This window comes from Microcebus murinus, chromosome X (genome assembly GCF_040939455.1).
Source record: "Microcebus murinus isolate Inina chromosome X, M.murinus_Inina_mat1.0, whole genome shotgun sequence".
Taxonomy (NCBI): domain Eukaryota; kingdom Metazoa; phylum Chordata; class Mammalia; order Primates; family Cheirogaleidae; genus Microcebus; species Microcebus murinus.
The window spans coordinates 122,251,056-122,527,311 of record NC_134136.1 but is presented as its reverse complement, the minus strand read 5'-3'; the positions used below and the strand labels follow the sequence as shown (position 1 = coordinate 122,527,311).

Below are 276,256 nucleotides of genomic sequence, written 5' to 3'. Positions count from 1 at the left end.
TATGCCCATTTCACAAATGAGGAGACAAAGATTGAGAGAAGGGGAATGACTTGTCCAAAATGCATAGAAAAGCCCATACTCAAACTGTGGTGCTTCTGCCCCAAATCCCTACTCCACTTTTCTCCACCAAGACAACTTCTATTCACCATTCAAAGCCCAGCCTCCCATGGCCCACACCTTTTGATAATGTCTTCCTCAGCCCTCTAGTGAGAACTACCGGTTCCCTCCTCTGATTCTCAAACCCACACTCAGATCCCCCTTACTTGCAGAGCTGGGGGCCAGCACCCCGAGTGAGGACAGGGGTGGCAGGCACACTTCGCCCCTCAAAACTGGAGGCACTCCTGGGCAGCGAGCGTGTGGGGCTGGACAGAGACAGGCAGGCCCAGGTGGGAGCCCAGGTTAGAGACTGTATCCACCAGTAAGCCCTCCTGCCAACCCAGGCTCAGGATCCCCTCCCCAGCTCCTGGGGAAGAAAGGGCAGGGGCTCATCCTCACCTGGTGGCGCTGGCCACAGAGTTCCGCCGGCTCTTCAGATCCCCATAAAGATCTGACGGGGGTGGTTTCCATGGGGTTCGCCGCTCAGGGCTCCCCCCAGATACTGCCCGAAGCTGGTCCCAGGCTTTGGGTGGTGAGGGGCGTTCAGCCAGAGAGAAGCAGCCACGGGGTTCCTCTGGGTGAAAGAGAGAAAGTGGGGCAGAATTCAGTGAGAGTAAACCCAGCGCAGGCAGGACAGGATGGGGGCAAAGCAAAGGGTAGGGGCTGGGGAGCAGGGAGGGCACTGGGCCAGGACACAGGCTGAGGAGGACCAAGGCAAAAAGGGTAGGGAAGGGGCTGAAGAGGCAGGGCTGGGATGAGGCTGAGAAGATGGGGCCCACAAAAAATGGGGCAAGACTAAGGTAGAGCTGAAGAAGTAGGGGAGGTGCTGAGCATCAAATGACAGGCTGAGGAGACACATGACAGGGTGGGGACAGGGGTGGAGATAGGAGTCCTCACCATTGTCATGGCTGGCTCCAGACTCTGAGAGGGAACTGCTCTCCGAGTGCAGAACTACATCCTCTGCAGGGGAGAAGGGGAGACCGGGCCTCTCACTCCCAGGCCTGGGTGCTACCTCCTTGTACCACTGGATGACTGCCTCCACTTGGCCTGTCTCTTGCGTGGTCTCCTCCTCACACTGCTCCCTTCTCAAGAATCTGCCTTTCCCTGAGTCCAAGACCATCACAGCTTGGTCCCTGGCTTTCCTGTTGCCTATTTGTCAGTGCCTCACGCCCACTCGTTCCCCCAGCCAGGTTATCACAACTCTCCTTACTGGCTGGGTCCCTTAAGCTCTGCGGATCTCCTAGTCTTCATTGGCTGTTCACCCATCCCACCCCTACCACATCCACTAGCCAGCGCGCACTCTCCCACTCTCACTGGGGGATGCTCACCTTGGCTGAGCTGAGCGAGGCGCATGCCCAGGCAGACTCCCTGCGTGGTGATCACTGCCCCCGTGGACAGTGGCAGTGGCTGGGGCGGCGGAAGCACTGGGAGGCCAAGGTAGGCCCGGACGTCCCCAAGCTGCTCCTCCAGTTCATGCAGCCTCCGCAGTGCATCTGCCTGGACCTGGCGCCGGCGCCGGCGCTGCTCAGCGCTCAGCTCAGGGGCCAGGGCCAGGCGGCGGGCAGCTGCTGTGATCTGCTGCTGCACTGACACCTCGCGCTCTAGGGCGTCAAGAGCCAGCTCCTGTGGGGTCCACCCAAGAGGTGTGGGACAGGACCAAATGTTGGAAATGACCAAGCACAGGGACCAGGCAGTGGCCTGGAGGTAGGCCTGCTCTTCCTGAGGGCAGGCCTAACCACCTAGGGGTGGAGCTTATTCATCCTCTGGGGCCAGGGGCCATCTGGATTAGGGGCTGGGCCTGATCATCTTCTTGAGGGCTGAAGCCTCTTGAGGGCTGAAGCTGTCCCTCACAGAGGGAACAGCATCCGCCCTCAGAGCAAGAACTCACCCCTCAAAGCCTTCTCTTCTCATCTTAGCCTCTCCCTCCCCTGTCTGTAACCTTCCCTCTCCCATATTTCCCTCCAGGCTCATCCCCTGTACCTGTCCCCTCTCCCCACCATCTTGCTCCCCACACCCATCTACTCACCTCAGCAGGGCACAAGGAGTGGTGTGCTGGGTTGGGATGTGGTGGAGGGTAGGCACGGGCTGCAGGAGGCCGTCGTCGGACCAACTGGGGTCGTTCACCAGGCTCTAGCGGGCACTCGGGGGGCAGCTGGCCAGTTAGCTCCTGTAGGGGGCAGAGGTCAGAGACTACCAAGGGTTGGTTGGAGGATGGGGTAAAGCAGTGATGATCCCAGAAGCTACAGAAGTCCTGCTAGGGGCCTGGCCCTGCTCAGCACCCCATGCACAATATTCTCTTCCTCCTCCCAATATCTTAACCAGGCAGGTATGCAGTGTAGACTCTCAGTCCCTCGGTGGCCCGAACCCATGGGGCAGTTGCTGTGGGAGGCAGGGAGACCTGCTTTGGAATCCAGAATATTTTAGTTTTTATAAAGGCCATGCAGTCTACATACTGCATATTACATAAAACTCCCTTCAGGGTCTGGGGCCACATGGTCTGAGCCACATTATTATTTCTGGCAAACCATGTGGACAGTCACAGTAAGAGGAGTAAATCAAACCTATAAATCATCCCATGTCAGCTCAGGGCAGGTTTTCCTGCCAAATTTTGGAGATAACTTTTGTTTTTTGAGATATTTGGATTTCAAATTGTTGATAGGGGATTGTGAGCCTGTATTACCATATTTCATTGATTCTAAGACATCTAAGCTGAGGTTTAAGGACATAGAGGGTGACAGGGAATCTACAGCCCAGATAGATGGTTCAGCAATTGCTACCAAAGTTTGCCTATCTGGGGGCCCCAGCTCCTCACCCACCACCTGACACCCCCAGGACCAGGCCCTCACCGCCTCCTGAAGACACACTTTGCGAAGCTCCTGAAGTTTCAGGCTCAGGGCCTCCTGCAGGGCTCGCTGCCGGTCAAGCAGTCCCCGTAGACGCTCTGACTTCACCTGGGGGGCAGCCTCTCCGAACAGGGCAGCTGGACACAGAGAAAGCAAAGATCAGTGAGACAGCCGGGCCACCATGGAGCAGCCACAGGGCCAGCACCAACCCTCCCCAAGTGGGCAGCTAGTGACTCAGAGCAGAGGAGGAGGCAGCAGGAGGGGGACCAGTCACCGACCTGGGGCACTGAAGGTAGGAGAGCTGATCAGCTGACCTTTGACTTCCATCTTGGTGCTGTCGAGAGGCTGTGGCTGGTGGCTGGAGACGATCTGGCAGTGACACACAGAAGCCATTAACAAAGCACATCCCGTGACACCCCAATCCCTAGGCCTTCCCAGCTTCCCACGCCCCAGCTAGGAATAAGGGGTACCCTAGGCCCCACCCACCTACCAGATCTTCCCTCTCAGAATGTGTGTGGAAGTCTGGACCCCCTTGGCCCTGGTACCTTGGTTCCCTTCCCATTGAGTGGAAGCACAGCAAGTGGGGAGCTGGGCGGACTTACAACGCCTCCTCAGAGGCCCATGGGCCACAGCCAGAAGTCTTGCCTGGGGAGAAAGAATTAATGGTAACAGATTCAACCAACTGTAATAACAGTGGGAACTTATTAAACACTTGGGTGCCCAGAACAGTTACCTACTATGCCACATTTAATCTTCACAACCACCCAGGAGTACTGTTACTCCAATTTTAGAGATGAGAAGAAAGCACAGAATAACTTGCCCACAGCCAAGGACACTGCCCAGGCCCACCCCTCTGGCCCTACACTCTTAGGGTAGAGCTAACTACCCTACTGGTAGACCAGTCCGTCAGGTCTCAGGGCCCTTGGGCAGGCTACGGCTGCTTTTTGAAGTGCTTTCTTCAACCTCTCATCACCCCAGCCCATGCTTCTCACTTATCATCCTGGGGCTCAAATGTCACTTCCAGAGGTGAGCTCCTGTCCTCTCACAATTGCCATCCAACAAGAGATTGTGCCTCCCCTATATATCCATGAAGACAGGAAACGTTATCTGTCCCATTTTCATCAGTATCACCAGCGCCTTGAACACTGCTACACACATAAGTGCTCAATGAATGTCGGATGGCTGAATGAATAAATGACTGAGTAAATGAATGACAAGGTGGCAGAGCCAGTGTTCAAGCCCAGATTGTCCCAACTCCATCCTGCAGCCCTGGTGCAACAAGGAGAGTGTTTGCTTGACCCCAGGGTCCCTCCAGCCCCCTCTCCCCACCCCAGCCTGTCTGGAGACTAATATAGAGAAGTCACTCTGCCAGGATTTGTGAGAAGCAAAGTCCATAACTGCAGATAACAAACCACCTGCCTCCTGCCTCCTCTGCCCCCACACGGCCTGGCTGCCCATGGAGCCTGCCTTGGCTGGCCTCCAGCTCTGCCCTCGTCCCCTCCTCTGGAGTTTGCTCCCTCCCTCCCACATCCTGCTCAGTCCCCAGCTGGGCAGCCTGGTGACATCACCTCCCACCACCTGGCCTAACCTCAGTGGTAGGTGACTGGAAAGGCCTCATGGGGCCACAATGTTCCCATCCCTGAAATCCAGTTTGTCATGACATGGTAGCCTGGTGTCAGGAAGATCCAGACAACCAAGGAGGTATGGGATCAAGCCCCTTCCCCACCTATATACTGTGGGATGTGGCTAAGCTGCCTATAGTGCCACCAGTTTCTCTGCATTCCTTCTACCTGCCTTACAAGGACTGTACCCCTCCCTTGAAGCAATGGTCCCCTGTCCTCACCATAAAGGGTAGGAGTCAGTCCCTAAAGCCTCTGACAAATCCAGGCCCCAGTGTGTACTTTGCAGAGGCACTCACAAGCCCAACTGTCTAAGGGCCGATGTTTCCCAGCACAGCAGAGTTTCCTCGGCGTCCCAGTTCAGCCTCCTCTGCCCCTTGGCTCCTGGTGCTCCTACTTGCCCAATCCCCATTTGAGTTTGGGGAACTCTTGCAGGGCTCCCCGGAAACTTCTTCCACACCAGTAGGAACCCAAATCCTCCCTGATGGGCCCATTTGCCAGGATTGGTCCCACATCCCACACTGGGCTACCTCAATCCTTCCTTCTCTGGGAGCTCAGGGCATCATGGAAGTCAACACAGGGTCCAGACAGGAACCCTGACTCCTTCCTGTCAGCTTGACCTCGGGAACATAGCTAGGGCATGAGTCATGGGGTTACTAGGCAGGCTAAACACAGGGTCAATGCCCCACACCTCCACACCCAGTTCCCAAACCTCTGCCTCTGCTCACCAGCCCTCTACACACTTGTCTTGGGACCCAGGCTGCCCTGTTCCCACCCAGAGGTGGTGAGAAGTGGATCCCAGCAACCCCCTCCTCAATACACTCCCACCCTGCCCCAGGTCTCCCCACAGTGACCCTATGGCCCTGTCCTGTCCCCAGAATGGGCTGTGGCAGGAGAGCTGCAGAGGGCACCCCGCCATACCCAGAGGCAAGCCCAGCAGGTTTTTCAGGTCTACCCTTCTGACACCACAGCTGAGAAAGAAATTCCTGGCTGTAATGACTGTTTACAACCAAGATACCTCACCTGGGTGGCACCCCAACACTGTTAGAGGGGGGCCGCCTTTTCACATCCAGCATTACTGGAACAAATACAAACTCTCAATGTCTGGACTATCCCCTCCTCCCCTGGAATCCCCCCTGCCCCACTTGTTCCACTCTAGTGAACAAATGGGGGATAGGCAGGCAGGTGCCTGGGCAATGATTTCTCAGTAGTCCAGCCTGGCCTTCCCTGGGGGTCTGGGCCCTGGGTAGAGACTACTCTTACAGGGGGAAACCGGAGGAGAGGAAGTTGGAGGGTGGAGTAGGGAAGGGGGGACTAGTGCTTCTCTTTCCCCCATCCCTCCTTGTCCATTTCCAGCTAGGAATCAGCTTTGTGCCAGCAAAGGAAATTGGACATTTTGGGCTTCGCCCCTCTACTCAGGCCCTCCTTCCTTGCTGTACCCTCCCTGCCCTTCCCCACATTGCTGATGTACCTCTACCACAGACCTGGCTCTCTCCCAAAGGGAACTTCAGTACACTCTATCCCAGTCCTCCAGGGCCCTCCTCCCCCATGCCCCTGGGCCCACTGCTCCCAGCTGCTCACCAATACCAGACAGTGCTGGGGGCAGCCTCAGGTACCTCGGAAAAATAGTTGTCTCAACCAGGCCCTGGCTCGGCTGGTAGTGGCAGTGAGCAGCAGTGGCAGATGCCTTGGCCACATCCCACTAGGTAATGGCCCAACCTACCTGGCCAAGAACTGGGCGGCCCATACCTTTTAACCCTTGCCTGCCTGCCACCAGGGCTAGGGCCACCCCTGGGGGCAGTCTCTGGGCCAGGTGGCCTCAGGGTGCCCAGCAAGGCCAAGAAAAGAGCCTGGAACTCCCTCCGCACCCCACAGACTTAGCAGAGAACTGGGGAAGAAGAGCTAAGAGTTGTGGGAGTAGCAGCTGCCTCTTCTGCTACCCAAATTTCCAGAGGGTTAGACCCTGCCCACCCAAGGGCATAACCCTAGAGCTGAGGGGAAGGGGATCTGGGGAGCGTGAAGCATGCAGGAGGCAGAGGGTGTAAATCTGGTTTGTGTCTCTTAGCAGCCTATCACATTCCTTAGGCCCCTACCCTTTCCTCTCAGGGCAAGGCACAGGGGGTGGGACAAGGTCTTAAGGCAATTCCCACCCTCATTGAGGTAATAGTTTCCCAGGTTGGGAACAGAGGAAGTTGACTTTTCCAAAGAGAGGCCAGGTCTTAAGACCCCACCAACTTCTGCAGCTCCAGAAGAAATAATCCCAGTAAACCGACCATAAATTACGCCCTACAAAACATTCATGTGTTTTAACCCCTCTTGGTCCCCACAAACATGGGAGGATGGCACATACTGAACCTACTCATAGCCATTTTATAGATGTGGAAGCTGAGGCTTGGAGAGGTGAAGAGGCCTAATTCAGATCACAGTGGAATCAGAACTGAGCAGGGGGGAGCTGGGTCCTGAGTTGGAGGCTGACCGAGGCTACTCCTGCAAGGGAGGAGGAGGAGGAGGAGGAGGGAAGGGGGCTCATGCTTCTTCACATCCATGCTGGGACTCCCCCATTCCCCTCCTCAGCCAGGAGTCAGGCTTCATGCCAAACAAGGAAATTGAGGGCTCCGAGTCCCTACAGTGTACTATTTCTCCCCACAACACCACCTGGGCCCTAAGCCTATGACCGCACACAACACACATCCTGTGCTCCATTTGGGACCATCTGCTCTGTGACCTCAGGGCCCAGGCCCCTGCTGCAGCCCAAGCCATGACGTGAAAGAGCAGAGCGATAAGGAAAGCTCTTTCCGTGCTTGGCAGGTGGGCCAAGCCTAGAAAGAAGCTCCTTCTGTATCGATGCCCCAAACGCATGCTAGCCAGGCTTCCCACCATCCCTGCCCACCTCTCTTCCTGGGTGTGAGATTTCCAGCAAGGGACACAAAGGCCTCTTTCATCACCCTCCCCCTTCCCCTCCTTTGCTGCCTGGGGCTGGTGGAGGTGGCAGCAGCAAGGTGGGTAGCTGGGTGTCGGTGGGGAGTGTCTTCTCAGCCGTGGCCTCTCCCCTCTCTTGTGGGCCACCGAGGATGTTGGGAAAAGGGATATTTATAAAATCAGAGGGACAAGAGGGACAAGAGACTCTGGCTGGCAATGTGGATTGAATCTCAAAGCTTAGGTTTCCTCTTCTGTAAAATGGGTAAAAGGTGGTTATGAGACAATGGAAGCCAAAGTAACTTTGGAAAGCTTTTTTTTTTTTTTTCATTTTTTTTTTTAGCCAGTCAAATTTAGCAGTGGGGGGCTGAATACCAACTTTAGTGACACTAATGTGTTTTTTGTTTGTTTGTTTTTTGTGGGGTTTTTTTTTGAGACAGAGTCTTACTTTGTTGCCCAGGCTAGAGTGAGTGCCGTGGCGTCAGCCTAGCTCACAGCAACCTCAAACTCCTGGGCTCAAGCAATCCTGCTGCCTCAGCCTCCCGAGTAGCTGGGACTACAGGCATGCGCCACCACGCCTGGCTAATTTTTTCTATATATATTAGTTGGCCAATTAATTTCTTTCTATTTATAGTAGAGATGGGATCTCACTCTTGCTCAGGTTGGTTTCGAACTCCTAAGCTCGAACAAACCGCCCACCTCGGCCTCCCAGAGTGCTAGGATTAGAGGCGTGAGCCACTGAACCCGGCCTAGTGACACTAATGTTAATAAGTTCTGATAACCCACTACCATCGGACCAGCCAAGAAAGCTTTTCAAATTGTAAGGAAACTGGCCAGGCGCAGTGGCTTATGTCTGTTATCCTAGAACTTTGTAAGGCCAAGACAGGAGGATCACTTGAGGCCAGGAGTTTGAGACCAGCCTGGGCAACATAGTGAGAACTGGTCTCTACAAAAAAATAGAAAAATTAGCCAGGTGTAGTGGCCCATGCCTGTAGTCCCAGCTACTCAGGAGGCTGAGGCAGAAATCTGAGGTTGAGGTTGCAGTGAGCTATGATAATGCCACTATACTCTAGTCCAGGCAACAGAGCAAGACCCTGTCTCAAAAAAAAAAAAAAAAAAAAAAAAGTGCAAGGAAACTCACAGCATGTCATTAATGGCTGTTAATAACAACAATAATAAACTCACACAGAGGTGGGCTGGTATGGAGGTCAGTGGGGAAGAGCAAATAACGGGACCTCCTGGGCCAGGCAGACAAGCCAGGCAGAGTCACCCACACACATCATTGCCCTGGTCCTCAACTCTTAACAGCCAACCTCTAAGACAATCCAATGTCTAAGCCCTACCCCAGCCAAGTCCTGAGCCTCACATGGCCCTGCATGGCTAGTAAATCCCTGAGTCTGGGATTCAACACAGCTCTGCCACTTACTGCTTATGTGACTGCTTGGACAAGTCACTTAACCTCTCTGTGCCTCAATGTCCTCATCTATAAAATGCGGATAATAATAACAGCACATACCTCACAGGGTTGTTGTGAGTATTAAATGAGTAAATACATTTTTTATTTTTATTTTTATTTATTTATTTTTTTAGACAGAGTCTCACTCTATTGCCTTGGGTAGAGTGCCGTGGCGTCAGCCTAGCTCACAGCAACCTCAAACTCCTGGGCTCAAGCAATCCTCCTGCCTCGGCCTCCCAGAGTGCTAGGATTACAGGCATGAGCCACCACCGACCCAGTTAATACATTTAAAGCTTGCATAGGACAGGCCCTCAGTAAGTGTTCAAAACGTGCTTGCTGTCATAATCACAAGTATCCCTCCCCCTGTGAACCAAAGAATCAAATAGATACATTTGGATACATTTTTTTTGAAGACAGAGTTGGTCTCCCTCAGCCTCACCTGACACATTTGAAACAGAGCTATTTTCTTTTTTTTTTTTTTTTTTTTTTTTTTACTCGGACATAGGCTGGCCGATGAAACAGAGCTATTTTCTATCAGATAATTGTCTGAATTCTCACTATCCAAAATCAGAAACTAGGCCGGGCACGGTGGCTCAAGCCTGTAATCCTAGCACTCTGGGAGGCTGAGGAGGGCGGATTGCTAGAGGTCAGGAGTTCGAAACCAGCCTGAGCAAGAGCGAGACCCCGTCTCTACTATAAATAGAAAGAAATTCATTAGCCAACTAGTACATATAGAAAAAATTAGCCGGGCATGGTGGTGCATGCCTGTAGTTCCAGCTACTCGGGAGGCTGAGGCAGTAGGATTGCTTGAGCCCAGGAGTTGGAGGTGGCTGTGAGCTAGGCTGATGCCACGGCACTCACTCTAGCCTGGCAACAAAGCGAGACTCTATCTCAAAAAAAACAAAAACAAAAACAAAAACAAAAAAACAAAATCAGAAACTAAATGTATTCAGATGCATTTTTGAAACACAGCTGGTATCTCTCGACCTCCAAACCTGCCCTACTTATTATCCAGACATGGGACCCTCCCTATTGTCAAACATGACATATTTGAAACAGAACTGTTTTTCCTAGTTATCCGATCTCTTTCCTACTCAAAATAAAAATGCAGGAACCAGGCCGGGCGCTGTGGCTCACGCCTGTAATCCTAGCTCTTGGGAGGCCGAGGCGGGCGGATTGCTCAAGGTCAGGAGTTCAAAACCAGCCTAAGCAAGAGCGAGACCCCGTCTCTACTATAAATAGAAAGAAATTAATTGGCCAACTGATATATATATAAAAAAAAAAAATTAGCCGGGCATGGTGGCGCATGCCTGTAGTCCCAGCTACCCGGGAGGCTGAGGCAGAAGGATCACTGGAGCCCAGGAGTTTGAGGTTGCTGTGAGCTAGGCTGACGCCACGGCACTCACTCTAGCCTGGGCAACAAAGCGAGACTCTGTCTCAAAAAAAAAAAAAAAATGCAGGAACCAAATACATTCAGATAAACTGTCTGAACTCTCGCTATCTAAATGCAGGAACTGAATGGATTTAGATACATTTTTGGGATAGAACAGGTATCACTCACTCTTGAGCTTTCCTTATACACCAGGCGATATGCAAAAAGCAAGTATATTTACACAACAGGGTACCTTCACTATCCCACCTCTTGTCCCTGAAGTTCATGAAAGCTAATGGATTTGGATATACTTTTGAGTTAGAGTCATCATTCTTCATAATCTGAAATTTCCCTACTTCCTAAGTAAAATGAGAAAACAAACTACCCTCAGATAACTTGGTGTGTTTCACTGTCTAAACTTCCAGAATTCTCCCTCTCAGAACTCAGGTACCAAATAGATTGGGACAGTGAGGAATGCTTCTGTTGTTATTAATAGGTTTGGATAAATAAGATGGATCTGGTATCTCATTATTCAAACTCACTATGCTGTGTGAGAAATGCAGGAACAAAACATAATTAAATAACACATTACCCCTCACTATCCAAATTCTCCCCATCTACCCTCAAAATCAATGAGATTCAGACAAGGGAATCTGCATTAATATTGTTTTTATTGCTACTACTACTAGATGAACCTGATTCTAACATCCAGTGACCACCTGCCCCCTGCCCTAGACCAGTCCCCAGAGGTGGGGTGGACTTAGCACCAGGATTTTATTGCTTACTTTGGAAAGAAAGGGGGATAAAACCCTGCCCTCATCCCTCCTCTACCAAGTTCTGAAGCCTCTGGCCTAGAACAGACTTTCATTCAGGCAGGAAAGAAGGGATCATGCGAGGGTGCAATGGCTCACACCTGTAATCCTAGCACTCTGGGAGGCAGAGGCAGGAGGCTTGCTTGAGGTCAGGAGTTCAAGACCAGCCTGGGCAAGAGCGAGACCCCATTTATACTAAAAATAGAAAAATTAGCTGGCCATCATGGCACATGCCTGCAGTCTCAGCTACTTGGGAGGCTGAGGCAGGAGGATCACTTGAGCCCAGGAGTTTGAGGTTGCAGTGAGCTACGATGACTCCACTGCACTCAACCAGGGACAACGGAGCAAGACTCTGTCTCAAAAAAAACCCCACAAAAAACAAAAAACAAAAAGATGGGATCATACACCTAGGATCAACACCAGGAGATGGGGGTAACATGACCTAGAAGATTCATACATACCCCTGGGTCCCCCATCCCTTCATAGCAAGGTTGGAAACATGAACCAGACCTCCTAGACTCCCAGAAAGTCACTGAATAATTTAGTTTATTCTTTCACACTAGGGGAGGGCAGGGGCATAGGAACAGTTCCATGCCCTCCTGGGGCAGGAAGAGAAATGCAAGCTCTATGTGAGATCACTAGGGTGGGGGTGGGGGAAATCACATACAAAACCAACCATCAGCCACACAGGGCACGCAAGGCTGCTTGCTCTTGCTAAGAGAAGCATATGGGGATGTATTTCAGAGGCCCTCGGAACAGCTGAACCTTCAAGTTCAGGGGCAGGGTATAACGGGACCCCTGTCCTGAACTCAGAAAGGATGGAAAGTGGGTGTTAGGAAGGAGAAAGATCTGAACACAGTGGAGGGGCATGGAAAGGGATAGAACAGGGACCTGGGGTTGGGATAGGAAGAAGCGACAGGACAGGAAGGAGTGTAGGGAGCAAGACAGAATCAGAGTCATTGTAGGATGGAGGTCAAGAGGCAGGACAGGGAATGAGCCAGGACACTGGCCAGGAGATGGGATGAAATGAGGTTCAGGACAGGGGTCAGAGAAAAAGTACAAGAAAGAAACAAAACAGAAGGGTAGGAGTCAGGGTCAATATAGAACTGTAGCCAGGAGACATGACTGGGGCAGGCCAAGCCAGTGGTGAAGGGAGGGGATAGGGAAAAGGACAGGTTCAGGATGGAGGTCAGGAACAGGAAAAGACCAGGACAGAATGAGGATGGTGACAGGGCAAGAAAAGAGGGAAAATCAGGACAGGGTTTGGGACAGGGACAGGGCAAGAGATAGAAGAGGATATTTAAAGGTGGTGAGCCAGGATGGAGATCAGGAGTCAGGAAAGGGACCAGAGAATAGTACAGGGTGGGGAGAAAGTACAGAAGTCAGAGGTGAGGAATCAGGACAGAACTGGATCACACTGGGGTTGAGGGACAGGACATGACTGCAAGAGATTCAGAGATTAGACAGGAATTTAGGGAACAGACAGGTCAGGTGTCAGGACAGAAACTGGGGTCTATGTTGGACAACAGGACAGGGCAAGATGCTTCAGAGATAGGACAGGGTCAGGCCAGGATCTGGGGTCAGGTCAAGGATCCTGAGGACAGAACTGGATGGGGATTTGGGATCAGGTCTGGGTTTAGGGGGACAAAACAGGGTTAAAGGCTGGGCGCTGGTGGCTCATGCCTGTAATCCTAGCACTCTGGAAGGCCGAGACAGGCGGATTGCTCGAGGTCAGGAGTTCAAAACCAGCCTGAGCAAGAGCGAGACCCCGTCTCTACTATAAATAGAAAGAAATTCATTGGCCAACTAATACATATAGAAAATATTAGCCGGGCATGGTGGCGCATGCCTGTAGTCCCAGCTAGCTACTCAGGAGGCTGAGGCAGCAGGATTGCTTGAGTCCAGGAGTTTGAGGTTGCTGTGAGCTAGACTGACGCCATGGCACTTTAGCCCGGGCAACAAAGCGAGACTCTGTCTCAAAAAACAAACAAACAAACAAACAAACAAAACAGGGTTAAAGATCACACCAGGTCAGAATATGATTAGGTCAGAGGTCAGACCAAGGGTCCTGAGGCCAAGGCTGGCAGGGGTTGGAGGTTTAAAAAAGATGTAGTTAGGTCAGGGGTTAAGCCACCAGGTCAGAGATTGTGGGTGCGCGCTAAGGTACAGCTTCCTTGGCGTTTCCCGGCCCTCACCCCGCCCTGTCTTCTCCCTTCCTCCCCAGAAGGGGTTGTTACTCACGGACTGCCGGGCTGGTGTCTCGCCACACCTCGGTGTAGGCGGGGTCGCCGTAGATCTGCAGGGGTAGTGGGCGCGCCCCTCCCTCGCTGCGCCCTGCTCATCCCCAGGCGGGCGCCTACTCCCCTTCCGCGCCCTGCCCGTGGGCCGCGCTTGGCTGCGCGACCGTTAGCCTTGGGCCAGACTGGGGGCGCGGGGAAGGTGGAAGAGGAACGCAGGTCGCGCCGCGGGCTATGGACCTCCGCCCCTCACCTTTAACTCGTGCCCCCCTGCTCCCGGGTGCACTGTCACCTCCGCTGCTGAGCCGAGCCTGAGGAGGGTTGGGGGACGGGGGGTGGGGGGGCGGGGGGGCGGGGCGCGAGACCACAGCAGCGGCGGAGGCGAAGTGCGCAGGCGCCAGTTCAGGCCTTTGATTTTCCTGCCCTGGGAGCTAACTAGCTGGGAGAGCGTGCGCACACGCACAAGCTTTCTTGAGAGCGGTGGAGCCTTGCTACGCCGAGGCCACGCCCCCTCAGTGAGCAGACTGGTGTCCCTCACCCCAAATCACCCAGGCAGTACCACCAACTGATCTCTGTACACCGTCACTACAACTCTGAACTCCACCAAGTAGCCTCTGTGTTATTCCTCAAATGCACCCCAAACCACCCTCAATCCCCAAAAGTATATCTCCAAACGACTGTCCATTGATCCCAAGCAGCACCTCCAATCCACCTTTCATGAACAGACACCCAAGCTACACCAATAAAACACTATTGACCTCCAAGCTGTGCTCACATCACACTATATTGACCCCAAACTATACCCCTAAATTACCCTCCATGGGCATCAAAATCGCACCCAAAAAGATTATCCATAGACCCCTCCCAATGCACCCTAAACCACTCTCCATCGAATTCCCAAATCACTCTGCATTTATCTCTGAATTTCAACTTCCAAATCACCTTCCATCATCCCCCAAATTGTAACCCCCAATTACTGTCTGTTGGGCCAGTTGTAGTGACTCACACCTGTAATCCTAGCACTCTGGAAGACCAAGGCAGGAGGATCACTTCAGCCCAGGAGTTTGAGGTTGCACTGAGCTATAATGATGACACTGCACTCAACCAGGGACAATGGAGTGAGATTCTGTCTCAAAACAAACAAACAAGAAACAACAATTGTCTGTTGATCCCAAGGAGTACCTCCAATCCACCCTCCATGGACACCCAAGCTCTGTACCAATAAACTACTTTCCATTACCCCCAAGTTGTTCCCCAAAACCATCTGCAATTAGCCCTGAAACCATTAACCTCCAAACAGCACTTCCAAATCACCCTCTATCTACCTCCAATATACACCCCAAACACTCTCCATTGACTCCAAACCACTCTCCATGTACCCTTCAAACCACACAAAATGACTCTCCAAAAGCCCCCAACACCACCCTAAACATTTCCAACTATCCTCAATGTGGGCCTCAACTACACCTCAAATAAATTCCAGTGGTCACCCTCTACCCCAAACCATGTTCCATGGACCCCTCCCACCAAACCACCTTCCACTGACCTCCCTTCCTATCCCCACAAAACTACCTTTCAACAGCCCCTATCATTATCTCATATATCCCAACTACACTTTCTGTGATTTCCCAACTGCAATTCAAACCACCTTCCAACACCCTCTATACCTCCAAACTACACTCCACTGACCCAAACTGCACCCCAAACCACTCTTCAACAGTCCTCAACTATACTTCCAAATAACTAGTATCTTGCTATACTTACCCAATCAAACCCCCAAATCATACTCCAGTGGCCCAAAATGTGTCCTCCAAACTCTCCGTTGATTCTTACCTGCACCCAAATCATAATTCAGTGACCCAAAGTACAAATCACTTTCCAATGGCCCACCCTTTCTTTCTTTCTTTCTTTCTTTCTTTCTTTCTTTCTTTCTTTCTTTCTTTCTTTCTTTCTTTCTTTCTTTCTTTCTTTCTTTCTTTCTTTCTTTCTCTCTTTCTCTCTTTCTCTCTTTCTTTCTCTCTTTCTTTCTCTCTTTCTTTTCTCTCTTTCTTTTCTCTCTTTCTTTTCTCTCTTTCTCTCTCTTGTGTATTTTGTATTTTTTTTTTTTGAGATAGAGTCTCACTTTGTTGCCCAGGCTAGATTGAGTGTCGTGGCGTCAGCCTAGCTCACAGCAACCTCAAACTCCTGGACTCAAACAATCCTCCTGCCTCAGCCTCTCAAGTAGCTGGGACTACAGGCATGTGCCACCATGCCCGGCTAATTTTTTCTATATATATTAGTTGGCCAATTAATTTCTTTCTATTTATAGTAGAGACGGGGTCTCGCTCTTGCTCAGGCTGGTTTCGAACTCCTGACCTCGAGCAATCCGCCTGCCTCAGCCTCCCAGAGTGCTAGGATTACAGGCGTGAGCCACTGCGCCCAGCCCCAATGGCCATTTCTTGAAACAACTTAATTGAGATGTAATTTATGTACCATAAAATTCACTCATATTTAAGTGTGCAATTCAACAATTACACACTTAAATAAATTTACCAAAGTGTTCAACAATCACCATAACCCAGTTTTAGAGCATTTTCATCACCCGAGTAAGATCCTTCATGCATGAATACAGTATATCCCCATTCTCATTCCCAGCCCTAGGCAACCATTACCCTACTTTCTGTCTCTATAGATTTGCCTTTCCTGAACATTTCACACAAATGCAGCATGTGGATTTCTTGTGTCTGACTTCTTTCACTTAGCATGTTTGTGAGGTTCATCCCTGTTGTAGCATATAGCAGTAGTTTGTTCCATTTACTGCTGAATAGTAGTCTAGCCAATTATCTTTATTTACCTATTTTTTGAGACAGAGTCTCGATCTGTTACCTGGGCTAGAGTGCCATGGCATCAGCCTAGTTCCCGAGTAGCTGGGACTACAGGCATTCACTGGCCACCATGGTTGGATAATTTTTTGTTTATGTTTGTATTTGCCCATCTAAGTTTTTCTATTTTTAGTAGAGATGGGGTCTCATTCTTGCTCAGGCTGGTCTCAAACTCCTGAGGTCAAGCAATCCTCCCGCCTTAGCCTCCCGGAGTGCTAAAATTACAGGCGTGAGCCACTGCGCCTGACCTAGCCAATGATCTTTAACTGGTCCCCAAATTGCTCATTAATAGCTTCCCAACTACAACTCACAACACCCATCTGAAGTCCAGGCTTCAAAACAGGCCCCAAACTGCACCCCAGACCATACCCACCAACCCTCAACTGTACCCCCAAACCACTATTAATCCTCAAACAGCGTCACTAAACTACCCTTCTAGAGCCTCACCTTCACCCCCAAATCACCTTCAAACACCCCTCTTATACCCTCAAACTTCCCTTTATCGACTTCCAAGAATATCCCCAAAGGGCCCCCCTTTTTTTTTTTTAAACAGAGTCTCACTTTGTTGCCCCAGCTAGAGTGCCATGGCGTCAGCCTAGCTCACAGCAACCTCAAACTCCTGGGCTCAAGCCATCCTGCTGCCTCAGCCTCCTGAGTAGCTGGGACCACAGGCATGCGCCACCATACCCGGCTAATTTTTTATATATTTTGAGTTGGCCAATTAATTTCTGTCTATTTTTCTTTTCTTTTTTTTTTTTTTTAGTAGAGATGGAGTCTCGCTCTTGTTCAGGCTGGTCTCAAACTCCTGAGCCAAATGATCCGCCCACCTCGGCCTCCCAAAATACTAGGATTACAGGCGTGAGCCACTGTGCCCAGCCCCCAAAGTGCCCTTTCAGTGAATCCCAACCCTAACCCCAACTATGCTCCAACAATTGTAAACCTCACCCCTAAAATTCCCCTTCTAACAGCCCTCAACTCTGCCTCTACATACCCACTATCTTACCTTGGTCCCACAACTGCAGCCCCAGCTATAGCCCAAAACCACTCTTCAAATGACCACCAAGCCCAACTTTGTCTTAAATTGTGTTAAACTACACTCACAAAATATCTTCCAATTTTCCCCAACCATAACATACAAACCACCCTCCAAAAATTCCCAACTATATCCTAATCTGTCCTTAATAGCTCCCAATGCTACTTGTAAACATTCCCCATTTACTTTTTCACAGTCTTCCAACTACATTTCCCAATCCTACCTCAATATTCCCTTTGATGGCTCCAATCGCACCCAAATGATTTCCAATGGCCACTAATTATACCCTCAAGCTGTCCTCAGTAGCCCTCAAGCATACCTCTAAGTCCCTCCAATGACTCCCAACTCTACCCTAAACCATCTGTATTAATGTTCTATGGCTGCTGCAACTAATTACCACAAACTTGGTAGCTTTAAACAACATAAATTTATTCTTTCACAGTTCTGGGGCCCAGAAGTCCAAAATCAGTTTCACTGGGCCAAAATCAAGGTATAGGTAGAGCCATATTCTCTTTGGAGGCTCTAGGGGACAAGCTGTTGTCTCTTCCATCTTCTGGTGGCCGCTAGCATTCCTTGGCTTGTGGCCACATCATTACAATCTCTGCCTCTGTTGTCGTATTGCCTCCTCCTTGTCTGTCAGTCAAATCTGCTTCTGCCTACCTTGGGTAAGAACATTTATGATTACAATTAGGGTCTACCTGGATAATCCAGAATAATCTCCTCATCTGAAAATCCTTAACTTAATCACATCTGCAAAGTCCTTTTATTTTGCCATGTAAAGTAACGTTCAAAGATTCCATATCTGGAGGCTTTGTTGGAATAAAAAAAAAATAAAAAAAAATAAAAAAAAAAAAGATTCCAGAGATTATTAGGACATGAATATCTTTTGCGGGGAGTTTTATTATTCACCCTACCACACCATTCCATGAGTGTTAACAGCTTTGCTCCTTAAACTACCTTACAGAATACCCAACTCTGTCCCATAAACACTCACTATATTCTAATAGTCCCTCCAACTACACCTCAAACCATCTTCCAACCCCTCAACTGTATTCCCAATGCACCCCCATCTGCACTCTTAAACTGTCCTCTCAAAGTCCCATTCCTCCCAGAGGCCATCACGTGATCCTTCAATTGCATGCAAACTCTCCTGTTATAAACCACAAATTCACCCCAAGCCATCCTCAATCACCACTCATATCTACCCTTAAACACCACCAACTTCATCATCCATCTGCTTTCCCTCCTCCCTCTACATGTTCCCTTCACCCCATCCCACAGTTGCCTCACAGTGAAACTCCAGCTGCATCAGAGGAGGAAGAGTATTGAGCACAAAATATTAAGAGAGAACAGCAAAGAAAGATAGGAGGTGGGCATATTGTGCAAGATATGTGCTGGGAAAGCACTTGTCATGGAGACATTTGAGACATATGTATGAAGCTGGTGTTTGTAGGATTGGGATGTGTGACAGGATAATTAATCTGGGTCTAATGCTGTAAATATTTGCTCCCAGTCTATTGCAAGTCTTTCAGCTTTGTTTGTCGCATCTTTCATCAAGCTGTATGTGGATTTATGTTTTGGTATGGAATGAGAGACCTATGGAGAGACTGTGGAGCACGGTGATGAAGAGTGCCTGGGTTCAAATCCCAAGTTTTATGAGATGGTGTGACCTAGGGCAAGTGACATAATTTTGCTGTACCTTGGTTTCCTGATATAGATTGGGATAATAAATAGAACCCTCCTCAGAGGTCTGTTGTGAGGAATAAAATGAATTAAATCAGATAAAGTGTCAAGAATGACCAATAAATGTTGGTTATTGTAACTTTTCTTTATAACTCTTGCTTTTTGTATCTTGCTGCTTCTTTTCTGCCCAAAGCCTTAAACATATTCTCCAGAAAATGTATTCAAACATTTTATAGTTTTGCTTTTTATATTTAGGTCTTTAACCAATCTGGAATTAATTTTTATGAATTGTATAAATTAATAATCTAATCTCTCTCCCCCAAAGATAGTCATTTCTCCCCAAATCCATCTCTCTCCCAGTGATTTGAAATATTTTTATCATTTATTAATTCCCATAAATACCCGGGTCAACTTTGGGATTCTGTTTTTGTACCATTGATCTAGTTTTCTATTTCTATTCCCATACCACAACGTTTTAATTACTAGAGCTTTGTAATATATTTTGAATCTGGTGAGACCATGCCTTCCTCTTTCTTCTTCTTTTGTAAAATTAACCATTCTTACATGTTTAAGGCACCATAGGAATTTCACCATCAGGACTACACGTTCCATTTTGGAATTTTGATTGATAATGTATTGGTTTTTCTTTTCAAGATTAACTTGATTAATTTGGGGAAGAATTTTCAACTTTATTATGTAGAAGGTCTCCCCTGCTACAAAGTGGTTGTGTGTGTGTGTGTGTGTGTATGTGTGTGTTTACCAAACTAACTGACAGACCTGGAAAATAAGGATGCCAATACGGGAAGGTGCAAGGCAAATGGGAGCCTGGTGAAGGTCCTGGAGGTCCAACTTAGGGCGGGGTCTTGAGACATGGGTAAGGAGGAAGCTAACGTTGTGAGTCTGCATGTTTTGTGAGATATGTGCACCTGAAGGTGAGGGTAAGACCCTCCCCTGTGTGCAAGCCGGTTTGCATGTAATCTGGCACACAGAAGTGCTCAGTAAATGTTGAATAAGTGAACAAATGAATGACTCAATTAATATTTGGAGTGCTTATTGTATGCCAAACAACCTGCTGGCACTTTTCATAAATTATCTCTAATCCTCATAACGATCCTGCCAGATAGGTATTATGACCCCCATTTGACAGGCCAGGAAAGCTGAACTTTGGATAGGGGAGGTCCCCTGCCAAATTCAAACCCTAGTCTTAGGATTCCATAAGTCCTCATTCACCAAAGGGACAAGATCTAATTTCCATCCATCCACTCATTTATCCACGTGCCAAGGATTTGTTAAGCACCTATTGCATAGAGCACAACGACGTGGCACAACAACCGCTGTAGATGGCATAGAAAAGGCGGAGTACTCCGGAAAAGACCAGCTAGGCGGCTAGACAGCAGATACCGAAAGAGCAGGGGTTTCTGGCCCGCACCTCCAGGGAATGTGGCTGCCTCTGCCTCATAGTTATGGCTTCGGCAGAGGGGGCACGGCTAGATCAAGGTTGCAGCGCGGTCTAGGGTGAAGATAGTACCAATATTGGCAGAGAGGCGGCGCAGTTCCGCAGCTTAAAGCTTGCCCCGGAGACACTGCGTGCCAGCGGGCCATAGGTGCGCAGGCGCAGAGGACCCAAGGAGAGGCTTAATATTGTCCTGCGGACGAATAAATTGAGAGGAGGGGCGTGGCTGAGAAAGCGACGCAAACGGGGAGGCGGGATTCAAACAAATTCCCCTCGCCTATTTGCTGCCGCCATCAGGGGCGTGGCCTAGGTGTCCCCCTTCTCGGAATGAGGGCGGGCCGAATCTAGTTTTTCCTCCGCGTCTGAGGAGTTGCTTAGAGAGGGTCCTCGAATTGCCCTTCAGCGATTGGCTACCTCCGTTAGGGGGCGTGGCCATACCAGCCGTCCATCCTGGTGTGGTCACTTCCTGTGGAGTTTCCCCAACCCTGAGAGGTGGGGGAAGAGGACGAGGAGGAGGGCGGTCGTCCCGGGTTAGGTTGAGGCGGGGGTGTCGGTCCGTTCAGGGCGGGGGATGACTCACAGCCCATCCCATCTCCCCGACGCCGCCCGCCCGCGCAGAACTAGTTCCATGGCATAGCGGGGAGGAGGCGGTGGCGACCGGGGGGTGGGTGGGAGGGGACTCTTATTTTGTTAGGGGGACCGGGCCGAGGCCCGACCGGCCTGGCAGGGCTCGCCCGGGGCCGGGCGTCATGTCTCATGCGGCCGAGCCAGCTCGGAACGGCGTAGAGGCCAGCGTGGAGGGCCCTCGAGCCGTGTTCGTGCTGTTGGAGGAGCGCAGGCCGGCCGACTCGGCCCAGCTGCTCAGGTGCGGGGCTGCCTGGGGCTGGGAGTGCCAACTGGGGTTCTTGGGGGCCTGGTCTGGGGGCAGTGGGAGCTCCGCACTGGGATTGGAGGCCCTCGGCCTAGGCTTGGAGGACGTCGGGGCGACCGTCTTGGGGGGCACCTAAGAAATCTGGCAGTGGCCTGCTTTGAGACTTAAAGGAGTCGTGGAAGTGCATTAAGGGGGCCTGGCCAGATTTGGGGGGACTCTTGACTGGGTCTAGAGGAGTTGATTCTGGAGTATCTAGAAACTGGTCTAAGGTAGTTGAATTTGGGGGACTGGGACTCTGATTAGAGGCTGAATTTGGGGTCCTTGAGTCAGGCATGAGGGGGACAGTCAGGTGAGGCACTGATTTTAAGGGAACCCTAGAATTTTTTTTCCTCAGTGTGGAAGAAGGGGTCCCAGGTGCTTGGTAAATCTTTAGTAGCTGGTTACTGTGTTGGGGGATAACGTGAATCTGGAGAGATTTGTGGCTATTGCAGATATGCTCCCTGAGGTCAGCCTTGTGAGTGTGAGTGAATAATCAAGAAAAGCAACATCCAGCAAGACTTGACCAAAATAATCCTTTCACCACTACCTCACCCTTCCCAACCCCCCCGCAAGCTGGGACACATCCCAGGGATAGTGGGAAAGCCCTCTTCCCATACTTCCATGGGGGCTTGAATGGGAGACAGCCAGTCAGACAGAGGGGATGGAGATGATGTTACCTCTTAGCTCAGAGAAGAAGGCCTCAGACCTTATTTGGGAACCCAGAGGAGGGTCTTGTTCCTGCTGCCACTTGCCCTAGACTTTCAGCCAGCCCTGCCCACTCTCTACCCACACACTCTTTTTTTTTTTTTTTTTTTTATCTCGTCCCAGTCTATCTCTCATCTCCTGGGGGTAATCTTGACTCTGTCCCCAGAGCTGGAACGAGTACAGATTGCACCATCTCTGCCTGGGTGGGTCTTCTCTGGCCTCTTCTCATCTGCACTTCTATCAGCAGGCTTTGGAGCTCTAGTGCTCCCTGCCCAACCTAGCGCCCATCTCTTTGGAACTTCTGTGCCATGAGTGTGTGAGCATGGGAGGGGGCTTTGCCTCCTTTCTGCCTGGGATTGTGCTGAGCTCAGCAACTCCCCAAGCTTCCTCTTCCTGACTTCCTGGGTGGTTTTAGGACCCCATCTGAGTGTGAGGAGAGGAAAGAAGACAGATCCTTGGGGAGGGGAGAGAATTCTTATCAAGTGAAGTCACTCATAATTCCTCAGGATTCTAAATCCCTGACTAAATTCAAGGATGCATATTCATCCACACGTGTGTTCGTCTCCCCTGCACACTGGGGTCCTTGGACCCAGCATGGCAGGCTGAGCAGGAGCCTTTTTGTATATCTATTCACCATCTTCTAATTCCTTTATCACAACCTAGATCATCACAGTAGTGGGCATAGTTGAAAGGGAAAGGTATACATGGATTGTTATTTTGTGTGCCAATAGGTATTGGTATTTGGTGGTGGAGGGGGTGTTTTGATCTATCCAAAAAACAGGAGAGGCCTGGGCAGACTCCTCTGGCTAAGAAAAGAATGCTCGTATAAAGCAGATCATCCACCCCAGTTCTCCCTCTTGTAAATCCAGACTATTTGAGCAAGGGGAGCCTTTGATATTTCCATTTTTGTATTTGGGTGTGTGTCGGCATCCCATGAACTCTGGCTGGGGCTGGGAAAAACTGCAAAGTGGTAGATCCTTATGTCATAAACCCCAGTTCTCTTTGTGATGCGTTCAGTTTGTGTTACAATGGACTGTTAGGATGAGGAATGTCCCTACTTGCTCTGTGTGTGTGTGTGTGTGTGTGTGTGTGTGTGTGTGTGTGTCTCAGTCCCCACACCTGGGCCCACATTCAGCTGTAAAGAAAACAGTAGGGGGTATGGAGACTGGGAGAACTCTGAATAGTAAGTCAGAAATCCTTCTGTAAAGTCCCTTGTTATTCCTAAATTCTTGTTTTCCTCAAACCTAGGTTGTTGTTACAGTGAGGGGGTTGGGATCCAGACCCTCTCACTATTCTGACTCTTTTTTTTTTTTTTTTTTTGAGACAGAGTCTCGCTTTCTTGCCTAGGCTAGAGTGAGTGCCATGGCGTCAGCCTAGCTCACAGCAACCTCAAACTCCTGGGCTCAAGCGATCCTCCTGCCTCAGCCTCCCGAGTAGCTGGGACTACAGGCACAAGCCACCATGCCCGGCTGATTTTTTTTTTATATATATATATATATTAGTTGGCCAATTAATTTCTTTCTATTTTTATGGTAGAGACGGGGTCTCGCTCAGGCTGGTTTTGAACTCCTGACCTTGAGCAATCCGCCCGCCTCGGCCTCCCAGAGTGCTAGGATTACAGGCGTGAGCCACCGCGCCCGGCACTATTCTGACTCTTAAGTGACTATGGGTAACACAGCATTCAAGAGTGGGGAAGGGAAAGGATGTGGGAATTTATGGTGATGGTACTCAGCATGGTGGCCAGATTTGAGAGTCAGTCAGTCTGTCTGTCTGTTTGTCTATCTATCTATCTTTCTCTCTCTCTCTCTCTCTCTCTCTCTCTCTCTCTCTCTCTCTCTTTCTTTCTTTCTTTCTTTCTTTCTTTCTTTCTTTTCTCTCTCTCTTTCTTTCTTTCTTTTCTCTCTCTCTCTCTCATCTCTCTGTCTCAGGGGAGGGCTGGGGAATAAGGTCTCCCTTCAGTCACTGACCACTACCCCTACTTCCCCCCTACCCTCAGCCTGAACTCTTTGCTTCCGGAATCTGGGATTGTTGCTGATATCGAATTAGAAAACGTCCTTGATCCTGACAGCTTCTACGAGCTCAAAAGTCAACCCTTACCCCTACACTCAAGGTATGACTTACCTATCTTACTTCCCTCCCAATTCCTTAGCCCCCCTCTCCCGTCTTGATGGGCAGAGGCCCTCCATACCAGCCCAACCCATTCTCTCACCAGCCTGTGCTTTTCCAGATGGTAAAATTAGGGGGCAGAAAGAGTGTGTCACACAGGAAAGCAGGTGATTAAGCTAGGATTCCAGCATCTCTAACAAGACCTCCCCTGCCTACCCCACCTGCACACCCATTCAAACACAAATATTCCAGCCAGCCTGGAGCTCCCAGAGACAGGGTGTGGCCTGCTTAAACTCACACCCCCAGGTGGCTGGAGCCAGCCCCCCAGCCCCTACTCAGCTCCCTCCTACACTCTGTAAACTCACCCACCCTCAGCCCTGCTGGTCTCTTCTTTCCCCCAGCTTGGAAGTCTAAATGTGCTGAGTCATGGGCCTGGGCTCTAAGAGAGGGGAGGTGACCTGGAAGAGGGGCAGGAAGAGAAGATTGTGAAATCCCAGAGATTTTCAAGACAGACTAACTCCTGGGACCAGAGGCCCAGGCAAGGGAGGAAGAGGGGCCTGGGGCTGCCCTTATAGCCTGATGCCCACTCCCAGGAGCTCAGAGAGCATCACTAGCTTCAAGTTGGGCTTAGGAGCCCTCTGCATCCACATTCTACTGCCACAGCATCAATTCCTCTTCAGCTTATCTCTAAATAGGATAAACCCCCTCTCACAGAGTTGAGCAATAGCATTTCTACTTACTATATGAACAGGCTCGAATCTAGGTGTCACCATAGATCTGAGGGCTAAAATTCCCCCAGCAAACTATGACCTCTGAGTGCTGGGACCATGTCTGATTCTAGTGTCTGAATCTAATGTCTGATTCTCTAACAGACTGTGAACCCTGAGGGTTGTCACCAGTCCTGGTTCCTGTGTCTTGGCCTCCACAATGTAGCCTCTGAAGGCAGAGAACAGGCCTGGTTCCTGTGTCTACTCCATCACACTGTGACCCCTTAGGCTCAGGATGAGACGTTTAGCTTACCTGTGGCCCCATATTTCCCATTCCACAGCCTCCCAATATCACTGCAGGCCACACCAACCACCCCAGCTACACTCTCTGCATCGTCTTCTGCAGGGGGCTCCAGGACCCCTGCCATGTCGTCATCTTCTTCATCGAGGGTCTTGCTGCGGCAGCAGCTCATGCGGGCCCAGGCGCAGGAGCAGGAGAGGCGTGAGCGTCGGGAACAGGCTGCAGCGGCTTCCTTCCCCAGTCCTGCACCTGCCTCTCCTGCCATCTCTGTAGTTGGTGTCTCTGCTGGGGGCCACACATTGGGCCGCCCACCGCCTGCTCAGGTGCCCAGGGAGGTGCTAAAGGTAAGATGAGGTTCAGAGGCCTTGGGAGGAGGGGCCTTCTGGTGACTGAGGAGTGGTAATAGGAGCTAGGGGTGGCCTGGGCTTCCTGGTGACTTTTGAGCAAAGTCCTAGGGACTCTAAGGAATGTCCCTGGTACTGTTTAAATGGTCTGTGCTCGTATCCCAAGTGTGTAGGGTTTCTGAGGTATTCTTGTGGGGTTGTAAGGGTTTTTTTTTTTTTTTTTTTTTTGAGACAGAGTCTTGCTTTGTTGCCTAGGCTAGAGTGAGTGCCGTGGCGTCAGCCTAGCTCACAGCAACCTCAAACTCCTGGGCTCAAACAATCTTTCTGCCTCAGCCTCCCAAGTAGCTGGGACTACAGGCATGTGCCACCATGCCCGGCTAATTTTTTCTATATATATTAGTTGGCCAATTAATTTCTTTCTATTTATAGTAGAGACGGGGTCTCGCTCTTGCTCAGGCTGGTTTCGAACTCTTGACCTCGAGCAATCCGCCCACCTCGGCCTCTCAGAGAGCTAGGATTACAGGCGTGAGCCACCGCGCCCGGCCCTTTTATTTTTTAAGACAGAGTCTCACTCTGTTGCCCAGGCTTGAGTGCCGTGGCATCAGCTTAGCTCACAGCAACCACAAACTCCTGGGCTCAAGCAATCCTTCTGCCTCAGCCTCCCGAGTAGCTGGTACTACAGGCATGTGCCACCATGCCCAGCTAATTTTATCTATATATTTTTAGTCAGTCAATTAATTTCTTTGTATTTTTAGTAGAGACGGGGTCTCACTCTTGCTCAGGCTGGTTTCGAACTCCTGACCTTGAGCGGTCCTCCCGCCTTGGCCTCCCAGAGTGCTAGGATTACAGGCGTGAGCCACAATGCCCGGCCCTGTGAGGGGTTCTTGAGGCCATGAGGATGTCTTGGTGGATGATGGAGGGTCGTGAATGCCTCAAATGGGCCCTAGCTTTGTAGGAAGAGCTTTGTGTATGTGTGTGATACGTTATGAGTTCTTTGGCCCTTAGGGCATCTGGGAAAGCCATGTATGGTTCCCAGGTCTGTTAGGTGGTGTTAGAGACTGGACGGGGGAGTCTTGGAGACTGTGATGAGTTTTCAGAAACTGTGAGGGATCCCGTCAGCCATGGGTGGATCTTGGGGGCTGTGAAAAATTCTGAGGGAGGTTGGGTCCTGGGGGAGATGCACCAACATCTTTGGGGGGGTTCAGATTCTACTGGGGGTTCTCCAGTTTGCCTGCCTGAGTCTAGGAACAGATGAGTTAGGAGAGTCAGGCTCAGAGTCACCCCTCCAGCCTTGTTCTACCTTTCCCTTCCCTTTCCTCATCTCTCTTATCCCACAGGTGCAGACTCACCTGGAGAACCCAACACGCTACCACTTACAGCAGGCACGCCGGCAGCAGGTGAAACAATACCTATCTACCACACTTGGGCCTAAGCTGGCTTCTCAGGCCCTCACCCCACCGCCAGGGCAGGCGAGTGTACAGCCGCTGCCTGCCCCTGAGGCTGCCCATGCTACCGGCCCCACAGGGAGTGCTCCCAACAGCCCCATGGCACTGCTCACCATCGGGTCCAGTTCAGAGAAGGAGGTAAGAGGCTGTAGCCAGTCCTCACACACTCCCCCCACCCCAAATTCTTCTAACCTTGTACAGGATTTACTTCTTCCCCCAGATTGATGATGTCATTGATGAGATCATCAGCCTGGAGTCCAGTTACAATGATGAGATGCTCAGCTATCTGCCCGGAGGCACTGCAGGGCTACAGCTCCCCAGCACAGTGAGTCCTTGAGATGGGAGGTTTGTCTGAAAATGAGGGCACCCCTCTATCACTGAGACCACACCTGTGTTGGCTTGTGTGTATATGGGACCCTTGCTGTGGATTGTGCCGAGATGTAGAGGGAGGCCCGATGGCAAGAATGGGGCATGTCAGTGCCCTTGGGCCTTGCTGAACTGCTTGAGATGTGGGCATTGTACACCTTAGGAGATAGAGGGTGGGGATTTCACAGAAATACTAGGGCATACTAAGGTGGTAGGTGCTCAGGCTTTGCTGTGAGAAGTACCAAGAGATGGGCCTCTCAACTATTTGAGTGTACCAAGGGATTTGGGTCATTGGGACATACCCAGATCATGTAGCAATTGGAATATACCAAGTCTCTTGGAGCGAACTGTGCCAAGAGGTTGTGTCCTCATAGACAGTGGATAAAACTTTATAGAGCAAGGGATGTACCATTGTAACATTCTGGTTCTCAGACATTCCAAGAGTCTCATAACTTGCTTTGGACCATACCTAGTGGTTATAGCTTTGCTTTTTTTCCAACTTATCAAGAGGATAGAAGCATGTATAAAAATGGTACCAATTTATCAGAACTTTTTATTAATTTGGATACAGCTAGAGATTGAGACCTTATATTAAATGGATCCAGCAGACTGGAGGGGATTTCAAGTGATGAAAACTCATCAGGAGGTGAGAGTTTGGTGTACTTCTAGATTAGTGTGCTGCCTTACAGTGTATCCAGGATATAAAAACTAGGCTAACATAAAAGCAGTGCTAGTTGACTAGTTGGACAAGAATTTCCTGAGAGGTCAGGATGTGCCAGAATATGCTAGAGTCAGGACATTGGTACATGGCAGCAGGAGACCGTGGTATGGAAGGTGGTATGACTTGATCTTAGCAAAAGACTGAAGATTAGGTTGGAACTCTCCAGAGGGCCAGATTTTGGATGGAACGTTGCCATGACAATTTACCAAAGTCTGAGAAGACTAGTTTGGAATGTTTCAAGAATGCTGGATTGGAATGTTGTGCTGGGAGGAGCTAACAGACTGGACTGTCGCATCAGAGCTGACAAAGACCTAAGAACGGTGGTTTTCTGCATTTCTTCTTAGACCCAGCCCTGGATGTGGGAGAGGGGCTTCAGAGATCATTGAGGAATATGAGGAGCTGGGAGTGTGAGGTGATATGCTGGGCAGTCTCCAGTCTCCCAGCAAAACAGGATGGGTCCAGTTTGCTCTGTCCTCCCTGTTGGGTTGCCATGGAAAATTGCCTTAAAAGAGAATGAAAGGTTCTTGTGCTGAGTCCACCAATCCTTGTGTTAGAGGGCCCCATCTTTTGGATTTGTGGAGGGTCAGTAATTTGGTTCCGAGGAGGGGCTAAACCTGGGGTCTGTTCCCAATCACTGTTTCTCTGCCCTCCCTGCCCCCAGCTCCCTGTATCAGGAAATCTGCTTGATGTGTACAGTAGTCAGGGCGTGGCCACACCAGCCATCACCGTCAGTAACTCCTGCCCAGCTGAGCTGCCCAACATCAAACGAGAGATCTCTGGTAAGTGACAGGGTCTTGGCCCCACCCTGTACCCTGGGTGAACCCCATGCCTACCAGGTCTGCAGGTGAGCCTGATTCTGGGGGAAAGGGCTCAGGCATACAGAAATGGGGACCGTTTGCCCTCTTTTTCCATGTGGCCCATGGTCCTGCTTTTATTCCACTTCCTCTTATCTTGGATTAAACAACTGGCATGTCACCATGGCTTCACAAGACATTGTAAAAGAAAGGCACTTAAAAAAATCGGCTAGGCAGGGTGGCTCATGCCTATACCCAGCTACTTGGGAGGCTGAAACAGGAGGATCGCTTGAGCCCAGGCATTCAAGGCTGCAGTGAGCTATGATGATGCCACTACATTCCAGCCTGGGTGACAGAGACCTTATCTCAAAGGAAAAAAAAAAAGTCACCTCCTCTGCCTACCAAACCTTACCTCAGCGTCTGTACATGCTCCCGTCTTTCCTGGGCTCAGAGGCACTCACCACTCTCACTCTCTTCCAGAGACCGAGGCAAAGGCTCTTTTGAAGGAACGACAGAAGAAAGACAATCACAACCTGAGTAAGCCAGACAGTGTGTGCCCTCGCTGCGCAGCCCTGCCTTGCCCTGAATCCCAGCCCCCCATGGGGAGCCCCTCCGCAGCAGCCCAGCTCCGCTTTCAGTCTCTTCCCTCCATGGTTATTTGATGACTCTTTTCCACTCTTTCTCTCCCCCTTCCTCCAAAGTTGAGCGTCGCAGGCGATTCAACATTAACGATCGGATCAAGGAGCTGGGCACTCTCATCCCCAAGTCCAGTGACCCGTGAGTCTGGCTGGGAACCTCAAGCCAGAGGGAGGTGGGGTGGGTGCCCCGTGCTGCTAAAGTTGTGCTTTGGTGGGCCCGCCAGGCAGTCTTGCCCAGACAGTTCTCTGGCTCTTTCTCAGTCTGAGCAGGATCGCACACCCTCACTGTTTGCCCACTGAACATTTTAGGTGCATGACATTATGGTCTGTGTGCCCCATCTGGTCCCTGTAGGGTATATACACTGACTTTTTGTTCACTTAGCATGTCCTTTATTTATTTGAGATTTATTTATTGAGCCTCTGTTTTGTGCCAGGTATCATGCTAGGCACTGAGGATACCAGAGGGAACCAAACAGACAAAGATCCCTGACTTCATGGAACTGATGTTTTATTGAGGGCAGACAGACAGTAAAACAAGATAAAATAAGTAAAATCCATGAGATCAGGTATCATGAGTGTTAGGAGAAGAAAGAAGAGTGAAGGGAAGAAGGGAGAATGATACAGAGGGTTACAGTTTGGGGTATGGAGGGTGGGGACAGGGCAGGCCTCAACCAACAAGAAAAGAGAGCCTCAGGGACTGAGACAGGGAGCCACATGGGCATCTGGGGGAAGAGTGTTCAAAGCAGAGGGTGCAGCTGGGATTGAGGCCCTGAGATAGGAATGGTTTCCCATGTTCTAGAAGCCAGTGTGGCTGTAGTAAGATAAATCAGAGGCACATAGGTGAGAGAGGAGCCATAAAGGATCAGGTGACAGAGGGCTTCCAGGGTTCAGAGTGTGACTGGGTACCGTTGGAAGGTTCCAGGTAGGGGTTTTCATCTGATCACTCCATAGCTTTGATGTACCCTCACCTCAAGCTTTAGACATGTGGGGTGTTCTGTCTGCCAGGTGCAATCTCCCCTCAGCTCCTAAGAAACTCCCTGTGCAGCACTCTCTTCTTTCTCCCACTCGGGCCTCACAGGGAGATGCGCTGGAACAAAGGCACCATCCTGAAGGCCTCTGTGGATTATATTCGCAAGTTGCAGAAGGAGCAACAGCGCTCCAAAGACCTGGAGAGCCGGCAGCGATCCCTGGAGCAGGCCAACCGCAGCCTGCAGCTCCGAATTCAGGTTTAGAAGAGGGAGATGGCGGCGGGGTAGGGGTGGGAGGCAGAGGAAGAACAGGCCAGGGTTTCCCTTCCTGTACTTGGGGAATCCCCAGGCTTCCCAACTCACATGAGGAGGAGGAAGATAGGTAGTAATCATAACATTAATAAGAATAATCATGAATATTAGTTAACGTACGTAGTATTTATCTTGTGCCGTGTAGTGTGACAAGAACTTTATATCCAATAACTCATTTTATCCCCACAAAAAAACCTATGAGGCCGGGCGTGGTGGCCCACGCCTGTAATCCTAGCACTCTGGAAGGCCCAGACAGGCGGATTGCTCAAAGTCAGGAGTTCAAAACCAGCCTGAGCAAGAGCGAGACCCCGTCTCTACTATAAATAGAAAGAAATTAATTGGCCAGCTAATATATATAGAAAAAATTAGCCAGGCATGGTGGCGCATGCCTGTAGTCCCAGCTACCTGGGAGGCTGAGGCAGCAGGATTGCTTGAGCCCAGGAGTTTGAGGTTGCTGTGAGCTAGGCTGATGCCACGGCACTCACTCTAGCCTGGGCAACAGAGTGAGACTCTGTCTCAAAAAAAAACCAAAAACAAACAAACAAAAAAAACCTATGAAATAGGGACCATTATTATACCCGTTTTGTAGATTGAGACTCCAAGGCTCAGAGACGTAAAGTTTCATAACTAGTGAGCAGCAAAGGCTGAATTCCAACCCTGGCAGCCTGTCCTTTTAGCATTTATACTCCTCTGCCTCTGAGGGACTCTGAAACCCATCTTATCCTATACCCACCCCTTACTTTTTGCAGGAGCTAGAACTGCAGGCCCAGATTCATGGTCTGCCGGTACCTCCCAGCCCAGGGCTTCTCTCCCTGGCCACGACTTCAGCCTCTGACAGCCTCAAGCCAGAGCAGCTGGACGTTGAAGAAGAGGGCAGGCCGGGGACAGCAACGTTTCATGTAGCAGGGGGACCTGCCCAGAATGCTCCCCATCAGCAGCCCCCAGCGCCACCCTCAGATGCCCTTCTGGACCTGCACTTTCCCAGCGACCACCTGGGGGATCTAGGGGACCCCTTCCACCTGGGGCTGGAGGACATTCTGATGGAGGAGGAGGAGGGGGCGGTGGGAGGACTGTCGGGGGGTGCCCTATCTCCTCTACGGGCTGCCTCCGACCCCCTGCTCTCTTCAGTATCCCCGGCTGTCTCCAAGGCTAGCAGCCGCCGCAGCAGCTTCAGCATGGAGGAGGAGTCCTGATCAGGCCTCACCCCTCCCCTGGGGCTTCCCCACCCAGGAAAGGAGGACAAGTCAGGATGAGGACCTGCCTTTTCCCCCACCTTCCCTTGAGACTGCCCTGCCCTGGTATTCTGGGGGAAGAGGAGATGTAATCAGGCCCCACCCAGTAATCATGCAAGGAGGAGGAGTCAGATGAGGCCCTGCCACTTCCCCAAAGGAACAGCCCAGTGCAGGTATTTCAGAGGGAGAAGGCTGCAGGTGTTAAGATCAGGGCCTGTCCCCTGGGGATCACAGCCTCAGCCCTTCCCCTGTGGGACCCATCCTTGCCTAGGTGAGGGAAGGAGACTGGATGGGGTCCCATCCCTGTCCCCTAGGGACTGTCCTAGCCAGGTCTCCTAGGAAAAGGAGATACCGGGATAGTGCTCCATCCCTTTTCTTGGAACCACCACTCTGGTCCATCCTGGCATAGAAGAGGAATCAAATGATAGAGATTCTAGCCTTGGGGGTTTAAGCCCTGCCCCTTCCCCATGAGCCCTGCTGTGCCCAGGCCAGGAATGGAAGTGAGGATGAGACCTGGCCCCTTCTCCTGGGAACTCAATTCTGGCCTTCTAGGAATGGAGAAGCCAGGCCCCGCCCCAGAAGGGGTGGGAATGGGCAGGGAGGACAGCCTAGCACAGGTATTTCAGGTGTGGAGGAGTCAGTAGGACCAGTCCACTCCATGTGGAGATCACAGCCCTGCCCTTGTTTGTCCCTTAGCAATATCCCATCCAAGCATTCCATACTGCAGGGAGGAGTGGTGCTTAAGCTCCCCCACCTTAGCCTGGGATCAACCTGATCAAACCTTACTAGGGCTCTGAGACAACCTTGCTCTTGGAGAAGGTGGTAGACCTTAAAATCTTATTGATTGACCTTTCCAGACCTAGATCTGGAGTGAGAGTTGGGCCCCCATCCCTGGGCAGTCTTGCCTTCTTCCTTGAGGGGCAGTTTGGGGAAGTGATGGGGATCAGAGAGCACTGAGTCCAGGTTCCCAGTATTGTTTTTCAACATGTAAAGGAACAAGATGAAGGAAGGGGCCATTCCTGGGAGTTCCTCAGCCCAGGAAAAAGTGGAAGCCTCTCCCACCAAGGCAGAGGTTTGGAGGAGGGTTGCAAAAGCATATGGTACCCTCTTGTTTGTTTATCTGGTTTTTTTTATTGACCTCCCTACTCAGAAGCTAGGTCACCCCCAACCTCTGGCCCCCACCCAGTTCTCCATTTGGAGGTATCTCCCCATTTCAGAGTTATCAAGAGACACTCCCTGCCCATTCCCAGCCCTTCTACCACCTACACCCAAGGTTGTCAGCTTTGGATTGCTGGGGCCAGGCCCCAAGTAGGGTGTACTGAGGGGTCTGTAGGTTTGTGATTAAAATAATAAACGCTAGGCGTGTTTGGTGCGCTTTTAACTTTGGCAGAGAGTCTCCTGTCATTGTTTTTAACTGTGCAGTGGACATGGTCCATGCAGGCCAGGAGGGATACAAGTTCTTGGCAGAAACAGATTTCAGAAGGATGGGTAAAAGAATTTAGATGGGAAAAGGGTCTTGAAGAAAACAATCTGCAAACAAAAGCAATCAGTCTTTTCCATGACCTGCCAGGCACCATCCTGACTGCTACAGGTGTTTGACCTAATTTATTTCTCTAAGGAGCATTAGAGGCTGCTGCTTATTCTCATGTATTGCTTGAGGAAGCTGAGAAATAGGATCTAAGGAACTATTCCAAAGATGTACAACCCGTGAATGGGTGAGGCATGAGATGGTAAAGTCAGGAGCCTGAGGGCTCAGGATTGAAAATTGCCACTGAGGGCAGAGGGCAAAGAAGACTTTTTTGACAATTCACATTGGAAAGTAATAAGGAAGTACATAGGATATTTCCTGACAGACAACAGAGGTGTTCAAGATGGTCGAAAGGGCAAAGACAAAAACCATAAAGGTAGAGGAACAAGGCAAGCAACTCAATTTTGGAACAGATGTTGAAATTTGGGGAGAATTTAAGTGGGTACAAGTATCTTCTTGAAGGCTGAGAAATATTTTTTCCTGGAATTTCTCAACCAGACTCACTGCCAGGACAAACATCAGGCTTGGTCCCTGTGTCTCTCCCATCAGACTGTGACCCCTGAGGGCTGCAACCAGGCTTGGTCACCATGACTCTCCAGCCAGATTGCAACCACCACACTTGCCACCGCTTTCTAACCTATCATGCTGCTACCCCTCAGGCTTGGTTGCTGAGTCTCTATCACCAGACTGGTGGCTTCCTCATACCATTATTTTTGTCTCCTCAACTTTGCTATACTCTCTTATTTATTTTGTAAACATAACGTAATGCCCAGAATTGGTTGGTTGGTTGTTTTTTGAGACAGAGTCTCACTCTGTCACCTAGGCTAGAGTGCTGTGGCATCAGCCTAGCTCATAGCAACCTCAAACTCCTGGGCTCAAGCAATCCTGCCTTCAGCCTCCCAAGTAGCTGGGACTATAGGCACACAACACTATAGGCACGTGACATGATGCCTGGCTAATTTTTCTATTTTTGGTAGAGATGGGGTCTTGCTCAGGCTGGTCTCAAACTCCTGGCCTCAAGCGATCCTCCCACCTCAGCCTCCCAGAGTGCTAGGATTACAGGCATGAGACACTATGCCCAGCCACAGAATTTTTTTTTTATAAGGCTGGTCAAGTGAAGCAGTGGAAGTGGAGAAGGAACAAAGGAATCTGTAACTGGTGGGTTTTTTTTTTCAAGTTTCTATTCTGAAGTAGATTTACAGAAGAGTTGGAAAGCCATTAGAGAGGGCTTCTATATGCATCACCCACCTCCCCTTAATGTTGACATTTTATAAAACCATGGTACATTTATCATTGCTAAGAAAATTACATTGGTAGAATACTATTAACTCAATTTTGGACTTTATTTGGATTTCACTGGTTTTTCTGGTAATGTCTTTTCTATTCTAGGATTCAAATAAGGACACTATTAATTATCTATTCCCGTCTAACAAATTACCACAGTCTTAGAGGCTACAAACAACACATATTCATTATCTGTCAGGTTTTGTGAGTCAGGAGTCCAAGCTGGGTGTGGATATGCCTTTATGGGTCTTGGAAAAGAAAAAAAAAAAGTATGGAAAGTGAAAAATAGTAAACTTACAGTGGAAAAGCCTGGTGGGCACCACTTTAACCAAGAGATAAATGTTAACATCATCAGTAATAAGACACTATTATCATACACCCTCTGATGTGATGCAAGGAAAATGGCATCTCACTTTTGTGATATTCTTTCCCCAAAACCCATAACCTCAGTGCAACCACGAGAAAGAAAAACCCAAATTGAGGGACATTATACAAAATACTTAACCCGGATTGTTCAAAAGTGCCAAGGTCATGAAAGACAAGGAAAGACTGGTATATTTAAATGAATACAGTCATTTGTCTCCATCTGTCAACTCTAGCTTTTGTTTTCTTGCCATGAGACTGAAGCTTGTGTCATTATAGAGACATGTTTATCAAGGCTCCTCAGTGTCTTTTATACCCACCTGTACTGGATCGTGATCATCTCTGAGTGAGGGGAAGCAAGTAGTAAGCCCTATGGTTGTTCCTTCTTTCTGCCTGTGTCAGTTTTAGGCTCTCCCTGCAGGAAAGTGCAACCTAGGCAGAGAATAGCAACAAGGCTGAGCTGCAGAGGGAGAAGTCTGATTTCAGGGCTGTTGGGATTTCAGTCTATCAGGCATGGCACTGGAGAGAAAGGAACTTTGTAGAAGTGGAGTTCCAAAAATTACCATAGGCTTTACTTTAGGTCCTTCGCTTAGTAGAAAATGCAGCTTAGTATTTTGGCCAAACACTAAACTATGCAGGCTTAGAGATGCTACAAGGCCAGGGAGGGAACAGTCCTGGGCTTATGTGAACTGAATGGAGATTCCAGGGGTTGCACAGTTCTATAAGAATCTTGAATAGCCTGGGTGGAAAGTCCTCAGCCAATATTCCACTGAGAAACAGAGACCCCAGAAAAGCCATTCAGCCCTCGAGTAAGGATAACTGTAGATCCTCCCTAAAATATCCAAAAACATGCCTCAAAAGGATCAAGCTGAATTGTGGGATTTGTAATGTATGTAGATATAATATACATAATAATACAAGGGACAGTATTTGGTAAATGAAAACACTGTTGCAGGGTTTTTCCACCTTACATGAAAGAGTACAAAATTAACTTTAAGTTGACTGTGATTATTATTATTTTTTACCTCTTTTTTTTTTTTTTTTTGAGGCAGAGTCTTGCTTTGTTGCCCATTAGAGTGCTATGGCATCAGCTTGGCTCACAGCAACCTCAAACTCCTGGGTTCAAGCGATCCTTCTGACTCAGTAGTTCAAGCGATCCTCCCGAGTAGTTGGGACTACAGGCGTGTGCCACTACACCCAACTAATTTTTTAAATATTTTTAGTCCAGGCACAGTGGCTCACACTTGTAATCCTAGCATTCTGGGAGGATGAGGTGGTGGATCGCTCAGAGTCAGGAGTTCGAAACCAGCCTGAGCAAGAGCGAGACCCCATCTCTACTAAAAATGGAAAGAAATTAATTGAACAACTAAAAATATATAGAAAAAATTAACCAGGCATGGTGGTGCAGGCCTGTAGTCCCAGCTACTTAGGAGGTTGAGGCAGGAGGATCGCTTGAGCTCAGGAGTTTGAGGTTGCTGTGAGCTAGGCTGACACCACGGCACTCTAGCCCGGGCAACAGAGTTGAGACTCTGTATCAAAAAATATATATATTTTTAGTTGCCCAGCCAAATTTCTTTCTATTTTTTAGTAGAGATGGGGTCTCACTTTTGCTCAGGCTGGTCTTGAACTCCTGAGCTCAAGCAATCCTCCCACCTCAGCCTCCCAGAGTGCTAGGATTACAGGCATGAGCCACCACACTGGGCAGACTGTGATTATTAACCACTTCGGTACCAGCGTTAACTATAGACTATAGCCACAGATGAACGTGCACAGCGACTTTAGCCTACAGCCATGATATGACTTTTCTAATTTTTCATTTATCAAAATAAGATTGTGAACATTTAAAAATAACGTAATGAAAACATATATGTATATGTTACCTATTCTGATTTACATTACAACTAAAGCTGCCTGTAAAGTAAAACAAGCTTTCAGTGCTTTAAAGCTTTCCTCATCACACAAGAGCAAAACGGATTCGTCGTCAATGCACAGCACAAACTATCGTGCGGCCTATGAGTGCCGGCTGTGGGCAAGGTTTCCCGGCCAGTGAGCGCGGTCCCGAAGTGGTTAATAGTTAAGGATGCATTTTGTAATCACCAGGGCAACCTCTGAAGAAAATAATGAAAACTAGTACAGCTGAAAAGCCAATAGAAGAATAAAAATTGAATATTAAAACATATTTGTTAAGAAAAAAAAAACATATTTGTTAACTCAAAAGAAGGTGGGAAAGGAGGAACAGAGAACCAAAAACTGAAGGAACAAATAGAAAACAAATAACCATGTGACAGAGCTTAATCTGACCATTTCAATAATTCCATAAAATATAAATAAATGGAGTAAAGGATGCAATTAAAAGGCAAGGATGGCTGGGCACGGTGCCTCACGCCTGTAATCCTAGCTCTCTGGGTGGCCGAGGCGGGCGGATCGTCGGAGTTCAGGAGTTCGAAACCAGCCTGAGCAAGAGCGAGACCCTGTCTGTACTATAAATAGAAAGAAATTAATTGGCCAACTAATATATATAGAAAAAATTAGCTGAGCATGGTGGCACATGCCTGTAGTCCCAGCTACTTGGGAGGCTGAGGCAGCAGGATTGCTTGAGCCCAGGAGTTTGAGGTTGCTATGAGCTAGGCTGATGCCACGGCACTCACTCTAGCTTAGGCAACAAAGTGAGACTCTGTCTCAAAAAAAAAAAAAAAAAAGGCAAGGATTTCAGACTGGAAAATCAAAAAACAAGACCAAACCTGAGCCAGTATTAGGGTGAGGCAAGATAGGGACTAGCCTTTGCTATAAAATTTAAAAGGGCACCACAAAATTCAGTAATCAAGGTCAATAATATTTTAATGCAATATTTAAAAAATTAATGCAAAACAATCCATGATGCACCAATATCAGAATTTTACATAAAGACAACATTACATCCTAAGTTTGCAATATCCCGAGAATTGTGAAAGTGGAGGGGAGGGGCAGGCTTGATGATGTGAAAAAAATCCCTCATTTGTAATTTCTTCTGATAGTTATTATTCCATACTGAAGGAAGTTGACAAATTTGTTTCAATGTTTATAGCTGCAGTTTACAGTACTGCAGAGTAAAAGGGAAAGTTTTATTTTATTACAAAGATGTGGCCGGGCCCAGTGGCTCATGCCTGTAATCCTAGCACTCTGGGAGACCGAGACAGGAGGATTGCTCAAGGTCAGGAGTTCGAAACCACCCTGAGCAAGAGCAAGACCCCATCTCTACTAAAAATATAAAGAAATTAATTGGCCAACTAAAAATATATATAGAAAAAATCATTGAACATCACAGGTTCAAAGAAAAAAATTAGCCAGGCATGGTGGCGCATGCCTGTAGTCCCAGCTACTCGGGAGGCTGAGGCAAGAGGATCGCTTGAGCCCAGGAGTTTGAGGTTGCTGTGAGCTAGGCTGATGCCACGGCACTCTAGCCCAGGCAACAGAGTGAGACTCTGTCTTAAAAAAAAAAAAAAAAAAAAAGGACGTGTTTGTGTGATCTAAAAAATCATTATTAAGAGCACATAGGTAAATAATACAAATGTTATTAATATATTTGCATTTTCATAAATAAAATTTTTATTTTTTTATTTTTTTCTATTTTTAGTAAAATGAGTGTCTCTCTTGCTCAGGCTGGTCTCCAACTCCTGACCTCAAGAGATCCTCCCGCCTTGGCCTCCCAGAGTGCTAGTATTACAGGCGTGAGCCACCGGGCCTAGTCATTAAAATTTGATCAAACATCAAACATTTTCTAGAATTTGAGACAGAGTCTCACTTTGTCCTCCTGGGTAGAGTGCTGTGGCGTCAGCCTAGCTCACAGCAACGTCAAACTCCTGGGCTCAAGAGATCCTCCTGCCTCAGCCTCCCAGGTAGCTGGGACTATGGGTGCATGCCACAAAAGCCAGCTAATGTTTTTCTATTTTTAGTATAGAGGGGAATCTCACTCTTGCTCAGGCTGGTCTCAAACTCTTGAACTCAAGCAATTCTCCCACCTGAGCCTCCCAGAATCTTAGGATTACTGGAAGGAGCCACCTTGCCTGGCCTGAAGTTTATTTTTAAACCAGGAAAATTTAAAAATTACCAGGAAATGTTTATACTTTATTCACTTAAAACCATGACAAGTAGTTCACTATTATTAAATACTTTTCTAAAAAATTATTTTTATCCATTTTGCAATACAATAATAAAAAAGAAATAAGAATAGTAATTTTTGAAAGAAAAATAAAAAATTATTTCTTGACTTCTTTCACTAAATTTGTCTGGAAACCTGCTACATAATTTTCTGCTGTTTTGTAATTTTTGATTTGGGTAAATGCACACTTAATGGGTGTGGTATGCACTGTCTGTGGATGGGCACGCATGTAGCTCTGACTCAGGCAGTTAAAAGGCAATACATGTAACCTCGACGTTTGTATCCCCATAATATTTTGAAATTAAAATAAATAAATTAAAAATTAAAAAATTTATTTTATTTTGGGACAGGATCTCCCTCTGTTGCCCAGGCTGGAATGCAATGGCATGATCATAGCTCACTACAGCCTCCAACTCCTAGACTCAAAGGATCCTCCCGCCTTGGCCTCCCAAAGTGCTGGAATTACAGATGTGAGCCACTGTGCTGGGCCTGATTTTTAAGTTTTTGATGTAAATTGTTATGCATACCTGTTTTATTGTTTTTTTAATTGATATAGCTAATCAGTACCAATGCACTTGTTTTATTGTTAAATATCAAAATCGATATGAATCTTCTCTTCTATTTACTTTAAATATCGTATTAATGAAAAATAAATATATTTAAATTTTTTTTATTTTGAGACAGAGTCTCGCTTTGTTGCCCAGGCTAGAGTGAGTGCCGTGGCGTCAGCCTCGCTCACAGCAACCTCAAATTCCTGGGCTCAAGCGATCCTCCTGCCTCAGCCTCCCAAGTAGCTGGGACTACAGGCATGCGCCACCATGCCCGGCTAATTTTTACATATATATATATTAGTTGGCCAATTAATTTCTTTCTATTTATAGTAGAGACGGGGTCTCGCTCTTGCTCAGGCTGGTTTCGAACTCCTGACCTCGAGCAATCTGCCCGCCTCGGCCTCCCAGAGAGCTAGGATTACAGGCGTAAGCCACCGCGCCCGGCCAATTGCTTTTTAAAAGTTTTATAAATCAAGCCTTGAATACAATGACTGCCAAATTTGGACAAAAGAAAAATTGTTTTCAAAGAATACGAATCTGACCATGCACAAGAAGAAGATTTTACAAAACCTATTTCACGTGATGGTCAAGATTTTCAAAAGACTGTTTTTTTAAAAAATTAAAATTTTTTGATAAGTTGATTCATCATGAGTGTCTCATTTATTTCAAAGGATCGTTGTCTTTATTATTTTCCATGCACTTTCTAGCAGTAATACAACAGAATCAAGAATTTACAACTTAATTCCATTTTTCACTGTGATGCTTTTCTAAAATGGAAGTGTTCTTTAAAAATATTCAAACTAATAGTTTAATAGATGATGCTTTGTAGAAGGCTATCAAATCAGAGAGACAAAAATGGTGGAATATTTTCTGAGTGACTTCAAATGTTAAGCTTTTTTGTTTTGTTTTGTTTTTGAGACGGAGTCTCTGTTGCCTGGGCTAGAGTGCTGTGGCATTAACCTAAGCTCACAGCAACCTCAAATTCCTGGGCTCAAGCAATCCTACTTCCTCACCCTCTTGAGTAGCTGGGACTACAGGCATGTGCCACCATGCCCAGCTAATTTTTTCTATATATTTCAGTTGTCCAGCTAATTTCTATTTTTTTTTTTTTTAGTAGAGATGGCGTCTCTCTCTTGCTCAGGCTGGTCTTGAACTCCTGAGCTCAAATGATCTACCTGCCTTGGCCTCCCAGAGTGCTAGGATTACAGGCGTGAGCCACCTCGCCTGGCCTAGATGTTAAGTTTTGTTCCAACAACAATTTACCTCCTATAATCCTAGCACTCTGGGAGGCCGAGGCGGGCGGATCTCAGGCAGGAGTTTGAAACCAGCCTGAGCGAGACCCCAGCTCTACCAAAAATAGAAATTAATTGACCAATTAAAAATATATATACAAAAAATTAGCCAGGCATGGTGGCACATGTCTGTAGTCCCAGCTACTCAGGAGGCTGAGGCAGAAGGATCGCTTGAGCCCAGGAGTTTGAGGTTGCTGTGAGCTAGGCTGACACCACGGCACTCACTCTAGACTGGACAACACAGTGAGACTCTATCTCAAAAAAGAAACAAAAACAAAAACAAACAAAACAATTTACCCCCTAGAGGATCACAAGAAATTATTGGAAGTCCAAATGTGGTAATGGTTCTAAATTTGTTTAACCTAGGTCATTATAATGTCGATATAATCATACAGCTAATCATAAAAATGGATCTGTGTCTTACTTGTCTAATAAAATTTAAAATGAATTTATAATGCTACTGGGAAATCATGTGAAAGCTGAAATATTAATACTATTGAGAGTAAAAGAAGCAAAATATTTTTCTTTAGTTTCTTTTTTTTTTTTTTTTTTTTTGAGACAGAGTCTCACTTTGTTGCCCAGGCTAGAGTGAGTGCCGTGGCATCAGCCTGGCTCACAGCAACCTCAAACTCCTGGGCTCAAGCAATCCTACTGCCTCAGCCTCCCAAGTAGCTGGGACTACAGGCATGTGCCACCATGCCCGGCTAATTTTTTTTCTATATATGTATTAGTTGGCCAATTAATTTCTTTGTATTTATAGTAGAGACGGGGTCTCGCTCTTGCTCAGGCTGGTTTCAAACTCCTGACCTCGAGCAATCCACCCGCCTCGGCCTCCCAGAGTGCTAGGATTACAGGCGTGAGCCACCACGCCCAGCCTTTCCTTAGTTTCTGATTGTACAACTGATATAACTCATCATGACCAAATGTGTCAGATTATTAGATATGTTCATATTAGGAGCTGGATGGGGTGACGCATGCCTGTAGTCCCAGCTACTCAGGAGACTGAGGCAAGAGGATCACTTGAGCCCTGGAGTTAAGCAGGGGTCCTCAAACTTTTTAAACAGGGGGCCAGTTCACTGTCCCTCAGACCACTGGAGGGCCATAGTTTTAGAAAAACTATGAACAAATTCCTATGCACACTGCACATATCTTATTCTGAAGTAAAAAACAAACAGGCAAAACACCCGCATGTGGCCCGCAGGCCGTAGTTTGAGGATGCCTTAGTTAGAGGCTGTGGGTGCCTACGAATAGCCACTACACTCCAGCCTGGGCAACATAGCAAGATCCTGTCTCTAAAATAATAATAAAATTTAAAATGTTTTAAGAACCACATTAGGAATAATGTAAGAACAACATAAGAAAGATTTGTTTTTATTGAACTAAAAGGCTGGATATAGTCTTATTTATGAAATTATTAATATTTGAGAAAAAATGATATTGACATGAAAATGTTTATGGCTGGAGATGGAGCAAATATGGCAGGTGTGTACAAGGGTGTACAAATTATTATTTACCATAAAAATATTATGCTAAATTTGTGTATTGCTCAGCTTATTATCTTAATTTAATATGCATAAATGCTGGCCCTGTGAATTCACTTATAACCCTTTGTAGTACTGTACAAATGACACATATTTATGAATTCAACAAACAGATGGGGTTTTTTAGTTTGTTTGTTTTTGTTCTTTTTTATTTTTGATACAGGGTCTCACTCAGTTGCCCAGGATAGAGTGCAGTGGCATCATCATAGCTCACAGCAACCTCAAACTCCTGGATGCAACTGATCCTCCTGCCTCAGCCTCCCGAGTAACTGGACTACAGGCACGCACCATTGTGCCTGGCTAACCCATGGGCTATTCTTATGTCTGCTCTAAAAACTACATTAAAATCATATACAGATACCCAATACCATCAAGATCAAATACAATCAAGGTAATTCAGTCACAAATTAAAGATGTTTATCAAATATTCAAAGATATAACATCAAATGACAGATTGCATTATGCTGAAGTCAAAATAATCTTGGTGCAAACAGGTTACAAATTTTTATGCAATTTATCTCCATGGGGTATATTTTGAACCTAGTGGGAAAAGTTAATAAAGCTCTATGAGAAAAAATCATGACTATAACTGAAGCTGCATGCTTAAGAGAAGCCCAATCCCTTTGTTTACAACAAATAAGAGAAAGTAATTCTGAAAGCAATTTTGGGGTTTTTTTTATATAATCTTTTTTTAATTTATTATAATGTTTTATATTTAAAATATATTATTATTACTCTTTTTTTTCACACCCAAGCATTGCTGTTTTCAAGGGTTATATAATCTTTTAATTGTGGTAAAAAACACATAACCACATAATATGAGATTTACTGTCTGTGTAGTACAGTATTGTTAACTATAAACACAATGTTGTATAGCAGATGTCTATAACTTTTTCATCTTGCATGACTGAAATTCTATACCTCTACAGTCCCCAACCCCAGGCTGTGAACTGGTATAGGTCAGTGGCCTGTTAGGAACCGGCCGCACAGGAGGAGGTGAGCGTCAGGCAAGCAATCAAAGATTCATCTATATTTACAGCTGCTCCCCATCACTCACATCACCGCCTGATCTCCACCTCCTGTCAGATTAGCTGCTGAGTTAGATTCTCATAGGAGCACAAACCCTATTGTAAGATGTTTGTATCTGAGTTTGACTACTTAACATACCTCATATAAGTGGAATTCTCCAGTATTTGTCCTTCTGTGACTGGCTTATTTCACTTGGCATGTCCTCCAGATTCATCCATGTCATTACAAATGACAGGATTTCCTTCTTTATTATGGGTTAATAATATTCCATTGTGTATATATACCACATTTTCTGAGATGGTATCTCCCTATGTTACCCAGTGCAGTGGCTATTCAGAGGTGTGATCATTGCATACTACAGTGTAAAATTCCTGGTTTCAAGCGATCTTCCTTCCTCAGCCTCCCTGAGGAGGCTGGGACTACAAGCCTGTGCCACTGGCTTATACCATATGTTCTTCTTTTTAATTTTTTTTTTTTTTGAGACAGAGTCTCACTTTGTTGTCCAGGCTAGAGTGAGTGCCGTGGCATCAGCCTAGCTCACAGCAACCTCAAACTCCTGGGCTCAAGTGATCCTCCTGCCTCAGCCTCCCGAGTAGCTGGGACTACAGGCATGCGCCACCATGCCTGGCTAATTTTTTTTATATATATATCAGTTGGCCAATTAATTTCTTTCTATTTATAGTAGAGACGGGGTCTCGCTCTTGCTCAGGCTGGTTTTGAACTCCTGACCTTGAGCAATCCGCCCGCCTCGGCCTCCCAAGAGCTAGGATTACAGGCGTGAGCCACAGCGCCCGGCCTTAATTTTTTTTTTTTTTTTTTTTTGAGATAGAGTCTTACTCTGTTGCCCTGAGTAGAGTGCTGTGGCATCAGCCTAGCTCACAGCAACGTCAAACTCTGGGGCTCAAGCAATCCTCCTGCCTCAGCCCCTCGAGTAGCTGGGACTACAGATGCACACCACAACGCCCAACTAATTTTTGTATTGTTAATAGAGACACAGTCTCGCTCTTGCTTAGGCTGGTCTGGAACTCCTGAACTCAAGCAATCCTCCTGCTTCAGCCTCCCAGAGTGCTAGGATTACAGGCATGAGCCACCTCACCCAGGCTATACCATATTTTCTTTATTCATTCATCAATGGACATTTGGGTTGCTTCCACTTCTTGGCTATTGTGAATAATGCTGCAATGAATGGACATGAGTATGCAAGTATCTCTTTGAGATCCTCCTTTGGATACTTTTGGATATATAGCCAGGAGTGCAATTGAAAGAAATTTTGGTGAATGTACAACTTTAGCACGAAATATGAATAAACTTCTTGAATTTTAAAATAAAAAAGAACAATAAAGAAATGTATGAACCTTTGATTGAGAGTATCAATTATTATGGGAAGAGTGCATGTCAAACAGAAATTAAAGAGAATATAGATCCTCTAATTTCGCATTTAAAATGGAGACATGAAAAGTTAACCAAAATGTATCTGAATACATTTTGGATTTTTAACTAGAGAAGAAATACCTTCTACAAATACATCTGGTTTACAAGAAGCAGCCACTAGCCACTGACTTGGCTCTTAAATAATCTGATGATTAAAGTCTTGTAAAAAATTATCTGAAATAGTTTTAAGCAGATGTACTTTCAATAATTTGAAATGTAAATTCAGCATTGTGTTTGGTCTTCTTAGACTGATTTACAAATTTTGCTTAGTGAAATCCTTTTTTTTTTTTTTTGAGACAGTCTCACTTTGTTGCCCAGGCTAGAGTGAGTGCTATGGTGTCAGCCTAGCTCACAGCAACTTCAAACTCGTGGGCTCAAGCTATCCTACTGCCTCACCCTCCCGAGTAGCTGGGACTACAGGCATGCACCACCATGCCTGGCTAATTTTTTGTATATATATTTTTAGTTGATCAATTAATTTCTTGCTATTTTTAGTAGAGACGGGGTCTCACTCTTGCTCAGGCTGGTTTCAAACTCCTAACCTTGACTGATCCACCTGCCTCAGCCTCCCAGAAGGTACAGGTGTGAGCCACCACGCCCAGCCCAAGGTAAGCTTTATGATTGCCCAGCTTACTGCCTGGAGACTGACAGGTCAACTCAGGATGAACCTTGAAGACATGCTAAGTGAAATAAGCCAGACACAGGACAAACATTGCATGATTCCACTTACATGTGATATCTAGAGCAGGCAAATGGATAGAGACAGAAAGTAGACTAGAGAGGTTGCCAGGCAATAGGGGGTGGAGGAGAATGGGGAGTTATTGCTTAATAGGTACAGAGTTTCTGTTTGGGATGATGAAAAAGTTCTGGAAATAGTGGTGGTGGTTACACAACATTGTGAATGTACTTAATGCCTCTGAATTATACAGTTACAAATGGCTAACATGATACATTTTATGTTATGCATTTTTTTTTTTTGAGACAGAGTCTTGCTTTGTCACCCAGGCTAGAGTGAGTGCCGTGGCATCAGCCTAGCTGACCGCAACCTCAAACTCCTGGGCTCAAGCGATCCTCCTGCCTCAGCCTCCCGAGTAGCTGGGACTACAGGCATGCGCCACCGTGCCTGGCTAATTTTTTCTATATGTATTAGTTGGCCAATTAATTTCTTTCTATTTATAGTAGAGACGGGGGTCTCACTCTTGCTCAGGCTGGTTTCGAACCCCTGACCTCGAGCGATCCGCCTGCCTCGGCCTCCCAGAGTGCTAGGATTACAGGCGTGAGCCACCGCGCCTGGCCTATGTTATGCATATTTTACCACAATTTTTAAAAAGGATAAAGGGGAATACTATGAATAACTTCATGCCAATAATTCTGACAACAAATTCCTTGAAAGACACAAAATACCAGTGCCCACTCAGGAAAAAATAGATGACTTTTTTTGGGGGGGATAGAGTCTCACTCTGTATCCCGGGGCTAGCATCAGCCTAGCTCACAGCAACCTCAAACTCCTGGGCTCAAGCGATCCTCCTGCCTCAGTCTCCCGAGTAGCTGGGATGACAGGCATGTGCCACCATGCCAGGCTAATTTTTTCTATAAATTTTTTCTATATATTTTTAGTTGGCCAAATAATTTCTATTTTTTTAGTAGAGACGGGGGGTCTCGCTTTTGCTCAGGCTGGTTTCGAACTGCTGACCTCGAGTGATCCTCCCGCCTTGGCCTCCCAGAATGCTAGGATTACAGGCATAAGCCACTGCACCCAGCCCAGATCTTTCTAAAGAGAACAGTCTCAGTCTTTTCTGTACAAAGACATATATGAGAAAGACATTGTCTTATATAACCAGATTATGATTATAAAAATCAGGAAATTAATAGTGATACAATCCTCTTATCTATTTTATAGACATTATTCAAAGTTTGCTCAATTGTCCCAGTGATGTCTTTTATAGTAAAATTTAAAAAAAAAAATTCTGGTACAGGATTGTAGCCAGGATTATATGTTGCATTTTATTTTATTTTACTTTACTATTTTATTTTATGTAATTTAGATATGGGGTCTTGCTATGTTGCCCAGGCTGGTGTGCCTTGGCTATTCACAGGCACGACTGATCGTAGCACCTTACAGCCTCAAACCCCTGACCTCAAGTCGTCCTGCCTCAGTCTCCTGAGTAGCTGGGACTACAGGTGCATGCCACCACAGCCAGCTAGTTTTTTCAAAAAAATTTTGTAGAGACAGGGTCCCATTATGTTTCACAGACTGGTCTTGAACTCTTGGCCTCAAGCTATCCTCCTGCCTTGGCTTCCCAAAGTGCTGGAATTACAGGCCTGAGTCGAGTCACCATGCCTGGCTATGATTTTCTAATTTTATCATTTTTTCTACATTTATTAGTTGGCATTCCTTTGTAAGGAAGAGTTTTCCCTTCTCTTCTACTTATTTATTTAAGTCACTTTGGACTTATGGATTCTTTTCTTATTCAAATTCATTCAATGGGTGGTAAAACAAGATGTTTCAGGCTAATCTGGTACTTTCCCTGCCCCAGCCCTGGAATCAGCCATTTCTCCAAAGGGCCCTGGTTCTTGTTAGTGGAAAATGGTAAGGAGACAAGATAAATCAATTAGAGGCAGTTTAATTGACTAGAAAAGATATCTCAGGCCAGGGCATAGTGGCTCACACCTGTAATCCTAGCACTCTGGGAGGCCAAGGCTGGCAGATCACTCAAGGTCAGGAGTTCGAAACCAGCCTGAGCAAGAGCGAGACCCCCGTCTCTACTAAAAATAGAAAGAAAATTAATTGGCCAACAAAAAAATATATAGAAAAAATTAGCCGGGCATGGTGGTGCATGCTTCTAGTCCCAGCTACTTGGGAGGCTGAGGCAGAAGGATCGCTTGAGCCCAGGAGTATGAGGTTTCTGTGAGCTAGGCTGACGCCACGGGAGTCTAGCCTGCACAACAGAGTGAGACTCTGTCTCAAAAAGAAAAAAATAGATATCTCTATTTTCAGATGATATGATTTTTGTACCTGGAAAACCCTAGAGACTCAATGATAAAACTAACTCTAACAAAAAAGGTATTCAGTAAAGTAGAAGGATATAAAATTAAGACAAAGAAATCAATGGCCTTTGTATATACAAACAATAACCAGTTAGAGGATATAATGATAGAGAAAACCTCATTTACAATAGCAACAAAGAAAATAATATATTTAGGAAGGAACCTAAGGAGAAATGTGAAAAAAAGAAAACCTATATGAAGAAAACTCTAAAATGCATTTGTCAAACTACATAGATCTTTACAGTACAAAAATGCATCTTAATGCATGCAAAAATTTTTTTAAAAATCAACCCGGAGGTCAGGGGATCCAATATAGAATGGAGATTGTGACAACATAATCTAACTATATTATAAATGTATAACATAATCTCACTGAAGAAGGTGGAGGAAGAGGTGCTGACCTAAGTCACTTTAGAAAACGGTGTTTTCATTGGAAACTCCAAGGCTAAAGACAAAAAGAGATGTACAAAAGCATTTAACTCTGCTAAAGTTGTGGATGTATCGGTTAACAATTCTGGTATTGCTATACATGTATGCTGGGATTGAACAATTAAGTAACTTGGTGGTGGATGGTAGAAACTAGGTTTCTCACTGTTGGAGTAGGAGGTTACGGATAAGCAAGAGGGAAGGCTAGAATGGCCAGGTACGGTGGCTCACGCCTGTAATCCTAGCACTCTGGGAGGCCGAGGAGGGTGGATTGCTCGAGGTCAGGAGCAAACCAGCCTGAGCAAGAGCAAGACCCCATCTCTGCTATAAATAGAAAGAAATTAATTGGCCAACTAATATATATATAGAAAAAATTAGCCGGGCATGGTGGCGCATACCTGTAGTCCCAGCTACTCGGGAGGCTGAGGCAGAAGGATTGCTTGAGTCCAAGAGTTTGAGGTTGCTGTGAGCTAGGCTGATGCCACAGCACTCACTCTAGCCTGGACAACAAAGTGTGACTCTGTCTCAAAAAAAAAAGAAAGAAAGAAAAGAAAGAAAGAAGGAAGGAAGGAAGGAAGGAAGGAAGGAAGGAAGGAAGGAAGGAAGGAAGGAAGGAAGGAAGGAAGGAAGGAAGGAAGGAAGGAAAGAAAGAAAAGAAGAAAGAAAGAAAGAAAGGCAGGCTAGAATGAAGCATGTGGTACTGGAATATCAGTATGAATTCATGTTTATCTTAAAATACATACAGCTGGATAGATACAGAAATAAATACATATGTGTGGGTATACATGGGCTAGCATACATATACACATTTCCTAGCTTCTAGGATTATAAACATGGCCAAAAGATGCCTGACAATTAGCCGGGCATGGTGGCACATGCCTGTAGTCCCAGCTACTTGGGAGGCTGAGGCAGCAGGATTGCTTGAGCCCAGGAGTTTGAGGTTGCTGTGAGCTAGACTGATGCCACGGCACTCACTCTAGCCTGGGCAACAAAGTGAGACTCTGTCTCAAAAAAAAAAAAAAAAAAAAAAAAGGCTAACAAAGTGGGAGAAAATATTTGCAACATATATTACAATAAAGTGTAAATATCACTAATATACAAAGAACTCTTGAGCATTGATAGGGGAAAAAGACCCAAAAACCAAATAGAATGAACAGGCAAAAGATGTGAACAGACAATACACATTTTTAAAAAGGGCAGGTGTGGTGGCTCATGCCTATAATACCAGCACTTGGGATGCCAAGGCAAGAGGATCACTGGAGGCCAGGAGTTGGAGACCAGCCTGGGCAACATAGTGAGATATCTCTCGCCCACACACCCATCTCTATGAAAAATTAAACAATTAGCTGGGCATGGTGACTCTCGTTTGCAATCCCAGCTACTAGGGAGGCTTATGCAGGAGGATGGCATAAGCCCAGAAGTTCCAGCCTGGGCGACAGAGCAATACCCTGTCTCTTAAAAAGAAAAAAAAAAAAAGTCTTTATAGTTAAACATGTAAGATGTTCAATCTCACTCATAATAAGAGAAACATAAAGTAAAACTACTGTAAGAGAATGGAAAAACAAATTGTGGTATATCTACACTATGGAATTTTACTCATCAATAAAAAGAAAAAAATACTGATACACAAAACAACTTGGATGAATCTCAAAAGCATTATGCTGAGTGAAAGAAGCCAGGCACAAAAGAGAACATACCATCCCATTCCATTTGAATGAAACTCTACAAAAAACAAATATAATAATCTAGTGTCAAGAATCCAATCAGTGGTTGCCTGGGGTGGGGGTGGGGGTTGTGGTGGGACATAAAGGAGCCTTTTTTTTTTTTTGAGACAGAGTCTCACTTTGTTGCCCAGGCTAGAGTGAGTGCCGTGGCGTCAGCCTGGCTCACAGCAACCTCAATCTCCTGGCCTCAGCGATCCTACTGCCTCAGCCTCCCGAGTAGCTGGGACTACAGGCATGTGCCACCATGCCCCGCTAATTTTTTGTATATATATTTTTAGTTGGTCAATTAATTTCTTTCTATTTTTGGTAGAGACGGGGTCTCGCTCAGGCTGGTTTCGAACTCCTGACCTTGAGCGATCCGCCCGCCTCGGCCTCCAAAAGTGCTAGGATTACAGGCGTGAGCCACCGCGCCCGGCCATTTTTTTTAAAGACAGAGTTTCACTCTCTTGCCCTGGCTAGAGTTCCCTGGCGTCAGCCTAGCTCACAGCAACCTCAAACTCCTGGGCTCAAGTGATCCTCCTGCCTCAGCCTCCCGAGTAGCTGGGACTACAGGCATGCGCCACCATGCCCGGCTAATTTTTTCTATATATTTTTAGTTGCCTGGCTAATTTCTTTCTATTTTTAGTAGAGATGGGTCTTGCTCTTGGTCAGGCTGGTCTTCAACTCCTTAGCTCAAACGATCTTCCTGCCTCGCCCTCCCAGAGTGCTAGTATTAATAAAAGAGCCTTTTGGGGACGATAGAAATGTTCCATCTCTTGATTGTGGTGGTGGTGGTTACAAGGTTATGAACATTTGTCAAAACTCACTGAATTGTACCCTTAAAATGGGTGCATTATACTGAGAGATAGGTAGATAACGTTATCTCAATAAAGGTCATTAAATTACGAAAGAAAGAAAAAAAGATACCTGGCTGAAAATATTTTCTCACAGCAGGCCAATCATTTACTCCTATCAAAATGAGAAAAAAATTAAAACCACACGGAGATGCCATCTCTCACTCTCAGACTGGTGAGGGTTATAGTGCATTTTAATATTTATTTGAATGTTCCTGGTGCTTCACCAGCCTGGTTTGTTTTTGTTTTTTTAATGAAACTTTTTTTTTTTAAGACGGAGTCTCACTTTGTTGCCTGGGCTAGAGTGCCATGGCATCAGCCTAGCTCACAGCAACCTCAAACTCCTGGGCTCAAGGGATCCTCCTGCCTCAGCCTCCTGAGTGGCTGGGACTACAGGCATGTGCCACCATGCCTGGCTAATTTTTTCTGTATATGTTTAGTTGGCCAATTAATTTCTTTCTATTTTTAGTAGTGACTGGTCTCGCTCTTGCTCAGGCTGGTTTTGAACTCCTGACCTTGAGCGATCCTCCCACCTCGGCCTCCCAGAGTGTTAGGGTTACAGGCGTGAGCCACCGCGCTGGGCCTCTTTCAGGTATTTTTTTTTTTTTTTTGAGACAGAGTCTCGCTTTGTTGTCCAGGCTAGAGTGAGTGCCGTGGCGTCAGCCTAGCTCACAGCAACCTCAAACTCCTGGGCTCGAGCGATCCTTCTGCCTCAGCCTCCCGGGTAGCTGGGACTACAGGCATGCGCCACCATGCCCGGCTAATTTTTTATATATATATCAGTTGGCCAATTAGTTTCTTTCTATTTATAGTAGAGACGGGGTCTCGCTCTTGCTCAGGCTGGTTTTGAACTCCTGACCTTGAGCAATCCGCCCGCCTCGGCCTCCCAGAGAGCTAGGATTACAGGCGTGAGCCACCGCGCCCGGCCTCTTTCAGGTATTTTTAATTTATTGATGGCTAGGTCCTTTACCTAAAGTGATGTACGGCATCACGTTAATAAAATCACTGTCAAATCGTAACAAGGGTGGGGGGGGGGCAAGGGCTTCACGAGAGGCGGGATATCCCTGTGTGGGGGCATCCAGACAAGGGCGGGAACAAGACCTGACAAAAGCTTCCGCTTTCATTTCTACGGTTATTAAGTCAACGGTTCTCTTTAAAGGAGAACCGCGGAAGAGTGATTTTCTGTCGGCAAACACTTCCTTAGCGACGAGTCCAACCATGAGACAGGATGCTGTAATGTCGCATCACAATGGGTAGTATATGAAAGCTCAAAAAGCCAATCAGATGACTTACCTTTTGGTAGAACATTAAATCACAATTCACCTGACGTGTTGGTTTTGTTCTCTTCTCTCTGTCTCTAAAATGCTGAACTTCTGAATTAGGTCTACCCCTTCCCTTCGTAGGCAGTGGTTTGGTCCGACCTGAATAGTGACAGGAGGCAGGAGCTGCGTCTGCGCAGGAAGCTGGCGGGGGTGGGGGTGGGGGGAGGAACATGGCGCAAGCTCTGTCTGAAGAGGAGTTTCAGCGGATGCAGGTGCCGGGAAAGACCACCAGGCTAGGCGACTGGGGGAGGGATAGAGAGAGATCATGCCACCAGCTGTGAGAATGGGTTGGTTGGGATTGATCCAGAGTCTAAGGGGTTGATCCGGAGAAAGGAAACTGAGGCTCCGAGTAGTGAGAGTCTTTCATCCCGAGATACGGTGGGGGCTCAGAAGGTTGAATTCAATTAGCCTTGTGGGTGGGGAACAGCGTCCTTGAATAACCAGTACTTTACTCAGACCTGGAAGGGACAAGACTTTTGGGACCGTGCAGGGGACACCAGCGATGAGTGATGATAATGTTGGGCTTTGAGAAGGCGAAACCATTTTGCCTGGAGAAGAAGGAAGCGGTGTTGGGCTGTTTGCGTCATGGTGGGGGAGCCCTTGAGAGGGTAATACCATTAGTCAGTGGGAGGTGGAAAGTTTGTGGGAGATAACACTGTGCCAGGGGATTCAGGAAAGACCCCAGATGTCGTTGTTGTTCCTGGTTGGTGGAAATCCTGTGGGAGTGGTGGCTGTGCATCCTAAGAGGGGGCAGTACCATTGGATGATTAAGGGTGATTACATTAGGCCTGGGGTGAAGAAGGCCCTGAATGGGTAATACCATTAGTCTCTGTTGGGGAGGGGTCCATAAGAGGTGAAAGAGTGACACCTTGGGCTGCATGGAGGAGTGATCACTGAGCTTTGGGGAGGAACCCTCTGACTACCTGATTCTTTTGGGAGGGGGAACTCTGTGACTGGATGAAAGACCATAGCCTTGTACAGTGAATGGGCCCATGTTGAGAGAGTTCCTCACTGGGGGAGACTCTGAGAGGGGGAAACCCTGAGTAGGGTCCTATGGGGGGAAGGGAGGAACTCTGAATGAGAACAGGTAATCCTATTAGTCCTTGAATGAGGGAAACCAGGTGTCCCTGTGTGAGGGATACTGAGGATAGAAGGGTGAGCTCATTTTGAACGACAAATGAGGAAGACCACTGTAATCTCTGTGAGGGATTCTATGTAAGACTAGTCCAACTGGCTCACCGAAGGTCTTGCAGAAGAGGGACCCTAAAGGGTGGAGGGCCATCCCATTGGATCATGACTGGGTAGATCTTGAAGGGAGTGGGGGAACCCTTGAGTGAGGAAGATTGATCCCACTGTGCCATGAGTGAGGGAAAACCATTGGGCTCTGTTGGGGAGGGACTCTAAGGGGGTATTCCAAAGGGTATTCCAATTGGATCAGGACTTCGGGAGATAGATCACTGTGTCCTGGGGAGGGGAGGACGGGTAGGAAAGATTCTGTAGAGGACAAGCCCTCTGATCTTGAGCAGACTATCAGGGGTAGGGGATGGAGGCTGGTGCCATGGGAGGGAGGGAGGGAGGGAGGGAGGGAGGGAGGGAGGGAGGGAGGGAGGGAGGGAAAGGTCCTGGTGGGGTAACGGACGGTAGGTGGGTCTGGGAAGAACCAGAGAATGGGCCCTACAGGACGGGTAAGGAGGAGTGTGCTGTTTGAAATAGCCCATATTTCACTTTCCCTTAATTCTTGAAGGGGGCCTGGACATGTTTTGAGAGCACTGGGGAAAGGGGGACCCTGGGAAGTGCCTGACTCAGTGAAAGTCAGGCAGGAGAATACCAGACCTTCTTCCCTTGGGAAAGAGAAGGAAGGCAGGTCTCTGCTCCCTGCCTTCAGAGGCCTCCAGGTCTGGCCAAGAAGATGGGCAACACTCCTGACAGTGTTTAGTGTGTGAAGAGGTCAGCCAAGATGAGGAGGAGGGATTTTATCCAGTGGGCATGGAGAGCCATGCAGTGCACATGAACAAGAGCCTGATGGGGGCAGTGCTCTGTGATGGCTGAGTGCAGGGTGGATTGGGGGGTGGATGGAGGGGGGAGGCTATCTTGGGTTATAAGTGAAGCTGGGGATGGTGGGGCAGGGACTGAGGGCCTGGAGGCTTATTTAGAATGCAGCAGGTACAGGTCTTAAGGAATGGTTAAAGAGGCAAATGGAGGGTGTGGGGTTTGGGGGCTTAGGGGCTTGGTTCTCTCATGGTGTGGGTAGAGGTGCTTTCCTGACCAAGTCTTTCTCTTCCCTGCTTCTCCTAAAGGCTCAGCTCCTGGAACTCCGGACAAACAATTACCAGCTTTCAGATGAACTACGCAAGAATGGTGTTGGTGAGCCAGGAGGGTTTCATTAGATGGGGGTGGCTTTAAGGGACGAGGGCTGAGGTTTTCCCCCAGAGGCCCGGCAGGAAGACCTTTCAGCTCTTTGCCATGCCTGAAGCTGAGATTCCCTGCTTTCCCCACACCAGAACTCACCAGTCTTCGACAGAAGGTTGCCTACCTGGATAAGGAGTTCAGCAAAGCTCAGAAGGTACCTCCCTCCACCCACCCATCCACCCACCCTTGCTTCCCTCTACCAATCTGACTCATTCATCTATCCAGAGAGCGCCCACAGTGAACCAGACCTAATGTGGCAAGCTGTTTTCATGTACTTATTGAAGAATTCTCATGGAAGTCTCTTTAGTTTGTTAATTTTACCTAATCCTGCTTAATTTATGGATTAATTTTAATTTACTCTTAACTCATTTCTAATTTCAATTACTTACTCGTTCTCATTCACTAACTTTTAATTAAATTGTCAAATCTGTCAGTGAATCTGCCTTGTGCTCCCGCCTCCCATCCCTGCCCTGGTCCAGTTGGCAAAATGAGATCAAACCCACCTCTCAGATGCTCTAAAGATGAGATACAGTGTAGCCTATCGTGGCCCTTCAAGACATTCAAGGTCCTCCTTTACATTGTACTTCACCGCTCTGTCCCCGTGCATAGCACAATGTTATGCATAGTGTGAGCTTGATAAATATTTGTTGGATGAAGGGATACAAATATGCAGCAAATCTGACAGTAAGGAAGCTGGGCTTCTCGTTGGCAGAGCACTGATTCCCCAAACCTCACAATGCCCTTGGCTGCCCAGCAGGGGAGCAGCAGTTCCCACACTGCATGGGAGGGATCCACGTAGACATGTTTGGGCAGATGTACCAATGAAGCCACAACTTCTGAGCCTGGAGATCCAGCTCATAAAAGGTTAAATACCAAGACCCCGTAACCAGCCCCAAGAGCTTAGAAGAAAGGATGATTTCTGTGTGCTACAGGCCCAAGGCAAGATTTGTATTCATTTATTCACTCACTCATTCCATCATTCCTGTGGGCTTCAAAATGTCATGTAAGTTCTGTGATTGAAGGCACTCCCATCCTGCAACCCCTATCACCTTTGTCCCCCTCTTAACACTTGCCACAATTGTCTTTATTCCTTAGTGAGGGTGTCCATCTCTGCTCACATTAACTCTCTTCCCAACCCCCTTTAGGCACTGAGCAAGAGCAAGAAAGCTCAGGTAAGGGGACCCATGGGTGACCCAAGTGTGTCTGGGAGACTGTCTTGGCAGTATATTCATGTATGCTGGGGTCTCCTCGTACTGGTCTGTCTTTCTCTGTGTGTGCCCTTGTGTCTACGACTACCTCACTGCCATGTGTTTCTGTGTCTGTCATCGTTTTCCTGTGTTTGTCTTGAACTTGTGCCTCTATCAGTGTGTCTCTTTCCTTCTCTCTTTCTCTTTGTCCTTATTTCTGACTCTCTCTTTCTGTCCTTATCTCTGTTTTCCTGTTCCTCTCTCTCTGGCTCTTGTTTCTCTCCCTAATCTCTTCTTTGTCTCTTCCCCACCCTGTTCCTATCTCTGCCAGCATTTCTCTCTTTTCTACTTCCCCTTTCTCTCTCTGACTCCTTGCTTCTCTTTCCTCTAATTCCTCTGCCACCTCCTAAGTCATTTCTTTCCCTGAACCCCTCTCTTTTCTCTCTGTTTCTGTTCTGTCCCTGCCAATTTCCCTCTATTCCTATCTCTCTGTCTTCCTGACCTTTCTTTTGCTCTCTCTCCCTTCCAATCCCTTTCTCCTTCCCTATTTTCCCCCTTTCCCCATCTCTCTCTGCCTCCTGTCTCCCCTGTCATTATCTTTCCCTTTCTTCCCTCCACTCTCTCCCTTCCCATGTCTCTCTCTCCCCCTCCCGTCTCTCCTTTTATCCCTCTCTGGGTCTGTCTCTCTTGTATCGCTCCATTCTCTACCCCACATCCTCCCTCATGTCATTTTCTTCCTCTCTGTGTTTCTTTGTCCTACCTCCCCATCCTTCCTGCCCTTGTTGGAGTCCTGGCCCATGTCTGCCACTGCAGGAAGTCGAGGTGCTGCTGAGTGAAAATGAGATGCTGCAGGCAAAGCTGCACAGCCAGGAGGAGGACTTCCGTCTGCAGAACAGCACACTTATGGCCGAGTTCAGCAAGGTGCTGGTGCCTGGGATGATTGAGGGGGAAATGAGGAGTAGGAGCCACGTGGGCTGGAACCAGACAGCAGCAGAGTGTGGTTGGACAGGGGCTGGCCCTGGAGCACTGTCCGTGGTGCTGAAACAGGTTCTGGATTGCTGCTGGGGGCCAGTAATTTGACAGATGGGGCCACTCATCTGGGATTAGAAGGCTTCAAGCCCTGAGGTCAGCTGGTTGCTGGCCAAGTGACTCCTTTTCTTTGTGCTTCTTGTCTCCAGGTATATAATTTGGGGCCGATGCTATGGAGCTCCAAGGTGTTGGGGGTTTTTAAGTAAAGTTCTTATGCTTAATATGGGATGGAAAGGTGATCTAGCTCCTTCCCTTTTCTCTTCCATCCCTTCATCTGACATGAGCCTGGGGTTCTACTTCTTCCAGATAATTCATCCTGGGTCAGCTAATTGTATCTCCTTACTGATTTTAGTGTCCTGGCTGTATCTAAATCTACTGGGAGTTGGAGACATTGTCTTTTGTTTCCTTATCTATCTTCTGTATCCACAGTTAATAATTTTCTAAGTTCTGACTTGCTGTTGGGCCTGTGAAAGAAAAGGAAATTTTTTTAAACACATGATTTTCTAAGTTTTTTTTTTATTTTAAACATATTACATTATTTTAGTTTATATTTTTTTCTTCTTTTTCCAGCAAGATTCCATCACACATTTTTTTTTAATATTTAAAAAATTTTACATTTTTCTAATTTTTAGCAGCATCCCATTCTGGATTTCTAAGTTTTTAGTTTAAGAAAAAAAGTACCATGGCAGAAAATATGGTATTTCTAAGGCTCCACCTGCGAATATAGTGCTTAAGACCTTAAAAAAACAAAACAAAACAGAAAACAACCTTTAATCAGGTATAATACCAGGAGAGGCAGTTTAGTAAGTAGTGGTTATGAGCAGGGACTCTGGAGCCAAAAGACCTAAATTAAAATCTTGGCTTTGCCTTTTACTAACTGTAACCTTGAGCAAGTCATTTAACCTACCTGGTTCTTTGTTCCTAAACATTTAAAATGGAAATGATAATAATAACAGTACCTGCCTCACAGGGCTTCTGTGAGGATTAAATGAGTAAATGTATGTAAGTTACTCAGAACAGAGCCTTGCACATGGTATCAGCTATGGACATATCAGCCAGTAATATTATCCTGCTATTAATTCATTTTCCCTCTAAAATAAATTTCTTGACTTTTTAAAAGTTTTATATCCATCCTGTGGCCCTGCCCTGCTTCAAGCTATTACCACCTTTCACCTGCTCTGCTTCCATACCTCCTCCCTGGTCTTTTTGCTTCTAGTTTCTTCTATCAGTCCATTCCACAGAGGCTGTTCTGACCTGCAGGTCTCAGCACATCCATCCTTTAAATAATACCTTCTGTTCTTTACCCCCACCCCCTATTCAGAGCCCCCAGTGCTCACATAACCGTTGGCCTCACTGCCTCACCCCTCACGGCCTCCTGCCTCCAACCTCCATGGGATCATGGTTCTTGCAGAGTGAGGTAGGGACAGACATTCTTCTATAAATCCAGCTTGTGTTTCCTTGCACCTGCCCTAAGCCAGGTGTAGGGACCTCCCTCACAGTCCCCTCTCCTCCTCCCTCCCAGGAACTGGAAGTGTTCACAGAGACACCTGTGTTCCAAGCCTGCCTCCACCCCTTATTTGCCGAAATATTTCAGCTCAGTTGTTCCTTCAGCAAATACTTTCTGAGCACACACCATGTGCTCTGTGTTCTGGAAATGCAGTTGTGAGCAGCACAGAATGGTTTCCACTCAGGCAGCTTACATTCTAGGGGTGGGATGGGGTGAAGATGATAACATATTGAACAAATCACGTTTTGTATCAATAGCTGATGTTTATATGGTACTTTTACTGTGTGCCAGGTCCTGTTTGAAGTGCTCCACATTATTCACACATTTAATTCTTGCAACAGGTGAATGAAATACTATTAGTATTCCTATGTAGGCTGGGCACAGTGGCTCAGGCCTGTAATCCTAGCACTCTGGGAGGCCAAGGCAGGTGGATCACTTGAGCTCAGGAGTTCGGGACCAGCCTGAACAAGAGTGAGACCCCGTCTCTACTAAAACTAGAAAGAAATTAACTGGCCAACTAAAAATATATAGAAAAAATTAGCCAGGCATGGTGGCCCATGCCTGTAGTCCCAGTTACTCGGGAGGCTGAGGCAGGAGGATCTCTTGAGCCCAGGAGTTTGAGGTTGCTGTGAGCTAGGCTGATGCCATGGCACTCTAGCTGGGGCAACAAGAGTGAGACTCTGTCTCTAAAAAAAAAAAAAAAAATAGATGCGGATACATAGTATCCCTATGTAACAGGAAGGTTAAGTCATTTGTACCAGGGTCACATGGCCAGTAAATGGCAGGATAGAAATTCACATCGAAGCAGTCTGGTTTTAGAATCTATACTTGTGACCCTATGTTACAAAATAACAGTTAATTATGATTAGTGCTAGGTGAGAATGAAAGGCACAGAGTACTGTGATAGTACTGGACTTTCTGTGTTGAGGGATACTACTTTAAAGGTGACACAGAGCAGAGCACTGAAGGATACAAAGAAGCCAGTCATGTAGAGAACTGGATGAAGGGAATAGTGTTCTGCTTAGAAAATGTCGCAAGCAATAAAATAAATTCTCTGTGGGCCTCGGTATTCTCATTTGACAATGGTGACAAGAGATTGTCTTGGGACTTCTATGAGAACTGTGCTTTAGCTAGGAGTTGAACAGGGGCTGGCTAGGTTTTATTTGTACCGTACACCGCTCTAAGGCCAAGGGCTGGCAACATGGGAGCTGCTGGCAGTGCTGGCCCTGGAAATACCCTGAAAGCTGTCTATGGTGCCTAGGCTGAGAAGCTGCTATCCCTGGGCTTAGGATCCAGGACACAGACCCCTCTACAGAAGAGGATTGGCAGTGAGGCTGTCTTTGGTACTGATAACTTCCAGAGGAGCCAGAGGTCTTGTATTGCATCTATGAGGGTGGGAGTGGGTAAGGGGAAAATCATTCTTAGTATCCTCATCCTTGACTCTGCCACTTAACAGATGTGTGAATTTGAATTTAACATTTCTCTGCCTCAGTGTCCTTTTCTGTAAAGTGTGAGAGCATCTACATCAAAGGGCCGTTATGGGAATTAAATGAATTGCAAAGTACACGGCCAAGTGCTATGTATATTTCATCAAATCTTATTCTGATTCTCTGCTTCTCTGCCCCCTCTTCTTTCCCTGCTCAGCTCTGCAGCCAGATGGAACAGCTGGAACGAGAGAACCAGCAACTAAAGGAGGGGACTACTGGAGGAGGGGTTGCCCAAGCTGGGCCTCTCGTGGATGGGGAGCTTCTGAGACTACAGGCAGAAAACACAGCCTTGCAGAAGAATGTGGCAGGTGCATGGAGACCCTCCTGGGGCTATGGGGACCTCAGGGCTGAAGCAGGACAAGAAAGACTTTAATCCTCTAAGGGGAAGGGGAAGGGCTTCAGAATGAGGCTTGACCCTGTCACAAACCAATGTGTGCCTTTGGCCAAGCCATTTCATCTCTCTCAGCCCAAGCTTCATCATCTACACAGTGCACATAGTGATGTCTGTCACCCAGAAGATTTTGGTAAAGATAAGAGGTAGTATCACTCTGAGTTTAGGTCAGTGCCTGGTACCTAGCAAATGTTATACAGATTAGCAGCTTGAATATCAAAAAGGTGCTATTTGCTAAGGGGAGAAAGTGAATGAAGGAGCATTGGGAAGCTTCTGAGCCCAGATTGTAAGTGGGGTCTGGGATGAAAGCTGAAAGAAAGCTCAGTGAGGTGTGGGAGGGTGTGGTGTGTGGACCTTTGGGGAGCAGCTGGGACTAGTGTCGCAGGTGCTGGTATGTCAATCAGGAGGGAGACTTGGTAGGGTATGAGTGGGAATTAGAAAGTTCTAGGAGGGATTCAGCTGTAAGTAGAGGGTGGACCATGGTGGGCATGGCCTTGGAGGGCAGTAGGTGGGACTCGGCAGGTTGAGAATGGGGCCTGGGAGACCATCGTGGGCTAATTTGATGGTAGACAGGATCTAAGTCGTTGGTGGGGCTTAAAAGATTTGTGAGAGGTGTGAATGGGAAGGACCTTCATCTTGTAGGCATGTGGTCATTTGGAGCAGGGTCTGTGCCACCTGAGGGGTTGAAGGCCAGTTCTCCCTTTATTCAAGACTTGGCAAGGGACTTCAGAGACCACCTCATCTGTCACAAATCTCTGTTCTATCCACCAGCCCTGCAGGAGCGCTATGGGAAAGAGGCCGGGAAGCCCTCAGCTGTCACTGAAGGCCAAGGGGACCCCCCAGGGGGGCCAGCCCCCACTGTCCTGACCCCCATGCCATTGGCAGAGGTGGAGCTGAAATGGGAAATGGAGAAAGAGGAAAAGAGATTGCTCTGGGAGCAGCTGCAAGGCTTGGAGGTGAATCTGGGTCTGATGGGCCTGGGATGCTGGGAGGCAGGCAGTTGCTTCAGTTCTGTCTGTGGTCCCATGGTGATGTCTGTGACATCACCATCTCGTGGGCTGATGGGGTGAGGGAAGCAGGAGGACAGGGGAAGGCAGAGGCCTTTTCCCATCCCTGCTGACAACAACCCCATCTCTCATCCTTCCCTGCAGAGCTCAAAGCAGGTGGAAACATCCAGGCTGCAGGAGGAACTTGCTAAGGTGGGGCTTCTCTGAGGTTTGTACCACTCTACTCCCCACGTACTGGGCTTTCCCTGACAGGGCAGAAGGGGCACTGGACCCCCCTGAAAGCCTCAGTTTCATCAGTTGTGAAATGGAGAGACTCATATTTACATCTCAGAGTTGCTTTCAATATGGAATGGGCTAATGTGGTCCCACTATATCTTGTGTGTGGAAGGCCCCATCCTGTCTACCACCTCATTGCTTTGCCTATTCATTCATTCATTCATTCACTCAAGCATTTATAGACCCCTGGCTCTTATCTTAAGACTTGGAGGCCGGGCGCGGTGGCTCACGCCTGTAATCCTAGCTCTCTGGGAGGCCGAGGCGGGCGGATTGCTCAAGGTCAGGAGTTCGAAACCAGCCTGAGCAAGAGCGAGACCCCGTCTCTACTATAAATACAAAGAAATTAATTGGCCAACTGATATGTATATAAAAAAAAAATTAGCCGGGCATGGTGGCGCATGCCTGTAGTCCCAGCTACTTGGGAGGCTGAGGCAGAAGGATCGCTCGAGCCCAGGAGTTTGAGGTTGCTGTGAGCGAGGCTGACGCCACGGCACTCACTCTAGCCTGGACAACAAAGCGAGACTCTGTCTCAAAAAAAAAAAAAAAAAAAAAGACTTGGAGACCCAATGGTGAGGCAGTTAGTCATGATCCTGCTTCCAGGCCTCCCAGTCTAGCCATTCTATGACACAGCCATTGGCCACTATTTTGGGGGCATAAGCGCTGGGCTTTGGAGCCTGAGGGATCTGGATGGAGATAATATGGTTGCTACTGATCAGCTGGACAACTAAATGACTTAACACTTCTGAAACTCAGTTTCCCCATTTGTAAAACTGGTACTACTCACTTCCCAGAGCTGTTTAAGGATTCCCATGAGATGACATAAGTAAATCCTGGTTTCTAGAAATGACTTAGTAAGAAGTGTATGTAAATATTAAGTTTATTTTTGTTTTTATTAGTATTATTCTCATTGTTATTACTTGTCTGCACCCTTTCCACATCCAGCTTTCTGAGAAACTGAGAAAGAAACAAGAAAGGTAAATTTCTTTTTTTTTTCAGGGGTTTTGGGGGACTAGGAGGGAATTGACTTGTGAAACTGACCCATCTACATCTGTCTTTCTGTGCCCAGTTTTTGCCGTCTGCAGACAGAAAAGGAGATGCTATTTAATGACAGCAGGTAACTGCTGGGGTTGAGGCCATTGGTGGACATTGGGGACAGGGCCCAGCAGAATTAACTGAAGACCACAGGAGCAGAGCCGAAGACTGGGCCTTAAGCCATGCTCAATGTGCCCACTCCCCATCACCCCCAGGAACAAGATTGAAGAGTTACAACAGCAGAAGGAAGCTGATCTCAAAGCCCAGTTGGCTCGAACCCAGAAACTGCAGAAGGAACTTGAGGCTGCCAATCAGGTGAGGAGGGCTGGGTTCTGAGATCCCTGGGGTAGGGACCAGGGCTGGGAGTCTGGGGAGGTCTGAGATCCATGGAGGGTGGCTGGAGAGTCTGAGATTTCCTGTGTTGGAAATACAGTGATTGGAGGGGTCCTAGGCCCCCGAGGAGCTAGGAACTTGGGAGCTAAAGAGTCCTGAGAACCCTAGGAGTTGGGATAGGAGTTTGCATGAATTGAGGATCCCAGGGGGCTAAGGACTTAGGGGGTTGTGTTCCACAAGTGTGAATGAATCTGAAATTCCTGAGGGTTGGAGACTGGAGTCTGGATGAATTGGGTTGAGTCTGAATTCCCTAGAGCCTGGGTGACTTTGAGACCTTTAGGGGCTGGGATGTCAGTAAATTTGAGACTCCCAGAGGCTCAGGACATGGGAGCTGGGTAGACACAAGACTTTCAAGGTGAGACAGGTAGAGCTGGAGGCTGTGTGCATTTGAGACCCTCAGGGTCTAGGGACTGGTTTGGGCCTGAGACAGCTAGGAAGCAGGATCACATGGACTGGGTGGTCCTGAGACCCCTGGAGGCTGTGAACAAAAGGCTGGTCTGTCTGAGACCTCCAGGGGCTGGAACAAAAGTCTAGGTGAGTCTGAGATTCCTGAGGGGGGGGGGCTGGATGACTTTAAAGCCTCTGGGTTTTCCCTCAGAAAGGGTGAGTCTGAGGTCTCTTGGAATAGAGGATATTCTTGTGGGGCTTGTGGGTCTAAGACCTCTAGAATCTGGGAACATGAGGGCTGGGACAGGAGTCTGGGTAAAGCTGAGACCCCAGGAGCTGGTGATTGGCTGGGTCTGAAGATCCTCAGAGACTGGGAAGCAGAGTGACAGATGAGGGGGCATCACCCTGAGACTTCACTAGGGGCTGAAAACTAGGAGGTTGTATGAGTTTGAGAACTCTAGAGTCTGAGAATATGAGTTTGGGTGGATCTGAGACTCTTGGGAGATAGGGGCATGGGGGTTGAGTGCATTTGAAACCCTGGTGGGTGGGTCAGGAGTCTGGGTGAAGCTGTAGTCCCTGAGTGCTGATTGCATCTCACAGTCCTGGGGCTCCAGAGATGGAATTTGGATGGGTGAGTATGAGACCACTTATGGATGAGGCCGGAGTGAGTTTGAACCCTCCAGGAGCTAGGACCAGGAGCCTAGGTATGTCTAAGATGCTTGGTGGCTAGGATAGAGGGGTTGAATGTGTCTGAGGCCCCTGGGGGTAGTGACCTCCAGGTGAACGTGAGATCTCTGATGGCTGGGTGGTCCAAGATCCACTGGTGCCAGGGATGTGCTGTTGGGTGGTTAAAGAGGGAGTGTGTACGGTCATATGTACTCTAGGGGAGGCTGAGGTTTGTAACGGGCTCCCCTGGCCTACTGGTCCCCACAGAGCTTGGCAGAGCTGAGAGACCAGCGGCAGGGAGAGCGCCTGGAGCACGCAGCAGCTTTGCGGGCCCTGCAAGATCAGGTATGTTGCACTGGGTGGGCTCAGGGAGCTGGAGTTCAGGGTGGGGCAGCCTGTGTGGGTACTACATAGGCAAGGCACCAGGGGCCCTGCTTCCCCCAGTCCTCTGTGTGTACGTCTCCTTTCTTTCTTGACTGCGGGTAGGTCCTGTCCCCGTGTTCTGAACCCACTCTTACCTGTTGTGGGGTGGGGCCAGGTGTCCATCCAGAGTGCAGATGCGCAGGAACAAGTGGAAGGGCTTTTGGCTGAGAACAATGCCTTGAGGACTAGCCTGGCTGCTCTGGAGCAGGTACAGGACCCCTGGGGGCCCTGCCAATCCTTCCCCAGTTCTCCCATCTCCCTGCTTCTGATCCATGTTCGAACAGGGTGGCCTAGACCCTATGTTGTTCTCCTGCCTCTGTTTCTGTTGCTCCTTTCTATTGGCTTCCAGCCCTCATCTATCTGCCCATCCATCCCTGCTTCTCTTGCATTCTGGTTTCTCTCCAGTAAAGTGCATGAAGTATACTAATCTTAAGTGTATGTTCGATGAATCTTCTCCTTCCTTCTCTCTCCATATAACCACCACCCAGATCAAAATATAGAGCTTTTTTTTTTTTTTTGAGACAGTCTCGCTCTGTTGCTTGGGGTAGAGTGCTGTGGCATCAGCCTAGCTCACAGCAACCTCAAACTCCTGGGCTCCAGTCATCTTCCTGCCTCAGCCTCCCAAGTAGCTGAACTACAGGCATGCACCACCAAGCCCAACTAATTTTTTCTATTTTTAGTAGAGATGGGGTCTTATTCTTGCTCAGGCTGTTCTCCAACTCCTGACCTCAAGTGATCCTCCCACCTCGGCCTCCCAGAGTGCTAGGATTACAGGTGTGAGCCACCATGCCTGGCCTAGAACACTTTTTCTTTTTTTGAGACAGGGTCTCACTCTGTCCTCTCGGCTAGAGTGCAGTGGCATCATCATAGCTCACTGTAACCTCAAACTCCTGGGTTCAAGCAATTCTCCTGCCTCAGCCTCCTGAGCAGTGCACCATCATGCCCAGATAATAAGATATAGAGCATTTTTATATCCCACAAGGTCTCCTTTACCCCTTTCCACTCAGTATTCCCCTAGAAGTAATTATAATATTATTGTGATCTCTATCAATATAGAGTTATTTTGCTTATTCTTTGACTTCATATAAATGGAATTAGATACTCTTTAGTCCATAGCTTCTTTCTGGCAGCATTATATCTGTGAGGTTTACCCATATGTAGCATGGGTCTGTCTTTTTGTCACTGGGTGGTATTCCACTGTATGAATATATCATTGATTTTCTGTTTGAAATGTTCTTTTTCTTCCTGGCTCTCTTCCCACTTTTATTCCTGTCTTCCTGGAACTGGGAGGCCCACAGCCTGTGCCTGACTCCTGGGGCCTCTTTCACTCCACTTCCCATCACCACTACTTTCTCCAGATCCAAACGGCAAAGACCCAAGAACTAAATATGCTCCGGGAACAGACCACTGGGCTGACAGTTGAGCTACAGCAGCGGCAGGCTGAGTACGAGGACCTCATGGGACAGAAAGATGACCTCAACTCCCAGCTCCAGGTGACACTCTGTCTTCTCCTAGTTCCCTAGTACTGACACAGTGGAGTCCCCAGTAATGTATAGTGGGAAGGTTGGAATCAGGAGGACCTGGGTTCCAGTCAGGCTCCCTAATTTATTAGCACCTATGTGTCCTGGGACAAGTCATTTCACTTCTTTTTTTTTTTTTTTTTTTTGAGACAGAGTCTCACTTTGTTGCCCAGGCTAGAGTGAGTGCCGTGGCATCAGCCTAGCTCACAGCAACCTCCAACTCCTGGGCTCAAGTGATCCTGCTGCCTCAGCCTCCCGAGTAGCTGGGACTACAGGCATGCACCACCATGCCCGGCTAATTTTTTCTATATATATTAGTTGTCCAATTAATTTCTTTCTATTTATAGTAGAGACGGGGTCTCGCTCTTGCTCAGGTTGGTCATTTCACTTCTTTGACACTGAGCCCCTTCAGTTAGTTAGGGTATCTATTTTGATTCCATAATAGAAACCAGAATAATAGTGGACTAAATAAGATAAAAGTTTAGTTCTCTCTCATGTAAAAGTCCAGGTAAATTGTTCAGAGATGGAATGACGGCTTTCCAATCACTAACGACCCAGGTTATTTCTCCATTGCTATTCTGCCTCCTTTAACCCAAGACCTGTATCTCAGCATCTTGCTCAAGCTCCCCTACTGTCATGTTTGCATTCTATCTGGGAGGAAGGAGGAAAGGGAGCAGGGTATAGCATGCCCCTTTCCTTTAAGAGCATAACCTAAATTACTCACAGAAATTAATCACATGGCCACACCTAACTGTGAGGGAGGAGGGGAAACGTTTGCTAGACAACCATGTGCCCAACTACAAATTTTATTGCTGGAGAAGTAGGGGAGAATGAATACTGCGGAGCAACTAGTAGTTTGCCATATTTCCCATCCCAATATTGAGATCATAACACCCACTTGACCAGGGGGAATGGAGATGGTCTACTAGATGGTCCTGGGTGACTGGCACCTACTGGGGGCTGTTTATCAAATTCATCAGGCTGGGTGCAGTGGCTCACACCTGTAATCCTAGCACTTTGGGAAGCCAAGGTGGGAGGATCGCTTGAAGCTAGGAGTTTGAGACCAGCCCAAGGAAGAGTAAGACTCCATCTCTACAAAAAATAGAAAAATTAGCCATCTGCCTTGGCAAGTCAAGTTAGATAGTTTTTTAAAATATCAGTTATTGTTGCATCTATAAATTCTCCTTCTATTTAGAATTGCCCTAGATAGGGCCTTTATTTCAACTTGCTGCTGTAAGCTCATATCAATGTAATTCCCCAAACCTGTCAGGAGTGATGCACGGTGACACTGAGGCCCCTGGCTCTCCTAGTCTCCAGGCTGAAGAGCTTTTGGCTATAACCATCTGTGTATCTACACCCTCCTAGGTCAAATGGCTTAACAAATATATATCGTAAATGACATTGTTTCTATTAAAAGAGAGATACTATTTTTAATGATTTCCTCATTAAAGTCAGGGCTCACACAACATACACACATACACAATACTACAAGTTTGGTAACACAGAAAAGTTTAGAGATCCCTTATTTATTTATTTATTTATTTATTTGAGACTGAGTCTCACTTTGTTGCCCAGGCTAGAGTGAGTGCCGTGGTGTCAGCATAGCTCACAGCAACCTCAAACTCCTGGGCTCAAGCAATCCTGCTGCCTCAGCCTCCCGAGTAGCTGGGACTACAGGCTTGTGCCACCATGCCCGGCTAATTTTTTCAATATATATTAGTTGGCCAATTAATTTCTTTCTATTTATAGTAGAGATGGGGTCTCGCTCTTGCTCAGGCTGGTTTTGAACTCCTGACCTCGAGCAATCCGCCCGCCTCGACCTCTCAAAGTGCTAGGATTACAGGCATGAGCCACCGCGCCCGGCCCCTAATTTAATGCTAACAAACCTTGCAGTGCATAGTACATTACAAGACCTACTCAGACAGTTTACTATATTAAATAGTGCTCCTCCAAAATTCATGACCACCTAGAACCTCAGAATGTGACCTTATTTGGAAATAGGGTCTTCACAGATGTAATTAGTTAAAATTAGGTAATACTGGAGTTGGATGGGCCTGGTCCAATGACTAATATTACTATAAGAAAAGAAACACAGAGACAATGGCACACAAAGGGAAGATAGCCATGTAACAATGAAGGCAGGGACTGGAGTGATACATCTGCAAGCGAAGGAATGCCAAGGATTGTCAGCTGGAAGAGGCAAGGAAGGATCATTTCCCAGAGCCTTCAGGGGGAGCATGGCCCCGCCGATGCCTGCACTGTGGCCTCCACAACTATGAGAATACATTTCTGTTGTTAATTTTTTTTTGAGACAGAGTCTCGCTTTGTTGCCCAGGCTAGAGTGAGTGCCATGGCGTCAGCCTAGCTCACAGCAACCTCAAACTCCTGGGCTTAAGCAATCCTGCTGCCTCAGCCTCCCAAGTAGCTGGGACTACAGGCATGCGCCACCATGCCCGGGTATTTCTTTCTATTTTATAGTAGAGACAGGGTCTCACTCTTGCTCAGGCTGGTTTCGAACTCCTGACCTTGAGCAATCCGCCCACCTCGGCCTCCCAGAGTGCTAGGATTACAGGCATGAGCCACCGCGCCCGGCCCATTTCTATTGTTTAATGCTACCAGGTTTGTGGTCATGTGTTACAACAGCCACAGGAAACTAATACAAATAGTATATAGGAATATTTATGTCAACTCATAAAGTCAGTTGAATGTCTACCTTAGTCAAATACACATTTTTCATGCTACAACCCTTAAATAGCCAGACCTTCAGTGTAAATGGTAGAAATTCAGTGGTGTAAACCTCTATCTATATGAAACATACAAAAGGCAGAAAAATTAGTGTCTTCAGGCCTAGAAATAAAATAAAACCATAAAAAAGAGAAAAAAGGAAAAGACAAATTAGTCGGGTGTGGTGGCCTGTGCCTGTAGTCCCAGTTACTTGGGAGGCTAGGGAAGAAGGATTTCTTGAGCCCGGGGGTTCAAGGTTGTAGTGAGCTATGATGATGCCACTGTATTCTAGCCCAGGCAACAGAGTGAGACCCTGTCTCAAAAAAAAAATAAAATTCATCCCCTTCATTGCTGCATTAGGAGTCATTACGGGCCAATAGTCGGCTTCTGGACCAACTTCAAGAAATAGGGCAGGAGAAGGAGCAGTTGACCCAGGAACTACAGGAGGCCCGGAAGGTAAGGCAACATAGGGGCGGGGTATATGTGGGGAGTAGGGATTGAGTCAGTCCGTGAGGATGGAGGAAGACAATATAGCCCAATACATGGGGACAGGAGGAGAAGGCAAGTGACCAGTTCCATGAGGATGGGTGCGTGACTTAGCCAGTTTGGTGGCGATGGGGGGCGTTGGCCAGTTCCTTGGGCATGGGGAGAGGGTTGTGGGCCTTTTTTTGGTATTGGGGGAGGAGATTGACTGCCACCCTCCTGGCCCGCAGAGTGCTGAGAAGCGGAAGGCCATGCTGGATGAGCTAGCGATGCAGACAATGCAGGAGAAGTCCCAGCACAAGGAAGAGCTGGGAGCTGTCCGACTCCAGCATGAAAAGGAGGTTCTTGGAGTGCGTGCCCGCTATGAGCGTGAGCTCCGAGAGCTGCATGAAGACAAGAAGCGGCAGGAAGAGGAGCTCCGTGGGCAGATCCGGGAGGAGAAGGTGAGTGGGTGGATAAGAATGTCCTTCCTCCTCTATAACCTGGGCACCACGGCATTGCTGATCGGCCACTGGGTGGTGCGTGTGAGATGCCCACTCCTCTGCCTGCCTGGCCTGTGACAGTCTGCCCTCTTCCAGGCTCGAACACGGGAGCTGGAGACTCTCCAGCAGACAGTGGAAGAACTTCAAGCTCAAGTGCACTCCATGGATGGAGCTAAGGGCTGGTTTGAACGGCGCTTGAAGGAAGCTGAGGTGAGTTGGTGGTGCCTGGTGAGGCACAGAGGCTGGTTAGGGTCCCCGTACCAACCCAGGGGAGCAGGAGTGGTCAGGCCCTGGAACCTTCTGAGATGTTCTGGACTTGAGGCTATCTTCACAGTCCCCCTGGCTCAACAACAGCCCTCTGGAGTGGATCTGTGGATAGCCAACAGATAGGGGAGACTGTTAGGGGTTCCAGGCTGCCTTGGCTTTGTGAACATTTGAATAGGTACCTCTTCTTCCTGAAACTGTACTTCTGTCAGGAAATTATTGTAATGTACTGATGTTGTTTGAAGAAGAACCTTCATTGCCATTTTCTGGAAGACTCATGACAGATAATACACGAGAGGCAGTGCCATGTAGCCATGAAGAACACACACTAGAGCCAGTTTTTTGCCTGGGTTTGAAATCTATCTGGGCTACTTCCTAGCTCTGTGACCTTAAGCAAGTTATCTGACTTCTCTGCAGCTCATTTTCATCATCGGATAGAAAGGGGATGACAATAATACCTACGTATTATAATACCTATATTACCGTATTACCTGTATACCTATATTATAATACCAATAATACCTAGGTATTATGGGGGAAGTATACAAAAATGAGCTAATATATGTAAAATCCTTAGAATGTTCCTAGCATGAAATAAGTGCTGTGTTATGTTTTGTTAAATAAAAGAAAATGTAAATGCAAATCTAGGTCAATCATGTGAATGGTGCAGCCCTAGAGATATGACACTTCTGCATACTGCCTAAGGGCACATGGAGTTCCCTGCAGGAGGGTCATTCCTACCTACTCGCAGGCCCCTGCTGCAGTCCCTCACACCCCTAACTGGGCATGATGTCTTCGGGGTGGCTGTGGCCAGACCTGGGACTTGTCTTGTAGGAATCCCTGCAGCAGCAACAGCAGGAACAAGAGGAAGCCCTCAAGCAGTGCCGAGAGCAGCATGCCGCCGAGCTGAAGGTGCCCCTCGCATGATGGTGTTCCTCTCTCCTGGCAGTGACAGGCCCTCGTGGGAGGACAGAGGCTTCCCAACCCAAGCTGGGGCCTAAGCTGCTCTTTGCTTTGCAGGGCAAGGACAAGGAGCTACAGGGTGTGCGGGATCAACTCCAACAGGCCCAGGAAGAGCTAGACTGCCACCTGAAGACCATCAGCGTCCTGAAGCAGGTCAGCGGTCCCTCCATGGCCCCAGACACACCTCTGGGCCCCAGCGTGGGGCAGGGAGCAGGAAGCAGCACCCACCAGCCATGCTTTCTTTCCCCACAGGAGGTGAAGGACACAGTGGATGGGCAGCGGATCCTGGAGAAGAAGGGCAGCGCTGCTGTAAGTGGGGGTGCCCAAGAATGGCCCTCTCCTGGCCTGCAGCCTCCCACCCACCTATGGGGCCGCTAGGCCCCAGCCCTCATCTTCCTCCTGTCCCCCCAGCTCAAGGACCTCAAACGGCAGCTGCACCTGGAACGGAAACGCGCGGACAAGCTTCAGGAGCGGCTGCAGGACATCCTTACCAACAGCAAGAGCCGCTCAGGTGAGGGACCTGGACAAGCAGGGGAGGCTGCATCTGGGGGAGGCAGGGCCTGGAACTACAGGCCACGGGGCCTTCCTGCACCTCCCTCACCTTTCTGCACCTCCCTGGGCTGTGCTCTTCAGTCCCTCATGCACTCAGTTTGTCTTTATCTTTTCTCTGTCATTCCTCTGGTTCTTTCTCTGCATTACCTGTTTCTTCTATCTCTGTCTCCCCTTTGCTGTGTCTCTTCGCCGTTTCTGTCTCCCTCTGCCTCTGTCTCATTTTGTTCTCTTTCCTCTGTATTAGCCTTTATCTCCCTGCTTTCTTTCTCTGGTTCACTTTTCTGCCCCCTTTCCTTCTCTCTCCCCCTTGATATCTCTTTCTACCTCTCTTTTTTTTTCTCTCTCTGTCTTCTATGTCTCTGTCTGTGTCCCCTCTTTATGTACTACATACATGCTCCCATGCCTCACTGGTATTTCTAAATCCATTGTATCCATTCTTTCATTCTAGAAATCTCCATGCTCAAGCCCAGGTTCCCTGATATGAAAACCCCTGTGTCCCTGCCCTCCAGGGGCTCCTCGTTGAGCTAGGGAGACAGATATACACACAGACAGTAACACGCTGGTGTTTTCACTATACAGCAAAGCCAACCCTTGTTATTTCTGCCACTTAAGGGAGAAGACACACACACACACACACACACACACACACACACACACAGCCTTTTTTTTAGCCAGGGATGGCCTATAAATATATTTAAATAAATAAAATACAGGGATGGCTGTGGTGTATCTCTTAGATCACACATTCAGAGAAAACTTGCTCCTTGGTCCTGCCACTCAAGGTGCCCATGGAACCCCACTCACGCCCCACACCCTTGCTGGAGATCCCTTAGGGTGTGTTGTTAGCCCCCTCCCTAACACACAGAAGCAGCCGCAAGAGGAGCAGCACAAGCTCAGTGCCTGTGTTTTGAGTGACATGGCAAAACAGATGGATCTCTCACCAAATCAGTTTCTCTTCCGAGGCACTCAGTCTCCTGCAATAACCTCTCTTTATAAAGGAGGAGTTGTGTTTCTGTTTTGTCACAGATTACTATAAGAATCTCGGGCCAGATAGAATTGTATACCATCCTTTCACCTTGTCCATTAAATTAAATTGAGATGTCATTTAGGTACATGGTTACCAGAGTCTGCCTCCATCTTTTTTCTTTCTGTCTCTGCTGTGATTTGTGTCTTTCTCCAGGGCCTCTGTTCATCTCTGTCATCTTCTCTGGCTTTCTGTCCTTCTGGGGTTTTCTTTCTGCACACGGGTGTGCCCCTGTGTGCTCTCCTGTCTGTCTTCCTTTCTTTGAACCCTAAGTCTGAGTGTCTTTGCCACTTAAGGCCCATGTGTACCCACGTCAACATCTTTTTCCGAGCCTCTTCCATTTTGTCTCTCTTCTGTTGTGTGTGTTTGTCCAGAGAGGCAGCTCCTTTTTCTATTTCTGTCTTTCCCTGCCCTGCTGTCTGCTTCTGCCTTTCCCCATGCCCAGGTATCTCTGCTCCTTTCCATCTCTGTCAAATCTATTTCTGCTGCTTCCTGCTGGTCGCTGCTCTGGGACCCGTGGGGGATTGATGCTCAGGTTTCTCTTCCTCCCACTCCCCAGGCCTTGAGGAACTGGTTCTCTCAGAGATGAACTCACCAAGCCGGACCCAGACAGGGGACAGCAGTAGCGTCTCCTCCTTCAGCTATCGGGAGATCTTACGGGAGAAGGAGAGTCCAGCTGTTCCAGCCAGGGTGAGGGGCAAGGAAGAGCCTGCAGCCCTAGCTTCTCACACCCAAAATCTGGAACCCCCCTCCCCTTTTTCCCTCACCTATATCCATCTGCTACTCTGGGCCCAGCACACACATTTTCTTGTCAACTTCTCCCCAAGCCCACCAACTTGGATTCAGATTGCCACATAGGGGACGAGCCAGTCATTTGAAAATAATGCTTTTTTATTGTCCCATAAACAGTATGTGTGCATTGTAGAAAATTTTTTAAAAACCACAAATAAGCAAAAATTTTATATTTAAATATAAAAAAAATCACATTTCATCATCCAGAGATCACCATTATAAATTCTCAGTTCATACCCGTCTAGATCTCTCTCTTTTTTAAACCTAAATGAGATTGTGAGTAACCTGTTTTTGTTCAGCTCTACCTTCCCTCTACCTTCCCAATTTGGTAAATTTTCACAGTATCTGACACTTGGACCATAATCAGATTTCTCTAGTTGGCCCCAAAATGTCCTTTCTTGCTGGTTTTATGAAAACCAGCATTCAGCTTCAGGACACATGTTGCATCTGTTTATTTTATGTCCCTTAAGTCTCATTAATCTAGTGCAGTCTCTTTTTTCCTGATACTAACGTGTTAAAGAGACCAGCCTAGTTGACCCACTGGAAATATCCCACCTTTTGGGTTTTTCTGTTAGCTTCCTAATTGTATCATTTAGCTTGTTCCTCTTTATCCTAGTTTTCCTGTCAGCTGCGAGTTAGATCTCATTTGCTATAGGATCTCCCTTCATCCTTGCCATAGGCTCTGATGTGGTCCCTCTACCTCACTTTAGGCAAAGGAAATACAGAGACTCTGAGCGTGTCAAGGCAGGTGCCCAGCGCAGGGCCCACACTCTCCCACCCACCTCCTGCCCAGTGTTGTCTCTCAGCTGCTGACTCCTGTCTCAGGGGTCGGTGCTGAGCCTGGCACTGGCCTCTCCCCTCCTCTTCCCTGCAGTCCTTGTCCAGCAGCCCTCAGGCCCAGCCTCTTCGGCCAGCAGAGCTGTCAGATGAGGAAGTGGCTGAGCTCTTTCAGCGGCTGGCGGAGACACAGCAGGAGAAATGGATGTTGGAAGAGAAGGTACTGTCTGGCTGCTTGTCAGGGTAGTAGGGTCTGATCAAGCCCCTCATGTGTGAGCTTGTGCAGCTGAGGGGTCTGAGGTGGGCTGGGCCATCTTACAGGTGAAGCACCTGGAAGTGAGCAGCGCCTCCATGGCAGAGGACCTCTGCCGGAAGAGTGCCATCATTGAGACCTACGTCATGGACAGCCGGATTGGTCAGTGACCCCTCCCTGGTCCCTAGCCCTGGTCTAGCCTTCACCTGGCCCTCCTTCTCCATTGTTCTGTGCTGTGGCACTTGTCCTTCTCTCCTCTCCAAACTCAGAGAAGCTACTAACAAGACTGCGACCCACGGACGGGAGAGCAGGGAAGCTGTCCCTTTATCTCACCTCCTCCCTCCTATCCGTCTCTGTCATCTTTGCACTCTGCGTTCTCTAGTGTGTCTATCCTCTTTTTCCTTTCTTCTCTTTGTGTCTCATCTTCCTCTTGCTTTTCTTCTCTCTCCTCCCTGTTTCTTTTTTCTTGCCCCCTCCTTCATCTTGCTATCTGTATTGTTCTGTCTGTAAATTTGCATTCTCTGTATCTGTGTCCCTTTTGGGGTCCGTATTTCCTCCTCTCCCTTTCGTCTCCTTCCTTCTCTTTCCTCTCCCCTCCCTGTCTTTATTTCTTTTGCTCTTTTCTTTCAAACCTTCTCCCTTCCTTCATGATTTTTCCTTATTCATCAGAATAATACCAGCTGACATGCACCGAGGGTTTCCTGTGTGCTCTGTGCTTCACATGCCATCATGTGCATTTTTCCAGTTCCATGAATTAGTTATCATCCTCATTTCTCAGGGTTGCAAAGCTAGGAAGTGACAGAGCTAGGAGTCATGTGTCAAAACCTCAGCCCTATACATAACATGGCTTCTCCCCCTCCCTCCTCCCCTACTCTGTTTCCCTCCTTTCTCCTTTGGCTCTGCTTGGCCCTCCTCTGGCTCTGCCGAGGGGGTGGTTCTCAGCCTGGGCCCTTGCAGATGTGTCTGTGGCAGCAGGCCACACAGACCGCAGCGGGCTGGGCAGTGTCCTGAGAGACCTAGTGAAGCCAGGCGACGAGAACCTTCGGGAGATGAACAAGAAGCTGCAGAACATGCTGGAGGAGCAGCTCACCAAGAATATGCACTTGCACAAGGCGAGTGTGCCTGCCAACCTACCCATCTGTCTGTCCATCCAGCCACCTGCCCACCCGGCCACACATCATCCCCTACCCGCACATCAACCACCCCTTCGTGCATTCATCTTCCACCCTCCAATCAGTTTAGTCCTTCCAGCAACTCACTCATCCATTCATACACACATTCACCCAACCATTTGCCTGTCTGTCCATCTACCTACCCTACTATTTACTTATCTCAGCACCTACTGCATGTCCTGCCACCCATTTCCTGACATACCACTCTCATCTAGTCATTGGTTCCCCCTTGTTTTACTTTTTACCCACCCACCCTGTGTCCTACTTGCCTGCCTATTGTCCTTTGTCCATCCTCTGTACTTTTTTCAATTTTTTGTTTTTTTTTGTTTTTTTTTTTCTGTTTTTTTTTCCCATCCATCCTCTGGAAAAGTCACTTGGCCACCGATTTGCCTACCATGGATCCCCCACATCACCATCCACATGTCTATTTGCCCAACCTGCCACTCAAATAGTTTTCCCATCTCTGGGAGAGTCAGAAAGGAGTCATACCCAGCTCCTCCCTTTGAGAAGCCATCTCACATTTAGTAGAAGAGAAGGTGGTGAGGGTGGCAGTTGTATCCTCCAGTAGCACCATGTTATAGTAGGTGACTCACTCCCAAATCTATAGCACCAGAGGCTCCCTACCCATCCTTGCAACTTTTCCCAGTCCAGCTCACTGCTGGGGTCTCTGTGAGCTTCTCCAAGTACCTTCCTGCCCCAGCCCAGGCACAGCTGGGTGTTGATTAATGAATGGGGTGAAAAGGAAATCACAGATGATACCTCAACTTTGGTGAGGGAGTGGCCTACCCCCTTCTCTGGCCCCTGATGGCTCATTTGTTTCTTAGGACATGGAAGTTCTGTCCCAGGAAATTGTGCGGCTCAGCAAGGAGTGCGTGGGGTCTCCTGACGCAGACCTAGAGCCTGGAGAAACCAGCTAAAGACCTTCAGACTTCACCCACTCCCTCCCCTTCATAACCCCCAGGATGCCATTCCCTTGGGCTGTGGTGGGGATGTGGGGGCCAGAGCCAACATCGGATAGGTTGGTAGACTGGACATTAAAGGGGCTGGATGCCTGATGGCTGGTGTTTATGATCCTGTTTTAGGGCAGAGGCCCCAAGGGAGTGGTGGTCCTGAGGGAAGGGGTGGGAACTTCTCCATCTTCCTGGCCCTGGTTCCCAAGGGCTTCTGCCTTCATCTCTGCATGAGCTCTCCCTCCCAGAGACCAACTCTTTTTTATTTTATCTTATTTTTTAATTTATGTCTGGAGCCTGGCTACTCTGCATTTGGGATTGGGGATGGTGGGTGGGGGCGTGGTCCATGTTCAGCATTCTAGCAATGTGTGCGTGTGTGTGTGTGTGTGTGTGTGTGTGTGTGTGTGTGTGTAAAGGCTGTGCAGCCAAAATACCATCTGGCCAGACGGACCCACCCACTGACTGTCTGGTCTTGTTCTTTTCTTTTTTTTAAATTTATTTATTTAATATATTATTTTTCTTGCTTTTTTTTTTGATACACCCAAAAATCATGGTTTGTTGACGGTCTTGTTCTTTTCAACCAGGAGGGATGTGCTGGGGCAGAGTAGGGGTGGCACAGGTCATGTCATTGTAATGCTAAGGGAGATCTTTGGCTTCCCCTGTCCTCACCCAGCCGGTCTCCATTTACTGCTGAGCAACCCTTCAAACTGAGCGGAGCAAAATATCTGCAGATATGTATGTGGGTATAAGTGTATGGGGTTGTGGGTGTAGATTAGTGGGCAGATGGGAGGATGGATAAGTGATTGGATGGCCTGATGGATGATTAAGTGGAAGGTTCCATGGATCAATGATGGATAAGATAGATGGATGGATGGATGGATGGATGGATGGATGGATGGATGGATGGATGGATGGATAGGTGATTAGATGAATAAATGGGCAGATGGATCAGTAGGTGGGTAGAGGGTGGATAGGTGGTATCAATGGACAGATGGATAGATAGGTTCATGGACAGATGGATGGGTGGATGAATTAGGTAGCTAGGTGGATTGATGGCTTTATGGACAGGTTGGGAATAAATGGACTGATGGATAGGGGAATGTTTGGATGGATGAGCTAATGAATGGGAAAAGTGAGTGAATAAATGATCAGTGGAGCTATGGATGGGTGGACAGATGGGTGGAAAATGGATAAGTATGGATAGATTTGTGAATGGCTAGGTGGATAGGGTGAACTTACCAATGGATGAGTAAGTGGGTGAGTGGATTAATGACTAAATGAACAGATGGGTGGGTAGAGGGATAGGCAGAGTAATTGATTGGATGGGTAGAGGAATGGAGAGGTGGACAAATCAGGAGTATTATAAGTGGGCAAATGGAACATGGGTGAGTAAATGGAAGGGCTAGACTCGGCCCTGCATTACTGCTCCCACATCAGCACACACTTTAAGATTCAGAATCCTCTGTGTGTGCCGTGCCCTGTGCCATTGCCTTTCGCAATGCTCCAAATGACACTGTCAAATTGCTCCAAATGACACTGTCAAATTGCTCCAAATGACACTGTCAAATGCTCCAAATGACACTGTCAAATTGGGATAACTCGCTCTATCTGACAACTGAGGAAACAATCCAAGTCGCTCAAGGACACAGCAATGGTGTAGCAGCACACCTGTAGTTCCAGCTACTCTGAAGGCTGAGGTGGGAGGGTTGCTTGAGCCCAAAAGTTCAAGGCTGTAGTGCGCTATGATCGCACCTCTGAATAGCCACTGTACTCCAGCCTGGGCAACACAGCCAGACCCTGTCTCTTAAAAAAAAAGCAAGTCAGTGGCAAAGCTGGGATTTGAACTCATCCATAACTTGCCAGAGGTACTCTGTGCTCAGTGCTCCTGCTGCCCAGGAGCAGAGCCCTCTAGGGGAGAAGGTATGATTTGAGGCCACTGAATATGCAAGATGAGGGAGACTGTCCCCTCAGAGTGGGGCCCGCCTGGGAGAGAACTTGGTAGGGGGGTGGGACCTGGACTGTCCCCCTCTGTACTCACCAATCCCTCATTTCCTATCCCAAACAGGAATATGCATGCTCTGGTCCCATAGCAGAAGTCTTGGTTAGAGCTGGGGCTCTAACCCAGGCTGTGCTCCCCTACCCAGGGGCAGCTTTGGAGACCTGGCCACACAGAGAAACACTCCCCACCAGTTACCCCCCACCCCTGCTTCTCCAGCCTTTCCACAGTCAGGGGGGCAGGGAGGGACAGCGCTGCATCATTCTCCATGGCACTCCACTCTGGTGCCATTAACAGACGCCTCCCCATCGATCTGATCTGCTAAGTGCTGCTGATTCAGGCGGGTGGGGGTGGGGGCCCCTGGGGGCAGAGGGGATAGAAGCTGGGCAGGCAGAGGGGGGAGTCCAGGAAGGAGGTGGGGAGAATTGGCAAAGTTCCCTGCCACCCCCATTTTCCAGATGACGCGACTGAGGCCCAACCAGCTTTGTAGGAGGCGGAGTCTCCCCAGGGTCCCTCTCAGGCTGTCCTAGGGGAGGGGGCTCGGGGAGCCACGAGGCCCCTCCCTGCCTCTCTTTTCATCTCCCGGCAAGCTCAGAGGAGCGGGGAGAGAGAGCCAGAGGAGGAGGAGAACTCAGGCAGCTCTGCAGAGGGGGCCAGGAGCTCCGGTGTTTGGTACCCCCAGCCCCACCGCAGTTGCTGCTGCTGCAGCGGGGACACAGGTGAGGACAGCCCTAGGGGGAGGGGACCACCAACAGCACTGTCCTTGTCCTTCCCTGTTCCAGCCCCCACGCCCTAGCCCATCCTGGGGTAGTCCCCAGGTGTCCCACTGGACCTTGCCCTTCCAAAGCCTCCTCCTGGGGACCCAGCCTCCTCCCCCTGCCCATGGGGCCTCCTCTCCAAGCCTGGCTGTGGCCGCTTCTCTTCCTCCTCCTGCTGCCGCTGCTGCCACTGCTGCTGCCCAGCACACACCGCCAGCCCCTTGGGGTGTGGTTTCTCCAGACCTGCCCCCAACTGTGGGACCCAGCCTTCTCACCAGCTTCCTGCAAAGCTCCGCAGCTCCCCCTCCCTGGAGACACACCCAACTCCCTTTCAACACCCCACACCCCTCTCTAGCCCATTTAGAGGGAACCCCCTTCCTCTTAGTCTTTTCAGGTCCCCTGAGTGCTCTGGGGCTTTGCCCAACTTCCTTCTAATTGAGTCCCAGCCCCTCAGGCCCCTTTTTGCTCTCTGCAGAACTCCTGAAGATGTGGACCAGGCTTTCTTAGCACCTCTAGATACCCTCCTTCCCTGGGTAACTCTCAGCCTCTTAAAAAAATAACCCAGCCCCACATGTATCCCTGTAGATTCTTCACTCCCCTCCCCAGATCCACCAGGAGGCCCCTCCTCTTCTTCCTTCCCCAGAACTCCTGTAGAGTGTAGACAACCCCCCCCCAGGCTATTCTTGGCAGCTCTAGGCACTCCCCAGACCCCTTTCAGCCTCTTTACAATCTCCTGGCTCTACAGCCACCCCTTGGGATGCACTAGCCCCCTTTCCAGATCCACAAGGGGGCTCCAACTCCGATATCTTTCCCACCAAAGCCTTGAGGGTGTGGACAACCCTCTTCACCTGTTTCACCCCCTCTAGACTACCTCCCTTCCAGACACTGTCAACCTCTTTCAAGCACTTCTTGCCCCATTTCTACCCCTGTGGATGCCCCAATCTCCAACCCTTCAACCCTGCTAAGGGCTTCCAGGCCCTTCTTCCCTCCCTAAGACTAGAGACTATTGACAACTTCCCATGTGTTTCTTGGCCCCTATAGACACCCCCAGGCATCTCTCAGGCACATGTCACTCCTCTAGAATCATCTCAGTCTCTCTAAACTTTCCCTCAGATCCTTCTTGGCCTTTCGGGATGCCTCTTTTCTGCTTCTCTCTATGTCCCCTGGCCCCTTCTCAGCCCCTCTACATCGCCCAGGCCCCTCCTAGACCCTGTAAATGCCTCCCAAGGCCCTGCCCCTCTCTCTAGTTCCTCCTCCTGGTTCTTCTTGGCGTCTCTAGACACCTCTAGTTTCCTTGTCCGTGTGGCCCAGGGCCTCTCCAAGCCCCCACCATCCTGGAGACAGCCACATTCTCCTAAACGCCCCCCCCCTCAAGTCTCCGTGGGCCTGGGGAGCGGCAGGATGGCAGCAGGTGTGGCCACGTGGCTGCCTTTCGCCCGTGCGGCGGCGGTGGGCTGGCTGCCCCTGGCCCAGCAGCCCCTGCCTCCTGCGCCGGGGGTGAAGGCGTCTCGCGGGGATGAGGTTCTGGTGGTGAACGTGAGCGGACGGCGCTTTGAGACCTGGAAGAACACACTGGACCGCTACCCAGACACCCTGCTGGGCAGTTCTGAGAAGGAGTTCTTCTACGACGCCGACTCGGGCGAGTACTTTTTTGATCGCGACCCAGACATGTTCCGGCATGTGCTAAACTTCTACCGCACGGGCCGGCTGCACTGCCCGCGGCAGGAGTGCATCCAGGCCTTCGACGAGGAGCTGGCCTTTTACGGCCTGGTCCCGGAGCTTGTCGGCGACTGCTGCCTTGAAGAGTACCGGGACCGCAAGAAGGAGAACGCCGAGCGCCTGGCGGAGGACGAGGAGGCCGAGCAGGCCGGGGACAGCCCAGCCTTGCCGGCAGGCAGCTCCCTGCGCCAGCGGCTCTGGCGGGCCTTCGAGAACCCGCACACAAGCACTGCAGCCCTCGTTTTCTACTATGTGACTGGCTTTTTCATCGCCGTGTCGGTTGTCGCCAACGTGGTGGAGACTATTCCATGCCGCGGCTCAGCGCGCCACGCCCCAAGGGAACAGCCCTGTGGCGAACGCTTCCCAATGGCCTTTTTCTGCATGGACACAGCCTGTGTGCTCATATTCACAGGTGAATACCTCTTGCGGCTGTTTGCTGCCCCTAGCCGTTGCCGCTTCCTGCGGAGTGTCATGAGCCTCATAGATGTGGTGGCCATCCTGCCCTACTACATTGGGCTTTTCGTGCCCAAGAACGAGGATGTCTCAGGCGCCTTTGTCACTCTGCGTGTGTTCCGGGTGTTCCGCATCTTCAAGTTCTCCAGACACTCACAGGGTTTGAGAATTCTGGGCTACACACTCAAGAGCTGTGCCTCTGAGCTGGGCTTTCTCCTCTTTTCTCTCACAATGGCCATCATCATCTTTGCCACTGTCATGTTCTATGCGGAGAAGGGCACAAACAAGACCAACTTTACCAGCATCCCTGCAGCATTCTGGTATACCATTGTCACCATGACCACGCTTGGGTGAGTGCAGACCCTGTGTTGGGGGCTGCCTGATCAATTGATTACACTCATCCTTTCCCTACAATTAGGAAGGTTAGATGAATGATCTTTTGTTTTGCGCTTCAGTTTGCTCATCTGTAAAAATTGAGGGAGTTGGAGTTAATCTTCAAATCTCTCCTAGCTCTGACAGTGCCTTGATTTTCTAGGTCAGGAGACTTGGGTTCAAGGATCATCTTAAGCTGCTGTCTTTCTGTTGATGTTGTTTTCTCAGCGACTCAGTTTCTCCTGTAAAATGGGAAATGATGATCCCTTCATCATTTAGAGAGGATTCAATGACATCACAGTTGTGAAAGTTCTCTGAATGTTTCTGGTGCAGAATATAGGTACTGACTTTTTATCACCCGGTTTTCCATTTTGAGGACCCACATCTCCCAACGTTCTAGAATTGTCTTTTGTGCAGTGCAGTACCTCTGTGGCTTTGTGATTCCTTGCTGCTTCCCAGAACAAGATATTTTCATCGTTATTTTTTTACTTCTAATCCCTGAGGGTAAATAGAGTTGGGATAAAAGTATCAACTCGTGACATTCCCATAGATATTGTCTAGAGCAGATTCTGTGATCCTTGTCTAAGTTTCCATCACCTGGATTAGGTATACAGTAGGTGTTCAGTATCTGGTGAGTGAATGACTGAATGAATTGGGCTTGCTCAGTGCCTTAATAGAGGTACAAAAAATTGACTTGGGGTTTCTGAGGAGTAGAAATTAATTCTGGTTGGAGGCTCAGGATCAGACTGGCAAACAAATATCGAGTCCTGACAGTGGGTTGGAACTGAGTTTTTGTTTTGTTTTTAAGACAGAGTCTTGCTTTGTTGTCCAAGCTAGAGTGAATGTCATGGCGTCAGCCTAGCTCACGGCAACCTCAAACTCCTGGGCTCAAGCAATCCTGCTGCCTCAGCCTCCCAAGTAGCTGGGACTACAGGCATGCACCACCATGCCCGGCTAATTTTTTCTATATATATTAGTTGGCCAATTAATTTCTTTCTATTTATAGTAGAGATGGGGTCGCCGCTCTTGCTCAGGCTGGTTTTGAACTCCTGACCTCAAGCAATCCACCCGCCTCGGCTTCCCAGAGTGCTAGGATTACAGGTGTGAGCCACCGTGCGCGGCTTGGAACTGAGTATTTTGATGCTTTTTACTCTATTCGGTCTTCATGACAACCCTGTGAGGGTGGATGGCTGCCCATGTCTCACAGTGGAGGACATGGTCTGAGATGACACATCACAGAGCCAGAAATGGCCAAGTTGGAGAGACTTTTGAACAGAGTCCTGAATGCTTAAAATGAGTCAAAATACAGAAATAAACAAGAGCCATCCTAAGGTACAGCCTGAGCAAAGGCCTAGAGGTTGAAGACTGCAGAGGCTGCATTTCTGTGGAGGAATTCTGATTGGTCTTGTGGTTAGAACAAAAGTATACAGTGTGATCTTGGGCAAGTCAGTTGCAGAACCTCGTTGAGCTTCGGTTCCCCCCTGTGAAATAAGTTAGTAAGGCTGGCTCTGCTCCATCTCTATGGGAGGGTGGTGGCATGGAGAAAGGCCGTGGGGGGGGTTTCAAGGCTCCCCCCTATTTTGTTATAAGAAGACAGTTTTCAAGGTTTCCTCTAGGGGAATGAGAAAGGATCCTACCTAGACAATGTAAGACAGAGACAGGCAAAACCAATAGAACACTCCTCCTAGGACTCGAAGCCCCTCGCTGGCCTGTGGCAGTAGGACTCTCTCGGCAGGAGGCTGTGTTTACTGCCTGTGATTTCCTCATTCTCCCCTCTATTTGGTATTAATAGATTTCCAGCTGATTCAGAAGCCCAGTATGCAGCTCGGATAGGGGCAGCAGATGGTAGGGGCTGAGGGCCAGACCCATTTCTCATCTGACCCACACTTGTGGCCAGAGAGGTCATTCACGGCATTTTTCAGAACGAGAAACTGAGGTTCAGAGAGTCAAAGTGCCTGGCTAGGGTTACAGAGTGAGTCGGGGTTAGATGGGATGGAAAGGGGGACTGAGAGGTGGGTGGGCACTTTTCCTGACCTGGGCCTACCTCCCTCTGCTCCAGCTACGGAGACATGGTGCCTAGCACCATTGCTGGCAAGATTTTTGGGTCCATCTGCTCGCTCAGTGGCGTCTTGGTCATTGCCCTGCCTGTGCCAGTCATTGTGTCCAACTTTAGCCGCATCTACCACCAGAACCAGCGGGCTGACAAGCGCCGAGCTCAGCAGGTAACTACACCTTCCATCTGAGCACCTCCTATTCCCTACACTCCAAGCCAGTCTACTTTTGGGCTTTACCCACCTGACCCGTTATCTCCTCCTCTCTTTGTAGAAGGTGCGCTTGGCAAGGATTCGGTTGGCAAAGAGTGGTACCACCAATGCCTTCCTGCAGTACAAGCAGAACGGGGGCCTTGAGGTGGGTAGGGCCCAGATTGGGGTTGGGGGTGAGTGGTGACAGGGGAAGAGGGTACTGCCCTTATCTCTCTGCTCTGTCTACCGTAGGACAGCAGCAGTGGAGAGGAGCAGGCGCTATGTGTCAGAAACCGTTCTGCTTTTGAACACCAACATCACCACTTGCTGCATTGTCTGGAGAAGACAACGGTGAGGCCTGATGAGAGGTGGCATGGCAGAATGGAGAGGGTTTCTCTGCTGCCAAGCCAATCTCTCCCTCAGATGGGAGGCTCATCACTAAGTGTAGAAATCACACAGAGCTTCCTGGAAGAGGCTACAACAGAGCTGAGCCTTGAAGGATAGGCAAGGGAAGGGGAGAGGGAGCAACTTCCAGAAAGGAGGGGACAGCCAGAGCAAAGGCCTGAGGGTGGGATCAGCGTCCATGGGGTGCCTTGTGACCCTGCCTCCCTTCTGCCCACAGTGCCATGAGTTCACAGACGAGCTAACCTTCAGTGAAGCCTTGGGAGCTGTCTCGCTAGGAGGCCGCACCAGCTGCAGCACCTCTGTGTCCTCCCAGCCAGTGGGGCCCAGCAGCCTGCTATCTTCTTGCTGTCCTCGCAGAGCCAAGCGCCGTGCCATCCGCCTTGCCAACTCCACTGCCTCAGTCAGCCGTGGCAGCATGCAGGAGCTGGACACACTAGCAGGGCTACGGAGGAGCCTTGCTCCTCAGAGGTAAGGACCCCACCCACCTGCTGGCCACATCTAGGGAAGCTCAGCGCTTAGACCAGTGGGTCTAAGATTTCAAGATTTTAGGCCTAGCAAGTCAAGCTTAAGCCCAAACACCTCGATGCTGAGAGCTTAGGCTTATCTAGTCTGGAACTCCTCATTCTTCATTCATTCTTTCACCAAGTATTTATTTATTGAGTACCTGCTGTATGGCTGGCACACTTTTTAAGCACTTTAGAGGTAGCAGTGAACAGAACAGAGAGAAATCCAGTGGGATAAAACAGTAAATAAATATGGCCGGGCGCGGTGGCTCACGCCTGTAATCCTAGCACTCTGGGAGGCCAAGGCGGATCACTCAAGGTCAGGAGTTCAAGACCAGCTTGAACAAGAGCGAGACCCAGTCTCTACTAAAAATAGCAAGAAATTAATTGACCAACTAAAAATACATAGGAAAAATTAGCCGGGCATGGTGGCACATTGCCTGTAGTCCCAGCTACTCGGGAGGCTAAGGCAGGAGGATCACTTGAGCTCAGGAGTTTGAGGTTGCTGTGAGCTAGGCTGACACCACGGCACTCTAGCCCGGGCAACAGAGTGAGACTCTGACTCACAAAAAAAAAAAAAAAAAAAAAAAAAAAAGACAGTAAATAAACAAATATACAGACTACGTAGTGTAGTGTGTCAAACAGTTGTGAGCACCAAGGAGAAAAATAAATCAGGGAGTGTAGAGCAGGGGGTGATGCAGTTTCAATAGTGTGGTCAGGGAATGATTTCCTGAAGTGACAATTAAGCCCAAAACAGAAGGAGGTGAAGGAGTAAGCCATGCAGATAACTAGAGAAAAATGTTCTAGGCACAAAGAGCAGCCCGTGCAAAGGCCTTGGGGTAGATGTGGCTGTGCACATTAGACACACAGCAAGGGAGCTATTGTGAGTGAGTGGAATGAGCCCGGGGGAGGCACATGAGGTAAAGGCTGAAAGGAATGAGGACCTGATGACCTGAGCGTGTAGATCCTACTGTAGACTCTTATAAAGACTTCGGCATTGTTAGGAGTAACCATGCGAGATAATATTTGTGTGTGTTCATTATGTTCCAGGAACTGCTCTGAGCACTTTGTATCATTTATTATCTCACTGAATCTCCACAACAACCCCATGAGGTAGGAAATAGTGTTATTCCTATGCTACAGATGAGAGGAAAGAGGTTTAGAGTGGTTAAAATAAGACTAGGATTTGAATCCAGGACTGTCTGACTCCAGAGCCCTTACTCTCTACTGCCATAATTGAGGATACAGAGGAAGCACTTAGCACAGTGCCAGGGACCCAGCAAGCACTCAATAAATGCCATATTGCTGTGGCAAGTATTAAGATGACTTTTTAAGAGCCTTCCATCTCCCCCACCCTTGTCCACAGCCGCTCAAGCCTCAATGCTAAGCCCCATGACAGCTTTGATCTGAACTGCGACAGCCGGGACTTCGTGGCTGCCATTATCAGTATCCCGACCCTTCCTGCCAACACGCCAGATGAGAGCCAACCTTCCTCCCCTGGTGGCGGTGGCAGGGCAAGCAGCACCCTCAGGAACTCCAGCCTGGGTACCCCCTGCCTCCTTCCTGAGACTGTGAAGATCTCTTCGCTGTGAGGGGTGGGCCAGCCTATTCAGAGGGCCCTCTTCATTTTTGGGGACTCCTTTCCAAAGCCATATTTTGGGGAAGCAGAGAGGGCAGGCCTGGGGACGCCCTCCGCCCCACATCAAGAACTATGCAATGGAGTTTCATGGAATGGCCTACATGGTGGGGAAGTAGCCAGGGAATGGGAAACTTCCCCCCTCCCCAGACAGTTCTGGTGGGAGCTGAAGCACGAGGCTTCCACAGGCCCCTGGCCTCCTTGCCCCAGCACACTGGGTGGGACTGGCCCTGCTCCCTGAGCTGGCCTCCTGCATGCTCCTCCCCTGGGGCCTGAGAGGTAGGTAAAATGCCCACCTGACATCTGAGCTCTGGCCTGAGAAGGAGAGTTGAGATTTCTTCTTCTCTCTGGCTGGGCTATGGAGGGAGGTTTGGAGGTTCAGTGAAGAGAACCCTCACCTCAGATATGGTCTCTAGGAGAGGTCCCTGCCCTCCGCCTGGCCCAACAATTCCCAGATTCCAAAGCTCAGAATGCAACCACAGGCTTCATGGGCTGTGCCACAGCAGTGGCCTGCCACCCCCAGGTTGAGGGGTCAGGCTGCCTCTCCCAACACATACAGATAGCACAAACTCCACCACCCCCTTCCCTGGCTGCTAGAAATGGGTCCCCGCAAGCCTGTCCTCCACTGGGCCCCCAGCAAACTCTAGCAATAGCTGCTGCCACCATGACATTATGCAAAGCCTCTGACCAGTCTGCTGCAGCATTTATATCTGCCCTAATCAGAGGGGCCACCTCTAACTACTCCTTCTCTCTTCTTCTTTGGCTTACTTCCTTCCTGGGTTGGGCTGGAGTCTGGACTGGCTGAGATAAGAACCTGGCAGCCAGCAAGAGCTGGGCTGTGTTTGGAGATCATAGGCTGATTCCATGTTCTTAGGCAGGATTCCAGAAGTGTCAGGGGCTGAGGCCTGGGTTGGGTTGTTCCTGAACTCCTGGAGTTGTAGCAGACAGGAGGAACTTCTTGATCTCCTTTTCCTCCCTGACAACTCCTTTTCACATATTCCACTCTCTTCTCCCTCTTGGGTCACTTTCTAGAACTCTGCTCTCAGGCTGAAATCTGCATCATCTCAGGTTCCCTGTCCCCAGCACTGTCCCCATGGAGCTGGTGACTGACAAAGATGTAGTTTCTGTCAGTCAATAAAACCTGAGAGGAGAGATGTGACTGAACACCTCCTGGGTCTGTGGGTTTGAGGGCTGGGTTGGGCTGGGGTGGTGGTGGTGAAATCACTCTGATTTCAATTCCTTTCAACTAGGTGAAGGGCTGGTATGAGTAAAGGTATGGGAGGTGGATGGCTCTGGTGATGTATTCTGGAAGATGAGGATCCAGGAGAAATGAAAGAGGGTGGTTTGAAGAGTCAAATACATAGCCAGTGAGGCAGACTAGGGGTTCCTGAGACATTCCCCTTGGACATCATCCACTCCAGCCTCCTGATTCACAGATGGGGAAATAAAGACCCAGAGCAGCATGTAGTTGGTTTGAAGAGACTTAAGCCCAGGCTTCCTGACAGCAAACAACTCTGAATTTAACCATAATAAAAGCATCTCTCAGTTTGGTGAATTCCCCTTCTTTGTGGACATCCCCTACATTCTCTCTTCTGGGCTACTGGCAACACTACGCTAGTGTGTGGCTGAGCTAGGTAGAGCACCAAGAAGACAGACCTTGGATTCAGATAAACCTGGATTCTTTGGGTGAAAGAATCACTTACCTTCTCTTGCCTCAGGTTGCTAATCTGTGAAATAGAGATAATAATTCATTTAGTCACCAAATATTATGAATTAACTGCCCATCATGTGCCAGCCCTGGGGATGTACAGAGTTAAGTATGGAAGGCAGACAATTAAGTAATTACGACACTGTGGTAGAACTATTATGGATTATAAAAACACGTAGAAGGCAGGAGAACCTAACCTGACCAAGACACAAGGAATGAGTTGGAGTTAGCCAGGCAAAAGATGAAAGGATAGAAATATTCTAGGCAGAGTTCAGTGTCCTGGAGGTTAGAGGGTGAGCTCAGGGCCTTTGGGGAACTGAAAGTAGTTCAGTCCAGCTGGGGAGGAGAGTGTGAGGCTGTGAGGTGAGGAAGGATGGAGAGGTAGGCCAGATCACAGAAGGCCTTGGAAGATATGACAAGGATTTTGGCCTTCATGCTAAGGATAATGGGGACCTCTAAAGGCTTATAAACAGGAAAGTCATGATGAGGTTTGTGTTTCAGAAGGATCATTCTGGCTGTGGAGAGTGTACTATAGAGAGACAGTCCTGGAAGGAGGAAGAACACTGAGGAGGCTTTTGTGGTAGTCCAGTTGGTAGGTAGCTGATGGTGGCTTGGACCAGGGTAGTGGCAGTAGAATTGGAGAGTTAAGAGATTTGGGAGGTATAATTGACAGGACTTGGGATTGACAGGCATATGGATGTTGAGGAAGAGGAAGCAGTCAAGGTTGACTCAGCTTTCTGGCTTGGGCAATGGCTGGATGGAGGTGCTATTCACTGTCCAAGGGAACATCGAAGCTGTTAGTGTCCAGTGCCAGGTACTTGGTGAAGGTCAACCGCAATTATTTATGAGTTCAGTTTTAGATGTGTAGTGCTGGACAAAAATATCCATTCGAGAGTGGGATATATGGGTCTGGAATGAGACAATAATGAGACAATTCAATGTGATAATGTGCATAGGCATTCACTCAGAGCCCTGAACACAACAGGCCCAGTAAATGTGAGTCACCTCCTCCCATTAAATCTCATGAGCAGAAAACACCACTAGAGTCCATATATTACTGACACCTTTCAGGCAAGGGTCAGCATCTGAAGGGAGGTAAGAAGGTACTCAGAAAAATATTGCAATGGTTTCCCAACCTGTTGTATGGCTTGGCTCCTAAGACTGGCAGCAAGCACTCACCTCTTACAACACCTTCTTGGTTCATGAGAGCATCTGAACCCCAGAATTATTCCCTGAGGTAGTCTGGGCAGGCATTATCATTCCCATTTTACACATGGGTAATCTCAGAAGAGATAATGACTTGCTCAAGGTCATACAGTTTGTGATGGTCCATTTGTATCTGGAACTGAGATCCTCCTGACTATACAAACGCTGGGATCCTTCCACTGCACCGCCATGCAGGCTAATTTATTGAGCTCTTACTCTGTGCTGGGCACAGCACCATGCGTTTTACAAGCATTAATATCGGATTCTAAAATTGGAATTATCATTGCCATTTAACAGAGAAGGAGAAACTGAGGATGGGGTGGGTATTAAATGACTTGCCAAAGATCACTCAGGAAGGGAAGAGCTAGGATTAACTTACAGCTTTCCAGCCACTCAATAGCCAGGGTATTACCAACCCCATTGCGACATGCTGGCCGGTGGTAGAGCCAGCTCATAAACATTTGCGGGACCCAAACAAACTCAGGTTTAAAAGGCTGTGCCGCGCCTGCGCAGTAGCCACAGGGGCGGGGAGGTCAACGCTAGGGCGAGAGTGCGGCGGTGCCAAAGAAGGCGTGTCTGTTTTCCAAACTTCCACAGTCCTCACGGTGTGTATCATCTGCCCCAAGGTTGGTCTGTCTGACGTGAGTGACAGTGTATTTTGGCCAATCACCACAGAATTCAGTCTGTTGCCGGGGTGAAGCGGTGCCCGCCTCTGCCGGAAGGGGATTTGCAGGTGGGTGGGACCGGAAAGACGCTACAGGGGAATGCTATGCTCTGGGAGTGTTGATATTTTCCAGACAGTCCTGCTGACTGCGTTCAAGCTGGAATCCTGGAGGGGAGGCGTTTTTACTGTCGTCGCAGGGCAGACAACGCTGTCCTTTCACAGTACCCACGCCTGCGAGTCAGCGCCTGGGGAGAAAAGCAAAGAGCAGGCCGAGGCCGGAGAGAAGAAAGGCTGGGAACTAGGGTGCCGACTTTGACTGAAATCTGAGACGGAGGGCACGGGAGGGCGAGCATTCGCCTTTGATTGGTCCGTGGGCGTCGTCGGGACCCACGCAGCTGGTTCGATTGGTTGGTGACCGCAATTGTTGTGGTGGCGGTGGCGATCTTGCCCACGTACTTCCGAGCGAGGGGCGGGGCTGTGCCCTGGCGCGCGTGCGCAGAGCCCCGGGGCCCCACCCGGTAGTTCAAGAACCTGTGAGGGGGCGGGGCAGAGAGGTGCTTGTTTTGGTTGTTTCCTTTGAAGCAGAAGGCCGGAACCAGTGTAGCAATAAACTTGCTGGACTTGGAGAGAAGGCTACGACAAACTCGCCGCAGTGCCTAAGTTTTGGACTTGACATCCGGGTTCTCCTTCTGGCGTGACTCGCGCGACACTGCCGACAGTTATCGAACCGGTGCCTCGATCTCTTTATCCGGGTCTAGGCGTTCCCGTCGTGCTTCGCGCACTACAGTTGTCCCCTCATCCGGGTTCTCTCCCGGCGTGCTCCGCGCCGGGTTTGCTGGGGGGTACTCGGCGGTACCGCCATGACTATTCTCCCCAAAAAGAAGCCGCCGCCTCCCGACGCTGACCCCGCCAACGAGCCGCCGCCGCCTGGGCCACTGCCCCCGACGCCGCGGCGTGGCGGGGGTGTGGGCGTGGGTGGCGGCGGCACGGGCGTGGGCGGCGGCGACCGTGACCGTGACTCGGGCGTTGTGGGGGCCCGTCCCCGGGCTTCGCCACCGCCACAGGGCCCGCTACCTGGGCCGCCGGGCGCTCTCCACCGCTGGACACTGACCGTGCCTCCTGGCGCAGTGGCGGGCCCCCGGCCACAACAGGCCTCTCCTCCTCCTTGTGGGGGCCCTGGTGGTCCTGGCGGTGGTCCGGGGGACGCGCTAGGTGCAGCAGCGGCGGGCGTGGGTGCGGCAGGCGTGGTGGTGGGCGTGGGCGGTGCCGTAGGCGTGGGTGGCTGCTGCTCCGGGCCGGGGCATAGCAAGCGGCGGCGTCAAGCTCCCGGCGTTGGCGCTGTTGGTGGGGGCAGTCCCGAGCGTGAGGAGGTTGGCGCGGGCTACAACAGCGAGGACGAATATGAAGCGGCTGCAGCACGCATCGAGGCCATGGACCCTGCCACTGTTGAGCAGGTAAGAGCTGTGGGCAGCTATGACAAATGAGACTCCCCAGAAGGGATCCAAGGAAGGCTGGTTCAGATCGCCCTAAGGGACCTAGGCCTTCTCATGGGGCCTGACACTTCTCTGGTGGTAGAGGCATAAACATTTTCTTGCTGCTCTCCAAAGACTTCGGGTTAGAGGCCCTAGATAAAGTGACAAACTTAAAGATGGGGTCTGAGGCCTCTTGTATGATCTATAGTCTTTATTTCAAGCTCTGGGATCTCATGTTGTAAGGTCAGTAGGTGGCAGTTCTCCAAGAGACACATACAGGATTGAGCTCTTCTGTGAGCAGGTGTCTCAGATCTCACCAGGAGACTTAGGTCTGTGTTCAGTGGCTTAAGAGGTCTTTTCCTCTTGGATAGGAGTCAGATTCCCCTCCAGGGAACTCAAATAAGGGGGGACCTCAGAGACGAGGTCTGAGCATCCACAAGGAACCTAAGCCATTTCAACAGTCTGAGACATTCTGCATATAGAACAGCCCCCGCCCCCTTCGCAGGGCTTAACGCTACACAATATCACTCTACAGTGGGGCCTGAGACCTCAAGGGTCCTAAGCCTGCATTTAGGGGCCTGAGACTTCATTTTCTTGAACCAAGGGACACACACAGAAACACACACCCTCTAAAGAGGGGTATCTTCAGAGCTTTTCTCAAAAGAATGTAAAATTTATTTCGGGGAGATAAGATTTCCTCCCCATTGGGGACAAGGGTCAAAACCAACACCCAGGGACCAGAGACACTATTTGAGTACATGAGACTCATTCCCTTTCTGAGTGACAGGGGTATACATTTCCCATCAGTGGCTTGAGAACTCCCTCGTTGGAGCAAGAGTCTGAACTTCTCTTCAGGATCTTAAGCTACTTCTGAGGGATGGGCCCCTCAGTCCTCCACCTCCCACAAAGACCTGAGCCGAGAAAATGAGACTCACAGCTACTGGTGCTTGAGATCCTCCTACTTATGGACTGCAAGTTTTAGAGACTGGGTCTGAGGCCTCTTCAGGGGCCTGCTATTCCCCTGCAGAGGTCCCAGGCGAGGTGAGGTCTTTAGGAGATCTTTTTCCTCAGGGACTGGTGTCTAAGTGTTCTTGGGGGTCTGAGACCACCACCCCCTCAAGGATATGCAACCTTTCTGCCCCAATTATGAGGGATTGAAACACAGCTGTGTTCTTGGGGACCTAAGATCCTGTCTTTCCCTCCATAAGAGGGGTCTGAGGGCCTCCCCCGCCCCCACGGGCCTGAGTTTCTTATCAGGGGCATACGACCCCTGCCTTGAGAACAGAGCCTCCTGAGACCACTTCTCAAGGGACACGGGCAGCATGGGATCCCACAGATGATGTCTGAGGCCTCCTTGCAGATCTAAGCCTAACTTCAAGGGCCTGAGACCCACTTTGCCAAGAACACTTGAGTTTTCCCCAGGGACAGGAGACTCATACATACACCAGTGGCTGTCATGTCTCCAGAGATAAGGCCTGAGCTTCCTCCTCAAGGAACTTGAAGTACTTCTCAGGAACAGGACTTCCCCCACCAGAACTGAGCACTGGGTCCTTTCCCTTGGGACATGGATATAGGGTCCTGAGGAGCAGTATCCTGAGTCTCCCCCCAATGGTTTGAACTTTACCTCAGGTGTGTTAGGGTCTGGTCCCCACCTGAGGACCTGACACCTGAATCTTCCCTGAGGCTACTGACACCTCACCTCAGACAACATACATGCACCCCAGTCTTAGGGGCCTTTTAGGGACTTATGATTTCCTGCCTGGGGGGCTTGAGAGGGGACTTGGACCTCAGACTTCCTTGAACCTTCAGGCTGTGAATAGGATAGGATTCTGAAGAAGAGTCTGGGCCTTTTCTCAGGGTCCTGATCTTCCCTTCTGGGATTAGAGTTCCTGTGCCTTAGGGACTGGATCCTGGACTCTCTCTTGGACATGAGGCTCTTCTCCCACCATACCAGGCAATCCTTTGGAATCAGGGAGAGGAACATCCTTAGTGTGGCCAGAGCCTCCACCATTGGACAGAGGGACCTGGGTGCTCTTCAGGATCATAAGAACCCCTTATCCTGAGCCCCTCCATGGCCTGGGCCAAGAAGGTCCTTCTACTTTCTATGAGATGGTTGTCAGGTCCTGGGACATGGAGTCCAGGGCCTCCTCTCTGGAACTTTTTTTTTTTTTTGAGACAGAGTTGCACTTTGTTGCCCAGGCTAGAGTGAGTGCCGTGGCGTCAGCCTAGCTCACAGCAGCCTCAAACTCCTGGGCTCAAGCAATCCTGCTGCCTCAGCCTCCCAAGTAGCTGGGACTACAGGCATGCACCACCATGCCCAGCTAATTTTTTCTATATATATTAGTTGTCCAATTAATTTCTTTCTATTTATAGTAGAGACGAGGTCTCACTCTTGCTCAGGCTGGTTTCGAATTCCTGACCTCGAGCAATCCGCCCGCCTCAGCCTCCCAGAGTGCTAGCATTACAGGCATGAGCCACCGCACCCGGCCTCTTCTCTGGAACTATGTTGTGCTATGCTTACTTCCCACCTGCAGGGCCAGGGAAACATATTAAGTTCCGAATTACTTTTGGCAAGCTTATTTCTTCCCAGAGACAGAGAAGGAGTTTGGGACATCCCCAGTCTGGAGAAATTCTCCTCTACATCCCCCTTCCCCTTGGCTCAGGTAAATCTTTCTGTACTTCACAGGGACCAGGGCCTTGTCTTGAGCCTACAGTTCTAGGTCCCTTCCCACCTATTATTACTTCTGGCAGGGTAAATCATCTGGACTCACAGGATCAGGCCAAGAGTTGTTTCTTCTCTCCATGGTTGAGGGCCTCTTTCCTCCACCACAGAAATAGGGAGCTGTATATCCCTGATCCCAGGGATAGAGAGGAAGAAGGTCCTGCGCTGCCATGGTACTCAAGAAAACACCCCCTTTCAGCCCCTCCCTTATACTTGTCCCCATAGGAATGTGGAAGTAAAGCTCTGTAGGCTCGTGAAACCTGCCCTTCCCAATGACGGAGAAGCTTTCTGTCCTCCCACTTCTTGGGATAAAGGGAGGAAGAAGACACTCCTCTTCTCTTGCCCTCACCTGGTCCAACTTGGGACCTTTTTTGGATGAGAAGAGGGGAGATTCTCCTGCCACCTCGGTCTTGGTTCTAAATTGTCACTTGGGGTGTTTATAGTCTGGAAGCCAGTTGGATCCCTGAGGAAGAGGGGAATTGTTGAGAGGAAGTCTGGATGGTAAATCTGGTCCCAGTTCTGACTACTTGTGCTTCCTGTTTGTCCTGATTCTCTGAATGTACCCCTCCTACCTTTATGAGCCTTTTTGGCACCCTGGGGTCCAGGTGCTTGGGAAGTGGTGATGTCTGGAGTTTCCTTTCCCAGCTGTGGCTGCCTTGCTGAGAGTCTACCCTAAGAAAACATTGGCTTGTAAGCATCCTGAGCTTAGGGACCCACAGAGGTTTTTGGTTGGTTGGTTGGTTTTTTCTTTTTTTGAGACAGAGTCTTGCTATGTTGTCCTGTCTAGAGTGCAGTGGTGTCATGACGGGCTCACTGCAACCTCAAACTCCTGGGCTTAGTTCATCATCCTACCTCAGCCTCCCAAGTAGCTGGAACTACAGACATGTGTCCCCACACCTGGCTAATTTTTCTATTTGTAGTAGAAATGGGGTCTCAGCTCTTGCTCAGGCTGATCTCAGACTCCTGGCCTCAAGCGATCCTCCCACTGTGGCCTCCCAGAGTGCTAGGATTACAGTCATGTGCCACCACACCTGGCCTCCCACAGAGCTCTTTGAGAAGGGGGTATGCATGCCAAGATAGTGGAGAAGCTGGATGTGGTACTGTAGGTGGTGCCTGGGTTCCAACTCCGGATCTGTCAGGGTTTTAGATGTACCAGAATAGGTTCTGCCTGTGCTCTCTGGGCCTCAGTTTCCTCACTGGCCAGGTAAGGTGCTGGTGAGGTGTCATTTAGTCTTGAGATTTTAGGTAACTCAGTCCAAAGCCCTCTGGACCTCTAGGTGACAGAGAATGGTGGTGTCTTTCGAGAAGGAACTAAGTTCCTCCCCTCTCTTTCCTTGCTCTCTGTCCGCTCCCAGCCATCCAAGCTCAGTGGGCAAGACAAGTGGCCTGTTTGGTGTGAGGCACAGGGTTGATGAACAGCAGTTTTTGTGGCCAAATGTGTTGTGGTGAACAAGCTTGGTGGGACTTCTTGTCAGGGGGCCTGTCAGATAGTGTGGGGAGGTAGAATTGTGTGTGGAAAGAGTTTGGGATTTGGAGCTGGGCAGGCTCTAGTTCAAACTCCCTGTCTCCTGCTTAGCTGCTTTATGGCTTTAGGCAAATTACTTCCCTCTTCAACTACTTTTTTTTTTTTTTTTTTGCAAAAGTCCGTCCATGCCCAGTTGAGTGTGTGAATATCCAACCTTGCCCACCTTGGACTTTGGCTGATTCTTCCTCTTGCCCAGGATGGGCAGTTTGTCCCAGCATCACCTTGGTTCTTCCCAGGAGCCTTTGTCCACCCCTACTAACCTATCTTTGGTAGCAAAGACTGATCATTTGACATCTAGGAACCTGCCAATTCCTTGAGCTCATACCACAGCTGGAATTGGGTAGCTAACTGGTAAGGAAGCAGGAAGGGATCTCTGCCCAGGCAACAGGGATTCGAGTCTTGTCTGTTTCTGCACTAAGCTTTTGTGTGGTCTTTGGGCAATTCGGTTTTCTGGGTCTTAGTTTCTCCATTCATGAAATGGGTAGTGGTGAGGGAGTGAGATTGGACTTACTGCTCTGGAGCAAGTTGTAATTGCTTCTTTAATTCTCTGCTCTCCACACCCTTCACAATTCATGAAAATTTAAAGTGAGACCCCTTGGCTTTTGGGGAAGTGTTACCTTTTGGGGGATGCATTAGGATATTTCAAGTAGTGTTTAGCTTCCTTCTCCCTGGCTGGTGCTATACGCCTTTTAGTGGTTTTTTGGGTTTTGGGGGTTTTTTTGAGTCAGAGTCTCACTCTGTTGCCTGGGCTAGAGTGCTGTGGCATAAGCCTAGCTCACAGCAACCTCAAACTCCTGGGCTCAAGTGATCCTTCTGCCTCAGCCTCCTGAGTAGCTGGGACTACAGGCATGCACCACCATGCCTGGCTATTTTTTTCTATATATTTTTAGTTGGCCAGTTAATTTCTTTCTATTTTTAGTAGAGACAGGGTCTCGCTCTTGTTCAGGCTGGTTTCGAACTCCTGACCTTGAGTGATCCTCCTGCCTCGGCCTCCCAGAGTGCTAGGATCACAGGTGTGAGCCACTGCTCCCAGCCTGGGTGCTTTTTTTTTTTTTTTGAGACAAAGTCTCACTTTGTTGCCCAGGCTAGAGTGAGTGCTGTGGCATCAGCCTAGCTCACAGCAACCTCAAACTCCTAGACTCAAGCAATCCGGCTGCCTCAGCCTCCCAATTGGGGTAGCTGGGACTACAGGCACGCACCATGCTTTTTTTTTTTTTTAACAGCTTTATTGAGATGTAATTTATTTACCATACAATTCAGCGATTTAAAGTGTACAATTCAGTGGCTTTTACCGTGTTTCCCCGAAAATAAGACAGGGTCTTATATCTGTTTTTCCTCAAGAAGACACCCTAGGGCTTATTTTCAGGGGATGTGTTATTTTCCCCTCAAAGCCTCAGCTTGCAGCACGCACGGGATGGCCGGGACCTGACAGGGGGAGCTGACCTTGTTGGTGGGGCTGCCTGCACCTTTCCGGTCACCTCTGGGATAGTAGCTGTCACGATGGGACAGATGAGAAGGGCTGCTCTTCTTGTTTACCGCTCCTTGAGGAAATGCATGGGTTGTGCAGATATGCTGTGTAGCCACGCCCATCACTAGGTCTTGTTTTCGGGGTAGGGCTTATATTGTGCAAATGCTTAGAAATTCTGCTAGGGCTTATTTTATGGGTAGGTCTTATTTTCAGGGAAACACTGTAGTATATTCACAGAATTGTGCATCCATCACGACAGTTAATTTTTGACCATTTTCATCACCTTAAAAAGAAACCCTACACCCCTCACCTATAATCCTCCAACCACCCTCATCCCATTCCAGCTCCTGGCAACCACTAATCTACTTTCTGTCTTGATTGATTTGTCTATTCTGGACATTTCATATAAATGGAATCATAAAATATGCAGCTATGTGTGACTTGGCTTCTTTCATTTAGCATAATGTGTTCAAGGCTCATCCATGTTGTAGTATGTGTCAGTACTTCATTCCTTTCTATTGCCAAATAATAGGTTCTTGGGAGTTTTTTAAACCTCCCCTTAGTGGCCCAGCAATAGGTTGAGGCCTTACTCTTGTGACCTAGAGAGCTTGTGTTGGTCCTTAGAGGGTAGTGTGTCTGTTTTTCTTACTGTGCTTCTTTTTTTTTTTTTTTTTTTGAGACAGAGTCTCGCTTTGTTGCCCAGGCTAGAGTGAGTGCCATGGCGTCAGCCTAGCTCACAGCAACGTCAAACTCCTGGGCTCAAGCAATCCTTCTGCCTCAGCCTCCCGAGTAGCTGGGACTACAGGCATGTGCCAACATGCCCGGCTAATTTTTTCTATAAATATTAGTTGGCCAATTAATTTCTTTCTATTTATAGTAGAGACAGGGTCTCGGTTTTGCTCAGGCTGGTTTCGAACTCCTGGCCTCGAGCAATCCGCCTGCCTTGGCCTCCCAGAGTGCTAGGATTACAAGCGTGAGCCACTGCGCCCAGCTCTTACTGTGCTTTGCCCGTGGAGTCGGGCCAGTGTTCCCCCGAGTGTTTTGGGGGAGGGGGTGGTCTTGGCACCAGGGTTGCTGGGACAGAGCTGTGAAGCTCAGAATATTAAACACTTCTTGGCCATGGGCTCTGGGAAGACATCTGTCCATTAACTGCCATTGCTGCTGCCATCTTCTCCTGTCCCCTTCCCCCTCCCCCCTTTAGTGGCAGCTCATTCATCCATAGCGTTAGCAGCTTCCCAGGCTAGGAGGGGAGATTCCAGGCCCCTGCTGCCTTAATTCTAACCCTCTCCCTAGGAGGATGTGAGGAAGTTAGATCCTGCCGAATGGGAGCCATGCCATGTTGTCTCACAGCCATGAGGCCCTAGAGTTCAGACACCAAGGAGGTTTTATTAGTCTCCTGTGGCCACTGTGACTAATTACCACAGACTGGGTGGCTTACTTAATATTATTTTTTTTCCTCTTCTGTCTGTAACTAAAACACATAAGCCTGCTATACAGACTGGGTGGTTTAAAACAACAGAAGTTTATGCTCTCACAGTTCTGGAGGCCAGAAGTCCTAAATCAGTTTCATTGGGCCAAAATTAAGGTGTCAGCAGGGCCACACACTTCCTCCAAAGGCTCTAGAGAAGAGTTCAAACCTTTCTATTAATAACTTCTGGTAGCTGCTGGCATTCCTTGGTTTGTGGCTGCATCATTCCAGTCTCTGCCTCCATCTTCACATTGCTTTCTCCTCTGCATGTGTGGTTTTTCTCCTGCCTATCAAATCAAGTCTCTGTCTTACAAGGACACTCGTGTTTGCTTTTAGGTCCTACCTGCTATTTCAAGATAATCTCCCCATCTCCAGATCCGTAACTTAATCACATCTGCAAATGCCTTTTTTCATTATAAGGTAACATTTACATTAGAGATTAAGATCTGATATCTTTGGGTGGCCATTATTCAGCCTACTGTAGAGGTGTTCCTGTTTCCCTTCCAGGGAGGGGAAGGGAACTCCTTAAGTGGTCTCTTACTGGGCAAAGTCTTGTGATATTTGAGTCTGCCCAGTATCCCTATTATTGGGAGGCTTGGTATCCCCATTTCACAGATTGAAAAACTGGCTCAGAGCAGTTCATCACATGGCTAATAATTGGTGGAGCTGGATTGGAACCTAAGTCAGTTGGGTTCATAGCCTGCTTCTACCACTTCAGCCTTTAGACCAGCAGGTTGTAGAGTCATGCCTCAGCTCCTGGGATACTCTGGTGTCAGAGAGCTTTGCCCAGTCTTTTTGTGGAATGTCAAAGATGTGGAGGGATTTTCCCACAGGCTATACAAGGTTCAGGGCCTGAACTGCCTGACCTCCTCATGCTGGGGCATTGATGTAACAAAAACTTATCTAGGGCTGAGCTTTCCCTCACCCCCACTCCCACCAGCCTGTTCTAAACAATGTTTTCCGAAAGAGAAGGGCCAGATCCCAAGCTCTTCAGGTTGATGGTGCCAGAGCCATTGGGTGCTAGAGGTCTGGCCTTTGTTTTTTTTTTTTTTTTTTTTCTTTGAGACAGAGTCTCGCTTTGTTGCCCAGGCTAGAGTGAGTGCCGTGGCATCAGCCTAGCTCACAGCAACCTCAATCTCCTGGACTCAAGCAATCCTGCTGCCTCAGCCTCCTGAGTAGCTGGGACTACAGGCATGCACCATCATGCCTGGCTAATTTTTTCTATATATATATTAGTTGTCCAATTAATTTCTTTCTATTTTTAATAGAGATGGGGTCTCGCTCTTGCTGAGGCTGAGGTCTGGCCTCTTGATCCAGACCTAGATGCCAATCTGGCTGCCCCAGGACCCAAACCCTGCTTGTGCAAGAGTCTACTCAGGCCTTCTTTGTTTTTAGAGACGAACCAAAATTTTCCTAGGATAGGCTGCCAGGTATAGCTCCATGCTGTGGCTCATGGGGTCTCTCATGTTTCCTCTACACTAGGTCTTGTTGGTACCCAAACCCCAGCTCTTTTCTGCCTTTGTAAAATGAGGATAATGCTGCTTGCCACCTGGACTGTGGTAAGGATAATTAAATGAGGTCACCCTTTGCACATGGCACCTGGCATAGGGCAGGTATTCAGCTAGTATGAGTTCATCTTTCTTCCTGGCTTTTTCCCTGCTTGCCTGCCTAGTCCTACCTAGGACTTTAGCTCTGCTGAACTCATTGCTGGGCTCCAGGCATCCCTGGTTCTTTGTGGCAGAAGTGACATCATTTCTTTTCCAATTAACAAGCATTTTGGGGGGGTCTTGGTGATCTAATCCTTTGCTCAGGTGGCCCCTCCTCTCAGGTGCTAGCCTTAATGGCTGGGTCAGGTCCCTTCCTCCTTTCACAACACCACAAGTTCATCTCTTTCACAGCCCTGCTCACACTGTGTGGTTGTTGCCTATTTCCCTGCCCCTCCCTTAGCAGTTTGTGAGTTTATCAAGGGTAGAGACCAAATGTGATTCATTTCTCTCTGTCCTTATTGCCTAGCCCAGGATCTGACTCAGTAGCTGCCTGGTAAATCTTTGTTGGGTAAATTAAGTAAGAGCCCTTCTCCTCCTCTTTGGTCTCCCTTTCTCAAACTCTGTTTCTCCCCTTCATACCTGGAGAGAGGAGGTTGTTGTGTTCCCTTCTTTTTTAAGAATTTTTCCTTCTGTCAGGTCTGGGGCTATAGTTATGGTTGGCACCTTCCCTGATGGAGACCCCTGGCTGGGGCAGGCTTCATGATTCTGGGAGATGGCTGACCCTGTCGGGCAGGGATGGACTTGAAGGTAACTGGCTGGAATGTGCTAGTCCACAGCCTCTGGGGCAGGAGGGGCACCTGGACTGTTGGAATGTTGTACTCAAACAGGACTCTTTGTGCTGCCCATGGAAGCCCATTAAGGCCTCCCAGGTGCCTTTGTCATCTCTGGAAATCCAGCCACATCTTCCTGGGGTATGGGCCCTGATGGTGGGGCTGACCAGGTATTCTCTTGTCACCACCCCCTCTGCATCCCCCCATATCCAGCTACTCACCTAGGACTTTCTGAGGGCCTCTCAGTTGTACGTCATCTCTCTGCTGATCTCTCCTCTTCCATGATTGGTGACTACCTCATCAGTATATGGTACATTATTTACAAAGCCTCTTTAGATCCTGAAACTCCTCTGAGCCTCTTGACAGCTCTGTCAAGTAGGCCACACATCCCCCATTTGATAGGAAAGTGAGGCTTGGCAAAATCAGGCAGCAAGCTAGTGATGGAGCTGAGATTTGAACCCAGAGCTCTCAGCCTCCAAACCTTGTGCTTACTGTTTTGCCAGAGATTCTTCTCCCCCAGTTTTCCTGGGGGATGGGTTCCACACCTTGCCTGATTTTGGGGGAAATTGCCTTGCAAAGAGGTAGACCCGTATGTCTGTAACCATTAGCCTGGATTCCATAAGTCCTTGGGCAGAAGGGTGTCTCCAAGGCTGCATCTGGTGGCCAGCAGAGGGCGTGAGGGACTCAGGAAAAGTCTGCTGCTTCTGGTTGGTTTTGTTTTGAAATGGAAATTACTTTTTTTTTTTTTTTTTTTTTTTTTTTTTTGAGACAGAGTCTCACTTTGTTGTCCAGGCTAGAGTGAGTGCCGTGGCGTCAGCCTAGCTCACAGCAACCTCAAACTCCTGGGCTCGAGTGATCCTTCTGCCTCAGCCTCCCGAGTAGCTGGGACTACAGGCATGCGCCACTATGCCCGGCTAATTTTTTTATATATATATATCAGTTGGCCAATTAATTTCTTTCTATTTATAGTAGAGACGGGGTCTCGCTCTTGCTCAGGCTGGTTTTGAACTCCTGACCTTGAGCAATCCGCCCGCCTCGGCCTCCCAAGAGCTAGGATTACAGGCGTGAGCCACAGCGCCCGGCCGGAAATTACATTTTAAGTGGTTACAGGGTCATTATTTGTTTTAAATTCTGAAATTATGCATTTGTACAGATTTACTTAACTTGAACCTCTGAGGACAGATACGCTTTGGAATTTAGAAAAATTTCAGAATTTAGAAAAGTCACCTGGTGTGTATACTTTGTATTATATAACACCTCCAGCACAGTCTGAGGCAGCACTTCATAATCAAACACCTGAATGCTTTCTGTGTCTAAATATTTGAATTTTCACCCCCAAGTAGGATAATAGAGTCAGTTCCAGTAAGGATGCCAAATGAGTTAGATAAAGACTTTTGATTTTCAAAGCTTTTTGGGTTTTGGAATTTGGAATGATGAATTATATACCTTTATAAAAAAGGAAAGTGAAATAAAATTACCTGTAACACCAGCACTTTGGGATAATATTTTATTGTCTAGCCTTCCCAATTTTGTGTGTATATGTGTTTGTGTACATACAAATGTATGTGTAAACATTTATGCTTGTATATATATGTTAAAACTATTCAGTCACAAATAAGATTGCAGTTTACACACTTTTTGCCTTATGCAGTATATCTTGGAATCCCCTAGCTGTTTGTGGGGTTGAAGATCTAGGCTCTTGCCAGTTACTCCCTGTTCAGCATCTCCCCTAGGTGAAACTCTTTGAAGTAGAGCCAGGTTCTTCACCTAGGCACTTACTGGGTCTGGGCCTCTGGCTGCCTGGGGCAATGTGGCTGCCTAGGCTAGGACCTGCAAGGTTAGCAAGGATCAGAAGGTAGATAGGGCCTCTGTTCTCAGGGTACCTGGGAGCCCTTTGGAAGTGAGTGTATGTTCACCCAATGACTCATTTTCCTAAAAGAAAAGGTCTCCTGCTCCCCATGCATGGAGTGGTCAGGCAGGGCTGAGAACTTTACCTTGCCCAGTGTCCTCTTTGCCAGTTATCTGGGCCTCTTGGGAGCTCGAGGGCAGGGCCCTGGGGGCGGGGTACAGGCCTTCCCTGTTGCTGACCCCCACCTCTTCCCTCCAGCAGGAGCACTGGTTTGAAAAGGCCCTACGAGACAAGAAGGGCTTCATCATCAAGCAGATGAAGGAGGACGGCGCCTGTCTTTTCCGGGCTGTAGGTGAGTCTCTGCCTCAGCCCTCAAGGGCCTAGGGTTGCCCCCGAGCTGTGTCCCAGTTATCAGGAGTAGCCCCTGACACAGGGTTGAGGCAGAGTTAGCTGATCTTTTAGGGACTCCAGGCCCCAGCTTCAAGTTAGTATCTGACCTGTAGCTCTGGGTCATGAGACAGCATAGTGGTACGAGAATAATAATAACAGCAATACTAGCTTAAATAGAATGACATCTGAGGACAGATTGCTTTGTCAGGCACTATGGGAAATCCCTTTAATTCTCCCCCAAGCTAGGTGAGTGTAGGGACTATTGTTGCTTCTGTTTGATGAGAAAAGTGGCTCAGAGATGGGGAGGCAACTTGCCCAGCATCAAACAGATGGAGCCAGGATTCAGTGTCTGAGTTAGATTAGTCTGAGGCCCATACTCTTAACCATAGCACACTGCTGTCACCCTGGGATATAGGTTTGAGGTCACCCTAGGGTTGCACCCAGACCCTATCTCTGGTGTGTTTTGAGTCTCTATCCCCTAATCTGTGTATGTGTGGGGGGTATCAAACTAGATCTTTAAGTTTCTTCTGTTATGGATTGTTTTTTTTTTTTTTTTGAGACAGAGTCTCACTTTGTTGTCCAGGCTAGAGTGAGTGCCGTGGCATCAGCCTAGCTCACAGCAACCTCAAACTCCTGGGCTCAAGTGATCCTACTGCCTCAGCCTCCTGAGTAGCTGGGACTACAGGCATGCACCACCATGCCCGGCTAATTTTTTCTATATATATTAGTTGTCCAATTAATTTCTTTCTATTTATAGTAGAGACGGGGGTCTCACTCTTGCTCAGGCTGGTTTTGAACTCCTGACCTTGAGCAATCCGCCCACCTTGGCCTCCTAGAGTGCTAGGATTACAGGGGTGAGCCACTGCGCCCGGCCTGTTATGGAATTTTTTTAACTTACACAAAAGTAGAGAGAATAATGAACCCTCATGTACCCATCATCCAGCTTCAAACTAGTCATCAACACATGGGCCAGCCTTGTTTCATCACTACCCTGCCCACTCTTTTTCACTCCCCTGAATGAAACAAGAGCATTTTTAAAGCAAAACCCTGACATTGGATCATTTCATTTGTAAATATTTTTGTATGTTTCTCTGATAGACTTTCTCTTTTTTAACATAATCAAAATGCCATTATTGCACCTAACAAAATTAATAATTCCTTAGCACCATCTGTTATCCAGTCTGAGCTAGATCTTTGAGGCCCTTCTGGCTTTGAATCTATGACCCAGCAAATAGTCATGAGGGCCTGTGTTAGAGTGAAGGGGAAGCTGGAAGCGTGACTTGATCCTCCCTTTGGGGCTCTTATCTCTACCAAGGAAAAGCACCCTCTCATAGGAGCTTTGAGCTGGGAGTCAGACGACCCATGTTCTAGTTCTGGCCATGACTCATAATTGCTCTGTGACCCTCAGCCTTCATTTTCCCATCTGTGAAATGGTGTTGATTCTCAAGGGCTCCTTGAGTTCCTTCTCAAGGTCTACTGTTCTCTCAGTTTGTGGATGTCTACTGGTGGGCTAAACTGGTTCGGGCTCCACTCCTGGCTGTGCACTGATTCTTGGTATAACATTGTACAAGCAGCTCTTCTTTCCTGAGCCTGTTCTTCACCTGTAAAATGGAGCTAAACAACCCCAGTGCCATAATGATTTAATGGGGTTACTTTGGTAAATCCCTTTGTGCCTGACACATAGACTGTCATAGAACAGTAGCGTTGGTAAAGCCGGGATGCTGACCTCAGTCACAGGTGTTTGTTGAAAGTGTGAAAGAAAGGTTGGGTTGTCGTCTCCCCATTCTACCAAGTGGAAGAGGTTCAGGCATTGTGCTCTGTTGGGCTGGGAAAAATCTCACCCCTCCTATCCCTCTGGTTCATGTCCTTGTTCTAGGATGTTTTCTAGGGAAAAAGCTGGGTTTAAGGGCATCTTGAATAGAAGGGAGGCAAAGAAAGAATAGATGGGGGCCTGTTAGGTGCTAGGCCCTATGTCGAGACCTCAGGCTGGATGTAGGGTAAGCAGGGCTGCTGTTGGAGTTAGGGTCAGATAATGTAACTGGGCAGCTGGTCTTGGGCAGTCGTTAAAGTAGACCTTGGGGCTAGGGAGGACCTGGCTTGTGCAGCAACCTGTATGAGGAGGGGTGTGTGTGTGTGTGTGTGTGTGTGTGTGTGTGTCTGTGTGTGTGTGTCTGTGTGTGTGTGTCTGTGTGTGTTTCTATCTAGCTATTATTCCCAAATGCCTCCGGACCCTTCCCCCAACTGGGGCCTTACAGTAAGGGGCCTGAGCTTACAGGAAGAGCTGACCACGGCAGGTTGAAGGCCTTTCCTTATCTGTGCTATGGCTACACATTTCCCCTGACTAGGCTGCCCCCGGCTTTTCTTTGTAAAACCTCAGAAGTCCTGTGGCCTCTCCCTAGAAGTACATGGCCCCTGGTCTCTAGGCTTCATCTGAAGGTTTCCCTGGTGCAGAGTGCAGAATACATGTATCTAGGAAGGGGACTTTGTCCCCAGGCTTTCTGCCCCTTCCGTTTCCAGCCTAGCCTGGACAGGGACAGATGGCAGTTGCCTTAGGCTCTAATGCAAAGTCCTGCAGGCTGTGACTTCCTGCCATGCATTGAATGGTAGAAGAAGCACGTAACTGAGAGTTGGAGTTGGGGAGGGTTGCAAACATAGAGGGCACTTTGTCATTTTCTTGTGTGGTAGGCATTTACCTGGGTGCATTAGGCTCACCTGCAAAATTTGGATCGTTATCCTGTGAGGCAGGTGAGAAGATTGAGGCTTAGTAAAAAGGAATGACATGCCCAGGGTCGTTAGTGGCAGAGCTGGCATGGGAACCCAGACATGTCCAAAGGGTACATTCATTCTGTGATCTAGGAGCCTTATAGCTTCTTAGCTTGGTTGTCAACTTGCTGCGTGACCTCAGTTGTGTTCCTTGATTTCTCTGGGCCTTACCTCTTCCAACTACGAGCACATGGCCATATATTGTTGGGAGGCCTGAATCAGGTGGCTTTCTGCCCTCTGTTTTGCCTCTGGGGTCTGGGTATCCCCTGTGTGAACCAGTATCCATTGTTGTGCTCATTTCTATCCCACCACCTCCTATTGGGGATTCATGAGCATTGGTGAAAGCTTGGGTAGAGTGGAAATGGGAGCTTGAGTTTCTAAGGGCATCCTGTGGCCCATCCTACCCCTGCTATGCTCAGATAACCTCCTCCTGGAAACATGACTGCATCTTTCCCTCTCTCCCTCCCTCCATATGGGTTTGACTCAGCAGAAACCTCTGACCCTGACCATGGCCCTGGTGCTGGCCTTTGTGCATGGGCCATGGGGAGCGGCTGGGGCTCTGCCTGTTATGGCAGTGAGGCCCAGAAACATTATCCAAGCCCACTCTTCTGGTCCTTTTGGTTTCGAACATGGATCATCAGCCCTGGAAGTGATGGATCTTAGGTAATTCTGACTATTTTATAAATGGGGAAACAGGTCTCAAGAGAAAGCCGGGACCCTGCCCTGTTTAGGTCACACAGTCAGTGTCAGAACATCGATGTTTGAGGTTGAACCAGGCCAGAGAAGGAGAAGATTCCCATGGACCATTTCCTATACACCAGCTTCCTTTAGGCTTCTCTTTGCCCTGTATCCTTTAGTTTTCTTATCCTTGCAATGGGAATCCTTGAGAAACCAAGGGGGCTGAATTCTCCTGTCTCCTCCCCCACTAAGCCTGTGCCAATTAGGGTAGTTGGGACCATGGGCCAGGTTATACCACAACTGCTTGACGGGCAGGTGAGACCTTTTTCCTGGCTCATCTGAGGAGATGTGCCCTCGGTGGGGCCAGAGTTCCCACTGAACCAGGAGGACAATAGAGAATAGACCAGGTCCCTGTCTCCCCCTGCTGCTTTGTGTACACACATTTGTATGGTTTGTTTTTAGGTTCCCTGCAAAAACCAAGCTTCCTTGTCTATCCTTAGTGGAACTTGCTGTGGCTCTTCTAGCAGGCAGGAAGGCAGGCAGCAACCTGGAGAGCAGGCAATTCTCAGGGGGCCTCTAAAGCACATGGTAGGACCTTGTACTTAAACCCCTGTAAAAGGATAATCCATGCTCTCCTGTCTTCTCCACATAACTCTGGATATATACTGGTTACATTTTAGGGAACCTGAGTAGAAAGGACTTCCCCCAGGCTGCAGGGGAGAGAGGTTGAGGCAAGTCTGTTAGAGCTATTAGTTATCCCTTGACCTACCCTTGCAAAGGCTAGGAAGGAGATGAGGGGGGTTCCTGAGTTTGTATAGCCTCACATCGTGTCCAGACTTCATTCTTTCCTGGTTGGTGGCAAGGAAACTATCATTGAATGTGATAGTTCTCTTTTGTGGGCATTTGTCCTCAAGGAACATCTTTGGCAGGTGCTGTTGGCTGTATATGTGTACACATGTGCACTTCTAAACTGGTGTCTCAGTGTGCTCAGAGAAAGGAGAGAAGTGGGATGTGTGGGGAGGGTAAGGTTCATGTTGACCTTTGTGGCCTTAGGGAGAGATTTAGCCCCTGATATCTATACTCTCAACCCAGTCTCATGCCTTTCCTGGGTTCCAGCTGATATTTGTGTGTGCTGGTGGGGAAACTGAGGCAGACAAGGTCAGGCCTGGCCCCAGGGAGTAAGGTGACTAAGGTGATAGCTGGATTGGGGTGGAGGTGGTGATATCACCTGGGACCAGCAGTTACCCCTTAAAAGCCTCGCCTTTACCCCCCTAAATGTGTGATCTTGGGCCAGCTGTGCTTCATTTCTATATCTCAGTATCCCTCCTGGGTAGAGGTAAGAGTGTTTCAGTGAGGATTGAATGAGGGGGAGTACGAAAAGGCTCTGTTGCAACCACTTGTAGTACTTATACTGAATGTTTCTGAGCCCTGTTGAGGATGAGAACAGAGGGGTCGTAGGGGATCCCCTTCCAGCTGGACTCTGGAGAGGAGAACAGGTGCAGATTGCCCACAAGTGCAGTGTCAGCAAGAGGAGGAGTTTCAGTTTCTATCAAAACAAGTTTCTAAATTCCCCTATCTCTGCAGGTCCATTGGGTCCCTCTTCCTCCCACCTCAGGCCCCACCATAGGGAGTCCAGCCTGGCCCCAGCAGCATGTGCCAACCTTCTAGGAGGAGGAGGGCTTTTGGGAGGAAAGAGGTGGGGCTAGGAAAGTCATAAAAGTTAAGCCTTGTTGAGTACTTACTATGTTCTTAGCTCTGTGCTACTTTTCCTGCCTTATGTTATTGAAGAAATCCTTGTAGTCTCCCTTGGGGGGAGATACTGTTGCTGTTTTTCTTGGTTCAGAGATGCACATTTTCTTCCACATTAATGGTTCCTTAATTAGGGTACATCTTATTAGTGTGGTGGAGTTCTCCCCAAAAAGCTGTAATTAAATATATGTTATACCGTATCACGTATCAGTGGTATCATAGGAGATGTGGTATTTTACATTTTTCAGACAAGTGGAGAAGTGTTACAACTTGCCCATATTTCAAGACTGTGTTTTGTGAAGCCTGTATTATTAATTTGATACTGATGTTGTTGCAAAAGTTTTGCACTAAGTTCACAGAAGGTAGGCTTCTGGACCTTTGGATTCAGTAGAGAGCCAGTCCTGCTTGCAAGAGGAGGGACAGCCTAGGCTCTGGATTTGGGGCTTTCCTCTGGCTGAGGAAATGCAACAGAAATGATGAAGGGCTTAATAGGCAGTCCCAGCAACATTCTGGCTGACCTGTGGGTAGCTGGCAATGTGAAGGAATCATTGTCCTCAAGACAAATGGTGCTGCTATTTCTTGACTACCTCTGCCTCAGGTGCTTTAACCTGTAGTCTTGACAACACCCTTTGAGAGAAAGAGGAGTTACTGTCCCCACTTTATGGATGAAGACATCTCAGCTCAGAGAGGTTAAAGGCCTTTTCCAGTGTCACACAGCTAGGAGGCACCAGAGCCTTTCTGCCAGACAAAGGAGTCAATGTCAGGGAAGTAGGACCCTCCTGGGGTTCTCCCCTAGCTCCCTTTCCTGTCCCAGGGTCTACCCTCTTTTCCCTATTTTTCTGCATCTGACATTTAGCTTTCCCACTGATAGAACTCCCAGGGCCTAGAAATGACAGTTGACCCTTTCATGGGAGATAGGTTTTCTTCAGCACCTCAGCCTATTTCCCTGAACCTGGCAGACCAACCCTGATTTAACCCCTTCACTTCCATCTCAGTTCCTGTTTATTATAGCTGCCGACAGCACTGCCTCACAGCGCCCCAAGCTCAGCCTACAGAAATAGCTCCTGAAGCAGCTCAACTGTGCAGGCTCTGTGGTCTTGGCTTCTAAGAAAGGCAGCAGCAGGGGGCCCCTGGCCTGGTAGCAGGACATGTGACTTGCTGGAAGTGCCACTGGGGGGGGGGGAACGGCGGGGGGTGGGGGGGTGGGGGGGGAAGATTGTGGCCACAGAACCCACATCCTTGTTTACATCGGTGAAGGGACTACCCCTTCCTGCCTTCACATCCCCCACACCCGATCACCCTTCAGGTCTCTTCGCCTCCAAGAGGACTTGAGATAGACATGGGCCCCATTTTCTATCTCAGAGCAGCCTTTCTTTCCTTATTTTACAGAACCCTCCAGGGAGGGAATGGGGGGCAGTGAAGACATTCTTCTGACAATCCTTCAGAGAGGTAGACTGATGATGATCATGGAAGAACTCTGGAGTGTTCTCTGCATGATCTGATTCTACCCCAGTTCCGCAGGGAGATCCCATCGAGCAGTGGTCCTCTGGGGGAACAAAGGGAAATTCCCTCTTCAGTGTTTTAACCAGTGGAAATCAGACTTGCCTAATCTTCAAGCACATTTCAATTTTCACAGGGAGAAGAGCTCCCTGGCTCCCCCAGCCTATCCATCTGTTCATCAAACTTTTCTTGATTTCCTTTACTGTATCGGGCCCTGAGCTGGGTGTGGACTTAGGTGTGAACTGCCCTCTTCCTTCAGTGAGAGCCCAGTGTGATCGGGCAGAAGTCTGAGCATACCTTTGAGAAATCTGATGAGAGAGGTACCCTGGAGGGGGAGGAACTATGTTAAAGAACGAGCTGGTGTTTGAGAAGTAGGCAGCTAAAGCATATGGGGAGAGCATTCTGAAGAGAGGGAACGGCATGTGTGAAGATCCTGAAGCGAAGCAGAGGGAGCCTGCTTCCTTCTTGCCCTAGTCTGATCAAACCCCATGACGCCTGGACCATTTGGGCCACAGGCTACCTTCCTGAGTTAAGCTGAAGTTACTTGCATGTATGTCTTATCTCTCTCACTAGGTCGTGTGCTCCTCAGAGGCAGGAGCAGGATTTTACTCACCTCGGTCACCTTCATAGTACTCCACATTCAGGCCTCACTGTGGAGAAAGGGACTCTGATTTAGTGAGTGACTACTCTGTCCCAAGCCCAGTGGTAGTCACTTCATTTAATGGTAGTCATTATCTCATTTAATCCCCACAAAAGGCCTGCCAGGTTGTTATCCACCTTGGTCTTATTTTACCGTTGAGTCATATGAGGCTCGGAACACTCAGGTCACTTGCCTCCTGTTGCTTAGCTCACTAGTATCTGCAGATTGGACTTAGACACTCACCCCCATTTTTTCCTTTTCCTTCTTTTTTTAACCTACAAAGGCCGTGCTGACGTCTGGGAATCAGGAAAACTGAATTCCGCAGTTGACTCTGTCACAGACCTTTGGCAAGCCACAAACTCTCCCTATGCCTCAGTTTCCTCATGTGGAAAGTGAGAGGGGCAGTGTGGAATTGATGGTACTCAAGGTCACTTTTGAGACTTAGAATGTTGTTGATTTGTCTGAGGGGCCAGGCATGCCCTAGACAAAGTCATCTGCCCAAGAGACCTGTGGTTGTGTTACTCTTACCTGTACTCTCTTATTCTTCAAGTCTGTCCCTGTCTGCCTCTTTTCCCCATGACCCCATTCCAGCCTATAAGCGCAAGAATTCTCCAGGCCTTAGGATAGGAAAGGGCATTTCCCTGGTCCCCCTGCCCCTTCTTCCCCAAGGATGTTCTATGACTCAGGCTGGTTCTCTAATGGCAGCTCTGACCCCTGCCTTTCCTTTCTTTTGTCCTCACAGCTGATCAGGTATATGGAGACCAGGACATGCATGAGGTGGTGCGAAAGCACTGCATGGACTATCTGGTAAGACCTTGGGGAAGCCTTGGGGCCCGGGCAGGGTGGGAGATCTCCTCTCCCCACAGACCTTGACCTCCCAATCTATTCTGCAGATGAAGAATGCTGACTACTTCTCCAACTATGTCACAGAGGACTTCACCACCTACATTAACAGGAAGCGGAAAAACAACTGCCATGGCAACCACATTGAGATGCAGGCCATGGCAGAGATGTACAACCGTCCTGTGGAGGTGTACCAATACAGCACAGGTACTTCTGCAGTGGGTAGGTGAGGGACTGATGGTGCCTAATCTGAGCCTGCCCTTCCTGGCCTACTGTGGATGCTCCCTCCTTCTCTTTCTCTGCAGAGCCCATCAACACATTCCATGGGATACATCAGAACGAGGACGAACCTATCCGAGTCAGCTATCATCGGAATATCCACTATAATTCAGTGGTGAATCCCAACAAGGCCACCATTGGTGTGGGGCTGGGCCTGCCATCATTCAAACCAGGGGTGAGTGGGTCTCTGTGCCCAGGATGGCTGCTGGATGTAGGGATCAGAAACCTCTGCTGGAGTCTCTGCCCTACAAGGGCAAGAACTCTACAGGCCTTAGGATAGAAAAGAGCATTTCTTCCCCTAACCCACAAAAATGTCCTGTCTCTTCCCTGGGTTTCCTCTGAGGTCTCACTTCTATAAAATTAAGGAGTTACCTGAGGTGATCTCTCGGGGCTCATTCTGTGGTCTCAGCTTGCCTGTCTGTGAGCTGGCTCACCCATCTTCTATGCCTTTTGAGGGCTGGCATTTTAGGCTATGAAGGTCCTGTTTGGGAACAGTGAGCCAGGGCTTGGTCTGGGTTTCTTGACATGGATCTTCTTCCCAGATCTGTAGCAGTTACAGATAGCTGTGGTCACAGAGACCTGTGGTGCAGGCCTGGCTCCACCATTTACCTGTTGTGGAACCTAGTGTAGATTGTATAAGTACTCTGGGCTGGAAGTTTGACTGATATAGAAAGCACCTTCCACTGGGCCTAGGGCCTAGTAGGTGTTTAGAAGGAGATAGTACATTTTCTCAGCACACACTGGTAGATTTTCATTCTTTCTCTCTCATAAATAGTCATCTTCTGGGGATTTTTGTATTGTTTTGGTTTTTTTTGTGGGGTCTTTTGTTTTTCTTTTCTTTTCTTTTCTTTCTTTCTTTTTTTTTTTTTTTTTTTTTTTTTGAGACAGGGTCTTTTGCCCAGGCTGGAGTACAGTGGTGCAATTATAGCTCACTGCAGCCTCGGAACTCCTGAGCTTTAAGCGATCCTCCAGCCTCAGCCTCCTGAGTAGCTGGAACTATAAGAACACACTACTGTGCCTGGCTAATTTTTACAATTTTTTGTAGAGGTGGGGGTCTGGCTATGTTGACCAGGCTGCTCTGGAACTCCTAGGCTCCGGTGATCCTCCCACCTCAGCTTCCCAAAGTGCTGAGATTACAGGTGTGAGCCACTGTGTCTGGCCCTGCTGGGGATTTTGATGTATTCTATTCAGGTTTTACTTCCTACAAACAGAACTTGCTCCTGCTTCATTTTAGGAAACACATACATACTCTAACACCAACACACCCTCCACCGTAGGGTTTTTTGTTTGTTTTTAAAAACTTGTAATTTTAGAACAGCTTTAGATTTACAGAATCATTGCAAAGATATTACAGACTTCCCATATACCCCACTATGATTAATGTGTTAGCATAATATGTTTGTCATAATTAATGAACCAATATTGATATATTAATGAATGATCATACTTTATTCAGATTACCTCAGTTTTCCCTAATGACTTTTATCTGTTCCACAGTCCCATCCAGGATACCATATTATATTTACTTGTTGTGTCCCTTTGTCTCGACTGTGACAATTTATCAGAATTTCCTTGTTTCTGATCTGTTTATCAAATCTAGTTTTGCCTTTTCTAGAATGTCATGTAATTGGAATCATACAGGATGTAGCTTTTTCAGACTTTTTTTTTTTACTTAATACTATGCATTTAAGATTCATCCATGACGTCTGGTTTGATTATTCATTTTCTTTTTCTTTCTTAAAAAGTTTGAATGTTTTAGTTTGTTTTTTTTTTTAAAAAATAGACTTAATTGTTTAGAGCACTTTTAAATTTATAGAACAATCGAAGAGATAGTACAGTATTCTGGTTATGTTCTCCACCCCTGAGCCCCTGCACACAGTTTCACTATTATTAACATCTCAGATAACTGTGGCACGTTTGTTGCATTTGTTGCAATGTGTGAACCAATATTGATACATTATTATTAACTGAAGATCCTGTGCCTGCTTAGGCTTCTTTGTCTGTGACAGTTTCTCAGAGTTTCCTTGCTTTTATGACCTTGACAGTTTTAAGGAGTACTGATCAAGTCTGTTGTAGAAAGCTTCTCTTTTGGAGTTTGATGTTTTTCTAATGATTAGGCTTGGGTTGTAGATTTTAGGGAGGAAGGTCACAGAGGTAAAGTGCCATTCTCATTACATCAAATCAAAGTTATATACTATGAATGTGATTTATTGATAAGGAAAACCCCCATCTATTACTTGGTGCCTCAGCCACCTGAGACTCCTACTGCTTGCGGAAGGCCCTCATCAGCATAATAATAACCTATTACCTGGTGTATCAGCATAACACTAAACCTATTACCTGGCACATCAACACAATTGAAGAGATAGAACAGAATGCCTTCTGCCGCTGAGCCCCTGCACACAGTTTCCCTATTATTAACATCTCAGATAACTGTGGCACAGTTTGTTGCAATGTGTGAACCAATATTGATACATTATTATTATTTTAAATATGGAATGCTTCACGAATTTGTGTGTCATCCTTGTGCAAGGGCCATGCTAATCTTCTCTGCATTGTTCCAATTTTAAGTATACATACTGTCTAAGCGATACATTATTATTAACTGAAGGTCCTGTGCCTCCTTAGGCTCCCTTGTCTGTGACAGTTTCTCAGAGTTTCCTTGTTTTTATGACCTTGACAGTTTTAAGGAGTACTGATCAAGTCTGTTGTAGAAAGCTTCTCTTTTGGAATTTGATGTTTTTCTCATGATAGGCTTGGGTTGTAGGTTTTAGGGAGGAAAATCACAGAGGTAAAGTGCCATGTTCATTAATTACATCAAATCAAAGGTATATACTATGAATTTGATTTATGACTGTTGATGTCATCCTTGATCACCTGGCAGAAGTAGTGTTTGTTAGGTTTCTCCACTGTAAAGTTACTTTCCCACCTTTTTTTTTTTTTGAGACAGGGTCTTACTCTGTTGCCCCAGCTAGAGTGCAGTGGTGTCATGCTAGCTCACTGCAACCTCAAACTCCTGGGCTCCAGTGATCCTCATGCCTCAACCTCCTGCATAGCTGGGACTACAGGCACATCACCACGCCAGGCTAATTTTGTGGAGACTAGGTCTCACTCTTGCTCAAGCTGGTCTTGAACTCCTGGCCTCAAGTGATCCTCCCCACCTCAGCCTTCCAAAGTGCTAGGATTTATAGGCATGAGCCACCATTCCCAGCTTCTTTCCCATATTGTACTGTTGGGAAGGAAGTCACTATGTGCAGCCCATACCTAAGAAATGAGGGTTATGCTCAATCTCTTTGAGGGCAGAATATCTGTGTAAATTATTTAGAATTCTACAAGGGAGATCTGTTTTTTTGTCCCCCATTCATTTAATTATTTATTTATATCAGTATGGATTTATAGGTATTCATACTTTGGGTTATAATCCATAATCCAATACTATTATTTCTCAAATTGTTCCATCTTCTCTCCTCTCCTCTCCTCTCCTCTCCTCTCCTCTCCTCCCCTCCCCTCCCCTCCCCTCCCCTCCCCTCCCCTCCCCTCCTTCTTTTTTTTTTTTTTTTTTTTTTTTTTGGAGACAGAGTAAAACTCTTTTACCCAGGTTGGAATGCAGTGGTGTGATCTTAGCTCACTGCAGCCTTGAATTCCTGGGCTCAAGCAGGGCTTGAATTCCCCGCCTCAGCCTTCTGAGTAGTGGGCTTGAGCCATTGCGCCTGTCTGTTCCATCTTTTTAAAAAGCATTTCCTTATTCTCTGGTGCTATCAGGTGTTCCAGGTTCATCTTGTATATTTCCTATCCCAGTGCTAGAATCAGCCATTTCTCCAAAGAGGCCTGAAACCTTTTATTAGAGAATGTTGTTGAAAATCAAGGTGTAGATGCTCTTTTTTTTTTTTTTTTTTTTTTTAGAGATCATTAGTTTATTATAAAAGAGAGACATGGAAATTATTTACATGATGAAAGATTTCAGAACTTCAGTGGAATGAGCTTCATGTCAATGCCATTTCAATAGTGATTTATTTCAGCCCACATACTTTCCAAGAATGTCACCATCTCTAAATAAGAAATAATTCTTGTCATCTAGAACTACTTTGGTGCCTCCATATTCTGGGAGAAGGACTTTGTCTCCAACTTTCACATTAACTGGTTGACTCTCTCCAACTTTTCCTTTAGAGCCCGATCTAACAGCCACTACTGTTGCTTGCAACACTTTTCCTTGAGATTTTTCTGGAAGCATAATGCCTCCTTTGGTTACAGTTTCAGCTGCACTCCTTTCAACCAATACCCGGTCAAAAAGCAGAAGAAACTTTCTAAATGCTTGTCCTGCAATGTACTCTGCTCTCGTGCACCACTGCAAGGAGACTCTCAAGTCCGGCCCTTGGGCCATGTGAAAAACCCAGGGGCTCAGGCTGGCTGTCTGCCACGCCCTCCCCCCAGTATGCTTTTTGCTACCAGATTGTCCTTGTTTCTGGGCTCTCTCAGCTGACAGAGCAAGGAGATATTTATGTGTATACTAACCTGTGTGTGTACACATACCTGTAAATATTTCTATGTGTAACTACGTATATCTATATTAAATTAAACGTGAGTTCTTAATGATGTCTCCAACTCAAATCCATTACCACATGCATCATTCTAGCCTTCTCCCCTTGTTCATGTGTGAATTCCCACTCCAACAATAGAAAACTGGCTGCCATCATCCACCATCCACTTAACTGTTTGCTTCCATATACCTGCCTTTAGCAGTATCAAACTTGTTCACCCTTACACCACTGGGAAACTATCAAGTAGAGTACAATGCTATGTGCAGTTCTGTTTGCCTTTAGTGTTAAAGACTCCATTCATTTTGAAAGTGACTTAGGTCACCAACTCCCCCCCACACCCTTCAATGAGATTGTTTCATACATTTGTAATACGTTTAGATTCTCTTGTTATATTCTGCATTCCATCCTGGGATCCCTGACTTCCTAATTGATCTTTTTGAAAAATTAGTGTGCATTTAGGTGTTCATTCTTTGTGTTGTACCTTCTATGGGTTTTGACAAATATAAAATGTCATGTATCCACCATTACAGGATCATTCAGCATAGTTTCATTACCCTTAAAATTCTCTGTGCTCCTCGTGTTTTCCCCTGCCTCCTCCCCTCATCCTCTCCTACAACTACTGATCTGCCTATTGTTTCTTTGGTTTCGCCTTTTTCAGAATGTCGTATAATTGAAATCATACAGTATGTAGCTGTTTCAGACTGGTTCTTTCAGTTAGCAGTATGCAGTAAGGTTTTTCTGTGTTTTTTAAATGGCTTATTAGCTCATTTCTTTCTTATCACTTAATGTTCCGTTTATGGAGGTACCACAGTTTGTTTAATCATTCACCTATTGAATGACATTCTTGGTCGCTTCTGGTTTTCGATGATTATGAATAAAGCTTCTGTAAATTTCTGCATACAGGTTTTTGTGTGGACATAAGCTTTTAGATCAGTTGTGTAAATATCTAGGAGCGAGATTGCTTGTGTTGTAAGACTATATTTTGATTTGTAAGAAACTGCCAAATTGTCTTCCAAAGTGGCTGTACTATTTTGCATTCCCATCATAATGAATGAGGGCTCCTGTTGCTCAGCATTATTACCAGCAGTTGATCTTGTCAGCATGTTGGATTTTAGCCATTCTGTTAGGTGTAGTGGTATCTCATTATCTGAATTTGCAATTGCCTATTATCCAGTGTTGTTGAGCATCTTTTCATATGCTTATTTGCCATCTGTATATCTTCTTTGGTGAATTGTATGTGTGACTTCCTGGCAAACAGTTCTTAAAATCCTTAGAAACTCCAAAGTGATGTCTTTTTGTATGCTAACGAGTTGACTGATGGCTGGCTGCCTCTAGGTAGCTTCAGGATGGGGGCTGGTCACCAGAAAGACCTAGGCAAGATTAGAAGTTTGGTGCTTTTAGCCCATCCCCCTATCCCTGGGGAAGGGAGAGGGGCTGAAGGTTAAGTTGATCACCCATAGTTTAAGTAGTCATGCATATTGGGAGCTTCCGGAGGTGCCTGGATGGTGGCACCCCAGGGAGGGCAGGGAAGCTCTGCACCCCTTCCCCCATGCCTCACTGTGTGGGTTTCTTCATTTGTATCCTTTGTATTATCCTTTGTAATAAACCAGCAAATTTGTTTCCCTGAGTTCTGTGAGCCACTCTAGCAAATTAATGGAACCCAAAGGAAGGGTCATGGGAACTCCAGCTTATAGCCAGTTGATTAGATGTTCTGGAGGCCCAGACTTGCTACTGGTGTTTGAAGGGAGGGGATTCTTGTGGGACTGAGCCCTAAACCTGTGGGATCTGCAGCTATCTCCAGGTAGATAGCGTCAAAATTGAATTGAATTAGAGGACCCCCACACAATTGGTCACAGAAGTCTTCTGTGTTAGTTTTTGTTGAATGAAAAAATAGAAAAAACACTTCTGTGCTTTTTCCACTGCCAGAGTATGTTTAGATTTTTTTGCCTGTTTTTAATTAGCTTGTTATTAACAGAAGTTTACAGCCTTTTTAAAACTCTTATCCACGGTAAAAAATTACATCTTACATCATTACTTAGCACACATGGACTTGTGTGTAGTATGTATATGTGCATTAAAATGATGTAAACTAAAGTTTCACAGAACAATCTTTACACTTCTTCCCTGGGATATATTCTGATATTTTCTATGATTTTATTTTTTAAAAGCTGTTGTATTGTACAGCCTGACAGAACTCTCTCATACAGTGTCCTACAACTCATAGCACCCCACACCATGCTGGTACTGCCCCCTCACCCTCTCACACATCCATACGGCTTCCTCCAGCCCCTTAGATGCAGATGCTTGAGTACTCCCTCTACCCCGTGCACACACTGCTAGCTTTGTCCCATCTGGGCATATGTAAGGAAATCCTCGTTAGTATTGTGAAACTGAGTTGTTGCTGGATGGAACTTTTTAAAATCAAGGTATAGGCTGGAGGGCACCTGGCTGCCCCAGACTTAGTGCCTCAGTTGAAATGTCTTGAGGTTAGAGTCAGGTCTTCTGAGCATAGGAGTTTGGAATGGTAAGTCTTACAATCCAAGCCTGCTTTCCCTCAGTACCTGATAAAGAAGTAGTCTTCCAAGCAGTTCTTTGTGGGAGTACCTAACTCCTTATTTCCTTTTTTTCTGGGGCCTGTGGAACTACTTGCCTGAGCCCTTTCTGACTCTTGGCCAGGTTCAGACTATCATTGCACACCCCTGTTCCTCTCCCTCCTCGCAGTTTGCAGAGCAGTCCCTAATGAAGAATGCCATAAAAACATCAGAGGAGTCATGGATTGAACAGCAGATGCTGGAAGATAAGAAACGGGCTACAGACTGGGAGGCCACGAACGAGGCCATTGAGGAGCAGGTGGCTCGGGAATCCTATCTGCAGTGGCTGCGGGATCAGGAGAAACAGGCTCGCCAGGTTCGCGGCCCCAACCAGGTGGGTCATGGGCTCTGTCACTGGCCAAGAACTCTCATTGCTACTCATTACTACTTTTCCCCCAAATGGGCAGGAAAAAATTAAGCAATTTTGACATCTGGGAGAGAAGGAAACCTCCAGCCCCATCTGTAACTTATCTTGGCCTTAGTTTTGGCATTGTGCCTTGGAACTTTCCATATGTGTGCAGAGCGAGCACTTAAGGAGTAAGAGAGGATAGCCGCTGCTGCTGGTGATATGAGAGAGCAATAAATAGCTTCAGAGACAAAATTTTGTTGAATGCCCTTGTTTGCCAGGCCCTGTACTCAGGACGTAAAATCAGATCCATCCTCTCTGCCCTCAGTGATCCCGTCTGTTGAAGGATACAGATTCATCAATGAGGCCCTTGACCCTGGCTGGGAGACCAGTGGACATGGGGCCTCTAGTCAGTCTTCACAGAGGAAGGTTGAATTGTTAGAGTAAGAAGGAGGCAGGGCATACAGGCATCTGAAGAATCACAAGGAGTTTGGAGTGATCGCAGATGTTGGCAAGAGCTGAATAATTTGTTCAACAAATACTAAATATTTACTGCAGGCCTGTGCCAGGCACTGTTCTTAATGTACATAGGTGAACCCAGCAGACTAAGATCCTTATCTTTGTGATGCTCACATTTTTGCAGAGTTAAACAAAGTAAACAATAAGCATAACAAATAAATTAGTTGAGAGGTACTATGGTTGAAAAATGTAGAGCCAGAAAAAGGGGGCTGAGTAGGGCTTAGTGGGGATGGGAGTTCACAGTATTACATAGTGTGGTCAGGGTAGACCTCAGTATAGAAGGTGAGAGAGTTAGCTGAGCACATATGCATGGGAAGGCAGAGGACCAGCATTCCTGGTGTGATTCAGACACAGCTCGGAGGAAGGCCAGTGTGACTGGACAGAGTGTTGTAGATGAAGTCAGAGAGGTGGTGGGGCCAGATTGGGTAGGGGCTTGTGGGCTATGGTGAGGCAGAAGCCATGGGAAGGTTGTGAACAGAAGCAACATGGGATCTGGCTTAGGATTCAGTAGGATCCCCTTTACTGCTGAGTGTAGAACAGAGTCTGGGGAGGGAGAGAGGAAGCAGGGGACTAGCAAGGGGAGGCTACTGCAGAAGTCCAGGTGACTGGTGACATTGCTGGCTGGCGGTGGAGATAGTAAGAAGGGTTTGGATTTGGGATCTATTTTAAAAGTTAGAGCAGCATTTTCTGTCAGATTGGTGGTAGGGATGGGATAAGGGTGGGGGTGGGGGTGGTGTTGAAGAGCTTCACCTCTGTCCTAGGAGGAGCTCTATGGTCCACTGTGTGAGTGGGAATGATGGTGGCCTGTGTAGAAGCTATATCATAGCCAGGGTCCTGGTAAGGGAGCCAGCACTCAGAAGTACAGGAGGGTTACAGCTGGTGGTATAGTCCTTACCACTTTTTCCTTCCCCGTTGCAGCCCCGGAAAGCCAGTGCTACATGCAGTTCAGCCACAGCAGCAGCCTCCAGTGGCCTGGAGGAGTGGACCAGCCGATCCCCGAGGCAGCGGAGTTCAGCGTCTTCACCTGAGCACCCTGAGTTGCATGCTGAGCTGGGCATCAAGCCCCCTTCCCCAGGCACTGTCTTAGCTCTTGCCAAACCTCCTTCACCCTGTGCACCAGGTCAGTGACTCGCTCGCAGGGAATGTGCTGGGGTTAGAAGGTATTGCCTGGGTCCTGGGCCTTACTTACTACCTCTGACTGTCCTTCTGCCCCAGGTACAAGCAGTCAGTTCTCTGCAGGGGCCGACCGGGCTACTTCCCCCCTGGTGTCCCTCTACCCTGCTCTGGAGTGCCGGGCCCTCATTCAGCAGATGTCCCCCTCTGCCTTTGGTAAGCTTCCTCTCTCTGGGGGACAGGGGCCAGCTAGGAGTTGGGGAGGGACTGGAAGAAGCAGCAAGTCCTGAGAGGGTTTCTATGGCCTCTAGTTAAGAAGAGAAGTGCTAGAGGGGATTTTTCAGGCCTAAGAGATTTGTCCCAGAAGGGGTCTATCTAAGTGGGGTTTCACAGCCCTAAGGGGCCTTCTCAGAGAAAAGAGCAAAGAGGGAGGAGAAGGAAGGCTGAGAGCATTCCATCATCCTTTTCCTCTTCCTTTTGCCCAGCAGGTCTGAATGACTGGGATGACGACGAGATCCTAGCATCGGTGCTGGCAGTATCCCAACAGGAATACCTAGACAGTATGAAGAAAAACAAAGTGCACAGAGACCCACCCCCAGACAAGAGTTGATGGAGACCCAGAGACTGGACACCGTCTCTCAACCCCCACCACTCCTGCCCTCCGGTGCCACCCCACCTTCTTTGGCTTTCTTCCCTCTTGCCTTCTCCCCATCTTCCCCTCCTCTTTTCCCTCCTCTCCACTTCCCTCTGGCTGGCCCACCCCTGCGCTCCCTCTCATTGCTGCTGCCACCACCACCACCTGTCTGTCCGTCAGCTGACGTGCCCTGTTGCCCCCCCAGCCCCGCATAGCACCATCCCTGCATTCCACAGGGGACTCGGGCAAGGGTGCCGAAGGTAGGCAAGAGGCACACAGAGACAGACTAACTGGCAGCAGCCAGGCAGCCCCAGAGGAGAGAGACATTCAGACAGAGGAAAGTCTCCCTGTCCCCTGTTCCTTCCAAGATGAGAAAAACTTGTTACCCCCACACACACAATGATGCCAGGGAGGTGGGAGGAAGAAGTGGAATATTTCCCTTCCCAGTACCCCAAGAATGTCTGAGCCTTCAATGTTTAATTTTTTCTTTATTAAATTGTACTTTTATCTTATAAAATCAACCAATCAAAAATGATACAGACGACAGCATTGGCTCTATGAAGGCGGCATCTCTCTGGTTTGGGGGCAGGCAGGCCATGGGGCACAGAGGGGTACAAAGATATGGGTTGCTGTCCTCTGGCCTCTAGCTCCATGGAGGTGGGCAGAGGGCCTAGAGTGTGACCTGGGGCAGGGGGCAAGGGTGGCAGGTGTCAGACCGGCTTTGGACAATGAGACCCTGACCTTGCTGCATTCCTTTTGCTTCCACCACCACTACTAGTCTCTTTGGAATCTTGGAGTGGGGAGTATCTTTGGGATTATGGCCACCACCCAGGATTTGAGTGTAGGCAGTGGGAGCAGCCTCGGCAGATGGGGCACCCGTGCCCTGCAGGTGTTGACAAGATCCACCATCTGTAATGTCCTTGGCACAATAAAACCAAATGTCAGTTTCCCTGAGCGGCTCTGTTCTGTGTGGGGCAGTGGGCGGGTGGGCCTCTGGACAGAGGAGGCAATGGCACAGGTCTTTGGCTTGACTTCTGAGGTCCGAATGCTCTCCAGTAGGGTCTGCCTGGTGCCTTGGAGTTCATATTTAACCAACCCACTGCTTATTAAACCTTATGGACCTATCCCTGCCAGAAAAGTTCTATCTTTGCCTGCTGCCCCTGCTCCTGTCTACCATGTCTCCTGGGAGCAGAGAGAACTATGAGCTTGAGGGCTGAGGCTGAACTTCTGCCTGAATCCCAGTTTTCTCTGCCTGCCTGTCTCACCATCAATGCTTGCTCTTCCTTGTGATCTGATAAGGAAAGGCTTTGGAAAAGCACAATTGGTGCTTCGTAGCAGCATGAATTTAGTGGAAGTGACCAAAGGGGCCTCCCTCACTGGGTTTTAGAAGGTGAGGAATGGCTGAATCCTTTTGTTCATGACCCCCAGTCCTCTGACACTTCTGTCCCTGTCCTGCCAAGACAGAGAAGGCTGGCTGGCCCTCAGGTTTTCTCAAGCATCTTTTTCACTGTGCCTCCATGATAGTGTCCCTGTGGAAGTATGTGTGTCTGGCTCTGCAGATGAGGGTGTGGCTGGCTGAGTGGCTGTCTGCAGGGTGTCTCTGGAATCTAATGGTCAAGCATATGTATGTTGGAGAGTTGGTTTCAAACCTTCCTTGGCATTTTCTAACCATGTGGCCTTGGTCAAATCATAGCCTTTCTGAGTTTCAAGTATCCCATCTATATAAGAGCAGTGGTTAATGTCTACTACTTCATGCTCTGTCTGGTTGTGAGCATTGAGAGAATATGTATGGTCAACATGATATACTGCTGGGCATGGTGCCTGGCACATTCTTAGTAAATGTTAGCGGGTATTATTATTAATAATTATCCTATTGTAGAAGTTTCTGTACCATTTGGCCCCTGCCTATCTCTTCTTGCCATTCTGATTTCCTTGGCCTCTGCCTGTGCAATTTGCCATTCCCTTGTCCTGAGCCACCAACCTTTGTCTTTCAAGACAGGTAGAGGGTCACCTTCTGAGAAGTCCATTCATGTTCTCACTTCTATCTACAAATATCCCCAATAACTGTACTATAAATAAACTTCCTAGGCAAGGGCTTTGATGCCTGACTTATCTGTATATCTCTAATATCTGCATCCCCACCAAGGCCTGGCAGGCTTATAGTAGACCCCTGATAATGTTGGATGAATAAGGGAGAGACATGTATGTATTTGCTTTTTGGGTGTTGTCTGTGTGTGTGACTGGAGAGTTCTAGTCTTCTTGTGCATCTCAATATCTCCAGTCGTGTGTGTGATGAAGGCTTGTTTCCAGGTATGTCAGATGGTGACTGAGTGTGGGACTCTATCTCTTGACAGTTTCTGTATCCTAGACAAGTGCATATCTGTGTGGGTCTGTCTCTGACAGTACATCTGTGGTTTCTGTCTGATGGGGTGGAGGTCCATTTGTATTCCTGTGACAGATTCTGGTTGGCAATTTCTAGACAGTTTGTTTCATTGATAAAGCTGCATGTCTGATGGTATATGTGTCTGTGACCAGGTCTCTACATGTCTATTTTTGTGACATTGCCTGTGTGGCTCTATCATATTAGTACATGTCTGCCTTTTGAGCAGTGCATGTGTGTCTCTGGAGCATCTGTGTATCTCCCTGTGACAGACTCTGTGTCTCATTTCTGGGACAGTACAAGTCTTTCTGTGACAGTACATGTCTGATGGTGCCAGTGTGTTTGTGACAAGTTCTGTCAGTGTGTCTGACAGGACATTCTGTGGTCACATGGCAGTGTAGGTCTCTGAGTCTCTGGAGTGCCTGTATTTCTGTATTGGGTACCTCTCAGTGTCAGTTCTAGGACATAACTATTTTTCTGACAGTGTGCCTACCTGAATAGTGTATGTCAGTCTCCGTGTGACAGTGCATATCTGCATGCATATCTAGGACAAGGTTCCATGAATGTGTCTGACAGAATGTATGCGTATCTCTCATGACGTTTTTGTGTGTCTGCAGTGTATTTCTGTCTTTCTAGGGTGTAGGGCCTTCTCTGGTTATTTTTCATAAGTTTGTGTTTGAGGGTGTTTTCGTACTTCTAGCAGCATCTACCATGTCTCTCTCCCCCAGGAATGCAGCCCCATGCCACCCTGGCTTTTTGCCCACCCCACCCCCTGCTGCTGTAGATTATAGACCTGCTGACTGAGCCCAAGGCTAAGTCTAGCTAGTTGTTTCTGGGTTAAGGGCTCCAAAAACACCGCAGGCAGCCGCCTCCAGGCTTGCCTTTGCCTGGCGCATCCTCCCCCACCCCCGTCCTGGCGTCCTCCCCTACCCCCACCTCCATTCTGGCGTCCTCCCCCACCCCCGCCCTGGGCATGCTTGCAGGGGGTTACCCCTCCCTGGCTACTGGACAGATTCCTCTAGGGCCCTGGCTTCAGTTTCAGAATGAAGGCCGCCAGTATCCTGGAGGACTCTGGTGAAGGGTGAGAAACACCCTTGGAGACAGGGGTCCTGGATAGCCACAGGCTCGAATTCTTAGAAGGTGGGCCTGGCGCTATCTCTACGCTAATCTCGCAACGGCAGCAAACCAACTTCCTAAGAAAGGAGACTGCGCAGTTATTTTTTAAGTGTATATACACACGCCACCACCACCACCACCAACAACAACAACCCAGCGCAACAACCAAAACAAACGCGGTTGCTGCAGAGGGATTCCCAGAAAAGGTTTCCTCTTCTTGTGCGCCCCACTTCGCGCCCCCTCATTTGCATGCAGGCCCCGCCTCCTCGGAAGAACCAGGCGTGTATTTGCATAAGGGAGCACTGGAAACGTTGAGGGTGGTATGCAAATAAGGGCTGGCTCCGATTGGCTGGGGTACAGCAGGTGCCGCGTCCGGATTGATCAAAGTCAGGTGGGCGGGGCTGTCGCCCAGGGTGACTCTCCCGGGAGGCGCGTGCCCCGGCTCAGTAGCGTTGGGCTGGCGCGCGCGGTGAATCTTAAGGCTGCGCTGTCTGCGGGCGCTTCTGGGCCACCAGTTTCCCTGCCTTCCACCCTGGCGCCCCCCAGCCCTGGCTCCCCGGCCGCGCTGCCCCGGGCGTCCACGCCCTGCGGGCTCAGCGGATTCAGCGGACTCAATCTGCGCAGTGCCTCCTCCATGTTGACCAAGCCTCTGCAGGGGCCTTCTGCGCCCCCTGTGACCCCCACGTCGCCGCCAGGTGAGCGTAGTCTCCCCTACTGCGACCAGGCGGGGTGGGCTTGGAAGGTGGGTGGCGGCGCGGGGGAGGGAGTCGCGGCCGGGCTCAGCACGCCGCCACCCTGACTTCCTCGCCTCCGCCTGCGTAGGAGGCAAGGATCGGGAAGCGTTCGAGGCCGAGTACCGACTTGGCCCCCTCCTGGGCAAGGGGGGCTTTGGTACCGTCTTCGCGGGACATCGTGTCACAGACCGACTCCAGGTATCCACCGCAAGGGCCTTGGGAGGGTCACGTGTGTGTGGCGAGGGTCCTGGGATGCTGTTTGGCCGGGGAGTGAGCCTGCAACGTGTGCAGTAGGGTCATAAGGACCAGAATCCGGGTTGCTAGGTGTGTGTGTGTGTGTGTGCGTGTGCGTGCGTGCGTGTGTGTGTGTGGCAGTCCAGGTGGGTATGTGGAGGGGGGGTAGGGACTTTCATGGCAGGAATTCTGGAGGTTCAGGGAGTTAAACTGGGAAGTGGGAGTCATGAGGACTGTAGACCCCGGGATCTGGAGGATGTGTGTGTGTGTTTGTGTCCGTGTATGTGAAGGCGGGGATCTAGATGTGGGATTTGGAGAGGTAGATGTCCAGTTTGAAGTCGTGAGAACCAGAATCCTGGTATAGAGTTGCAGTTTCCTGGAGCTAAATAGGAAGATTGAGGACTTGAGATGCCAGGAAATCTAGAACTCTGGACTCAGGATGAAGGGTCCTGATGGCTTGAGAAGGGAGAGCCCGACAAGAGAAAGGATGGTAGGAGAGGTGAACTTGGTTCTGGGGACTTGGAGGGCAGGGGAAAAGCTTTGGCTCATTATGGGTTGTAGGATGATGTTGTTAGGGACCAGAAAGACTAGAGTGCTGGGTGATGGAGGGGCTCTGGAGGTGGACAGAAGGTCTAAACTGGGAGGAGTCTGGGGGTCACCTGCTGGCCCTCTTACCCCACGGCCCTCTTCTCCAGGTGGCCATCAAAGTGATTCCCCGGAACCGTGTGCTGGGCTGGTCCACCTTGGTGAGTATTTTTGTAGTCCTTCCTAGCCTATCTACTCCCTCATTGACGACGAATTCACCCCCTTGCTTTTCCAGTGGATGTGTGACTTTCCCTGGGCCCTGTAACAGTGAGAACACTCCTACCAGCCCATGTTTATTCCCTTGGAGAGACATACAATTCTGATTCACCCCAATTCCCCCTAGACTCTGGGTTCTCTCCTTTCTCATTCTCCTTCCAAACACTGCTTTGGGGACTACCCGCAGGGCATGCTGGTGGGGAAAGAGGGCCAGAGGTCACTGGTTGTCATGGTGATGGTGGCTGCTTCCCTCCTGCAGTTAGAGCTCTAACGGACATCTGGGCGGGTCTGGGCAAGTTGTAGGGGTGGGAGCGCCCCCTGGCGGGCCCTTCGGAAACTGCATCTGCGCAGGCGGTGGGACCCAGAGGTAAAGGGCGCGCCTGCGCAGTATCGGGAGTTTTTGCTTCGTGAGAAAACCGGTCTGCGGCTGTGCAAGTCAGCGGCCTGACCGGGAGAGGGCCCCACCTCAGGCAATGAGGCTGCTTCTGGCTATCAGTGTGTCTGCCGGGGCTTCTAGAGTCGGTAGAAGGGTTTTTGTGGCCTTTTATTTATGCCTTTTACTAAGCAGTTCTGTGCTACGTGACAGTGACAAAATATTATATGATAATACTTACTGAGTTCTTACTTTGTGCCAGGACCTTTGCAATGAATCGCTCTCAGCTATTTAACAAGTGTACATTGAGCACCTACTATATGCCTGGCACAATTATAGGCACTTGGCAGAATATTACACCGTATATATTCAGAACTCATTTTGTGCTCAGTCCTTTTTCTACTAATTGCCTTCATCTATTTAACAAATATTTATTAAGCCCTAGCTTGATACCAGGCACTGTTCTAGTGCTTGATATATGTCAGTGAACAAAACAAACTGTTGAACAATAGTGTTTATTAAGCGCTAACTCCTTGGGAGATACTATGCTATAGAGTGCCTTCATCTGTTTCACAAACATTGAGCACCTACTGTGTATAAGATACTACTGTTCTAATCTCTTGGAAAATGTCAGTGAACACAACAGAAAAAATGTTACAGAATAGTGCTGCTTCTGCCAAAGGTCTTTTGTTAAGAGCCACTTTCATTCAAATATTTACTGATCCCCTATTATATGCCAGATGTGGATGTGTGTAGCCTCTTTGCTCAATTGACCCTCTCAGTGACTGTTTGAACCCAGGAAGGGAAGTACACAGTAAGGAGTCCAAGGGACTATGACTTGAGCTTAGGTGACAAGTCAGCCTCAGCCACTGGCCTGATGTTTGCCTTCTCTTTTCTTTCCCTGCTTCTCACCTGACCTCCAGTCAGACTCAGTGAGTTGCCCACTCGAAGTGGCACTGCTGTGGAAGGTGGGTGCAGGCGGTGGGCACCCTGGTGTCATCCGCCTGCTTGACTGGTTTGAGACACAAGAAGGCTTCATGCTGGTCCTTGAGCGGCCTTTGCCGGCACAGGATCTGTTTGACTACATCACAGAGAAAGGCCCACTGGGTGAAGTCCGAAGCCGCTGCTTCTTTGGCCAGGTAGTAGCAGCTGTCCAACACTGCCATGCCCGTGGAGTTGTTCATCGTGACATCAAGGATGAGAACATCCTGATAGACCTCCGCCGGGACTGTGCCAAACTCCTTGATTTTGGTTCAGGTGCCCTGCTTCATGATGAACCTTATACTGACTTTGATGGTAAGGTGTCCCTAAATCTCATGGGGGGGGATTGTTTTTACCTTTTGACTTCCAGTGGAGGATGTCTGTACTGATATCTGATACTGGGAATTCTTGGCCTTGCCCTTGGTTAAAGTCCATCTTCTGACACTGCCCTAACCTTGTTTGAGGCTCTTATTTTCATGGGGGGGGGATCCTGTTACTATCCTGAGCCTTCTTTTTCTGGTAAGGGGATCCTAACTGTTGCTTTTAGGTGCTTTTATTCTGGTGATGGGCCCCTGCTGTTATATTTTAAAAGCTACTATTCTATGAGGGTACCCTGCTCTTACAGTGAGAGCTCTTAATTGTAGTGAGGGGACCATACTTCCTAGGGAGCATGGGGTGGGAGAAGGGCATCACCACAGAGTGGTCTAACCCTTGGCTTGTGTGCAGGGACAAGGGTGTATAGCCCTCCGGAGTGGATCTCTCGACACCAGTACCATGCGCTCCCGGCTACTGTCTGGTCACTGGGTATCCTCCTCTATGACATGGTATGTGGAGACATTCCCTTCGAGAGGGACCAGGAGATTCTGGATGCTGAGCTTCAGTTCCCTGACCATGTTTCCCCAGGTGAGGCCCTACTTGACCCCAGCCCAGATATTCCATCCCTCCCATGTACTGGTACCTCCTACTGACTGCTAATCTTCCCTGTGCTTCTTGACCCACAGACTGCTGTGCCCTAATCCGCCGGTGCCTGGCCCCTAAACCCTCTTCCAGGCCCTCACTGGAGGAGATCCTGCTGGACCCCTGGATGCAAACACCAGCTGAGGAGGCACCCCTCAATCCCCCCAAAGGAGACCCCACCCCCTTGGCCTGGTCCTTGCTGCCCTAGGCCTGGTAAAGAGCCCACTGGTCAGAATAGCCGTCCCATGGCCATGCTGCAGGGATAAATGGACACTCATTAACCTGGTTTTACAGGTCATTAAAAATCCAGTATTAGTAAGGTCAGGTATTTTGGGGATCAGGGGTCAGAAGACAACATAAGCTAAGTCTGCCCAGTCCCCATCCCAATTCTGTGAAGGAGCCTTCCTCCCAGAACCAATGGTCCCTTACTCTGGAAGGGGGACTTCTTGCTTCTCATTTTGCTAAGGATGTTTATTTGGGTCAAGTTAGTTCCATTCTGAGCCCTGGGACTCTTATTCTGATTATTTGTCACCCCTACACTGGCACCTCCTACCTACTACCACCACACAAACTTAGTTCACACGCTCTTATTTGGGCAAGGGTGCTTTCCTTCTAATACCCCAGTAATTCTTATTTTAGCAAAGGGACCGTTTCCCCTAGCCTAGGGTCCCATATTGGATTAAGCTGCTTGCCTACCTCAGCCCAGGATTGATTATTCTGGGGGAGGTAATGCCCTATTGTTATCCCAGGGCTCTTTTTCGTGAGGGGATCCTACTTTGTTATCCCAAGTGCTCTTATTCTGGTGAGAAGAACCTTACTTCCTTGATTTGGGAAGAAATGGGAGAGAATGTCACCACCTGACACCACCAGAGACTAGGATGGGATGGATGGTATTTTGGGGGGATGGGCTAGGGGAAATAAGTTTTACTGTTTGTTCTCCTGGGTCCCTGTCCCTAACTTTTGCAGATTCTTGCTGCCTCCTCCTGAGCCAGTATTGTCCAGTTGCTAAAATGTAAATACTTACATATTAGGAGGAGGGGAGCTCCAAGTGTGTCCTCTTCTCCCCTCTCCCTCTGCCTGGATTATTTAAAAAGCCATGTGTGGAAACCCACTATTTAATAAAAGTTAATAGAATCACAAGCGACTGACCATTTGTGGAGCATATACCAAATGCTGACCCAAGAGGGAGATGGATTACACCTTTCCATTGTCCTTGGGAAGCCTGTCTTATGTTTCCATCCTAAAGAACTTTTATTGATTTGTTGAAGCTGGACCTCAAAGAAAAACTGTTGATTTCCCCCTCAGTTCTTATGTAGCACCCAGTACATGCAGAAGAGCTCTGTTGGAGATACTGTAGACATTGAAGATGTTTGGAGCACATCCCCAATCAAAGATTTGCTACTTCAGAGGCAGGAAAAACTACCTTCTCCACAGTCCCAGGGGGGGAGGGAAGAAATCCCTTTCCTGTTGGAGGAGATAAGCCCTTTCAGAGCACTGCGGAGGGTAGGGCGGTCACTGAGCTCTGTCTGGAATCTAACTCCTTACTTTTGACTCTCCTTTGTCTTTCCCTCATATACTCATACCTCATCTCTCCAACTCTTGCACTGCCTTGCTCTCTTCTGTCCTGGTTTCACCTGTCCTGACCTCAGTTGTCCCCTATCTTGCCCTTTTTTCAAATATTAGCTAACCTGTCCTGCCTACTTCTCATTTCCACCCTCAATGATGACTCACTTGTCTTCCCTTCTCTCCATCTTAATTCTCCTTCGCCTTTTCACCTGCTCATCCTTGCCAGTGTCTGCTTTTGTCTGCTAGCTTACTTGCGTGACCCTCGCCTGAGTCCACCTGCTGCTTTTCCCAGTACTTCCTCACCTGCGCCCCCCCCCTCATCTCGAGGTTTCTTGTCCCGCACGGGTTGCCCATAGGCTCTCCAGGGGGTGGGGCCTCGGGAGAGAGGAAAAGAACTTCAGTCCAACCAGGAAAGGCCTAGGAGTTTCTGATGCGGAAAAGAAGGTGCCAATAAAGAGCCGAGATAGAAAAGGAGTAGCTGAACCAATGAGGTCAGGAGACAGGATGGGCGGGTGATAGGGAAAGCGGGATCAATGAGGCGGATAAACGGCAGAACGAGGGCTGGTCTAGTAATAGGAATGGACCAATGAGGCTCTGTAAAGACGGCGGGAGGCTGACCCGGCCGTGTCCCCTGTTTCCACGTCCAACGGACTTTGGGAATACCGAGGCCACTGTTTCAGATTCAGCTTTTAGCAGTGGACAGGGAAAGCCAGCACCCTGGTCAGCCCGTTTCGCAAGCCACCTGCCACTCCGAGGCCCGGAAGCGGAAGTGACGGACACGGAAGTGGCCTGCCGTTGCCGAGGGGACGGACCGGGCAGATGCCAACATGGCAGCAGTTGGGACTGGTGGTTCTACCGCGGCGCCCGGGCCAGGGGCGGTCTCCGCGGGGGCGTTGGAGCCTGGCACTGCAAGCGCGGGTGAGACAGGCTGTGGCGGAGAACTCAGCGACAGGCGGAGGTCGGGGTCGCTGGGGGTCGGGAACGTTCCTCACTGAAGTGAGAGGAAGGAAGCATCTCGTGTGGACCTATCTCTGTGTCATGTGTGGGGTGTGTGTGGTGTGTGTGGAGGGGGGGGAGGGAGGACGGAACGAACCATTCTGAGTGTGTTGGGGGTGGGGAAGAGACCATTCTAAGAGTGATTGGGGGTCCTTCTGCATCTTGAAAGTAGAGACCATTGTCCGTGTGGAGGGTATTATTTCCTTTGGGGGAGGCTAAGATCACAAAGACCTTTCTGAATATGTGGGGCCCTTCCTTAAGGAAGGGGGAGACGATTCTGACGGTGTGGGAGTTCTTCCTTTTAGAAGGGAGAGACTATTCTGAGGGTGATGGTTCCTTCTTTATAAAGGGAGGGGGGCTATTGTGAATGAGTTAGGGTAGGTTGGGTCCTTCCTTATGAGTAGAGAGGGTCCATTTTGAGGATGAAGGTGTCCTTCATTAAATGGGGACAGGACCGTTCCAGAGGGTCCCTTACTAATGGAGGTAGAGTTCATTGTATGTTGGGGTGGGAGGGCCAGTCCTTACATGATGGAGAAAGAACATCTTGAGGGTCCCAGGTCCTTCCTTATAGCAGAGAGAGTTCATTGTAAGTATGAGTAGAACAAGAAATAATGCCTTGGCTGGGGAGGGGGCTGTGTGGTAGTGGGAGGACAGACCATGAATATAGGGAAGTATTTCCTTTTATGGTTGAAGGATGTAGACCATTCTCATGAGGGTAATCATTTGTTATATGAGGTTCAATCCCTGGGAAAATGGGGAAATCATTTCTTATATTTGTTAGACCATTCTGGGTCAGGAGGAATCACTTGTCATAGGAGGAAGGGGTTGAGAGACCATTCTGAATGTGGGAAGGGTCATTCCATATGGGATGTAGACCATTCTGAGTGAGAGAATGGAATCGCTTCTTGGATGGGAGAAAGACCATTCCTTAGGCGATGGACATACCTTATACAGTGGTCTCATTCCCTGTATTGGTGTAATAGTGTTTACATGGGATTGTCTTTCATTAAATAGGAGCATCATTTCATATAAATCCTCAGTTTGTTCATCCATAAAATGAGAATCTTCATAGTTTTCCTTTTGGAGATCAGAGCGATATGAGTGTTGAAGTAATCCATATAAATCCCTTAGCCCAATGATATGATAGGCACACAATAAGCACTCAGTAAATGTTGAGAATGTAGTTGTGGTATTCTGCCTGGGGAAGAGTTGCTTCTCAGGGGAGGGAGAGAGAGGCAGGCCAGGCCTGTGTCCAGGGCCTGCGCCAGCCATTTCCTGATACCTCACCAAGAATTCCAGGTATGGGATGGACAGGGTGGGGCCCACTTCTCCCTTTCTGGCTCTTCCTGCTTGTGACTGAGCCAGTGGAAGCAAGTAGGGGTCAGACCCTCAGTGGGTCAGGTCAGGCAGGCAAAGGGAGGAAATGGCAGTGGCTAGGAGAATCCTGGTTGAGAAAGGAGATTGGGTGGGTGGTGATGTGGCTGTACCCCAACAGCCTCTGACCTCCTCATTCCCCCTTGCCCTTTCTGTTCACTCCAGCTCACCGGCGCCTCAAGTACATATCCCTAGCCGTGCTGGTAGTCCAGAATGCCTCCCTCATCCTCAGCATCCGCTACGCCCGTACCCTGCCTGGGGACCGCTTCTTTGCCACCACCGCTGTAGTCATGGCCGAAGTGCTTAAAGGGCTTACCTGCCTGCTGCTGCTCTTTGCCCAGAAGAGAGGTACAAGCCAAGGAGGGGGCTACACCGGGGTTGGTGGGTGACACTCCGTGTGTGTGTGTGTCCGTGTATGTCCATCCGTCCGTCCGTCCACATGGAGGGTCTGCTGCGGGGGGAGCATCTCTGTCCATGACCTTGCCTGGGAAGTATGTAAGTGCAGCTGACCTTGTTCCTCCAGCTAGGAGTAACTGTATCTACACTTTTATAGCCCTAACACTCTGGGAGCTGTCTGTCCCTATTAAGTAGTATGGGACACTTATGTAGTGATTTATTTATTTACCTTTAACTTTTTATTATGTAGAATTTCATATACAAATACATATACAAAAATAGGAAACATATACAAAAATAGGAAAGAATAAATAAAATAATAAAATATCCATGTACATATCACCCAGAGTCAGCAATGATCAATTCATGGCCACTCTGCCATTAAATAGTATCAATGATTATTCACTCACTACCAATCTATATGTGTATCTACAGACCTCTACCCCCTTAGTATTTTGAAGTAATCTCACATGAAGTAATCACTATTTTGAAGTAAATCCCCCCATATTGTCTTTTTTGTTTGCTTGAGACATGATCTCACTCTTTTGAGCCAGCTAGAATGCAGTGGTGTCATCATAGCACACCACAACCTCAAACTACTGGGCTCAGGCAATCTTCCTGCCTCAGCCTCCCAAGTAGCTGGGACTACAGGTGTGTGCTACCATGCCTGGCTAATTTTTCTGGTTTTTTGTAGACACAGGATCTCACCCAAGCTGGTCTGGAACTCCTAACCTCAAAGGCTCTCCTGCCTCGGCCTCTCAAAGTGCTAGGCTTACAGGCAGGAGCCATCGCACCAGCACCCCCCATTATTAACTTGAATAAATGTCTTGGTACATATTTTTGAAAAAAATAAGTATAATACCTAAGACTCATACATCACAAAATAACAATAGGCCGGCGCTCACACCTGTAATCCTAACACTCTGGGAGGCCGAGGTGGGCGGATTGCTCAAGGTCAGGAGTTCAAAACCAGCCTGAGCAAGAGCAAGACCCTGTCTCCACTAAAAATAGAAAGAAATTAATTGGCCAACTAAAACATATAGAAAAAAATTAGCCAGGCATGGTGGCGCATGCCTGTAGTCCCAGCTACTCGGGAGGCTCAGGCAGGAGGATCACTTGAGCCCAGGAATTTGAGGTTGCTGTGAGGCTGATGCCATGGCACTCTAGCCAGGGCAACAGAGTGAGACTCTGTTGCAAAAAAAAAAAAAAAAAAAAACCCACAGTAATTCAAAATAATAATCAAATATCCAGTCAACGTTCAAATTTGTAATGATTTCTTAAATGTCATAAGAGTTTTTAAAAACGTGTTTGTATATGGTCAATGTTTTGTAATTGGTTGATATTTCCTAAATCTGTTCATCTCTAAGGTTCCCCTCCAACTTTTTATTCTCTTTGCAATTAATTTGTTGAAGCAGGTCATTTGTCTTATAGACTTTAGATAGTCTAGATTTTGCTGACTGCCTCCCTGTGGCATCATTTAACATTATTCTGTCCTATACATTTCCTGTAAATTGGGAGTTGGGTTTATCTGTTAATTTTAACATCTCCCAGAAGGCCTTCTACTTGAAACGTTGTGCAGTTGTTTTTCTGTAAAGGTCTTGCATATGTAAAGGATATGGATGAATTATGCGCCTCTGTCCTAGGTGTTTGCATTGAAGAAAACACTGTTACCAACTTGTTAACTCTGGGCCCCTGAGAGGCAGCAGCTTTTTTTCTTGATGGACTCTGTAAACAATGTAGGAGTGAACACTGTGCCTCAGGCCCTGGGCTGTGGAGGTGGATGTGTTAACAGGGCAGATATGCATCTTTCCTCACAGGGCTGTTGTTTGAGATAGGAGTAATAGCTCCAGACTTAATCACAGGCCTTCATCTCTTAGCCATGATTTCAAACCCCTCTCCCCCCATTTTTCCCCCCTGAATTAGTTTGGTGGTAAAACCTGGCCTGACCTGATGTGGGGCTCTTTGTATATTTGTGCTATTTTTCTCATTTGGTGTGAATATTCACATAATTCACTGCGGAAATATGAGTGGTGCCTGGTTATGGTGTGGCAGCTCCTTTGTTATAAAATCTATGATATATATACCAGGTTACCTTTCTGGCTCCTGGAAATTTAGAGGTTAGAGACCAGTGATGTCTCCTGGGATTAGTGCCACAAAGGGCAAGGACAGTGTTTGTGAGTGAGTATCAGCAGGAGTTCCTGGGATAATCTCATGCAGTGGTTGTGGAGGTTTTCCCTGAAGAGTGACACTCAGCCAAGACTTAAAAGATGAACTACAAGAAAGTGGGGTGAGCTTTGCAAAGGCCTTATTACATAGGAAATCATTCTCATTTACTCATTAGAGCAAGTTCTCTCCAGACTTGTGCTTAATGGGCAAGCCTGAATTCATCCATGTGGCAGGGCTAGGGCAGCTGAGGGGGAGATGGCTCCTGGCCTCAGGCACATTCCAGGTCAGTAAAGAGCTAGGATAAGTCCAAAAGTCTAGTCTAAATTTCCCCTCTGTGTGGGGAACACTCTTCCATCCCTATTTCTAGGGCTTCTATTTCATAAGCTCCTGGTAATGATGATGATTTCATCGTGCATACTTGTATTGAGTGCTTTGAGTGGGGCTTTGTGCCAGGGAGTGGGCTCTAAGATGAATGAAATGTAGTCTGTGACTAGCAGACACAGTATTACAGATGATTCTTTTGCAGCCATTAAACTGAGTATCAGAAAGGCCTACTGGAGACATGGTTGTACTCTAGGTAAAACCGAGAGCACAGACTTCATTGCAGCCCCCAGGGAGTCAAGAGTAGTGGGGGGCACAGAAACCAGGCCTGGTCCCTGCCTTCAGGGGATCCCCATCTTTGGCAGTCAGTGCCATAAAAGACTCTCCTTCTACCACATAGGTAATGTGAAGCACCTGGTTCTCTTCCTCCATGAGGCTGTCCTGGTACAGTACGTGGACACGCTGAAGCTTGCAGTGCCCTCTCTCATCTATACCTTGCAGAATAACCTCCAGTATGTTGCCATCTCCAATCTGCCAGCTGCCACTTTCCAGGTGAGCCCCAAAGCCCAGCATGGCCCCAGAGGAACTGGCTGGATTGTGAGATAGAGTATGGGGGCAGGGGCGGGGGTGGGGGTAGCCTGTGTCACCTTTGTAATGTCCTTGGAACTCCCTCAACCTCTAGTTTCCTCATCTGTGATAATCGGGGATGGAAATAGTAATACTCACTGGGATGCTGGGATGATTAAAAGAACAATAACTGTGAAGATCCCTTGGTTGGTGATAGATAAGCTTTAGGCTTATTTAGGCTATTCATTGGCAGTCCTATAAAATAAAGAGCCAGGATTCTGGGGCCAGGCTGCCTAGGTTCAAATCTCAGCTCTGCTACTTTCCAGCTGTGTGATTTTGGGGAAGTCACCTAACCTCTCTGTGCCTTAGTTTTCTCATTTTTAAATTGGAGATTACAGTGCTGCCCACTTTGCATGTTGTAGTGAGGATTAAACAAACTAATTCATGTAAAGTGCCTAGACCCACACTGGCACATAGCAAGCACTGTGTATTTGTTGACTTAATTGTAGTTATTGATTCATTTCTATCAATACCTCCCTTATCACAAAAATTACCTACTTCTGGGCATTTTACATACATCAGCCATACTCTATAAATGATGATGCCAAGGCTCAGACAGGGCAAGTGCTTTGTCCCTGGTCACACAGTCAGGAAATGGGATTGGGATGTGGACTTCCTGGCATAGCCATCCTTCTGTGCACTTTCTGGGAGGGACCTCAGAGCTCTTTGGCTGCAGCTCAGCCAGTGGCCAGTGTGGCTGGCTACTTTTGCTGTTTTTATTGTCATCTGTGCCACTTTGTCCTTCTGTTGTACCTGGGGTCCCACAGTGGGTGCTTCCCCCCATGTGTACCCGTTGGGGGTCAAGGTCAGCTCTCAGTGCCTTCCACATGCCACTCACAGGTGACGTACCAGCTGAAGATCCTGACCACGGCACTGTTCTCTGTGCTCATGCTGAACCGCAGCCTTTCCCGGCTGCAGTGGACCTCCTTGCTGCTCCTCTTCACTGGTGTCGCCATTGTCCAGGCACAGCAAGCTGGTGGGGGAGGCCCACGGCCACTGGATCAGAACCCTGGGGTGGGCCTAGCAGCTGTCGTGGCCTCCTGTCTCTCCTCAGGCTTTGCAGGTGTCTACTTTGAGAAGATCCTCAAAGGCAGTTCAGGCTCTGTGTGGCTGCGCAACCTGCAGCTGGGCCTCTTTGGCACGGCACTGGGCCTGGTGGGGCTCTGGTGGGCTGAGGGCACTGCTGTGGCCCACCGCGGCTTCTTTTTTGGGTACACGCCTGCTGTCTGGGGCGTGGTGCTCAACCAGGCCTTCGGTGGCCTATTGGTGGCTGTTGTTGTCAAGTATGCCGACAACATCCTCAAGGGCTTTGCCACCTCCCTGTCCATTGTGCTGTCCACTGTTGCCTCCATTCGCCTCTTTGGCTTCCACGTGGACCCATTATTTGCCCTTGGCGCTGGGCTCGTCATTGGTGCCGTCTACCTCTACAGCCTTCCCCGAGGTGCAGCCAAAGCCATAGCTTCCGCTTCTGCCTCAGTCTCCACCTCTGGGCCCTGCATTCACCAGCAACATCCAGGGCAGCCACCGCCACCGCAGCTGTCTTCCCACCGTGGGGACCTCATCACGGAGTCCTTTCTGCCAAAGTCAGTGCTGGTGAAGTGAGGGCTAGCGGTGGTGGGGGGACAGGGAGGGGACTGGGTGGAGGGTATTAGGCATCTGCAGGACCCAAGTTGCCACTGAGGCCTGGCTCCACTGGGCTTAGAAGATGGTCTTTTCTCCCAGGTCATGGAGACTTTTGGAGGGGGTATGGGACTAGGGCTGGGTGTCACACAAACCCTTCCTGGTAGGCTGATGCTCCCTCTCCTGGAGGGGTTTTTAGAGCTGCCTCCGCCTAACCTCTTTGGGGACAGGGTTGGGGGTATTGTCATTCAAGGCCTTTTTTGTCTGTCCCCCTGCTGGAGGTGTCCTGTCTCTCAGTGCCTAGGAGAGTCCCTCCCAGCAATTCCTCCACATTTGTAAGGAAAGATTGGACAAATCCTGCAGCTCTTGAGTAATGATGAATGCCCACCTTTGGGGTTATTTCCCATAGTTTGAGGCCTTCTCTTCTCCCTCACCACTGCACTGGATCATGTTAGCAGTTCGGTCTGTTGTGTGGCCTTGAGACAGCTTCCCTGACACCAAGACCCTTAGAGACCCTTGTAGACTGGCCTCTTTCAAGTGCTCAGGGAGAGAGAAAGGGGTGAGAGCTGGTTGTCTGGGGGAGGGTGCTAGAGGGGCCATTTGTTTTTTAGTGGTTTGGGGATTTGGGGTATAATCAGATCATTAATGATCCAGGGTGTGGTGGGAAAAGCAAGGAGGGTAGATCCTTGAAATGGCTGGGTCTCATTGAATTTAAGACACTGTCAGTTGCCAGATGCAGGGTTATTTTCTGGGATGTCCAGAGAGGAAAAATAAAGCTGCCAATCACTTTTTTTTTTTTTTTTTTGAGACAGAGTCTTACTCTGTTGCCCAGGCTAGAGTGAGTGCTGTGGCATCAGCCTAGCTCACAGCAACCTCCAACTCCTGGGCTCAAGCAATCCTCCTGCTTCAGTCTCCCGGGACTACAGGCATGCACCACCATGCCCGGCTAATTTTTTTTTTCCTATATATTTTTAGTTGGCCAATTATTTTGTTTCTATTTTTTTTTTAGTAGAGACAGGGTTTTTTGCTCTTGCTCAGGCTGGTTTCGAACTCCTGACCTTGAGCAATCCTCCCACCTCAGTCTCCCAGAGTGCTAGGATTACATTCTTGATGCCCTATAGGCTGTAATGAGGCACCCTTACTTTGTGTGTGGGGGGGGTTATATTAGATTTAATAAAGTGTGGAACCTGCCCCCTGCACTCCCCAAAGCTTATTAACCCCTTAACTGTATCCTAGGGTGGTGTGTGTGTGTGTGTGCATGGGAGATGCCTGGGCTGTCTTTGCTATATGTAAATAGGGCCATTGGATCTTTATTTTTGATTAATTTGTTTTGATTTTTTGGTTTGTTTTCTAAGGAACTGTAATGAACAAATGTCAGGATTCCCGATGCCAAATAAAGATGTTGTATTTATTTAGTCCATGTGTAGCTTTCTGACCAGGGGACCTGTGAATACTAACCCAAGGACTACCAGCCTCACTACCACCACCCTCCCTTGCTCAGGAAACCCCCCTGCCAGCCCACTCCAGTATTCTGTGTTTTTCTTTCCTCTCCATTCCCACCACAGGTTGCTCACCAAGGTGAAGGGTTCGTAGCTGCTGGGATTGAAGACGTTGGCCTGGCCTTGCTCTCACTTCTTGCCCTGGCCCAGCTGGGACCAAACACTCTGATCAGTATTAGGGGTAGGGTGAGGTAGACACCAAAATCCCTGTCCCCATCACCCCCACCCTGCGCAGGGCTGACATTAACTAAACTCTCTCTGGTAAGGACCTCAGCCCTTAGCCCCTACCACCCCCCCCCCCAATATTTCTTAAGTGAGTTTTTGCAAATAAAATGTGTTTTGCATCATGCCGGCTTGGGAAACCTCGAAAGAGGGACGTGCTCAGGCTGCTCAGGCCTCATGGACATGATCATAAAAGGTTTTTATTAAAAACCTAAGCCTGGGGGAGGGCAAAGATTCAGTCTTGCTGCTTGGTTCGAGAGGCCTCAGCGTTGGCCCGGAGCACAGCCCCTGGCGAAGGGTAGGGACGCTGCTGGAAGAGGGGCCCAGCTGCTGTTGTGTCAGCACCAGTCTTGGCCTCGTTCCGCTTGGGGAGTCCTGTTGACCACGTGCCCCTGCAGGTGACAGAGTATCCGGAGGAGGGAATGGGGATGTGGTTGGTGGTCACCACCCACCAGCCCTGACTGAGGAATGGGGGAAGGAGACAGAAGGAGAGGCATGGTGTTCGCCTGTGTGGTGAGGAACACGAGGAAAAAGAAGAGCTCGTGAGGGGCTGTCACTTACCGGGGTGCATCTGAGTATGAGCTGGGGTCCATTGGGTCTAACTCTTCATCCTTTCGGCTTGCCACTATGGAAGCAAGTGGCAGGGTGAACTCTTCAGTCGAGGCATGAGGAGCCCCTGATCACTGTCCCAATGCCCCGGGAAAAAATGGAGCCCGTGGCTGCCTTGCACCACAGCATAGCCCTCCCGGCCTGGGACCAGGCACCTGCCTGATGGAAGGCTTCCTTACATTGCGGGTGCCCTAGCACCTTGCTTGCCTCGCTCGAGCCCTGGCCTGCTCTGCTTACCCTTCTTGCTCTTGGGGTAAGGAGCCAGCTCCTCCCGGCGATGGTGGCGACGTTCTTTGCCCTCTTCCCGGTCCGCTTTGTCATATCCACGGTCCCGATCGCGTTCCCTGTCCCGCTCTCTCTCTCTGTCCACCTTGTCATATCCACGTTCTCGATCTCTGTCAGACTTGTCATGGCCCCGGTCTGGCTTCTCATGGCCCCTGTCAGACTTGTCATGGCCCCGGTCTGACTTGTCATGGCTGCGGTCCGACTTCTCCTCAGCATCTGGGGACGTGAGTCTTGAAATGATCTCCTCCTCCCACCTCAGGACCCAGCAGCCTCTGCCTTCAAACCTCCCCCGCCTGGGGCTTAGCCTGCCTGGCCTCACCTACCCCTCCCTGGTCCACTATATTTGGCCCCTCTCTGAGAACTGCTAGAATCACTCAAGGCACCCTTGGATCTGCCAACTCACCTGCATTACTGCTCCTGAGCTTCTTGGCAGATTTGGTAACGACGAAATTGGGGTCATGTGGGGAGAGCCAGGACACGAGGTCTGTGTCCACATTCCAATAGTAAGGGAGCCCGCTGTGGGGCAGTGGAGGGAAGGAGTGTCAGCACAAATGTCCTCTTTGTATGCTCAACTCTTTCCTCCCCAGTCTCTGCCTCTACCTGCTCCATGTCAGGTCCCCACAGGAAGGATCCCCAGATCTTGTCCCCTGCATCCCCCATATAGCCCATGGTCAGGGTCAACACAGGAAGGGCAAAGTCAGAAGTCAGCTCCCCCTGCCTCCCTGCCCAGGTACCCGGGCTCACCAGGAAGGGTCGAACACCTTGTACCAGCTAGGTGGCAGACCCTCCAACCGGGTGGCCTCATAGTCCACAGGATCATCATCGTAGTCCTCAGCAATGATCTCTTCCTCCGGTTCTGGCAGAACAAGGCCAGGGGGAGAAGGAGGATAACAGTTAAGGACCAAGAGAGTTATCCTACAGGGCCTGGACAGACATGCACACTCATGTTCACACAAACCACATGTGGAAGACAAATGTGCGTGTGCATATACACACCAGGAAACATACGAAGTATCTCTCACATTCCAAATCCAACTATATCTGGATTAGGGGATGTACAAAAAAATTTACCTAAATGTGTTGTTTCTGGGTTCAGATGATGAGTTATACTGTTATCCAGACCTGTCTGGTTTCAGAGTTGATAGGGATTCATCAAAAATTTTATCCATATCTATTCAGTTCCTGAGTTCAGATTGTATGTGACACTGCATTATCCATATCTATTTAGATAAAATGAATTTGAACAGCAAAGGGTTTATCTGAAAATATGTCCAATCTATTCTGTTTCCACATTTGGTGATTACAGGGTTTCTGAGCCCTGTATATTGAGTAGCAAGAGTTTGGATGGCAAGGGATTTATACAAACATTGCTCTGAATCCATTCAGTTCCTGAGGCCTGACACATAGTAAGCCTGTAACAGATGTCAGCCACTATCAGTGGAACAAAAAAGGTGTCTAGGCCAGGCACGGTGGCTCACACCTGTAATCCTAGTACTCTGGGAGGCTGAGGTGGGAGGATCACTTGAGGTCAGGAGTTCGAGACCAGCCTGAGCAACAGCAAGAACCTGTCTCTACTATAAATAGAAAAAATTAGCTGGGCATGGTGAAAAGAAGAATAAAAATTCTTTTAATTTAAAAAATAAAAAAACAGGCCGGGCGCGGTGGCTCACGCCTGTAATCCTAGCACTCTGGGAGGCCGAGGCAGGCGGATTGCTCGAGGTCAGGTGTTCAAAACCAGCCTGAGCGAGACCTCGTCTCTACTAAAAATAAAAAATTAATTAACCAACTAAAAATATATATACAAAAAATTAGCCAGGTATGGTGGCGCATGCCTGTAGTCCCAGCTACTTGGGAGGCTGAGGCAGTAGGATCGCTTGAGCCCAGGAGATTGAGGTTGCTGTGAGCTAGGCTGACTCCACGGCACTCATTCTAGCCTGGGCAACAAAGTGAGACTCTGTCTCAAAATAAAAATAAAAAGCTTTGTGCTTCAAAAGATACCATTAAGAAAATGAAAAGACAAGATAAAACATAGACTGGGAGAAAACATTTGCAAAGCATACACCTGTTAAAGAACTTGTTCCAGAATATGTAAACACAACTCAATAAAAAGAAGACAACCCAGTTTAAAAATGGGCAAAAGAGCTGGGCGTGATGGCTGACACCTGTAATCCTAGCACTCTGGGAAGCCAAGGCAGGTGGATCATTTGAGCTCAGGAGTTCAAGACCAGCCTGAGCAAGAGCGAGACCCCATCTCTACTAAAAATAGAAAGAAATTAATTGGCCAACTAAAAATATATAGAAATAATAGCCAGGCATGATGGTGCGTGCCTGTAGTCCCAGCTACTTGGGAGGCTGTGGCAGGAAGATTGCTTGAGTCCAGGAGTTTGAGGTTGCTGTGAGCTAGGCTAACGCCATGGCACTCTAGCCTGGGCAACAGAGTGAGACTCTGTCTCAAAAAAAAAAAAAAGGTGTCTATTATCAGCTCAGTGTCTGGCTCTCAGTAAGCCGACAACAGATATCAGCTGTGGGTATAATTAAGGCAATGCATGTGCCAGCAACAGCATAGTGCTTGTCATGCAGTAGGCATCAAACAGATGACAGCTATAATCATCAGTATTACTAATAAGATACATGCCATCAGCACAGGGCCTGGTACTCAGTAGGCTTAAAAGAAATATCAGTGATCACTCTCAGTATTATTAACTGCATGGTCTATGCCTGGCATACAGTAGGCTTGTAATAGATGTCAGTTATCATGAAGAAGACAATAAGACACATTTTCCAGGGCACACCGTAACCCAAAAAAAGATGCCAGCTTTTAGTATTATTGACAATAAGGTATAATTAGCAACCAGCAGCATAGTAGGCCTAAATGATAGATCCTATCATTTTATACTGTTAACCATAATATGTATGGCAGGCACTTAGTAGGCCCAAAACACATGTCAGCTATTGATATGGAAAACAATAAGGTATATGTTACCACTATAATGCCTATTGCCACTATAATGCCTGTCGCCACAGTATCTATTATACTGATAATATGTATTTCAAAATAGCAACATACAGCCCCTGTACTTGGTGCATAGGAGACTGCAGTAGATGTCAGCTATCCTTCCTATTAGATGCTATGTAATCATCCCCATGGATTGAACCTGGCATACAGTAGGTCCAAAATAAGCATCAGCTGTCAATATTGTTAAGGATGAACTACCTATGCTCCCACTCCCTGCGCCCCTGACAGTGCTTGGCACGCTGTAGGGATGGATGTCAGGAATCCATATAGTTAACAATGAAATGCCCACCACCCGACTGCTTGGTGCACAGTAGGCCCATGCTAGGTATCAAGCATCAGTATCAAGAACAAAGTGCCTGTCAAGCCTGGCACATGGTAGGTCCATCTGCTGCTCTTAGGTGTCTCACCAGGCTCCAGATGTTTGAGGATGCCTCTTTTGGCCAAGCGGGTCTGCAGCGCAACAGGTAATGGCATAGCTGGTAGCAGACAGACCTAGGGATAGACAGACAGACGGACTAAAACCCAGCTCAGATGAGAATCCTGTAAACCAAGCGCCTCCTCCCAGCATGTACTCATCTGACCCCACCTATCCAACTGCACCAGTAGCTGGGCAGATGGAACATATGCACTAAAAGATGGAAGACATAGGTGGCAATATCATCAAAACTCACCAACCCGCCTCTGGAGACCCGTGCTTCAGGACCCAGTTCCTCGCCCAGGCCCAGGTTCCGCCCACTGCCAAAGGCGGCTCCCCCGCGCCCTAGAAATGGGCTCACCCAATGTCCTCCAAAGACGACCGAGAGGGAGGAACCAAAGCGCTGGGACAGGGGAGCGGAGTGCAGCACCTCTCCAGCTCCAAAAAATTGCACCGACCCCAGCATTACCGATACAGTCGTGCAGGTACTGGAAGGCTGTAAGACTGGCCGCCTCTCTCTTATCGCCGCTACGGTCGCCAGAACCACACTTCTTTTCCCAAAGCACAGAAGGAGGGCCTTCTCTCCCCGAGCCTAGAAGTAACTGGGCGACACTTAGGCTGCAGTGAACATGTGACGCAAGCCTGGGTGGCCAATGAGAGTGCGCCCTTGGCCTGACGTTTGACGAAGCTACCCAATCGTTGTCCGGGAATTGGTGGAAAGCTCGAGCGCCTGTGTGCGTTTACACGGGGGGCGTGGCCGGCTGAGGTTGGGCCTGACTCCGCGGCCAGACGCCGGCGCCATGGAGGAGTACGCTCGGGAGCCTTGGTACGGCTATGGGCACAGACATCGGGACTGTTGCTGCGGCGCCAAGGCCAGCCGTGGGAGGCGGGCGGGGAGGCACCGGCCACACAGTGCCACATCTTAGACTCGGGGGACTCTTAGAAACGTATTTCCTTTCGTTCCCCCCACTTGGTTCCTCCCACTCGGGCTCCGTGAAGAGGACAAAACTGTGTGCCTAGATAAGGTGTGGTACAGGACAAACCCCGCCACATTTCCCCTGACTTTCTATCTCCTAGTCCCTCCTCGTTAACGAAGAGAAACGCCGGTCGAATCCATTCCAGCCAGGGGGTGGTGTGGTGTTGAATGGAAATCCCCAGAGTTACCACGCGTGGTTTTTCCCATGTCGCTTTTGTTAGTGGGGGCGGGGCACGCATGAGCCGTTTGGGGCAAGGAGGGGGTGATGGGTCCTCCCCACGATCTGCTCTTGGTTTTTCCCAAGATTGCACTAGATTTAAAAAGGGTAAAGGGACGGGGCTTGGTTGGACTTGCCCATTGGAGAAGGGGTCCAACCCCGTCCTCCTTTAATAACTGTACTGCCTTGGCCGGGCGCGGTGGCTCACGCCTGTAATCCTAGCACTCTGGGAGGCGGAGGCGGGAGGATTGCTTGAGCTCAGGAGTTCGAGACCAGCCTGAGCAAGAGTGAGACTCCATCTCTCCTAAAAATAGAAAGAAATTAGCCAAACAACTAAAAATGGAAAAAAGTAGCCGGGCATGGTGGCGCATGCCTGTAGTCCCAGCTACATGGGAGGCTGAGGCAGGAGGATCGTTTGAGCCCAGGAGTTTGAGGTTGCTGTGAGCTAGGCTGACGCCACAACACTCTAGCCCAGACAACAGAGTGAGACTCCGTCTCAAAAAAATAAAATAAAAAAATAACAGTACTGTCTAGTTAACACTTCTGTAGTGCTTATAGAAACCTGTCAATTCTTTGCTTGTATATTCATTTCATCTTTGATAGTAGTAAAGCAGGTGGCCGATTCCTTGGTTGGCTGTGAAGGGGCAGTGGGGTGGACAGGGGCAAATTTCCGCCCCCTTTTGCACCATTTCTTTCTTTCTTTTTTTTTTTTTTTTTTTTTGAGACAGTGCCTCACTCTGTTGCCCAGGCTAGAGTGAGTGCCATGGTGTCAGCCTAGTTCACAGCAACCTCAAACTCCTGGGCTCAAGCAATCCTGCTGCCTCAGCCTCCAGAGTAGCTGGGACTACGAGCATGTGCCACCATGCCCGTCTAATTTTTTTCGTATATTTTTAGTTGGCCAATTAATTTCTTGCTATTTTTAGTAGAGATAGGGGTCTCGCTCTTACTCAGGCTGGTCTCGAACTCCTGAGCTCAAATGATCCTCCCGCCTCAGCCTCCCAGAGTGCTAGGATTACAGGTGTGAGCCACCATGCCTGGCCATGCACCATTTCTCATTTTAATGAGGGGGAAAAGCAACTGGACTAGGTTGTTGTTATCTGAAGTATTTCTTCCCACGCATGAACTTCCCATCCTGGTGACTTGGTTTCTCCCAGTTAGAAAGAGTCCATGTGAGGTGAGGGGCTCACATTAACCCCATCCTTCCCTTCCTACTTGCAGCCCATGGCGAATTGTGGATGATTGTGGTGGAGCCTTCACTATGGGTGTCATTGGCGGCGGAGTCTTCCAGGCCATCAAGGGTTTCCGCAATGCCCCAGTTGTGAGTCCTACTTTCCTCTGAGTGTTATGGGGGTCAGCTGTCTTGCCTACATGGGATACTGCTCTACAAACTGCTTAGAGCTGGCAGTCACATGCACTTATTCATTCTGGTGCTTGCTCACCTACTATGTTCCAGGCCTGGCTCCTGCATCTGGGGTTTTGGGGGAATTGCAAACATGGCCTCTGTTTCCCACCCCCGAGACAGACAGACAGACAAACACACACACACACACACACACACACACACACACACACACACACACACACACAGTTTCTCTGTGGAAATGCTGTGTTTTCAAAACAGTCATCACAATTTTTTTTTTTTTTGAGACAGAGTCTCGCTTTATTGCCCAGGCTAGAGTGAGTGCCGTGGCGTCAGCCTAGCTCACAGCAACCTCAAACTCCTGGGCTCAAGCAATCCTTCTGCTTCAGTCTCCCGAGTAGCTGGGACTACAGGCATGTGCTACCATGCCCAGCTAATTTTTTCTGTATATATTAGTTGGCCAATTAATTTCTTTCTATTTATAGTAGAGATGGGCGTCTTGCTCTTGTTCAGGCTGGTTTTGAACTCCTGACCTTGAGCAATCTGCCCGCCTTGGCCTCCCAGAGTGCTAGGATTACAGGCATGAGCCACCACACCCCGCCATCACCAAATTTTAAATACGTGTGCAAAGCCAGACAGATTTTAGCTAGAATCAGATTCTAGCTCAGAAACTTAGATAGAGGGAAGTTACAGGAATTTAATTGGCAGAGGGAGGACAGCCTCAAAGTTGAGAAAATCCTTTTAATTTATTTATTTTTATTTATTTATTTATTTATCTTTTGAGACAGAGTCTCGCTTTGTCGCCCAGGCTAGAGTGAGTGCTGTGGCGTCAGCCTAGCTCACAACAACCTCAAACTCCTGGGCTCAAGCAATCCTGCTGCCTCAGCCTCCGGAGTAGCTGGGACTACAGGCATGCGCCACCATGCCCGGCTAATTTTTTCTATATGGATTAGTTGGCCAATTAATTTCTTTCTATTTATAGTAGAGACGGGGTCTCGCTCTTGCTCAGGCTGGTTTTGAACTCCTGACCTCGAGCGATCTGCCTGCCTCGGCCTCCCAGAGTGCTAGGATATAGGCGTGAGCCACCGCACCCGGCCACCTTTTAATTTAATATAACCAAGTCTCTCTCTTTCTCTGACCACCCCTCCTCCCCAGAAGATCCCATCAAATGTCATGGCTTTAAATGCCATCCATTTGCCAAGGTCTCTGCAATTTATATATCTATCTGTGTCTCTTCCCTTGACTCCAGAAACTCTTCTTTCCTGGATCTTTGCCCAAGTTTCTCATTTTCAAGATTTTAACACAAATGCCCCCTCCTTAAAGAGGCCTTTCCTGACTCCTCAGCCACAATCATATCTCTTTATCCTATTTCCTCTAGAGTACATACTGCTGTCTGGAACTATCTTGTTTACCTTACCCTTGCTCACGATCTGTCTCTCCCACTAAAATGTGAGAGGGCAGGGACCAGATTTACCTTGTCCACTGCTGTATTCCTGCATAAAGCATGGTGCCTGGGATATAGTAGGTACTCACTAATTGTTGAATGAATTAATTAGAACTTCTCAACCCAGCTCTGAAAATATTCATGTTGGGGTGCTCTCCAGACCCCTAGTTCTTGGCTGCTTCTCCACATCTATACCCTTGATACCTCTAGCAGGTCTCCCATCTCTTTCCTTCTCTAAAAAGCTGGAAACCCTTTCTTGACTCCCTTCCTTACTCTTCCCAGGGAATTCGACACCGGCTGAGAGGTAGTGTCAATGCTGTGAGGATCCGAGCCCCCCAGATTGGAGGTGAGAGGAGCTTGGGGAGATAGATGTGATGGCAAAGTTGGGAGTGGTTGATTCTTTGGTTCTAGACTTTAAGTTGGGCATCCATATTCTAGGCCCAACTCTGCCTAGGACTTCCCAGGGGGTGACATTTTCCAACAATTTAACACCTTTCATACCGCTCACGAGTTTTCTTGTGTTTCGCGTGCCATCTGTTAAGGACTGCTCACGAGTTTTCTCGTGTTTTGCGCGCCATCTGTTATGTACCTTAGATGTCAACACACTGTCTTGTCCATTAGGGAGAGTAGAGGTTTACCGCCAAATTTGAAAATGAAAACATCAAGAATGAAGAAAGGTGACATAATATTTTCCAGAAAAGGCGATATTCTTCTCCTAGCATGGAAAGACAAGTGGGTTGTCCGAATGATATCAACGATCCATGACATTTCTGTCTTGACAACAGGAAAAAAAAATAGATAAATGAGAAAGAATATTGTAAAACCTGCCTGCATCAAGGAATACAATGCCCACATGAAAGGCATTGACCATGCGAATCAATTCCTTTCGTGTTGTTCCATTCTAAGGAAAACAATGAAATGGACAAAAAAATGTAGTGCTGTACCTTATAAACTGTGGACTTTTCAATTCATTTAAAGTGTACAACGTCCTCAATCCACAAGCAAAAATGAAGTATAAACAGTCTCTGCTATCAGTGGCGAGAGACTGGATAACAGATGACAATAATGAAGGCTCTCTGGGACCAGAGACAAATCTGTCCAGCCCTTCCCCTGGGGGTGCAAGGAGAGCATCTCGTAAAGATCCACCCAAAAGGTGGTCAGATGGCCGGGCGCGGTGGCTCACGCCTGTAATCCTAGCTCTTGGGAGGCCGAGGCGGGCGGATTGCTCAAGGTCAGGAGTTCAAAACCAGCCTGAGCAAGAGCGAGACCCCGTCTCTACTATAAATAGAAAGAAACTAATTGGCCAACTGATATATATATATAAAAAATTAGCCGGGCATGGTGGCTCATGCCTGTAGTCCCAGCTACTCGGGAGGCTGAGGCAGAAGGATTGCTTGAGCCCAGGAGTTTGAGGTTGCTGTGAGCTAGGCTGATGCCATGGCACTCACTCTAGCCTGGACAACAAAGCGAGACTCTGTCTCAAAAAAAAAAAAAAAGGTGGTCAGATGATATGAAGCAGCATGAACCTAGTGTATTCCAGCGAGTGGAAAGAAAAAATTTCCTACGAGAGCCTGCAGAGTTTGTGCCGCCCATGGAAAACGGAGCGAATCTAGATACTTATGTAAATTTTGTTTGGTCCCTCTTCATAGAGGAAAATGTTTTACGCAGTACCGTACATTTAAAAAGTACTAGGAACTTTAATTGTTTAATTGGTTTTGTTAATAAAAATGTTATAATTATTGAACAACAACACCTAAAGTGTATTATGATCTGTAGTTATGATTTTAAATAACGTGTAGTTTGCCCAAAAATGTGCGGTCCCTGGCTGTCTTAGAGATTTCTGTGTAGTACGAAATGTGTTAATATGGAAGGGTAAGAATGTAGGTTCTGGAGTTTAGATCCAGGCCCTGGCTCTTCCCTGCTTTGTAACCTTGGGCTAGTGGCTTAACCTCTCTGAACCTCATCTGTAACTCTGTAACCTGGGGGTAATGGTAACAGTAACCACCTCATCAGTAATTTTGTAGTTTATATAAGGTACATCTTACTAAGTACTGGTTGCTATGCTAAACACTTTAATAATATTAACTCATTTAAAATTGGAGAAATCAAATAACACACAGTACCTCAAACAGGTACTGTCACACAGTAAGCCTTCAGTAAACATTTTAACTATCATTACCTGGTTTTCCTAACCTATTTCCTTCTCCCTAAAACCAAGATCAGAATTCGAACTCTCTATGGTGATTTATGAAGATCAAAGTTGCTCTGTTAAAAGCCATATAAAGATAAAATCTGCTTGTAAATACTTGTCAATTTTCTATGAAGGTAAAGGGAATGCTGATGTTGATTCTAGTCTGCTTGAAGCGGGAGCTACCACAGGATGGGGATGGACAGGGAATATTCCCTGGGAGTTTGCTGTCTGCTGTTGTGTCTAGGCTTTTCTTCCCTGTTCTTGGCCAGAGCATTCAAGCCTTGGAAGCCCTCAGACCCTAAGATGTAGATTCTTGGGATTTTCCAGGAACACTAATTGGGCTTTGGTCTCCCTACAGGTAGCTTTGCAGTGTGGGGGGGGCTGTTCTCCACCATCGACTGTGGCCTGGTGCGGCTGCGGGGCAAGGAGGATCCCTGGAACTCCATCACCAGTGGAGCATTGACCGGGGCTGTGCTGGCTGCCCGCAGTGAGTGACCCCTGCCCCTGTCCCCAACCCCTTCTACCCTGTTCTGCCTGCCCTCACCTCTGTCCCTCTGCCCCCTCACTCCTTCAGGTGGCCCATTGGCCATGATGGGCTCAGCAATGATGGGGGGCATCCTGTTGGCCCTCATCGAAGGTGTTGGCATCCTCCTCACTCGCTACACAGCCCAGCAGTTCCGAAATGGTAAGTACCTGGTGAGCAATGGTCAGGGAGAGGTGAGAAGTGCTCTGCCTAGCCTCCGCCACTCATTCTTACCTGATTCTCCCTTCTCCAGCGCCCCCGTTCCTGGAGGACCCCAGCCAGCTGCCCCCTAAGGAGGGTAGCCCTGCCTCAGGCTATCCCAGCTATCAGCAATACCACTGAGGAAGCCACCGCCACCATGGGAGCTGCTCCTCGCTTCCCTCCCCGCTGATCTACCTCGAAGGGAGGGCTGGCTCCCAGTTAGCCCTGGAACCCTCCAGAGAGGGCTTCTACTGTGCTCCCTTGTCCCAGGGTGGGGGTGGGGCATCCCAGCTGCCCTGACAGATGGGTCCCTTTTTCCTCTCTCAGGACACCCCAGCCCCACACTTACATGTAACAAGCTGTCACCCCAGCTCCTTTGTGTGGCACCCTGATGAGTATTTAAAGCCAGTTTTGAAATGCCTATGTATGGACTTCTTGAGCTGCCCATGGGGACCCCTTTTCAGGACAAGGGACAGAGCCCTCTGTAGGGACTTGAAAGCCTAGGACTTGGAGTCTCACAGCAAGTGGGCCTTAGTAACTATCTGTGGAATGAATGAGCAGGATGGGAGAATGAATGAATATATGAATAAGGGTATGTGGGGCCAAGTGATGAATCATAAGCAGACAGAGGAACAGACTTGGGAAAGAAGTGAGTGAACACCCAATTGCTGGGGGTGGGGGTGGTTCTGCATGTTGCACCCTGACCTTCATACTTGCACACCAATACCCTGACACCTCCTCCACAAGCCCCCATTGCCAAGGCTGGGAAATCTTACCTCACAAGGAGCCCTTTCTTTCTGGATGCTTGTCACTGCATTTGTGAAGATTATTCCCCAACATACGGCCTCAGTACAGACCTGGGGTGGAAGGTAGGGGTCAGGGAGACCCAGAGTCCTCAAAGAAGGTGCTGTGTGTCAGTCTCCCTTTCTGTCACAGAGACATTTTTCTGCTCTCCTATACTCAGTGTTGTCCGTTTTTTTTTGTTTTTTTTTTTAAGGACAACCTCAAAATAGGCAGAAGTGAATTTTCATTTTAGGGTGGGGAAGTTACAGATTTTTCTGGATGGAAATCAGCCCAAAATGCTTCTGTGCAGACCTCTACATGGGTAGGGCAAACATTGTCTCCACTGGGGTGCAAATGCCACAGGGAGGCACAAAAACTATCTGAGGAGTCAATGGTTTCCTCTGCAAATTGGTCCAGTGGCAAATGGCCTCATGGGAGACATAAAAATCATCCCTTTCACTCAAGCCATTGCAAAGAGGTGGAAACGCCTATCCAATTCTCCTGCACAAAACTGGTTCATGGGGATGCAAAGGCTGAGTCCCTGGGCTGCTCAAGGCCTGAGAGTCCTCAGAATGATGACAGCTGCAACACCTCTTGCTTGAGCCACTCAGTACCAGGCAGTGCGAGGCCACTTGACCAAGGGCCTGGGGAGAGCAGAGCAGAGGCGAGGCAGGGGCCTGGAATCCTGGCTCCACAGGCACTCCAGTAGCAGCACCGGACACGCCTCTGGGGCCCCGGGCGCCAGGCAGACCCACGGTATCTCAGGTCTACTACCTCCTTTGGTCCCGCCCCTTCTGGGTCCTTCAGCTAACCCTCCAGGGCCTCATCCCCCTTGTATCTCCCAGTCTCGCCGGCTCCTATCAAGCGCCTGGGACTAATTCCTCCAGGCTTTTCCCTTCTGGGAGTCCGTAGGCTCCGCCCCCTGGGGCCCAACCTCTTCCTATCGCTGCGCGCCGCCATAGGCTGCTACAGGCCCCGCCTCCTCCGTATGGCGACTCGGGCTTGGAGGGGGTCCAGTCCCCACGATCTCTCCCTGGTCCTTTCCAAATGGGTTCCGCCCCTATAGTCCCCCTACTATGGACAGGCTCCCAGCCCTCAGCAACCTCTACCTGTTCCCATCTTCAGGTCCCGCTCCCAAGTCTGGCCAAACACCTGGGCACTCTCTCTTGTCGTGCCCCTGGGATCACATTCACATTCCCAGGTGCGGAGGGCGGCCAGACCTGTGGGGCCTTGGATCAGTTCTGCGCGCCCTCCACCTGGGTGGCTGGACTGCTCTGGCTCCTCCGTGTGCTGGCTAGCGTGGGGTGGAGCGGGGCTCGGGATAGGATGATGCTTTTCCCAGAAGAAGGGAATGTGGCCCGCACTCTCGGTTGTTTCAACAAGGAGGGACTGCAGGGACTGAAGGAAGGTGGGAGATGGGGAGACAAAGAGAGAACGAGAGAAACGGAGATGATGAGATAAAGTAGAAGACATGAAGAGACATGCACATAGGGAGATAGATGGAGAGAGAGAGAGAGAGAGATGGAGGCAGAGAGAGACAGGCAAGAGATAAGTAAAATTAGAGACAAAGAGAAAGGACAGAGACAGTAGGAGAGATACAAGAAGTCTTATGAGGTTCAGAAATGCAGGTAGTGAGAGGGAAGGTATTTCAGATGCAGGCAAACGCGGGAGAGAAAGCAAGGAGAGGGCAGAGGTGTGAGCTGGGTTCAGGGGCTAGACCCACAGGGTCTAGCTGTCAGGCCACCTGCCCACCCACCTCCATTTTCGAGGCCACAGGGAGGCAGACAGATGCCTGACCTGCCCCCTCTTTCTCTCTGCGGCTCTGACTTAATCCCATCTATTTCCCACAAGGATCCTTCTCCTGTCCTCTTCCTAATTCCTTCCTGCCTTAGCCCCATCTCTGCCTCTGTCTTGATCTGTCTCTCAGCCTTCCTCCCCCATTTTTCTGCTTTGGTCTCCCTGGATGGTGGCTCTCACACTGTGACCCCTGTGGCCCCTGGGTTTGCCAACCACTTGTCTGGGTGGGGAGAGGGAAAATATTTGGTGGGGGAGGAGGGTAAAGGAGGTGGACAGAATCAGGGATAAACAAAGAGGTCCAGCCCGGACAATGGGATGGGATCACCTTGCCCATTTCCTCAGGAAGAGGCCCCGAGGGGCCAGGGGGAGAGAGAGAGATAGAGAGAGAGAGAGTCTGAAGGATAGGAAGAAAGACACAGATGGCAAGAGAGAGAGAAGCAAGAGTTTACAGAGAGACTAAAGGAGAAACATGCAGAGAAAGATCAAGAAAGACAAAAGAACAGCAAGTGAAAAAAAACAGGAGAAAGAAACAGAATTAAAGTGAGGAGATAGAAACAGGATTGAGAGACAGCAGGACAAAAACAAGGACAGAGACAGATGAGACAGAGAAGGTAAGAAAGAAGGGAGAGAGTCATAGCAGAGAAAGAGAATTTGGCACACAATTTACCTTGAGTCTGGAGATTGCTGATCTGAGAGTTCATGTTTCCTCTGTTCTCTTAGTGGCATTTGGAGAACAGCAGACATGCAGAACAGTTCTGACCCCTCCACACACACCCTCCTGCCACATGGGGACAGACCTTTAGAGATCAGTGTTTTGATCTTGACAACTGGGAACCATCTCAGGCCCAGTTAGAGCCAACCAACAGAGCTGACAAATGGAGACCATCTCTGGGAAATCTGCAGTGTCATCAAATTACCTGCATACTGAAGAGGAGGGATGTGCCAAAGATCACCTCTGAGGTGACAGAGTGGCCATCTTTCCTATCCTCATTTACATTTGAGGAAACTGAAGCACAAAGAGGTTAAGCAATTTGCCCATGGCTATCCTGCCTGAAAGTGGCAAGGCTGGAAGTTAAATCCATATTTGTATTTATAGTGCTTGGCGTTTCAGAGATGTCATTTGCAATGTCATTTCCAGGACAACATATTCACAATCATAATTATGGGTGTCATTTGAAAGTTTCAACAGGCCTTAACAATTTCTGAGCCTCCTTTGTTAAAGTAGTATTTTCAAGGACAGACTTAGCTCCTTTTTTTACTTTTATTATTACTTTTTTTTTTTTTTTTTTTTTTGAGACAGAGTCTTGCTTTGTTGCCCAGGCTAGAGTGAGTGCCGTGGCGTCAGCCTAGCTCACAGCAGCCTCACACTCCTGGGCTCAAGCAATCCTCCTGCCTCAGCCTCCCGAGTAGCTGGGACTACAGGCATGCGCCACCATGCCCGGCTAGTTTTTTCTATATATATTAGTTGGCCAATTAATTTCTTTCTATTTATAGTAGAGACAGGGTCTCGCTCTTGCTCAGGCTGGTTTCGAACTCCTGACCTGAGCAATCCGCTCGCCTCGGCCTCCCAGAGAGCTAGGATTACAGGCGTGAGCCACTGCGCCCGGCCCTATTATTACTTTTTAGTTGACAGATAACTGTACATATTTATGGGTTACAGTGTGACATTTTGATACATGTATACAAATCAAGTCAAGGTAATGAGCATAACTGTCACCTCAAACATTTATCATTTCTTTGTGTTAGGAACATTTAAAATTTGCTCTTCTAGCTATTTGAAAATAAACAATAAATTTTTCTTAATTATGGCCACGCCATACTGCCATAGAACACCAAAACTTATTCCTCCTATCTAGCTTGCAGAACAGGATCTCTCCCTCCCCAGGTGAAGGAATCTTAGATTCCTTTAGTTAATTATAAAAACAATCATTATCAAGGCTAGGCGCTGGAATTTTATTAGGTGAGCATTAGACAGAAGAAATAATTAGGCCTATGGAGCTAAAATGTTATTGCAAAATACAAAAGATAGGGCTAAAGAGTATTTTTTTAAATGAAATTTCAGTGAAATAATTCCTTTAGGATCTGCCACCACCTAACCCCATTTACTTAGTAATTTCAGTTTACACAGGCTGTCTGCACACCCCTAATTTCCCCAGGTTGGAGTCTAACTTCTGTGCTTAGACTATGAGGAAAACGGGCTATCCTTGGAGGTCATTTGTTCACACAGGCATCTTTTTTTTGTTTGTTTGTTTTTTGGTTTTTTTGGGGTTTTTTTGTTTTTTTGAGACAGAGTCTCGCTTTGTTGCCCAGGCTAGAGTGAGTGCCGTGGCATCAGCCTAGCTCACAGCAACCTCAGTCTCCTGGGCTCAAGCAATCCTGCTGCCTCAGCCTCTGGAGTAGCTGGGACTACAGGCATGTGCCACCATGCCCGGCTAATTTTTTCTATATATATTTAGTTGGCCAATTAATTTCTTTCTATTTATAGTAGAGATGGGGTCTCGCTCTTGCTCAGGCTGGTTTTAAACTCCTGACCTTGAGCAATCCACCCGCCTCAGCCTCCCAGAGTGCTAGGATTACAGGCGTGAGCCACCGCACCCGTCCACACACAGGCATCTTCTGAGGTGTGCCAGGTGCTGTGTGGTCCTCAGGTGCTGACCGGTGTATTATGCTCCAGTTTTAACACTCAAAGCGACTATAGGGAATCCCCAGGCCTAACTCCCCAGCCTCTTGGTTAAATCTGTATTCCTTGGAGCCATAGGAAGTGCTTGCTTGCTCTCCCCAGCCACAGTAGGAACTTGATGGTTTTGTGAGGCCCAGCTGCCCAGATCAACATACAGATATGTCCACTCACACACATATAGGGCTTGTAGGGACTCAAGCCTGTAATCCCAGCACTTCAGCAGGCTGAGGCAGGAGGATCCCTTGAGGCCATCCCACTCATTTAAAATTTCCATTTAGGCCTGGCGTGGTGGTTCACACCTGTAATCCTAGCACTTAGGGAGGAGGCGAGGCAGGAGGATCACTCAAGGTCAGGAGTTCGAAATCAGCCAGAACAAGAGTGAGACCCCATCTCTACTAAAAAAATAGAAAGAAATTAATTGGCCAACTAAAAAAAAACACATATATAGAAAAAATTAGCCGGGCATGGTGGCACATGCCTGTAGTCCCAGCTACTTGGGAGGCTGAGGCGGGAGGATCAGTTGAGCCCAGGAGTTTGAGGTTGCTGTGAGCTAGGCTGACGCCATGGCACTCTAGGCCGGGCAACAGAGTGAGACTCTGTCTCAAAAAAAAATTTTTTTTTTCCATTTAAACTTCTGCTCTTATCTGCAGCTGATCTGGGCACAACAGTTTTGGCACCCATCAAGTGGAAAGTTTGTTCAACTTCAGTTTTTCAGTCAGAACTATGTAAGCTGAACTAGTTGAGATGATTTCTATATTGTTGCCTATTTTTCTGCTGTTAACCATTAGTCCTCTTCAATCAGGGCACAAACAAGATTAATTTTTTCCTCAAAAATGGATTTGGATGATCTGCTGTTGTGGGCTTCATCTTTGACATCATCATGCCACTTTTTTTTTTTTTTTTTTTTTTTTTTTTTTTTTTTTTTGAGACAGAGTCTCGCTTTGTTGCACAGGCTAGAGTGAGTGCCGTGGCGTCAGCCTAGCTCACAGCAACCTCAAACTCCTGGGCTCAAGCAATCCCTCTGTCTCAGCCTCCCAAGTAGCTGGGACTACAGGCATGCGCCACCATGCCCGGCTAATTTTTTCTATATATATTAGTTGGCCAATCAATTTCTTTCCATTTATAGTAGAGACGGGGTCTCACTCTTGCTCAGGCTGGTTTCGAACTCCTGACCTCGAGCAATCCGCCCGCCTCAGCCTCCCAGAGAGCTAGGATTACAGGCGTGAGCCACCGCGCCCGGCCATCATGCCACTTTTTAAAACAAGATATTCATTTGTAAACTGCTGATTTCATTGGGGCATTGTCCCCCCATAAAATTTGTAAAACATCAATCATTTCATGATTTTTCTACCCAAGTTTCACCGTAAATTTGATGTTTGTTCTTTCTTCAATTTTAGCAGAATTCATGTTGCTTTGATGGGGTCTCTTTTCAAAGTGATGTCTTATCCTTCTTAGTGCCTCAAACTAAATCCTGTTCAGACATCTCATAACAAGTTACTATGAGTTTGTTCTTGTGCAAAAAAAAATTGAAATCCATGAGTAGATTTTTCATAACACCCATTTTCCATGAACTTTTTGAAGTGCCCTCATATATAAAGAACTATAAAACAATAATAAAAAGATAAGAGGCTGAGTTCAATGGCTCACACCTGTAATCCCAGCACTTTAGGATGTCAAGACGGGAGGCTCAGTTGAGGCCAGGAGTTTGAGACCAGCCTGGGCAAATAAGTAAGATCCCATCTCTACAAAAAAAAAAAAAATTTTTTTCTTTTGAGACAGAGTCTCACTTTTGTTTCCCAGGCTAGAGTGAGTGCCATGGCATCAGCATAGCTCACAGCAACCTCAAACTCCTGGGCTCAAGCAATCCTCCTGCCTCAGCCTCCAAGTAGCTGGGACTACAGGCGTGCACCACCATGCCTGGCTAATTTTTTGTATATATACTTTTAGTTGGTCAATTAATTTCTTTCTATTTTATTAGAGACGGGGTCTCGTTCAGGCTGGTTTCGAACTCCTGACCTTGAGCAATCCTCCCACCTCAGCCTCCCAGAGTGCTGGGATTACAGGCGTGAGCCACTGCACTCGACCTTACAAAAATTTATAAAAAAATAGCCAAGCAAGGGCCAGTGTAGTGCCTTATGCCTGTAATCCTAGCACTCTGGTAGGCGGAGACTGAAGGATTGCTTGAGCTCAGGAGTTTGACCAGCCTAAGCAAGAGCAAGACCCATCTCTACTAAAAACAGAAAAATTAGGCAGGTGTGGTGGCATGTACCTGTATACCTAGCTACTTGGAAGGCTGAGGCAGGATGATCGCTTGAGCCCAGGAGTTTGAGGTTGCAGTGAGCTATAATGATGACATAGCACTCTATCCTAGGCAAGAGAGCAAGACTCTGTCTCAAAAAAAAAAAAAAAAAAAAATAGCCAAGTGTGGTGGCGCATGCCTCTAGTCCCAGCTACTTGGGAAGCTGAGATAGGAGGATCGCTTGAGCCCAGGAGTTTGAGGTTGCAGTGAGCTATAATGATGACATAGCACTCTATCCTAGGCAAGAGAGCAAGACTCTGTCTCAAAAAAAAAAAAAAATAGCCAAGTGTGGTGGCGCATGCCTCTAGTCCCAGCTACTTGGGAAGCTGAGATAGGAGGATCGCTTGAGCCCAGGAGTTTGAAGTTGCAGTGAGTTGTGATGAGGCCACAGCACTTTAGCCCCGGGCAACAGAGCAATACTCTGTTTCAAAAAAAACAAAAAAGAGGAAATCCAAATGGCCAATAAATATATGAAAATATGTTCACAGTAAATCATAGAGGTATGTATTAAAATAAAATTTTATGTCATATAAATCGGATGGGCAAAAAAATTTTAAAGCTTATAATATCAAGTGTTGGCATGGATTTCTAGAAACAGGGTGTCTCATTCACAGGTGATGAGAGCCTAATGGATACAACAATTATTTTGGAAAAGTGTTTGGCAGTATCTACTAGAGTTGTATATATGGACACCTGTCACTAGGCAGTGCCACTTTTAGGTATATACTAAACAGGAATGTGTATAAATGTTACCAAAGACACAAAATAATGTTTGTAGCAGCTCTAGTCATAATAGCTGCAAGCTAAAACTAGCCAAATGCACATCAGACAAAGAATGAATAAATAAAGTGTGGTGTATTCACACAATGGAATACTACAGAGGTGGGAGGATCACTTTAGGTCAGGAGTTCGAGATCAGCCTGAACAACATAGCGAGATCCCATCTCTATAAAAAATTTAAAAATCAGCTGGGTTTTTTTTCAGGGTTCAAAAACTCACTTTATTCCAATGTGAAATGAAGACGTGATGGTTTAAAAGCAAGAAAAATTCTTGATCAGCTGTGGGGATGCTTGCTAGCTCATGCCCACTCCCTTTGAAACAAAGTGTCTGGACAGACCCAGGCTAGGGCCTGACAGACACAGCTCCCTCTGCTCACAGGTGCGACCTGCTCCCCCAGGACTCTGACAGCAGGCACAGAGAAGCCAGAGAAGCTGCACAGGCAGGCAGGGAGAGGGAGCGCCCAGGCCTCTGGGAACCGCCTGTTACCCTCAGAGCTACTCTCCATAGAAGGTGCATTTGGGGCCAGGACCAAGTAGGGAGCCGGGCTCCACAAAGAGGTGACACTCCTGTATCTGGTAACCTTCCCCCAGGATCCATGATTCAGCCTGGTCTCCCGGCCCCCCACCCACCCTACCCTACTGTGCGTTAGGCAGCTGAGGTTAAAATGGGGAGAAAGATATATTCAGAATAGCCCCAAAGGTTATCCCCACCTGGGGTGCAGGAGTAGGGAGGCCTGTCAGAGCCTGTGGCAGCGCCTCCTACTGGACCCAAGGGCTGTAGTCCCAGCTACTCAGGAGGTTGAGGGATTCCTTGAGCCGAGGAGTTTGATGTTGCTGTGAGATATTAAAGTGATTGTGCCACTGCACTCCAGCCTGTGCAACAATGCGAGAGACCCTGTCTCAAAAGAGTATTTATATATAGAAGGTAAAAACAATGAAGTGGACTAAACCTATAACCGGTAAAGAAGCAGCAGTCCACTCAAATCAGCCAGGATAGGGTATGTTTGGTCATTTTGTGGTTTGGACAATACTAATGTTTTTGTCGGTGCCAAGATTTGATTACAGAGTGGTCTTGTTTTTGTCTTGGTCCGTCATGGTCACAGAGCAGCTTTGTCTGATATTGATATCTTGTGGAATTGTTTATATTTCACAGAAGAACACTGACAGGAGTGTTAGGGAGCTGTCACAACACCAAGCCTTAGGTGATGAATCAGGCCAGCTCCTGGATGTCAAGGACTACATTTCTCTCTCTCAATATCCTTTCTTTTTTTTTTTTTTTTTTTTTTTTTTAATAACCTGAGACTGCTGCTTTGACTAAATCAATATCCTTTCTATCCAAGGTCAATGTTGTGATTGCCCTGCAGAGGTGGGATGGACCCACACACACACCAAATTTGGTTCAAATGTCAAGCCTGATGATGCCACACATACACCAAGAAAGTATGAAAAGTTTGTTACTCACATAATGAGGCAACAGAGTGACACTCTGTCTCAAAATAATAATAATAATAATAACATTGTAGAAGCACATAGCAGTAAACAATAATGTTTATTAGAAGCTTAACATTTTTTTTTTTTTTTTGAGACAGAGTCTCACTTTGTTGCCCAGGCTAGAGTAAGTGCCGTGGCGTCAGCCTAGCTCACAGCAACCTCAGACTCCTGGGCTCCAGTGATCCTCCTGCCTCAGCCTCCCAAGTAGCTGGGACTACAGGCATGCGCCACCATGCTCGGCTAAATTTTTTTGTGTATATATATATATATATATATATATTTATTTATTTATTTATTTATTGTTGTTGTTGGTCAATTAATTTCTTTCTATTTTTAGTAGAGACGGGGTCTCGCTCAGGGTGGTTTCAAACTCCTGACCTTGAGCAATCCACCCGCCTCGGCCTCCCAGAGTGCTAGGATTACAGGCATGAGCCACCATGCCCGGCCAAGCTTAACATTTTTAAAACTAAGGATTCTTTTCAAAATTTATTTATGGATATGTGAAAAGCACTAAGAACAGATCATTTTTGATGATAAACAGAAACCTCTACTCATCTGAGAAGAGAATAATTTGGTTACTTTATAGGAAAAGGACCCAAATTCTAATTTTACTCCTTTTTCGTACATTATTCATGTAATAATTTCCAGTAGAACATTTTATTAATATAACTTTATATTTATGTAGGTAGTCAAACATAGGAATATAAACATACAGACAGGCACTAAATTTAAAGTTTCTGACTATGGTTTCAAAATACAATTAAATTAGTATGATAAGTAAAATAATGTCTCTATTAATTACAGTATTGCCATCTTGATAAGCTATTATAATTTTTTAATAAACAGCCAAAACTCATATCCATTTTCATGTATACATATTTTTATTTATCTGTAATTATTTTTACCTAGGATAATCAACCATTAATATAAATTATTATTTTATTATTTTATTTATTTATTTTGAGACAGAGTCTCACTCTGTTGCCCAGCCTAGAGTGCCGTGGCGTCAGCCTAGCTCACAGCAACCTCAAACTCCTGGGCTGAAGCGAGCCTTCTGCCTCAGCCTCCTGAGTAGCTGGGACTACAGGCATGTGCCACCATGCCCAGCTAATTTTCTTATATATATATATTCTAGTCATCCAGCTAAAATGATCCTGAACTCAAACGATCTGCCTGCCTCAGCCTCTCAGAGTGCTAGGATTACAGGCGTGAGCCACCATGCCCGGCCTTAAATTCTTAAATTATTATTTTAAACCTAAGTAAGAAATATTTCTTTTCTCCAGGCACATGGAAAGCTAAAGAACAGGAAACTAAGAATTATTTAGTTTAGTTTTTTTTTTTTTACTTCACAAGCACTCATTTTGTAGCATTTTAAAAATTTTATTTTATTTTATTTATTTTTTTCTTTTTGAGACAGAGTCTTGCTTTGTTGCCCAGGCTAGAGTGAGTGCCGTGGCATTGGCCTAGCTCACAGCAACCTCAAACTCCTGGGCTCAAGCAATCCTGCTGCCTCAGCCTCCCGAGTAGCTGGGACTACAGGTATGTGCCACTATGCCTGGCTAATTTTTTCTTTTTTTTTTTTTTCTTTTTTTTTGAGACAGAGTCTTGCTTTGTTGCCCAGGCTAGAGTGAGTGCCGTGGCATCAGCCTAGCTCACAGCAACCTCAAACTCCTGGACTCAAGCAATCCTGCTGCCTCAGCCTCCGAGTAGCTGGGACTACAGGCATGTGCCACCACGCCCAGCCTAATTTTTTCGATATATATTAGTTGGCCAATTAATTTCTATTTATAGTAGAGATGGGGTCTCGCTCTTGCTCAGGCTGGTTTCGAACTCCTGACCTCGAGCAATCCACCTGCCTCTGCCTCCCACATTTTAACAATTTTAAATGACAAAAGTCAACATATACATCATCCAAATGCATCTGTATATTTTGTTAATTTACAACCATTCTGAGAAATAAGGATAAATTAAAATTATGGTTAGTGGCTAGTGTTTTGTATTTGTTTCTTAGAAATTGTCTAGCACACAAGGATTATTTCTTAATGACTTATCAAGGTCTTGGGTTAAGGATCTGGATCTGGAAATTACAATTTTAACTAACACATTAAATCTTTATGGCCAGGTGCAGTGGCTCACGCCTGTAATCCTAGCACTGTGGGAGGCTGAGGCAGGAGGATTGCTTGAGCTCAAGAGTTCAAACAAGCCTGAGCAAGAGCGAGACCCCGTCTCTACTATACATAGAAAGAAATTAGCCAAACAACTAAAAATAGAAAAAATTAGCCATGCTCAGTGGCACGTGCCTGCAGTACCAGCTACTCGGGAGGCTGAGGCAGAAGGATCGCTTGAGCCCAGGAGTTTGAGGTTGCTGTGAGCTAGACTTATGCTACGGGCACTCTAGCCCAGGCAACAGACTGAGACTCTGTCTCAAAAAAAAAAAAAAGAAAGAAAAAAAGAAATCTTTGTGATTTGTAGCAATTTTATAATATTAAATTCTTTCTTTCTTTTCTGTTTTTAGAGACAGAATTTGGCTCTGTTACCCAGGCTAGAGTGCAGTGATGTCATCATAGTTCACTGTGGCTTCAAACTCCTGCGCCTGCCTCAGCCTCCCAAGTAGCTGGGACTACAAGTGCTCACCACAAGGCCTCACGATTTTTTTCATTTTTTGTAGACACAAGGTCTCACTATGTTGTCCAGAATGGTCTTGAACTCCTGGCCTTAAGCGATCCTCCCTTGTTGGCCTCCCATAGTGTTGGGATTATAGGTGTGAGGCACGGTGCCTCACAAAATTATCCCTGTTAAAGTCTTGTAATGTTCTCTCTGAAAGGAGAGGAGAGAAATTTTGATTGTAGGATAACCCAATTTGACATAAACATGCACAAAGCAGAGTTATTACAGCTGGTTTAAATAATAATTCAAGGACTTGAAAATATTAGGAATGCATACAATTAAAGAGTCAGTACTTTTTTTTTTTTTTTGTAGTCCTAGTCATTTATTCCCCTTAAGCTGTTTGATGTCTTACACCAAGAATCTTTTCCTGAGCCACCCATTCTCTCAAAAGAAACCCTTTATCCTTACCATCTATCTCTTCTACCACTGAAGTCTGTCTGATTCTGTCCACCACCGGATTGCTGCACACATTTTCTTTCTAACTTTATCATCAAAAAGCAGTAAAGCAGATATAGGATATGGTCTTATTTATTATTTAACTCAAAAAATCTTATTTTTGGCTCAACTCAGACTTAGAAGTAGATGCTCTCAGAGAGGACAGCCTACGTCTCTTGGCAATCTGTTCCTGGCGCTTTTCTTTGGCCTCCTTCATTCTCTTAGCCAAAAGTTTAGCATATTCTGCAGCCTCTTCCTTATTTTTCTTAGTGCGCTGCTTCTTCAGAGCAATACGCCGGCGTTTATGTTTCGGGACACGTGGAGTTACAAGTCGCTGAATCTTGGGTGCTTTGGTCCTAGGTTTCTTACCTTCTTTATTTAAGGGCTTCCTCACAACATACTGGCGAACATCATCTTCTTTAGACAGATTGAAGAGTTTGCGGATTCTGCTAGCTCTTTTGGGCCCCAGACGACGAGGTACTGTAGTATCAGTCAGTCCAGGGATATCCTTTTCTCCTTTTTTTACAATAACCAAGTTGAGAACACTGAGGTTGGCATCCACAATACAACCACGGACAGATTTGCGCTTTCTTTCTCCAGTTCTCCTTGGTCTGTAACAGGAATGCCCCTCACTCAGTAGCAGGCGAACACGGCCATGGGTCAAGACACCCTGCTTCATAGGGAAACCTTGCTTGTCGTTCCCACCACTGATTCGGACCACATAACCCTTCCATTCTTCACCCAGAGCGTCGGCAGCAACTTCCGTGGCCATACGCTTCTCATAGAAAGTACGAAGTTTGCATTCATCGTCCACTTCAATGAGTTTCTGGCAGCCAGTGGCTGGGAAGGAGATTTTCAGCTTCATCGTGAAGCAGCTGATTGCCTCCGAGGTGCCACGAAAAAGAGCAAGAGTCAGTACTTCTTAATCCCCAAACACAGAGATGATGAAGAGTGTATCTCCTATATTAAAAAAAAATGATTTCTCTTTCCGATTGATAACACAAAAAAATCTCTTCATGTGGATTTCTTCTCACTTTGTTCTAAAGGCACCTCTCGAATGGACAATCCTGTTCATGTCAAAAGTTTCCCCAAATGGTTACTTCAATTCCAAAATTTCCCTGGTGAAACTGTATCAAGAGATATAAACATAGGTGTTGATATTATAGTGACAAAACATGAAGTAAGTGCATGCTAGCCTGGAGGAGGCACAGTTTTTGACTGAGAAGATCCAATACGAATTGCAAGGTTCCCTAAGGGGTTGCTTGTGTAATTTTGTGTTTCTATATTTTGGCCAAAGGCCAATTATCACTGATCATGGGCCAGGAAAAGAAAAAAAAAAAACCCTCCTGACTCTGGGCAGAAAAAACTTACAAAAAGCAATTCTTAGGGACACGAAGACAAGTCTGAGGAAGAAGTCCACATAGATTTTGTCAAGGCAGTGTTTGTCCAGAAGCCTCTGATCCAAAGAAACCTTCTCAACTCAGCCCCCATAGTGAGGTCAAGAACGCACTTATCAGGCCTATTGCTCATCCTCTTCCTGTAGACATTCCCTGTTGTTGAAAACGAACACTTGATCATACAACTAACTGTAGCGCTCATACTCTACAAGCAAGAGAGACCACGGAAGCAGGGGCTACAGTAGAAGGCTAGAAAACAATTTTGCCAAGTAACAATACAAATCTGATCAGATAACCAAAGTCCTTGGAATCCTTACTCCTAGGAAAACAAACAAAACTAAGTAGATCCCAACTAAAGGGCTTCATCAAAAAGCCTATGTTCAACTGAATGTCAACTTCCTCCCAGGCATGGGCAGGGAGGTGACTGGATTGGCTGAAGACACTAGGGGTTTCAGTGCACTCCATGCACCCTTGTGGAGTTGAAGATCAATAGACCATAGTAGTGACAGCTTCAGCTGAATCTCACTGAAACCTCCACTTGTGTTTTTTTTTTTTCATTTTTTTTTGAGATAGAGTCTCGCTTTGTTGCCCAGGCTAGAGTGAGTGCCGTGGCATCAGCCTAGCTCACAGCAGCCTCAAACTCCTGGACTCAAGCAATCCTGCTGCCTCAGCCTCCTGAGTAGCTGGGACTACAAGCACGCGCCACCATGCCTGGCTAATTTTTTCTATATATATTAGTTGGCCAATTTATTTCTTTCTATTTATAATAGAGATGGGGTCTCGCTCTTGCTCAGGCTGGTTTTGAACTCCTGACCTTGAGCGATCCACCTGCCTTGGCCTCCCAGAGTGCTAGGATTACAGGCGTGAGCCACCGTGCCCGGCAAATACAGTTTTAATTCTTCCTTTCCAATATGGATGTCTTTTTTTTAATGCCTAATTACCCTGCTAGAACCTTCACTACAATATTGAATGGAAGTGGCGGGAGGAGACATCCTTGTCTTGCTCTTGATCCTTGGGAGGAAAGCTTTCAGTTTGTCACCATTAAGTATGATGGTAGCTGTGGGATTTTTGCAGATGTCCTTTATCAGATGTCTCTGCTGTACCTGGTTTGTTAATATGTCTGTTCATGGCAAAAAAGAAAAAAAAAACACATGAAGGGGTGTTGAATTTTGTCAAATGCTTTTTCTGCATCTATTGAGATGATCATGTGGTTCTTGTCTTTTATTCTGATAAGGTCTCTTATATTAATTGATTTCAGATGGCAAAGAAATAAAACACTCTGTCCCCATAAAGTTTACCTTGTAGTTGGGAAGACAGTATATAAAACAATAGAGAGATAACATGATGAAGGGGAGTGATAGGTGTTACACTGGAAAATATAGCAGACTACAGAGAGGGAGGACTTTAGGTAGACAGTGACAAATCATTAGTTATTTCCCCACCCAGAAATAACCGATGTTAACATTCCCTTCTTGGGGAGGGCCGTTGGCTGGGGCCTGCAGTACATGGCTTTATTGAGGGGCTGCACCGTGGCCACCAGCTTGTTGCTTTTCCTGGGCACCACTCTCCCGGCTGGCCCAATGTGATGTGCCAGTAGTCCGGCACCAATTCCTCTCGGGTTTTTGGGCACTGCTCTGAGCAGCGTCACCCTTTACATCAGAAAGCTGGCAGGCACTATGGGGAAAAAACAAAACAAGAAGAAATTGAAGTAGGTGCTAGAAGAGGAGGAAGAGGAATATGTGGTGGAAAAAGTTCTCAACTGTAGAGTGGTAAAAGGCAAAGTGGAGTACCTCCTAAAGTGGAAGGGTTTCTCAGATGAGGACAACACATGGGAGCCAGAAGAGAACCTGGATTGCCCTGACTTCATTGCTGAGTTTCTGCAGTCACAGAAAACAGCACATGACACAGATAAATTAGAAGGAGGCAAGTGCAAAGCTGATTCTGATTCTGAAGATAAGGGAGAAGAGAGCAAACCAAAGAAGAAAAAAAGAAGAGTCAGAAAAGCCACGAGGTTTTGCTCAGGGTTTGAAGCTGGAGCAGATTATTGGACCTACAGACTCCAGTGGAGAGCTCCTGCTTCTGATGAAATAGAAAAACTCTGATGAGGCTGACCTGGTCCCTGCCAAGGAAACCAATGTCAAGTGCCCACAGGTTGTCATATCCTTCTATGAGGAAAGGCTTACGTGGCATTCCTACCCCTCATAGGATGATGACAAAAAATATGACAAGAATTAATTCTCGGCCAGGATTGGTAGCCCACGCCTGTAATCCTAGCACTCTGAGCAAGAGTGAGACCCCTGTCTCTACTAAAAATAGAAAGGAATTAGCTGGACAACTAAAAATACATAGGAAAAATTAGCCAGGCATGGTGGCACATGCCTGTAGTCCCAGCTACTCAGGAGGCTGAAGCAGGAGGATGGCTTCGGCCCAGGAGTTTGAGGTTGTTGTGAGCTAGGCTGATGCCACGGGACTCTAGCCCAGGCAACAGAGTGAGATGCTGTCTCAGAAAAAAAAAAAAAAAAAAAAAAAGAATTAACTCTCCTGAGTACCAGCTCCTGTCACATCTGACTGTGGGTTTCAAGTGGGGAGGGAAGGAGTTTTACTTGTCTTGACACCATAGAGGTGACTTGAGAAGATGTCCTTTGAAGAGGCAGTATAGTTTCTGTGCCCTCTAGCAGCCCAAAGTGCTTTAAAGCCATTCAAGCTGTATAGTTTGCACACTCAGCCCAGTGGAGGGGAAGGGGGGGGTAAGTCTTTCAAGGAAGCCCATTCTGCACTTTGTTGAGAAAAGCAAAGGGCCTTCTATGAAGGACAAAACTTGTAGAATTGGGTGTGTGGGAGAACAAAAAGATGCTGTAGATCTTCAAAGAGCATCTCCACACCCACAGCCTTCTTCCCAATAGTGTTAACTTTGCATTTTTACAGCGCAGCATGTGTGTAGTTTTTGGCTATTACTGGTGTATTATTTGGGGTTAGAGGGATGGGGTAGGAAAGAAGGGAGATGAGTAGGATCATTTTGGTTAAAATGTGGGGCCTGACTGGGGAAGTGGTGAAATAATGGAAAGAACAGACAATTAATGATTTGCTTCTATGTCCATAATATTTTACCTTTTCAAAAAATGTCATTGGTACCACAAATGAGGACTGTGAGAGACTGTTTAAAAGCTGTGAATGTCTGAAACCTATAAGCCAAGGTGTTCCCTGACTGAGCTTAATGCTGTTCCCCACAAAGTACTAAACCAGCTCATAAGTTACCAAAGCTGCCATTTTGGAAATGGAAACTGATTGAGGAGGGGAAAGTCTTGTATTGGCAGATCATTCTGTCCTAGAGGTGCTAATTCCTAAAATTAAACAAGAAGACCCTTTTCTTCCAGTTGTGGAGTTATAAATAGCTTGTTCATCCAAGCCTCTGGCTGAGGTTTTGGGGAAGAGGGTGGTACAGGAGATGGGAAAGTAGGGAAGACAAGGACCCATGCTCTTAAGGCAGAGAACTCTTGGAGCCTCTCTGGTTTTTGTTGTTGTTTGAACTTTGAACTCTAAAATCATTGGTTAGCAGGGTTCAGTCACTGACAGCACAAGTTTCATTGAATCAGTTCAAAAGTTGAATGATTTCAAAAGCCCTGGTCTCAGGAGAAGATTAAACTTTCATCCTGGGGCAATGGTTCACTGTAAAACACAACAAACAAAAACATTTTTTAAAAAATCCTAAGAATAAATGATACCCAAAATGCTCTGTCTTTGAATCACAAGATACATCAGTTATTTATTTTTTTTAGTTGAGACAGAATCTCGCTTTGTTGCCCAGACTAGAGTGAGTGCCGTGGCATCAGCCTAGCTCACAGCAGCCTCAAACTCCTGGGCTCAAGCAATCCTCCTGCCTCAGCCTCCGGAGTAGCTGGGACTACAGGCATGCGCCACCATGCCCGGCTAATTTTTTCTATATATATTTAGTTGGCCAATTAATTTCTTTCTATTTATAGTAGAGACGGGGTCTTGCACTTGCTCAGGCTGGTTTTGAACTCCTGACCTTGAGCGATCCACCTGCCTTGGCCTCCCAGAGTGCTAGGATTACTGGCGTGAGCCACTGCACCCAGCCGATACATCAGTTCTTGACATCATCTAGAGTTGTAACTAGAGCCACATTGTAAAATCTTTTTAGGTATGTGATAGATTTCTGTGAAAACTTTATTTAAATGTAAACTTCATACCACACTGTCAGTTTCTGTCTTAATAAAACTATAGATTTATAAAAAAATTCCCTTCCTAACATTCCACCCACACACACACATATTTTATCAAAATCTTGTTTCCTTTTATGGATCATTTTAAGTGGCTTGAAATCCTTTCTGGAATAACATATGGGTAATATTTATGTATGTACCGATGTATATGTGTATGTGTGTATCTATATATGTATCTATCTATAAAAAACAAGTAGATACAGTAAAATAAAGACAGAGACAGGAGGGGGTTTGGAAAGAAGAAGGGAGACAGAGTCAGAGACAAGGAGAGACAGATAGGGAAAAGGAAGACACAGAGAGAGCTGTGGGCCCATGGGACGAAAAGAAAAACACAGCCATGGAGAGATGAAGGGACAGGCAAAGAGAGGAGGAGAGGATGGAAAGGAGCATTTATTGAGGTCCTACTGAATGTCATTCTTAATAAACCTTCAACACCACTCTCAGGGGGTAGTTACTAGTAACCCCTCTTTATGTAGGTGAGGGGATGAGCTTTAGAATCGTGAACTGAGCTGTCCATGGTCATATCACCTGGTTTGAACCCATCTCCCAAGTAAAGGGCTTGGCCCACAGCAAGCAGTCTATAACTGTTAATGAACAAAGTAAAATCCATCTCCTCCCCAAGGAGGAAGAAGTGGAGACCGGACCCCCATTCTACTCCACTGAGTCAATTTTTCCTCCCTGTCTGCTAATGGAAGAGCAAAGTCTGTTGCCTCAGCAACAGCCCTCCGACTGCCATAGCAACCGCCAGTGCAGGCTTCTGCTCTCCACCTTGTCCTTTGGGCATCTCCATGGCGACGGACAGGATGCTGGGGCGGCCAGAGCTCAGAGGCTGCGCCTGCGTAGAGTGACGGCAAGGGGTGGGCAAGAGGGGGCCCGGTTCCCGGGCATGCGCAGCCGCAGAGCTCTGCAGCCTTGCCAGCTTGCCCCAGCGCTGCGCACTTGACTGCCAGTCCGCCTGTCCGGAGCCCGGCTCGCTGGGGCAGCATGGCGGGGTCGCTGCTGCTCCGCGGGCCGCGGGCCGGGGGCGTCGGCCTTTTGGTGCTGCTGCTGTTGGGCCTCCTTCGGCCGCCCCACACACTCTGCGCACGGCCAGGAAAGGTGCGATCCCTGCCCAGCGCGAGGTGGGGGTAGGGATGTGATGCTGAGGGCGAGGGTTGGGGCCGGGCTGCCTCATCCTCGCTGGAGCCAGCTCGGGGGATTGGCGGAGAGGTCGGCAGGGGTGGCCAGGGCCACCGGTCCGCGCCCAGGCAGTGCCAGCGCACCTGAGACTGGGCCCGGTCTCTGCGTGTGCGGGTGGCATTGTCCCGGGCTCAGTCAGTAGCCGCGCCCTGCCTACCCCTCCGCACCCTGGGCCTGACCTGGCCTTGCCCTGCCTGCTGCCTGTGGTGCTGTCCATGGCACTAGGGCGCATTAAGGAAGGATGTGCGCGCATCGGTATGTGTGCCTGTGATGGGATGGCAGCGGTGTAGGGCTGTCGTGTGTGTAAGTGTGTGTCCTTAAGTTTGACCGCTTCCAGGCGTCCTACAAAGGTGCTGTTGTGTGTTCGGGTGGGTGCTGTGTGCGATACTGGAGATACTGGAAGTGCTTCTGTGTGCGACTTTTTTGTGGGCTCAATTGTTTTCTCAGTGACATCGTGTGTACTTGTGAATCCTCAAGTGTGATGGCGTGGTCTATGGGCGTGTTGTTCTGTGTGTCTGTGTGTTTTTGTTTGGGAAGGAGTGGTCTTTACATCTCCGTGTGCAGATGCCTTGTTGGTTCTGTTGGACTGAGTGCTGGGATTTTGTGTGGGTTCATAAGGCTCTTTCTCTGTGTTTCTTTGTGGAGCTGTGTCATTGTGGGGGAGGGGAGCCATGATGTCTCCTGCTGCATTGTGTCTTTAAGGGTGGTGTGTCCTTGTACCTGGGTAGCTTGGTGAGTGTGACTGCATGAGCAGTCGTGGGTGTGAATGGGTGTAGTTCCTTGCAGGTGGTTGTGGCACTGTTGGATTGCATGTGTGACATCTCAAGACCTGTCAGTCTGAGTGAGCAGTGTGTGAGGCTGTGATTGCTGGTGAGAGTTTGATTCCCCAGGGGCTGAGGGGTGGTGGGTGCCAAGCAAGGGCACTTGGAGCAGCATCCTCCTCTAGCTCTTCAGGGCTGTCTGCATCAAGGATGGGGCATTTAAAAATTGTTAAATAGTATATATATATATATATATATATATATATATATATATATATATAAAATAGTGTATTTAGCATATGTGTATAACGTAGAGAATAATGATAAAATAACCCCCCCATGTGTACCTACCACTCAATTTAAGCAATAGAGCATGACCAATAGTTAGAAGCCCCTCGTGTGCCCCTCCCCACACAGCACCCTTCCCCACTCATCATTATTCTCTCCTTTCTGTCCATTGATCCTTTACTTTGTAGCTTATCACATATGTGTATATCTCGAAACAATCTATTGTTTAGTTTTTCATGCTTCTGAATATCATAGAAATGGAATCATATTGAGTGACTGGCTCCTCTAGTCACCAGGGATCACTAGGAAGTCCTGGGGTGTCTGGTAGTTTCAGGCAGTCTGCAGAAGAATTCTGGAACTTCCTTTTTTTTTTTTAGCTCTGCTTTGGTCAAGAGATTCATCCCTATTGAAATGTGTGGCTCTGGTTCATTTATTTATATTGCTGCCTAATATTATATCTTATGAGTAGATTATGGCTTATACATGCATTCTCAAATTGCCAGTGGACATTGGTTGTTTCTAGGCTTTTCTTTCTCCCTCCACTTTTATGTGATTATGAACAGTGCTGATGTAATCTTTCCTGAAATCATGTCCAGTAGTGTATGTGCAAAAGCTACTCTGGGGTGTAGCATTCCAGGGGTGGTTAATAGGATATGTGCATCTTTTTAGACATTGTCAAACTGTTCTTCAAAATTTTTTTGAAACTGCTCTTCAAAATTATTTTGGTTTAGCTCCCACAGAAAAGTATCAGAGTTACCATTTTTATATATTCATGTCAGCACTTGATATTATCAGAGCTTTGATTTGGGGCAATATTTTGTATGTATTATGCATGGTATCTCACTGGCATTTTTAATTTGCTTTTCCCTGATTACTAATGAGGTTGACTATTTTTCATATGTTTAATAACCATTTTTGTGAAATATGTGATCATGTATTTTGTCCATTTCTATATTAATTTGTTTTTCTCTTATTGCATTTTAGGAATTCTTTGTATATTCTGTACACTAATCTTTTATTAACTATTTATGTTGCAGGCATCTTTTCTTTTAAACATATTACTGTATGTCCTGTATGTTTCTTTTTCATATCTTCATGGTCATTTTTATAGTTTTTTTCCTTGCTCATACTTTTGGTACCCTCATTTATTTCTTTAAATTTATGGAAATTGTTTCAAAACTGCACAAACTGAAAATTTGTAATTGTGTAATTTTATTCTACACATAAACTTGCACACATACCAAATGATATATGAACAGGTTATTCATATAGACTCCTGTTGTCCACAATATTAATATAGAAAAATCTATAGCTGTCATATCGGCCATCATCATTCCTGTAAAGAAACCTGGTCTTCAGAGGCCCGGGAGAAAGTTCTGGGAGTCACTAAGGCTTCACTGGGGGTGGGGTAGCGGTGTCTAGCAGACTTTGGTGGTTCTTACGTGTGTCTGGAGATATCTGGGGCTTTCCCAGTGGCCTTAGGGGTGTCTGGGTATATTTGGGGGGCTATGGTGCCTTTGGTGGCGTCCTGGTTGGGGGTGTCCCAGGCCTAACGGACGCTGACGACTTCTTTTCTCCCATCTCATCTTCCCGCAGGAGCCCCGCGGCCTGAGCGCTGCGTCGCCACCCATGGCTGAGGCTGCCGCTCCCCGCCGCTTCCGGCGGACAGTGCCCAGCGGAGAGGCAGCGGGTGCGGTGCAGGAGCTGGCGCGGGCGCTGGCGCACCTGCTGGAAGCTGAGCGGCAGGAGCGGGCGCGGGCAGAGGCGCAGGAGGCTGAGGATCAGCAGGCACGTGTCCTGGCGCAGCTGCTGCGCGTCTGGGGCGCTCCCCGCGCCTCAGACCCCGCTCTGGGCCTGGACGACGACCCAGACGCGCCCGCGGCGCAGTTCGCCCGCGCCCTGCTCCGCGCCCGCCTCGATCCTGCCGCCCTCGCGGCCCAGCTCGTTCCCGCGCCCGCCCCTGCCTCTGCGTTCCGACCCCGGCCCCCAATCTACGACGATGGCCCCACGGACACAGATGCGGAGGACGCCGGCGACGAGACGCCTGAAGTGGACCCGGAGCTGCTGAGGTGCAGGGCAGGGTCGAGGGGAGGGAGCGGGCACCTGTGTCCTGTAGGACTAGGGAGAAGGCCTGCTTCACAGGCACAGGTGGAGGGGCGAACGCTTGAGTCCTGGGGAGAGGCAGGGGTTCTGGGACCCTAGGAGGAAGTGAGATCCTGGATCGGGGTTGGGGGGCAAAGATGCCTGGCTGGGGACACAGTGTGGGACATAGACTCCGGGTCCTGGGGAGGGGGGCTGATGCCGTTTCTGGCTGAAGAGGGAGGTGGTTAAGTCATAGTTTATGGGATGTGAGGCAGGGACATATGTCTATAGAAAGCAGTGGCTTGGGGACAGTTGGATGGGGAGGGAGCCGGAGATCCCCGTCCCGGGCTGTATGGAGTTGTGTGGTTGTGTCTCCCGGGTCCTAGGGCGGGCGGTGATATGCGGACACATCACTGCGTTCTGCTTGGCCCTGCAGGTACTTGCTGGGTCGGATCCTCGCAGGAAGCGGGGATCCCGAGGCTGTGGCTACCCCGCACCGCCTCCGCCGCGCAGCCGACCAGGACCCGGGCCCTGAGGTGCCCCCTGAGGGCTTGCTGGGGGCGCTGCTGCGCGTAAAACGCCTGGAGACCCCCGTGCCCCAGACACCCGCACGCCGCCTCCTGCCTCCTTGAGCGCCTTCCGAATTCCACGTGCCCTGGGACCCAGGAGAACCCCTGCCACCCCACCACCCAGGCTGCTCCCCGCCAGCACCTTCAGAGTAGCTTACTCTGGTGGCCAGCCTGTGGCTACCCTCTCACCCCAAGGTCCCCACCACCTGGCCCCACAATAAACACAATCTGAAGCAGCTCTGTGCTTGTCTGTGTGAGTGGCAGTTTCTAGGGAGTGGTGCTGGGAGGTGGCCACCTTTAGAGTAGGGCAGAGGGGCCCCTGCCCTGGGTCCTGCCCTTTAGAGATACCCCCTGCTTATCTAAGCTTCTCCTCATGGGTATCAGGCAGAGGCACCGACATGGACAATGGCAGTGTCCACCAGATCCTGTGTCCCCCTTCTATGCCTCACTTGGGTATGGGGAGCCCAGGAGGCTTTGAGGCCACTTTCAGGGCCTGCACTGGCATCCTCCAGGGTCCATTTCCCTGAGGGCCAAGGGTGGGTCTAGGGGTGGCTGTGAGGCATGTGAGTAGAGCCCCCCAGGTGCTGACTGGGCATCCACAGGCAGGCAGGAGCACTGCCTGATGTGGGGAGGCTAGGGAGAAAAAGGGAGTGGGTTGCAGGCTGGGGGTCAGCTCTCCTGACACAGGCACATTCTGGTAGGGAACTCTGAGGAGTGTGAGAAACTACAGCCTGGACATCCAGGCTGTTAAGAAAATGTATTTGTCAAGGTAGGGTAGGAGAAGCCGCATTTTGTTTACGTTTGTTAGCTTGGTTTGTAATGTTTAAATATTTAGTTATACAGTATGGAGGCCTGTCTGTTCTCTTGCCCAGGCCCTAAAGATTTTGGGAGTTCCTGTGGTGGCAGCTGGTTTGTGGCCACAGCTTTTGCACTGCTGTTCCCTCTGCCCCTGGCTGGATATCTGCAAGTTTTTGCCCAAATGTCACCTGACTCATTAAGTCTTTCCTTGACCTCCCTGTTACTCTATCCCTTCACCTGCCTTTAATACATAGCCAGATGTTTTATCTGCAAGGGCAGGTTCTTTTAAGTGTCTCGTTTGCCTCCACATCCCTTGTACCCAAAGCAGGGCCTGGCACATAGTAGGCTTTCCCCCAGTTACTCAAATGAAAGAATTCTCATAATTCAAGTAGCATTCTACCCAGTCTCACTCCCACCCAATAACACCACTTGGCATCGAGGCAGCTTTGAAACTCAAGAACACATTTAATTTTGCACAAGACCTCTCAATTTGATATAACATAAATGTTAGACACCCTACATTAACAAAAAGCCCCTCACCAAGTGAAAATGAAAGCGGTGTCCATCCATCTCCAGTACAGACAGTATCCCATGCAGCTAGTTGCTTCAGGGGTCTCACATCAAGGGAACATCACCCTGACCTAGGGGAGGGTCTGCTTTTGTTGACTGAGACCTTCAGGCCACAGAGCAGCCACAGCGGCAGGTGGTCTTATGGTGCTTCCCACCTGACCGCGACACAGCCTCCTTTGCCATGGCTTCCTGGACCCTCTGGATCTCATGGAGGAGCAGGGAAAAGGCATCCTCCACACCTTGCCGGGTCTTGGCTGAGGTCTCCACAAAGGGTACTCCCCAGCTCTGGGCGAGGGCTACAGCAGCAGCATGAGTATCTCCGGTGTCAGTCACGAGATCACACTTGTTTCCCACAAGGACAAGAGGCTGGCTGGGGTGAGGGCCCCAAGCATCACGAATCTGCTGCAGCTGGACCAGCGAGGAGGGGTCATCAAGAGCGAAGACGCCCAGCACACCATCACCAGCAGCCAGGCACTGGTCACGCAGGGGCTTATGAATGGTCTGTCCTGCGGTGTCCAGCACGTTCAGAACGCAGCCCCCGTGCTCTAGGTCCAACTCTTTCCAGTAGGAATCCTGGATGGTGGGGTCATGGTCTTCCACAAAGCACTGGTGGTTCAGCTGGATGGTCAGAGCACTCTTGCCCACGCCACTTGCACCCACCACCACTGCCTTGTACTCGGGCATCTTCTTGCCACCATCCCTGCGGCGTGCTCCAGCATGGTGGCTGTCTTCCAGGGAGGTAAGCTTCCATGTGCCCAGGCCCAGGTCGATGGTGCCACACTTTGTAGTAGGCAGCTCCATGTCGTCAGCACACAGCTCAGGGGAGAGATGTGGCTAGCAAGCCCTGCAAGTGGGGAAAAGCAGCGAGACAAAGGGTTGGGGGAGACTATTTGGGAGTAAGGAGACAGCAGGGTGTCATTGGATCAACATTTATTGAGTGCCTATTGTGTGCTGATCACCTTCTAATATGCATTCAATATACATAATTTATGTAGTTTTCTTCCTCCCTCCCTCCCCCTTCCCTCTTCTACCTACCACTTAAACTGTAGGATTTCCCAAACTGCTTTGAGATGTAATTTAAATCCCATAAAGTTTAGCCCGTTAAAACGTACAATTCAATGAATTTAAGTGTATTCACGGAGTTGTGCAACCATCACCATGATCGAATTTTAGAACATTTTCCTCACCCCAGGAGAGAATCTCTATCCCTATTAGCAGTCTCTCCCCATTGTGGAGGGAGGGTGGGATTTTGCCTGTTTTGATCACCATTGAACCCCAGCCCAGCCCAGCACCTGCGAGACAGAATGTGCTCAAAACATTCCCACCCCCTGGGCGTTTGTGCTCTAAAAGTGGGTTTATGCTCTAAAAGAGAGAAACAGCATACAGTCAACCAAATAAATATATAAATCAGTGTGCTAGCCATTATCATTAGAATTTAGTCTTTATTAGTTACTCAACACATATTTATTGAGAACCTGTTGTGTGGCAACGACACAGAGGTGGGCAAGAAATAGACAATGAAGCCTGGCCCCTGTGAACATTACATTGTGGTTGGGGTGACAGACACCAAACAAGATAAATAAGTAAAATATATTTTAGGAATAGGTGGTAAGCTTGCAGAAGGTGCTCGGTTATTGTTAGGCTTTTTAATTATCATTTAATCCTCATTCACCCATTCAAGAAACTTCCTGCATGCTTGACGTTGTGGTATGGGAGTTAACAAAACAGACTCACATCCCTGCGCTGGTGAGGATTAGATCCTGGCAGTGTGAAGGAGACAATAACAAGATAAGGAACAAGGAAGTTGCAAGTTAGAAGAGGATGGGCACACAGCAGGTGCTCAATTAGTGTTACTTATTAGCAGCACATCCCCATTAACTCATTGAATGCAACTCCAGGTTCTTGGGCTCAGGAAATGCCCCTACTTAGTGCACCACAATAGCCACCTGTGCTTAGTTACCACAACATCCCCGCTGGGGACCAGAGGCAGATTGGCGCAGATGGTGGGCTCCACAGGTGGCGGACTCCACAGGTGGTTGGTGGGGGCGGGAAGGGATCTCAGGTGGGGATCCAGCCCGGGGGTCCCCAACCCCGAGGGATCGCTGAAAATGGTCACTTGGAATGCTGCCCAGAAAGAGGGGGGCCAGATAGAGAAGTATGCAGAGGATAGAGTTTTGGGGGTCCCTAAAGTCTATCCCTTTGGGGACAGAGGGAGAAGCCCTAGCTGTGAGGACATAGGGGAGTGGTAGGTTGGATTCTGGTATAATCTGAGGGAGAACGAGCCCGGCCATCTTTAGGGATTGAGAGGCAGGGAAGGGGTCATGGACGACTCCCGAGTTTGGGGCCTGCGAGGCTGGAAAGCTGGGGTACCATCGGGTGGGGGAGGAGGACCCGTGAGGAGGGGTGTGATGAAGAGCAGGAGGAAGGCAGGCCCTACCCCGGTGGTCGCCTGCGGGCTCACACTCACCCCGTCCGCCTGCCACCCACCCCGGGGCGGCCGAGGTCTCGTCATGACGCCCGCTTTGCCCGCGATCAATAGCGAGGCTTGGAGAAGTGAGGTGACCCGGACTGGTCCGAGGTCACACAGCCCGCAAGAGACGCCACAGAACGGGGGTCCAGCCCTGTGCTCTAGTAAGGCAGGGTCACTTGTGGTGGCGGGCGCTGCAGGGCCAGGGCCCGGCTATTGGGGCAGCCTGGGCTCCCCAGCTGGGTCGCGCTCTCCCTGACGAAGCCAGGTGAGGGGTAACGCTTGAGGTGGCGAGGGGACCCCTGAACCGTGACTGCACTTCGGGCTTAGTGTGAAGAGTGCGGCCCAGTTGCCCTTTCGCAACCCATCCCGAGTCTGGGTGAGGCGGCCCCGCTTCCCGCCCCGCGCGGACACCCTCACAAAGCCAGGCGCTGAGGGGTTGCTCCCAGGAGGGAAGGCGCCGGAGAAGGGTCCCCTCACACCTTCACAGCCAGAGCGGGAAGACCCCCGGCCCGGGTAGCCCGCTCACCTGTGTTCCGGGAGAGGCGGGTGTGCTGGGACTCGGCCGGCAGCTCCGACAGGACTAACGGGGCGAAGCGGCTCCCCAGACCCCCGGTGGCGGCAGGGGCAGTGGGCATGCGCAGCGCCCTCCCTGCCGCTCGCCCCCTACCCCCCGCCACGCTGTGCCCCTGCCCCAGCACAGGGTCACGCCCTAGGCGCCACTCGCCCCTAGCCCACAGGCACGTGAGTGCCCTGCGGCCAGACCTCCGGTTGCCCCGGGGCGCCTCTCCCTGGCCTTGCACCTGTTTGGGATGGGATTTCCTGTTTGTGCGTGTGTGTGTCCGTGTGTATGAGGTGTGTCAGATTTTGCCTTGAATGGCCAGACTTTTGAAAACGTTCTGTGGGGATCTCTTTGAGGCCATGGAGCCCGTGGCACTTCAACCAGGCTTTTTGGTAGCCCCCGAGAGGATCGTGCCTGTTCCTGGAGGGAAAGAGTGGTCAGGTCTGAAGGAACCTACCTGATCTGAGGTGGTTTGTCAAGCTAAAAATTTCCCAGACTCCCTTGCAGCTACAGAAATCATGGCTCAGCTCTGGACAGTGAGGTATATATAATCAGGGGCTCTTGGGTGGGGCATCCAGGGGGCTCTTAAAAGGGCTTGGCTGACACTCTCTTGCTCTTCCCTATTCCACTTCTTCTTGAGCGGGTGGTGCTCAGGTGGTCAGTTTGGGATCATAAAGCAACCATGAAGAAAAGGCCCGGAAACCTTAGCTCGGATGAGAATTACTTTGGCAATTGTCCTACAACTTCCCACCTCTGGTCAATAGCAGATACTCATTACCCACAAGAAGCTACCTATGACCACCACATGCAAGGAAAACCTAGACTTCCCACCCTGTCCCCAATCAGGCCAATGAGACAGTTGGAGAAACTGAGGCCTGGTGAGGCTACTTCCTGCTAGTTTCCTTGTCTTCTCAGCCTAGGGTGTGGCTGGGACTGGCTGTGAGGCCCCTATTTCTAAAACAATCACTCATTTCCTCAAGGATTCTACTGTTTTATTGCCAGGAGAACCAGGCAAGCTGCCTGCTCTATTTTCAGTTAGCTTTTGGGGCAGTGGATGGGCAGGGGGGTAACCTGATAAGACCCACTCCTGTATTCCTTCATTACTCATCAGCCTGACTGGCCAGGGATGTGGGGTTCTCCACCTACTCAAAGTTAAAAGACTTCAGGTTTTTAACAGGTCATCCTTTATTACATATGTAACCCTGCCATACCTGCCAGTTGACCCCCCTCCCTCCAATGTTACCCTCATGATATCATCCCCCTCTTGGGGCCACTGAGCTGCTCCCCTTTCATTCTTGGAAGGAGTAGTGGTATCCCTCAAGCAGGTAGTGGGCACGGACAGATCTACAACTGATCACCCAAGTGATCAGTGTAGTCCTCTTACAAGTATTTACACTTAAATAAGCACTCTCGGGAGTTGCAAAGGATATTCAGGATGGAATGGAGTGGGAAGCTACCCCTCATCCAAGGGTCAGGTTGGAATGAACTATAGCTGGTCTATCTTGGGCCTCAGGAGGTAGAGAAGAGAGAGCGCAGTGGTCTGGGGTTTAGTGTGGGTGGGGCATGTCTTCCCCAAACTTGTTCTGGTGGGCGATGTTCTTCACATCTAGGAGAGCCTGAGGAGGAGGCAAGAACAGGGTAGGTGAGAGAGAGTGAGGACCCCTTGACCTGGGACAGAAGGCTGCCCCCACTCTAGGCCCCAACCACTCTGGCTCCTAGACTAGCCCACAGCCCCTGCCCCATACAAAATAATCACACGAGGCAGCCATACAGAGGGGTCCGAGTTCTCCCCTTATCCCATCAGAGAAGGGGCATGTAGGGGTGAGTGTGTGCATGTTAAAGGGTCTGTCCAGGGCCCACCTGGTGGTGGACATAGGCCTGACAATGGTAACACCAGGCAGACAGGTCAATGTAGCTGAGAACCAGCGGGTGTCCAGTGTCTCCGTGGTGTTGAAGCATATGGCCATTGATGTAACGACCGCAGTAGACCTGAGGTTGGGGTGTAAATGTCAGGTGGGGGTCAGCACCCACCTGTAGTCTGCTCACGGGCCAACCTTACCCCATACCCTTCCTCTGCTCCATACCTGATAGCAAGACAGACACACCCAATTTTCCTGGAGTGATCCACAGTCCCCACAAGGTTGAGTCACATCCAGGCCTGCTGCAGGTATGGGGCATACTGCCACCAAATGGGGACACCAGGGCAGTGGTGTCACTGCATAAAACATGGCCTGTGGTGGGTGAAACTAAGTAAGCTGGGGACACCATCTCCCCATTCCATGTTCCTACATCACATGCTCCTACATGGAGACACAAATGGGCAAGAGAAGGAAGCCATAGTTCCAGCCTCTCCTTGAGCTCACCTGATCAGTGTCAGTAAGGTTCCCAGATCTCTGCATCAGAATCAAATCATCCATGTCCTGACCTCCAGCTGCCTCTCCAAGTATGCTCTCCTCTTCTGGGGTCTGAGAGTCTGGGTCCTCCTGGACACAAGGAGCACAAGATGTATCAGAAAGGCCCGATTTGGGCCCCTTCTTCCCCCTTCCTGGGTGTGGTGGGCCTTACCTGAGATTTGTTGCCTAGTTCCAAGGTCCTGAGGCTCCCAATCAGCTTACTGGGGGATATCTGGGGTGTGGCCCCCTGCACAGGTGCAGTTGGGGGGTTCTGGCTGTCTCTGCATGAGGCTAGAGGAGTTTGGATCAGTTGGGCACCCCCCATAGCCTCCCCTGAGGTGGTCTGGTCCAGAGTGGCTCCCTCCATGGCTGCCTCTGAGGTGGTCTGGTCTAGCGAAGCTCCTCCTACAGCCTCCTCTGAGGTAGCCTGGTCCAGCGTGACTCCCCCAACAGCCTTCTCTAAGGTGGTCTGGCCCAGTGTGGCTCCTCCCACAGTCTCCTCCGAGGTGGTCTGGTCCAGAGTGGCTCCCCCCACAGCCTGCTCTGCAGTGGTCTGGCCCAGCCCAGCTCTCCCCTTGGCTGCCTCTGAGGACTGGTCCTGAGTGAGCACCACCACAGCTATCTCTGACTTGGTCTGGCCTGGGGTGGACTCTTCCGCAGATAATGCTGGGGTGGCTGTCCCCATGCCTGCTTCCAGAACTTTCTCTTCTGGTGTGGTCATCCCCTCAGCTGGCCCAGGATTGGCTGGTTGGGGTGCCTTCTTGGTGACTGACTTAGAACTGGAGAGTGCCTCCTTGTCTTCTACTTCTGGAACCATGGAGGGAGATCCTTGAGTGTGGGCGCTATCCCCTTTCCTGCCTCCTTCCCTGGATCCCCCCCCCCAATTCCCCACATTCACTCACTTGTGACCCGCAAGCTGCGCCAGTATCTGCGATGGACTTGGATGGTCTCAGTGATTGAGGCCAGGGCCCCTGATAATGGGGGCCGTGACAGGGCCAACAGGGGTAGTGGGTCTCCAAGGAGGGAGCGGGTGCAGGCAGCCATGGACTCAGAGATGGATGTCAGGTTATAGCCACCCTTTGTTAAGGAAAAGGGGAGGGAAAGGGGTGGTGGGGGTTCATCAGGGAATTTGGAGGGCGAGATGTCCTGCCTCCTCAATTCCCCCCACCCCCAGCCCTGCAAGTCTGGAGTCTGGAGTGGTGGGAAGTACTGGGAACACGCAAGTAGAAACACCTGTTAGATGGGAAACACCTGTCAGATGGGCAGCACCTGTTTTGTGAGGTGGTGGTTGTGGGGAGGTAGATTGTGATGTAAAGTGCAAGGTAACAATGCTGATATAGCATTAGTTTTTTTTTTTTTATTTAAAAAAAATTTTTTGAGACAGTCTTGCTTTGTTGCCCAGGCTAGAGTGAGTGCCGTGGTGTCAGCCTAGCTCACAGCAACCTCAAACTCCTGGGCTCAAGCAATTCTGCCTCAGCCTCCCGAGTAGCTAGGACTACAGGCATGCGCCACCATACCCGGCTAATTTTTTCTACATATATTAGTTGGCCAATTCATTTCTTTCTATTTATAATAGAGACGGGGTCTCGCTCTTGCTCAGGCTGATTTCGAACTCCTAACCTCGAGCAATCCGCCCACCTTGGCCTCCCAGAATGCTAGGATTACAAGCGTGAGCTACCGCACCCGGCCTGATATAGCATTAGTAACAGCTGACATTAATTGTTTGCTGTGTCCCAGACCCTATTTTAAGTACTTCATGAATACTAATGCGCTTAATCCTCACAACCACAGGTGCTCAATCCGTACAGGCACTTGCTTTCACGCCATACAGAAATCTGTCTTCACACTGTCCTGCAACCTCTGGCTTCACACCATACAGTAACCACTGACCTGACATGCACAAGATGTCTACTGTGAACCCATACAAAAGCCCTTGCCCTGACCCAGTGCAGGAACAACTGGTCTTTCTCTCTTCCCAGACTCCTGTCCTGACCTTTTCCACACTCCATAGGAACCTGTCTTTTTACAATAAACCAAGGCTCAGAGTGGTTAGATGACTTGTTTAAGGTCACAACAGCTGAAGAGGCAGCACTGGGGGTCTGAACCTGGGCTGAGAGGGTTAAATTAATGTCTGAACAATGTGTAACAGTAACGAGACCCAGCATTTGCACAGGGCTTACCATATGTCAGGTACTCCTCCATGGTTATCAAGCCCCATCTTACAGACAAGGAAACTGAGGCACAGGGGACAGGGTACTGAGTCATTTACAAAAGGTCAGTGAATTTACTGTGTCTCTGGAACTTGTTAGGTAGCAATAAAAAGCACAGACCCTGGAGCCAGGCTGCAGGGGTTCAAGCCCTGGCTCTGCCATTAGTAAATGAGTGACCATGCTAGTCACTATGTTGCTCTGGGCTTGTTTCCCTAATCTTAAGAGAGGAAAATGATGAGGTAAGCAGACCCTGCTGGGAAGGCTGCTTTGCCAAGAGAATGAATTAATAATACATATAAAGTGCTGAGAAGAGTGCCTCGCACACAGTGAGCCCTTGATTAAAGCTGTTAATTATTATTAAAGCTGGTATTATTATTAATGCCTAGTATGTGCCAACAATCCAGGTAGAGACACTCAAAGGAAATTTTTGGAAACTGCCCTGAGTGATGGAACCAACTTTTCCATACTTTTTCCAACTTTTCCAAACTACCCTCCTATCACAGGAAGAGGGACTGAGAGAAAGTTACCTCTAGGACAAGGATAATGCGGCCATTGGCAAGGCCCATCAGCAGGTGGGTGAGGTGGGCATAACCTTCAGGTGACACCTGGCAGCCCCCCAGGGGGTCCCCCCATGCAGCATCAAAGCCAGCAGAGACCAGCACCAGTTCTGGGTTAAACTAAGGCAGGGAGAGAAGAGATGCAAAGGCGTGAGGGTAGGGGCTATGGTGGGCAGGAAGTGGTGGAGACCTAGGAACAGGGAGACAAGGATAAATGAAGACATGGAGATGCAGGTCAGAGAAATAGAGACACAAGACCAGAGACCTGAACATAATGAGGGGAAGAAAGGGAAACACAAGAAACAGAAACATGGACACACAAAACAGACTCAGAGAGTTGGAGACACTAGAAATGGACAGACAGGGACATAAAACAGTTATGAGACGTGAGACGTAGAGACCCCAATGTCAAGAGATAGTGACGTGAGAAAAGGGAGATATGTCCTCACACACACACCCCCGAGTCAATTGTGAGACACACACACAAGATACAGGGCTTTATATACACAGTACCAAAGAGAGGCACATGCACATTTCCATAACAGAAGATGACAACACAATTGCCATAAACAGAGAAGATGGTCACATATAGCCACACATATCCCCACACAATCACAGTCCCATACAAACCAGGACTACACATCTATACTAGTCATGCATACACACACACACACACACTTTCTCAGAGGGGACAATGATCCACAGCCACCATGCACAGTCACAATCATACACATGCCATCACCACACAGTCACAGTGGACACATACACATTGTTGCACCCACAAGATGTAGTCATTTGCATATACAGTTCCATGTACACAGAAGGCTGTCCCGGCCACCTGTGCACAGTCAGACAAATATACAAGGCCATCACAGTCAACTGCCTGCCCTGACAGCCATCACTACAGCCACCCACAGGCTGTCTCATATGATCAGTCACTTAGCAGTCAGATGCACACAGGGTTGAGGAGGCAGGCACATGCTGCCACGCGCACGAGACTATCACATTCATCCTGAGCCATACCTCGTAGGCAATGGGAAGCACCAGACGATGCCAGGCAGCCAGGTAGTCAGCGTCACCCATGCGGGGCCCATTCCAGGCCACGTTGACAGTGAAGCCTGTGCCTACAGCCCGGCCTATCTGGCTGCTGGCGCCCTCATCCCCCATGGGGAAGAAGGCGCCATGGTCATAGCGGTGCAGGGACACGTATAGCACACTGCCAGAGATGGGGTGGGAAGGGGGCCATGGCTGGTTAGGGGCCCCCGGCATCCCTGAGGCATGGCTCACCCACCTCCCTAACCACACCCTTGCCCCCAGCCCCAGCCCCTCACCTGGGGTCATCCTCAAACATGTGCTGAGTTCCATTACCATGATGGACATCCCAATCCACAATCAGGATCCTGGGGAGGGGACAGTTCCTCGGTAACCCAGGACACTTGCCCCCTGGGAGAGGGCTGGGGCTAGACCCCTGGGGTCTGCAGGGGCACTTATTGCTGGGTGGCAGGACTCTGGGTCTCTTGGGAAAGCGCTGGGTATCAGGCTTCTGGGTCCTATCAGTTAAGGATAAAGCTTGATCCTGAGTCCTGAGGGCCTGAGCATTCCTGCTCAAGTGCTCAGAGCAAGTGCTGAGTGGCTATTGCCGGGGGTTGGATCCTGAGTCTTTTGGAATAAGCACTGGGGACTGGACCTGGGCTCTGTCGGAGGCCAGACATGTTGAGGGGGACCCTGGACCCTGTTTTATAAGTGCCTGGGTGCCACAACCTAGGGGTTCTATCTGGGTAAGCACTGAGAGGCTCCATCCATGGTCCTTTTCTGGATAAGTGCTGGGTGACTGGACCCTTGCTCATTTCTGGAGGAAGTCCCGGAGGCTGTGCCACAGGGACTGCTGACTAAGCATGTTTGTTTTTTTTTTTGGGGGGGGAGGAGTCCAGGTTCCCACAAGGATCAGAATTTGGGGGTCCCCAGGGAGCCCTTACCGCAGGGCACGCCCACTGATGGCCTGGGCATGGCGGGCAGCCACAGCCACAGAGTTGAAAAAGCAGAAACCACAGGCTGCGTCCTGCTCGGCGTGGTGTCCTGGGGGGCGCACCACAGCAATACCATTCAAAACCTGGGGAGGAGTGGAAAGTGAAGATCGGACTGCCTGCCCTCGTGCAATGCAGGGCCTCCTTTCTTCTCTTCTCTCTCTTGTCCCCTCTACTACTTTCCCAGCTGCTAGCGCCCCCTGCCTCTCCCAGGCAGCAGAGACCCTTCCCCATACCCTCTTTTCTCAGGTTCTGCCTGGCTCTATCAGAGCCTCCATGAGCAGGAAGTGGCCCTTTCTTCCCATTCACCCCGACCTCCTCTCCCCAGGCCCACACCCCACCCCAGAGGACACACCTCTCCTGAGAGCACAGCCTCCACCAGGCGGCAGGCGGCGCCGGCAGCCAGCTGCGCACAGGCAAAGGTGCTGGGGCAGATGTAGATAGAGTCGTAGTTGGAGCTTTCACGGTGCAGCTCCCGGGATTTCATCTTCTCTGTGGCCCGGAGACGACCCACGTACTCAGCACTGGAGTCACAGAGAGGGCACCCAGCCAAGTAAGAAGGCTCGGCCCCACCTCTGTCCGGCAGTAGCTCCCCCTCCCAGGAGGGGAACCCGGGCTACAGCCCCTGAGACCCCATTCACAGCCCGAGGAGCCCACCCACCGTAGGCATAGGGGGCTGTGACCTGTGGCAGGTGAGCAGCTCAGCGTTGGTGGCAGGGCGCACGGGCAGGGTGAGGCAGCGCCCAACAAGGTGCAGCTCCTCCAGGCGGCACATGATACGTGAGATGCGCTGGGGCATCTCGGGGTGGTGGCTAGCAGTAGGGGCAAACCAGAGGAAGGGGCTTAGTGCCTGCAGAGGGAGGAACCCCCCACACCCACTTATCTGGCCCTCTGGCTGCCTACTTGTCCCATAAGTTGCAGTGACTCATCATGTGTTGGTCATAGACCAGCCCTGTGCGGGCCTGCAGCACCGGCCATGTCAGGATTGGGAGCACAGGGGGCTCCCAAGGTCCTTCCTCCTCGTTCTCCTCCATGTCGTCTTCCTCTACGTTGTCCTCCTCAATGGGCTCAGCTACAAGGGGAAGTCATATTCACACTACTCTCTCTATCTGCATCCCCATAATACTCTGGAACTCAGGTGACCCAAACAAAAAAAAGGGGTGGGAGGCCTGGAACATGGGCCCAGGGAGAGAGAGAGCCTGACCCTTCAGTATCAAGGTGGCCCAGGAAAGTCACAGGGGTCAGGAAGACAGTCTCTTCCCACAGCTCATTCCATGTCCTTTTCCCCATTTCCTACCTGGTCTCACAAGGACTTCCCAGAAGGGCTCGAGGGCTTCCAGAGCGCAGGAAAGGGAAGCCTGGGCACTGGGGGGGCAGGGCAGGGGAAAGTGTGATGAAATGGCCCCTGGGTGGGCAGTGAGGCTCCCGCTGTTCCCTTCCTCCAGTTGGGCTCACCTCGGGCAGGGGGCACCAGGGGACTCCAGCATGGGACAAGGGTCTCCCAGGAGGGTGTGGAGCGAGGCACTGACACCCTCAGCCAGTGAGCGGAGGTTGTAGCCACCCTAGGGGAAGGAGTTGTGATGGGGGTCAGGAAAGGACAAGATGTTACCAAGGAAGAAGAATAAGGATCACAATCATGACAATAATAATAAAATAATACTAGGGTGCATGCTACATGTCAAGCAACAAGGAACTTAGAGGGTGATCTCATTTAATTCAGTGGACAATGATATGAGGTGATTACTATTATGATTATGCCCGTTTTACAGAAGGAAAGCAGAGGCACAAAGAAGTGAAATGACTAATGCAAGGTTGTTCAGCTAGTAAGTGAAATGCTGGGCCAGGAAATCCTGTTGGACTTGAAAGCTCTGTTCTTAAGCCCTCCAGGATCCACAGGCTGAGAGACGAAGGTGAGTCACTCACCTCCAGGGACAGGATCAGCTTGCCTCCTGCCAGACCCATGAGCAGGTGGGTTAGCTGGGCAAACCCTGCCGGAGTGGCAGCCATCTCTCCCTGGGTGGACATGGAGAGTCAGCCTGGCTCTGTGCAGCCCCTTCTGCCCACCCACCATCCTGAGGAGCCTGCCTTACCTTGGGGTCCCCTTGGAGGGCATCAAATCCAGCAGCCACCAGAACCAGCTGAGGCTGGAACTGAGGGGGGAATGGACTATATGAGGCTACCTGCCTTCATGGCCCATCCCTCAACAGCACCTCTCCCCCCAATACACCCCAGACCCTCAGGACCTCAAGGGTGACTGGCAGCAGGATCTGCAGGAAAGCGGCAATGTAGTCAGCATCCCGCATCCCCACCTGCAGACACAGAGGCATGATGGAGGATATTCAGCTGCTTGTCTCAAGCCAATGGGAGGGCAGGGCTGGGCCTCACTTTGGGGGCAGAGGATGGGTACTGACCTGGTTCCAAGGCACATTGATGGTGTATCCTTGGCCTTCGCCAAAACCTGTGGTGGACCAGTTAGAGGCCTTAAGATGGGGCCAAAACCTACCCTGCTCATAGCGATGGATGGAGAAATAGAGGACACTGGGGACAGAGAAAAAAAAAAGTTCAGGGAGTTGGAAAAGAGAGGCAATACCCCCAGATACCCCCAATACATAGCCGCAAGTTTACTCAACCACTTGTTTTTCTGGATTTAACCACTCATTCATTAATTTCCTCATTAATCCTTTTTTCTTTTTTGAGACAGAGTCTCACTCTATCACCTAGGCTAGAGTGCGGTGGTATCATCATAGCTCACTGCAACCTCAGTCTCCTGGGGTCTCAAGTGATCCTCCTGCCTTGGCCCCCTGAGTAGCTGGGACTATAGGTGCACGTCACCATGCCAGCTAATTTTTCTATTTTCTGTAGAGACGGGGTCTCGCTCTTGCCCAGGCTGGTCTTGACTCCTGACATAAAGCGATACTCCTGTCTCAGCCTCCCAGAGTGCTATGATTACAGGTGTGAGCCACCATGCCCACCCTCCCCATTAATCCTTTAATTCCTACATCCATTCTTCTTCATTTTTTTTTTTGAGACAGTCTTACTCTGTCTGTCACTCAGGCTGGATGGAGTGCCGTGGCATCATAATAGCTCACTGCAACCTCAAACTGCTGGGCTCAACTGATCCTCCTGCCTCAGCCTCCTGAGTACCTGGAAGCTACAAGGGTGTGCCACCACACCCGGCTCATTTTTGTATTTTTTGTAGAGACGGGGGTCTCACTATATTGCTTAGGCTGGTCTCGAACTCCTGACCTCAAGCGATCCTCTCACCTTGGCCAATCAGACTGGTAGGATTATAGGTGTTAGCCACTGTGCCAGGCCACATCCATTCTTCTATTACTTTTCTATTCAGTCACCAAATTTATTCATCTTCCCATTCATTAATTCTTCCATTTATTTATCTATTACCTTACTCACTCATTCATCTGGTCTCCCACCAGAACCCCTCCCTCAGCAAACATCACTGCCCCCTTGGTGCCCACTCAATTCTAGGCTCAGCTCTTGGATCTGTACCAGCCCCTGGGGGCTCCTGACCCTGTGGAGTACTGTAGATCATGTCTGCCCACCACCTGCCCCTGTGACCAAGGCAGTAATAGGAGGACAAACCCTGTGACATTGCAGGCCCACATGGGGTATGGGGCTCTTATCTGGGGGGAGTCTAAGGCTGAAAAGAGCCTCAAGTGAGGCTGGGGAGCTTAGTGATTTCCCTGAAGGAAGTGGGGAGACCCAGGGGCTGGGGTAAGACTTCTGTGTGTGGAGCTGAAGTGGATGCTGGCTGGGGCTGCCATAAAGCCAGTGAGGGGGCAGTTTCTTCTCCCTAATGCCTTGCAGGCCACCTCTACTACTTCTTCTATTTTATAGGTGAGAGAGGGAGTACTCAGGGGGGTGAGAGGGACTGACATGCAAAACAGATACTGAAAGGATATGATGTACATGTTTTGATAGAAAGCCCAGCAGGGGGTTGTGGGAGGACTTAATTCTGATGGGGGGGGAAGCAAAATGAGTAACTTATCTTTCATCAGTCCATCTGTCTATCCATCCATCCATCCATCCATCCATCCATCCATCCATCCATCCATCCATCTGTTCATCTATCCCTCACCTTCTTCTAGAAAGGATCTAAGGCAGCTTTTTTCTTTTTTAGGAAAATGCAAGAAATAGTGGAAAACAATGAATTTAAACAAACTTTAAGAGTCACATTTTAATAAATGTTCACAATGTAGTTGTGAAATTTAATGTAATTGATATAAAAGGATTCTTAAAATTGAGGAAAAATAGCTTGGAATTGGGGAATGAAACACGTGAAAACTCTGGTCTTGAGTGGGTGGGGGATGGTTATATTATTTTTTATACTGGTAGACAAATATTAGTTTTAAACCATTAGAGGAAGAGAGATACACAGTAGGACATAAAAATTATCATCAAGGGAAGAAAGGAATAACTAAAACATTTGAAGAAGTTTGAAACATTTGAACAGTGAACCACCAGAGTTAACCAGAAGAACTAGCACCCAAGGAAACTAAGTTTATAAAACAAACTAAAGGGGATTTTTTAAAAAGTTTGACCAACTTTGAGTGAAATGGTAGATTGATAGCACAGGTTTACCTCCTTGCCCTTCTACCACCCCAGTCGAAAGCCAATAAAGGAATTTTAAACAAGTATCAACCCAGAAAGAGAATAGGAGAAAAGGATGTCAGACAACAAGAGATATCAACGAATTTCTGGAAGTAGACTTTGAGGCTTCAGGGGCCCCTGTCCCATGCTGAGCAGGAGGAGGGAGCACCCAAGATCACCTGAGGTTTTCCTTCTGGAGAAATCAAGCACAGATCCAGGTCAGTACACACCAAATCCATTCTGAAGAGCCAATTCACTGATTGACCAATTCACCAAACTTGCTTGCTGCTTTTAACTACTTAGTTTTAGTTCACCTATTTTTCTTGTCTTTATAATAGCATTTTAAGGACTGTCCAATTTGTCTCCCTGCTGCTGGCCTTAAGAGACTAAGAGATGGAGAGCTGGGAGATCCAGGGCATAAATAGATTTATTTTTCATTTATACATTCTTATTCACAAGGAAGGTTGTTTGAATATATTCACAATTCTTCATATCCATGTATGTAGTCAATAGTGTATCCACAGAAGAACACACAGTTGTAGCACTTATTAAAACAAAAACAATTAATGATATTAATGATTTTTATTAATTTTCTCAGGTATGATACTGAAGTAATGCTCTCTCTTTTTTTAAAGAGACAGACACCACATTATTCTGGTAATGCTTTTTGAAAAAGTGTCCTTATATTTACAGATGCATTCTGGAATATTTACAGAAGAAATTATATGATATTTAGGATTAACTTCAACATGAAACAGGTGGAGGGCATTGGGTGAAGGTATAGATGAAACAAGAATTGATTTATGTTGAAGCATTCAATTCCAAAATTCAGAAATGAACAAAATAAAGATCAGAAGCCAGGCGCAGTGGCTCACACCTGTAATTCTAGCACTTTGGGAGGCTGAGGCCAGGAGTTTGAGACCAGCCCAAGGAACATAGTGAGACCCTGTCTTTATAAAAGATAGAAAACTTAGCTGGGCATGGTGCGTATGACTGTAGTCCCAGCTACTCAGGAGGCCAAGACAGGAGGATTGCTTATTTGAGGTTGCAGTGAGCTATGATGACACCACTGCACTCTACCCCAGGCAATAAAGTGAGACTCTGTCTCAAAAAAATCCCACACAAAACCAACCAATCAACAAACAAACAAACAAACAAAAACAGAAGAGGAAACAATAAGGACAAAACCAGAAAAATTAATGAAGAATAAAAAACCCACAATAAAACAGTAGAGATGACAAAAAAGCCCAAAGCTAGATTGGAAAAGATAAGTTAAACAGACACATTTTTGCGAAGGCTGAGGGAAAAGAGAGGTCACCCCAAAGAAGAGGCTCCCTTTTTCTGGCATTTGGCAGGATCCCATCTAATGCCCAGGTCCTTGCCCACACTCTCTAAAGTGGAGACCTGTCAGGGAACATTCCCTATCCCCATTCTGGGGAAATGCCTTTCAGGAAAACATACCAACACACACCACAGCACAGTAGTCCCATGACAGCCTCCTACAACAGTTCTTTATTCTTGGGTATAAACAGCCAAATAAGGATTGCTAGACATTTCAGGAAAACCACCAGCATGAAAGAGAAGGACCAAGATAAAACAATTCAACCGGTCTCAGAATAAAGACAGAATTCAGAGAAGAGAAGAAACTTAAAGCACTTCTAATTAGTACTATATAAAAACAAGATCAGGAATGACAGGGCATAGAAAGAGAGGAAGAAAGTGCTTTTAGAGATTAAAAGAATGTTTGAATACATAATTCAACAGAAAGGCTTAAAGATAAAGTTGAAGAAACCTCCCAGGACACAGAGCAAAAGGAAAACACAAGATTAAAAGTAGGAGACACAGAAGATCAACCCAGGAGGTCTAACATCTAACTAAGAGGAATCCTAGAAAGAGAGAAAATAGAGAAAACAAAGGAGAAGAAATTTTCAAAGATCCAATAGAAGGAAACTTCCAAGGATTTAAGAAAGGCATAAGTTTTCAGATGTAAAATATCTACCCACTGTTAGGCAGAATGAGGGAGTTGGGGTGAAAGTTTAAGACCAGGGATAAAGAGAAGAACCTAAACCCTTGCAGAGAGAAAAACAGATTACTCAGAAAGGAATGAAAAGCAACTGGAATGCTGGAAACAATAAGGCAATCTCTAAAGAATGACCAAACTAGATTGAATAAGGGGCCACGGGAGCTCAGAATCTACGGAGAAAGAGGAAAAGTGGATTCTCTGCAGTCATTTGGATAGAAGGCTGGATAAAACAACAACTACAGGTGAGCATCCTTTTTTTTTCTTTTTTCTTTTTCTTTTCTTTTTTTAAAATTTTATTCTGGACCCAAGGGACCCAAGTGAGGTGCCTGGAGAAACTTCTCCTGGATCGGGATCCCAGTCCCACAGACCCAGGTGAGCATCCTTAATCTGAAAATGCAAAATCCAAAATGCTCTAAAATCTAAAACTTTTTGAGTGCTGACATTAGGCTTAAAGGAAATGCTCACTAGAGCACTTCAGATTTTGGATTTTTGGATTAGGGATGCTCAACTGGTAAATATAATGCAAATATTCTCAAATCAGAAAAAATCCAAAATCTGAATCACTTCTGGTCTCAAGCATTTCAGATAAAGGATACTCAACCTGTACTTAACAATGTCCCCTAATGGCAAGGACTTGCTCAAGCTCTTTCTGCAGGGAAAGTGAAACTGGTACCCTCTTGGAGGGAAGTCTGGAAGTATATACTAGACTTTAAAGTACACTGACCCTCTGATCCAGCACTCCACTATTAGAAGTTCATTGTACGGGTATACTCAGAGAAGTACAAAATTAGATATTTACAAGACTATTCACAGCAGAATTGCCTGTAATAGCAAAAACTGGGAAACATCTTGAATGTCCCAGGGTTAAGCAACCAGAGGTATAGTCATACAGTGGAATACTATGAAGAATAAGATGCTTTTAGAGGCACTAACATGGAGAGGTGTCCACAATGTGCTGTTAAATGAAAAAAGCAAGTTGTCAAAGAACATGTGGAGGATTATTCCATCAGGCAATGTGTTGTTAATAACAACGGTAATGGATATTCATACATCTATAGGAAAAAATCTGTACGGATACAACCTAAATTGTCAGCATGTACTTTTGAGGTGATGGGAATTATAGGAGAACTCACTGCTTTAGACATTTCTGCATTATTTAATTTTTTAAAACAAATACTTTGCAGAATTGCCATAATCAGAGAAAAAATAAAGTAGTAATTTGAGGTTCACTCTGATTCAAGGGTAAATTGATGAACAAAATCTTCAAGTATTTGTGGGTCAAATCCCGTCTCTCCCAATTCTGGGTGACCTTTTAACCTATAAGCCTCAGTTCCACATCTGTAAAATGAGGAACCCTACAGTCCCTGCCTCAGGATGAAATTAGGAGACAGCAGACAGATAGAGCAGCACAGATCCTGCTCTCAGGGTGGGTCCAGTGAATATGAATACTTCTCTTCCCTGCTGACTCTTCTGGATAGGCCTGTAAGGGTGCAAGGTGGTTGGGAGTCTAGCACTTAGAGTGGGACTTGGGGTATACCTGGGATCCTGGCTGAAGGTGAACTGTGTTCCTTGACCATGATGCACATCCCAATCCACAATAAGGACCCTGCGAGTGGGAGAGAAAGGAGATTCTGTGAGGAAATCAAGGTGAATCTGGGAGAAGAGCCCAGACTAGGATACCGCAGCCCAGGCCACCCTCATCACACTTGCCCTCTGCTGCTGACCTCTGGATGCCGTGCTTCTTTTGAGCATAGCGGGCAGCCACAGCCACATGGTTGAACATGCAATACCCATCCATAAGACTATGCTGGGCGTGGTGTCCAGGAGGCCTAGGCAGAATAGGAAAGGCTACAGATTGGGGGGGGGTCCACTTTTGCAGAGGTGGACTCTCCCCTGGCGGCCCTAATCCTGGGCCACCAACTCATCTAATGCTGATGCTAGCAAATATGCCAGGAACTGAGTAACTGTAGCCCTCAAACCCCTGCCCCCCTATCTACTGCTGTCTCTCCAAAGGAGATTTCAAAATGTTCATTAAAATTGTCAGTGCATACATTTTTCATATCCAGGCATTCTGCTGTGGGGACTTAGCCCACAACCTGTATAACAAAAAGAGTGAAATAACATGTTTATAAATGTACTACCATATTTGCTGTGGCATTGTTTTTGAAACAAGTGATTGGGAAGATCTAAAATGTCCATTGGTAGGGGACTGGTTAACTTAAAGTGCATTTACACAATGGCATTCTACCAGAGTCTAAGCTACATGCTGTTAGAGAAAGCCTTCCAAGATATGCAAGTAAAAATGCATGGTATGGAAGAGAGTGTGTCAAGTGTCATCACGTGTAGTTGAAAAGATGGGGGGGGGAATAAAAGACTCTATCTTCTGCATTTCATCAATTCTAGGATGCCAATGATGATAAGATGGACCATGACCATGGACATGTCAACATCAAAGCAGAAAATGCTGCTAATGAAATTCTATGACACCATTGTTTGTAAGATGCATCTGGATTTCAAGATGTACACCTGAGAATCAATGAAATATTGTATTTGTTCCTTGAATAATACTATTTGTGGGAGACACACAAGTTACTGGTTCCAATGACTACCTCCTAGGAGAGGGAGGTATCTGGGCAACAAGGATGGGAGAGACTTTATTATATTCCCTTTTGTACCCTGTGACTCTTGAACCACATGGATGTATTACCCATGCCAATACATTTTACATTCAAGAGAAAGACTTTTAAAGAATTTATAAAGTTAAATGCTGGAGGGCTCTACCTGACAATGGCCATGCCATTCCGGATCTCAGCCCCCAGGACCGCATCCACCAGCCTGAGGACGGAGCCCGAGGCCAGGCAGGCACAGGTGTATGAGTTCTGGAGAGACAGGGAAAAGCCAGAGAGGAAGTGAGGGAGAGCAGCTCTATCCACTCAGCTGCTTCCCCCAGGGTGGGGTGGGCATAGGCACGGGGGACACCAGGATTGCTGCCACTCCCTGCCCCCATAGTTCTCATCCATACCGGATGCAGATAAACTGAGTCATAGGTGTCTGCTAGTGTGCGGAGTTCTCCCTCGTTCATGTACTGGGTTGTCTCCATCAGATCAATGTATTCTAGGCTACACACAGAGAAGGATGAGATTCAGGGCCCTGTCCCCTCCCCAGCTGAGCCTTCCACACACCAGAACTCTGGTCAAATCAGGCCTTTCCAACGGTGAACCTGGGGGACCAACCAGGATACAGGACACATTCTCTGTTTATTCTCTAGCCTGCCTCAGTTCCAGTAATATCCTTTGCTCCCTAGCTCTAGCCACACCAAATCCTAGTTCCAGGCCTTTGGCCAGACTGTTCCAGCTATCTGTTCCTCCCTTCCCTCAGCCCCTGTCTTTATCTGGCATATTCTTTTTCTCCTCTTAAAGCTCAGGCCAGATAACCCCATCCCCACCAAGCTACCTTTCCTTGAGCCACACCACACCAGGCCTCTTACTCTGGGTACCTATAGACCCTTGGGGGAACCCCTGATCACTCTGTCCACACATTCACCATCTGTTCACATGACCAGATTGTAATAACAATGATAGCTCATTGTGGGTGGATGATATGTCAGGCTCCATGCTAAGCAACTGACACATGGAACCCTTTTGAGGAACTTATGTTTAGTAGCCCCCATGTTACAGGTGATGACACAGATTCAGGGAGGCTTGGCAACTTGCCCAAGGCTGGCCACAGAGTCCATGACATTCCTTCCCAAAGCATTCAGCCTGCCCCGATTGGTCCAGGGCAGCCTCCTCCCCATCCCTACAAGGCTCCCAACCTTCACCTGTGAACCAACATCAGTTCTTCCTTTTCAGCGAACCGGGCCTGAGGAGACATGAGGAATAAAGGGCTAAGGCACAGGCTAAGACACGGGCTGTGCCCAGGTCCTGCCAGCTCCCTGCCCTCCACCTAGAGTGTCATCTGGGGACTCACCTGAAAGGACACGCAGCGATCTAGGAGGCCCTCCTGGACCAGCTGCTCCTTGATGGCATGGAGTCGCTCAGGGCCTTCAGGGAAACTGGGGAGAGGGAGATGCAGCTAGGGTGGGACTTGTGGTATACCTGGTCACACCCATTTGTATGGGGACACTGGGGAGTACCACATCCACTCTTTTTTTTTTTTTTTTTGAGACAGAGTCTCGCTTTGTTGCCCAGGCTAGAATGAGTGCCATGGCATCAGCCTAGCTCACAGTAACCTCAAACTCCTGGGCTCAAGCGATCCTACTGCCTCAGCCTCCCGAGTAGCTGGGACTACAGGCATGCGTCACCATGCTCAGCTGATTTTTTCCATATATATTAGTTGGTCAATTAATTTCCTTCTATTTATAGTAGAGACGGGGTCTTGCTCTTGCTCAGGCTGGTTTTGAACTCCTGACGTTGAGCAATCCGCCCACCTCGGCCTCCCAGAGTGCTAGGATTACAGGCGTGAGCCACTGCGCCCAGCCCACATCCACTCTTGCCATGTTTCCACATCCATCTTTCCACAGCTGCTCACCCTAAAACTGTGCCATCAGCCCTGTCTCCTGTCAGCTCCAGAGTCTGACTCTCTCCTCACCACCGCCGCTGCTGCTACTACCATAACCTCCTGCCTGGGCTGCCAAGTCATCTCCTCCCATGCCTCCCTGCTTCCACCCTTGCTCCACCAACAGCCGTTTCACACACAGCAGCCAGACACTGGTTAAAACTGTAATCAGATCATGCCCCTCTGAGGCTCCCAACCCATTCCAAGTAAAAGCCAAAGTTTTCCCCATGCCCAGAAGGCCCTAAACAACCAGTTCCCCATAACTTCTCTGACCCCATCACCTACCACTCTCCAAAGCAGGCTTTGCTTCACCTGCTCTGGTTTCCTCCCTGGTTCTCAACTGAATCCAGTACTCTCCAGCCAGCCCCAGGGACTTTAGGTGGCCTCCCTGTTTAGAACACTCTTCTCTCAGATGTCTCCATGACATTCTCCCTCACCTTGTCACATCCCTGCTCAAATGTCAGCGAGGCCTGCCCTGATCATCCTATTTAAAATTGAAGAGTCCCCTCCATTGCACTTTCTACTCCTATCCTCCTCCTTTAGTGCCTCTCCCTAGTGCTGTTCTTCCCGTCATGCTGTATCATTTACTTGTTTGTTTACTGTTTGTCTTCCCCTTTCCCCCTAAGGCAGGGGTTTTTGTTTGTTTTGTTTACTGCTGTATCCCTAGCTCCCTACTGCTATATTACTAGCTCCTCAATAAACGGGAAACGAATACTCCATAAATGAAGTCTTTTGCCATTTTGAGTTAGTAGTAGGTTGAGATAGGAAACATAGATACTAAACTGATAAACACTTAAGTATAATAATTAACAAACAATGTCGTGGGCTAGGAAAATATTTGAGATGAGGTGTGGGGGTAGGGTAGTAGCCAGGCAGAGCCCTCTCTGAGAAAGTTTCATTGAGATGTGAGAGTTAACTGGGAGAGGAGAAGGTAGAAAAAAATTTCTGGAAAAGGGATCAACTAGGGTAAAGACCCGAGGTGAGAGGGTGCCTGGCATGTTGGAAGGACTACAAGGGGACCAGTGTGGGTGAAGTGAATGATGGGGAGGGTTAGCTGATGAGGTCACAAAGGCAATGTGGAGCCAGATCACGTGGAACCTGAGGCAGAATGAAGAATTTGGACTTTACCTTGAGGGTAACAATCTGTCCCTGAAGTACTTTAAGAAACAGAACATCATCTCCTATATACTTGTTAAGGCAGCTTTGTGCAGAACAGACAATAAGGGTGAGGTTGGAGCAGGGGACCAGTGAGGAGGCCTCTGCAAGTCTAGGTGAGTGATGATGGTGGTGGCAATGGCGGTAGTGAGAGGTCAGATACTGAATACATTTCAGACATAGAGCCAAAAGAATTTGCTGATTCTTTTGTAAAGTAGGGTGAATGGGAGGTGTAATCCTTCTGTTTCAGCACAAATGTCCCTTCCTCAAAGAAGGCTTCTGAACCCTGGATGCTAGTCCAGTGTCCTCTATTAAATACTCTTGAATCCCCTGTCTTATGTCTGTCTTCATTAAACACTTCATACTGCTGTTGGCTGCTTAATGATCTGCCTTCCTACACACTAATTAGCTCCCTGAGAAGGGATGCTGTCTGGCTTGATCAGCACATTTGTGTCACCAACTCCTGACACATAGTAGGCACTCAATATAAATGTTTGTTGGCTAAATGAGAAGAACCCTTTCAAGCTGAGCTCCACTTCCCTAAATCATCTGCGTCCAGTCTCCAGACTGGTGTAAGAAAGGATTTGTTCTTGCTGATGAGCTCTAAGTGTGTATATTTGTGTGGTTTGGGGACAGCCTGGAGGACATGGCCTCACCTGTCATCCCAGAGGCAGTAGAATTCATTTAGCTGCTCATCCAACACCAAGCCAGTGCCAGACAGTGGCTTGGCCTCAAGGTTCAGATCCTGCAGGGGAGAAAAGTGAGACACAGATCCATTTAGGGCCTGAGTCACAGGGAGCATCTTATACTGTTCAGGGTGGGAAACCTAAAGGTTTTGATAGTCACAGTAGGCTAAATCACAACCAGGCCCCTCTCACCATCCCTTGCAGCCCCACGATTAGGTCTTCTTCAGTCACTTGGCCCAGCTTCTTCATTTTGCCTTTCTTCTTTACCTCTGCTAGACTGGGGCTGGCGCGGGGTACAGCACCCTTTTTAATGCTTCGCTTCTGCCAATCAGAGAGAAGAATCAGAGTTCAGGGCATGGCCGGCTTGCTTTCCCCTCACCCTCTTCAGGGCCGGTCTAAGGCCTCACCGAGGTGACACTGGAATCGTGAGGGGGCGACTGGGGGTTGTGCCTACTCCTTCGATGCCTGTTTGTGGTGGAATCCTGGCCGGTGGAGGTCATGGTTGGGAAGACTTTGCCCCTGCTGAAGACCTGAGGGGGGGGGGGTGGAGGTGGTTGTGAGGGGGCTGGTGAGGGCGCCCTGAGGATTCCACATTCCTGCCCCTTTCTATGCCCTGCCCCCTGTAATAGATTCCATCCCATTCCCCACAGCCACCTTCTAAATTTCTCTCTCAAGGCCATCTCCCTCCACTCGGGTGTCCATTCCACCTGGTCGCGTCTGGACCACCCCTTTTACACGATTCTCTTCCCCCTGTCTTACCCTTTTCACTGAGCAATTAGCCCCCAGGCTCATTCAGTCCGTTCTAGGGCCTGCCCTTTCCAGCTCATCACCGCCCCTCCCACTTTACCAAGCACAGTTCCCAGACCCTTTCATTCCTCTAAATCTCGCTCAGACCCCACCCCCTCACAATTTGCCCTTTCCGGCCTATCTCTCAGGATAATCACCTACCCTCTCCCTCCACCAGACCCAGCCCTGGCCTGGACTCCACCCGTAACGTTCACTTAACTCCACCCCTTATCGGGCCGGACCGGTACCTTTCACTTCGCCAGATACCGCCCCTCACGGGACTGCCCCTTTCCCTCCTCCAGATGCCACCCACTGCCCAGACTCGACCCTTAACGTTTCACCGAGGCCCTTCAGCCAGTCCCGAGACACCTTCCGCCAGCCTCCGCCCCCTGCCCGCCTCCGCTGTCGACGTGGCCAATCCTTTCGGATCCACTCACAGGACGCAGCCCCTTTCTCAAACTCCGCCCCAGGCTCGCGCCGCCAAATTCCGGACGACCAGTGGGGCCAGGGGTGCCCGAGCCTCTCTTTTCCATTGGACCGGGTCTCTCTACTGCCCGCCCAGGTCCCGCCCACAGTGGGGATCATGCCGCAGGGCCGCGCCCCTCGGGCGGGCCACACCTCTCGCGATTTCTCGGGCCGCAGACCGGCACGTCCGGGCGTGACGCCCGCCGCACTGCGCCTGCGTGAAGGGCGCGCCAGCCGGCCGTTTGTGAGTGAGGTCAGGCTCAAGCACTCCCCTCCCCCAGTTACTGCCGTAGTCGTCATGGCTACCATAGCCGCAGTCCCACAGTCTCTGTCCTGTCACCGTAGGAGCCCTCCGGACCCACGCCAACTGTACCGTGCGGTGTCTCGAGAGGAAGCAAGGAAGCGAGGGAGTTAGGAAGGCGTGTCTTCTATCCCCGCGGCTTCCCGCGCGGCGCTCCACGATGACGTAGAAGGGCGGGCTGGTGGCTGGGCCTAGAGCGAGGTTGACACTGGACGATGGCTGGTGGCAGCTAAAATGGGAATGGTGATGATAAATGTGAGGATTTTCTGAGTTAATATTCATTACAGTGGTACACAGGAAGCACTCATCGAATGTTAGCTATTAAAATTCTGCCACGAAAGTGGGTGGTGGGGTGGAAGGAGTCTTGGAGGCAAGTCATGGTAATGATAGGGAGGATTATGTGATAGGCATTGTTGGAAGCCACAGTTCTATGAGATAGTTCCCATTATTAAGGCTGCTTTGCAGATAAGGAAACTGAGGTTACAGGAGTTAGCCATGTGACATTGGGCAAGTTACTGAACAGCTCTGTACTCAGTTTCCTCATCTGGAAAATTGTGATAATAATAGTGCTCAGAGCCAGAGTGGACTCGGGGAGGGAGTTTCTCATGGGTGGCAGGTCTCACTATCTGACCCCTCCAAGTAACCTCTGCTCCCAAGCTGTAATAGTAAGTGCATGTGTGCCTGGGGGCTAGGGGAACCTGTCCCTGTGCCCTACCCCCTGTAACTCCCACCCCATGTCTAAATGTCTAAATATCAGCCCCACAAGAGGCTGGTTTGTCCTTCTAATCTCCCTTTCTCATTCTCCACCATTTCCTACCGGGCTGTAGGCTGGGGCCAGAGAGATAAGCGGTCTGGCAGCATCGCTGACTAACAAACAGATTGACAGCCTCACCACCCAGTAGCTGTGCCCTTTGATCTTGAAGACGCCAGTTCCTGCCTCATCTTCCCTTCTCTTCTGACCTGAACATGCCTTTTGTCTCAGCGCAAGAAGGTAACAGACCCAAGACCTTTAAACCTTTACACACACCAAAGAAAATACAATGATACACACTGAAGAACATTCTGGGGTTGTGATACCTGCAAAGTAATAGAGTAGGGAGTCTTATAAAAGGTCAAGGGCCATTTTTCTGTACAGTCAGAAGAGAGGTTCCTGTAGAGCAAGGGGCAGCAAACTTTATAAAGGGACAGATAGTAAATATTTTAGGCTTTGCAGGCCACATATGGTCTCTGTGACATATTCTTTTTCTTTATTTTCTTTCTTTCTTTCTTTTTTTTTTTGAGACAGAGTCTCACTTTGTTGCCCAGGCTAGAGTGTGTGCCGTGGCATCAGCCTAGCTCACAGCAACCTCAGACTCCTGGGCTCAAGAGATCCTACTGCCTCAGCCTCTTGAGTAGCTGGGACTACAGGCATGCGCCACCATGCCCGGCTAATTTTTTTCTATATATGTTAGTTGGCCAATTAATTTCTTTGTATTTATAGTAGAGACAGGGTCTCGCTCTTACTCAGGCTGGTTTCGAACTCCTGACATTGAGCAATCTGGCCACCTCGGCCTCCCAGAGTGCTAGGATTACCGGCATGAGCCTTCACGCCTGGCCTTCTTTAGTTTTTTAAACAGCCCTTTAAAAATGTAAAAATGGCTCACAGTCTGTCTTGGGCCTGAAGGCCATAGTTTGCCAATCCCTGCTGTTGAGTGTCAGTCTTTGGTTTCCTTTATCTGACTGGGATTCTTTTACAGGATGAAGGCAAGAGTTCTATTTTTCCTGAGGAGAGGTATTCCTTTTTTTTTTTTTTGAAACAGAGTCTCACTCTGTTGCCCTGGCTAGAGTTCCGTGGCATCAGCCTGGTTCACAGCAACCTCAAACTCCTGGGCTCAAGCAATCCTTCTGCCTCAGCCTCCCGAGTAGCTGGGACTCCAGGCATGCACCACCATGCCTGGATAATTTTTACTAGTTTTGGTAGACAGGATCTTGCTCTTGCTCAGTCTGGTCTTGAACTCCTGAGCTCAAACGATCCGCCCACCTGGGTATTACAGGCAGGAGCCACTCCAGTGGCCATGAGGTATTCCTTTTGTGTGAGGTGTGAGGACAGGGATTCATGAAAAAAGTCAGGTCACTTCTGGTATTCCTCTAGTGGGCCAAGCAGATGTTCCTGGACAGAACAAATTCAGGGATTCCTATAGTTTCCACACTGTTGTTCCTTTACTGAATCAAGCAGGAGTTTCTATTACAAGAGAAGACAGTAGTTTCTAGAGAGCTCCAGACTGTGGGTTCCTGTACAAGCTTAGGATAGGGCTTCTTAGACTACATTATAACAAGTTCCTACAAATCGATCAGGGATCCAGTGCTGGATCAGCACAGGTGTTTCTGTATAGGTTCAGAGCTTATGTTCATATAGACAGTAAGATCAGGTGTTCATGCCCAGATTCAGGTCAAGAGATTATTATTGATTGGGCTAAATTATGCTAGCTGCTGTAACAAACCCAGAATCTCAAGGGCTTAATAAATAAATATTTATTTCTTTCTCATACAAAATCTAATCTGAATATTTACTACTGGTCATCCGTGGACCCAGGCAACTTCCATTCTGTGACTCTGCCCTCCTCTAGGTCCTTGGAATTGTCACTCTTCAGTTGGTAGATGGGGAAAGAGAGAGAATGGAGACTTTCATGAGAGATTTTTGTGGGCCAGGCCTAGAAGTGGTGTCCATCACTTCTGCCCACACTCTATTGGTCAAAACTCGGTCACATGTCTATATCTAACTACAAGGAAGATTGGAAAAGATAGAGTGAACTCAGGAAGCAAGGGAAAAGGTTTCAATGAGCCTATAGCACTGTCTGGTACAGGATTCAGTCGACTCCAAAAAGCTATGCTGTCCAATATGGTAGCCACTAGCCACATGTGGCTACTGTCTTTGAAATGTGGCTAGTCCAATTTGAGATGTGCAATAAATATAAAATACACACCAGATCTCAAAAACTTAGTATAAAAAGTTTAAAATATCTCAGTTATTCTTATATTGATTACATGTTGGTAATATTTAGATATATTAGGTAAAATAATATATTTTTTGAGCCAGAGTCTCACTCTGTTGCCCCAAGTAGAGTACCATGGCATCAGCCTAGCTCACAGCAATCTCAAACTCCTGGGCTCAAGCAATCCTCCTGCCTCAGCCTCCCCAGTAGTTGGGACTGTAGGTGTAAATCACCACTCCTGGATAATTTTTATATTTTTAGTAGAGATGAGGTTTTAATCTTGCTCTGGCTAGTCTCTCAAATACCTGAACTCAAGCGATCTTCCTGCCTTGGCCTCCCAGAGTGCTAGGATTACAGGTGTGAGCCACCGCGCCCAGCCAGTAAAGTATATCAATATGTATTAAAATTAATTTCATCAGTTTCTTTTTTCACTCTTTAATGTGACTACATAAAAGTTTAAAATTATACATGTGAGTCACGTTATATTTATATTGGGCAGCACTGCTATAGAGAATTTTCTTTAAAGCATTGGGACGGGTTCTTTCCCTGTGTAGGGGTAGGGATTTCTCTATAGGGTCAAGTTAGTGTTTTCTGTCTGCAGTCAGGATAATGATTATATTACCTGGTAAAGCAGGTTTGTAGGAAAATATGCGGGTTGGAGACATTGTAAAGTTAGAGGAAAAGGTCTGAAGGCATTTTTTTCCCTGTCTAGATTAAGGTTAGGTGTTCCTTTCGAGGCCAAGAGAGTGGTTTTCTGTAGACAGTCAGGCCAGAGGATCACAACATACTCAGGACAAGCACTTCTGTGTAGGATGAGAGCTAGATTCCTGGAGACAGATCAGGTGATCCAGTTGGGGCTTAGGCCAGGGGGTCCTTGTACAGGTTCCAGACAGGTGTTCATGGTAATTCAGATTATGGGTTGGTTAACAAGTTCAGAACAGAGGTTCCTCTGTGGTGTAGGTGTTTTTATAATGGTTCATTCCTTGGATCTCCCTAAAGAGGCAAATCAGATGTTCCTGTGTAAGGGCAGGGTTTTCTGTACCAGCTCAGGGCACAGGTTCCTGCTGGGAGTCACAAAGGGTAATCCTGTGCAGGATCAGGACAAAGATCCTGTGCAGAGTTAGGACACTGATTCCTTCAGAGATTCAGGTTAGTGTTTTTCTGTTGCATTAGGACAATGGTTCCTATACAGGTGGGTCTTCTGGAAAAAGGCCAGGCAAAGGCTGTTACAGAGAATCATATCAGGCTTACTGTTCAGAGTCAGGAGAGTATTTCCAGAGGGTAAGGTAAGGAGTTTCTGTAAAGGATTAGATCAGTGATTCCTGTGAATGAATAAAGTAAAGGAATTCTCTTGAGTTTCAGGAAAAAGATTTTCTGCAGAGAGTCTAATCAGAGAGGTTCTGGTATAGTTATAAGGGCCAAGCTTCCTGTAGAGGGTCAGGGCAGTGGAGCTAGTGCAGGGTGAGGACAAGGGAGACTTGTGCAGCAAGTGGCAAATGGCACTCATACAGTAGAGTTGGGTCCTGTACCAGGTGATTCCATGGGGGCCTATAGAAGATGAGGTCAGTGTTTAAAGTAGATGGTCAGGGCCAGGCGCGGTGGCTCACGCCTGTAATCCTAGCACTCTGGGAGGCCGAGGTGGGCAGATTGCTTGAGGTCAGGAGTTCAAAACCAGCCTGAACAAGAGCGAGACCCCATCTCTACTATAAAAGAAATAAATTAATTGGCCAACTAACATATATAGAAATAATCAGCCGGGCATGGTGGCGCATGCCTGTAGTCCCAGCTACTCGGGAGCCTGAGGCAGAAGGATTGCTTGAACCCAGGAGTTTGAGGTTGCTGTGAGCTAGGCTGATGCCACAGCACTCAATCTAGCCTGGGCAATGAAGCAAGACTCTGTCTCAAAAAAAAAAAAAAAAAAGTAGATGGTCAGGACAGGTGTCCCTGCCACCAGGTCTGGGAAAGGTTTTCTATACAAGTTCAAGAATGAGGTTCATGTTGAGAGTTAGATCATGGGTTCTTGTGGACTCTACAGGATAGAGTGTGAGATCAGGGATTATTGTACAGGGCTATGTCAGGGGTCATTGTCAACAATGAAGGTGAGGGCTTCTATACACAGTGAGGGTTCTTAAAGAGGTTGAGGAAGGGATTTCTGTAGAGGGAGAGAGTTGGGTCCTGGTTCAAAATTTGGTTTATTGTGAGTAAGGTGTTTCTGAAATGCTCTCTGGAGGACAGGGCTGCAGCGCAGTGTGAGGTATTCTTGTTTGAAGTCAAGGCAGGATTCCAAGGGGGAGATTGGTATTTGTGCAGAGGGCCAGGACAGGCATTCCTGTCAGGTGCTGCAGGGGCTTTCTTATGGTGTGAGCTCAGAGATTCCTAAGTGGGGTAAGGTAGAGGTTCCTGTGCTAGGGGAGCACAGGGGTGCCTCCTATCCAAGGTGAGGGCTGTAGTTCCTGTCCAGGATCAGGATGGGTTTCCTGTGGATAATTAGGTAAAAGGTTCCCTTAGAGTTCCAGAGCAAGCCTCCTGAACCAGGCCAGGAGAGCTGTTCTTATAGGGGGTGAGGCTCTGGGCTCCTGAACAAGGTAGAGCCAGGCACATGTCCAGCACAGGTTCTGAAGGACAGGGGCTCCCAGAGGGCTGGGCTTCTGTGGGGAGCCTCGCAGGTGGCTTTTGCAAGGTCAGGGCTGTTCTGAACAATCTGTGCAACAAGTGTAGACTACTGTGATTCTGAAATGGGCTACTCAGTGACGAGGTGACTAACTGGTGGAGAGTTGTTCTGTGGAGGACAGCTGCTTACTCATAATATGTTCAGGATCTATGGGCCCCTGCAATCCCCATCTCTGGGGCTCTAGGGGAGAAGCCATAAGAGAAGCAGCTCTGTTAAGTGTGAGCAATACTCATTTGCTGGGGGCTTGGGTTACCCCATCTAAAATCTGTTCCTTAAACTTGGTGTGGTCATGGGGAGTTCCTCATCAATACTGAGCCTCACTTTTTCGTTAGTAAAATGAGTGTGAGTGAGTATACTTTCCTCAGAGTATTTTTTTTCAGGTGTTAGTGAACTAAAGCCACTGGACCCTCCCAGCCCATCACCCCACTGTTGCTGTGGGGAGCAGCTGGGTAGTACAGAGGCTGAGCACATACTCTGCAGTCCTGCATTCCAGGGGCCAGGCACGGCCCCTTGCCACCAGCTGTGTGGCCTCCAGAGAGCAACTTAACCAGTCTGTCTTAGGATGTCACCTGACTCAGAGTATACTCCTATGTAAGTGTTTGTTAAATTGATGAACAGATTTGGCTTGGGGGAGGGGAGCAGCTCACCCAGGTGAGTAGGAGTGTTGGGGAGGGAGTTGGCACTATGGAGCTCCCCACCTTCTGGGGTCTAAATGTCACCTCCAGAGACTATTTTGTCTTCCTAATCTGCTCTCATCCTACTATTTCCCATAGGGCTGCCGGCCAAGCTGCAGGCCATGGGGCTGCAGGCCAAGAGATAAGAGATGACTGACAGGAAGACCCATGGACGACCCCACACCCTAGAGCTGGCCTGTGACCTTGCCAGCTATCCTTCTAGCCCCACCCTTCCTCTTTCCTGAATGTGTCTTTTGTCCCTTGGAAGAGGGTCCCAAACTTACACCATCTGAAATTCTGCATGTGAGACAAACAAATGTACACAGAGCTGCTCACATTGTCAGCCACTCAGAGATGCTGTGACATGGCACATGCCACATGCTGTGCATACACATGCACACCCACACACATGCACAGAGACTTGCATGGAAATATTACTATTACCAGAGTCACAAAGACATTGGGACACACACACTGTCACAGTCACACTGTTAACGCCTCCACATACCATCATACACAGTTCTTATTTAACATTTCAAAAATATTTATTGGTCAGATCCTGTGCCCAGTGCATATAGCTGTCACACTTTCTCAGAGATCTCCCAGAGTTGTGCCCAGTAGTACGACCACAACCCCACATGCTTCCCTATCACCTGCTCTGGCACATGTACTTCCAGGGTTTTCATACGTCCACCCAGCATCACCCACAGTCAGCAGGCCTCATGCTGTCTCTTACCATGATATATGGAATCACCCAGATGCTGTCACAAGAAATTTCGATATATTGTTGCAATTGCACATCATAACTCTCAATCATGAAGTATCATACGTGCCATCTCACCAGCCTCTCATGGTCATACATTTCAGCCATACTCTGTCATCAAAGAACCACAAACACTGCTACACACCCCACCAAACGCTGCCATTCAATCAATCACACACAGACTCATACCTTCAGTTTCAGGGCTTTGGTGGTTTTATTTTACAAAAGCTTTGAAGGTCCAGGCCAGTGGGTGTCTGGAGCCCAGAGGGTTGAGTTGTCCAGACTGCTGGCTACAAGAGGAGGGGTACACCAGCCCTACCCCTGAGGCTGTACTCTGTGCCCTCATGAGCTGAGTGGAGCCACCACAGTGGTACTGGTGGTGGGAGGCACAGAGCCTGTGGGGAAGGAGCCTGTGGGTGAGCCCAGAAGGGGTCCAGGGAAAGGCATGAGGTGGCTGACAGGCCCTGACAGCACCATGGGGCCTAGGCCTTGGTAGAGATGGGCAGTACCTGGGGGGCCCAGTGCCAAGCCTGAGGCCACCTCCCCACAATTCCCACTACCGCTGCCCCCAGCCACCACCATGAAGCCACTAGCTGGTCCTTCAGCTGTTCCTGTACCTCCCAGACCTGACCCCCTTTTCTTTTTTCCTTTTCCAGATGCTTTGCGATTTCGAGTCTGAATACCATCCTTCCGCATGGTCAGCGGTCGGTTCACCTGCCAAAAGGGATGCAATGGGTGTTTCCCAATTCCAAACCTTGACCTCTCTGTGTCTTGACCAGGGATACCCTTTCCACCACACTTCTTTAAGAACATGGAATTGGTTCAAGGACTATGGGAATGTGCCATGGTGCAGTGTGGCACAGATGTCCCAAGGAACCCTGAGGCTGTGAGTCCCTGAGCTTGGGAAAGCCTCCAAGACTGATGGGAGCTGCCCAAGCCTTAGGTCAGGGGAATGGGAGTTAGCTGGTGACTGGAGGCGGGGAGGAAGGGAGGAAGAAAAAGATAGGGGATAGGAGGAGGGAGAAGGGAGTAGGGGGAGGGATAAGAGGAGGGGATGGAAGGGAAAGAGGAGGGGAGGAGAATGTGGAAGGAATGGAACAGTGAGGAGGGAGGAGAATAACGGGATAAGAGAGAAAGTAGAGGAAGGAAGACAAAGAGCCAGGAAGGAAGAGAGGGAGTGGGGAGGAAGAAGGAAGAAAAGGAAGGGGAAAGGGGGAAGCTCAGGGTGGAACAGGAACAGAGTGAGGAGGGAGCACAGTGTTAGGACAGGGAAGGCAGAGGGGTGGCTCTGAGAGGCAGGGTGTCACCTGGTGTAGCTTGTAGTAGAGGCCGCAGGCATTGCACACAGGGTCGCCACTGGCATTTCTCCGCCACAGTGTCGTGGTGGTTGTCTGGCAGTTGGTGCACTGAGTACCTGCCCGTTTGCTGACAATCTGTGGGGTGAGAGGATGTGAGATTAACACTCTGAGGGGTAGAAGTGGGGATTAGGGGCTCACAGGACCTGCCAGGAGGACCCAAGAGGTGAGGTTCAGGTTGAAGGTAGGGGTTTCTATACAGGGCTAGGACAGGGGCACTTACATGGTAATGCTGGGGATAGTTTTTTGTTTGATTGTCCTTTTTGTTTTTCTTTAGAGACGAGAGGTCTTTCTCTGTCACCCAGGCTGGAGTGCATTGGTGCAGCGGTGTGATCATAACTCACTGCAGCCTCAAATCCCTGGGCTCAAGTGATCCTCCCCACCCCTAAACTTCTGAGTGGCTGGGACTACAGACATGAACTACCCCATCCGTGATAGGGTTTTTGTTTTGTATTCTACAGGGGACTACATCAGTGGTTCTCAACTGTGGCCACATATCAGAATCATTGGCAGCGTGGCAGTCCAATTAAGTTAGCACATCTGGGGGAAGGGACCCAGGATGATTCCAATGTGAAACCAAGGATGAAACACTGCTGTGGAGGGTAAGGACAAAGGTCAGTATGGTTTGAGGACAAAGGTTCCTGTTTGAAGCCTATAAGGCCCTGTATAGGACAGGGGCAGAAGTTCCTATAGGCGGAAAGGGTGGGAGTTCCAGCAGTGTCAGGCAGGGGTTCCTATGCAGGGTGAGGGTAGGGATGTCTATACAGGATGAGAAGAATTTCCTGTATAGGATGAAGGCAAGGGTTTCCATAAGGTGTGAGGACAGGGGCTCCTATACAGGGAGGCAGGCAGTAGTTTCCTGTAAGTATGAGGACAAGGGTTCTGTGTGATGTGAGGGTAGGCATTCCTGTACAGGGTGAGAATAGTAGTTCCTGGATAAGGTGAGGCAGGCCCATGGTCTTACCAGGCGCTTCTTGGGCCGGATGAGGGGCCTGTTCTGCCCATTCATCTTGTGGTAGAGGCCACAGGCATTGCACAGGTAGTGGCCTGTCCTGTCCCTCCGCCACAGTGGAGTGGCTGTTGCTCCACAGTTCACACACTCCCTGGCCTCTGGTGGGGTGAACAGAGGGGAAGAGAGGGCCAGGCTAAGTTAAACTTTGCCTTGGGTTGCCCCCAACCTCAACCTCCCTGTCCCTTTTTGAGACTCTCACCACAGGGAGGCAGGGGCAGGGTTCCACGAAGCTTGGGAGAAGAATAGTCTGCTGAAATCAGGGGGCTCCCAGTGGAAGAAAAGAAGGTACTGGAAAAGTCAGGGCCCCCATAAGCACTGCTGGGGATAGGGAGTGATGGAGGCAGTGCAGGCCCCAAGGTCAAGAGGTCTGGACTCAGCCGCTCTGTCTTCAAGGTCTCCAGGAAGTTGGTGCTGCCTTTCCCATTGAGATCTTCTGGGGCCTGGGGAGGGGAGTCCTCACGGGTGGGGCACACAGTTGAGGTAGGGTAGAGCCCTGTCTTGCCGTAGGCCCAGCCAGCATATGGTGAGCCCCCTGGGATCCCCTCCATACAGTTGAGCAATGGGTATACCTGAAAGACTGTTAGGGGGCAGGTAGGAGAAGGAGGAGGAGAGAAGAGAGATCAGTCTAGGGTCATCCTGCTTTCAGGGTGCAGTGGTGCCCAACGGCCCCAACATGGTGGCCAAGTTTCTAACTTTTCCACAGGTTATCATGACAGCTACTGGCCACTTGGTGACTCCTGGATCCTGAGCCCCCACTGACCATTATGGCATCTGCAATAACTTCCAGCCATTTCTAAGTGGGCTTTGAGGATGACTGTTGGGATTTGGAGCCCCATGGGTCACTTGACAACTAGGGCAACCACCACATACTTCCAATGTTGCTTCTCAATATGGCTACTTGAATATGGCAGGTTGAGGAGCAAGGGAATTCCCAGGTCTGCACTTAACTAGGGAAAGTGGTCAGCACATCCATATGAAAAGCTTCTGGCCATTTCCAAGAGGACCTCCTAGTGGGATTCTGACCTACCTAAGGATCTCCATGGCAGCCCCAACAGCATCCAGCCAGCGCCAAGACAGCCACCCAATGGAGTTACCTGGGGAGTGTCTGTAGGCCTCAGCGTCCCTGTAGTAGGCCAATGCAGCAGCTGTAGCAGTGGCTGTGCCCGGAGTGGTGGAAGAGGATGCTGCATCCAAGCCCTCTGACCCAGAGGGGAAGAAGCCCCCTGACTCTGGTGTCAAGGACACCAGAGCAGGATCCACAAACTGGGACAGGGGCTCTGAGGTCCCCAGGGCCCCCAGGCCAGGGAACTCCATGGGGCCTCTGGGGTTTAGCCTGTGAGGACAGGAGGGGTCCTCAGATACAGAGGCCCTCCTCCCCCCACCTCTTTCCACCTGCCCCTCTTCCTTCCTTCCCTTCCCTCCCCCTGCATCCCCCTAGTCTCCAGATTCCTCCTTCCCACCTCCCTATCCTTCCTCTTCACCTTCTTACCTCCTCCTTTTCCTCCCTTTCCTCCCTTCCCTTTCCTGCATCTCCTCGTCTTCCACTCCATTCTCTCACTTTCCATCCTCCCGTCCTTTCATGTCTTCCCCATTCTCCTCCTCTTGCCCCGATTGTCTTTCCTTCCCTCTCTCTCCTCCCTCTTCATCTACTCTCTACTGCTCCCCTCTATTCTTCCTCCTCTTCCCCTTTTTCTCCCATCTCTTCTGTCCACTCCTTCTCTCACTCAACTCCTTTCTTCCGCCTCCTTGTCCCCTTCTTCCTTCTCTTTCCTCCTGCCTTATTCTCGTCTCGCTCCTCCTTTTTCTCCTCCTCTTTCTCCTTGTTCTCTTCCTCCTCCTCCTTCTCCTCTCCCTTTCCCCCCTCTTCTGTGTCCCCCTCTTCTTTCCCTCCTTCTCTTCATCTTCCTCCTCCCCCTGCTCTTTTATTCACCTTATCTCTGCCTTCCCCTTTCTGCGTCTACTCCTGCACTCCCCTCTTCTCCTCATTCTCTCCTCCCCTCGTGTCCCTTCCCTTCTCTTTCCTCTCCTCCTCTCCTTTTTCTTTGTCATCCTCCTATACCTCCTCCTCCTCCAACCTCCTCCTCTCCATCTTTTGCAGCCCCTCCTGTGTTTCCTCCCTTTCTGCTCATCCTTTTCTCCCTTCCTTCATCTCCTTATTCTCTCCCTGCCCCCATCCTCCCACCTCCCTCCTAGAAGAGTCTAGGTGGGATCAGGATGGGCTGCAGAACCAGAGTCCCTTGAACCCCTTGGTGCCTTCCACCAGGACCTTGGGGTTTACCCTTCTGTGCTCCCCAACTTCATCCCTATCAGTTGTATCTTGCCCTCTGACTTTCTCAGAAACCCCATGGTTTCCGGCTTGACTCCCTCCTCCCCCACCTCCGTTAGGTCTGCAGGCAGAGGGCCCTCTCAGTTCCTCCCTGCTCCATGGGGGGGGGTCACTGCCCACTACTGCTTATCTCTGGCATCCCCGCCCAACTTTTGAAATCACCCCAAGGCCACGGGCTTCCTCTGAGGAGGGTGACAGGTGGGAAGTGTTCCCTCTACCCATACTCTGCCCTGGGGAGGCCTGCCATAGTTCTGCTTTCAGACCCCTTCAATTCCACCCATTCCCAGGCCTCAGTTTCCCCATCTGCTATATTGGAGGTAGTGATATGGGGGGCTGACCTAAGAGCTGGGAGATAGCCCTTTGCTTCTGTCTTGCCTTGTGTGTGTGTCTGTCTCTCTACCACTCTGTCTTCCTAGATCTCTTTCCCCTGATTCTATATCTCTCCCCTATCTTTCTGTGTGTCTTTGATATGTCTTGCCCTCTCTCTCTGTGCTTTTGTGAATGTCTCATGTTTTTCCCCTCTTTTTCTGTTTTTCTATCTTTATTTCTCTGTCTCTTTATCTCTGTTTTGCTCTTTCTTAGCTTTCTCTGTATCTTTCTGTTACTCTTGCTTTCCCAGTGGAGACTCATGTCTTTCTGAACATCTTTGCATGTCTCTCTTTCTGCTTGTCTCTTCCCTCTATTCCCCTCTCTTCGGGCCCATCTGACCTTATTTCCATGCCCCTCCTACTAGTCCCATGTCCTGGCCATACTCCACTGCACACAGCCCAGGACAAGTAGTCAGCTGCCCTGCCCCGGCCCTGACTGCCCAGCGTCCCTGTCTGGAGAGTGCAGTGATGGAGTTGGAGTAGAAGGCCACCTTCAAACTGCCCCTCACCCCTGCCTACATGACCCATTGTGTAGACAGGCTGAGGGGTAGGCCTAGGCTCAGGGTTGTGCTCGGAGAGAGGCGGACGTGTATGCCCACCACCACCACCTTCTAAGCCCCAGGTTCCTGCTGTCTCTGCTTGGACAGAATACAGAATGTCTTGCTTCCGCATCATGGCCTCCATCTCATCCTCCATCTCTTTCCTTTCTGTCTCTAATTCTTTGTTAGTCTCTGTCTCTCCACATGTCTATCTGTGGGTCTTTCTCCTCCCACACCCCACCTGCCCTTTCTGTCTTAACCTTTTCTGCTCCTGGGCCTTCCTCTTGCTCTCCCTCTCCTGCTCTTTCTGTCTCTTACTCTTTTGAGTCTCTGTTTCTCTCTCTTCATGTCTCATTTGTCTCTTGCTCTTTTTCTCCATCTCTTTTTCTCCCCAGCTCTCTGTTTCTCCCTCCCATCTCTGTCTCACTGTGTGTCTCTTGCTCTCTTTCTATCACCACTATTCCCTCATCCTCACCTTAACCCCCATAATCTCCCTCCAGCCCCACTGCCCTCCACACCTGCACCTTACATCTTGGCGGATCCAGGGCTGCCCACCCCTCCTGTGGCAGGGGCCAACCCCCCCACCCCCAGTTATCACTCTCTGGACAGAGATAAAGTTTATCTCAAGGCTGGGGGATATGAAAGCTCCTTATCAGCTGCCCCACAAGAGTAAGTACTGCTCCAACGGCAGTGGCAGGCCGCAGGCCGGCACCCTCCACTCTCCCTTGGCCCCAGCCCCTCACCCCAGGTAATGTCCTTATCCCAACCCTCAAGGGAGGGTCTCACGGGGGGGGTATAAGGGGCAGATATGGGGCTTGGGGACATAGAGGTGGAGTTTGAGGGTCAGTTACGGGTTGAGGAGTCAGAGGTTTGGGGTGTAGCTGTGGAGTTTGGGGGGAAGCAGATACGGGGTTTGAGAAGCAGAGACAAGCTTGGAAGTTCAGAGACACATATTGGGCTTAGGAGTACGTTAGGGAAAAGAGACAAGGTTGGGCAGTCAGAAGTGAAGTTTGAGAGTTGGAGATCAAGTTGAAAAGTTAGAGATGTAGTTTGGGAGCCAGAGATGGATTCTGAGGGTCACAGAAAAGTTTAGGTAATCCAAGGGTTTTGCTGGAGCAGACATAGAGTTTAGGAGTCAAAGATAGGTTTGGGTGGGCAGAAACATGGCTGAGGATTAGAGATGGGTTGTGGGAGCACAGGAGGAGTTTGTGAAGCCAAGATAGAATTGCATTAGAGAAAGGTTTGGGGCTAGAGGGACTTGGGGAGACAGAGACATGTTTTAGGGCTGGGGTAGGGTTTAGGGAAGGCAGACATGAGGGTTCCTACTGTAGAACAGATTTGGGGGAGTAGACTTGGTGTTTGGAGTGACAAAGACATTTTGGTGAGCAGGCAGAGGGTTGGGAGAGAGAAATGGTTTTGGGAGGTCAGAGAAGTCACAGAGAACAAATACGGGGTTTGAGAGGCACGGATGGGGGGGTAACAGGATGGAGGTAGGGTTTGGTGGGTCAGAGAGTTTGGGACAGAGACGAGAGTGTTGTAGAGCCGATAAGGGGTTTGGGAGCACAAATAGCCTTGGGGAGCAAAAGTGAGGTTTTGGGGAGAATCAGGAAGACAGACAAGTTTGGCTGAATGGAAATCATATTTGGGGAAAAGAAAGGATTTGGGAGATGAAGGCATGTTTTGGAGCCAAAGTTAGTGTTTAGGGGAGACAGACCTGGGGACTATGGGGAGCGAAGTTAAGGGATTGGGAGACAGATATCTTGGAAGGAGTAGAGAGAGAGGTGGGTTTGGATGGTAGATTTGGGGTAGAGGTGGGGGTTGGAAAGGCAGAGGTTGGTCTGAGAAGCTGTGAAAGGGTTCAGGGGTGGCTGACACTTTGGGGACCAGCAGTAGGTTGGAGAGCCTAGAGCAGCCTGGGGGAGTAGCTATGAGGTAGAGGCAACAGGCTTGGGGTTCACCTTGCTGGGGGCTCTTTGGGTGCTGAGACTAACCTGGGCTGGTTGGTGCAGAGGGTTCAGCCGCCTTGGGGATGTGGTGAGCTCAATGTGATCCCAGGGGGTGTCCTGGCTGGCCTTGGCCTTTGAGGCTCTCTTCCTCCCTCCCTTGCTCCCTCCCCTCTCCCTCCACCCTCCTCCCCAGGGAGTGGCTGGTGCCCCGGTGGGTGGGGCGGTCCAGGGGAGGGGGTGGGCCCCTGATCATGGGGTACCTCTTGGGTACTGGGGGCCCTCCTCCACCCCACCTGCCTAGCCCATGGATTCTTGGACCCCGCTTGACTTGGGCTCCTGTGGACTTCAGTGTCCTGCCAAGTGAAATGGGCTGAAACCAAGATCAATGAAAATAGCAGATATGGTTTCATCACTCCACTGGGCTTTTCAGTGAGTGAAGCCCCTACTGTGTGCTGGACTAGGTGAGAATTGGGCCCTTATGTGGCAAGTTATCCTGGATGCAGGGAGAGGAGGGATGTGGCTGTACCCATTTCGTAGGTGAGAAGAATGATGAGGCTCAGAGAGGTTTGGTGGGATTTAAACCAGAGCCTGTGGGATACCTTGAGGATCCAAGCTCAGACTGGGGGCCAGGCCAGTGCTCGAGGCAGGGGCACACTTACTCAGCATCCCACTGGGGCTTACGCCAGCTCTGGCCTGCCTTGGGGCAGCAGATAAGTCTTATCAGATGGAGGCTACTGTGGTTGTTGGCGCTGCTGCAGTAACAGGCTGTCTTGGGCTGGGGAGGCAGGGGGCGGGGGTGCACCCAGGGACAGTGGCCTCAACTTCTTGTCTGCCATGCTGCCTTGGAGGTGGGAATCTGAGATGGGACCTGGGACTGGTTCCTTTGTGGGTCTTTGAGAAGTGGGAAGGGAAGGGAGAGAGGGGGAGAGACAGAGAGGCAGAGACAGAAAGATAGGCAGAGAGAGGTGGAAATAGGGAGACACAGAGTGACAGAGGTAAACAGAAAGCAGAGAGGAGGAAGGAGGCAGAGAGAGTGCAGAAATAAAGGAGAGAGGGTGAGACACCCAGAGAAAGCCAGTGACTGTAAAAGACAGTTACATAGAGCAGAAAGAATGAGAGACAGAGATGAACAGAATGTGACAGATAAAAACTGAAAGGGACAGAGCCAAGCACACAGGTGGAGAAACTGAGAATAGAGACAAAGACGATGCTGTAGAGAGGGTGCAGAGACAGAGTCTCAGAGGAAGTCCATGAGACCCCAGGTGGCAGACTGGAGTAAGCCCTGGGCAGGTGGTGCTGAGGCGTGTTTGACGGGGATGTGGATTGATGTAGCCTGTAGCTCTACCCTCAGCTCACTGAGGGGGACCCCCCCCAGGGGGTCGCTGGGCCTCTGCACTCCAGTCCCCAAACTCCTGAACTCTCCCCTCCCCCAAACATTAATGACAACAACCACATTGTCTCACACTGACAGACCTGTGCCTAGCCTGTTCTGAGCACTTTTTCTGCATGAAATCATCTGATACACACACACATAGTAGTTGTCCAACTTGGGTCCCCACAGGGCAGAGAGTAAGACTCCCCAGTCATCATGGCTCCGGAATTCCATGGGACAGGGAACTCTCTTGACTGCCCATTCTACAGATGGGGAGATTTGAGACAGAGAGAGGGCAAGGATGGAGCCCTGGTCAGTGAGGTCTGCTCACCCATGGGCCCACCCCAGAGGGAGTTTACCATTCTTTTCTTACCTCTCTGAGCCTCGGTGTCCTTATATGCAAAATGGGAGGTTTGGGGAGGAAAGAGAGCAAGCCCGTGACTTTCCATTTATTGGGCTCCTGTTGTGTGCCACACCTGTGCTGAGCCCTCAACAGTGAGAAGAACTACACAGATACCTCTGACTTAAATGACAGTAGTTTCAGGACATGGACCCTGGAGCCAGCCCACCCTCATTTACAGGCTTCCCTAACCACCAGCCAGTCAGGTTGGGGGACCTTGAGCGAGTTACTCTCCTCTCTGGACCTCAGCTCCTCCTCTGTAAAAATGGGGTAATAATAGTAAGTACTCCTTAAGGTGACTGGGGACACCAAAGAGTTTTAACGCATGTTAAGTGATTTTTAACTCACTTGAATCTGAAATGTCAAATGTTAAGTATCCTTATTTATTTATTGAGTACTTACTGTATACAAGGGATAGTACTCAGCCCTTTCTAGTGCTACTACTACTACTACTTCTAGTGCTAATGCTAATAATATGCTGATGCCAAGAGTAATACCAATAATAATACCATTAGAATTATTAATTCTAATTTTGATACTAACAATAATAACTTATTATATTTAAATTTATGATAAACACATACTAATGGTACATATTTATGGGGTACAACATGATATTTTGTTATATGTATACATTGTGTAATGATCAAGTCAGGGTAATTAGCATATCCATCACCTTAAACATTTATCATTGGTGAGAACATTCATAACCCTCTCTTCTAGCTATTTTGAAACACACAGTACATCAGTACATTTTTGTTAACTCTAGTTGTCGTACTTTGCAAGAGAACACCAGAACTTATTCTTCCTATTTAGCTATAGCTTTGACCAGTCTCTCCCCATGCTCCCATTCTCTGGTGACCACTCTTCCACTTTCTACTGCCATGAGAACATACTCATTTGAATAGTAATAGAACTGAAATGCTAATGATAATTCTAATCTAACACTAACACTATTATGACTAATAATTCTAAAACCATACTAATTCTAACAACTACAATAAAGATAATATTAATAACACTAATACTAATTCTGACACTAGTACTTTTACTAGCATTAATGTACTAATAATAACAGCAGCAGCATTATTTGTCAAATAATGCCAGAGGCTATGCTAAGTGCTCACCACGCATCATTTTATCTCATTCTCACGAGGTCATTGTGGCGTATGTGTGTATAATCGCCCCCATCTTCCAGACTGGGAGTAGGTGCAGAGAAATGAAGATGTTCATCTGAGGCCCTGGGTTCTTGACTCTACTCTGACACTGATTGGCTACATGATTCCTGAGCATGCCACCCTCTGAGCCTCAGTTTCTTCACCTGAAAATAGGTGTAATCATAGACCTCTCCCCACTCAGCACATGGCCTGCCCGGCACACCATAAATGGCATGCTCTACAATTGGTAACTCTCATCATCATTATTATTATTAGAAACAGCAGTTGCAATGTTGGGGGCGAGGTAGGGAAGGGCAGGCTGGAGGTATATCTAAGACAAGGGTTCGGCTGCTGAACTCACACCTCATTTCTTCATTCCTGAGGGGACAAAGGGCTCAGGAAGGGAAGTCAAGGGTGGGGAGTAGGGTGCCTCAGAGCCCTGCCTCCAAGAGCTAGAAACCCTGAGGCTGTGAGGCCAGGCCTCACCCCATTCCCTCCCCCATCCCTGTGGAGGGGACACAGGCCCAGAAGTTTGTGGTGACAGTTCAGCGAGCAGGGAGGCAGCTGGGAGTGGGCAGATAAGGGAATCACCAGGAGCCAGGCCAGGCTTTGGGGGAGACAAGGCTGGGGGTGGAGGTGGGGGTGGGGTGTCTAGGCTGTCGTGTCCTCTCTGTCAGGCCTCTATTTGAGACTCAGCTTCAATGTCTTCTCTTCCTAGAAGCCTTCCCTGATTGGCTTACTGCCTCCTGGCATCTCTGGGATTCTAGGGTCCCTGCTTGTTCCAACCCCATGACATTTGGATTGTTCGTGCCTCTTTTGGACTGTGGAGTCCACCAGGGTGGGGATGGAGCCTGACTCACTTCAGTGTCGATAGCACCAAAACATCAACCAAAGCCTGGCTAGAGAGTCAAATGTTTGCTCTCAGAACCAAACCGTTGGTTGTTTTTTTGTTTGTTTGTTGTTTTGTTTAGAGACAAGGTCTCTGCTGCCCAGCTAGGGTGCAGTGGCATCATCATAGCTCGCTACAGCCTCAAACTCCTGGCTCAAGTGATCCTCTTGCCTCAGCCTCCCAAGAAATAGCCAGAATCACAGCCACATGCCACTATGCCCAGCTAATTTAAAAAAATTTTTTTTTGTAGAGATGGGGCTTCACTTTGTTGCCCAGGCTGGGGTCAGGCAATCCTCCCGCCTCTGAGACACTGTGCTCAGCTGTTTTTTTTTTTTTTTTTTTTTTTAACAGAAAGTATAAAGGATGCTATAACAAGCATCTGCATTTGTCAAACATTAATATTTTGCCTTATTTACTTTAGATAATTTTTTAAAAGAAATATGATATTGCAGATGCAGCTGTAGTCCTTGCGCTGATTCCATTTCCCTTCCCTCATCTACTGCCTTAAGCTTCGTGTTTATCTTCCTCATGAGTAATTTCACTCCATCACTCCATATGTAGGTACCCATAAACACCATATGTTTCTGGGGTTTTGGGGCCTGTTTTTGCACTTCTCATAAGTGACATCACACAGTATGTGCTGCTTTTGCTCAGCACAATATCTGCAACATTGTTCCAGGTTGTTCTGTGTATCAAATGTTCATTCATTTTTTTTCTTTTTATTGAGATGTGATTCACATACCATAAAATTTACTCTTTTAAAATGTACAAAAAAGTACAATTGACTGGTTACTATATTAACAAGGTTGTACAACTATCCACTATCTACTTCCAGAATATTTTCATCACCCCCCCCCCAGAAGAAAGCCTAAACCCATTAACATTCACTCCCTATTCCATATCCTCCTCCCCCCAGGCACTGGCAACCACTAATCTACTCTGTTTCTATGGATTTGCCTGTTCTGAGCATTTCCTATATATGCAGTCATACAATATATGGTCTTTTGGAACTGCCTTCTTTCACTTAACAAAAAAAAATTTTTTTTTAAGACAGAGTCTCACTTTGTTGCCCAGGCTAGAGTGAGTGCCATGGCGTCAGCCTAGCTCACAGCAACCTCAAACTCCTAGGCTCAAGCAATCCTCCTGCCTCAGCCGCCCGAGTAGCTGGGACTACAGGCATGTGCCACCATGCCCGGCTAATTTTTTCTATATATATTAGTTGTCCAATTAATTTATTTCTATTTATAGTAGAGACGGGGTCTCACTCTTGCTCAGGCTGGGTTTGAACTCCTGACCTCAAGCAGTCCACTCACCTTGGCCTCTTAGAGTGCTAGGATTACAGGCGTGAGCCACCACGCCTGGCCCCAGCTAATTTTTTCTATATATTTTTAGCTGGCCAATTAATTTCTTTCTATTTTTTAGTAGAGATGGGGTCTCGCTCTTGCTCAGGCTGGTTTTGAACTCCTTACCTTGAGCGATCCTCCCGCCTCGGCCTCCCAGAGTGCTAGGATTACAGGAGTGAATCACTGTGCCCAACCTTCATTGTGGTTTTGATTTGCATTTCCCTATGACTACCACTGATGTTGGGCATCTTTTCATATTCTTTTTGGCCATTTATCTTCTTTGGAGAAATGTCTATTCAAATCATTTGCCTATTTTGAATTGGGTTATTTATCCTGTTGTTGTTAAGTAGTAAGAGTTCTTTATATATTCTAAATACTAGACCTTTTATAGATATGTGATTTGAAATATTTTATTCTATTCTGTAGGTTGTCTTTTCAGTTTCTTAAGAGTGTCCTGTGAAGCACAAAAGCTTAGTTTTGATGAAGTCCAATTTATGTATTTTTTCTTTAGCTGCTTATGCTTTAGATATGTCATTTATCTAAGAAACTGTTGCCTAATCCAAGGTCATGAAGATTTATACCTGTGTTTTCTTCTAATAGTTTTAAAGTTTTAGCTCTTACATTTAGGTCTTTGATTCATTTTGAATTAATTTTTTTTGTTGTTATTCCCATGTTTTATTTAAGAACTTATATAAAATATTCCAAATAAATGAATTTTAATCTTCATCGTCTTCCTCTTCTTCGTCCTGGTTAATTTGGAAGTAATGTAATTATGACTCTCTTTGCTGTTAGTAACTATATGCAACCAATCATGTAGATTGTTCTTCTTCAAATATTTTTTGATGACATATTTCAAATACCTTTTTAAAAAAAGTACCTCAGAAGTGACAGTGATCTTGCTCTTGCTTCTCTCGATGATCACAACCCCTCCCCCGAGATTTCCAGCTTTTCCATTCATTTTGATTCTCTCTTGCAAAAACTGCTCAAAATTAGCAGCATCCATGATTCTGTCTTCTACAGGGTGGGTGCAGTCAAGAGTGAACTTCAACACTTGCTTCATTTTTTTTGTCCCCCTTTGCCACAAGCATTTTCGAGGGTGCCATGTCGGCAGCAAAAGCAGAAAGGCAGTTAATTCTTGTATACAGTGTGAGATAGGAGTCTGACTTCATTCTTTTGCATGTGAATATCCAGCTGTCCCAGCACCATTTGTTGAAAAGACTATTCTTTCCCTATTGAATGGTCTTGGCATACTTGTTGAAAATCAATTGTCTATAATGTATGAGTTTATTTCTGGACTCTCAATTCTATTTCATTGATCCATATGTCTATTTTTATGCCAGTACCACACAGTCTTGATTACTGTAGCTATGTAGTAAGTTTTTAAATTATGAGATATGAGTCTTCCAACTCTTTTTATTTTTTAAGATTTTTGTAGCTGTTTTGGGTCCCTAGCACTTCCATGTGAATTTAGGATCAGCTTGTTAATTTCTTTAAAGAGGCAAGCTGGGATTCTGATAGGGACTGCATTAAATCTGTAAATCAATTTGGGGAATATTGTCATCTTAACACTACAATGTTAGATCTGGGCACAATGGCAGGCCTGTAATCCTAGCACCCTGGGAGGCCAAGGTGGGAGGATCACTTGAGCCCAGGAGTTTGAGGTTATAGTGAGCTATGATGATACCACTGCACTCTAGTGGGGTGACAGAGTGAGACTCTGTCTCAAAAGAAAAAAAAAAAAAACACTGTAAAGTCTTCCAATCTATGAACATAAGATGTATTTACATTTATTTAGGTCCTCTTTAAATTCTTTCAGTGACATTTTATAGTTTTCAGTGTATAATTCTTTCCCTTCCCTTCTTTTGTTCCTTTTATGGCTATGTATTGTATTCATTTTGATGCTGTAGTAAATGGAATAGTTTTCTTAATTTCATTTTTGGATTGTTAATTGCTAGTGTATATGATTAAGTTTAGTATGATCTTGTATCATATAAAATCTTGTATCCTGCAACCCTGTCTAGATATATGAGTGTATATATTATGGTGCTCTAATGGTTTTTCTGTGGATTCCTTAAGATTTTCTATGTGCAAGATCATGTCATCTGTAAACAGAGATAGTTTTACTTCTTTCTTTCCAATATAGATACCTTTTATTTCTTTTTCTTGCCTAATTGTCCTGGCTGGAACCTCCAGTACAATGTTGAATAGAATTAGTGAGAGGGGACATCTTTGTGTTGATCCTCTCAGACTTTGACCATTTAAGTATGATGTTAGCTGTGGGTTTTTCATAGATGCCCTTTATCAGGCTGAGGAAGTTCTCTTCTATTCCTAGTTTGTTGTGTGTTTTTATCATGAAGGAGTGTTTAGTTTTGTCAAACACTTTGGTCTGCATCTACTGAGAAGATCATGTAGTGTTTGTCCTTTATTCTATTAATATGATGTATCACATCAGTAGATTTTTGTGTATTGAATAAACCTTGCATTTCTAGGATAAATCCCACTTGGTCATGGTGTATAATCCTTTTCATATGTTGCTGGATTCTATTTACTTGTATTTTGTTGAGGATTTTTGCAACTATATTTATAAGGGATGTTGGTCTATAGTCTTCTTTTCTTGTGATGTCTTTGTCTAGTTTTGTTATCAGAATAATGATAGCTACATAAGTTCATTCCCTTTTATTGCTGAGTAATATTCCATGGATGGATATACCACATTTAGTTAACCATTCATCTGGTGATGGACATTTTGGTTGTTTCTAGTTTTTTTTCCCTATTACAGCAAATCTGTAATTTACAAACTCATATTCCTTTCTCTGTACACAGAGGGCAGGAGATATTAGTCCATCTACCCATTCATCCATCCATCCACCCATCCATCTACCCTCCCACTCACCAATTCATTCATTTACCCATCTGTTAGAACTCCCTCCCTCTGGCCTTCCCTTCCACCCTTCTTCCCTCTCTCCCTCCCTTCCTTCCATCCATAAATCATCTATCTCTATGCATATAATGTCTAGAGTTAATGCCTAGGGTCCACATCAAGCTGTCTTTTAAAATTAGGCAGAAAACCTGCTACAGCTTTTGGCAAAGCCTTTTATTTGCTGAAATCCACATCCTCACACTTCCTCTCTTCCCAGAATTTTTTTGGGGTTTGTTCACAGGGTCTGACTGACTCTTTAGAGACCAGAGTCCACAAGACTAGGGGCTCCTTTACTTCAAGAGACTCTCATACATGTTCCTTCTTCCATAACTCATTCACTCAGGAATTCATTTACTTCCCTTTCCTTCTTGCTTGATTCATTTGCCTGTGCCTCCTCTTGTTTCAGAATTGTAAATGTCCTCGGGTCTCTTCTCTAGCTGACATTTTCTCTCTTGTTGAACTCATCCAGTCTCTACCTTCAAAACATCTCCAGAATCTAACCGCTTTTTAAAATCACCTCCCCTGCCCCCACAGTCATGTGGCCTCCTCCTCACAGGTTGCCTGCTTCTGCCAGAGGGAGCCTGTTAAATCATGAGTCAGATCATGTCCCTCTGATCACACCCTCCTATAGCTCCCCCTTACTTGCCAAAGCCAAAGCCCTCAGCCTGGCCCACGAAGCCCCACCCAATCTATACCCTTTACTTCCTCACAGTCCTCCTCGCTGTTCCTCACACACAACAGGCATGTTTATGCCTCAGGGCCTTTGTACCTGCTGATCTCTGCCTGGTGTGCTCTTCCTCCAGCTAGCTCTGTGGCTCACTGCCTCACCTATTCAGCTCTGGGTGCTTTCTTGTTTTTTTGTTTGTTTGTTTGTTTGTTTTTGAGACAGTCTGGCTTTGTTGCCCAGGCTAGAGTGAGTGCCATGGCGTCAGCCTAGCTCACAGCAACCTCAAACTCCTGGGCTCAAGCAATCCTGCTGCCTCAGCCTCCCAAGTAGCTGGGACTACAGGCATGCGCCACCATGCCCGGCTAATTTTTTCTGTATATATTAGTTGGCCAATTAATTTCTTTCTATTTATAGTAGAGATGGGGTCTTGCTTTTGCTCAGGCTGGTTTTGAACTCCTGACCTTGAGCAATCCGCCTGGCTTGGCCTCCCAAAGTGCTAGGATTACAGGCGTGAGCCACTGCGCCCAGCCTGGGCGCTTTCTTGGACCATCTCATTAGACAGTGGAAACTGCCCCAGCAATTTTTATCTGCATTCCGTCTTTTCCATGCTTTCTTTTTCTCCAAAGCACTTATCAGCCTCTAACATAGTTAATATTTTACTTACTTAATTTTATTGATTTTCTGTTTTCCACTAGAATAGCGACTCCACAAATAGAGATGTACTTATCTCTTCTTTTCAATGCTGTCTCTCCAGTGCCAGGAACAGGAGCCTAGCTCATAATAGGTGCTCAACATACATTTTTTTAGTTGATTGAATGAGTGAATGGTGTGGTGGTAGTGGGAGGGGACAGAAGAAACTTGACCTTGTTCCACCTACTCTGTCAAGAGCTGAGCCTCTGTAATCCTAGCACTCTGGGAGGCTGAGGCGGGCGGATTGCTCGAGGTCAGGAGTTCGAAACCAGCCTGAGCAAGAGCGAGACCCCGTTTCTACTGTAAATAGAAAGAAATTAATTGGCCAACTAATATATATATATAAAAAAATTAGCCGGGCATGGTGGCGCATGCCTGTAGTCCCAGCTACTCGGGAGGCTGAGGCAGCAGGATTGCTTGAGCCCAGGAGTCTGAGGTTGCTGTGAGCTAGGCTGACGCCACGGCACTCACTCTAGCCTGGGCAACAAGCGAGACTCTGTCTCAAAAAAAAAAAAAAAAAAAAAGAGCTGAGCCTCACTTGGGATGAGTCTGGACCTACCAGATCCAAAGGCAAAAAGAGCTAAATACCCTGGAAGTAAGACCAGAGAAAGCTCTCCAGGAGGAGATAGTATCATCTGGGGCTGGTCCTGGAGGGTACAATGGGAGTCACAGAGATACTGGTGTTCAGTGAGGCCCAGGGATGGAGGAAACAGCAGGCAGCAGCTGGAGGAGTTGGCAGGTTAGAAAAGGACGAAGAAGGATTGAGTTCACCGGCAAGTGAAGGAGGACCTTGAATCCTGAGGGGACAACACTGGATTTGGTCCTCGGAGATGTCCATACCCTGGCCATGGACCTCCAAACAGCTTAGAGAATTCACACCCTAAACACACACCCATGCATAGCACTGAGACAATAATAATGAAGTGCTTACATTAATCGAAGGGCTATTCATTTATTGGGGCAGCTGGGATAAAGGGCATGCAGACATATAGCTGTGGTCTCAAACCTGCCTTGGGTCACACATCCCCAGTAGGATGTGTGAAGTGCCTAAATCCTTAGTGTTCAGAGGTCTCTGGGTGTGGGCAAGGGTTTACAGGAAGGAAGGGAGAGGGCAACATCCTGGGGAACAGAATAGAGGAGGGCCAGCCTCGATCATGATGACATGTAGTTGGATACCTCAATCAGATTTCTGTCAGGGTCCCAGAAGTAGATGGACATAATAGGCCCTTTTGCTCCCGTTCTGGGGACTGGACCCTCCTCAATGGGGACATCACAAGCCTGAAGTGGGAGGAAAAGACAAAAGTCATTTGTCATAGTTCATGTGTGACACCAAAATTTAATTCCTTATAGTGGCCTAGAAGACCTTAGAGCACCCCTGTATCTTTCTTACCTCATCTCCTACCATCTTCCCCTCTCACTGTGTTCCAGCCACTTATCAGTTGTGTGGCCTTGAGCAGAGTACCTAACTGGCCCATACCTCAGTTTCCTCATCTGTAAAATGGGGAGGATAATAATACCTAGTATTATCTATTAAATAGTTAGTGGCAGAGTCAGAATTCAAACCCAGGCAGTCTGGGCTAAAATCCATACTGGTTTTATTTTTGTTTTTTGAGACAAAGTCTCACTCTGTTGCCTGGGCTAGAGTGCTGTGGTGTCAGCCTTGCTCACAGCAACCTCAAACTCCTGGGCTCAAGTGATCTTCTTGCCTCAGCCTTCCAGAGTGCTAGGATTACAGGCATGCGCCACCACGCCTGGCCCAAAGTCCATACTCTTAACTCCTGTGCTTTACACATTTTATGTCTAAGCCAGTCTTTTTTACTGTTATTTCCCAAAGAGGGAGACCAGGTTATTTGCACAAAATATATTCAAGAACTTGATCTGTTTTCTACAAAAGGGGAATCAATGCTTCCTTCCTTTAAGTGAGATCATTTTAAGTGATAACAACAAATCAAAAAATTATTCCCTCTTTAATCCTTTTGCATTCCTTCTGATTAGACCAAGAAGAAAGTCTATGATGGATGCCGAAACAAGTCTTTTTTTTTTTTTTTTTTTTTTGAGACATTGTCTCACTCTGTTGCTCTGGCTAGAGTGCTCATAGCTCACTTCAACCTCAAATTCCTGAGCTCAAGCAATCCTCCTGCCTTAGCATCCCAGAGTGCTAGGATTACAGGTGTCAGCCACCATGCCTGGCCGGTTTTTATAGTTTAAATACATTTGTTTACATGAAAAAATGATACCAATCAAAATAATGAGTAAATAATTGTGTGTGGGGATTATCTAGATGTGATGAAACCTGTGACGTCTGAAGTTTGAGGAAGACCTCCCTGGATAATGCTTCTGCTTTCACTGCATCTGCAGCAGCTTTCTCAACAAAAAGAACAGAAATCCCACTCACCTTGAGGTGCTGGATCATTTGCTCCAAAGGCACCTCCGTGATCAGACATATGTCCAGGGAGCCAGGAACTGTGTGAGCGGCTTTTGGTTCAAATTCCTTTCCCACCTCATGGAGGTTAAATTTCTGGTCTCCAAAACACAGTGCTTTTCGGTTGTCCTAGAAATAAACCTCCCGAATGAATGTGAGCTAAAGCCTCCCTACCTACCACAAGGTTTTAAAAAAAGAACAGGGCCTTACCCCACCTAAGTCTCATTCTGTGAAGGCAATTGCTTTTAACGTATATGTGTATCTTTCTCCTCAAAATTATTTTCATATCTCCAAATAATATGTTTCTACCACCCATGGCAGAGGAGGCAATTTACCCACCCAATATACATTTCTCCCCTTTTTCTTATAAACACAACCCAAATTTCAGTGGGGTCAACTGTGTGCCCAGCTTTAAAAATCCACATTTCCCAGCATCCCTTGTTGGGTGGCCGTGTAAGGGAGGCTGAGTTAGCGGGATTGGACAATGAGATGCAGGCAGAGGTGTGGGTGGGGCTTTGGGAACTCTCCCTCCCCCACTGAGTGGGCACTTTTTGCCCATTCACTTCCTCCTTCCTAGCCATCCCCATACCCTGACTGCCTACCTCTGGATTGGTTGTTCAATGAGAGAGAAAGAAAACTCTGTCTTATTTAACCCACTGTGCATTGTTTTCTCCTATGTGCCTCCAAACACAACCCCTAACTAATGCACCACTATTTCTTGATTTAACAACTTTAGATGTTTTCTATCATCTCTCTGCTATGGTAAATGAGAATTTAGCTCATCTATATTACTACCTCTTCCAATAAAATTCTATCATCATTTTTAGTTCTTCTTTTGGCTCCTGTACAATGTTTTTATTTTTATTTTTTTTGAGACAGATTCTCTCTGTCTCCCTGGGTAGAGTGCAGTGGCATCATCATAGCTCACAGCATCTCAAATTCCTGGGCTCAAGTGAACCTCCTGCCTCAGCCTCCTGAGTAGCTGGGACTACAGGCACATGCCACCACACCCAGCTTATTTTTCTATTTTTGGTTGAGACGGATCTCGCTATTGCTCAGGCTGGTCTTAAACTCCTGACCTCAGGAGATCCTCCCGCCTCAGCCCCCCAGAGTGCTAGGATTACAGGTGTGAGCCACTGTGCCCAGCCCTTGTATAGTTTTTAAATAACCCACTTGTTTGTTTTTTGGTAGATGAACCACAAATTGTATCTCATGGCCCTGCCATCCTCTTCATGGAGCCTCCCTCTCCTGCACCTCTCAATGTTTGCCATTTCTTTTATACTTGTTCTATCTCTTTCTTTTATATTGCCATGGTTGATACCACATCTATTCAATCAGAAAAACAACTTTATTTCACTTTTACTCTTGAATGATAGTATGGCTCAGTATACTATTCTAGGTTGCTGGTTATCCTCCTATAGCTTCATTGTCTTCCCTGAATCTGATGTTGCTGATAAAAAGTCTGATGTTAATCTGCTCTTCATTCTTTTGTCAGTGATGTAGCCACCTTCCACTCCTGCAGCTTTAAGGATTTTTCTTGACCATACATGTTCTGAAATTTCACTCCAATGTGTCTAGGTGTGGGGAGTTGAGGCATTACATGCCTCATTATCATCACTGGCCCATGCAGGGCCTGTCATTGTCTTTTTATGCATCTGTTCTTTTCCTCTCCATTCCCATCTCCACCTTAGGCAACAAGTACAATGTATTTTATTTTTATTTTTTTATTTTTACCTCTGTAAGGACTCAATGATTTCCCAATCACAAAGTGTTTGATGTGCATCTTTTGGCTTTCATAAATTATTGTAAAAAGTGTGTTATTGTTTTATGTGTTTTATAATAATAAATGGTACCATGCTGTAGACCTGATTCTGTTTCTTCATTTTTCACTCAGCATGATTTTTTAAAGACCTATCCATGTTGCTGTGTATACATCTAGTCTGATGTTGCATAATACTATTTTTCTGTATAGTAGTATTCCATGTTAGTTTTAGAATTTTTATACTATTTGCTATTCCACAGGCCCTTTCTCCCATGTAAGTACTAGCCAGGTCTGACCCTACTTAGCTTCCAAGACCAGATGAGATCAGGCATGTTCAGGGTGATATGGCCATAGACTATAGGCCCTTTCTATTTAACATATATATATGTGTGTGTGTGTGTGTGTGTGTGTGTGTGTACTTAATTTTTAAAGAGTAGTTTTAGGTTCACAACAAAATTGAGCAAAATGTACAGAGATTTCCCATATACCTCTTGTCCCTTAGTTAACACTTTTGAAGTTGTTCCAAATTCTCAAGGATAGTATTCATTCTCTGGAAGCCTCCTTTTTTCCTTAGATCTGTCTTTCCTAGGATCTTTCTTTCTCCTGTTCCAAACTGGACTGATTGTCCTCTAGGTACCTTTCTGGGGTCTTCCTCTTGAGATCCACTTTGTCCTGACTTCCATGTCTTCCTTATTCCCTGATTAATTGCTCATTTAGATGTAGAATACCCTCAAGTAATTTTTGAAGTAAGTGGGCAAATTTTCTGAGACTTTTTATGTCTGAGAATACTTTATTCTACACTTACCTTTGATTAATAGTTTGGTTAGATATAGAAAAATAGGTTGAAAATTTTCCCTTCAGAAATTTGAAGGTGTCCTTCTATTGTCTTTTTGGTCTCTGGTGTGACTCTTGAGAAATCTGATATTTGTATGTTTTTTTTCCTTTGTAGATGAACTACTTTTTTTTTTTTTTTTTTTTTTTTTTTGAGACAGAGTCTCGCTTTGTTGCCCAGGCTAGAGTGAGTGCCATGGCGTCAGCCTAGCTCACAGCAACCTCAAACTCCTGGGCTCGAGCGATCCTTCTGCCTCAGCCTCCCGAGTAGCTGGGACTACAGGCATGCGCCACCATGCCCGGCTAATTTTTTATATATATATATATCAGTTGGCCAATTAATTTATTTCTATTTATAGTAGAGACGGGGTCTCGCTCTTGCTCAGGCTGGTTTTGAACTCCTGACCTTGAGCAATCCGCCCGCCTCGGCCTCCCAAGAGCTAGGATTACAGGCGTGAGCCACCGCGCCCGGCCGAACTACTTTTTAATTTCTATGAAAGCTCTTAGGATCTACTTTTTCAGTTTGACATTCTGTAATTTCATAAGGATATATCTAAGTGTCAATGTGCTGGATACTTAGTTAACCCTTTCCATATAAAGACTGCAAAGTTCCCTTGCATTATTTCTATGGTAATTTTCTCCCTTCCTGTTTCTCCATTCTCTCTCTGAAAGTCTCACTTTTCAGAGTTTCGAATCTCCTTCATTGATCCTTTCATCTTTTCTTTGAGGTTTCCTGTGTTTTTGTTTTAGGAGTTAAGTTATATTGTAAAGTGTTACATTCAAGTTTTAGTCCACCTGCAATTTGGCATTTGGGGAAGCGGTTACCTTGAAAGTTGTGACCTCCATGCCCAGGATCTTGGAATAAAACATGGTGGTGTCTTTAATGCTCTTTACTGTCATCACGATGTGGTCAAGTCTATGGATGAGACAGGGGGGAGGTTTCTGACTGCTGTACCTCCATAACTTAAAATTAAAAAAAGGTTAGAAGAGACAACATTGCCACTGGTCATTCATATGTTTCCTTCTCCTCCCCCACTCCAGGCCCTCCCCAATTACTATACTTCCTCCTCACTCCCATTTTGATGGCAGGTCCTGAGAGAAACTTTGGTAGAGCTTTATTGCCTGTGTGTGGATTCACAAGAGTCCACGTGTCTGCCATGACCGCTCTCCACTGTTCTCTTGTTCTCTTTCTCCTTCCATAGGGATGGGGTGAAGATTAGGGAATGGAGAGCAAGACCAAACCCTCCCTTGTTTTCCCCAGACTGGAATTTGTCTCTTTTCCAAGAAATGACAAGACTCAGAAGAGGCCCAACCCTGTGAGTACAAGCCCTGCAGCTTTGGACACAGAGGACAGGATAAGAAGAGAGCGTCTCAGATGAAATAAATCTTTCTGGGCCTGTGTGTTTACAGATCCACCTTTTTTTTTTTTTTTTTTTTTGAGACAGAGTCTCACTCTGTTGTCTGGGCTAGAGTGCCATGGCGTCAGCCTAGCTCACAGCAACCTCAAACTCCTGGGCTCAAGCAATCCTTCTGCCTCAGCCTCCCAAGTAGCTGGGACTACAGGCATGCGCCACCATGCTCGGCTAATTTTTTCTATATATTTTTAGTTGGCCAATTAATTTATTTCTATTTATAGTAGAGATGGGGTATTGCTCTTGCTCAGGCTGGTCTCGAACTCCTGACTTTGAGCGATCCTCCCACCTTGGCCTCCCAGAGTGCTAGGATTACAGTCATGAGCCACCGTGCCTGGTCCTATAGATCCACCTTGACACTCAGTGGGAGGACGCAATTCTCTGGCTCTTCCACTCCCTCTCCCCTGGGCACACTTCCCACTAGATCTTTGACTTGCATTCTTTAGTAATTTGAATGTTTAAATTACATCTGCTACAGGATTATAAGGTGCTATGGTCTGGCACTATAGGTAATAGAATATGGTGGTTAAAAGAATAGATTCTAGAGCCAGACTGACATTTAATTAATCTCTCTGTGCCTTGGTTTCCCCTTCTATAAAATGGGCATGATTTTATACATATCCTATAGGATTGTTGTGAAGATTTAAAAACATGGTTGTATTTTTATGTCTTAGAACAATGCCTGACACATATCGAGTGCTATAAAAGGGATGATGCTACTGCTGATGCTGTGGTCATCTTGTCAAAATTCACACTCCTTATCATGACCCCCAATCTCTACAGCCTCATCCATCTTCTCTTTTTTATTAATTTTTTTATTTGCACACATTTTAAAGACTCAAGTGGTTCTATAGATTAATAATATTTGTTAGGAAGAATAGCAATCCCCTGTTGGGCTCCGTCCATCAAAGACAACTACTTATAACTCTTTTAGCTACTTTTTCTTTTTGGCACTTGGCTCTGCATTTCTAAATAAAATGCTAGTATTTTGTAATTCTTGATCCCTCAATTGTGAGCAGTATCTACTGACTTCCTCTAGGATGAGCATTTAATTCCCATTCTTTCCCCTTTCCACAGCACACATACAAACTCTTACCATCCTCCTACCCTTCCTGTATGCTTACATCATAATTTTGTTTGGTTCAATAATCAATGTTTATCTTATTTTGATTATATAGTGATATTGAGAACTGATCCAGGTAGTAAACCTAGACTACTTTTTTTTCCTATACAACTTTTGGTTTTCCATGGGAATAACTTTTTTTTAAATTTCAGCATATTGTGGGGGTACAAATGATAAGGTTACATATATTGCCCATGCTTCCCTCCCCCCTCGAGTCAGAGCTTCAAGCGTGACCATCCCCCAGTTGCACATCTCACTCATTATGTATGTATATACCCATCCCCGCCTCCCCCCTCCCACCTGCCCGACACCCGATAAATGTTATTCCTATATGTCCACTTAGGTGTTGATCCGTTAATACCAATTTGCTGGTGAGTACATGTGGCGCTTGTTTTTCCATTCTTGAGATACATCACTTAGTAGAATGGGTTCCAGCTCTATCCAGGAAAATACAAGAGGTGCTATATCACCATTGTTTCTTTTTTTTTTTTTTTTTTTTGAGACAGAGTCTCACTTTGTTGCCCAGGCTAGAGTGAGTGCTGTGGCGTCAGCCTAGCTCACAGCAACCTCAAACTCCTGGGCTCAAGCAATCCTCCTGTCTCAGCCTCCCGAGTAGCTGGGACTACAGGCATGCGCCACCATGCCCAGCTAATTTTTTTTTGTATATATTTTTAGTTGGCCAATTAATTTCTTTCCCTTTATAGTAGAGACGGGGTCTCGCTCTTGCTCAGGCTGGTTTCGAACTCCTGACCTTGAGCAATCCGCCCGCCTCGGCCTCCCAGAGAGTTAGGATTACAGGCATGAGCCACCACGCCCGGCCACCATTGTTTCTTAAAGCTGAATAGTATTCCATGGTATACATATACCACATTTTATTAATCCACTCATGTATTGATGGGCTCTTGGGCTGTTTCCACAACTTTACAATTGTGAATTGTGCTGCTATAAACATTCGAGTCCATCATCCATTTGCTCTCAAACTCCAACCCACACTGTCCTTTTGCCTGTTCCCCATAGGGGCCATCCCTGTACCTTTAGTGTCAGGGCCTTTGTAGATGCTAATACCTGTCTCCCTGACTAGAATGTAAGATTCATAAGAGTAGGGACTTCTCTCTGTTTTGTTCCCTACTGTTTCCCAAACAACTAGTTCAATAATATCTGTTCAATAAATGAATATCTACGACAACAATTAGGTACAGTGCTTAACACAGTCTGACTGATGTTCTGTTTGATTTGATTTGCTTCAATTTGATTGGATTCCATTCCATTCTATTCTACCTTATGCTATTTTATTCTTTTCTATTCCACCACATTTAATTCCATTCAAACTAGTACATGTTGAACAATTGATTCCACTGAGCCCCAGCTAAAAAAAACTGTGCAGTTCTATTTTCATGAGTGGAGGAGGCATTAGCAAAGTTGCTGACTTCTGCTGTCTTCATGGATACACAGGATCCACATGGACACAGAAGCAGTAGAATGAGAAAATGGCTGACATTTGGGCTCCATTAAAAATAAAGTCATATGTTAAAAAAATCTTATTAGTCTGTAATAGCATTCTTGGTATTGATAATTTATATTTTTTCTCTTAATTTCTTGAGAGAAAACAGACATTGCTAATATTTTATGAATCTGTTTGAAGTACTAGCTTTTGACATTGTTGACTTTCTCTAGTGTATGTTTGCTTTCTATTTCACTGGTTTCTGCTCTTATAATTTCCTTCCTTCTATTTACTTAGGGTTCAATTTGCTGTTCTTTTTCCAGCTTCCTGATAGGGAAGCTTAGGTCGTTGATTTTCAGCTTTTCTGATGTATGCATTTAGAGCTATAGATTTCCTCTAAGAACTGTTTTAGCCACATTTCCCCCATTTTTATAGTCTATTGGAAATAAATTCAACCTATTCCTCCCATTATTCAATGCTCTTCCAGCTCAGATTCATTTCCTAGATTTTGCTTTGCCAACTCAGAGCTCCATCCTTGCAAATTCAAGGATGAGCAGGGATGGCTCTCTTACGGAACAGGAAAAAGGCCAGTCCAAGAGCAAGTGAGGGAAGAGAGGGAGGGGAAGGCAGGGGCCATATCCTGCAGGGCCTTGGAGGTGAGGTTAAGGAGCCTGCTTTATAAAACGATGATCAAGACACAGTAATTGGCCCAGCGCAATGGCTCACGCTTGTAATCCTAGCACTCTGGGAGGTTGAGGCGAGAGGATCGCTCGAGGTCAGGAGTTCGAGACCAGCCTGAACAAGAGAGAGAGAGAGACCCCCATCTCTACTAAAAATAGAAAGAAATTAGCCAGACAACTAAAAATATATAGAAAAAATTAGCCAGGCACGGTGGCGCATGCCTGTAGTCCCAGCTACTTGGGAGGCTGAGGCAGGAGGATTGCTTGAGCCCAGGAGTTTGAGGTTGCTGTGAGCTAGGCTGATGCCATTGCACTCTAGCCTGGGCAACAGAGCGAGACTCTGTCTCAAAAAAAAAAAAAAAAAAAAGACACAGTAATCATATAAGGCTTACTGCGTGTCAAGCCCTGTTTTAAGCACTATACAAAATATAATCCATTTTGGCCAGGTGTGATAGATCACACCTATAATTCCAGTCATTTGGGAGGCTGAAGTGAGGGAGTATCACTTGAGGCCAGGAGTTCAAGACCAGCCTGGGCAACATAGCCAGACCCTGTCTCTAAAAAAAATTTAAAAATTAGCTGGTGGCATGCACCTGTAGCCCCAGGTACTTGGGAGGCTAAGGCGGGAGCATAATTTGAGCCCAGGAGTTTGAGGTTGCAGTGAGCTATGATTGCACCACTGCACTCCAGCCTGGGCAACCGAGCAAGACCCTGTCTGTTTTATTTCTCGCAGCAACCCTATAAAATCAATATATTCATAGTGTCCAGAACATGATGTCTCTCTCCTTAGGGAAAGATTCTGTTTTCCTACAGAGTCCTCTTCAAGGTTCTCTTCAGGCTGCCAGGGACCCCTGAATTCTGGCAAACCTCAAGGTCAGTGCTGTGTTTCCTGGCCCCTTGCCCCAAGGTCCTATCATGACAGCCTTGGGGACACCCTCTGTGAGCCACTGTTGTATCTGTCCACCTGTCCCTGGCTGAACTGGCTCCCCCTGAGCCACCGGAGTGAGTAGCCAACCCTCGGCCCAGGCACACCCCTATAGACATGTTGGCTGGGCTCTCCATGGGTTAGAGCAGGGCCTTTCCATGTGCCTCTGCTGCCCTCTGCTTGTTTTTGAAAGAGTAAGAGAGAGAGGAAGACAAGGAAATGGAGGTCAGCGCACCAGGGGAACCCACAGAGAAGGGAAACAAGTTACCAGGCTCTGATGGGAGGATCCCCAGCCTTGGTGCCAACACCAGTGCTCCAAGCCCCCAGGGGCTACCTCACCTGTTTCTCTGAAGTCCTGCCCCACATCCTGACTAGCAGCCTGGAGGACAGAAGGCACAGCATGGCAGGGAAGGTGCCCTTGTCCTGGGGCCTCCAGACAACCCTTTGGCTCAGTGCCTGGAGATCAAGGGGCAGGAATAGGAGGGCACAGGCTAAGGACTGTGGGTGTGTGGGTGGTGACAGAGGTAGGTGGTGCAAGTACAAGGACTCTGACTTGAAACTCAAGGTCTTGAAAGTAAAAGTTTAGGGTAGATGTGTGTGAGGAGTTTCTTTCCTCCTCCTCCTCCTCTTCTTTTTTTGAGAGAGTCTTACTCTGTTGCCCAGGCTAGAGTGCTGTGGTATCAGCCTAGCTCACAGCAACCACCCCACCTCCACCTCCTCCTCCCCCTCCTCCTCCTCCTCCTTCTCCTTCTTTTTTTTGAGACAGATTCTTACTCTGTTGCCCAGGCTACAGTACTGTGGTATCAACCTAACTCACAGCAACCTCAAACTCCTGGGCTCAACTCCTGCCTCAGCCTTCCGAGTAGCTAGGACTATAGTCATGCACCACCATGCCCGGCTAAGTTTTCTATTAATATTTTTTGTAGCGATGGGGTCTTGCTCTTGTTCAGGCTGGTCTCAAACTCCTGGCCTCAAGCAGTCCCCCCACCTCAGCCTTACAGAGTGCTAGTATTACAGGCGTGAGCCACCGCACCCAGCCAGGGGGTTACTTTAATAACACAGGAAAAACCACCCATTCCCAAGTACTGAGTTCTAGAGTGTGAGGCCTCTGGTCTATTTAGGGGTGTGTCTGCAAAGTGTGAGGTGAAATCTCTGATCTATTTGGGAGTCTGTGTCCAGGTTGTGAGGTTGTGAGCTATCCGTGTTAGAGTATGACCACTGTGACTTATTATGGGTCTGTTTCTGAGCCAAAATCTCTAAGCTATTAAGAGTTCTGGGCGCAGTGGCTCACACCTGTAATCCTTGCACTCTGGGAGGCTGAGGTGGGAGGATCACTTGAGGTCAGGAGTTTGAGAACAGCCTGAGCAACAGCAAGATCCTGTTTCTACTAAAAATAGAAAACTTAGCCAGGCATGGTGGAGTGCAGCTGTAGCCCCAGCTACTCAGAGCTACTCTGGAGGCTGAGGCAGGAGGATCACTTGAGCCCAGGAGTCTGAGATTGCTGTGAGCTATGATGATGCCCCTGCACTCCACCCGGGGTGACAGAGAGCCTGTCTCAAAAAAAAAATTCTGTCTCAAGGTGTGATGTTTCCGAATTATTTGGGTGGGGGTGAGGTCTGGGGTCTTCCCCATCCCCACTCACCCCTCACCCACCTTTATCTTCCACTGATGAGAGTCAGAGAACATTCATCAGCCCATTGCTGTTCACCTTACCCTTAGCTGAGCTCCCTTTTCTCTTGCAGGTTACCTGCCTGGCCCTTCGATCATGTGAATTTGAGATTTTTATTTCCAAACACACCCTAGTTACCCCCAACACAAACACTTTGTGCCATGGATATTGTTTTTAAGTATTTGATTTTTCCTTTTTAAAATGTTACACAAATAATACATGAATAAAGGTTTACATAAAAGGTTTGGTCCTTCTACCATGTGAGAAAGATGCCATCTATAAACTAGGAAGCTGGCCCTCATGAGACACTAAGTCTGCTTGCACCTTGATCTTGGACTTCCCAGCCTTGAGAACTATGAGAAATAAATTTATGTTGTTTATTTAAGCCACTCAGTCTGATGTATTTTGTTATCGCAACCCAATGGGACTAAGACAGGGGTGAAGCATCTTCTCTTTCTTTCAAATTGTCAAGCAACAGTGACAAGAACATCACCTATTGGCTGGCATCCAAGGTGCCAAGCCAAGAAATCTCACACTTGACTCTCCATTTTAAAGACCATCCCTGGTTTCTTAAAGTTGTCCATGTGGTTTAATCCTTAAGTCTTCTTTCTCTCCTCAATGTGAGAAAATAGGAATATTCCTCCCTGGTTCTCTGGGAGAGCAGAGAATAATCAAATCCTTTGTAGGCAGTGGGCTGAGGCTAATACCTGTAGGAACAGAGGAGGGAAGCAACAGTTTAGGCTCCTTCTGTGTACCAGGCACCAACTGGTTCCTTAGATCCATGTTTCCTTAAATCCTCACAGCAGCCCCACGGGCAGGTGTCATCATTAATATTTAACAGACGAGGAAGTCAAAGCATTGCAAGGTTAAGTGACCTGGTCAAGGGCCTTCAGAAGTGTTTGGGTTGTGCTTAGAGTTCTTGTATATGTCCTTTCTTCATTTATGGGGTCTCCTTTCCTTTTGTCATGTTGCCAGCAATCACTCCCTGCTGCTGGTGTCCTGGATAACAGTGTCAGCTTCTTGCTTTTCACCTGTAGTTTGATGCTTGTGATTTGCTCTAAGCAGGAAGATGAGAAACCCCAAGTGTTCAGTTGCTCTTTAGTAGTGAGGCCTGGGCTTCTTGCTCTGTGTATTGTTCTGCATCTCTGGGCCTTTAAAGAAATCCAGGCTGCCTGCTCCCAGGCACCAGGCACCAAGTACACATTATCCTGGGTGGCCACTACTTGGGGTTTTGATGTTTACCCAAGACCTCCTTCCCACATGCCAGCTCCAATCACGAGTCTCTGTTCGTGTCTGCCTGGTGTTTGAATCCTTTGGCTTCAGTACCCACTCTAGGCTGAATTTTTGCCTGGTGATGTGGACACCCTCTTCTCTGGCTTACTGTTTGCCAGTCAACGTGCAGGTTCCCTGATTTCATCTGCAGCAAGATTTCACAGCTCTGAAGAAGCGAGAATTTTGCCACCTGCCCCAGGCCCATAGCTCTTCTATTCTGTCACTAGATTAGACTTCCAGGGGTGTGTAGAGGCAATCAGGAACTACATTCTAGAGCCAAGTGGCTTGGCCACTCAGGGGTCAGGTTCTTCTGCTTCTTAAATTTAGCTGGATTCTGGAGAAAAAGTTATCTGGATAATAATTGTGGCTAGTTTTCAGAATGTAAACATGCATATTTGCTTGAACAATATAAGTATACTTGGAACTTCAAAGGTATGTGTGCAAGTTGATTTATATGTATGTGCATAATTTTTGATGTTATTATTCTTTAACCACTTCGGTACCAGCGTCGACTATAGTCGATAGCCACAGATGAACTCGCACAGCGACCTTGCTGACAGACGTGATATGAAGGTGCATAGCCAAGAGTCTACTTTAGCTGACAGCCGTGATATGACTTTTCTAATTTTTCATTTATCAAAATAAAATTGTGAACATTTAAAAATAACGTAATGAAAACATATATGTATATGTTACCTATTCTGATTTACATTACAAGTAAAGCTGCCTGTAAAGTAAAACAAGCTTTCAGTGCCTTAAAGCTTTCCTCATCCCACAAGAGCAAAACGGATTCGTTGTCAATGCACAGCACAAACTATTGTGTGGACTATGAGTGCTGGCTGTGGGCAAGGTTTCACGGCTGGCCGGTGAGCATGGTCCCGAAGTGGTTAATAACTAATGATTCCAAAGAATAAACAATTACTTGATGCTCTGGTTGTTGGTATGAAGTTTGGAAAGGAATAGATTCTATAACTTGTGCTCAAACTGTTGGACTAATATGTCCAGTTAAATCACTGAAATGGGTAGGGGAAGGGTTGCTTGAAGATCAACCCCAGACCCACAGTGGTGGAGGGGCACCCAGGAATGGGGTTCTTTATCTTTAAGCTAAACTTAAACTCTATGACCACAGCTGCTTCCTCAGCCCAGATCTTGCCATGTATAATCAATAAAAGAAACCATGGCACTCAGGGTCTTTCTGTGGCAAAATTTCCCAGAATCCCCTGCTTCACTTTTGTCCTGGTCTTTCCCTGCCCGGGTCTTGCCCACAGACTGGATGATGGCACTCAGGAGCTGATCTCTTGGCATCTGTAACACAACATGTCTGAAGAGTGGGAGAGAGCTGGCGAGGGCCCTGGGAACCAGAGGGGAAAGAAGGGCACTGAGGGGGCCAATAGAAAGCGAGGCTGGGACCCTCTGAACTCACGTTTCGTTTTCTTCTCCATTTTTTCCCCATGTGTAGGTAAAAATCATGCCATGAGGCATAATTCTTTTGTCAGATGGAATCAGGATAAATGGATTTAATTTCTATTTTTGGATGCTGCCCTGCCTTTGTATTCCTTTTGTCTGAACCCCTTGATGATCTGGGATAGTTTGGCAGAGCTGCATTTCAGAGCAAAGTGAGGAACAGATAAATAATTCACAAATAATACGATTCTGGTCTGAAGGAAACAGGTAGCTGGTTTTCAGCCCTAAGTAGAGAGGGGGGGCTGCAGCCAAATGAACATTTCTTGACCCAAATGTGAGGAGTTGTTTCCATCCCAGGCTTTCTCATTGAGGCCCTGTCAATAATGGATGAAGGGACCACAGAGCTGACCAGCTTGGGACTGATAAGTCTTTCTTGAGTTGATGCAAAACCACAAAAATCATGTAAAAAAAATAAGAGGTTTGAACAACACATCAGTACATGGACTATACAGGTCATCCCCACTCCTATTCCCCCCAAATGACCCCTGGGGTTAGTTTCTGGTGTTTCTTTCCACTTTTCTCTGTTTATGTAGAGTGTGTGTGTGTGTGTGTGTGTGTGTGTGTGTGTGTGTGTGTGTGTAACTAGGTCACCAAACTGACTCCCACTTACTTTTCCCTGCCTATAGCTGTCCTGCAGAGGGCACCCCCTACCCCTGGAGTTACATACAGGTCCCACTCATTCTGCATCATGTCCAGTGGGTGCTCTGAGCTAGAACACAAAACCCCTTCATTCATTTCACTCTGCAATGGTCATTGGCTATAAATGGACATTTACAAGATTTTCCCTGCTGTTTGCTCCTACCAGCCTTGTGCATAGCTCTGTGCACATGTATGAGTGCTGGAGTTAGAAGTGGAATTGCTGGATGTATTAGGGTTCTCCCAGAGAAACAGAACCAATATATGATTTATTATAAGGAATTGGTTCATGCAGTTATGGAGGCTGAGAGTCCCATAATCTGCCATCTGTGAGCTGGACACCCAGGAGAGCCAGTGGTATAGTTCGGAGAACAAAAGGGGCTGATAGTGTAAATCCCAGTGGAGGACAGAAGACTGATGTTTCAGCTCAAGCAGTCAGGCAGGGAGCAAATTACACCTTCCTCCATCTTTTTGTTCTATTCAGAGCCTCAATGGATTGGGTGATGCCCACTGACATTGGGGAGAGCAGTCTGCCTTACTCAGGGCACCATTTTCAAATGCTAACATCATCTGGAAACATCCTCATAGATACACCCAGAAATAATCTTTAATCAGGGCGACCTATGTCCCAGTCAAGTCAACACATAAAATTAACCATGACAAGTCCACCTCTTATCAAGCTGGTGCTCATACACATATCATTAAACCATATTTAATCTCCAAATGAAGACAATAAAAAGGTATAATTCCACCTAACATGATACAACCATCCTGCATACAACTGAGCATGCACTAACCCATTCTCCAGAAGAGGAGGTAAAGTCCTTGAGTGATGTTTGCTTTTCTCCTGATATCCTGTAACCTGAATCCTATGATGTCAAATTAACAATACTTAAATACTATGATATAAAGTCAACATAGGCTGGATACAGTGGCTCACGCCTGTAATCCCAACACTCTGGGAGGCTGAGGCAGGAGGATAGCTTGAGGCTGGGAGTTCAAGACCAGCCTGAGCAAGAGTAAGACCCCATCTCTAACAAAAATAGAAAAAATTAGCTGGGCATGGTGGCTGTAGTCCCAGCTACTCGGGAGGCTGAGGCAGGAGGATTGCTTGAGCCCAGGAGTTTGAGGTTGCTGTGAGCTAGGCTGACGCCATGGTGCTCTAGCCAGGGCAACAGAGTGAGACTCTGTCTCAAAAGAAAAAAAAAAAAAAAGTCAACGTATCTCACATTACATGGTAAGAGAGGAAAAGAAAGAAAGATATTTGCTACACACAACACACACAAATAAATGTATTCAGAGCAAAATAAGGATGGAATACTCATGACAACGATAGTTCTTGTTTCTGTAACTGGTCACGTGGTCATAGCTGGTATTTACAACTACCTTCTGTCACTACCCATTCTGTATGTACTCCTTTTGCCTTCAGCAAGCACCTCAGCTGCTCATGGCTTTTTACCTCGTGGGGTGATCCAAACCTTTATTCCCGGAGGGTCTGGGCCATTCTTAGTCCTGTCTGGCTTGGGTTGCTGTGATTTCCCATTGACCTTAATCACAGGGCATGGCAATACTAAGAGAGACCCCAAGAGATCTCCTGTGTTCCAGATATACTCTTCCATACCTCCGTTGTGGAGTAGCTGTCTAGTTTCCCCTAGGTAGTCAGGATCAATCATCGTAGCCAACATTGTAACTCCCTTCTTGGCCTATTGATTCAGAGACATGAGGAAACCAAAGCACTGGGTGGGAGTCTTAACTTCCAGTTCAGTGGAATCATTGTCGTGTCTCCTGGTGGCAGCATTCCTCCCTCTAGAACTAAGCCCTCTAGGCCAGCAGAGTATAAAGTAGCAGGAACAGGAAGCAAACATTTTGCTATGAGTGACTAGGGGTAATGGAGAGAGGTGTCACTCCCATTTCCACCTCAGGAATCCTGGCTATGAGAGAAAGGGCATTGTATGTTGGATGCTTATTCAGAGGATATACAGCCTTCTGGAGAACCTTGCTCCAGCCGTCTCACCTAGCCAGCATTTTAATGGGGCTTCCAAAATGCCATTCTACCATTCTATCAAGCCGGCTGCTTTGGGATGGTGGGGAACGTGGTGAGACCAGCGAATTCCGTGAGCATGAGCTCATTGCTGCAGTTTACTTGCTCTGAAGTGAGCTCCTTGACCATAAGCAATGCTCCATGGAATACCATGGTGGTGGATGAGGCATTCTGTAATTCCATGGATGGTAGTTTTGGCAGCAGCTTTGTGTGCAGAGAAGCCAAACCCACATCCAGAGTATCTATTCCAGTAAGAACAAAACACTGCCCCTTCCATGATGGAAGGGGTCCAATACAATCAACCTGCCACCAGGTAGCCGAACCCCCAGGAAATGGTGCCATATCGGGGACTCAGTGTTGGTCTCTGCTGCTGGCAGGTTGGTCACTCATTGGTGGCTGTAGCTAGGTCGGCCTTGGTGAGTAGAAGTTCATGTTGGTGAGCCCAGGCATAACCTCCAGCCCTGCCACCACGGCCACTTCATTCATGAGCCCATTGGGTGACAGGGTGGCTGAGGAAAGAGGCCGACTTGTCTCCACAGAACAGGTCATCCTACCCACTTGAGTATGAAAACCCTTCCCTGAGGGTTGAGTTCACCCTTTGGTGAGCATTCACATGGGGCACAAATACATTCATGTTTTGTTTTTTTTTTGTTTTTTTTTTTTACCATTCAGAGGTCTGTCCATACAACTCTTCCCCATATGTCTTTTCAAAGCATGTTCCTACCAAGTCCCTGACCATCCAATGAAACCACTGGCTACAGCTTACGAAGTGGTATAGAATTGCACATCTGACCATCTCTCCTTATGAGCAAAATGCACAACCAGGCACACTGCTTGGAGTTCTGCCCACTGGGAAGATTTCCTTTCACCACTGTTCCTTCAGGAATGTCCCAGAAAGGGGCTGTAGTGCTGCAGCTGTCCACTTCCAGGTAGGGCCTGTATATGGCACAGCACCCTCTGTAAACCAGGCCCGAGTTTTCTCTTCCTCCATCAACTGAGCATAGCAAACTTATGAGAATGCAGGTGCAGGCTGGGAGGGAGGAGACAGTGTAGCAGGAGTGGGCACCATGGGCATTTGGGCCATTTCTTCATGTAACTTGTGTCTTCAGGGCCTGCTCAGGCCTGATCACATATTTACTACTTCCTTTTAATGACTGAATGCTGCTGTACATGCCCAATTTTATGGCTTGGTGGGTCAGATGACAATCAGCTCATGATAGGCAGCTCAGGTCACATGGTAACTTGGTGGCTCATGGTCAAGCTACTAAGGCCCAGTATAGGCCAGGAGCTGTCTCTCAAAAGGAGACTAGTTATGTGCAGAGTATGGCAGGGCTTTGCTCCAAAATCCTAAGGGTCTGCTCTGTGATTAACCTATGAGGGCCTGCTGGAGGCACCGAACAGCAACCCTGTCTGCCACTGACGCTTTAAGCACCCTTGGATCTTATGAATCAGATGGCCCAAGTGGCAGAGCAGCTTGCACAGCAGCCTGCACCTGTTGCAGAGCCTTCTCCGGTTCTGGGCCCCACTCAAAACTAGCAGCTTTTCAGGTAATTCAGTAAATTGGTCAGAATAACACATCCAAATGAGGACTATCTTACCTCCAAAATCTAAAGAAGCCCACTAGGCATTGTACCTCTTTTTTGGTTGTAGGAAGAGCCAGATGCAACAACTTATCTTTCACTTTAGAAGGGATATGTTGACATGCCTCACACCATTAGATACCTAGAAATTTAAGTGAAGTAGAAGACCTCTGAATTTTTGTTGGACTTATTTCCCACCCTCTGGCATTCAAATGTCTTACCAATATGTCTAGAGTAGTTGCTACTTCTTGCTCATTAAGTCCAATCAGTATGTTATCAATGCCATGGACCAGTGTGATAACTTGTGGAAGGGAAAGATGATCAAGACCCCTGTGAACTAAATTCTGATGTAGGGTTGGAGAGTTGGTGATATACCCTGAGACAGGGCAGTGATGACATATAGCTGGCTTTGCTGGCTGAGAGCAAACTGCTTTTGGTAGCTGTAGGGACAGGGATGGAGAAAAGGCATTGCCAGATCAATATCTACATACCAGGTACCAGGGAATGTGCTAATTTGCTCAAGCAATGAAACCACATCTGGTACAACAGCTGCAATTGGAGCCACCACCTGGTGAAGTTTACATTAAGCTAAGTCACCACATGGTTAATCCACTGTCATTCTGTAAGACCCATCAGGCTTCTGCACAGGCCAAATAAGACAGTTGAATGAGGTGTGGTGGGAATCACCACTCCTGCATCCTTCAAGTCCTTGATGGTGGCATTAATCTTTGCAGTCCCTCCAGAAATGCAGCAGGCCCCCCTCGTCCTATATCACATCCAGTGTGTGCCCTGGGCTATAACACGAAACCCCATCATTCATTTCACTCTGCAGTAGGCACTAGCTATAAATGGCAAGCTTTTTCTGGTCTGTTCCTACCAGCTTTGTGCACACAGCTCTCTGCACATGTGTGTTAGAAGTGAAATTGTTGGATCTAGAGGTTCATTCATTCAACAAACACCTAATGAGTGTGCACTGTTCTAGGCACTGGGGAGACAGAGAATAAGGCAGACAAATGTCTCTGTCCACGTGGAGCTGGCATTCTAGCTGGGGAGGGGTAGGAGAGTGTCCAATTTTTATTTCTGTAGATGCCTTGCAAGGTCCTAGAAAGTTTCAGTCCATCGGTGAGGCACTTCCTGACTTCCTCTGGACTGCTCTCTGTGGGGTGGAGCCTGCAGCAGGAGGATGGCTTCTTCGGCCTTTGCTCTCTGCAGGGTGTGATGCTGCAACAGCCCATTTAGGGATGTGGATGTGTGTGTGTGTGTGTATGTGTGTCGGGAAGGGGGAGATGGAAATTGAATGGTCCTTGAGAGACTGAGAAGTAGGAGTAAAAGAGACCACTTAATGGTGCTGGAGGGAGTGACAGAAAAAATGATCCACTGAATCTAGGCATGATGAGCCCCCCACAGATCACACCCACAGAGGGTGTGTGGGAGCGGTGGCAACGAGGAATCTAGTACTGTCTTGGAACGTGCCATTGTGCAACTGTTGTGTGGATACTCTTGGGATCACTCAGACTGTTGTGTAGACACCCTTGCAGTCATAAAGACAGGGGTGTGAATAATCCCAGAGTCACATAGAGTGGGGTGTGGACGCTCCAGGGGCTACACAGATGGAGGTGTGCACCGCTGTGGTAGCACAGACAGGAGTATGGACAGCCTTGGATTATTCAGATGGGGGTCTGGACGTTCCAGAAGTCACACACCCTGTGGAGTGGACACTCCTGTTATTGCACTCACTGGAGAATGCACACTTTTGGGTCACACAGAGGGGCATGTAGACACTTCTGGGGTCAGATTGACTAGGATGTTGACACTCCTATAGCACAACAAACTTGCACGTGAGCAGTCTTGGGGACACAGTGGTTCACGGTGGGTGTGGACATTCCTAGGATCAAAAAGATTTGTATGTGGACACTTCTAGGGTCACACAGACTAGGGAGTAGGCACTCTCGAGTCATCCAGTCTGGCTAGTGGACATCCTTAGGATCACATGTACCAGGACATGGACATCCCAGGGGTCAGAGAGACTGGGGTGTGCATATCCTTGAGCTCACACAGATTGAAGTGTGGAAACTCTTGGGGTCTCAGACTGGAATGTGGGCTGCCCTAGGATGAGGCAGGTGGGATATGGGCACTCCTGGGCTTGGCCTATATGGGAGCAACTGTGAGGTCAACCAGAGTGCTGGTAGACAGACATGGGGTCACAAAGATGGGGGTGTGGACACCCCTGGAGTCATACTGGTGTGTGGACAGACTTGGGGTCACATAGACACAGGTGTGAACACTCTAAGGGCCACCTAGCTGGAGAGTGGACACTCCCAGGGTCACACAGAGGGAGTTTGGGACATCCCTAATGTTAAACACACTGGGCAGTGGACACTCCTGAAGTCGCATACATTGTGGACTGGACACTCTTAATGTCACACAAACTGAGGTGTGGACACTCCTGTGGCCACATAGAATATTTTGTGGATATGCCTTGGTATACAGACTCAAGAGTGGATACTGCTGAGGCTATGGAGATCCCAGTGTGGGCGGCCCTTGGGTTCTACACGCTGGGACGTAAATTGTCCTGGGGCGTAAATTGTCCTGGGGCCACACAGACTGCGTGTGGACATCCCTGGGGTCTCATAACTGGGGTACCACACCCCGGGCAGTGTATATTCCTGGGATCACACAGAAATGGAAGTACACTGTCATGGGGCCCCACGCACTGGGAAGTCTTGAGCTCATTCACATGGAGGTTGAACACTCACGCACGCTTCCTGGGTCACACGGACTAGGGCACTGCTGGTGTCACACAGCTTTGGGGGTGGTCACTCCTGGGATTACACATACTGATGTGTGGACACAACTGTAGTCACACAGATTGGAGTGTGTAACTTCTAGGGTTACACACACTGGGGTAGGGACGCCTCTGGCATCACACATGTGTGTGCACACTCACGATGTCATACAGATTGATAAGTGGCCACTCCTGAGGTGACATAGACTGGGCCGGACACCTGTGCTGTCACATGGAATATGGAGAGGACCCTCTTGGGGTCACACACCCTGGAGAGGGAATGATGCTAGAGGTGTATACTCAGAGATCACTGACTAGGGGGTTTCACTACAACCTAAGCCGTGCACGTGATGGACAGGATCTAGAATGTGGCTTTCACTTTTAATCGCGAGGTAGGACCCACAGCTAGACTCTTTTCACAGACATGGAGAATGCTGGAGGAAGAGAAACAGCTGTAATCTAGTGGATCATTGCTGGGAAGGTGTGCAGTGCCTGTGACCTTGGGCTTGTCACTGCTCTTCAGAACTGATCGTACTCAGTTTCTTTATCTGTAAAATGGGCATCACTGGTTTCCTGCCTCCTTCACCAGGACATTTTGAGGATGGAGCAAAGTTCTCAGGTTAAAACTGCTTTGCCAGCTGGACATGGTGGCATGTCCCTATAGTCCCAGCTACTAGGGAGGCTGAGGCAGGAAGATCACTTGAGGCCAGGAGTTTGAGTCCAGCCTAGGCAACATAGCGAGATCCCATCTCCTAAAAAGAAAACTGCTTTGCAAAATAAAGCACTGTATGGATGAGAAGGCCTAAGACTTCCAAAATTCAAAACAATGAGCTGGCTGATTCCAGTGGCATGGAGCAAACAGTAGGAAAAGTAGACACCTAGTCTGCCATCATGGATCAAGCTATGTGACCTTGAGCTAGCATTAGATTCCTGGTCAGTAATATGGGGATGACACCCATCTGACAATGTGTCGCAGCGACAGTTGGCTATCCCAAAGAATCATACTTTGCTTGTCCTGATGTTGAGCTGTTGCAGAGTGGCTGTCGAGCCAGAAATTCCATTTTCCACTATCCCTTGCCCCTGGGTGGGGCCATGTGACCAGTCCTGCCAAGTGGAACTTGAACTAAAATGGTGTATGTCCTTAAGAAACAGTCCTCCGCAAGCTGAAAAGCTCTTCTTCCAGGAGGGCCTCCTGGCTTCTAGGAGACGGTTCCTGCCTGCACAGAAGGCAGAGCTCTGTTCAGGGTGAGGGGAACCCAGGCCAGAGCAGCAGTGGTAGCAGGGAGAACATCTGGACCTTGAAGCTGGACAGTGGCTCCACTTCAGGGGGCTCCTGGACACAGGACTTGGATCTTTAGAGACCCGGAGGTGAATGAGGTGGCACTCAAAGCGTGGCTTGGCTTTGATAACAGGCTCCAGAGTATGTCTGGTCGAGCTCAGCCACTCCTATCCACAGATGGATCGGAGGGAGCTTTGATGTCACTAAATGTCTCCAACAGCAGATTTATTTTCTGAATGAAGTCACTGTGGAGTAAGTGAGGCCTACCATGCTAACTCCCCATTCACCGTTGGCCCAGGCACAGCTCCCGGGACAAAGCATATAAGCACCAGTGGGGCAGCACCAGGGTTTCCCAGAGCGTGGCCACCTGCAGGACCAGTTAGTGTACACAGACCATGCCACATGTGGGACAGTACTTGTCTAAGGAATGTATTTCTCCTCTTCTTCTTCTTCTTCGTCGTCTTCTTCTTCTTCTCCTTCTCCTTCTTCTTCTTCTTTTGAGACAGAGTCTCACTCTGTTTCCCTGGGCTAGAGTGCCGTGGCGTCAGCCTAGCTCACAGCAACCTCAAACTCCTGGGCTCAAGCGATCCTTCTGCCTCATGCGCCACCATGCCCAGCTAATTTTTTCTATATATATTAGTTGGCCAATTAATTTGTTTCTATTTTTAGTAGAGATGGGGTCTCACTCTTGCTCAGGCTGGTTTCAAACTCCTGACCTCGAGCGATCCCCCTGCCTCAGCCTTCCAGAATGCTAGGATAGGAATGTATTTCTTTCTTCCCCCCAACCCCATTTTTTTTTATTGTGGTAAAATACACATAACATAAAATGTACCATCATAACCATTTTTAAGTGTATAGTTCAGTGGTATTAAATACACTCATAATGTTGACTAACCATCACCACCATCCATCTACTCCTCTTGTAATACTGCAACTCTGTTCCCATTAAACAACAATGCCCCTCCCCCAGCCTCTGGCAACCACTATTCTACTTTCTGTCCCTACGATTTTGACTACCCTAGGTACCTCATATAAGTGGGATCATACAGTATTTGTCTTTTTGTGACTGGCTTATTTCACCTAGCAAAATGTCCTCAAGGTTCTTCCATATTGTAGCATGTCAGAATTTCTGTCCTTTTTAAGTATGAATAACATTCCATTGTATGTATAAACCACAGTTTGTTTATCCATTCATCTGTCAGGGGACACTTGGATTGCTTCTACATTTTAACTATTGTGAATAATGCTGCAATGAACATGGGTGTACAAATAGCTCTTCAAGACCCTGCTTTCAATTCTTTTGGGTATATACCTGGAAGTGTAGTTGCTGGATCATATGGTAGTTGTATTTTTTTTTTTTTTTGAGACAGGGTCATGCTGTGTCACCCAGGCTGGAGCACAGTGGTGTCAGCCTAACTCACAGCAACCTCGAACTCCTGGGCTCAGGCGATCCTCCTGCCTCACCCTTCTGAGTAGCTGGGACTGACTGCAGGTGCTCGCCATCACACCCAGCTAATTTTTCTATTTTTTGTAGAGACAAGGTCTTCCTCTTGCTCAGGCTGGTCTTGAACTCCTGGCCTCAAGTGATCCCCCTAACTTGGCCTCCCAAAGTGCTGGGATTACAGGCATGAACCACTGCACCCGGCCTGGTAGTTCTCTTTTTAATTTTTTGAGAAACTGCCATCTTGATTTCCACCGTGATGGTTCCATTTTACATTCCAAACAACAGTGCACAAGGGTTTCGATTTATCCACACCCTCACCAACACTCTTCTCTTCTCTTTTCTTTTCTTTTCTGATAGTAGCCATCCTAATGGCTTGAGGTGGTATCTTGTTCTAGTTTTGATTTGCATTTCCCTAATGATTAGTGATGTTGAGCATCTTTCATGTGCTTATTAGCTATTTGTATATATCATCTTCAGAGAAATGTCTATTCAAGTCCTTTACTAATTTCTGAATTGGATTGTTTGTCTTTTTGTTGTTGAGTTTTAAAAGTCCTCTATATACTCTATTCCTGTGTAGCTGTCGTGGAAAGAAAAAAAAAAAAAAGTCCTCTATATACTCTAGATGTTAATCCCTTATAATTGGCAAATATTTTCTCCCTTTCTGTGGGTTGCCATTTTATTAGGGAGTATATTTTTATTTCAAAGAAAATGCCTGCCTTTCCACAAAATCTAGACTTTGTGAGGACTTGAGGAAAGACATTTAAACCACATAAGATGCGTCTATTCACACCTAATGGGTGTGGTACGCACCATCTAGAGATGGACACGCTTGAAGCTCTGACTCAGGTGGGTCAAAGGCAATATATGTAACCTAAGCATTTGTACCCCCGTAAATGCTGAAATAAAAAAAAATAAAATAAACCACACAAGCTCTGTAACTCAGTTTCCCTGTCCATGAAATGTGCATGCTAGAACCTAGCTGTCCCGACCCGCGGGACCTTCTGTTACTCGCGGGGGCGAGGGGGACCGTGCCTGAAAGAGATGAGCGAGAGAAAGAAACGAGACCAAGCGAATGATTGTCAAGGTCTACTTTACTTGGATTTTTAGTAGGTTTTATATACAGAAAACAAGGAAGTAGAAACAGAAAAATAGAATGGGGGAATAATGAGAATTTCTTGTGGGCTAATCAGCCCCAATCAGCATCCCAATGGCACCGGAAGCTCTTTGTGATAGATCACTCAACCCCAACCTGGCAGGGGGTTGAGAACAATTGCAGGTGGCATGCCCTGGAGCAAGCATGGCATGGAATGCATTCTTCTTGGAACTATAGCTGGGGGGCTGGGTGCTATTTTCCCAGACGAAGAGGCCCGTGCGTAGGGCAAGTCGTAGGGCAAGTCGTTAGAATGTGAAGGGTCTTAGTCTCCAACACCTAGCCTGGCCATCCTAAAGGGTCGTTAAAAGATGATATGAAAAGAGCCTTTGGCAGTTAGGCATTCCACCCCTTCAAGGAATAGAAACCTCTACTATAGCACCTTTAAGTGAGAGGTATTTATTTCTTCCCATTATCAGAAAATTTGAGATTGGCAGTCTAAGGCTCAACAATGTTGTGAGCAGGGTTGAAGTTTCTTTCTCTCTTTCATTTCAATCATCTGTAAGCATGCTGACTTTTGTCTTCATGCTTGTTGCCAGGTAGTTCCAAGATGACTGCTGCACTTCCAGACCTCACATCTTTATCCCATGCAGGAAGAAAGGACCAGAACGAAATCTTTCTCCAAATAAGACGCTGTCTTTTGTTGGGGGGGAGTGGACAGCTCTCCCTATAGATTACCCTTTATATATCATTGACCAAAAGTTCATCAAATGCTACACTCCCCTCCAGATCAATCACTGTCCAAAGGAAATGAGATTGCTACAACTGGCTAAGACCAATCACATTCTATCCCCTTGGTCTGGGGGAAGAACTTGTCCTCCATAAGGACAGGGCCTCAGGCTGGGTGCAGTGGCTCATGTTTATAATCCTAGCATTCTAGGAAGCTGGGGAGGGAGGATTCCTTGAGCTCAGGAGTTCCACACCAGCCTGAGCAAGAGGGAGACCCCATCTCTACTAAAAATAGAGAAAAATAATTGGGCATGGTGGTGCGCACCTGTAGTCCCAGCTACTTATGAGGCTGAGGCAGGAGGATTGCTTGCTTGAGCCCAGGAGTTTGAGGTTGCTGTGAGCTATGATGACATCACTGCACTCTATCCAGAGTGAGACTCTGTCTCAAAAAAAAAAAAAAAAAAAAAAAAAAAGAACAGGAGCTCTTTCTACCCTGCATCTGAAGAGAATGAGGATGGGGTAGTGTAAAGGAAGGGAATGGGGATGAAGGTGTAGGGGAAGCAGTAGAAAGTGTCTGTCATAGAACTGCAGACTCAGAGGCAAGGTGAGCTGAGTTCTAGCCCTAGCTCTGCATTGGAGATTCTGTGTGTTCCCTCTTCTGTACTAGAAAGAGTCGAGCTCACTGGTCTCAAAGGACACACTCCGTGCTTTGGTGGCCCTGTGGCTTTGACTTGGCCCTGGGGGCTAGGGCCGTGGAATCTACTACACAGCAGAGAAGGCCCACTGCATCTTGAATGGAGAAGGTCCAGAGGCTCCTTGGCTTGTGTTTCCTACCACCCAACAGGGGCAAGGATTTAACATCCCTCTAGGATCAAGGTCATTTGGTTGTCCTTGAAGAGGTCACTCTGAGTGTGTATGAGGGATGCCTGGAGCAGTGTAGGGCCCATTTCTGGGCCTCATGATGAGCGCCAGTTTCCAGCCTCAGCCCTGTTGTTGCTGTCATGCTGAGTGACCTTGAACAGGTCCCAGGCCCTCTTTGTGTCTCAGTTTTTCCATTTTGTCAGTGAGCTAGACAAGGTGGTCTCTGCTTGACTTTATGGCCCTAAACTGCTGAGGCTGAGTGGCTTCAAGGAGGACAGAAGAGAAAGGTGAAGTCTGCATTCCTGGGACCATGGGAGGCCCTTAATCAGGTGACCGAGTGTAGAGGGGACACCGGGTCAGGAGCTGTCAGAGAAAGACGCAGCGAGCTCCAAGCCAGTTGCGGCTGAGGCCTTGATGCTGCCACCACTCAGAGCCCCTACCCTTGCCTCGGAGTCCCCAGGAAAGAGTGGATCTTCTGGTGGTCTTCTGGACTTCCTCTGTCCACTGTCTCACTGCCACCTGCAAGTGCAGCTCAGGTCAACCCCACTCTTCCAGTCTTGGGGACACAGGGTTTGTTTCTACCCCTTCCCTCCAAGAAAAACCAAAACTTTTGTGGATGGCTATCTCCTTGTATCCCTTCCTTTGTCCCTCCCTCCCTCTCTTCCTTCCCTTTTTAGTATTTACTGAGCACTTACTATGTGCCCAGCTTGGTGCCAGGCGCTGGGCTGGGGGTGTAACAGGGAACACGGCAGAGCGAGTCTGCATTTAAACAAGCATTAAGCTTCCTCTTCAGGAGGGTCAGCTCAGGGGAAGCAGAGGTCCCTGGGGACACAGATGAGGACCAGCCAACAGAGCCAAACATGGGTGTGTTAGCTTCCTAGGGCTATTGTCACAAATTACCCCAAACTGGTGGCTCAAGCATCAGAAATGCACTGATCACAGTTCTGGAGGAGGCCAGAAGTCCAAAATCAAGGTGTCACAGGGCTGCCCTCCCTCCAGAGGCTCCAGGGGAGAATCCCTTCCTTGCCTCTTCTGGCCTCTGGTAGCTGCCAGCTTTCCTTTGCTTGTGGCCACATCACTCCAGTCTCTACATCCCCAGTCACACTGCCTCCTCCTCTGTGTGTGTGTCTTCTTCTCTTTGGTCTGTCTCAAGTCTCCTCTGCCTCCCTCTTATAAGGTCACTGTGATCACATTTGAGGCCCCTCTGAAGAATCTCCCCATGTCCAGATCCTTAACTTAATCCCATCTGCAAAGTCCTTTTATGTTATGTAAGGTCACATTCACAGGTTCCAGGGATTAGGATGGACATGTCTTGGAATGCCATTGTTCAGCCTACCACAATGGGGGGGGGGTGCCAGAAAGATGTCCTTGGGGAGGTGACATTTCAGTTAAAACCTGATAAGATAAGGAGTTAGCCAGGGAGAAGAAACAGAGACAGAATGTTCCAGCTGAAGGAACAAATGTGTCAAGCTCTTGGACAGGAGGACAAACAAGGGTAGTTTGGGGAAGCTGAGTGATCCAGGACAGCTGGACCTTAGGGTGCTGGGCAGGTGGCCAGGTGCTGTGCCTCTACCTGCAGGGTGGAGCCTTCTCCTCTCAGCCCCTCTCAGGACCCCAGGCCTGGTGAGGTTCTAGCTGAAGCCTGCCCACTCTGGCCTCTAGAGGCCCTGGTTAGCCCAGCCAAGTGGAGGGAAAATTTTTAAAAGAGCATTACACATTGTGTGCCTATATTGAACATCACATGTATCTTATGAATATCTGCAGCTCTTGTGTGCCCCTAATAATTAAAAAATAAAAAAATTTAGAAAAAAGCAGCCTGACAATGTGTCGGGTGCTTTGCAGGCTATGGGGCTCAAAAGTTGTGCCTAATGGCCAAGCTGAGTGTTGGCTTGTGCAGGAAGTGCAGCCCTGTACCAGGCCTGGAGTCCTCGGTGGCCAGCACCCGCCACCCAGGAAGGAAAGTGGCCTCTGACACCCACTGGCTGTGTGGCCTCGGGCAAGTTGCTCAGCCTCTCTGGAGAGCCCTGTGTCCTCTACTCTAGGTATTAGGTGCTATGCAAATGTTAGTCATTGCAAGCACCCAGAAGTCCTGCCAGCCTCCGGATAGAGACAGGACAGAGGCTAGAGGAATCTGGGGCTTCCAGGCTGGCACAGAGCCCACCTGAAGCCCATGTCTTCTTTTGAGAGATCTATTCTCTCATTTATTGGTCAAGCTGGCTCAAGTTGGTTTGTTACTTGCAGACAAAAACATCTTATCTGATGTTTTTCATAATGATTTTTGAAAAATTAGGGTGTTATGAAATATTTAAACATGGACAATGCTGTGATGAAAAGTTGAGATGAGGTTCAGCAGTTTCTGACATTTTGCATCTGTGGTAGGTATTAAGAGAACAACACCCCCACCCCAGAACCTGGGGATACATTATGTTAGATGCCACTGGGGAATTAAGGTTGCAGATGGACTCAAGGTTGCTAATCTGTTGATTTTAAGATAGGGGCCAGGTGCGGTGGCTCACACCTGTAATCCCAGCACTTTGTGAGGCTGAGACAGGAGTATCACTTGAGGCCAGGAGTTTGAGACCAACCTGGGCAACATAGTGAGACCCCATCTCTACAAAAAATTTAAAAGAATTAGCTGGGTGTGGTGGCACGACTCACCCATAATTCCAACCATTTTGCTCCTGTTAATTCAGTTGAAGGAAAACAACATTTTTTTTTTTTTGAGACAGAGTCTCACTCTGTTACCCAGGCTAGAGTGCAGTAGTGTCATCTTTGCTCACTTCAACCTCAAACTCCTGGGCTCAAGCGATCCTCTTGCCCCAGCCTCCCTAGCAGAGCTGGGACTACAGGTATGTGCCACCATGCCTGGCTAATTTTTTCTATATATGTTTAGTTGTCCAGCTAGTTTCTTGCTATTTTTGAGTAGAGACGGAGTCTCGCTCTTGCTCAGGCTGGTTTTGAACTCCTGACCTTGAGCGATCCTCCCGCCTCGGCCTCCCAGAATGCTAGGATTACAGGTGTGAGCCACTGCGCCTGGCCAAAAACAACACCTTTTACCTTAATATGTCTAGTATGAGCCCATTTGTAGGGACTGCTTTTGCTTCCTTTTGTTTCCATCTCTCCATCCAGCAGTCTTGCCTTCTGTCTGTGTACACGGAGAACATGGTGCTGATGAGGGCTGTTTCTTGGTAGTGGAATTTAGAGGTTTTTCTTTTTTAGTTTTTATCTTTGCGCTTTTTTGTGTGTTGGTTTGTTTTTTTTTTTTGAGTAGGCATTATTATTATTTTTTTTTACCAAAACAATAAAATCATGATTATGTATTTTCATTACCAAAGTCTGTCCTGATGCCCATGGCCACCATTTCTTGAGCAGCCTGTCTGTCTCTGGTGAGGTGTCCCCAGAGCAAACCACCACAGTGCAGCCTATTACCGCCTCCTCCTCTCCCATCTTAGATGAGTAGACAGAGAGATAAAATTCATCTCTGGCTATTAGGGACTGAATTGTGTCCCCTTCCAATTCATATATTAAAGCCCCCAGTCCCTCAGAATGTGACTGTATTTGGACATAGGGCCTTTAAAGAGGTGATTATGTTAAAATGAGGCTGGTAGGGTGGGCCTAAATCCAGTCTGTCTGGGTTCCTTATGAAGAGGAGATTAGGACACAGATGTGCACACGCATGGCAGAAAGACCATGTGAAGACACAGGGAAACAGTGGCCACCTGCAAACCAAGGAGAGAGGCCCCAGGAGAAACCAACCAGCCTCCAGAACTGTAAGAAAATAAACTTCTGTTGTCTAAGCCACCCGGTCTATGCTATTCTGTTATGGCAGCCCTAGCGAACTAGAGCACTGGCATTATCACCTACTTTGCTCCAAACAACTTCTGTGTGATGATTAATTTTAAAGTGTGTTATGTTATGAGACAGCAGATTTAGTTTCTCAAAGATACTTCATTTTCACTGTCTTGTGAAAACTCCTGACAAACCGGTGACCCTGTGACAAGTCAGAATGGTGCTTCTGACTCCCCACTGGACAGAAGGAGCACTGAGGCCTTTGGGGGAAACATGGCTTAGTCAAAGCCACATAGCCAGAATGCGGGTCTTCAGATCCAGCCCTGAGCATGGCGTAGAAACACTGAGATCAGAAAGATGTAGGAAGGGAGCATGAATTCCATCTTCCCATCTCGGACATAGTCCATCAAATCACAGACTTTTAGAAGAATCACATTTGTGTTTGGCCCTGATCTGATGGCTCCCTCCTATCATTCAGAGAGCCTTTTTAAAGTAACAGAAAACATTTGTTTAAAAGTTGCTAATTTTACAGCTACAAAACCAAACTGAAGGCGTCCTGGCTCTCCCCTTTATCTGAAGGTTAAGGATGTTTTGTTTAGGACTAACAGCCCCCCGCTGCACACCCCGCCCTGTGCTAAGCCGTCCAAAGAGTAAAGGACAACAGATTTGTTCCTACCAAGGTCCCCACTCTTCTCCAATTTTCTTGACAAAAAAGAACAAAATTCCAATTGGTTACACAAGACCAGTAAGGCTAAAAAGCACATTTCAAACATCCCAAAGGGAGCATGAAGTCTGAGAAAGGACCTCACATGGGGACAGCCAACACCCTGAACCAAGCCCTTCTCAGTACAATCTCTTACAAGACCAGAGTGAATTGCCCAAGAACAGTCCAAAGGTTTCTGTGAAATTCGCAAAGGATGTTCCCCTCCCCCGTCTGAGTGGGAGCCTGCACATCCCCTGCAACACGGGGGGCAGGGGGAGGGGACAGCACAGGGACAGTGGCAAATGCCTTTGTCTTGGTTCACAGCAGCAGGACTGGGCCCCAGTAGCAGGACTGGGTCCCAGGCCCCAGAGGTCTGTGTGCCTACAGTGGAGTGGGCGAGGGAGAGTGGTAGGAGGCGAAGTCCAGGAGGGCACAGGGACCTGCAGGGCCTGGGAGGCATCTCTCGGGGTGTGGCTTTTGCTCTGCCTGCGGGCTTTTGAGCAGAGGAGTGGCATGGTCTGACTTATGTCTCAGGCTGCTGTGTGGAAGAGATCGCAGGTGGGCAGGGTCAGAAGTGGGGAAACTGGCAAAGACCCCTTTGTGATAATTCAGAACAAGCTGATGGTGGTGAGGGGGAGTCGTAAGACGTGGTTACATTCTGGAAGTGGGAGTTGTGTGAGATGAGAGAAGTCAAGAACGATTCCAAGGGCTGGGGCTGGAACATCTGGATGGATGTGATGCCATTCCCTGAGATGGGGAGGACAGGGGGTTTGAACTGAATTCTCTCTGACCCCCAACCCCATGGCACAAGGTAAACCTGATGCATCAGCTTCACGCTTCTCTGCTCCTCTCTTGTAAATCTTACCTAGAAAGATAAGATCTGTCCATCCATCCATCCATCCATCCATCCATCCATCCATCCATCCATCCATCCAATCATTCATTCATTCATTTGTATCATTTAACAAACTAGTATCTACCATGTGGCAGACATGACAGGCACTGTAGACATGAGGATTCATTATACTTATACCCTGCACTCAAGAAACTCATACTTTAAAAAAAAATTAAAAAAATAAAAAATAAATGAAATAAAAAAATGAAAAATAAATGAAATAATAAAATGAAAAATAAATTCATACTTTGGTGAGGATTCAGAGATCAGCCATCCTCACACATCTATTCAGTCATTTAGTCACTCAACAAGTATTCATTAGCACTTAATTTCTGGAAAGCAAGCATCGTGGCAGGAATAGAGGTGGTTGATTTTGCCCTTAAGAAAATCCTAGTCCAATAGGAGAGCCTGTGGTTAGCCATCCTCACTCATTCGTTCATTTATTGGTTCACTGAAGAGTCACCAATATCCAGCCTGTGCCAGGGTCTGGGAGAGGACACCTGTTGGATGACCCAACAGTGGGCTCTGGTGAGCGTCTCTAAGCAACAAGGCCTCCCTCAGGAAGCCTGGCCTCCTCCCCCCACCCCCGGGTTCCATCTACTGCTCTCATCATGTGAGCAAGTTGCCAAAGTTCATTGCACCACCTCCCCACAGCATGCTGGGAACTAACTCTGGTTTTATCTTCCTGCAGAAAACCATGAGCCCATCTATCCAGGCGGCCACCCTCACAGCCATCTGCCTAGGCCCCATCTGATCCTTCTTGACACCTGCAGGTCCCAAACCCCAAGATGTGCCCATTCTGGAGGCTCCTCACCCTCCTCGGATTGCTGGCCTTGCCCTCAACACTGAACAAGCAGCCACAGCCTGCCCTGGCCAAGGCCCACATAGACAGCAAACCTACCCTGGCAAAAAGTAAGCTAAACCCCCAGCCCGGTCTGCTGTCCACAGGGTGGGTGGGAAGGCATGGTCTGGACCCTCCCCCTGACCTGCTGGATGACTTCTGGTCAGTCATTTAGCCTCTTTCTTCCTTTTCCTCTTAGACCTTAAGTATAGAAAATTGAGGTTGAGTAGATTATATGCCAATTATTTTAGATTATCATTAGATGGCACCTCTTTTGTTCAATTTTATGTTATTTTCCCCTTTTGTCCCTTATCTTCATTCCCACGTCCCTGCTGCCTTGGCAGGCACTGCAATGTGTTTAATGTATGTATTTAAATATGCCTATATCCTTGCACATGTGGTATTTTGATTTACATAATTGTATTGCCATATATATCTCATTCTGTTTTTCACTATTTTCACTTGACATTGTTCTGTTGACATCTATGTTGTTTCAGCTGGTGCATAGAGGTCCATACATTCACCCACATCAGTTTATTTGGCTGCATCCCTAGGGATAGACACTCAGGTTGTCTGTAAGTCCTCACTATTATAAACTACATTGAGATGAACATCCTTGTATGTGTCCCTGTTAGAACCTGTGGGAGAATGTCTCCGGGATATACCCAGAAGGGGGATGTAAACTCAGCTAGGGCAGATGTAAACTCAATTTCACTAAAACTGCCAGAATCCTCCCTAGAATGGCTGTGCCAGGCTATCTATACTTGCTCCAGTAATGAATGAGTCTGTCCATGTTTCCCAACACTGGAAAGTATTTATCTGTATCAGTCTGGTAGGGCTGTCATAACATGATACCACAGATTGGGTGGCTTAAGCAACAGACCTTTTTTTTTTTTTTTTTTTTTTTTGAGACAGTGTCTCGCTTTGTTGCCCAGGCTAGAGTGAGTGCCATGGCGTCAGCCTAGCTCATAGCAACCTCAAACTCCTGGGCTCAAGCAATCCTCCTGCCTCAGCCTCCCCCAAGTGGCTGGGACTACAGACATGCGCCACCATGCCCGGCTAATTTTTTTTATATATATTAGTTGGCAAATTAATTTATTTCTATTTATAGTAGAGACGGGGTCTCGCTCTTGCTCAGGCTGGTTTCAAACTCCTGACCTCGAGCAATCAGCCCACCTCGGCCTCCCAGAGTGCTAGGATTACAGGCGTGAGCCACCGTGCCCGGCCAGCAACAGACATTTATTTCTCACAGTTGTGGAGGCTGGAAGTCCAAGATGAAGGTACCAGTGGGGTTGGTTTCTGGTGAGGCCTCTCTTGCTGGCTTGTGGATGGCCTTTTCTCTGTGCATGCAGAGAAAGAGATGACTGCCATCATTTCTTCTTATAAGGACATCAGTCCTATCAGTTTAGGGCCTCACCCTTATGACCTCATTCAACCTTCATTACCCCTAAAGGCCTTATCTCCAAATACAGTCACATTGAGGGAGGGGAGAATACAACTCAGTCTATTAATACAGCATGATCTTTAAGATTTTTTTGCTAGTTTGATGTGTAGTTGAGTGATATCTAATTGTTTTAGCTTGATTTTATCTGATTAGCCGGAGGGTTGAATATCTCATCATAATTTTGTTAACCATTTTGACTTCTTTGAATTCCCTGGTCTTTTGTCCATTTTTCTATTTGCTTTCCCTTTTTTTCTTAATCCCCTTTGGTTTGTGGAGCCATTGATTTATTCTTGACATTAGTCCCTTGTCAGATTTAAGCATTGCTAGTCATTGCTAATATCATCTATTAACTTTGTACATTCTTCACTGAACAGGAATATTTTCAAACTCATCAATATTTTATCTTATGTTTGTGTTTGGAGAGTCTTAAGACTTTGCCCCTACCGCAGATATATTCTACTTTGGTTTTTTCTCTAATAGTTTTATAGTTTTATCTTTCACATTTTGGATTTTAACCCATCTGGAGGCCATCTTTCTGTATATCTATGTATGTAACACAGAGATTCAGCTTCACTTTTCTGCATATAATGAGTCAGTTTCCTCAACCCATCTACTAAATGATCAAATTCCTAAATATGAGGATTCACTTCTGAACTCTCTGTGCTATCTCTTTATATCTGTTGGTACATCAATAACATGATATTTTAAATACTACATCTTTGTATAATGCTATTTTATCTGATAGACCTTTAATCTACCAAATGAATTTTAGACTGTGCTGAGTTCCTTAAAAAAATTATCTGGAAATTTGATTGAGGTTCCATTGAATTTATCTATTAATTTAGGGGAGTTGATATTTTTGCAATGTTAGACCACCCAATCATAAACTTAGTATATCTTTCAATTTATTCAGATTTTACTTTGTATCCCATAATGGAATCTTAAAGTCCTATCAATGTCCTAAGCATAATTTCTTACATTGATTTCTAGAGAATATATAGTTTTTGTTGCCACAGTAAATGCTACATAATTTTCTATTATATTGTCTTTAAAAAACATTTTTTTAGCATATACCACACTTGGGAATCTATTCTATTTGGTATTGCTGGTACAAGATGAGAGGAAAGCTGTTAACTATTGAAAATTAATCTGATATTGAGAAGTCTTTCTGACATCTTATAGTTCTAATAGTTTGTTTTATTTGTTCTGTAGGATTTTCCATGTAGAGGATTATATCATGTGTAAATAGTAAGAGTTTTATTTTTCTTTTCTGAGCTGTATACTTCCTGTGCATTTTTTCTTACATTGCATTGTAGCCAGGGCCTTCTATAGGGAAAGAATGTATCTAGACTTCTCCACTAATTTCTGTAGGTTTTTGGATTATAGCTTTTATCGGATTAAGGCAGTTCCTTATGTTCCTAGTTTCATGAATTTTGTTTTTCTTTTTTTTTTTTTTTGAGACAGAGTCTCACTCTGTTGCCCATACTAGAGTGCTGTGATGTCAGCCTGCTTATAGCAACTTCAAACTCCTGGGCTCAAGCAATCCATCTGCCTCAGCCTCCCAAGTAGCTGGGACTACAGGCATGCACCACCATGCCCGGCTCATTTTTTCTATATATTTTTGGTTGGCTAATTAATTTCTTTCTATTTTTAGTAGAGACAGGGTCTCGCTCTTGCTCAGGCTGGTTTTGAACTCCTGACCTTGAGCGATCCTCCCGCCTCGGCCTCCCAGAGTGCTAGGATTACAGGTGTGAGCCACCACGCCCGGCCTCATGAATTTTTCTTAACCATAAGTCAGTATTGGCCTTTAACAAATGTTTTTCTGGGCCGGGCGCGGTGGCTCACGCCTGTAATCCTAGCTCTCTGGGAGGCCGAGGCGGGCGGATTGCTCAAGGTCAGGAGTTCAAAACCAGCCTGAGCGAGACCCCGTCTCTACCATAAAAATAGAAAGAAATTAATTGGCCAACTAATATATATATATATAAAAAAATCAGCCGGTCATGGTGGCTCATGCCTGTAGTCCCAGCTACTTGGGAGGCTGAGACAGAAGGATCGCTTGAGCCCAGGAGTCTGAGGTTGCTGTGAACTAGGCTGACGCCACGGCACTCACTCTAGCCTAGGCAACAAAGTGAGACTCTGTCTCAAAAAAAAAAAAAAAAATGTTTTTCTGCATCTAAAAGTTAATCAATTTTTTCCTCTAATCTATTAAATTATACATTGTAATAATGGATTTTCTGCTGTTGAACCATCCTAGCACTTCTCAAATAAACACATTTTATAACATACTATTAGATTTTATTTGCTAATAATTTATTTAGGATTTTTTAATACTTAAAACAAATATGTTTAACTTTCTTTTCTTGTACTGTCCTTGAGGCTAAGGCAAGTTTTACTAGCCTCATAGAATGAATTTGATATCTTTCTCTTTTTCTACTTTTGTTCACAGTTAAAGTTTGGTAAAACTCTCCATAAAACCCTGTAGGTCAGAAGCTTTTGGGGAATGATATCTTCAATCACTGTTTCTATTTAAGAAATTTCTTAGAATTTCTTAATTTCTTTGATTATGGATGTTTTCCATTTTCTCTCATCAAAACTCTGCATTTTATGGTTTGCCATAATGTATCCATTTTGTTTAAGTTATCAAATATATCAGTGTGTGGTTGTGGGCCAAAGTAACCTCATCTGTGCAATGCATGCAGTTACACTGTTAGTTCATGAAGCTGCTTTTGAGATTTAACTGAAGGAAAGTATGTGCCAAGTGCTTCTTCAACGATGAATATATTTACTGCTATGACCAGTAGCAGCTACTCTAGAGTAACCCAGAATTCTCAGCATGAGACCTGATCTCAGGGCAGCGTCAAATCAGTGAGATTGTAGTATCAGTTAGAGTGCTTAGCTGCAGGTAACAGAAAGCCCAACTCAACTTGGCTTACACAATAAAGAAGTTATCATTTCACATAACTGAAAGTCATAAGTAGGACAAACTCCAGGTTTGGCCATTGGAGCTACAGGTTGTCTTGCTCTTTTCTGATAGGGGAAAGAGAAAAAAAACCTTCCCCTTGAATGCAAAACATAAGATCTGTTTAGTCTGATAGAACCACATGCCAACTTTGAACCTGAAAGAGTCACTGAGGGTGAGCCACACAATGATGGTTCAGATAATCAACTGGCCTCATCTGGATCTGGAGAGAGTGCCTGAATCAAATCAGGGATCAGATGGGAAAGACAGGATGGATGAATGGATGGATGGATGGGGTAGATGGATAGACAGATGGGAAGATGAGTAGATAGATGGGTGGGTGCATGAATGGGAGGGATGGAAGGAAAGATGGATGGATCAATAATTTACATTTATTCTCTCCATATTTACCTGCCTATATTTCCCTTCAACCAACATTTACTGTGACCTACATCCTGTATGTAGCTTTGTGCTCCAGACTCAGAGATACAGTGCTAAGTAGACTTCCAACCAGAATATCCCCCTTTGAGCAGCTATTGCCTGCCAGACCCTCTGCAGGTGTTTTTCTTTATTTCTCACATCAATCTTGCAAAGCACAATTTCACAGATGAAGAATGTAGATCTCAGCAGGGGAAGTGGTCACATGCACCCATCACTCAGCAAGAAGAGGGTGCCTGCAACCCAGGTCTCCTAACTCCAACCCCCAACCTTTTCCCTGACACTGTGCAATGTCACTGATCCTTTACCCATTTCCAGTTATTGCCCAGGGCCTCATAAAGTACAACGTAGAAAGTCGAATCCAGAACATCCACCTTTTGGACAGTCTAAATGCCCCAGGGCAGGTGGCCCCAGGGATGGTGGGCTGGCTAATTGGTGGCAGGAAACTCCAGCAGCGGCAATATATCAGGTGAGACCCCAAACCTCATCCCTGGCCTTAGGACTCTGTATAGAGTTCTGGGTCAGAGGGAAGAGCTGGGAGGATAGAGGTGCGAGGCCTGTGAAGAGGGAAGGAAGGAAGATTGAAAGAAGAGAAGGCAGAAGGCCCAGTACAAGGGTGTGTGAGGGCCCAGTTGTACGAATCATAATTGTGTGCAACTGTTAGAGGCACTCTGGGATTGCTCACAGCCCAAGGCTCCTGCACCTGGCTCTTGCCCTCAGAGCATCTGAAAAAGGATCTCACTCCATAGCCCATTGCCAGGATCTCTTTATAGACGGGCCAGTCTTGCTTCTCAGCATGAGGTCTCATCGCACCCATGTGGGGCCTCTGCTCATTCCTTGTACAGCATCAACATCACCCACATTCAGCTGGACTATGGTGGGATCCAGATGTCTTTCCATAAGGAGCAGTTCTCTGCAAACATCTCACTTGAATTCGACATTGAATTGAGACCGTGAGTTACAGAGACACAGCATCTGAGAGGTGCTGGTCCTCCTTGCCTGGAACCTGGGAGCTGGGGGGAAGCTTGGCAGCCTGGGAAGCCCCGATCTTTCTGATCCCAATCTGAATTCAAATCCTTGCTTCCCAACTCACTCTCTGCATGACCTGGGGCAAGTCATTTCACCTCTCTGAGCCTTGGTTTCTTCAGCTGAAATGTGGATAACAATCACTAGTCAGTGGAAGCAAGACATTTGCTCATTTAAAGCTACATGTGTTCACTACATCGGGCTTGATTAAAGAAAGAAAGGGAGAACCACTGCAAGCTTCTCATCAGCCTCTGCTCCCCAGCCTCTCATTCAAATTATCTTTTCACATCCACCATCCCTAAGGAAAGGGAGGCTGCAGCTCAATGGGAAAGATTCTTTTTTTTTTTTTTTTGAAACAGAGTCTTGCTCTGTCACCCAGGCTAGAGTGCAGTGGCATCATCATAGCTCACAGCAACCTCAAACTCCTGGGCTCAAACCATCCTCCTGCCTCAGCCTCCCGAGTAGCCGAGACTACAGGCGCTTGCCACCATGCTGGCTAATTTTTCTATTTTTAGTAAAGACGGGTTCTTGCTCTTGCTCTTGCTCAGGCTGGTCTTGAACTCCTGAGCTCAAACGATCCTCCTGCCTTGGCCGCCCAGGGTGCTAGGATTACGTGAGCCACTGTACCCAGCCAAACCAAGATTTTCGAAATAGAGATTAACTCTCAACGTTTGAATTTCCAAAGGCCCCTAATCTGCTCTACTTAAGGAATTTTCCAAAGTCACTCTAGCTAATAGCAGTTTTCTCCTTAACCACTGACTTGAGGATTTCACTGGGCCTGGTTTGAGGAAAGGACTCCCGGTGCCAGGGAAAGCCCTGACGGTGGGCAGTGCCTATCTTTGCCCATATGGAGAGCAGCTCCTGGCATTGGCTGCTTCCACCTCCTTCTGCTCTGTCTCCTGCTCCTCCCCCGCCTCCTCTCTCTCATCTGCAGGGCCTTCAGTAACATCATACAGATGCACGCACACATGAACCTCATCGTGGCGTTCTGGCTGGAGACAGATGAGTTTGGCCGAAGAGATCTGGTGATAGGCAAATGCCACACAGAGCCCAGCAGTGTCCTCGTGACCATCCCCCCTGAGTAAGACCTCAGCTGCTCCGTCCCCCGCCAGGGCTGGACCCCCTTCCTGACAGGCCCTACCTGCAGCTCGCTTCCCCACCACTTCCTAGATGAGTCCAAAATGGATCTCATCCTTCCCCCAGGATCTGCTCCTTCTCCTGTGTCCCCATCCAGAGATGGCCCTGCCACCTTCCCAGAAGCCACACTCTTCCTCCTCCTCACTTCCCACAGCCCATCATCACCGGTTCCCATCAATGACTTCCTAGTCACCCTTGGTTGTTCCCTTTCTCTCATCCCCATGGCCACCACTTCAGCTCCTAATCCACTACCTGGACCATTACGGATGCCTCCTTCCAGCTTTCCTTGGCTCGGACCTCACCTCCTGCCCTCTGTCCCCCACCATGCAGCAGGAATAACTTTCTAACACAGAAATCTGGCCATGACCAAGCCCCTGCTCCAAAGCCTCCAGTGGTTCCCAACACCCTCTGGATAAAGAGTAAACTCTCAAATGTCACCCCAGGCCCTGCTTCTCTCTCCTGCCTAGCTCTGCAGCCCTCTGCCCTCCAGTCTCAGACCCACCCCTCCATGGCACACCTTGTATTTGCACACCACTGCGCCTTTGCACGTGCTGATCCCTTTGCCTGAAATGCTCTTCCTGCCTTCTCTGAAGCTCCAACTCCTCATCACTCATTCATTCATATATTTCCCAAGAATCGATGGTGTGCCAGGCTGCTATATGGTGTGCCATATCTGCTGCTAGGGATACAGTGATGAACAAGACAAAAACTCAAGCTTTCATAAAGCGCCATAGACTGGCTGACCAAGTCTGCCAACTTTGACAGACTGTGAGTCCCTTGAGGGCAAGATTTCTGCCTGATTTATCTCTGTAATTTCAGAATGCTGAAAGCAATTAAGACCTCAATGGATGTCTGCTTATTTATTCATCATATATACCCCTTGTATAGGGCTAGGTGAGGATCTAAGACTGTGCGAGGTGCACTGAACACACGCCCCCCTAGCATTAAGAGTACCTGGATTTATCCGTTTTGTTCTATATGCCCACCTCTCTGCCTAGGGCCATTCCACCAAAGATGAAGCACGTGCTCTTCAACTTAAAAGAGAACCTGGAAAAAGTTATCCCACACCTGGTAGAAGGTCAGGTAAGTTTGAGAAAAATATTTGCGCCTTGGGCATCCTTGAATCTAAGGTTCAAAGCACATATATTGGCAATTTAGCAAAGGATTTCAAACCTTGGGCTTTAGAACCCGAAAAATCTCAATTAAAAATTTTGATTTTGCCATCGGTTTTGCCAGTGTATCCTTTGGGCAAGAGACTTAGCCTCTCTGAGCCTCAATTTCACCATCTGTAGCCTGGGAACCATCACAGTCCCCATCTCACGGTGTTGTTACAAGGATTCAGGGAAGTGCTACACATGGCATTTAGCAGGGAGTTGGTAAACTCAATACAAGGGAGCTCTGGCCATGATTCCTGTGGGAAATCCAGTGGAGTAGAAGCTTCTAGCTGCAGGCACTTGGGTTTTCCTTTCCCAGCCCCTGGCTTAACCCTTCTTTCTGTGCTGGTGGCTCAGGTATGTCCTCTGATCTGTGAAATCCTTGGGCGGTTGGATGTGAAACTGTTGAAAAGCCTCATGGGTGAGTGTCTGGTCCATCCAAGGAGGACTCTTCAGCATTGGAAAGTGGCTAAAAGAGGTACCTCCACCCCTGGAGTCCCCAGGGAGGCCTGCTGGGAGGTGTCTGCATGTGCTGTAGAGGATGCTTTAGAGGTGACCGTATAATGATGATCATTGCTGTCCCCCAGGAGAGCTGGGACAGCAGGAGGGGGCCCCTATGAAGCAGGCTATGCCTTCCAAGTCACCCAGATTTTCAGGTTACCAGAGGTTCTAGGTTTTCCTAAGATCTCCACCCAGTCCAGTAGGTAGTGTGGCCCTACCCCTGACCCAAGAGCATGCCCACTCCAGTAGCAGATAAAGTGTTACAGTCCCTGCCCTCCTGGAGCTCACAGTCTGGTGAATGGAAGACATCAAGAAGCGAATAATTAAATATCAAAGAGTTTTCATGTGAATGCTTCCGGCACTAGCCCTTGGTGGGCATGGGTGGATGAGAGTTTCCCTTCAGTGTGGACCTGGGGTTGGAAGCGGGAACACATTGGTGACTGATGCTGTCTCTTCTCCTTACAGAATAGGCTGTTGCCCGTGAGCTCAGCTAACCACGAATCCAGCCAACCCTTCATGTGCCAGGCTTGAGGGTCCTCTAGCTGCCTACTGTTGATCGAAAGGAGATTCTATATCTTGGGACCTTAAGCCTCCTCCAGAGCGGGGCTTCTGCTGCCCTAAAAACCTTTCCCCCAGGTCCTGTGGACATGCTGTCCTCACCCACAATAAAGTCTAGCTCTGAAAGGTGTACAATTGTCCCCTGCCTGGGCCCTGAGTTTTAGTTCCAGAAGTCAGACTCATGAAGTATCTGTCCTGAGAACAAATATTGCTAGGTTTGTTCATCAGCCCAGAAATACCAGACAAAACATTCTTGGCCTGTGTTTTGCAGGCCAAAGCCCAGCCATGGCTTTGCTGTCAACACAGGGAGGGGCCTGTTGAGGAAGCCCCTTCCTTCCACTGTAGGAAGTGAAGGGCACCACCTACAGTTTCTGAGAAACACATAGAGACGGAGTGACACACTCAGTGTGGGAAAACAGTCTTCAAATGATAGCAGTGTGTCCTTCCACTTGTTTCTGATGCCCCAAGACCCTTCCCCTGTTAGCGTACAGATCATTCAGCCCCCGCCGCCTCAAGGAAGGGCATTTGCAGTGGAAGCATAAAAAGGCTTTTGAGTTTTGAGGAGTGACAGGGAACAAATGGGTGGTTGCCAGTGGGTGGGGGAGGGTATGACTATAAAGGGGCCGCACGAGGGTGCTTTGCAGGAGGGTGGAACTGCTCTGTATCCTGATTCCTATGGTGACTATGAAAAAGTGTTCATGTTAAAATTCATATAACCAAAACAAAAAGTCAATCTACTGTATTTTTTTTTCCTGTTTTTAAAGTCGGGATTTTTGAATTTTAAAACTCAGGACATAGGAGACTTTGAGAATAGCACATATGTAATGAGGCTTCCTGCCCCCAAGATTAGAAAATTCCCCGTGTTGGGTTGGTGGAATATAAGAGTCCAAGAAAAATTGAACAGAGCATAGTTCTGGTAGTTCTGAGAGTGTCTCAGGCCCTGACCACTGCCCAGACAAAACTAGGCATGTTAGGGGCAGCAAAAGTTGCCCCAAGCAGGTGTGTGGGTTTTAAGAACAGAGGGCATCTGGCCCGGCTCGGTGGCTCACGCCTGTAATCCTAGCACTCTGGGAGGCCAAGTTGGGAGGATTGCTTGAGCTCAGGAGTTCAAGACCAGCCTGAGCAAGAATGAGACCCCATCTCTACTAAAAATAGAACAATTAGCCAGGCATGATGGTGCACACCTATAGCCCCAGCTATTTGCAGGGCTGAGGCAGGAGGATGAAGCCTAGAAGTTTGAGGTTGCTGTGAGCTACAATGATGACACTGTACTCTAGCCCAGGTGACAGAGTGAGACCCTGTCTCAAAAATAAATTAATTAATAATAAATAAATAAAAAGAACAGAGGGTGTCTGTGCCCACGTTCCTTCCCAAACCTGGGAGAGATGACAAGACCCCAGGAGAGAGGGTTAATGGGAGAGTATAGGTGGGTCCAGGCAGATGGGCCTGGGCAGCCCCCCTGCACGGTCTTGCCTGAGGGCCCAGGAATCCATGAATAACAGAACAATTCTGTGTATCTAACGAAAGAGTTAAAAGTAAATGCTAAATACAAGGAGGGGAGTACAGTGTCTTGGCAATCTGGGAGCCAGATGGCACGTGGACGTCTCTGTATTGCAAGTCAAAAACAGGGACAGAAAATTAGCCGTGGGATGTGGCATGTGCCTATAGTCCCAGCTACTCGGGAGGCTGAGGCAGGAGGATCGCTTGAGCCCAGGAGTTTGAGTCTGCAGTGACCTATGATTGAGCCACTGCATTCTGGCCTGGGTGACAGACCAAGACCCCGTCTTAAAACAAACACAGAAAAATAGGCCAGGCCCGGTGGCTCATACCAGTAATCCTAGCACTCTGGGAGGCTGAGGCAGAAGGATTGCTTGAGGTCAGGAGTTTGAGACCAGCCTGAGCAAGAACAAGACCTTCTCTCTACCAAAAATAGAAAAATTAACGAGGCATAGTGGCGTGCACCTGTAGTTCCAGCTACTCTTGAGCCCAGGAATCTGAGGTTGCAGGGAGCTATGACAATGCCACTGCATATTAGCCAGGGCAACAAAGCAAGACTCCGTCTCAAAACAACAATACAAAACAAATAAACAAGAAAAACCCCCCAAACCCCAAAACAGGAACAGGGCGGCCTCTTTGGCACAAATGAAGCCCCTGGAATGGAAACAAAACCCCAGGGAGAAATGGGGAAGTTCCTGCTACTGAGCAAAATGGCATTAGAAATGGCATTTAAATTATATTATTGATAAATCAGAAAGAAAGATATGTGGACACCTGAGTTTATGAACTGAGATTCCCAAACATCATCTCCCCATAGCCCTGTGAGGTAGATATTATCCTCCTCACTTTACAGATGCAGAAACTGAAGTTCAGAGGACTTGGGGTGACTTGCCGAGGGCTACAGGATTTGAACCAGGGCTCTCTGAGCCCAAATCCACCTGCTTTCTGCTGTAACACAGATGTAGTATCCTGGCTTCAAACCACAGGATATAAGCTTTTAGTTAACTGCCTGTACAAACTTGACTCAATTTCATGCCTTACCTGCCTCAATTTCTCCACAAGGATAGTAGCAACCTGACCCAACCCACAAGAATTATACAAAGATAACAAAAATTGGGACCACTTTGGGAATGACTGTTACATACAAGATGTGAGAAGAGTCCAGAGAGTGCTTTGAATGGATAATTGAGATCAAAGCCATGGCCACAGCCCCATAGACTCTCATGGGCAGTGGAGCAGGCCCAGGGAAGGTCTGGTGTGAGGGGAGGGCAGCGTGGCTCACTGATTACCAGGGAGTCAGACAGACACAGGGGCTGGGGGTGAATTGACTCTAACACTCACTTGCTGTGTATTCTTGGGACGTGGTCACCCTTCCCCATCCTTAGTCTCCACATCTGGCATAGGAGGGACAACAATACCAACCACTCCTGATGAACATGAAGTTCAAATATGGAGAACTCCTGGCATGTAGCAAGTGCTTAATAAAAGTGTGTTTCTTCCTTCTCTCTCTACTGCTGCTTATAAGGTATTAGGTTTTTCAGGACAAGAGCTGCTCTCACTGCTCCAAGACCCTGGCCTTGCTATGCCACAGTTTTTTCACCTGTTAAGTAGACTCCAAAAGCCCAAGTAGTGGGGCCAAATGCCTTATTGCTTCATTTGGGGAAGGGGAGAAGAAAGGGTAAGGGGGCAGACCAGGATACCACAGGATCCGTCAGACCTAGGAGCTTGGAAAGACTTTTCTAGGGTATAAAAGTGGGAAGTACTAGAGCTGGAAATTTACAGCTACAGGAGCACACAGTGGCCAGCAAGTGTGATCCAGCATCGTCATCTCTCTGCACAGGGACCAAGAGAAAGGACCACTGTGTGGCTGTCTACTTCAAAGTATAGGTACTAGTTCTGGCTTTGGACAACATTGCTGGTTGCCAAATAGACCTGTGGGAGGATTAGTGGTATCCAGGAGGCATCTGATCAAAAGGCAGCCAAACCTCAAGGGTTGCCCCAGAATTTTATCCAGGGCAGTTTGAGGGAGAAGAGAAAGGTGTAGGAAAGACAAGAGTGTGTTTGTGTGTTGGGTGAGGGAAGGAAATGGAGACCAGTCTTCAATCACAGCTCTGCCATCGATTTGTTGTGTGACCTTGGGAAAATCACTATCCCTCTCCGGTCCCCTGATTCTCTGTGTGCAATGAACACTTTGGATGGCCCCAGGATTTCCCCAGCCAACACAGATCTGCCTGAGATGGTGGCTGTGGCCTTAAGACCCAATATTGTGTGACTTGCAAGGGTATCCACAAACCATCATGGCCTGAACCCTGGTCAAAGGACTTAACCAAGGTGGTGGCCAAGAAGTTCAGTTCCTCAGCACGTTTAGGCCTTTTTATTTGCTTTGTCTGAAGATTCAAGCCATCGGGCGCAAGCCCCACTGGAGAGTAAATCTGATGGTCACTTAATTTAACAGAGGCCTCTGGTCCACACAGCTCTGGCTTCTGATCCTCTCTGCATTGTGCACGTGTGACCTTGGGGGAAGTGATTTACACTCACTAGCTCTCCGTTTCTCCACTTGCACGATGCAGGTCATAAGCAGCCATGTCTCAGGGTCGTGGTGAACATGGAATCAGTTGCAGAGTGTAAAGCGGGGAGCCAGTTGCCTGGCGAGGGTTAATTCCTTAGCAGCATCAGCTGTTACCAGTCCCCTCCCCCACCCCACCCCACCCCACCCCCCCGTGTTCTGGGGAGCAGACAAATAAGAACCCCACCTCTTGGGGGCCCAGGGGAATGTGGTGGATAAATTCCTGTCTGATATCCATGCCATCTGTCCACATATACCAAGACAGAAACTATTTCAAATTGAGGGCTTCGTTTCTTATAATGAGCTGTTGGCCCAGACTATGGCCAGCTTGAAGGCCTGCCCTTGCCCCTGAATCAGGCCCCTCCCTTGACTGTGACTCCAGCCCTGCCTTCAAGTCCTACAGATCTCGCTGGAAACTGGACAAGTGGTAAGTGAGCATGTAATAACCTCTTGTGTGTATGTGTGTCCTATGTCCAACTGTCAATGCGAGGAGGGGCAGGCATGAATGGGGAGAGGGTCTGAGGATCTGGAATTGTCACAGCTAACCCCCAAAGACCCTTACACCTATTTCCAGCCCTCAGCAATGGCCTGCTCTTTGGGGGGGGGAGAGTCTGTTGGACATTCAGGAAAGCCTTCTGCTCTTGAACATCCCGCAGTCTGGAGAAGGTACTTCTGGTGGCCTGCTTGGAGGTCTACTTGAAGAAGTGATGTCAGTGATCCCTGGCCTAAACAACAAATTTAGTTAGCCTAAAATAGGGCCTTGGTCCCACCAGGGAACCCCAGTTGAAGATCTGCAGCCCCAGGCAGCGGCCCTGAAGGAGTGAGAGGGGTGGCCTGAAGACGGAGTCGGGATTCAGTCCTGAGACCCATCTCCAGCCTGGCAGGGGACACCAACTCTCTCATACCAGTAAATGCCCCAGTCCTGAGCACATCCTGGGGCCCCAGCATCATCTGTAATCCTTACCACAGCCCTCTGAGGTCAATTTATTATTTTTTTAATTTTTAAATTTTTTTTTCAAGACAGAGTCTCACTCTGTTGCCCGGGCTAGAGTGCTGGAGATCAGCCTAGCTCACAACAACCTCAAACTCCTGGGCCCAAGTGATCCTCCTGCCCCAGCCTCTCAAGTAGCTGGGACTACAGGCATATGCCACCACACCCGGCTAACTTTTTCTATATATTTTTAGTTGTCCAGATAATTTCTTTCTATTTTTTTTAGTAGAGACGGGGTCTCGTTCTTGCTCAGGCTGGTCTCAAACTCCTGAGTTCAAACTATCCGCCCACCTTGGCCTCTCAGAGAGGTCAATTTAATAATCCCCAGTTTACAAACAGGAAAACCAAGGCACAGAGAAGCACCTGTGTTCACACAATCAGAGTGATGCAGAGTGAGGAATCCAACTCGAACTCACCAGAGTCCAAAGCCAAGACTTTTCCAACTACACCACTGCCATTTTTTTTCTCCCTACCTGTGGGATTCCTTAGAACACAAATGGCCTTTGATGTGAGCAAGAGAGAATAAGCTGCCCTCCTCAATTATATCATCAGTATCACTAAGAACAATGTGATACTCATGGAAAGATCTAGCTTGGGGCTTCCCATGAGACACCTGAGAGCTTTCTAAGCAAGAAGCAATAACGGAAAGCTTGACACTGGTAAGCTGGCAGAGCCTGGGTCCCTGAGAGGGCTGGAGCAAAGCCATTTCCAAGATTGCTCCCCACCCAGGTGCTTGCTCCCTGACTTGGAGACTGACAGACACGCTTCCTGAGTTTGATTTCCAAATGTATCATACACTTGCTAGATGACCTGGGACAAGACACTGTCTCTCTGTGATGGTTTTTCCATGTGTAAAATGGAGATTATAGTCCCCACAGAGAAAGACTACTGGGAGGACTGGAAAAGGTGTAAATCCCTTGGCACTGTGGCTGGCTCAGAGAAGAGGCTTCCACCCTTTCTGTGTTCTCCCTGACTTCATGCTCCTTCATTCCCATGATAAACGTTGGTGATTGACCTCCTGTTGAAGCTCATGGCAGGATGTGTGATTCCTACCCATAAATGTTTGTGCAGGACTTTCTCCAGTTGCCCGAACATCATCCATTCATCTGCCCTTTCTTCCATCTAATCACTCACTCTTCCATCCATCCAGCCACATATCCATTTACCCACCTCCCATCAATCCACAAAGTCAACCAATATAGAGTAGCCACTTTTTCTGTAAGGCTTCGAGCTGGCATACAGGATGCAGATATAATCCAGATGTAGGCTCTGTCCTGGAATACTTCGCAGATGGGAGATGAGGAAAGGGCCATGTGTATGTCAGATCTGGTCCAGGGCAGAGGTTGGGAGAGACTGGGGTGTGACTCAGAACCCACGTGGCTTTGGCTGCAAGACTTCCCTCCTATCTTTGTCATCTCAGGTGAGGGTATCTAGCTCTGGGATGATAAGGTTGGGTTAAGGATGGTTTCTGGGCTTGGGCCTAGAGGAGCTAATGTTTCTCCCTCAGTGTTGCTCCCTATACAGTATAAAGGTCACTTATCTTCAGCTGCTGGAATGGGGCCTTATGCAGAGCCCTGAAGGCCATTGTCTCTATGTCACCATTGCTCTTGGCATGAAACTCCATGTGAATACATGAGTGGGTCTTGAGGGGGTATGGGAGGATAGCTCACCAAGGGATCCCCTGATGACCATGGGCAGCCAAACTGGGGGTGTTGAGTGTAACAGATTTGAGCCTCTGACTTCAGCTCATCTGCTGCTATGTTGAGTGACCTTGGGTCAATTGGGGAACTCACTTGACCTCCATGAGTTACACAGAGATGCCGGGCCACACTTCATAATCACATGTTCAGTCACAGGGATTGTGGAAGACTGTCAGTCTCCCCACAGGATCTGAGTTCCAAGAGGATAAGGACCCTGCCTGGCCGCTCTCCATGGGGTCCCCAGAGCCCACAGCACCTGGCACTTAGTACACAATGATTTCAGTGGCTTTATTTGTTGAATGAATGACAGAAAAGCCCATCATGTGGGCAGCCATGCGCAAGCTCCCTCGTGAACCATCACATCTCTGCTGCCTTCTCAACCTCCCTGTTGTAATTCCTGCCTGCTGGAGTTGCCATTCTCATTTGAGAAAGAGCTCGATAGAGGTAGCTCCTTTATTCATAGTGCACCCCGTGTGTCCCAGGCACCATCTCGGGACTATCGTACTTTGTGTCATTTACTCCCCAGCTTCCCTGGTCTACGATGAGGAAGCCGGGGCTCAGAGAGATGAGGATGAGGGCCATAGTATTATAATAATATGGTTTGTGAGCACTGGCTCAAGCTTGGTTCCCTTTAATCTTCACCACAGCTGAGATCTGCACTATGCTCCTTTTACAGACCTGGGAACTGAGTCTGCAAGAGGCAGAGCCAGGAGTTGAACCCTGATCTGGGCAACCCTGAAGTACATGCTCTTTCTTTTTCTTCATTTGCAATCTTTTCCTTTTATTTATTTTTACTGACTTATTGCAAAGGACCTCCAGTATAATGTTGAATAGAAGTGGTGAGAGCAGATATCCTCACTTTGTTCCAGATTTTAAATGGAAAATGTTCACTCTTTTACCATTATCATATTAGCTGTAGCTTTTGAACTTTTTAAAATTTTTTATTTCAGAATATTACAGGGGTACCAATGTGTAGGTTACATATATTGCCTTTGCCCCACCTTAGTCAGTGCTACAAATGTGTTCATCCCCATGATAGTGCGCACCGCCCCCATTAGGTGTGTATATACCCATCCCCTCTACTCCCTCCTACCTGCCCGACACCTGATGAATGTTACTTCCATATGTGCACGTAAGTGTTGAGCAATTGGTACCAATTTGACAGTGAGTACATGTGGTGCTTGTTTTTCCATTCTTGTTTCACTTAGTAGCTCTTAACTCCACGTGATTCTGCAGCAAGCTGGATCCAAATCCAGCAACCTGAGCAGGGCATGTTTTTCCCTCTAAATCTGTTCCCCCTTTTCATGCATCAAGCTCTGAAACTCTATACCCTCCACCGTCATTTCACTGGACTCTGTGACCTTGAGAACCATAGCCTGCGATGAAGCATTTCATATTAATGTGAATACAGCTTAATTTTTAAATGGGGCTCTAAGCTGCCAATATTGCCATTAGGACTTTTATTTCAGAAGATATTCACCAATCATACTGGACTATACAGCTGGGTGAGGTCAGGGTCAGGCAGAGCTATGGGGCACCAAGAGAGGTACAAGAGGCGAGGGTAGGGGCAGGCCATGTGGAGAAGGGATTAAGGACTTGCCTGAGAGCCATTGCTCCTGTAGGGCATGAAGAATGTGGGAGCTGGTGCCACCCCCTCGCTGGCATGTGGGAAACACTTGC

At 47.9% G+C, this 276,256-nt stretch overlaps 16 protein-coding genes, 1 non-coding gene and 3 pseudogenes across 40 annotated transcripts in view; 10 read left to right on the top strand and 10 right to left on the bottom strand.

Moving 5' to 3' along the window:
- Positions 1-13,656, bottom strand: part of CCDC120 (coiled-coil domain containing 120) — a 16,930-nt gene extending 3,274 nt beyond the window's left edge. The window contains exons 1-9 of one of the 4 annotated variants that reach the window (XM_075999501.1): positions 13,356-13,656; positions 3,485-3,584; positions 3,218-3,308; positions 2,943-3,076; positions 2,123-2,263; positions 1,425-1,719; positions 994-1,056; positions 496-670; positions 264-362 (exon numbers count right to left, since the gene is read on the bottom strand). In XM_075999501.1, coding sequence (XP_075855616.1) covers positions 264-362; positions 496-670; positions 994-1,056; positions 1,425-1,719; positions 2,123-2,263; positions 2,943-3,076; positions 3,218-3,266 — 956 coding nt within the window. In that variant the 5' untranslated portion in view covers positions 3,267-3,308; positions 3,485-3,584; positions 13,356-13,656. Of the gene's footprint in view, positions 1-263; positions 363-495; positions 671-993; positions 1,057-1,424; positions 1,720-2,122; positions 2,264-2,942; positions 3,077-3,217; positions 3,309-3,484; positions 3,585-6,139; positions 6,252-13,355 lie in introns of those variants that run through there. The other 3 variants (XM_075999500.1, XM_075999499.1, XM_012738129.2) reach the window with 3 other exon arrangements.
- Positions 13,657-20,884: 7,228 nt separating this feature from the next.
- TFE3 (transcription factor binding to IGHM enhancer 3) lies at positions 20,885-33,319 on the top strand. 2 transcript variants are annotated; one of them, XM_012738121.2, is made up of 10 exons: positions 20,885-21,246; positions 23,993-24,106; positions 25,151-25,454; positions 26,792-27,037; positions 27,120-27,224; positions 28,648-28,765; positions 29,261-29,317; positions 29,482-29,557; positions 30,497-30,644; positions 31,448-33,319. In XM_012738121.2, the coding sequence occupies exons 1-10, from the start codon at positions 21,131-21,133 to the stop codon at positions 31,889-31,891; spliced, it is 1,728 nt and encodes a 575-aa protein (XP_012593575.1). In that variant the 5' UTR covers positions 20,885-21,130; the 3' UTR covers positions 31,892-33,319. The 2 variants fall into 2 exon arrangements, with proteins under 2 accessions (XP_012593575.1, XP_012593576.1); XM_012738122.2 differs by having other exon boundaries at positions 20,886-21,246; positions 25,216-25,454.
- Positions 33,320-52,553: 19,234 nt separating this feature from the next.
- Positions 52,554-76,695, top strand: GRIPAP1 (GRIP1 associated protein 1). 5 transcript variants are annotated; one of them, XM_012738113.3, is made up of 27 exons: positions 52,554-52,652; positions 54,738-54,804; positions 54,942-55,003; positions 55,995-56,021; positions 56,850-56,957; positions 58,387-58,482; positions 60,217-60,367; positions 61,222-61,406; positions 61,602-61,649; positions 62,676-62,707; positions 62,800-62,847; positions 62,981-63,080; positions 64,479-64,556; positions 64,750-64,842; positions 65,993-66,127; positions 69,239-69,334; positions 69,592-69,804; positions 69,940-70,053; positions 70,942-71,019; positions 71,128-71,223; positions 71,323-71,379; positions 71,482-71,581; positions 73,206-73,336; positions 74,313-74,435; positions 74,537-74,630; positions 75,426-75,580; positions 76,465-76,695. In XM_012738113.3, exons 1-27 carry the CDS (start codon positions 52,611-52,613, stop codon positions 76,555-76,557), a joined length of 2,622 nt encoding a protein of 873 aa, XP_012593567.1. In that variant the 5' UTR covers positions 52,554-52,610; the 3' UTR covers positions 76,558-76,695. The 5 variants fall into 5 exon arrangements, with proteins under 5 accessions (XP_012593567.1, XP_012593572.1, XP_012593571.1 ...); XM_012738118.3 differs by lacking the exon at positions 58,387-58,482; XM_012738117.3 differs by lacking the exon at positions 64,750-64,842.
- A 2,342-nt stretch (positions 76,696-79,037) lies between these two features.
- On the top strand, positions 79,038-89,275 carry KCND1 (potassium voltage-gated channel subfamily D member 1). Its single transcript, XM_012738112.2, has 6 exons — positions 79,038-81,866; positions 83,948-84,110; positions 84,214-84,297; positions 84,384-84,482; positions 84,754-85,004; positions 86,406-89,275. The coding sequence occupies exons 1-6, from the start codon at positions 80,746-80,748 to the stop codon at positions 86,629-86,631; spliced, it is 1,944 nt and encodes a 647-aa protein (XP_012593566.1). The 5' UTR covers positions 79,038-80,745; the 3' UTR covers positions 86,632-89,275.
- A 1,052-nt stretch (positions 89,276-90,327) lies between these two features.
- On the top strand, positions 90,328-122,611 carry OTUD5 (OTU deubiquitinase 5). Of its 2 annotated transcripts, none has more exons than XM_012738052.3 (9): positions 90,328-91,707; positions 103,333-103,426; positions 111,537-111,601; positions 111,688-111,844; positions 111,943-112,091; positions 119,176-119,379; positions 120,829-121,030; positions 121,126-121,239; positions 121,512-122,611. In XM_012738052.3, the coding sequence occupies exons 1-9, from the start codon at positions 91,114-91,116 to the stop codon at positions 121,631-121,633; spliced, it is 1,701 nt and encodes a 566-aa protein (XP_012593506.1). In that variant the 5' UTR covers positions 90,328-91,113; the 3' UTR covers positions 121,634-122,611. The 2 variants fall into 2 exon arrangements, with proteins under 2 accessions (XP_012593506.1, XP_012593505.1); XM_012738051.3 differs by having other exon boundaries at positions 121,509-122,611.
- Positions 114,404-114,505, bottom strand: LOC142866044 (U6 spliceosomal RNA). The gene has a single exon (XR_012916116.1). It is a non-coding gene; the product is annotated as a U6 spliceosomal RNA (small nuclear RNA).
- LOC142865933 (10 kDa heat shock protein, mitochondrial pseudogene) lies at positions 115,790-116,297 on the bottom strand (annotated as a pseudogene).
- Positions 122,612-125,054: 2,443 nt separating the features above from the next.
- On the top strand, positions 125,055-130,373 carry PIM2 (Pim-2 proto-oncogene, serine/threonine kinase). The gene is made up of 6 exons (XM_012738078.2): positions 125,055-125,848; positions 125,976-126,085; positions 126,817-126,867; positions 128,219-128,591; positions 129,003-129,179; positions 129,278-130,373. Exons 1-6 carry the CDS (start codon positions 125,476-125,478, stop codon positions 129,439-129,441), a joined length of 1,248 nt encoding a protein of 415 aa, XP_012593532.1. The 5' UTR covers positions 125,055-125,475; the 3' UTR covers positions 129,442-130,373.
- A 98-nt stretch (positions 130,374-130,471) lies between these two features.
- SLC35A2 (solute carrier family 35 member A2) lies at positions 130,472-140,151 on the top strand. Of its 5 annotated transcripts, none has more exons than XM_012738077.3 (5): positions 130,472-131,717; positions 133,335-133,517; positions 136,453-136,604; positions 138,110-138,262; positions 139,865-140,151. In XM_012738077.3, the coding sequence occupies exons 1-5, from the start codon at positions 131,627-131,629 to the stop codon at positions 139,991-139,993; spliced, it is 708 nt and encodes a 235-aa protein (XP_012593531.1). In that variant the 5' UTR covers positions 130,472-131,626; the 3' UTR covers positions 139,994-140,151. The 5 variants fall into 5 exon arrangements, with proteins under 5 accessions (XP_012593531.1, XP_012593527.1, XP_075855437.1 ...); XM_012738073.3 differs by having other exon boundaries at positions 133,335-133,550; positions 137,520-138,262; positions 139,865-140,110; XM_012738074.3 differs by having other exon boundaries at positions 131,578-131,717; positions 137,520-138,262; positions 139,865-140,149.
- A 49-nt stretch (positions 140,152-140,200) lies between these two features.
- PQBP1 (polyglutamine binding protein 1) lies at positions 140,201-144,972 on the bottom strand. 3 transcript variants are annotated; one of them, XM_012738086.3, is made up of 7 exons: positions 144,707-144,972; positions 144,338-144,422; positions 141,659-141,770; positions 141,318-141,430; positions 140,867-141,130; positions 140,582-140,645; positions 140,201-140,412 (listed from the first exon to the last, which is right to left on the bottom strand). In XM_012738086.3, exons 1-7 carry the CDS (start codon positions 144,809-144,811, stop codon positions 140,256-140,258), a joined length of 900 nt encoding a protein of 299 aa, XP_012593540.2. In that variant the 5' UTR covers positions 144,812-144,972; the 3' UTR covers positions 140,201-140,255. The 3 variants fall into 3 exon arrangements, with proteins under 3 accessions (XP_012593540.2, XP_012593537.1, XP_012593539.1); XM_012738083.2 differs by having other exon boundaries at positions 144,815-144,972; XM_012738085.3 differs by having other exon boundaries at positions 144,602-144,722.
- A 99-nt stretch (positions 144,973-145,071) lies between these two features.
- TIMM17B (translocase of inner mitochondrial membrane 17B) lies at positions 145,072-151,678 on the top strand. The gene is made up of 6 exons (XM_012738099.3): positions 145,072-145,171; positions 146,757-146,856; positions 148,625-148,688; positions 150,892-151,020; positions 151,108-151,218; positions 151,310-151,678. Exons 1-6 carry the CDS (start codon positions 145,146-145,148, stop codon positions 151,396-151,398), a joined length of 519 nt encoding a protein of 172 aa, XP_012593553.1. The 5' UTR covers positions 145,072-145,145; the 3' UTR covers positions 151,399-151,678.
- A 12,587-nt stretch (positions 151,679-164,265) lies between these two features.
- Positions 164,266-165,073, bottom strand: LOC105856388 (small ribosomal subunit protein eS6-like). Its single transcript, XM_075999668.1, has one exon. It carries the CDS (start codon positions 165,051-165,053, stop codon positions 164,304-164,306), a length of 750 nt encoding a protein of 249 aa, XP_075855783.1. The 5' UTR covers positions 165,054-165,073; the 3' UTR covers positions 164,266-164,303.
- A 2,188-nt stretch (positions 165,074-167,261) lies between these two features.
- On the top strand, positions 167,262-167,820 carry LOC105856395 (chromobox protein homolog 1 pseudogene; annotated as a pseudogene).
- A 2,849-nt stretch (positions 167,821-170,669) lies between these two features.
- On the top strand, positions 170,670-174,943 carry PCSK1N (proprotein convertase subtilisin/kexin type 1 inhibitor). Its single transcript, XM_012738082.3, has 3 exons — positions 170,670-170,924; positions 173,651-174,123; positions 174,573-174,943. Exons 1-3 carry the CDS (start codon positions 170,811-170,813, stop codon positions 174,766-174,768), a joined length of 783 nt encoding a protein of 260 aa, XP_012593536.1. The 5' UTR covers positions 170,670-170,810; the 3' UTR covers positions 174,769-174,943.
- A 1,010-nt stretch (positions 174,944-175,953) lies between these two features.
- On the bottom strand, positions 175,954-179,123 carry ERAS (ES cell expressed Ras). The gene is made up of 2 exons (XM_012738092.3): positions 178,541-179,123; positions 175,954-176,917 (listed from the first exon to the last, which is right to left on the bottom strand). The coding sequence occupies exon 2, from the start codon at positions 176,872-176,874 to the stop codon at positions 176,179-176,181; it is 696 nt and encodes a 231-aa protein (XP_012593546.1). The 5' UTR covers positions 176,875-176,917; positions 178,541-179,123; the 3' UTR covers positions 175,954-176,178.
- A 1,146-nt stretch (positions 179,124-180,269) lies between these two features.
- Positions 180,270-201,028, bottom strand: HDAC6 (histone deacetylase 6). 7 transcript variants are annotated; one of them, XM_012738021.3, is made up of 29 exons: positions 200,940-201,028; positions 199,723-199,845; positions 199,508-199,636; positions 199,286-199,374; positions 196,887-196,971; positions 196,738-196,778; positions 195,940-196,036; positions 195,699-195,796; positions 194,642-194,746; positions 194,455-194,523; positions 188,698-188,824; positions 188,530-188,595; positions 188,377-188,436; positions 188,210-188,299; positions 187,742-187,848; positions 187,584-187,651; positions 187,190-187,358; positions 186,970-187,098; positions 186,642-186,810; positions 186,239-186,372; positions 185,594-185,662; positions 185,286-185,478; positions 184,233-184,382; positions 182,398-182,572; positions 181,668-182,302; positions 181,466-181,585; positions 181,187-181,333; positions 180,963-181,091; positions 180,270-180,718 (listed from the first exon to the last, which is right to left on the bottom strand). In XM_012738021.3, the coding sequence occupies exons 2-29, from the start codon at positions 199,813-199,815 to the stop codon at positions 180,650-180,652; spliced, it is 3,612 nt and encodes a 1,203-aa protein (XP_012593475.1). In that variant the 5' UTR covers positions 199,816-199,845; positions 200,940-201,028; the 3' UTR covers positions 180,270-180,649. The 7 variants fall into 7 exon arrangements, with proteins under 7 accessions (XP_012593475.1, XP_012593474.1, XP_012593473.1 ...); XM_012738020.2 differs by lacking the exon at positions 200,940-201,028 and adding an exon at positions 200,436-200,522; XM_012738019.3 differs by lacking the exon at positions 200,940-201,028 and adding an exon at positions 200,350-200,503.
- Positions 201,029-208,137: 7,109 nt separating this feature from the next.
- Positions 208,138-215,630, bottom strand: GATA1 (GATA binding protein 1). The gene is made up of 6 exons (XM_012738079.3): positions 215,539-215,630; positions 211,409-211,647; positions 210,514-210,891; positions 210,267-210,412; positions 209,255-209,380; positions 208,138-208,661 (listed from the first exon to the last, which is right to left on the bottom strand). Exons 2-6 carry the CDS (start codon positions 211,626-211,628, stop codon positions 208,290-208,292), a joined length of 1,242 nt encoding a protein of 413 aa, XP_012593533.2. The 5' UTR covers positions 211,629-211,647; positions 215,539-215,630; the 3' UTR covers positions 208,138-208,289.
- A 5,740-nt stretch (positions 215,631-221,370) lies between these two features.
- LOC109730272 (large ribosomal subunit protein eL22 pseudogene) lies at positions 221,371-223,163 on the bottom strand (annotated as a pseudogene).
- A 2,695-nt stretch (positions 223,164-225,858) lies between these two features.
- GLOD5 (glyoxalase domain containing 5) lies at positions 225,859-235,978 on the bottom strand. The gene is made up of 4 exons (XM_012738102.3): positions 235,867-235,978; positions 230,772-230,909; positions 227,327-227,482; positions 225,859-226,209 (listed from the first exon to the last, which is right to left on the bottom strand). Exons 1-4 carry the CDS (start codon positions 235,927-235,929, stop codon positions 226,084-226,086), a joined length of 483 nt encoding a protein of 160 aa, XP_012593556.1. The 5' UTR covers positions 235,930-235,978; the 3' UTR covers positions 225,859-226,083.
- Positions 235,979-258,346: 22,368 nt separating this feature from the next.
- Positions 258,347-267,948, top strand: BPIFA3 (BPI fold containing family A member 3). Of its 3 annotated transcripts, XM_012738087.3 has the most exons (8): positions 258,347-258,377; positions 258,456-258,676; positions 263,765-263,915; positions 264,292-264,399; positions 265,407-265,553; positions 266,608-266,692; positions 267,121-267,241; positions 267,730-267,948. In XM_012738087.3, the coding sequence occupies exons 2-8, from the start codon at positions 258,553-258,555 to the stop codon at positions 267,732-267,734; spliced, it is 741 nt and encodes a 246-aa protein (XP_012593541.1). In that variant the 5' UTR covers positions 258,347-258,377; positions 258,456-258,552; the 3' UTR covers positions 267,735-267,948. The 3 variants fall into 3 exon arrangements, with proteins under 3 accessions (XP_012593541.1, XP_075855442.1, XP_075855443.1); XM_075999327.1 differs by having other exon boundaries at positions 258,359-258,676; XM_075999328.1 differs by lacking the exon at positions 265,407-265,553 and having other exon boundaries at positions 258,359-258,676.
- Positions 267,949-276,256: the final 8,308 nt, after the last annotated feature.

Excerpts from the sequence above, each read along its gene's own strand:
- BPIFA3 (XM_012738087.3), top strand. The coding sequence starts at position 258,553 with ATGTGCCCATTCTGGAGGCTCCTCACCCTCCTCGGATTGCTGGCCTTG. Across the intron at positions 258,677-263,764 it reads CAAACCTACCCTGGCAAAAA|TTATTGCCCAGGGCCTCATA; the intron begins GTAAGCTAAACC and ends ACCCATTTCCAG. Across the intron at positions 265,554-266,607 it reads CTCGTGACCATCCCCCCTGA|GGCCATTCCACCAAAGATGA; the intron begins GTAAGACCTCAG and ends CTCTCTGCCTAG.
- GATA1 (XM_012738079.3), bottom strand. The coding sequence starts at position 211,628 with ATGGAGTTCCCTGGCCTGGGGGCCCTGGGGACCTCAGAGCCCCTGTCC. Across the intron at positions 210,892-211,408 it reads GGCCTACAGACACTCCCCAG|TCTTTCAGGTATACCCATTG; the intron begins GTAACTCCATTG and ends GCCCCCTAACAG. Across the intron at positions 208,662-209,254 it reads TCTACTACAAGCTACACCAG|GTGAACCGACCGCTGACCAT; the intron begins GTGACACCCTGC and ends CCCTTTTGGCAG.
- TFE3 (XM_012738121.2), top strand. The coding sequence starts at position 21,131 with ATGTCTCATGCGGCCGAGCCAGCTCGGAACGGCGTAGAGGCCAGCGTG. Across the intron at positions 21,247-23,992 it reads GACTCGGCCCAGCTGCTCAG|CCTGAACTCTTTGCTTCCGG; the intron begins GTGCGGGGCTGC and ends CCCTACCCTCAG. Across the intron at positions 27,038-27,119 it reads GGTCCAGTTCAGAGAAGGAG|ATTGATGATGTCATTGATGA; the intron begins GTAAGAGGCTGT and ends TTCTTCCCCCAG.
- ERAS (XM_012738092.3), bottom strand. The coding sequence starts at position 176,874 with ATGGAGCTGCCTACTACAAAGTGTGGCACCATCGACCTGGGCCTGGGC.
- SLC35A2 (XM_012738073.3), top strand. The coding sequence starts at position 131,627 with ATGGCAGCAGTTGGGACTGGTGGTTCTACCGCGGCGCCCGGGCCAGGG. Across the intron at positions 133,551-136,452 it reads AGGGGGCTACACCGGGGTTG|GTAATGTGAAGCACCTGGTT; the intron begins GTGGGTGACACT and ends TCTACCACATAG. Across the intron at positions 136,605-137,519 it reads TGCCAGCTGCCACTTTCCAG|GTGACGTACCAGCTGAAGAT; the intron begins GTGAGCCCCAAA and ends TGCCACTCACAG.
- GLOD5 (XM_012738102.3), bottom strand. The coding sequence starts at position 235,929 with ATGCTGTGCCTTCTGTCCTCCAGGCTGCTAGTCAGGATGTGGGGCAGG. Across the intron at positions 230,910-235,866 it reads GCAGGACTTCAGAGAAACAG|TTATGGAGGTACAGCAGTCA; the intron begins GTGAGGTAGCCC and ends TTTAATTTTAAG. Across the intron at positions 226,210-227,326 it reads AAATGATCCAGCACCTCAAG|GCTTGTGATGTCCCCATTGA; the intron begins GTGAGTGGGATT and ends CTCCCACTTCAG.
- KCND1 (XM_012738112.2), top strand. The coding sequence starts at position 80,746 with ATGGCAGCAGGTGTGGCCACGTGGCTGCCTTTCGCCCGTGCGGCGGCG. Across the intron at positions 84,298-84,383 it reads AGCAGAACGGGGGCCTTGAG|GACAGCAGCAGTGGAGAGGA; the intron begins GTGGGTAGGGCC and ends TGTCTACCGTAG. Across the intron at positions 85,005-86,405 it reads AGGAGCCTTGCTCCTCAGAG|CCGCTCAAGCCTCAATGCTA; the intron begins GTAAGGACCCCA and ends CCTTGTCCACAG.
- OTUD5 (XM_012738051.3), top strand. The coding sequence starts at position 91,114 with ATGACTATTCTCCCCAAAAAGAAGCCGCCGCCTCCCGACGCTGACCCC. Across the intron at positions 112,092-119,175 it reads TGCCATCATTCAAACCAGGG|TTTGCAGAGCAGTCCCTAAT; the intron begins GTGAGTGGGTCT and ends CCCTCCTCGCAG. Across the intron at positions 121,031-121,125 it reads TCCTTCACCCTGTGCACCAG|GTACAAGCAGTCAGTTCTCT; the intron begins GTCAGTGACTCG and ends CTTCTGCCCCAG.
- HDAC6 (XM_012738021.3), bottom strand. The coding sequence starts at position 199,815 with ATGACCTCCACCGGCCAGGATTCCACCACAAACAGGCATCGAAGGAGT. Across the intron at positions 186,373-186,641 it reads AGGCTGTGCTCTCAGGAGAG|GTTTTGAATGGTATTGCTGT; the intron begins GTGTGTCCTCTG and ends ACTCCTCCCCAG. Across the intron at positions 182,303-182,397 it reads GCGCAGCTTGCGGGTCACAA|AAGTAGAAGACAAGGAGGCA; the intron begins GTGAGTGAATGT and ends CCATGGTTCCAG.
- GRIPAP1 (XM_012738113.3), top strand. The coding sequence starts at position 52,611 with ATGGCGCAAGCTCTGTCTGAAGAGGAGTTTCAGCGGATGCAG. Across the intron at positions 61,650-62,675 it reads TGCAGGAGGAACTTGCTAAG|CTTTCTGAGAAACTGAGAAA; the intron begins GTGGGGCTTCTC and ends TTCCACATCCAG. Across the intron at positions 70,054-70,941 it reads GGCGCTTGAAGGAAGCTGAG|GAATCCCTGCAGCAGCAACA; the intron begins GTGAGTTGGTGG and ends CTTGTCTTGTAG.
- PCSK1N (XM_012738082.3), top strand. The coding sequence starts at position 170,811 with ATGGCGGGGTCGCTGCTGCTCCGCGGGCCGCGGGCCGGGGGCGTCGGC. Across the intron at positions 170,925-173,650 it reads TCTGCGCACGGCCAGGAAAG|GAGCCCCGCGGCCTGAGCGC; the intron begins GTGCGATCCCTG and ends ATCTTCCCGCAG. Across the intron at positions 174,124-174,572 it reads GTGGACCCGGAGCTGCTGAG|GTACTTGCTGGGTCGGATCC; the intron begins GTGCAGGGCAGG and ends TTGGCCCTGCAG.
- PIM2 (XM_012738078.2), top strand. The coding sequence starts at position 125,476 with ATGCAAATAAGGGCTGGCTCCGATTGGCTGGGGTACAGCAGGTGCCGC. Across the intron at positions 125,849-125,975 it reads GACCCCCACGTCGCCGCCAG|GAGGCAAGGATCGGGAAGCG; the intron begins GTGAGCGTAGTC and ends CCGCCTGCGTAG. Across the intron at positions 126,868-128,218 it reads TGCTGGGCTGGTCCACCTTG|TCAGACTCAGTGAGTTGCCC; the intron begins GTGAGTATTTTT and ends CCTGACCTCCAG.
- LOC105856388 (XM_075999668.1), bottom strand. The coding sequence starts at position 165,053 with ATGAAGCTGAAAATCTCCTTCCCAGCCACTGGCTGCCAGAAACTCATT.
- PQBP1 (XM_012738086.3), bottom strand. The coding sequence starts at position 144,811 with ATGCTGGGGTCGGTGCAATTTTTTGGAGCTGGAGAGGTGCTGCACTCC. Across the intron at positions 141,771-144,337 it reads CCTCAAACATCTGGAGCCTG|AACCGGAGGAAGAGATCATT; the intron begins GTGAGACACCTA and ends TTGTTCTGCCAG. Across the intron at positions 141,431-141,658 it reads AAGGTGTTCGACCCTTCCTG|CGGGCTCCCTTACTATTGGA; the intron begins GTGAGCCCGGGT and ends ACTGCCCCACAG.
- TIMM17B (XM_012738099.3), top strand. The coding sequence starts at position 145,146 with ATGGAGGAGTACGCTCGGGAGCCTTG. Across the intron at positions 148,689-150,891 it reads CCGAGCCCCCCAGATTGGAG|GTAGCTTTGCAGTGTGGGGG; the intron begins GTGAGAGGAGCT and ends GTCTCCCTACAG. Across the intron at positions 151,219-151,309 it reads AGCCCAGCAGTTCCGAAATG|CGCCCCCGTTCCTGGAGGAC; the intron begins GTAAGTACCTGG and ends TCCCTTCTCCAG.